Source organism: Symphalangus syndactylus, chromosome 16 (assembly GCF_028878055.3).
Source record: "Symphalangus syndactylus isolate Jambi chromosome 16, NHGRI_mSymSyn1-v2.1_pri, whole genome shotgun sequence".
Taxonomy (NCBI): domain Eukaryota; kingdom Metazoa; phylum Chordata; class Mammalia; order Primates; family Hylobatidae; genus Symphalangus; species Symphalangus syndactylus.
Window position 1 is genome coordinate 21112384 of NC_072438.2, and position 288358 is coordinate 21400741.

The 288358-nt window shown below is 39.5% G+C and overlaps 3 protein-coding genes, 1 long non-coding RNA gene and 1 pseudogene across 17 annotated transcripts; 2 read left to right on the top strand and 3 right to left on the bottom strand.

Moving 5' to 3' along the window:
- Positions 1-55471: 55471 nt before the first annotated feature.
- Positions 55472-57705, top strand: LOC129465038 (heat shock protein HSP 90-beta-like; annotated as a pseudogene).
- Positions 56513-206724, bottom strand: RAB28 (RAB28, member RAS oncogene family). 14 transcript variants are annotated; one of them, XR_010116153.1, is made up of 9 exons: positions 206155-206420; positions 201525-201621; positions 196437-196525; positions 182865-182994; positions 106678-106781; positions 101723-101800; positions 66095-66216; positions 61310-61383; positions 56513-56582 (listed from the first exon to the last, which is right to left on the bottom strand). XR_010116153.1 is itself a non-coding variant. In XM_055246692.2 (8 exons), the coding sequence occupies exons 1-7, from the start codon at positions 206227-206229 to the stop codon at positions 90853-90855; spliced, it is 618 nt and encodes a 205-aa protein (XP_055102667.1). In that variant the 5' UTR covers positions 206230-206420; the 3' UTR covers positions 86763-87694; positions 90822-90852. The 14 variants fall into 14 exon arrangements, 7 of the variants coding, with proteins under 7 accessions (XP_055102667.1, XP_055102663.1, XP_055102664.1 ...); XR_008651842.2 differs by having other exon boundaries at positions 66019-66216; XR_008651840.2 differs by lacking the exons at positions 56513-56582; positions 61310-61383; positions 66095-66216 and adding exons at positions 87579-87694; positions 89486-89514; positions 90822-90897.
- LOC129465040 (uncharacterized) lies at positions 205430-211982 on the top strand. Its single transcript, XR_008651846.1, has 3 exons — positions 205430-205534; positions 208238-208406; positions 211808-211982. It is a non-coding gene; the product is annotated as an uncharacterized lncRNA (long non-coding RNA).
- Positions 211983-259086: 47104 nt separating this feature from the next.
- Positions 259087-263122, bottom strand: NKX3-2 (NK3 homeobox 2). The gene is made up of 2 exons (XM_055246679.2): positions 262533-263122; positions 259087-261110 (listed from the first exon to the last, which is right to left on the bottom strand). The coding sequence occupies exons 1-2, from the start codon at positions 262996-262998 to the stop codon at positions 260575-260577; spliced, it is 1002 nt and encodes a 333-aa protein (XP_055102654.1). The 5' UTR covers positions 262999-263122; the 3' UTR covers positions 259087-260574.
- A 1434-nt stretch (positions 263123-264556) lies between these two features.
- Positions 264557-266387, bottom strand: LOC129465028 (uncharacterized). Its single transcript, XM_055246680.2, has one exon. It carries the CDS (start codon positions 266086-266088, stop codon positions 265441-265443), a length of 648 nt encoding a protein of 215 aa, XP_055102655.1. The 5' UTR covers positions 266089-266387; the 3' UTR covers positions 264557-265440.
- Between the last annotated feature and the right edge of the window lie 21971 nt (positions 266388-288358).

Below are 288358 nucleotides of genomic sequence, written 5' to 3' on the forward strand. Positions count from 1 at the left end.
AAGATCTATCAAGCAAATGGAAAACAAAAAAAGGCAGGGGTTGCAATCCTAGTCTCTGATAAAATAGACTTTAAACCAACAAAGATCAAAAGAGACAAAGAAGGCCATTACATAGTGGTAAAGGGATCAATTCAACAAGAAGAGCTAACTATCCTAAATATATATGCACCCAACACAGAAGCACCCAGATTCATAAAGCAAGTCTTGAGTGACCTACAAAAGGACTTAAACTCCCACACAATAATAATGGGAGATTTTAACACCCCCTGTCAACATTAGACAGATCAATGAGACAGAAAGTTAACAAGGATATCCAGGAATTGAACTCAGCTCTGCACAAAGTGGACCTAATAGACATCTACAGAACTCTCCACCCCAAATCAACAGAATATACATTTTTTTCAGCACCACACCACACCTATTCCAAAATTGACCACATAGTTGGAAGTAAAGCACTCCTCAGCAAATGTAAAAGAACAGAAATTATAACAAACTGTCTCTCAGACCACAGTGCAATCAAACTAGAACTCAGGATTAAGAAATTCACTCAAAACTGCTCAACTGCATGGGAACTGAACAACTGCTCCTGAATGACTATTGGGTACATAATGAAATGAAGGCAGAAATAAAGATGTTCTTTGAAACCAACGAGAACAAAGACACAACATATCAGAATCTCTGGGACACATTCAAAGCAGTGTGTAGAGGGAAATTTATGGCACTAAATGCCCACAAGAGAAAGCAGGAAAGATCCAAAATTGACACCCTAACATCACAATTAAAAGAACTAGAAAAGCAAGAGCAAACACATTCAAAAGCTAGCAGAAGGCTAGAAATAACTAAAATCAGAGCAGAACTGAAGGAAATAGAGACACAAAAAACCCTTCAAAAAATTAATGAATCCAGGAGCTGGTTTTTTGAAAAGATCAACAAAATTGATAGACTGCTAGCAAGACTAATAAAGAAGAAAAGAGAGAAGAATCAAATAGATACAATAAAAAATGAAAAAGGGGATGTCACCACCGATCCCACAGAAATACAATCTACCATCAGAGAATACTACAAACACCTCTATGCAAATAAACTAGAAAATCTAGAAGAAATGGATAAATTCCTCGACAAATACACACTCTGAAGACTAAACCAGGAAGAAGTTGAATCTCTGAATAGACGAATAACAGGCTCTGAAATTGTGGCAACAATCAATAGCTTACCAACGAAAAAGAGTCCAGGACCTGATGGATTCACAGCTGAATTCTACCAGAGGTACAAGGAGGAACTGATACCATTCCTTCTGAAACTATTCCAATCGATAGAAAAAGAGGGAATCCTCCCTAACACATTTTATGCGGCCAGCATAATCCTGATACCAAAGCCTGGCAGAGACATAACCAAAAAAGAGAATTTCAGTCCAATATCCTTGATGAACATTGATGCAAAAATCCTCAATAAAATACTGGCAAACCGAATCCAGCAGCACATCAAAAAGCTTATGCAACATCATCAAGTGGGCTTCATCCCTGGGATGCAAGGCTGGTTCAACATACGCAAATCAATAAATGTAATCCAGCATATAAACAGAACCAAGGACAAAAACCACATGATTATCTCAATAGATGCAGAAAAGGCCTTTGACAAAATTCAACAACCCTTCATGCTAAAAACTCTCAATAAATTAGGTATTGATGGGACGTATCTCAAAATAATAAGAGCTATCTATGACAAACCCACAGCCAATATCATACTGAATGGGCAAAAACTGGAAGCATTCCCTTTGAAAACTGGCACAAGACAGGGATGCCCTCTCTCACCACTCCTATTCAACATAGTGCTGGAAGTTCTGGCCAGGGCAATCAGGAAGGAGAAGGAAATAAAGGGTATTCAATTAGGAAAAGAGGAAGTCAAATTGTCCCTGTTTGCAGATGACATGATTGTATATCTAGAAAACCCCATTGTCTCAGCCCAAAATCTCCTTAAGCTGATTAGCAACTTCAGCAAAGTCTCAGGATACAAAATTAATGTACAAAAATCACAAGCATACTTGTACACCAATAACAGACAAACAGAGAGCCAAATCATGAGTGAACTCCCATTCACAATTGCTTCAAAGAGAATAAAATACCTAGGAATCCAACTTACAAGGGATGTGAAGGACCTCTTCAAGGAGAACTACAAACCACTGCTCAATGAAATAAAAGAAGATACAAACAAATGGAAGAACATTCCATGCTCATGGGTTGGAAGAATCAATATCGTGAAAATGGCCATACTGCCCGAGGTAATTTATAGATTCAATGCCATCCCCGTCAAGCTACCAATGACTTTCTTCACAGAATTGGAAAAAAACTACTTTAAAGTTCATATGGAACCTAAAAAGAGCCCGCATCGCCAAGTCAATCCTAAGCCAAAAGAACAAAGCTGGAGGCATCATGCTACCTGACTTCAAACTACACTACAAGGCTACAGTAACCAAAACAGCATGGTACGGGTACCACAACAGAGACATAGATCAATGGAACAGAACTGAGTCCTCAGAAATGATGCTGCATATCTACAACTATCTGATCTTTGACAAACCTGACAAAAACAAGAAATGGGGAAAGGATTCCCTATTTAATAAATGGTGCTGGGAAAACTGGCTAGCCATATGTAGAAAGCTGAAACTGGATCCCTTCCTTACACCTTATACAAAAATTAATTCAAGATGGATTAAAGACTTAAATGTTAGACCTAAAACCATTAAAATCCTACAAGAAAACCTAGGCAATACCATTCAGGACATAGGCGTGGGCAAGGACTTCATGTGTAAAACACCAAAAGCAATGGCAACAAAAGCCAAAATTGACAAATGGGATCTAATTAAACTAAAGAGCTTCTGCACAGCAAAAGAAACTACCATCAGAGTGAACAGGCAACCTACAGAATGGGAGAAAATTTTCTCAACCTACTCATCTGACAAAGGGCTAATATCCAGAATCTACAATGAACTCAAACAAATTTACAAGAAAAAAACAAACAACCCCATCAAAAAGTGGGCAAAGGACATGAACAGACACTTCTCAAAAGAAGACATTTATGCAGCCAAAAAACACATGAACAAATGCTCATCATCACTGGCCATCAGAGAAATGCAAATCAAAACCACAATGAGATACCATCTCACACCAGTTAGAATGGCCATCATTAAAAAGTCAGGAAACAACAGGTGCTGGAGAGGATGTGGAGAAATAGGAACACTTTTACACTGTTGGTGGGACTGTAAACTAGTTCAACCATTGTGGAAGTCAGTGTGGCGATTCCCCAGGGATCTAGAACTAGAAAAACCATTTGACCCAGCCATCCCATTACTGGGTATATACCCAAAGGACTATAAATCATGCTGTTATAAAGACACATGCACATGTATGTTTATTGCGGCACTATTCACAATAGCAAAGAGTTGGAACCAACCCAAATGTCCAACAACGATAGACTGGATTAAGAAAATGTGGCACATATACACCATGGAATACTATGCAGCCATAAAAAATGATGAGTTCATGTCCTTTGTAGGGACATGGATGAAACTGGAAAACATCATTCTCAGTAAACTATCGCGAGGACAAAAAACCAAACACCGCATGTTCTCACTCATAGGTGGGAATTGAACAATGAGAACTCATGGACACAGGAAGGGGAACATCACACTCCGGGGACTGTTGTGGGGTGGGGAGAGGGGGGAGGGACAGCATTAGGAGATATACCTAATGCTAAATGATGAGTTAATGGGTGCAGCAAACCAACATGGCACATGGATACATATGTAACAAACCTGCACATTGTGCACATGTACCCTAAAACCTAAAGTATAATAATAAAATAATAATAATAATAATAAATAAATAACAAGTCTAATTAAAAGACTACTGATTGGGTAAAACAATGATGAAATTAAAGAGATGCATAAATCATAAATGGCTATACAAATAGTTTTTTCATCTTGTTATAATATTGCTAACATTTTGAGAGTGCAACTAGGAAAGAAATGAGTTTCAGTACAAGCCTTTTGCGTGTCTGCATGTCTTCGAAATATTCTTGCTCAGAACTACCATGCAGACACAGAAAACAAAGGTCCTCTAATGCAGGGTTCCCTAACCCCTGGGCTATGGACCATACGGGTCTGTGGCCTGTTAGGAACTGGGCTACACAGCAGGAGGCGAGCAGCAGGTGAGCAAGCATTACTGCATTACTGCCTGAGCTCCACCTCTCCTCAGATCACGGAAGGCATTAGATTCTCATAGGAGCACGAACCCCACTGTGAACTGCGCATGTGAGGGATCTAGGTTGAGTGCTCCTTATGAGAATCTAACTACTGCCTGATAATTTGAGGTGGAACAGTTTCATCCCCAAACCATCCCCACCCACACCATCCATGAATAAATTGTCTTCCATGAAACAGGTCCTGGGTGCCAAAAAGGTTGAGGACCACTGCTCTAATGTGTCTTGCAAAAACATTCTTTGCTCACCATCATCCCATCCTTGCCTTTCTTGCCAGCCCTATCTCTATCTCCATCTCTCTGTGTCTCCAGATCATCTCTGGGTCTGAGCATCTACCCTCCTTCTCTCCAGCTCCTCCATCCTCTGCTCTTGGTTACAGTATCTCTGTGTCCATAGCTCTTGCCTTTCTAATCCTGTTGTTGCCAGTCAGCGCCTGCCTTGCTGCCTCTTTTGCTTCCATCTTTGCCTCTCTTTCTCTATGGCCTTATAACTCCCTCCTCTGTTCATTCCTGTCTCTCTTATGTTTCTATCCTTTCACTGTCTTTCTTTCTTGCCCTCCCGCCCTCCAGCACCACCTCTTTTAGAGCAGAAGTTTTTGTTTTTTGTAACAATCAACTTATTTTTTTCTTTTATCGACTTCGCTTTTGGTATTGTATTTAAAAACAAATCACAAACCTAAGGTCATAAAAGTTTTGTCCTGTGTTTTTGTTAAAAGTTTCAGTTTCGCATGTTATGTTTTCATCTATGATCCTTTTTTTAGCTTTATGGAGGTACAGTCCATATACCAAAAAAAAAAATGCACACATTTAATGCACACATCTTGATGTGTTACCTCTCTATTTAGTTCTGCCTCTTTCTCTCCTTGTCCCTCTCCTTCCTCTATTCCTCTCTGTGTCCTTATCTTGTTTCTGTATCATTCCCACCCATTACTCTGTGCCAGGGCCCACCTCTCTTTCTTTCTTCTTTATTCAGTGGCACCCACAGAGACTGAGCTCTCCTCAGCAGTGTTTAACTATTCATGCCAGCCTCTCCCTGAATTCCCCACACTCCATAACCATTCCTCACTAGATCTCCCTGGTCTGTCTAAATCTCTCGTTTTCTTTAGGCAGGAGTGAGGCTTGTGTTCAGACATACAGCACAGCCCTGGTCAAGACACAGATGGAGGGGAGGCACATGCCAGCCCCCACTCTGCCTGGGGAAAAAGCCCCAAGAGAAAGTCAGTTCAGGATGGGTCCAAAACCAGGCCACCCGGAGGCTCCACAAATGCATGGACAGCATTTATCTTTCATCAACCTCAAGATCTTTTTTCTATATTTTTCTGACACCCCAAATCACATGTGCATACAGTAGAAAATTTAGACAGTATAAGAGGCTAGGCACAGTGGCTCATGCCCATAATCCCAGCACTTTGGGAGGCCAAGATAGAGAGATCACTTGAGGTGAGGAATTCGAGACCAGTCTGGCCAACATGGTGAAACCCTGTCTCTACTAAAAATACAAAAGTTAGCCGGGCATGGGGGTGGGCGCCTGTAGTCCCAACTACTTGGGAGGCTGAGGCAGGAGAATCACTTGAATCCAGGAGGCGGAGGTTGCAGTGAGCTGAGATCACACCATTGCACTCCAGCCTGGGTAAGAAGAGTGAAATTATGTCTAAAAAGAAAAGAAAAAGAGAAAGAAAATTTAGACAGTATAAGAAACAGTAGAAGCACAGAAAGAAAAGTGATTCATTTTCCCACCACCCAGGGGAAACCACTGCTGTCATTCACTATTATTTTCTTCAGGCTTTTTCTCATGCATACTGTTTATCCTTACATAAAACAGATCACAGTAGATACAGAATTATGTAATCTTTTTGTTGTTTTAATATCCTGTCATATTTATTTTCCTTTATCCTTGAAAGTTTTTCACAAATATCGTTTTCTCTCCTCATGGGAGGAGAAAAAATAAGAAACTTTCAGTGCTTCCTCATTTCTTACAGGAGGAATCAAAATATTTTAACATGGTTACCATTATAGCACCATCCCTTATGATTCCAGAACACCATATTCTGTACTACAGCCACATGAGGATCTTTCTGTTTCCAAAATGCATTAGTCCACCTTTCCCAGATGGCCTTTGCAGAAGCTCTTGTCTCTGTCTAAAACACAAGTGCCTGCGTTTCCTCTGGAAATCTTCCCTGATCCCACAAGTTTTGTCTCTCCCACCTTGATGTCTGGGAAAGATGCCCCATAATATTGCATACTTCCCCACTTGGGAAACTTGTCTCTGTTCACTTGACGTTGCTCTCACAAAACCATGAGACCCTGGAAGGGTATCTGTACTAAATGATACCAAGGACATGGCCAGCACTGAGCAGCTGCTCAGTTTAAGTTAATTCATATATTAGAAACTTACCCAACCATTCTTAAAGTTGGACTTCTAGGGTGCTTTTGGTTTTTCCAGATGATAAATAACACTATCAAGTGGCTTCTACAAAAATCTTTGTCTGCGTTTCCACTCATTTACATAAGCTAAATATTTCCTGATTCTGCAAAATATCATAGTTAATGTATCATCATTATTTAATGTTCTAAAACATTCTCTTTGACAACTTAGGATCCCTGTTACAGATCTTTTCCTAAAAGCTCCTGATGAGTTGACAGGAGGTAAGAAACATTAAGTCCATGGAATCTAAGATTAGAAATATTTCACTAAATTTAAAACAGTTATAAATCAGAATGCTTGAACTGAGAAAGATCCCACAGATCCTATGCCTCAATATGAGAAAAATGAAGCACTGAGTTATGGGACTTACTCAAGTTCACACAAAAGCAGCTCTTTTTTTTGCTGACGAAACCTTTAAAATTCCCCCAGGTAGCCCCATTACATTTGCTAAGCTCAACAACATGAGTTCATCAACAGAATGTGGCCAATAGAATACATTAAACTATCTTGACTCAAAAGCAAGGAAACTGCCCCAGTTCCCTAATTCAGCTGTAGTCCGACATTAAATCCTAGATTTTGGGACTATTAATTCAAGAAGTATTTAGTGAACATCTACGAGGTATTGGGTGCTATGCTGTTTTGCTGAGATTGAGGAAATAGTAACAAGAAACAGTGGGTGCCTACCTGCAGGAGCTCCCTGTCAATGGAGAGGGCTCATAGTGTGATAAAATCCATGACCACAGTAAAGAGGGGGATTACAAGAGCACAAGGCGGGACACCTAAAACAGGAGGTATGTGGGATGACGGGGAGACCAGAGAAGGTGCCTGGGGTAAGTTGTCATCCTTAACATTGAAGCATGACAGGGTGGGAATCTTTCTAGAATTCCTTAATATCTGATAGGCCAGCTGCTGTGACAGATGTTTGACATGCAACAGTACAATTTAATCTTCACAGTGACCCTAAGAGGAGGCAAATATTACCCACAGGTTAGAAAACTGAAGCTTAAAGAGGTATCCAAATAAACTCCTGCCAGTGAGTTTAGAAACTGGAATTCAAATCCAGAAATGTCTTTACCCAGAGTCCATGCTACTTTCTAATACACCGATGACTCCTATTCACTTCCAAGGAGGGTGGACAAGCCATTCGATGTATTTTTTAAAACATAATAGGTTCAACTATAGGTCATATAACATTCTAGAACACATAAACTGCCATGGGGCACCGAGTAGGGACACTAATGCTGCCAGGAAGGAAAAAGAATGTGTCAAGGGGACTTCAGAGAAGAGGTGACATTTGTCTTGATGCATAGAAACTTTCTCGGTAGAGAAGGGAGGATAGGACATTCCGGGCCAAGAGAGGAACAAGTAAAAAGGCCAAATGGCTGACTTGATCACTGACAAGTCACTCGAATTGACTAAAGCACAGGATGGGAAGAAGGGGAGAGATGGGTTGACAGCACTAGGGAAGGTCATTTGGCTGTACTTTATTTTTCTATTGCAAGGAACAAACCACTGCAAAACTGAGTGGCTTCCAGCAATAACATATTACCTCCCGTAAGTTACACATTGACTGGGTGGTTCTTCTGTTCCATGTAGTGTTGGCCAAGCCCCTGAGGTGGCTACAGTCATCTGGGGGCTTCAGTGGAAGCTCAGTTAGGGATGGGAGCTGGGACCTCAGTTTTGCTCCCCGTGGTCATTTCCACATGGCTGCTTGGGCTGCTCCAGTGATGGAAGATGGATTCCAAAATAAAGCATTCCAAGAGCAAGCATCCCAAGAACGAGGATATGGAAGCTGCCAGGTCAATTACTAGCTACACTTGAAACCAATATGGCAGCATCACTTCTGCCATGTTGAAGCAGCCACAGACCCAGCTTAGAGCAAGATGGTTACCAAAGTAAGTGCAAATACTGGTAGATTGGGAGTCACCAAAGTCAAAGTTGTAACTGTAGCAGTTACCAAATAAGGAAGGGCATCTTTGGCCAACCCAGGGAGTTTGGATTCTGTGCTGAGGTAGTTCTCCACCACAAGGCTGTGACACACTGGTTAGTCAGGAGGTTGTATCACAAGAAAATGAAGAAAAAAACCTTTTTTATTTTTTCTTCCAACTTTTATTTTAGGTTCAGGTGGTACATGCACAGGTTTGTTACATGGGTAAATTGCATACCATGAGGCTTTGGTGTACAGATTATTTCCTCATCCAGGTAATGAGCATAAAACTTGATAAGTAGTTTTTCAGCCCTCCCACTCTTCACCCTCAAGTAAACCCTGATGCCTATTGTTCTCTTCTTTATGTCCATATGTACCCAATATTTAGCTCCCACTTATAAATGAGAACATGAGTTATCTGGTTTTCTGTTTCTGCATTAATTTGCCTAGCATAATGGCCTCCTGCTGTATCCAAGTTGCTGAAAAGGACATGGTTTGTTCTTTTTTATGGCTGTATAATATTCCATGGTATCTATGTACCACATTTTTTTTATCCAATGCACTACAGATAGGCATCTGGGTTGATTCCATATCTTTGCTATTGTGAATACTGCTGTGATGAATATAAATTTGCATGTGTCTTTATAGTAGAACAATTTATATTTCCATGGATATATACACAGTAATGGGATTGTTGGATCAAATGGTAGTTCTGTTTTAAATTCTTTGAGAAATCTCCAAACTGCTTTCCACAGTAGTTAAACTAACTTACATTCTCACCAGCAGTAGGTAAGTGTTCCCTATTCTTCACAACCTTGCCACTGTTATTTTTTGTCTTTTTAATAACAGCCATTCTGACTGTTGTGAGATGATATCTCATTGTGGTTTCAATTTGCGTGTCCCAGTGATTAGTAATGCTGAAGCATTTTTTCACATGTTTGTTGGCCACGTGTATGTCTTCTTTTGAGAAATGTCTGTTTATGTCCCATGTCTGCTTTTTAATGAGGTTGTTTGTTTTTTACTTGTTAATTTGTTTGAGTTCCTTATGAATTCTGCATATTAGACCTATGTCAGATACATAGTTTGCAAATATTTTCTTCCATTCTCTAAGCTGTTTCTTTAAAGTGTTGATAGTTTATTTTGCTGTACAGAAGCTCTTTAGTTTAAATAGGTCTGTCTTGCTTGTCAATTTTTGTTTTGTAATTGCTTTGGGAGTCTTTGTCATGAAATATTTGTTAAAGCCTATGACCAGAATGGCATTTTCTAGGTTTTCTAGGGTTTTTAGTTTTAGGTTTTACATTTAAGTCATTAATTAATCTTAGTTAATTTTTGTTTATGGTGAAAGAAGGGGTCTAGTTTCAGTCTTCTGCATATGACTAGCCAACTATCTTGGCATCATTTATTGAATAGGGAGTTCTTTCCCCATTGCTTATTACTGTCAACTTTGTCAAAGATCAATAGCTGAAGGTGTGTGATTTTATTTATGAGTTCTACTGGTCTACCTGTTCTACTGGTCTATGTGTCTGTTTTTGTACCATGCTGTTTTGCTTACTGTAGCCTTGTAGTATAGTTTTAAGTTGGATAATGTGATGCTTTAAGCTTTGTTCTTTTTTCTTAGGATTGCCTTGGCTATTCAGGCTCCTTTTTATTCCATATGAATTTTTAAACAGTTTTTTTTTTCTAATTCTGTGAAGAATGTCATTGGTAGTTTAAAAGGAATAACACTGAATCTGTAAATTGCTTTGGATACTATGGCCATTTTAAAAATATCGACTCTTCCTATACATGAGCATGGAATATTTTTTCATTTATTTGTGTCATCTCTGATTCCTTTGAGCAGTGTTTTGTAATTCCTGTTATAGAGATGTTTCACTTCCCTGGTCAGCTGTATTCCTGGGTATTTTATTCTTTTTGGAGCTATCATAAATGGGATTGCATTCTTGATTTGGCTCTCAACTTGGATATTATTGTTGTATAGAAATGCTACTGATATTTGTACATTGACTTTGTATTCTGAAACTTTGCCAAAGTTGCTTATCAGATCTAGGAGGCTTTGGGCAGAGACTATGGGATTTTCTAGGTATAGAATCATATCATCTGGGAAGAGAGATAGTTTGACTTTCTCTCTTCCTATTTGGCTGCCTTTCATTTCTTTCTCTTACCTGATTGCTCTGGCTAGAACTTCCAGTACTATGTTGAATATGAGTAGTGAGAATTGGCATTCTTGTCTTGTTCCTGTACTCAAGGGGAATGTTTCCATTTTTGCCTATTCTATATGATGTTGGCTGTAGGTTTTTCATATGTTTCGTATTACTTTGAGGTATGTTCCTTCAATGCCTAGTTTGTTGAAGGTTTGTAACATGAAAGGATATTGAATTTTATCAAAAGCCTTTTCATCTTTTAAGATGATAGTATGGTTTTTGGTTTTGGTTCTGTTTATGTGATGAATTATATTTTTTTGCTTTGTGTATTTGAACCAACCTTGCATCCTAGGAATAAAGCCTACTTGATTGTGGTGGATTAGCTTTTTGATGTGCTGCTAGATTTGATTTGCTAGTAATTTGTTGAAGTTTTGCATCTATGTTCATTTGGGATATTGGCCTGAGATTTTCTTTTTTCATTGTGTCTCTGCCAGGTTTTGGTATCAGAATGATTGTGGCCTCATAAAATGAGTTAGGGAGGAGTTTCCTCCTCCTCAACTTTTGGGAATAGTTTCAATAGAAATGGTACCAGCTCTTCTTTATATATGTGGTAGAATTCAGCTGTGAATCTATCTGGTTCAGGAATTTTTCTGGTTGGTAGTTTTTTTATTACTGATTCAATTTTGGAACTCATTATTGATCTAATGGAGGTTTCAATTTCTTCCTGGTTCAATCTTAAGAGGTTGCAGGTTTCCAGGAGTTTAGCCATTTCTTTTAGGTTTTCTAGTTCATAATAGTCTCTGAGGGTGTTTTGTATTTCTGTGGGATCAGTGCTAATGTCTCCTTTGTCATTTCTGATTCTGATTATTTAGATCTTCTCTCCTTTTTACTTTATTAGTCTAGCTAGTGGTCTATCGATTTTATTTATTTCTTCAGAAAACCAATTTTGGTTTTCATTGATCTTTTGTAAGCTTTTTGTTTTTGTTTTTGTTTTGTTTTGTTTTTGAGATGGAGTCTCGCTCTGTCTCCCAGGCTGGAGTGCCATGGCACAATCTCGGCTCACTGCGAGCTCTGCCTCCAGGGTTCATGCCATTCTCCTGCCTTAGCCTCCCAAGTAGCTGGGACTACAGGTGCCCACCACCATGCCTGGCTAATTTTTTGTATTTTTAGTAGAAACAGGGTTTCACCATGTTAGCCAGTATGGTCTTGCTCTCCTGACCTCACGATCTGCCCATTTCGGCCTCCCAAAGTGCTGGGATTACAGGCGTGAGCCACCATGCCCAGCCAATCTTTTGTATGGTTTATCACATCTCAATTTCATTCAATTCAGCTCTAGTTTTGGTTATTTCTTGTCTTCTGCTTGCTTTGGGGTTGTCTTACTCTTGTTTCTCTAACTCCTCTAGGTGCGATGTTAGGTTATTAATTTCAGATCTTGATGTTAGCATTTACTACTAGAAACCTTCCTCTTCACACTACTTTAGCTGTGTCCCAGAGATTCTGGCAATGTTGTATTTTTTTTTCATTAGTTTGAAGGAATTTCTTGATTTCTGCCTTAATTTTATTATTTACCTAAAAGTACTTTAGGAGCAGATTGTTTAATTTCCATGTAATTGTATAGATTTGAGAGCTCTTCTTAGTATTGATTTCTATTTTTATTGCACTGTGGTCTGATATTGTGGTTGGTAAGAAATTGTTGAGAACTGTTTTATGGGCAAATGTGTGGTTGATTTTAGAGTATATGTCGTGTAAATGAGAAGAATGTATATTTTGTTGTTGTTGTTGTTGATGTTGTTGTTGTTGTTGTTGTTGGATGGAAAGTTCTATAGATGTCTCTTAGGTCCATTTGGTCAAGTGCTGAGCTTAGGTCCATAATGTCTTTATTAGTTTTCTGCCTCAAGGATCTGTCTAATAATGTCAGTGTGGTGTTGACATCTCCCACTATTATTGTATGGTTATCTAAGTCTCTTCACAGGTCTGTAAAAACTTGTTTTATTAATCTGAGTGCTCAAATGTTGGGTGCATATATACTTAGAATAGCTAAGTTTTCTTGTTGAATTGGACCCTTTATTATTATGCAATGCTATTCTTTGTCCTTTTTTGTTATTGTTGGTTTAAAGTCTGTTTTGTCTGAAATAAGAATAGCAACTCCTGCTCTTTTCTGTTTTCTGTTTGCTTGATAGATTTTTCTTCATCCCTTTATTTTGAGCCTATGAGTATCATCATATGTAAAATGGGTCTCTTGAAGACAGCATACAGTTAGGTCTTGCTTCTTTATCCAATTTGCCAGCCTGTGTCTTTTAAGTGTGGGGACAGGTGGGGTAGCCAGTGTATGTTAAATGTTAATATTTACATGTGCGAATTTGATCCTATCATCATGTTAGCTGGTTGTTATGTAGACTTGATTGTGTAGTAGCTTTATAGTGTCAATGATCTATGTACTTATATGTGTTTCTGTAGTGGCTGGTAATAGTCTTTCATTTCCATGTTTAGCACTCCCTCAAGGAACTCTTGTAAGAAAGATCTGGTGGCAACGAATTCCCTTAGTATTTGCTTGTCTGTAAAGGGTTTTATTTCTCCTTAGCTTATGAAGCTCAGGAGAAGGACACTCAGGCTTCTTATGAAGTGTTCTTGGCTGGTTGTGAAACTCTTGGTTAGAGTTTCTTTTCTTTAAGAATGCTGAATATAGGCCTTTCTAGCTGCCTTCAATAGTTTTTCTGTTGCATTGACCTTGAAGAATCTGATGACTAAGTGTCTTGGGGATGTCATCTTGTCTAGTACCTTGCAGGGTTTCTCTCAATTTCCTGAATTAGAATGTTGACCTCTCTAGCAAGGTTGGGGAAATTGTTATGAGCAATATCCTCAAATATGTTTTCCAAGTTGCTTGCTCTATCACCCTCTCTTTCAGGGACACCAGTGAGTCATAGGTTTGGTCTCTTAATGTAATCTCATATTTCTTTGACATTTTGTTCATTCTTTTTTTTTCCTTTTTTTCTGAATGAGTTGATTTGCAGAACTTGTCTTTGAGCTCTGAGATTCTTTCTTAAGCTTGGCCTATTCTGCTATTAACACTTATGGTTATAGTATGAAATTCTTATAGTGAGTTATTCAACTCTATCAGATCAGTTTGGTTTTTTGTTAAAACGCTACTTCATCTTTCACCTCTTCAATAATTTTACTGGAATCCTTAGATTCCTTGGATTGGGTATCAACTTTCTCCTGAATCTCGATGATCTTCATTGTCATCCAAACTCTGAATTATACATCTGTCATTCCAGCCATTTCAGTCTGTTTAAGAACCATTGCTGGGGAGCTAGTATACTCATTTGGAGACAAGAAAGCACTCAGGCTTTTTGAGTTGCCAGAGTTCTTGCACTGATTCTTTCTCCTCTGTGTGGGCTGTTCCTTTAATCTTTGAAGTTGCTTTCCTTTGGATGGGGCTTTTTGCTTTTATATTTTTTTTAAGCCCTTGAGGGTGTGACTGTGGTATAATTTAAGTTGTCAACTGCCATCGTTTCTGGATGATTTCAGGAGGCCAGGGCTCAGCTCAGTATTCCTGGGCTGCATGCTCTAACTCTGCAGAACTTGGACCAGGCCCATGGCTTTGTTCTCTAGCCCCTTGTAGTTGAGCAAGGAGGGGCCAAGGTATTCCCAGTTCACTGGCAACAACACTCTGATAGGGAGTGCCAGTAAAAGTGCTTTGTTGGGGTTAGCGACAGCAAGATCCATGCTTGGGTGCACATACCAGCAGCAGCAGGGCAACAGCACTGTGGGGTCTCTGCATTCATGTTTGTGAAGGCAGGGGTAGGGTAGTGGTGGTAAGATCTACGCACACTGGCAAAGGAGTGTGGGAAGCTGCAGGTGAGCACATGCCGGCAGGGATGTCTCTGTCAAAGCTCTCTGATGGTTAGGCAGGGTTTGCTGGTGAAGATGCTATGGAGAGGGCCACTGGGAAGCACCCCAGTTGGGCAGCTGAGGCTGTACTGCATGCAGGTGTGGCCAGTCACAGGGACCCTGGAGGGGCCAGCAGATAGAGGGTGCTCAGATCAAACTGGTCTCATCCCACAGGCAAGATAGCCCTGTTTCATCCATGTCTGACAGTCAACAAAGGCCAAAGCCACCTAGAAGAGCATGGCAAACCTTGAGGAATGGGCATCCCTGGCTATGCTCCACTGCAGCCATGCCCACTCCAAACACTGGGCTCCACACAGGCTTGTAGTCCTGTTTTTGCTTATTCTCCAAGAAGCTCTCCTTGCCAACTCAAATGTCCATGATGGTTATGAAGTATTCTGCAGCTGGAATTCCAGAGATCCGTGGTGAGAATGGGCCACTCCATGCCTACTTAACTCACCTCTTTCCCAGGAGCCACTTGGGGCCAGGAACAAGTTCTGGTAGTCAGCAACTTTGTGCAGAGTTTCCAGCTTCCTCTTCCTTCAGCCCTGGGTCTGTGTCCTCCCTCCATCTATTCTCAACGCGTTCCTTCCAAAGATCTGCTCAGAGTGTACTGTTCTTCTCCATGGTCTTGTCTCTTGGTAGGAGGGGCACTTCTTGGTTACATCTAGTCAGCCATCTTGGCTTTTCTCTTGCTTTTATTTTATAACAGAGCATATTTAAGCCCATCCTTCATAAAATGTTACTGTTTTCACTTGCATTCTGATGCGCTTTCTTTCTTAACTCACAGGGAATTACAGTTAATTCCCAGCCTGGCATATCTGAGCAGTAGCCCATATGATTGTCATCCCTGTGGTTGCCCCACTCCTACAGACAACTGGACACCAATAGAGCAGGGACTAGTGTGGTGGACTCTGTTTTAGACAAAAAATCACTCAACCTGCTGAGTGGGACATGAATCCTAGAGATAGAGACACCAGCTGGAAGCGACCAAGAGATATAAGATGAATGCAATACCAAAGCAACAGAGGTAGGAATGAAGGAAAAAGATGGACTAAAGATGGACCTCTCCAAGAGATACCTCTGGTGCCTACATTTGCTCCCATCACCTCAATTACAACCATACCTGTGGCAAACAGCTACAACTCACCCCTCCCCACCCCACCAGCAGGGTCTGCGTTTCTTCATAAATTTCTGTTGGTTAAGCCATTCAATTTGTGGTACTTTGTTATGACAGCCCCCAAAAAACTGATACAAGGACTATTTGAAACATAGAGTTAGCGCCTCTATCATTAATGAGGAACCTCACTCATGGAAAATGCACTTTGAGATATTAGCTAATGATAATAGCTGCATTTGTACATTATAATAGTACATAATTTATAAATAAGTGTACACGTACACACACAGAGCTGTATATTAGCATGCAGTCTCAAGTATTTTTACTGATTGGACTGTGCGATCAAGAACATCTTGCTTATTTGGCTAAACTAGCATTCCTGTGAAAGTCTGTCCACTGTGAGTTCCTTAAAATACACCTCCCATTACCAGAGTAACCTGGATAGGTCTCCCTCTAAGACCATGAAAATCGAGTTCAAACTCTCATTCACCCATAGCCCTTTATTCCGCAGAGACTAAGCATGCGTGTTTAAGACTTAGGTTGAAATTTTGTATCCTCCAAAGGGTGGCCCAGCCTAGTAACTTTATTTTAGAACAAACACATCTCATCCAACAGCTAAACTAAGGCTCCCACCTCAAATGATCCATTCGACAGGATCTGGCCAATGTGGGAGTAACCCATCAAGGTGTTGTCAGGGTGGCTCCTTCTGATAGCTGTCAGAAAGAATCTCCATGCCTCTCTCCCAGCTTCTGGCTCCTCAATTAAAAAGTATACAGATGATGTGCTTTACAAGTTGCCCAGTTTTCTTTTTCCATAATGTCTGCCAAGTCGCATCAAGGTCTGTAAAACTTGTAAAAGGTCATGTAATATCAACTCAGTCTAAAGTGAAACTATCAGTGAATTTCAGATGATGTTTCTTCCAGCTGGATTAGTGAAGTTGAGGGAAAAATGTGAGCAGATATCATAAATTATTGATTTCACTGACAGCACCTACTATGCATTAAGTCCTTACTACATGCCACACCCTGTGTTAAGTGTTTTACTTACAGACATTATTTCCAATAATCCTTATTTCAACCCTATAAAGTAAATGGTGCAATTATTTCCAATTTACAGGTGAGGAAACTGAGTCCCAATGTCACATAATTACTACATGGAAGACGTACAATTTTAACAAGATCCTAACTCAAAATCATGTGCTCTTCTATTCACAATAGCAAAGACATGCAATCAATCTAGATGTCCATCAACAGTGCACTGGATAAAAAAACTGTGGTACATATACACCATTAAATACCATGCAGCCATAAAAAAAGAACAAAATCATGTCCTTTGCAGCAACACGGATGCAGCAGGATTATCCTAAACAAATTAACACAGGAACAGAAAACCAAATACCACATGCTCACTTATAAGTGGGAGCTAAATATTGAGTACACGTGGACACAAAGAAAGGAACAAAAGACATTGGAGCCTCTTTGAGAGTGAAGAGTAAAAACGGGGCAAGGATCAAAAAGCTACCTACAGGGTACTCTGCTCATGTACCTGTATGATGAAGTAGTCTGTACACAAAACCCCCATGATATGCAATTTACCCATGTAACAAACTTGCACATGTACCCACTGAACCTAAAATAAAAGTTGGAAGGAAAAAATAAAAATTAAAAAAAACTGAAGGTATAAATGGTTAAACAAATAATGTGCTCTTAAAAATTTTGCTGTATATTGACCTTTTGGCTGCTTTTATAACACAATCACAAGATGCATGTTGATGAGTGAGTTTTACACACCTCATACAAAATCTCAGGGTCAAGTTGAGTGGTTCTCAAACTTGTTTGGATGTTGCTGAAGCACCTGAAAGTCAGGCAAGATATCAAGAAGTGGTTTTACAGTTAATGAGACTTTACAAACAGTTCTAGGAGCAGAAAAATATACACGTTCATGAAATTGAGTCTCACCCAGAATGAGGATCCACAGAGGAAATAGCCATCACAGTGGGTATGAGGGAGCGGAACCTTCATCCTTAATCACTCACTTGCTACGCTCTCATTTATTTTGCTGTCTGTAAAGACTTGCAAGCAGACATTGAGGTAGGTAAACAGAGTTTTAGGAAAGATTATAGGAGAAAGACTTAAAACTAAGAAAGCTAATCCAGCAGAGCACAGGGCTGAGAGTGAGATCTCCTGAACTCCAATCCTGGTTCTAAGACTTCCAAGCTGACTGCATAGCTCAGTTTCCTCATCTGTGAAGTGGGAAGAATATTTCTAAATACCTTCAATGGCTATTATGAGGATTAAATAATACATGTAATGCACTAGAACAGAGTACTTTTAATGTAAGTAACCAATAAATATTATCATCTAAATAACACATACAATGCACTAGAACAGAGTATCTTTAATGTAAATAATCAATAAATAGCAATTATCATCTAAATAACACATGTAATACACTAGAACAGAGTACCTTTAATATAAAGGCACTCTAAAGAATACTGTTGATGTAAGAGTATCTTTAATATAAATAGTCAATAAATACTGGCTATCATCTCCTTATCATCATAAATTTGCTTTTCCCACAAAATTGTAAAGGCCTGCCATTATTCTTGGTTTGCAGCTGAACATCCATGTTCTATAAGATCATGTATGAGGACATCACTCTGGATTAATATGTATACGGTACTACCAAGGATTGCCCTGATTTGACATTGATGATCTCAGGGGTTTGGGACTAAAGAAGGGTATAGGGAAAATTAGAAATTTTTCTTCCAATAACTCTGTATTTTTGGTTTGTTAAAACTGCATATATCACTGTTGTAATTTTTTAAATCTAATAACGTAAAAATCAAGTTACCATGACTTTAAAAATCAAAAAGTAAAATCATCGTTACCGTTTCCAACACATCCCACATTCAATAACATCAAGGTTTGTGTCCGTGGGGATGGAGAGGTGATAATAATAATAATAACGGCTGAAAGCGCAAGGCACTGTGCAAAAAGCCTAACACAAAAAAGCTCACTGGAGTTGTGACACATTACACAGATTTCAAGATATAAAGCCTCCATTGCTGTGTTTGCCAAAAAAAAAAAAAAAAGGAAAACAATAACAATAAGACATTTCTGCATTTCTGACAGAGTGCTCTTATTCCTGCATTTTCCTTATGATTGGTAGGCTTTGCCTTCAAGTACAAGCATCCCCTGCTCCCACCTATTCTTTCCCCTCCCCTCCTCCCTCTCACCCTCCCCTTTCTCCTGCAAACAAGTCAGGGGAGGCAGGGAGTGCGAATACAGTACATGGGAGGGGGAGGACAGAGTTCACCCTGTTAAAAATCATTAATCATCTTGAGGTCACCAGGCCTGAACACATTTCCTTCTCAAAGGCTGTCCTGTGGGCGATCTGTCTCCTAACAGGTTTTGTAATGCTGAGTTGTAAAGAGTTCCTGATGAATTATTGTTGGCACTCAGTCCAAACGCTTGAAGTCTCAAGTCCATGAAAAGAAAAAGCAGACCCTCTCTCCCGCGCCTGTTGTCCATGGGGCCAGCACAGGGCTTGCATTGTGCATGCGGGTGGATGGCCTGGAGGCCCCTCATCCCCACAGCCCAGACTCCTGGAGGGCCCTAAGACAGATTGGCTTTTATCACTACACATGGACACATGGGAGCTGGGTGTTTGAGGGCAGGTCACACCTACTCCGTGCCCCCTCATAGCGTACCTCTAGGAAAGGGCAAGATTTGTGTTCCCATTTGACAGATAAGGAAACTGAGGCCAGGGCTATATTATGGCGTGTCCAAGGCAACCCAGCTACTTTGTGGCAAAGCTAGGATTAGAACTTAGGTCTCCAAACTGCTACCCATTTCCCTTTCTCCTTGCTACTTGCCCTGGGCTACATGGCCTTCAGCGATGTGGGGTCCTTTTCCCTACAGGATCTCAGCTGACACCACTGCTGCCTCACCTAAGGCCTCTGCTCCAGGCTCTCGTCTGCCTGAACTGCTCTGCTCCTAGACCCTCCCATGTGCTTCCAAGACCAATGTAAGGTCTCACTCAGAGAGGCCGTCCTGACTACCTGGTCTGAAATCGCCACATCTCTCTTGATTGCATCACCCTACTTCACTTCTTCAGAGCATTCAGCACTTTCCAACGTTCTCTTGTTTATCTGTTGTATATTTGTCTTCTTTGTCTCTCCCTCTGCCATCCAGCTCCACCTCGTTCAGATTATCAGCTCAGGAAGGCAGCCACCATTACTCTCTTGTTCCCTACTTATGGCCAGCACTGAAATAGTAACTGACAGGTGCTCAACAAACCTGTGTTTAATTAATTAACAAATCAAAATCAAATGCAGATAATTAACAAAGCTGTGCCTTTGCATAAAGTCTTTTTAAATGTGCTTGTGTGTGTGTGGATGTCTCTTCTCTCTCCCCCCATATATTTATATATTCTAAAGCACTTCCACAATAACATTTTATTGTCACTTATCCCACATGCGGTAGGAAGAACAAGCATTATTATAACCATCTTACAGATAGGAAAGTTAAGGCTCAGAGAGATTTGGTAACTTTTCCTCTTGATTTTAATTTTTTTTTTTTTGAGACAGGATCTTGCTCTGTTGCCCAGGCTGCAGGATTGTGGCCTGTTCATAGCTCACTGCAGCCTCAGTCTCCTGGGCTTAAGAGATCCTCCCAACCTCAGCCTACTGAGTAGCTAGGACTACAGGTACACATTACCATGCCTGGCTAATTATTTGATTTTTTTTTTCTAGATACAAGGTCTCACTATGTTGTCCAGGCTGGTCTCAAACTCCTGGCCCCAAGTGATTCTCCTACCTCAGCCTCCCAAAGCACTAGGATTACAGGAGTGAGCCACTGCACCTGACCTTTAACTCAAAAATTAGAAGACCAGGATGCTCCTGCAAGTTGCTTGCTAGGTAACCTCACAAAGGTTATTTTCCCTTTTGGGGCCTCAGTCTCCCTATAATAAGGGATTGTAAATTAAAAGATCTCTAAGGTTCTCTCTGGGAATAATATTCTTGGATAGTGTTTCCCAAACTATGCTTGGAACCCTAGTATCTGAGGAGATGGTAACATGTTTTCTGTGGAACAGTTTGGGAAACACTGTTCCAGTATTGGCTTTAAGTTTACTTTAGGCAGGGACTGGATCCCTGGGTAAGGTGTGTCAAGGCCTGGAGCAAAGAAGTGAAAAAGGAACTAAATCTCTCAGCTCCTATACTCTCAACCACATGTGGCTACTTCCCTGGCATCATCTCATTTGACTTTCAAAGCCTCTAGAAGTATGTATTCTTCTTACTTCCACTTTACAGCTTGGCAACTAATTGAAACTCAGTAAAGTCAGTGAGATCATGTGTATGGCAGAGGATGGTTGTTCCAGGAGTTGACCTCAAAGAGTCCGTTCGTAAACTCTAAAGGGGAAGTAGAAAGCTTTCTTGACTTGTGTTTGATTTGCCATCAATTACATGGAGCTGCTGCTTCACTTCCACCTTCCAAATGTCAAGCAAGTGTATCTACTAACTGAAACACAGCTCACATTCTAGCTGCAAGGGAGTCTGGGAATTGTCATTCTTTATGTCCCTGTGGTGCAGGATGGCACACGTCAGAAAGGTGGTATTGGTGTTGAGTGCCAATGACCACATTCATCATTTATCCTATACTGAATTTGCTTTCAAAGCTGCTCTCCTCCTGGTCTCTGAAAGTCTGAGATGTGAACTGGAGAACTGAGGACAGGGAATTGGTATAGGAATAAATTTGGGGTAAAGTGGCAATCCAGGTCAAGATGAAAACACGAAGCTTCTGCCCAGCATTGCAGCAAAACAAAAGAAAGATGAAGAGAAAGAAAAGGAATCCAAGCAGCGGTGAGGGAAGGGTTCGTTGTCTCAGATAGAAGCCACCTGAGGGGTTTCATCTGGGCTCCTCCCTTCCTCGCTGTGTGATCTTGGGCATCTTCTCTCTCTCTCTCTCTCTCTCTCTCTGAAACACACTTCCTTTATCTCTTTTCTTTTCCCTTTGGTTTTAACAATCAACTGCGTCATAGTACACAGACATGATTTGTTTACTGTTAAGGAATGCACAGATGAAAGAAAATATGATCATCTCCTACACAGCAAAGCCAAGTGGCCTCATCCATTTGTCTTTTAAGCTGCGCTCATTTAACCTGGAACATCCTGTAAGTGGCAGAGACATCTTTCAACATAATTTCAATTCAGAAGAGCAAGATTTCATGTGATTTTTATTTTATAGTAATCTGATTTCTAAGAATCAATATGTCTTACCTTTATAATCAAGCAAAAATAAGTTAAAAATACATGTCTTGACCAAAATAAAATGCCCAATTGTAATCTGTAATCTGTAATCTCTCTCTCTCTCTCTCTCTCACACACACACACACACACACACACATTTTTACAATGACAACTGTGACTTAGCATTTATAGCATTTTTATGGGATCACAGAATGTTTGAGCCAGAAGGATCTGAAAGCTCATCTATTCAACCATGTTCTGAGGACCCAAGAAATCCACAGAGAGAATGTGAAGAGTCCCCAGAGTAGAAGGGATGGTAACCCAGACCTCTCCTCCTGCCTTCACCAGAACGTTTGGCTTTCATCAGTTTTATACTTTAAACTTGCCTGCATGACTCCATTTCAAAAAGAAATCTCACTGCAACACACACAAATATGAAAACGAGTGGATGAGCTCAAAGCTTCACAGCTCTGCCATTTCTCCAGTGGGGAAGCTGAGGCCAAGAAAACTAAAAAGCCCATGTGTAAGCACCACAGAAGCACAAAACAGGGTCTGGAACTGGAATTCTGATGCCTAACCTGCTTTCCCCACCGGAAGAATCCCAGGCTGGGTGACACAGACAGCCATGGCTCTGATCCAAGGGGCAGATCATTATTGGTGCTGTTTGTTTGCACAACGTGTAGTATTGTTTAAGTCCTGAAGCTCAGCGACATCCCCTGGCAAGAATCTCTGAACTGGAGCCCAAAGGAGAGGGCTGTGGTCGTGGAAGGAGAGAGCCACGGCGAGGAGAGGGTGGCTCCTTTCAGGGAGCGGTGCGCTCTGCCGTTCCGCGTCATATCCCTTGGCAGTATTGTAAACACAAGTACACTGTATGTTTTTAAAACGTGAGAAGAAGCAGGATCCTGCCCTCGTGTTTTGACATCGCCTGCAGGGAGGGAGAATGGGACGAGCAGATCTGGCCTGTGCAAAATGTAATTGCTTTTCCCACCTGATGGTTAATCTCAGGCGGGACGGGCTGTCCCACAGGCTCTCAACCTGAGCTGCACACACCCGGGCGCAGGGCGAGGGCCCCGGACTCAGATCCGCGGCCACTGCAAAGTTGCCACTCGTGTGCTCTGGGGCTTTAGGGGTCGTTATTCTCACCTGAAAAATGAGAGTTGGCCTAGATCAGGGATTTCAAGCTGTCAGAGAGACTCTGGTTGGATCCATGTTACAAAATGGGTGTCCTGGTAAGATTTAGGTTGAAGTTTCCGCTACGAAAAGGAAGATGGAAATCCAGGAGACTCAATGTTTCTCACAGCTCTTTCTCTCTAAAGTATTCTAATTTGAGATTTTACTTGTCTTTAAGGTGAAAGATGAAACTAAAAGAAGTTTTATCTCCACCTAAGAGAGACAGAGAAAGGCATCCTCAGTGCTCAGAAAGTCAACTGAGGAACTCAGGGCCTGTGGAGCTGAACTTTGGCAGACCACTAACCTCCCCTCAAACCCACAGTTAGTTGCCCCCTTCTCTCCCCTGTGTCAGCACTTCATGTCTTGCACCCATAACACTGCCATACAGCTATTGTGTTGCACTGTCCCACCTCTCCTGCCACTTCCTACCTTCATCCTCTATGAGCTGCCTGAAACTCCTGGCTGTGTCTTACTCCTAGATGAAACCCCCATATCCAGCACAGTGTCTGGGACACTGTAATTGCTCAATAAATGGATGTGGAATTGAATTGCATTCTCAAAAATTGGCCTGACTCTCAAACTCAGCATTCTAAGGCTCACTTTTAAATATATGAACTTTCAAAGAAATATTATGCCTTGGTATACAGACAGAATTCATTCAACCACTAAGCAGATGTTGAGTATGAACTATAAGCCAAGTGCTACTCCAAACCAGTGGATACATTGGAGACTAAAACAGATTCAGTCTCTGGTGGAACGCTATTAATAAAGAATAACAGAACTGTATGTCTAGTGAGGGTTGAAAGGGCCTCTATGCCCAGAGAATACATCTTTCTGTTGTCATGGTTCACATGCGGAAGCTGTCCAAAGCCTCAGGGAAGGAAACGTCACCAGCTTTGGTTTCTTACTGACACAAGAGGCTCCCAGAAAGGGGCACTGAAATACTGAATGGAGTTTGGTTGAAAAGGGCACCACAGAGAAAATACACAAAACAAGAGGGAAAGACTGGGTATCTCCCATCTCGTTTCCTATCCCAAAGTCTGTGGCAAGTGGCAGAAAAAGTGAGGATTTTGACAGTCCAAGTTACCTTAACCTCTCTGAGAATGTTTTGGGGGAAAAGGACATGAATTTTGTTGGTGATGTGTTGAGCTGGAAGTGGCTCTGGGATCACCAATGGTGGGATCCAGAAGGCACATAAACAATGAGATCTGGAGTTCAGCAGAGGTGTTTGAACCAGAGAGAGGGATTTTGGAGTTGATTTGCATGTGTGGGCTCTTTGAAGCCATTGGTTTTTGTGATGACTTCCAGGGGCAAGAGGATGTAAAGAAACGAATGGAGGCACTGTAAGGAAGAAGCCAGGGGGAACACTCTCCTTAGAGAGGCCCAGAAGATAACATCCCTAGGAGAAGGATTTTCTCCTCTGTGCTCCTGCAGGGCCTCGCTTGAGCAGCCATTGTGTCACTCCTATCAAACTGCCCAGGGAATCTTTGTTTTGATGTCTCTCTCCCTCTAACTATTATAAACTCTTTGATGGCAGGCCAAGGTTTAAACCATCTTTGCATTCCCAGAATCTAACCCAGTGTTTGTTTGTTGAATGAATAAAGGGATGAATGAGTCTAGAAAGCACATCCTGTGAGAAACAATAAAAGGATCTGTAAATGTTGTCTTGGAGAAGACTTGCTTCAGGGAACCCAGAAAGAGCTGACATATGGGAAAAGGCAGAGCACCATCATGTTATTGTTGAAAGAAAATTATTTTAGCTCAGGATTGGAACTGTCCAGTGATGGAATAGGCCATCTGGTGAAGTAGTGAGGTCTTCCATACTGAGGGCATGTAAGCTGTATTAGTCCATTCTCACACTGCTAGTAAAGACATACCTGAGACTGGGTAACTTATAAAGGAAAGAGGCTTAATTGATTCAGTTTAGCATGGCTGGGGAGGCTTCAGGAAACTTACACTCATGGCAGAAGGGGAAGCAAATACGTCCTTCTTCACATGGAGGCAGGAAGGAGAAGTGTGGAGCAAAGTGGGGAAAAGCCCCTTATAAAACTACCAGATCTCATGAGAACTCACTCACTATCACAAGAACAGTATGGGGGAACTGCCCTCATAATCTAATCACCTCTCATGAGGTCCCTCTCTCAACACGTGGGGATTACAATTCAGATTACAATTCAAGATGAGATTTTGGGTGGGAACACAGCCAAACCATATTATAAGCAAAGATAGGTGTCATTCTCCCAGGAGTACACTGAATGGGAGCCCAACCACACCTTCTAAGGAATGCAGCTCTCAGAGTCTGTGATTCCAACATGACACCCAGGCAACTCCCTCAACTTTGCCAGTTGACTTCGCAAGGGAAAAATGAAGCCCATCATTAGCAAACAAAGAAGAGATCTCTGAAGGTTATGGAACTCATTCTATGGAATTTCCAGGCCAGCTGACCCAATTTTTCCCTGATCATTCAAGGCCCTGAGAATATGGTCCCTGCCAGTCTCTTCAGCCTTCCATCCCACTACACATCAACATCATGATACCAGCATATGTCTACTTACATATCTCTTCCACTCCCAACCCTGATTCACATTTGATGGGAAGCCCTTTGAGAGGCAGGACCAGACCTGAGGTACTCATCAAACAGTTGTGTTGCAATGGTTAAGAGCACTGTAATATAGTCATATTATCTTCATTACTTAGTCTGTGAGTCAGACACTTGTAAGACTATTATGAGGATTAAAGGGTTAATACCCATAATGTTCTAGCATGGAGTATTATTATATGAGTTTCTTCTGTACCTGGCAAAGTGCCTGTCAATAAAGGTTTACTGAACTTAAGATAAATATACATATATAAACAATTAAATATGGTTGTTGCCATCACTGACCAACCAAGAAACATTTATTAATCTCTACTATGCACCCAATACCTTATTGGATACCGAAAAAAAAAAAAAAAACAGAAGTGAAAAAAATACACAGTTTTTTATTTCCAAGGATTTTGCAATCTGGTGATAAAAACAAATATCATTATTTTAAATTAATAAGTCAAAAAACAAAATCTAATAAAGCCTTTTAAAGTAACACATACTGAGCATATACCATGGATCAAGCCCTACTGGCCTTCATAGGTTATCTTATTTGATCAAGTTTTGAATTGTGAGGGACCTTCAATTAATGCTTTGAGAGGGAAAGGGAAAGTCATGTGGGCTTCCTCAATAGGGAAAGTCTGGACTTTCTTGAAAAGTTCCCTTAATTTACTTGATATTCTTCCAGTTGCCCTGAACTATCCCAACAATTTAAACAAGGCAAGATGGGGACGTGAGGAAAGGGGAACTAAGCCCTGGCAATGTGATTCATATTTAGGGCTTAAACCCTTTATCAATATTAGTTCATTTCATTCCAACCTTCAAGCTAAGTAGGAATGGTTTTCCCCTGGGGGAACCCTGAAGTCAATCTTCTCACTCCTCACCAATGTGAATGAAGATCTATAGGATTGGAAATGAAAGGGAAATGTCAGGGGTCCTGTCCTCTGACCTACCAAGAGCCATAGAGCACAGTGGGCTTTGGCCAGCCACACAGAAAAGATTCCCTGCAGACCCAGCTGCTGATGGGATTATGTGGGAATTCACCATCAATGTCCCCACAAAAGAAAACATAAGCACCATTGATTACCTTCTAATAACTATTTTATTACCCATTTTATATTCATGAAAGGGCACTGGGAGAGGGTTGTTACTGTTTTTCTAATGCAAAGCAGCTGGGCCTGACAGAGGTAAATGGGGCTTTCTGGGTGTGTCCCTGAAAGTTTGTGTTTTCCCGGAAGGTTTTGAGCCAGAGCCAAGCCAGATCCAGAAGTTGCCATCTAACCCTGTCTCAACACATGACTTTCATTAACAAAATTGCATTGCTCTTTTTTGCAGAAAGTGGTACTATTACTATAATAAAAACATGTCTATTATGGATCAATTGCCGCCTACATGGTGGTGAGGAGCACTTAGCAAGAAGAGGGCAGGAAGTGAGGAGAAAAAAGAAAGGCTGATCGTGCAAGAAGGCCTAGCCACTGGGGCTGGACAAGAATGAGATGGATCAGATTGCACCTCTAGCATGATCACCTTGAGCTAATCTACTGCAGAGAGAACTTGACCCTCAGGGAGCTTTCATTCTAATCATGAAACCAGCCCATCCCACTTGTGTGCATCTTGTCAATGGAAGCCAGTGCAAGTACCACCAGCTGCCTTCCTTCTAGGCCCACCCTCTGGCCCCCTTGGACTCTCTTCCTTTGTTCCTGACTTTGCTTTCTTGCTGTATCCTAATAACAGCCCATTCAGCTTCTAGCTTCATGCTCACTTTTAAAACTTTAACTTGCATTTCTTGACTTGGCCATGGTCATGCTTTGTACCACTAACAGGTTCTACCACCCCTGATTTGCTCAGGTTGACCCCTGCCTGACTCATACCCACTCCTGTGCCCCCACCCAGAGGTCAGCCTGCCCATGTCTTCTGGACATTCCTAACTTAGCCTGTTACCTTTGCATGATAGAAGACACTGATTATCCTCTAAGCATATTCACTTCTTAAAGAAATTTTCTTTAGACTCTGAAGCGACTTAAACTTTTTATAATCTAAGATGTCCTCATCTTGGTGGAAGTGTTTTTCTCTATATACCTATAATTCTTAAGCTTTTGGGTGCATGAAAATTAGCCAGGGGAGAGGCAGAAAAATGAATTCCTGAGTACTATCTTCAGAAATTCTGATTCTGTAGGTCAAAATGGGCCAAGAATCTGCATTTCTTGTGGAGAATCAAACAAAAAAAAAATCTACATTTCTAATGTAGGCAGAACCTGGGGTGTACTTTGAAAAGCACAGCCTCAGCTGTGCGTGGTGGCTCACGCCTGTAATCCCAGCACTTTGGGATGCCAACGCAGGTAGATCACTTGAGGCCAGGAGTTCGAGACTAGCCTAGTCAACATGGTGAAACCCTAACTCTACTAAAAATACAAAAATTAGCCAGGAGTGGTGGCATGCACTTTTAATCCAAGCTACTCAAGAGGCTGAGGCACACGAATCACTTGAACCTGGGAGGCAGAGGTTGCAGTGAGCCAAGATGGAGCCACTGCATTCTAGCCTGGATGACAGCAAGACCCTGAAGAAAGAAGGAAAGAAAGAGGAGAGAAAGAACGAAAGAGAGAGAGAGAGAGGGAGGGAGGGAGAGAGAGAGAGAGGGAGACAGAGGAGAGGAGAGGAGAGGAGAGGAGAGGAGAAAAGAGCAAGCCTTAAATTGACCTCACTTGCCTGCACTGGTAAGTGGGCAGATGGGGAAATGATGACAATCTTTTGCATTTGTACAAAGCAAAACCTTTTTAAACATCACAGCCATCTGTCCTTTCTATCCTCCCTCTTTCTCTCTACTATTAAGGATATTATTATGTTTATTTTATAGATGAGGAAAATAAGGCTCAGAGTATGTGAATCTCTCAAATGCTGGTGCTAGAATCCTAGCATAGGTTCTGTCTCTAGTCTGGAGCCTCTCCTCTGAACTCCACACAAATATATCCCCAACCTGCTTAACATCTCTGCTTAAAATAGCTAATAGTTTTCCAATCTTAACATACCCACAAATAAGCCTCTGTTCTTTTCCCCCAGATGTGTTCATCCTGGTATCTTCATCTCATTAATGGCAACTCCATCTTTCCATGGTATCAGCCCAAATCCTCAAAGTCATCCTTAATCTGATGTTTTACAACCCATATCACTCCCTTCCAATATATCCAGAATCAAACTTCTCACCACCTCCCCTGCTACAACTCTATTCCACCATCATTTATCTCCCCATGGGTTTCCCTGCTTTCAGCTCTGCCCCACTGTCTTAGTCAGCTCTGGCTGCCATAACAAAATACCATGGAATGGGTGGCTTCAACAACAGACATATGTTTCTCACCATTCTGGAGGTTGGGAAGTCAAAGCTCAAGGTGCCAGCAGCCTCGGTTCCTGGTGCGGGCTTTCTTCTTGGCCTGCAGACAGCCGTTTTCTGTCTGTGTCCTCACCAGGCAGAGACAGAGAGCTCTGGTTTTCTTCCCTTTTTTATAAGGACACTAATCCCATCATCAGCACCCCATCTCCATTATTTCATCTAAATCTAATTCCCTCCCAGAGGCCCCACTTCCAATTACTATCACATTGGGAGCTAGGGCTTCAACACACGAATTTTGAGGGGACATAATTCATTGCATAGCACCACTTATGCCCATTCTCAACCCAGCAGACATAGGTAGTCAGTTATGTCATGTTCCTCCTCTACTCAAAGCCTCCAGTGACTCTCAGTCACTCTGAGTGAAAACCAAACTCCTTACAAGGGACTACCAGGCACAGAGCCATCCGGCCCTCATCCCTGCCCTCATCTCCCACTGCTCTCTCTTTATGCACTCCAGTCCAGGCACACTTGCCTGCCTGTTCCTCCAACATGCCAGCCACACTCTTGCCACAGGCCTGTCCCACCATCACTCCCCTCTGCCTGGAATGCTTTTCCTCCAGAGATCCCTGCGGCTCGCTTTCACACCTCCTTCAGTTCTTTACTCAAACGCCATCTGAGTGAGGCCTTCCTGAACTAAAAATTGCTGCTCCCCACCCCTCTACACACATACACATTCATGCACATACATATACCCTTTTCCTCTTTATTTGCCTCCACTACATAACAACCCCTCATGTAGAACATGGTCTATTTAATTGTTTTGTTCCAGATCTTTCTATCCATTCCAGACCATCGGCTCCATGAGGATGTGGACGTGTGTTGTTCCTCACAGTCTCCCCAGGAACAACCTAGCTGACATCAGGCACTCACTCAGTAAATATGTCTTGAATGAATAAACTGAAGAATAACCCAGGTCTTGACCAGTGGCCTCTCTGCCTGCCCCTGTCTCTCTGTCATTTTAACAAGGGCAGCACCCTCTCACTGCCCCTAAAGCAAATGCTCAGGAAAGAACCTACTCTGAGCCCTTGACTATGGGCTCCTTGAGGACAGAGACCATGTGTTATTCACCTCTGTATCCTTCCAAGCATCTGAGATGGGACCCAGTTCCCATTAGGTGCCTGAAAACTCTATGTTGAAGTGTTGAATGTGACTTTTTTGTAGGGTCATTTGCATTAGAATATAATTTCTTGCCCTAAATGAGAATCTACTCGCTGTTGGAAGAACTTCAAGCCACAGAAAGAAGGTGGGAGATGGCCCCATGGTGACATGACAGGCAGCTTTTGTTGGGAGCCCACAGTAAGTTCAGAAATGTAAAGAATGCTGCGGCCCCAGGGATATGGGCTTTGGAGCCAGGCAGGGTGTGACTCCCAGCTCTACCCACTTGTACTCTGGTCACATTTACAGTCAACTTCCAAATTTCAGTTTTCTTGTCTATAAATAGAAACAATCCCTCCTTCATAGATTGAGAGCATTAGGAAGCAAATTTATATAAAGACTAGCACTGAATAGGCACTCAGTAAACGGGAGTTTTATTACATTCTGGTCCCTGACTTTAAAAATATAATCTAATTAGAGAGAGAAGACTAACATACAAGAAACCATTTAAGAAAAATGCAAGTCAGGGCTTGGCCCAGGACTAACCAGCATGGTGCTCATCAGAGGAGCTGCAGGAGTTTGGAGGGCAGCAGGAATTCGGAGGGGCTCTTGGAGGACATGGGACCTCCTTGGCCCTCAAAGTGGGAATTTAGGAAGCCAAAGAATGGAAAGGATTCTGGCCAGGGCAACAGCAGGACAGCATTATTCATTAAGAGGACCATTTGGGAAAGTGAGCTTGAAAAAAAAAAAAAAGAAAGAAAAGAAAGAAAGAAATGTATGCCTGCTTCAATACAGAAAGGGTTTGAAAAAAAAAAAAATCAGGACTGGAAGAATTTTTTTTTTTCCAAACGGAAGCCAAGACTAAAATAGGAAAATCTGAATATGCAGATCATGAAGGCTATATTACAGCTGTTTGAGGGGCAGAGGTTGTAGATTTTACCCTGAGCATCCAGGCAACCAAAGGAGAAAGGAAACTAAAGGCAGTTCTGTAGTGTTTTTATGTCAAAGAGAAGTAAAAATACATACTGTTTTTCAGAAGATGGAATAATTTTTCCTAGTATTGGACTGTAAAAGGAAATTTCTCACTGGACTTATTTCAAACAAAGCTTTAAATCTTCAACAAGATTCATTATATAGAATGAGATCTACAAGGCTAATATTGGAGAGTTTCTCTATAAAAGATGCAAATATTACTCAAAATCCAGCAGGACAGAGAGGACAAGATGACACAGCCTCAAGTCCATCTTTCCGATGTTTGGGATTAAGTCAGCCCCAGCGGATCTGCATTGCCCACTTCCTCCTCCATAAGCACTGGTATTGCTTTTTTTGGAGGCTTCCTGCCGCTCTTCCCACAAAAGTCCAGTCTCCCTACCATGGCCTGCAGAGATCAGCACAGTCTAATCCCTGCTCACTTCTCCAGGGTCTTCTTCCCACCACACTCCAGCCACGCTGGCCTTTGGAAAAGATGCCAAACTCTCCCCCACCTCCCACCCCTTGTACTTGCTCACTCTCTGAGAGGGTTCTATCCTGATCTTTTCACGTGGCTGCTGACCCCCTATTCTGCAGGTCACAATTCACAGTCACTTCCTCCAAAGAGTCTGCCCACCCCTCTAAAACAGGCCTCTCCATCATTCTCCAGCTCACCTGTCATGGCCAATGACAATCTGCACACTATTTATGCATTTATCCATGTATTGGTGTCTCCCCACCAGAATGGAAGAGGATAAGGATCTTACCTGCTTTTTCTCCATTGTATCCCTACGGCCCAAGATAGCACCTGACTTACAAGTACTTAATACAAATTTATTGAACAAATGAAAAATGCAGTGCTCTCTAGTGAGAGCCTGGAGGGCAGGTTTTTTGGCATTAAATCTTAGATTAAAAGATCTAACCATTCAAGAAGACACCCTTCCAAGGAAATCAAGGAACCCAAAAACAACATTCACTCCAAGGAGAGCTAGCCAACTCCGGCACAAAGATAGCTCACAGATCCCTACAGATGAGGTCAGATGCCTCTCAAAAACTAGCTCTGGGTACAGCCAAGTTTGCTCTTCACTGCAGTCTTTGGCAGGGGTAGGGTAGGGTGCAGCACACAGAAGGACAGTGGGATTCTTTTCTTCTATCCCTTCCAATCCAATCCCCAAAGAAAAGTTTCCCCAGCAAGATGAAAACATACCTCTATTCCAAAGACACCAAAGAGTACTACATGGTGTAACAAAATTAAAAAGAGACACTGTCTCGATATGAATGAAAAAAAAAAAATCTCTCACTTGGCCTTTTTCTGGTACCAGGGTCTACTGACATTAATATGCAGGTAAGGGCAGCAGCCTCTCTTGAAGCAAAGCTTCTACCCTGGCCCCGCAGAGAGGAGCGTTAACCAGGGGTGAGGCCACCCACTGGTGTCGGCTATCCAGCTGAAACTGAAGGCTTATTATCACACCCCAGTCCTCTCTGTTCCCTTTGGTTTCCTCTTTCTCTCCCACACTCTTCCACAGCTCCAAATGGGACACCTGGTGCCTACACCCAAATTCCTACCCTCCAGTCTGTCCTTCTCCCTGCAGCCACCCGGAGCTAGGACCGCGGCCCAGAAAGTTCTCCAACTGGAAACCAGGGTGATGTGGTCAGAGACTTAATTCCTGCTTGGGCACTCTCAAGCCCTGGGACCCTGAGTAAAATTCTTTCTTGCCTTAGTTTAAGCATCTATAAAATAAGTAAACTGTTCTCATTCATGTACTGCCTTCATGATTTCTACCATTCCTTCCTATAACACATTCTATTTTTAAAAACATAATTATGTAATGTTTGTCTTTATGCTTACACACTTGTTAAAAAATATCTGTGAAATCATAAGTATGCTATGTATATTTTTCTAATGTACATTCAAAATAAATAACTATTAAAAAATTAATCCATCTACTACCAAAAGTTATCTCGTATTCCATCAGTCTAACATAAAAGCATATTTTTAGAAATATTGGATTAATTAACCAATCTCTGAAAGAAGTTCCTATAGTGCATGACTCTAAGTATAATTCCAGAATGTAAAGGAAATAGTTCTAATTTGTAAGGGTATAAATTTGGTCCCCAAATCCACCACTGATGGTAACAAGTCTTAAGAGTGAAGGTGTTATTCTTAGCATAACTTGATTGGCCTTGTGTGTAAGCCCCTATTATGTGTCATGTCTGATGCTAGGTGCTCAGAAGAAAAATATTAGAAGGCAGAGGTCTGTCCCCATTAGGTGTAGCAGGAAGCAGTTTAGCAAGAGATAGCCATATATGCTAAAAATTCCATTATGGCATAGTAAGAAGACCAAGACACAAACTTCTTGAGAGCAGAAACCAAATATTATTCACCTGTGAGTCCTAGCCCCTGGCACAGAGCCCAGCACATAGTGGAGATTCCCTTGGCTTATCTGCTGAAGTTCTATAATGGGATATTTACTCCCAGGAAATAGTGAAAAGATTCATTCTTTATAGGGAGCATCATAGAAGGCTCTACTAAGCAGGCTTTTGAAAGATGAGGTGTTCTCTCATGAGAAAGTCACTCCAGGAAGATAAAAAGCCTATGCAAAGACCTAGAGGAGAGAGAAACACAGGTGTGTAGAGACCTATGAGTCATTGAGAAGGACAGTGGTCTCTGTGCAGGAGAGGTACGGTGGGGATGATGAGGGCTAAAGATATCCAGGTAAGCTGGTCACATAGCAACCTGGAGGTGAGCTAAGGGGACTTGAACTTCATCTATTGACAGGGCATAGGGAGTGTTAAGCAATGGGGCACTAAGTAGAGATAGCTTCCTGGCAACTGAGGGGTGATGCATTAAAGAGACCTGAAACCCCCTCAACCACCATGAAAACTGCTTCAAAGTCAATGTATCCCAATTCTCCTGGGTAAACAACCAACATGTCATCATCCCTATGCTCTGGGTTTAAATTTGAATGTTTCATTTGTTGAACAATACTGTTAACTGACTTGACATAATTGGCATTTACCACAACCAGTAACATCAGAATATACTTGCTTTTCAGGAACACATGGAACATTAACTAAAATAGATCATATGCTGTACCATAAAACAAGTCTCGATGAATTCGAAAGAAATAATGAATTTAGAGTGTATTCTCAAACCACACTGGAATTAAATTAGAAATAAGTACCAAAAGACATCTAGAAAATCCCTAAATATTTGTAAATTATTGCTAGGTAATCCAGAGGTTTAACAAGAAATTTAAAAAAATGGAAAAATATTTTCATTTAAATGATATAAGAAAACATAATATATTAAAATTTATAGGATTCCACTAGAACATTCCTTAGAGGGAAATTTATGACATTAAATGAATATGTGTTCTTGATGAGTATCGATGCAGAAATCCTCCACAAAATATTGATGAACCAAATCCAGCAGCACATAATAAAGCTGATACACCACAACCAACTCAGCTTTATCCCTAGGATGCAAGGTTGGTTCAACATACCCAAATCAATAAATGATTCATCACATAGACATAACTAAGACAGAAACCACATTTTAATCTCAATAGATGCAGAAAAGCCTTTTGATAAAATTCAACACCTCTTCATGTTTAAAAAAAAAAACTCAATAAACTAGGTATTGAAGGAACATACCTCAAAATAATAAGAGCCATCTATGACAAACCCACAGCCAATATCATACTGAATGGGCAAAAGCTGGAAGCACTCCCCTTGAAAAGTGTCACAAAATAATGATGCCCTCTTTCACCTCTCCTATTCAAAATAGAATTGGAAGTCCTTGCCAGGGCAATCAGGCAAGAGAAAGAAATAAAGGATATTCGAATAAGAAGAGAGGAAGTCAAACTATCCCTGTTTTCAGATGACATGATCCTATATCTAGAAAACCCCATAGTTTCAGCCCAAAAGCTTCTTAAGCTGATAAACAATTTTTAAAAAGTCTCAGGATGCAAAAATCAATGTGAAAAAATCACTACATTTCCTATACACCAACAGTCAAGCTGAGAGCCAAATCAAGAACACAACCCGATTCACAATTGCCACAAAAAAATAAAATAAAATAAAATATCTAGAAATACAGCTAACCAGGGAGGTGAAAGACCTCTACAAGGAGAACTACAAATACTGCTCAGAGAAATCAGAGATGACACAAACAAATAGAAAAACATCCCATGTCCATGGATAAGAAGAATCAATATAATAAAAATGGCCATATTACCCAAAGTAATCTATAGATTCAATTCTATTCCTATTAAACTGCTATTGAAAGTCTTCACAGAACTAGAAAAAAACTATTTTAAAATTAATATGGATCCAAAAAAGAGCCCAAATAGCCAAGGCAATCCTAAGCAAAAAGAACAAAGCTGAAGGCATCATGCTAGCTGACTTCAAACTATACTATAGGGCTATAGTAACCAAAAACAGCATGGTACTGGTACAAAAACGGACACATAGACCAATGGAACAAAATAGAGAACTCAGAAATAAGGCCGCACACCTACAGCTATCTGATCTTCAACAAATCTGTCAAAAATAAGTAATGAGGAAAGAATTTCCTATTCAATAAATGATGCTGGGATAATGGACTAGCCATATGCAGAAGATTGAAACTGGACCCCTTCCTTACACCATATACAAAAACTAACTCAAGATGGATTAAAGACTTAAGTGTAAAACCCAAAAGTGTAAAAATCCTGGAAGCCAATCTAGGCAATACCATTCAGGGCATAGGAATGGGCAAAGATTTCATGACAAAGATGCCAAAAGCAATTGCAACAAAAGCAAAAATTGACAAAGGGGATCTAATTAAAGAGCTTCTGCATAGCAATGGAAACTATCAACAGAGTGAGCAGGCCACCTACAGAATGGGAGAGAGAATGTTTGCAAACTTTGCATCTGACAAAGATCTAATATCCAACATCTATAAGGAACTTAAATTTAAAAAAAAAAAAAAACTCTATTAGAAAGGGGCAAAGGACATGAGCAGACATTTTTCAAATGAAGACACATGTGGCTAACAAGCATATGAAGAAAAGCTCAGTATCACTGATCATTAGAAATGCAAATCCAAACCACAATGAAATACCATCTCACACCCGTCAGAATGGCTATTATTAAAAAGTAAAAAAATAAAAAACAGATGCTAGTGAAGTTGCAGAGAAAAAGAAACACTTATACACTGTTGGTGAGAGTGTAAATTAGTTCAACCATTGTGGAAGACAGTGTGGCAATTCCTCAAATACCTAAAAACAGAAATGCTATTCCACTCAGCAATCCCATTACTGGGTATATACCCAAAGGAATATAAATTGTTCTATTATAACAATACACACACGTATGTTTATTGCAGCACTATTCACAATAGCAAAGGCATGGAATCAACCAAAATGTCCATCAGTGACACATTGGATAAAGAAAATGTGATACATATATACCATGGAGTACTATGCTGCTATAAAAGAGAATGAAATCATGTCCTTTGCAGGGACATGGATGGAGCCGCAGGCCATTATCCTCAGCAAACTAATGGAGGAAGAGAAAGCAAAATACTATATGTTCTTACTTTTAAGTGGGAGTAAAATGGTGAGAACACATGGACACAGAGGGGAGCAACACACACTAGGGCCTTTCAGAGTGTGGAAGGTGGGAGGAGGGAGAGGATCAGGAAAAATAACTAATGGGTACTAGGCATAATAGCTGGGTGATGAAGTAATCTGTACAACAACCCCCCATGACACAAGTTTGCCTGTATAACAAACCTGCACATGTACCCCTGAACTTAAAAAAGATTTAAAAATTTAATTCAAAATAAATAAACAAATGGATACGTTAAATACATTCTCTTAAGATGCAGCACATGTCCTCTTCCCTATTTCTCCTACTAAATACAGCCAAACCCCTGGGTATTCTACACAAAAAAAAAAAAAAGAAGAAAACTCTGAATGGTGGAGAGAAGAAGGTAGACTGCCTCCTCTCCCACCAGAGTGGTGTCAGAAGAGTTTAACTATAATCGATTTAATTAAGATCCAGACTCTCATGACATAACACTTAAGATGCCCAGCTTTCAATAGGAAATCACTATTTCAAGAACCAGGAACATCTCAACTTGAATGAGCAAAGACAAACGACAGATACCCACATCAAAATGACCACTGATGATAAAATTATGTGACCAAGATTTTAAATCAGCCATTATGAATGTGCTTCATTGAACAATTATAAACTTTCCTGAAACAAATGAGAATCTCAGCAGATAAATAAGGAAATAGAAACACTACATGGAAATTTTAAAACTAAAAAAATGCAATGGCAAAAATAAAAAAGAAGGAAGATTCAAAAACCAATGATCTAATCCAGAGGTCAGCAAACTATGGCCTCCAGATCAAATTCAGTCTGCTGCCTATTTTTGTTAATGGTTTTATTGGAACACTGCCACACTCAGTTGATTACACAGTGTCTATGACAGCTTTGCACTACAATGGCAGAGTTGAGCAGTTGCAACAGAGTGTATGACCCCAAAAGCCTAAAATATTTATCATCTAGACCTTTATAAAAAACTTTTGTCAACCCTAATCTAAACCACTACTTCTAGAAGCTAGAAAAGAAGAGCAAATTAAACACAAAGAAAACAGAAGGAAATAATACACATAATGAAATAATAAAAACAATAAAGGATTGCCTTAGTCCATTCCTGCTGGTATAACAAAATATCTTAGACTGGGTGTTTATAAATAACAAAAATGTATTGCTTACAGTTCTAGAGACTGGGGAGATTAAGGTACCAGCAGATTGAGTGTCTGGTGAGGGTCCATTCCTCATAAATGGCACTTCCTATGTCCTCAAAAGGCAGAAAGGGTGAATAAGCTCCCTCTAGCCTCTTCTTTAAAGTACTAATCCTTTATAACAGAACTCCGCCCCCATGACCTGATCACCTCCTAAAGGCCCAACCTATTGTTTCTGTCTAATTGGGTGATTAGGCCTCCACATATGAATTTTAAAGTGACACAAATATTCAGACCATAGTAAGGGTAATGAGAGAAATTTAGAGGGAAATGCTCTATATCTTGACTTAGGTAATGGTCTCATAGATTTCACATTTTTCAAAATACATCAAATGATACTCTGAAACCTGTGCATTTTACTATAGGTAAAATATGCCTCTAAAATTTCATAGGTCAGATCACATCGCTCTTCTGCTCATGACTGTTCAATGGCTCTCCATTTCACTTCAAGTAAAAAAGACCTTCTAGTGGCCCCCAAATCCCTAAATGATCTGCCCCATTTCAGTGCTGTCCACCCATCCTTTCATTTATCTGACTACATCTTATATACTCCCTCTTGTTCACTGCACTCCAATGACATCAGTCTCCTTGATGTTGCTTGAAGATTCCAACCACTCTCCCTCTTCCAGGCATTGCACTGGCTTTTCCCTCTGCCTGGAATGGTCTTTACTCAGGTACTCAAATCACTTCCTCCTTTATCTCTTAGAAATCATTGCTCAAAAGTCATCCTCTCTATAAGTTCTACCTTGATGACCATGCTTACTTTTTTTTTTTTTTTTTTTTTTTTTTGAGATGGAGTCTCACTCTGTCACTCAGGCTGGAGTGCAATGGCGTGATCTCGGCTCACTGCAACCTCCATCCGCCTCCCAGGTTTAAGTGATTCTCCTGCCTCAGCCTCCCAAGTAGCTGGGATTACAGGCACCTGCCACCACATTCAGCTAATTTTTGTATTTTTAGTAGAGATGGGGTTTCACCATGTTGGTCAGGCTGGTCTCAAACTCCTGACCTCAGGTGACCCACCCACCTCGGCCTCCCAAAGTGCTGGGATTACAGGCGTGGGCCATGATGCCTGGCCTGATGACCATGTTTAAAATGCAACCCACTCACCCTTCTACCCAAAGGACTCCTGATCCTCTTAACCCGCGCTACTTTTTTCCCCACAGCATTACCTTGAAATATGACATAACTTACTTATTCTTTATGCTTACTGTTTATTGTATGTATTCCCCTATGATGTCAACACACAATAGAATGAAGGCATACAGGAGGTAAGAATGTTTTTTGTTTTACTCACTGATATTTCTCACCTGCTTAGAATAGCACCTGACACATAGTAGATGCTCAAGAAATATTTGCTGAATAAGTAAATGAACCATAGATAAAGGTTGCGAAGATCATTAAATTGGAGCAAAGTATATGTAACCTTCATATAAATATGGCAGAGTTAAAAATGCTGGTCCTTTACCCTTGGCATTCACTCCTTGTTTCTGTTCCTTCTCGTCTTTTAAAAATTATTTTTAATTTACACATAGTTATTATACATATTTATGGGGTACAGTGTGATATTTTGACACATGTATACAATGGGTAATGATCAGATCGGAATAATTGGTATATCTATCACCTCAAATATTTATCATTTCTCTGCGTTGAGAATATTAAAAGTACACTCTTCTACCTATATAAAAATACACAATAAATTATTGTTAACTATAGTCACTCCAAGGTGCTTAGAATACTAGAACTATCCCTCCTATTTAGCTGTAATTTTGTATTCACTAACGAAACTCTTGCCATCCTGCTCTCTCCTCTACCCTTCCCAGGATCTAGTAACCACTATTCTACTCTCTATAATATCAATTTGTTTTAACTTCCACATATAGGTGAGATTGTGTGGTACTTGCTGTTCTGTGCCTTGCTTATTTCACTTAATTTAATGTCCTCCAGACTTATTTATACTGCTGTGAATGACAGTATTTCATTATTTTTATGGCTGAAAAGTATTTCACTGGGTATATGTGTGTGTGTGTGTGTCACATTTTCTTTACCTACTTATCTGTTGATGGAAACTTATGCTGAATCTGTATCTTGGCTATGGTGCTACAATCCACATGCACAATCCACATGCTACAATGCACACGTACAAACTTTGCGTAGTTTGTAAATATCTTCTCCCATTCTGCAGGTTATTTATTCACTCTGTTGATTATATCTTTTGCTGTGCAGAAGGTGTTTGTTTGATATAATACAATTTGTCTATTTTTTGCTTTTGTTATCTGTACTTTTGAGGTCTTATTTCTAACAATTTTTGCTCAGATAAATGTCCTGAAATATTTCTCCTGTGTTTTCCTCATAGTGCTACAAGAGTGCTACAATAAATAGGGATTGCAGAAAATTTGTTGCCACACTGATTTCCTTTTCTTTAGACATATACCCCCTAATGACATTGCTGGATCTTATGGTAATGCATTTGCAGTTTTTTGAGGAATCTCCATACTGTTTTTCATAGTGGCTGTATGAATTTCCATTCCCACCAACAATGTATTTGAGTTTCCTTTTTGCCACATCTTTGTCAGCATTTTATATTTTTGGTCTTTAAGAATAACTATTCTAACTGGGGTGAGATGATATCTCATTGTGGTTTTGGTTTACATTTTCTTGATAATTAGTGATGTTGACCATTTTTATAAACCCATTGGCCATTTGTATATCTTCTTTTGATAAATACCTATTCAATTCATTTGTCTTTTTAATCAGATTATTTGATTTTTTGTTGTGGAGTTGAGTTCCTTGTGTATTCTTGATATTAATATTTTGTCATAGTTTGTGAATATTTTCTCCCATTCTGCAGGTTATTTCTTCACTCTGTTGATTGTTTCTTTTGCTGTGCAGGTTTTCATTTGATACAATTCCATTTGTCTATTTTTTACTTTTGTTCTCTGCACTTTTGAGTTCTTATCCATAAAAATCTTTGCCAGACCAATGTCTTGAAGCATTTCTCCTATGTTTTCTTCTAGTAGTTTCACAGTTTCAGGTCTTCAGTTTAAGCCTTTAATCCATTTTGAGTTGATTTTTGCTTATGGTGAAAGATAAGAGTCTATTTTTATTCTTCTGTGATGTCCAATTCTCCCAGCACCATTTATTGAAGAGACTGGCCTATCCCTAACGTATGTTCTTGGCGAATTTGTCAAAAATCAAATGGCTGTAAATATATGGACTTATTTCTGTGTTCTCTATTCTGTTCCATTGGTCTGTGTATCTTTTTGAATGCCAGTACTATGCTGTTTTGGTTACTATAGCTTTGTAGAATAGCATATTTTTAAATAATGTAGTGTGATTTAAAGTTTTGTAGAACAGCATATTTTTAAATCAGGTAGTGTGATGCCTCCAGCCTTGTTCTTTTTGCTCAGGATTACTTTGGCTATATAAAGTCTTTTGTGTTTCCGCATAAATTTTAAGATTTTTTTTCTATATCTGTGAAGAATGTTATTGATATTTTAATAGGATTGCATTGAATCTGTATAGTGCTCATTTTTACACTATTAATTCTTCCAATTCATAAGCATGGGATATCTTTCCATTTGTGTGTGTGTGTCCTCTTCAATTTCTTTCACCAGTGTTTTATAGTTTTCATTATAGAAATATTTCACCTTCTTGGTTAAATTTATTACTAGACTTTTTTGTAGTATTGTAAATGGGATTGCTTTCTTAATTGCTTTTTCAGCTAGATCATTATTGATGTACAGATATGCTACTGATTATTTTGTGTTGATTTCATATCCTGCAACCTTACTGAATTTTTTATCAGTTCAAGAAGTTTTTTGAAGTCTTTAGGTTTTTCTAAATATAAGATGATGTCATCTGCAAACAAAAACAATTTAACTTCTTCCTTTTCAATCTGGATGCCCTTTATTTCTTTCCCTGTCCTATTGCTCTGGCTAACACTTCCAATATTATTTTGAATAAGAGTGTTGATGTGGGCCCTTGCCTTGTTCCAGTTGTTAGAGAGAAAGCTTCCAACTTTTCCCTGTTCAGCATGATGTTGGCTGTAGGTTTGTCATATATGGTCTTTATTGTGCTGTGCTACATTTCCCCTATACCTAATTTTCGGAGGATTTTTATCATGAATAAATGTGAAATTTTATCAAATGTTTCTTTTGTGTCTATTGAGATGATCATATGGTTTTTGGTTTTTATTCTATTGATGTGATGTATCATGTTTTTTTATTTGCACAGGTTGAAATCTTGCATCCCTGGGAAAAATCCCATTTGATCATGGCATATAATCTTTCTGACGTGCTGTTAGATTTGGTTTGCTAGCATTTTTCTGAGGAATTTTTGCATCTATGCTTATCATACATATCAGCCTGTAGTTTTATTTTTACACTGTGTCCTTGCCTGGTTTTGGTATCAAGGTAATGCTGGCCTGGCCTCATAGAACAAATTAGGAATAATTTCCTTCATTCATTTTTTTTTAAGTTTGAGGAAAGTTTTTTGTTTGTTTGCTTGTTTGTTTGTTTGTTTGTTTAAAATTTGATAGAATTCAGCCATGAAGCCCTCCCGTCCTGGGCTTTTCTTTTTTAGGACACTTTTTTTTCAGATTCAATCTTGTTACTCATTATTGGTCTGTTCAAATTCTTTATTTCTTCCTGGTTCAATGCTGGAAGTTTGTATGTGTCCAGGAATTTATCAGTTTTCTCTAGTTTCACAAGTTGTTGGTATATAATTGTTCATAATAGTCTCTAATTATTCTTTGTATTTATGTGATATCAGTTGTAATGTCTTTGTTTCTGATTTTATTTATTTGGATCGTCTCTGTTTTTTTAGTTAATCTAGAAAATGTATTGTCAATTTTCTAATCTTTTCAGAAAACAAATCTTTTATTTTGTTGATATTCTGGAGTTTTAGTCTCTGTTTTCTTTACTTTTGCTCTGATCATTGCTGTTTATTTACTAATTCAGTGTTTGGTTTAATCTTCCATTTCTTGTTCCTTGAGATCCATTATTAGATTTTTTATTTGAAATCTTCCTTAATTAATATAGGCATGTATTGCTATATACTTCCCTCTTAATACTATTTTTGCTCTATCCCATAAGTTCTGATGTTATGTTTCTATTTTCATTTATTTCAGGAATTTTTTAAATTTCTTTCTGTGAATTTCTTTCTTCACTGATTGGCCATTAATTTCCATGTTTTGGTACAATTTCCAAAGTTCTGCTTGTTATTGATTTCTAGCTTTATTTCATATTTGTCAGAAAAAAACACTTGATATGATTTCAATTTTTAAACAATTTGTTGAGACTTGTTTTGTAGCCTGATTTTGGTCTATTCTGGAGAATGTCCCGTGTGCTGATAAGAAGAATATGTATTCTGCAACCAGTGGATGAAATGTTCTGTAGATATCTGTTAGGTTTATTTAGTCTACTGTGCAATTTAAACCTGATGTTTCTTTGTTGGATTTCTGTTTAGATAATTTGCTCAATTCTGACAGTGGGGTGTTGAAATCCCCAATTATTATTGTATTAGAGTCTATCTCTCCCTTTAGATTTGATAACATTTGCTTTACATATGAAGGTGCTCCTATGGGGGCTCCCAATCCGGCTACTTCTCAAGCCCTGCTGGGGTTGGGGTGTGCCAGGCACAGTGGCTACAATGGTTGTGGGGGCACGGTTATTGGTGGTAGCATGCACCAGGTGGGCTGTATCCAAGTCACTGAAGAGTGCAAACAATGCACAGTGGCTCAGGCAGTTCAGAGAGTGAGAATGCTAGCAGTAGCAGGCATTGGACAAGTTCTTGTGCTAGTTCTCAGGCCTTGTAGAAAGTATGTGTCAGCTGTCTTAGGGGCATCCTCTTCACTGTGCTGAGCTGCCCATTACTTGGAGCATAGGGTGCTGTGTGTATTCAGGTACCAGTGTTGCAGCTGTACTGCTGGGTCTAGCTGGGTCCAAGGCATTTCAGCTTTCTGTGAGGGTGTGGTGAAATGATAGCACAACCCCAAGAATGTGGAGATGAAGATGGTATTTGGCTCCAGAATAGAATGGATTCCAGCAGTGGTTCTGTTTTTAAAATGGCACCAAGCCATAAAAACTTGCATTCCAGGGAGTGTGTTGTGGTGGAGTGTGGGGAGGACCTAGCATGAGTTCCTTCTCTGGAGTAATGCACCCACATGAACTCTAGGCAGCTTCCTGCACTGGGCTCAAGGCCTGCCAAGATTATGAGGCTTGGCTGCAGCTGGAATTGCAAGTATTCACATTGGTAATGGGTAATTCTGGAGATATTTTCCCCAGCTTACCTTTTTCCCCACAATGGAAAGTCTTTCTTGGTTCCAAGCCAATTTCAGCTGGGTGTTTTTGCTTCCTTTTCTATGTTGTCATCCTGAGTTTCTGTGCTTCAAAGAGTTTTCATCTCTTCCTTGCTGAGTTCCAGTGTTCTCCCTTAGACACTCTATTCAAGGTACAGTTATTTATGTGTTGTTTTGGTTCTTCTTTATGGAGTAGGTGGGCGTTAGCACCTTTAGTCAGCCATCATGATGACTCTGTTCCTTCCAATCTTGACCTCATGCTTACAGAGCCCACACCCTAAAAAACTACATTGTTTTATATTTTAAAAAATACCTTGTTACTCTACAAGTGGCAAATGTAGCACTTTTCTTACCTGGTTTCTTAAAGGATTAAGGCATGCCTAAAATGGCAGTCATTGTCCGTCTCAAAATAACATGAGGTTTTAATATATTATGACACCACCATGGTCTCTACCCTCTCCAAACTTCTATTTAAATAGTTCTACTTGCATTTACTACTATTAATATATAATTAATTTTTAGCACCTTTTTAAAAAGGTGTTTGAAATATGAGAGGTGATTTTCAACATGTGGCAGTCATTTCTATACTTCTTCCATTATGTTGCAAAATAAGGACCAATCTCTCAGATCTTATTTCTTGTACTATTAAGTGCTCAGAAACTTTCTGTGTAACTTGTGAAATATCAGGAGCAGTCTTTATCCTAACCATGGGAAAATGCTTTTCTAAACTGGAGCACATGTTACAAAAATTAGACCAAAGATAAGCTAATGGGCTCAGCAGGAAAGAAAAATTAGCAATCAGTCAGGGTTCTGTTTAAATTCTGACTGCCAATTCTCATTGTGGTTTGAACTCCTGTCTGTATTTATTGTAGGCCCAAATGCCTATTAGTTCTGTGTTTCTCAGTTGAGACCCAAGCTCAGTCAACATTTTCATAGCAATAGTGAACTGTAACAACCACCATTTATGCTACTGCCCAAGTCACAAAGACCTTCTATTTCTGAGAATTCATCTCCTCTCCTGCTGCCCTGGCAAACATGTTTGTGTTTCTGACTCTACATCTCTGTCTGTGGTTGCTGGAACCAAAATGGATGACTGACCCAAGCTCCTTGTTTTTGAACTAGGATTCTGAGACAGTCTTTGCATATGGTTGCAACCGAGGAGATGTAAACTCAAGACCTTGAAAATAGTCATAATTTTCCCACTGCAGTAGAGAGAAGCAGGGCAAGCAACTGGAGGAGAGAGAACAAAAACAGATGTACAAAGAGTCAAAAATGAGAAGAGAATAAGGACTGCCTAGGTTCCTGCTCACTTTCCAATTCTTAATTCCAGTCCCTTCAGAGCCCCACTGCTCCTGGATTCCAAGAACTACCTAACTGTCTTTTTAACGATGACCCATTTTTGCTTCAGCCCACTCATGCTGGTTACTTGCAATAAACAGTTTGTGCTAAGATTTAAACATTATAGTTACAGTTGAGCAAATAAGGCTACACTACCCAAAAGAATGAAAAATAAGATGCTACCTAAGTTATTTACCAATTATTTTTCCCTGGTTTGTATAATAAATCTAAAAATAGTACTAAAAGTCTTCATAAAGAATTCTGATTGCAATACTGTCAAAATTTGCCACCCAGGTTTCCACCTGTTCATCTGTCAATGTATCCTGCCCTCTGTTTCTTCCCTAAGCACATGGCTTATCAAGTTACCTTCCAGATCTGAAATTTTGACCAGTCCTTCATTGTCTTCAAAATAAATCTGATTCTTCTTATGACATTTGTCATCAGACAACCATTCCAGCCTTTCTCCCTCAGCTCTTTTACTATCCTTCACTCAGCCTACTCACACCTACAAATAAAGGACTCTTGGTATCCTATGACATGATCATTATGCTGGTGTTTCCTATGGCTACACCAATCAATATGGCAGCCACTACTCACGTGTGGCTGTTTGCATTTAAATTAATTAAAATTAAACAAAATTAGAAGTTCATTCTTAAGTCACACCAGCCATATTTCAAGTGTTCAATCGGCATATGTGGCTAGTCGTTACCATATGGGATGAGACAGATATTGAACAATTTCAACACTGCAGAATGTGCTACTGGACAACATTTCTGTAAAGTGCCCTTTCTTCTCCCATCTCTACCTGTCCAATCCTCCTTATTCTTTCAGGTCACCAACTTAACTGCCACATTCTTTCCACATGAAAGCCATATAGCCCTCCGTATAATAGAATTCCAGAATCTTTCATCTTTTCAATCTCTTCTGGTCAAACATCCAGGCTCTGAATCCTGGCTGGAAACCTCTTCCCTGCTCACAAGCTGTGTGACCTTGAACAATTTACTTAACCTGTCTGTGCTCACTTTCTTCATCTGTAAAATAGAGATGATGATAATATTTTTCCAGTTGCCTTGTTATAAGCATTAAAGTTATTCATATATATATATATATATAAATGTACAGTATTAATGTGTGTAAAGGCTTAGACCAGGTCTGACACAAAGTAAGCTCCCATGGAGTGGTCCCTGTAAGCAGCAGTGACAGCACAGATCTTTCATCACTTAGGTACAAGTCTCGCCTAGTCTTTCTTCTACATTCTCCCTTCCTTGAATGAATGATGCAAGTCTAATGTGGACTTATAATAGAAATAAAAGAATGATTCCAGAGGAAGAATGTACAGAAATAATTATGATAAACATAAAAAAGTCTAAGGACCATTAAAGTTAGAATCTCATTTAGACATTGGCATTTAAAGAGCTCGTTTTCAAAAAGCCCTCGTTTCTAGCACCTAACATATGTGGAAATGACAATACTGACCTTGTACATTTGCATGGCAATTGCTAACAACTGATAAAACTGCACTCCTAACACTCACTGCTTGGCTGCCACTGGCTTCTGACACACATGCCCTAGGGAAGTGCAGAGAAGTGAACTGTAAGAGAGGTCAAAGAGAAAACCAGCTTTGATTGGAAGTGGCAGGCCTTTTGCTCTTTTAAGGCACCTCACGCCGCAGTTCTCAGGCCAACTTTAATGGGCTTTTAGCAACAGGATTTATACTCAAGACTCAACTTGCCCTGCTGATCAGCTTTCAAAGGCATTCTCTTCTAAGAAGGCCTGAACACCTTAGAATGCAGGCCCTCTTAGCACTAAGATCACAAAAAGCAAAGAGGAAAATGAGAAGAAAAAGAAAGGGAACTGGGCCAGGCGTGGTGGCTCATGGCTGTAATCCCGGCACTTTGGAAGGCCAAGGCAGGCAGATCACTTGAGGCCGGGAGTTCAAGACCAGCCTGGCCAACATGGTGAAACTCTGTCTCTACTAAAAATACAAAAATTAGCTGGGCGTGGTGGTACTCACCTGAGGTCCCAAGGCGGGCAGATCACTTGAGGCCAGGAGTTCAAGACCAGCCTGGCCAACATGGTGAAACTCTGTCTCTACTAAAACTGCAAAAATTAGTTGGGCATGGTGGTACTCACCTGAAGTCCCAGCTACTTGGGAGGTTGAAGGAGAATTGCTTGAACCCGGGAGGCGGAGGTTGCAGTGAGCCGAGATCACACTACTGCACTCCAGCCTGGGTGACAGAGCAAGACTCGGTCTCAAAAAAATAGAAAATATAAAAATTAAAAATGAATAATTTTAAAAAATAAAGAAAAAGAAAGGGAACTAACATTGCTGGGTTCCAGGCTACCTACAGGCCAGGTGCATCTGTTGGTTTTTCATCCTCATTCAATTTATGCTTCCTTTGATAATAAATAAGTAAGTAAAATGAGACTTAAAAGCATGCAGAAACTCTTGTATTTCATCCCACCACTAGTAAAACATGGCCCAGTAAAAACTTTCTGAATCATCTTTAAGGTCTAGAGGTTTTAAGTATGGGATCTGACAACCTAAAAAGACTGGATTTTCACTTTGTTCATTCATTCACCGGTATGCTCACAGAATTGTTCTAGCCACTGGAGATAATAGCAACAAATAAAACAAAGTGCTTCATATACCACATGGAATACTATGAAGCCATAAAAAGAATGAGTGTGTGTCCTTTGCAGGGACAAGGATGAAGCTGGAAACCATCATTCTCAGCAAACTAACACAGGAACAGAAAACCAAACACCACATGTTCTCACTCATAAGTGGGAGCTGAACAATGAGAACACACGGACACAGGGAGAGGACATCTCACACTGGGGCCTGTCAGAGGGTGGGGGGCAAGGGGAGGGATAGCATTAGGGTAAATACCTAATGCATGCGGGGCTTAAAACCTAGATGATGGGTTGAAAGGTGCAGCAAACCACTATGGCACATGTATACTTGTGTAACAAACCTGCACATTCTGTACATGTATCCCAGAACTTAAAATAATAAAAAAGGGGCCTAGAGGAATAAGTTTTCATGATCTATTGCACAGCATGTCAACTATAGTTAATAATAATGTATTCTACACTTAAAAGTTACTAAGAGTAGATTTTAAATGTTCTCACTATGAAAAAATGGTAAGTAGGTAAAGTGATAGATATGTTGATTAGCTTGATTTAAATATTTTACAATGTATACATATTTCAAAATGTCACATTGTACTTAATAAATATATACAATTATTCGTCAATAAAACTAAAATATTTTTTAAACATGTCTAATCTCATGGAGTTTTTTCTCTTCCTTCCATCCCAGAAATATTTGTTGAGCACCTACTACATGCCAGATATGGTTACAGTTGCTGGGAATAGATCTATGAACAAAATAATCCATCATGAAACTCAGTTCTAACAGGAATAGACAGTAAATAAGTAAATTATATAATATTACAGTAAATAAATAAATAAACAATATACTATTAGAAGGTGATAAGTGCTGTGGAAAAAATAGAGCAGAATAAGGAACAATTTGAGTGGTGATGGTAGGGGGGCAGTAATTGCAACTTGAATGGGGTGGTCAGGATAAGCTTTATTAAGAAAGGTAGCAAAGAGCTTTCTTATGCAAAGGTGCTAAGGGAGTGGGAGATGAAAATGTCTGAGGAAGAGTGTTGCAGACAGAGAGAACATCCTGTGTAAAGGCTCAGAGATATCTGTATCTAAAACACAGATTTGAAATATTACAACAGTGGTTCTCAGTGTGATCTGGGGACTCCTTGGGGGGCTGAAGAGCCTTTCAGAGTCTGCAAGGTCAAAACTCTTTCTTAATGATACTGACATGTTATTTGCCTTTTTCATTCTCTTCTCACAAGTGTACAGTGGAGTTTCCCAGGAGCCACATGACATGTGATGGCATGAGCACCAGGACAGCTAAGACACATGTGCTTCTGTATTACTGTGTTTTTAAAGCTTCTCAGTTTTTGTTTCCCCCACCATGGTCTAATAACTAGACATGGATAACACCAGAAGGCTCTACTACAGTTGTCCATTCAGAAATGACTTTCCTACTTGAAGAAATAAAATGAGTAAGTTCTGAGGATCTAATGTACAGCATAACTATAATGTACAGCATAACTATACTTAATAATGTTGTATTGTACACTTATAATTTACTAGAAAAGTATATCTTAAGCATTATCATAACATACACAAAAAATGGTGATACATGTGTTAATTAGCTTGACCCTGATAATTATTTTACAATGTATACGTACATCGAGTCACTACATTGTACACCTTAAATATATACAATTTTTATTTGTCAATTACATCTCAATAAAGCTGGAGGAGAAATGACTTCCCTAAAGTCACAGGGCTAAGCAAGGACATCGACAGGATGGACACCAGGTTTGCCCAACTCCAAAATCCACACTCTTCCCACCACAACCCACTCTGCCAGAAAGGACTCTTTTGAAAATAAAGAAAGCTCATCTCAGATCCAAATGGCGCTGAGTAAAATCTGAGTCAGAAGCACTTCTGAGGGCACTATCCAGAATCTGTTCAGAGGAAGCTCAAAGGAATGTGATCACACATAGCGCATCACAGAAGGGCTTTGTATTAGTCCTTTTTCACACTGCTGATAAAGACATACCTGAAACTCGGTAATTTATAAATGAAAGAGGTTTAATTTACTCGCAGTTCCACATGGCTGGGGAGGCCTCACAATCATGGCAGAAGAGGAAGGAAGAGCAAAGGGATGTCTTACATGGTGGCCAGCAAAGAGAGAAATGACAGCCAAGTGAAAGGGGAAACCCCTTATGAAACCATCAGATCTCATGGGACTTATTCACTACCATCAGAACAATGTGGGGGAAACTGCCCCCATGATTCAATTATATCCCACCAAGTTCCTCCCACAACACATGGGAATTATGGGAGCTACAATACAAGGTGAGATTTGGGTGGGGACACAGCCAAATCATATCAGGCTTCTCCCCAGATTGAAGATCAAGGTGACTTGAGCATGTCTTCAAAACAAAAACATCACATCAGATGCTCTGGGAATACCTCCTCTCAGCAGCATTCTCTGCTTGTTGTCAATAACCCACCCACAATTCCTGGGGCCAGGACTGCTGGGAGAACGTCAACCACTCTTACCTCTAGTCACATCAAATATCTGGTTTGTGTCTCTTTTATTGTACAGCTGCAAAAGGCAGCATCATTTCCCTGGCATTCTGACACTTGAGCAAAGTCCAAGATCAAATATAACCTGTGTGCCCAGAGGACCCACTTCTGCTCACTCAGATATCCAGAAAATGCTATGGTTGTTCCCATGTCCTGTAACTGGAGGGCCTCTGTGAATGACAAATAGTTTCTTTCTAGACAAGAGCCTGGTAGAAACAAGAATCTTTCGATAAATCTCTCAAAGACAATGAAAGTGCTCACAAGAGGGCTCTGCAGAGGATCTCATTTTAAGCATATGCTCTATAAATGGAAGCCAAAAACCTAAGTGGGTGTATGCTTTAGGAAAACTATGGTATTTTGTTGCTTTAGAAGAGCTCATTCATTTCAATGCAAGTGCATAAAACTACATTTCCTGACTTCCTTAAGCTACCTTCAGCACGTCTTTGGTGGCAAGGTGGCACAGAAGAAGAATCCTGTCTTTGGGAACCAAAGTCCCAAGTTCAAGGCCAAGTGCTTCATTCTAGCTATGAGACCAGAGCAGAATGGTTCAGTTGATTCATGTATAAAATAAAGGTAAAATTACTGCTCATTGCAAACTTGAATTAAATGAAAACTAAAATGACTCATAGTGAAATACATGGCAGAATGCCTGGTCTAAAGTGGCAATTCAATATGCAGTAATTGTCTTCTTAGGTACAGTGATTATCACTGATTTGTTTTAAAACAGTTATAGGCAGTGAAGTCGAGATGACATCGGAAGGTGACCAGCCAGTTGCAGGCCCTCGTGGGGCATCTCCTTCTGGAATGCATCACGATCCTGGCTCTGGTCATCAGTCTTTGAGGTTTAGAAACTGGTTCAGCACATCCAGAGAATCCATCTCTTGTTGATACACTGGATGGATGGTATGAAAGTTAATTCCCTGTCGACTGCATCATGGGGTGCCAAGATTAAACTTTATTTCTGGGTGTGCCTGTGAGGGGGTTTCTGAATGAGTCTGGCATTTAAATTGGTGGATCAATAAAGTAGACTGTCCTCCCCAATGTGGGCTGGTATCATCCAATGTGTTGATAACAAAAAGGCAGAAGAAAGAGGAATTTGCCCCTTTTGCTTCCTGCCTGTCTGAGTTTGGACGTGGATCTTCTCCTGCCCTTGGACTAAAACCTACACTATTGACTTCTCTGGTTTTCAGGCCTTTGGACCAAGACTGGAACTCTACCACCAGCTTTTCCTAGGTCTCCAGCACGCAGACAGCAGATATGGGACTTCTCAGTCTCCCTAATCATGTTAGCCAACCTCATAATAAATCTCTTAGTGTGTGTGTGTGTGTGTGTGTGTCCCATTGGTTCTGTTTCTCTGGAGAACCTTGACTAATAACAATTTCTTGATCCTGTGGTCACTTTCTCTTTTTTTGAGACAGGGTCTTTCTCTGTTGCCCAGGCTAGAGTGCAGTGGCACAATCACAGCTCACTGCAACCTCCATCTCCCCGGTTCAAGTAATCCTCCCACTTCAGCCTCCCAAGCAGCTGAGACCATAGGAGCAAACCACCATGCCTGGCTAATTTTTGTATTTCTTGTAGAGACAGGGTTTCTCCATGTTGCCCAGGCGGGCTTGAACTCCTGGCCTCAAGTGACCCACCAACTTTGGCCTCCCAAAGTGCTGGGATTACCTTGTGTTCATTTTCTTAATTTGCAAATAAGCTTATCCTTTTACTGGGACGAGACAAAAGCATCCCTTTCCTAAATATCAAGGATCAGCCATCAAAATCATCACATGGTCATGAGAACAAAGGTACAGAAGGTCTCAAGCCAGATGTCGCCTAGACTACTGTCCTCCCAGAATTACATTTGCATTTAATTTTTGTTTTCATTTAGATTATAGTCTTTAAAATATAAATGTATATTCTAGATTTGCACTACCATATGTGGATACTAACATTTTAAATTCATATTAATTAAAATTATTAATAAATAAAGTTTAAATTCCAGTTCTATCCCATTGGCCACAGTTCAAGGGCTCAACAGCCACATGCGGCTGGTGGCTGCTGCACCCCTCAGTGCAGAAAGTCCTATCAGACAGGGCTGTTCTCAGTCATCTGGATTGTTTGGACAACAGGTGTTGCCATAAGATTTCAGACCTCCAATTAGGATTTGTGTTTACTGACAAATTAGAGCCCAATAATACCACTTTGACAAAGAACTTAAAGAGAACCAAGTATCTAATCAGCATAATACACTTCCTTCAGCAGCCATATTAAAAGGTGCCATAGTACCACATTGGTGGGAGAACAGGGGTGACACCAGGTAGGGGAAGGGACATGGTAAAGTATCTGCAACCACCGCAGTAGGAGCAGCAGCAAAGATATCATCTGTGGCTTCTCAAGCCACCCGAGCCTAACAGCAAAATAGAGTCCACAATAATAGTGAGAAAACAGGACTGTCAGGCTCTGTGGAAGCCCCTGCCTCCTAAATTCCTTTCAACCCATTCAGAAGGTCACAGAGTGTCTCCTGTGTGCCTGAAAACATACAGGCTGTTGTTTGGAAAGCAAGTCCTCTTGGCTGTGGGACAGAGCCTGTCATGCTGTCTTCCCCTGCTGGACCCTCTCAGGTGACACCCTCTGCCACTTCCTGCTCCAGGCGATGGATCCCCTGGCTCACACTCAGGCCCCTGTGCCTAACCTCAGCCTGGAGAAGCCAGATTGCTGCCTCCTAAGGTAGAAGAAATATCTACTATCTGTATGGCTTTGTCTCATTAAGCAACATCTTTCAGGCATTTCAGCAACGCGTAATTTTACTTTATTTTTAATTGTTGTATCTTTCTCTTTTCAGACACCAGCATAAGAGCCCAGCAAGAAACAGGGCAAGAAGACTAACCAAGTGCTAAGTACCATGCTGCACTCACCCATCCACTCCACACCTAAAGTCCTTGAAAAATAATGAGCATCTTCATTTTCTTTTCCATTGAGGTGCACTCCTTCAGGATGAGTCAGGGAAAAATATAAATAGAAACAAACTAAGAATCTAAGATTCCCTCCATATAGAACTGTTAAATATACATTTATATAAGAAGGAAAGAAAACAAATTAGCTGTGGTTATATCTTGGGCAGTGGGGTTCAATTTTTTGACAAGTATTTATTGAGTGCTTTCTAGGTGCCAAGTACAATTTAAGTTATTGAGGATATGGCAGTGAAACACAACAGACCAACATGTCTAACTTTATGGAATTCAGTGGGGAGAGACAAACAGCAAAATACATAGTTAGTGTATCAGATTGTTCCATGTACCATGGTTGAGGCAGGAGAATAGGGTCTGGAGGCAGGGAACCTAAGGCTGATTCACACTGACTTCCTAGAACTAAATTGAAAGGAAAACACCAAGTTTTCACGCCTAAGTAACAAAAGGGCCAGAGGCTACTCCCTTTGCAACTCCCTCCCTCCCCTTTTACTGTGTGGCAGATGGAAAATTGAAAGTCCCTCTGGTTGCTTTCCACAACCAGTCAGACTAATTGTGTGCCAAGTCTTCATTTGCATAGGCATGTAACTTTGTAACTTCAATTTAGCCTCTAACTGGCAATTAGACATTTGCATGGGTATAACTTTGTAACTTCAGCCTCTGATTGGTTGCTTTCCACAATCAATCAGACTGATCTCGGGCCACTACCTCATTTGCATGGGGTGTACATCAAGTGGCCAATGGAAAACCTCTAGAGAATATTTGGACCTCAGAAGATCCTGTAACCAGGGCCCTTGAGCTGTTGATCAGCCCACTCCTACCCTGTGGAGTATAGTTTCATTTTCAGTAAATCTCTGCTTTCATTGCTTCATTCTCTCCTTGCTTTCTTGTGCATTTTGTCCAATTCTTTGTTCAAAACACCAAGAACCTGGACAACTTGTAGTCAAGACACTCCACCAATATCATGGAGAAACATGAAGCTGAGATGGAAGCTGGGGCCAGATGTGAAGGTGGAGGGGAAAGGTGAGTGCTATTGCAAACAACATTCAGCGAGGACCCTGCTGACAAGATAGCATTTGCACATAGGGCTGAAAAAGGTAAGGGAGCATCCCAAGACCAGTGGAGATTGTAAAATTCCTTCTTGGCCCTCTCTCCTTAAAATCCTCTAGAATCACTTTTGTCTTTCAAGTATCACCACCTCCCAAGATTTTGTTGAGCTTTGTTTTCAGGAATTTCCATTAATAAAACAGTATCCTGAGTTGTTTTGTTTTGTTTTGTAGCGCTCCAAATTTGGTACATTCTTTCACATGAACTGGTGACTGCCTAGAAATGCTGATAGGCTCTCTGTCCCCCAAATAGCTGCCTTATCAAATGCAATATTTATGGCAGGTTATATTTTTCCAAAGCCCTCTTCAGGCTTCTGTCTTTTTGAAACATCTGATGTTTCACATTCTGTCTCACTCATAGACATGTTTACCTATGTAAAATCTTATTAGGGACAGTCAGCATCAGTCAGAAAAATACACTCCAGGTATTTCACATAAAAAGGGAGATAGATGCTAACAAAATCCTTAGAAGAGTCGAGGAGGAAAGAACTAGAGAGAGCTCCCTCCAGCTCTCAGATTCTCCCCAGCTTTTGGAGGACCCAGAAGTTGAAAAAGTCACAGAACGGCTCTGGAGTCACTCCGGCACAGTGTTTGTGCTGCCTGTGTGTTGGAGAGCCAGCCCACCTTGCTCTCTAATATGTGTAAGCCTTTTCTTTTCAAGATGCCTGAGGAAGTGCACCATGGAGAGGAGGAGGTGGAGACTTTTGCCTTTCAGGCAGAAATTGCCCAACTCATGTTTCTCATCATCAATACCTTCTAATCTAACAAGGAGATTTTCCTTTGGGATTTGATCTCTAATGCTTCTGATGCCTTGGACAAGATTCACTATGAAAGCCTAACAGATCCTTCCAAGTTGGACAGTGATAAAGTGCTGAAAATTGACATCATCCCCAATACTCAGGAACATACCCTGACTTTGGTAGACATAGGCATTGGCATGACCAAAGCTGATCTAATAAATAATTTGGGAATCATTGCCAAGTCTCGTACTAAAGCATTCATGGAGGCTCTTTGGGCTGGTACAGACATCTCCATGATTGGGCAATTTGGTGTTGGCTTTTATTCTGCCTACCTGGTAGCAGAGAAAGTGGTTGTGATCACAAAGCCCAATGATGATGGTATGTCTGGGAGTCTTCTACTGGAGGTTCCTTCACTGTGTGTGCTGACCATGGTGAGCATATTGGCAGGGGTACCAAAGTGATCCTCCACCTTAAAGAAGATCAGACAGAGTACTTAGAAGAGAGGCGGGTCAAAGCAGTAGTGAAGAAGCACTTTCAGTTCTTAGGCTATCCCATCACCCTTTATCTGGAGAAGGAACAAGAGAAAGAAATTAGTGATGATAAGGCAGAGGAAGAGAAAGGTGAGAAAGAAGAGGAAAATAAAGATGATGAAGAAAAGCCCAAGATCAAAGATGTGGGTTCAGATGAGGAGGATGACAGTGGTAAGGATAAGAAGAAGAAAACTAAGAAGACCAAAAAGAAATACATTGATCAGAAAGAACTAAACAAGACCAAGCCTATTTGGACCAGAAACACTAAAGACATCACCCAAGAGGAGTATGGAGAATTCTATAAGAGCCTCACCAATGACTGGAAAGACCACTTGGCAGTCAGGTACTTTTCTGTAGAAGGTCAGTTGGAATTCAGGGCATTGCTACTCATTCCTCATCAGGCTCCCTTTGATCTTTTTGAGAACAAGAAGAAAAAGAACGACATCAAACTCTATGTCCATCGTGTGTTCATCAGGGACAGCTGTGATGACTTGATACCAGAGTGTCTCAACTTTATCCGTGGTGTGGTTGACTCTGAGGATTTGCCCCTGAACATCTCCGGAGAAATGCTCCAGCAGAGCAAAATCTTGAGTCATTCACAGAAACACTGTTAAGAAGTGCCTTGAGCTCTTCGCTGAGCTGGTGGAAGACAAGGAGAATTACAAGAAATTCTATGAGGCATTCTCTAAAAATCTCAAGCTTGGCATCCACGAGGACTCCACTAACTGATGCCACCCATCTGAGCTGCTGTATTATCACACCTCCCAGTCTGGAGATGAGATGACATCTTTGTTAGAGTATGTTTCTTGCATGAAGGAGATACAGAAGTCCATCTATTACATCACTGGTGAGAGCAAAGAGCAGGTTGCCAGCTCAGCTTTTGTGAAGCGAGTATGGAAGCGGAGCTTCAGGGTGGTATATATGACCGAACCCATTGACGGCTATGTGTGCAGCAACTAAAGGAGTTTGATGGCAAGAGCCTGGTCTCAGTTACCAAGGAGGGCCTGGAGCTACCTGAGGATGGGGAGGAGAAGAAGAGAATGGAAGAGAGGAAGGCAAAGTTTGAGAACCTCTGCAAGATCATGAAAGAAATCTTAGATAAGAAGGTTGAGACGGTGACAATCTCCAATAAGCTTGTGTCTTCATCCTGCTGCAGTGTGACCAGCACCTACAGCTGGACAGCCAATATGGAGCAGATCATGAAAGCCCAGGCACTTCGGGTCAACTCCACCGTGGACTATATGATGGCCAAAAAGCACCTGGAGATCAACCCCAACCACCCCATTGTGGAGATGCTGTGGCAGAAGGCTGAGGCAGACAAGAATGACAAGGCAGTCAAGGACCTGGTGGTGCTGCCGTTAGAAACTGCCTTGCTGTCTTCTGGCTTTTCCCTTGAGGATCCCCAGACCCATTCCAACCGCATCTACCACATGATCAAGCTAGCAGAGGAACACAGTGCTGTGGTTCCTGATGAGATCACCCCTCTTGAGGGTGATGAGGACGCGTGATGCGTCTCGCATGGAAGAAGTAGATTAGGAGTTCATAGTTGGAAAACTCACCATTGGATAGTGTCCCCATGGATCCCATGGCATCCTCGAGTGCCCATTTGGCTCCCCCTGCTGATGTCTAGTGTTTTTTTTTCTCTCCTGTCCTTGTGTTGAAAGCAGGAAACAAGGGTGTCAAGCCCCCATTCCCTCCCTACTCTGACAGCAGTATTGGATGTTATATATTATGAGGTTTTTTGTTTATTTTGTTCATTTCGTTCTGAAATTAAAGTATGCAAAATAAAGAATATGTCATTTTTATACAAAAAGAAGTCTCAGAACAGTCACTGATAGAACAACTGCCAGCAGCAAGAGACAGGTCATTTGAGGTTAACACCTGCAGGCCACTGCAGAGGCGCACAAGCAAAGGCCAAAACCCATGCATCTGCCCACAACTGCCAGAGGAGCAATAATATTGATTTTGCTTCTGCTCTTCTTCTTTTTTTGGACTATTTTATAAAACTACTTTTAACTGAACATATTCATGGAGTACATAGTAATGTTTTTATATGTATAACGTACAGCAACCAAATCAGGGTCATTAGCACATTCATCGCCTCAAATCTTCCTTGCAGCTATTTGAAACTATATATTTTTGTTAACTATAGTCATCCTACAGTGGTATGGAACACTAGGACTTATTCCTCCTATCTAGCTGTAATATTGTATCCTTTCACAGATCTTTTCCCACCCTGAACCCCTCTGATCTCATCTGCCCACTTTCTAATCACACCTTAGTGCCCATCATGGATTAATTCTAATCTGAAATCTTGCTGCAAGAAATTCTGGAAAATATCATCTGCAGGCTTCAACCCCTGTGACTTAGGGAAGAGCATGGAGTCTATCCCAGATGAATGGGAACGGTGCTGACATTGGTAATCGACTCTCCTGCACAGTCAATTGCACAGTCCCTGCAATTTTCAATTGAAAATGTTGTGTATGGAAAGTAAAGTTCCTTCCCTATTATCACAGCTCAGGGTAAGCCCAAAAGCTCAGTTTCCACCCAAAGTTGAGAAATACAGCTTTTATCACCGAGGTATCCACAGGTCCCCTGAATGTTACAGTTGTCCTGAGGAAATAGCAGGTAGAATTCTCCCAGTTGTAGAATTCTACTCCCTGAAGGACTGGACAGCTGGTGGGCTATTGATACAATATTGCTCCCCTCAGACAAAGTGGTTGGCCAGCACTGGAACGAATACACCCGGCTTTCAGGATCTTTTCCCACTTTTCCTCTCTTCCTTGCTGCTCAATCATGCCAGCTCATCCCATTTGACCTCCAACACAGAATACCCTGGAGCTTAATATCCTTCCCAATGGACCCTAATGTGCCACCAAAAAGAGCCTCAATGGAGCATTAAAGTAGACTCCCTAATTAAGAGCAATGGAAGCTGACTCTTTTCTCTTTGAAGGCCCCCTCTGCACAAAATATTGTCTCATTTCTATTTTCCTGGGGAGAAGTTTTCTATCAGTCCTGGGAAAGATTAGTCCCCACTTTAGAATGGCCTAAAATATTACTTATTTTAATTCCAAAAAGAAAAGCCAAAAAGTTGAGTGTTCACATAATTCTGTAAAGGTATTAAGCCATGGTGCATGCACTGCTACTGAAGAATTCCCAGGCACTGAGATCAAGGCCAAGAACAAACAACTGTGGATTTGACATCTCTCTGGATTAGTGCTCTCCTGAGTTTTGATTGATAAAATTCATGACGGTCATTCAGGAACGCACATTCACAGAAGGGCAGCCATGATCAAATCATATCATGTGCAAATTATATTTTACAGAAAACAGAATTGTCTTTATTTATTCCAAGTAAATTGACAACTTTCCTATCAGTAGGCTGTGCAGATGAAGTGAACCCAAAGGCCAAATGCATTTATATTGCAGAGGGAGTATTCAAAGCACACTTGTATGGATGAAAAAATATGTTACTGTGTGAAAACCAAGTACTCTGCCTTCCTGAGTTAGGCCAGGAGAGTGTTTCATGTAATCTACTAGAAGACCCATAATACAGTCTTTACTCCTAAGAACACTTTTGTTGACCTTTCTGAAACAGATCCCTTGAGAATCTGGGGAATGGTGGACTCCACAGAAATCTGTTTGCTAGAGCTTTATCTGCTCCATGTGCTTCCCAACCCCCTTCTCCTGGTGCCTTTAGAGAACTCTTCCCCCACTCTATGTGTTCTGTAAGAATGTCAATATCAATGTTTAGAGGAAGGGTGCAAAGATGACTCAGGCTGATCAACCAGAATGGCTCAACACCCTAGACCCAGTGAGTGGTGATGGCCGTCTATATGACCCATGTGGGGACTGAGAGTCATTTTCTTACCAGTCGGTGGCACTAAGCTGGGAGGTGTGAGTGTGTGGAGTCATCGTTGTGGCTTTTTTTTCACAAAGTAAAAAGATCCCCAAATCAGAATGAAGTCAAGGGCAAACTGAATTGTGAGGTAGACAAAAACAGAAACAGTGCAATTAGATTCAGCCACTCTGGAAGTTGTTATGGAGTGGGGTATGAGCTCCAGGAAAATAAGCCAATAAATTACTTTTATGTTCAAGGTTTGTCTTATCCAGCCAAGAAAGTCCAGAATTAAACAGATCCCGTCTTTAAAGAAAATGCATATAACTACCCATGCATAAAATAATTCATATAATTCCAAGAGCTTAATGCATATAGTATCAAAGCTTAAAGCCCTTTTGTTGTTGTTGTTGTTGAGACAGAGTTTCACTCTTATTGGCCAGGCTGGAGTGCAAATGGCGTGATCTGGACTCACTGCAACCTCCACCTCCTGGGTTCAAGTGATTCTCCTGTCTCAGCCTCCTAAGTAGCTGGAATTACAGGCACCTGACACCACACCCGGCTAATTTTTTTTTTTTGTATTTTTAGTAGAGAAGGGGTTGCACCACGTTGGCCAGGCTGGTGTCAAACTCCTGACCTCAGGTGATCCACCCGCCTCGGCCTCCCAAAGTGCTGGGATTACAGGCATGAGCCACCGCACCCAGCAGATTAAAGCCCTTCTAAGGACCTCAGGTTAAGAGCCCCTGCTCATTAAGTTTACTAGGTGGCCTTAGGGTTGATTTTACCATCGAAACCTTCTTGCTATGCTACAAGGTTCTTTTACATGTAAAAATCTTAGACCCTTGGAAGGTAAACACCACAGACCATAATAGTCAGTAACAACCATTAACAAACAGTCCAAGGATAATAATTATGATTCAGAACAACCTGTACAGAGTTGTTTGGCCACAAAATGATGAACAAGTGACGTTTGGCTCTTATGATTTGAGTTCGAGCAAGTTATTTTTCCCATCTGAGAAATTTCCCTATTTATATAATAAAAAGTTTTGACAGATTTCTAAGGGTCCTTTCACTAATGGATCTGTTAAATTAACCACAAGTGCTTCTCCCATTTTCATCTGTAATACAATTTAAAGCCGAGTCAACAAATGAAATCTTTTTTCCATGAGCACAGCACTTTTCCCATCCCCCATCTGTGAGTCCCAGTATTATAAAGACTAGCTTTGGTTTCTTATTCACCCAAGGACTTTGTTAGAATAGTATGCAGAGGAGCCTGGCAGAATAATAAGTGTATCACATTACCCTTTAGTGGCTGTTCTTTTATTTATTCCAGGAAGACTCCAATCTCAATTCAATCTTCTAGTTCAGCAATCTCCCTAGGAGTGTTTGGAAATGAATGTGTTAATACGTATATGTAAACCTATTAAAAAGCAAAGCAAAGAATTTTAAGATGAAATGCCAGAATATGTTGGAATATTCTCATTGGAAAAATAAAATTTAGATTTTGCTATTTAAAACATGGAAGTACCTTTGTGCTAGATTCATCTCAAGAGAAAAATTAGTGAATGAATAACTGTAGCTGAAATATAGTATTTTTATTTTCAAAATCATGGAGTAGGATCCCAGTCTGTATGCCCACCCTGAGATTTATTCATAGCTGGCAATGATGGAGGAAGAATGTGGACCCAACAGGATATCATTTAATATGGGAGAAAATAAGAGTATCCTAGTAGGGAAAAATTCACCCTAGGGACTGTACACTCCTTTCTACAACTATGGCCAGAGAGCAATGTGTTCGCATCAGTAGGGTGGGTCTAAGGGCCGCTCATGTTATCAGACAGCCCCTAGTCCTGTACACAGGGCTCAGGCCTGATTTGTGGTAAGGCAGATGCAGTAAAAGAGCAATACAAATTAAAAGAATGAGACAAGTTAAGTGCAAGGTGTCTGAAACCTTGAAGCCAAAAGCCTAGGCGACAGTTGGATATGATGTGTTTGTGACCAGTCTCTGCATCCTTGATGCAGGCACTGGTGGTATTAGCAGCTGTTGTGAAAGCTTGGGCAGAAGACATGCTGCTTCAGAAATCAAGAGTGATAGAGGAACAAGCTGAAGGCAACAATTCCAAGAGAACAGGTTCTAGAGCATACAAGATGTACCTACTTCTCAGTATTCTCAGAACTATTTGGAAAACTTGGAGGGATACCTGAGAAAGTCTGGAGTTTTCCCCTGGTAAAGCAGACAAAGCTGCTTTACTTTTCATATTCCATGGCATTTTATGCAGAGAGCCACCCTGTTTTCCCTCAAAATGGTACAGCCTGGAGAGTTGAAGTGCCAGTAAGGGAAGCCAAGTAGAGCTTAGCACAACAGTGGTCGGAAGATAATTAGAACATGGAAATCTTTGTTTGGGTTCTAGCATTTCAGGCCCACTGTCCAAATTGACATTAAATATTCAAACTGAGACCAGCTGCCAGATTTCTAAATTTCCCTCCTCTCTGGATTCCCTACTTCTAAACAGATGCTACAGTTTGTACAAATGCCTTTTTACAGAAACACCTGGTGACTGTCAAGGTGTTGAAATGAGATTGCAGACACACATTGATGTAAATGATACTTTATAACCTTGGGCTTGAAATGAGGGAAGGGTGGGTAGGTCAGTTTGTTGGTTAATTAATACTCTCCAAGTCATGGTTATCATTGTTATGTGGTCTATAATTCGATACTCTGTACTTTATACAACTCAACAACAACAACAACAAAAACAGCTGAAAAATAGGCAAAGAACAGAATGGACATTTCTCCAGAGAAGACATACAAATGGCCAATAAGCACAAGAAAAGATGTTCAACATCACTAATCATTAGGTAAACACAAAACAAACCACAATGAGATTATACCTCATGGCAGATGAATAGATCAGCAACATACAGTATATACACACAATGGAATATTGTTTGGCCATAAAAAGGAATGGAAGTCTGACATGTGTTGCAATGTGGATGAACCTTGAAAACATTATGCTAAGTGAAATACACCAGACCCAAAAGGACAAATCTTATACAGTTCTACTAACTTTGAGGTACCTAGAGTAGTCAAATTCATAGAGACAGAAAGGATGGTGCCGAATGGTGGTTGCCAGAAGCTGAAGGGAAGGAAATGGAAAACTAGTGTATAATGGGGACAGAGTTTCAGTTTGGGAGACTGAAAAAGTTCTGCAGATAAATGGTGGTGATGGTTGAACAACAGTGGATGTGAATATACTTAATGCCACTGAACTGCATAATTAAAAATGGTTAAAATAGTAAATTTTACGTTATGTATATACCAAAATGTTTAAAATGTACTTCTCTTCCTTTTGACATGTCTTTGAACAACGATCGTGCATGTTGGTTGAGTCTTTGACTTTTGCTGGCCCTATGCCATTTGTTGAGATGGATGCCCTGTCACCAAGATGTGGCTTAAATCACACTGATGAATAAAGTTTACACTTCAAAGGCTCTCATTTGCAGACGTGACTAAGTGGATTCACATGATCCTGTGCAACCTAGGCTACCACCAAGTGGCAAAGAACAGGAAGAGACAAAGAAAAATTAGACAACAATGTCAAAATGTTAAGCCCCTGCTGTCTTGAGTGGCTGGAGGCACCATTAGAGGCTTGGAGCCTACTCCAGGTGCCAGGCATTTTGTCAACAAACTTCTTATCCTGTTCAGTTCTCTCTCATAGATGCTGGCTTCATATATGCAGCACATGTGGTTTACAAGAAAGAGAAGCAACAGCAAAAACTCCTCACATCACTCCATATGTTTATGAAGCCCTTGTTTAGAGAGGCTCGAAAGGGAAGGAAGTCTATAATATGTCTTCCTTGAAAATTCTTTCCAGGCCTCCTCTAACCTTAGCACTATATAGAGATGCCAAGCTTGTAACTGAAACACCTCCTGTTTTCAATATCTAAACTTACGTTTCTGGAGATGAAGTAAAGCTTTTGTGGGTAGTAAATTATAAAATGTCTCACCTTTTTATAAAAGGAACATTCAATGGCATGGTGGATATTGTCAACACTCTTATGGAAAATGAAAAATGCTATCTGGTTCTTGTTCCAATATCTACTCTTTTCCTATTGGTGACTTACCTAAGTGACACCACAAGACCATTTTCTTTCAGAGTCTATCCTCTTTACAGTGGCCAAGTTGGAAATCAAAAGATCTTTCAATAATAATAATATATCATATTTCCTGTCATATAGAAACAACATGCCATACTTCCTATCATGTTGAAAAATTCAGGTACCATGGCAAAGCCAGTGAGGAGCTATTTTATCAGCCTGAACCATAAAGTTCTTCCTCTCTGTAGGTAACTCTGCTGTTTAAGTCAACATACCTGGCTATCAGATGTCTGTGGCTGCCTAAGCCCTTACCCAAAGCCCTCTCTCATTACAATGTCCAAAAATTGAAAAACAGGCAGAAGAGTTATGTGGGATAAATTTTCCAACATGATTAATTGTGGATTGATGAGGGCAACTGGTCAAAATGCTGCATTCGATTCCCTGTTCCATGATTTGAAGGGATAGTGAACAACATCCCACCACCCTGTGTCAGACACAAAAGTGAGCATAGAAACTCATCTCTTTGGGCTACTACAAGTCAAAAGACAGGCTGGGAAACTTGCAGGACCACAAAGGTAGAGGAGAGGAGAAAGGAGGGGAGGGAAAGGGAAGAGAAGGGAAGAGGTGGAGGGGAAGAAAGGAAGCATGCGTGAGCAATGACCTTTGGTAGAGTCGGCCCAACAATTATTAATTTGAGATAATAGTCTATTTTTAAAACATAATTCCACTGAGCCAAGCAGCAGGCTGTGAGGTATAGACCCATTTGACTATGTATTATTTCGTACTGTGGCAGCCAATATTGGTTGGGTGACCCAAATATTATTTCCAGCCCTTAATATCTTACCTACATTTTCAAAATTGCTCTAAAAGCTAAAACTTGATCTCCCAGCCTGCCATGCAACTAGGGGTGGCCTCGTGACAGCACACCTCCAAACAGTGAGACATGGAAAATAGTCCTTGGGGAGAGTGTCTGTGGTAGGCAGAATAATGACTCACAGTGTTGTTCACATTCTAATCCCTGGAACATGTGAATATGTTACCTTCCTTGGCAAAAGGGACTTTGCAGCTGGAATTAAGGTAAGGATCTTTCAGTGGTAAGTGATATGGTTTGGATGTCTTGTTTCCTTCAAATCTCATCTTGAAATGCAACCTCCAATGTTGGAGGTGGGGCCCAGTGGGAGGTGTCTGGGTCATAGGAATGGATCCCTCATGAATGGCTTGGTGCATCCTTGCAGTAATGAGTGAGTTTTCTATGAGTTCACATGGGATCTGGTTGTTTAAAAGAGTCTGGCACCTCCTCCCTTTCTCTCTTACTCCCTCTGTCACCATGTGACACAGTAGCACCCCCTTTGCCTTCTGCCATGATTGGAAGCTTCCTGAGGCCTCACCAGAAGCCAAGTACACACTGGTGCCATATTTGTACATCCTGCAGAACCGTGAGCCAAATAAACCTCTTTTCTTTATAAATTACCCAGCCTCAGGGAATCCTTTTTAGCAATGCAAATGGACTAACACAGGGGGATTATCCTGGATTATCCAGGTGGGCCCAATGTAATCACAAAGGTCTTCATAAGTGGAAAAGGGAGGCAGAAGAGTCAGAGGAAGAGAAGTGACAACAAAAGCAGAGTCAGAGTGCTGTGATGTGAGAAAGACTCAACTGTCCATTGATAGCTTTCAAGACAAAAAAGGTCCACAAGCCAACAAATGAGGGTGACTCCTAGAGCTGGAAAAGGCAAGGAACCAGATTCTCCCCTAAGGCCTCCAGAAGGAGCCCATCCCTCCTAACAAAGGACTTCCTGTCTCCAGAACAATAAGATAACAGATGTGCATTGTTTTTAGCCACTGTTGTTTTGTGTTAAGTTTCGTGATAATTCAGTACGGCAGCAATAGGAAACGAATACAGTGTCTTTTACCAAATAAACACACTTCACCCTTTTCCTCCTCCCTTGTTGCTCCATGACATGCAGACATGGAGTGGATGGCAGCTACCTCGCAATCTTGAAGCCATCTGAATGAGGATGAAGCCTTTGTGCTTGGGACATCAGAGCAGAAAAAAAAGAGTCTTCGTTCCTGATGAGCCACCAGCCCTCAGATGCTCATCCCTGAACTTCCTGTCACACAAAACAAAGGAAATGTGTTGTGTTTAAGTCACTATAGCAGGATTTTGTGTAGTGATGTGTCAGAGCTGACTCTCATCAACTTGTGAAAGGTAATTGTTAAATTTTTCAGAACTTTATAGTCAATTGTTAAACACAGACATTATTAAAAATTAAGTTGTGGAATCTTACAATTAAATTATATTTAAAATGAAGGTTGTAAATACTCAAAACTCATTGCTTCCTAAATATTTCACAAAATATACTATTATCTATAACTGTGCTCTAGTCTGTTATCTCTGCTCTTGGGTTTATGTGCATCTATTGTGTATGAATGGAGGAGATATCATATATCTTCATTGCTATATACCATATGCTAGATACCATATATCTTCCCAACTCTACATTCAGTGACACCACATTGGTAGCTTGAAATCAGCCTTAGTGGGAGTATTTACTTTACAGAAATCAGTAAACACTACAAATCAGGGATTTATTCTTCCCCCAGAGAGTCCATTATTAAACACTTACTGGCCTGCCACTGGCTTATTGTTGCTGCAGCCAACTACATTCCTAACTGATGCATCACTTCTAACTGATGCATCCATAATGGTTTTTAAAGTCTCCTTACTGAATGTGCTTCTTACAGTAAAGCCACAATTTGTTAATGCAAATAATATGTATACAAAGTTGGATTCTCCTAGTTTCTCTTTTAAATAAACATTTAGGTATCAGGCACAGGGCAAGGCAGCCTCTTTCTTATTCTACCTCACATAATCCTTGATATTTTTCTGAAAGGTAAATATTATAACCACATTTCACAGATGAGGAAACCAGTACTGAGTCATCCAGGGGTATACTAATGATCTGTGGCCAGTTAGGGGCCAAGAGAGGATTTGAACTTGCTTTCGTCTGATTCAGAAATCTGTGCTCATTCTCCAGGGGAAAGAAAAAAACGTATTTTGAACATGGTAGGAGCTAAATAAATGTTTGTTGAGCCATTTAAACAAAAGATAACTCTTCCAGAGCGTTGGGGAACCCAAAATTCTCAGCTCATGTGCAAGGCAGGGTCCTCACCATATGTGCAAAAGACATGGCACCGGGCTGCTTTTCCTGAACATCAAAGAGATCCCTGAAATGCTTATGGTTAGAAGATTGAGTTTCATAAAAGTATTAAATTTATGTTTTTTGAATAGCATCACTGTGGGAGGCACCGTGGTTACAACTCTCTCATCTTGAAGAGACAGAGAGTAATTTCCTCCTTTGCTGGTTGTCAGCCTGGCTCCCAATCATTCCCCCCAGAGTTGGCAGAATTTCAATGACTCTAAAATTAATCTGTTGGTCAGAGACTCTGTCCAGTGCTTGAAATTCTGGGAGCTTTGCTGTGGTCTCAAAGTCAGTGACTGGGATGAGAGGTTGAGAGATCAAAGGTGAAGTAGTAATTCTCTGTCCAGTTGGGAAATCTTGGACAATCCTGAAGACATGTTTCTCCCCTGGTTTTATGATGAGAAACCCACCAAATTATTCTGAACAAGAGTGTTGAGTAACTAACATAGAATTGCTAGGCACACACATAGGATTTTAAAATGAATTTGTTCAACATTTATTTGAATTCCTAAGGAAGACAGACATGTAAACAGATAAACAACATGATGTGTGTAGTTAAAATGAGATATACAGGCTACTAGGATCACACAGAACCTGGAGCTAAGCCCAGGGAGGTGGGAAAGGAGAGATCAGGAAAAGCTTTCTGCAGAAGATGCCTGAGGTTGGGCTTATAGAAAAAAAAAATGGAACTGAATGGTGAGAAAGTAGAAAAGGTGATTATAGAAAAAAAGGAAGTGCATCTAGTAAGCAATAAACTGGTTAAACTACAAGTAGTTCAGTGTCACAACCCGTAAAGTGTAAGACACAGAAGGCAGAAAGACGGCTAGAGGGGTAAGCCAGGAGAGAACCTGGACATCATACTAGGATAACTGGGCTGTATCCCACATGCAATGGCAAGCCACTGGAAATTTTCATTAGGGAGTGGCATAGCCATGTTGGTGTTTAGGAATCATCCTAGAGGCCTCGAGATCCATTAAGAGGTCATTGCAAAACAATAAGCAGTGGATGCGGACAAAGGACATAGCTGTTGTGGGAGGGGAGAGTGCTAGCACAGAGATTCAGGAATATTTGTTGACTGAATCATGAAGACATGGGGATTGAGGTTAGAGCTAGCCCAGAATAACCCCTGTGTTTCTGGATTGGGCAACTAGCTGGATTGGTGGTGCCATTAATTAAGCACAGGCAGAGGAGCTCATCTGTGTGGGAGAAGAGTTATAGAATGAGTTCAATGTAAGTTGAGTGTATGTCATTCAATTGGAGATGTCCAACTGCAAATGTATGTATGAGTTTTCATGGAGGATTCTGCTTGATTTGTCTTTGAATGCAATCTAGAAAAAATATTGGCACACAAAAGGCTCTTCACAAATATTTGTAAAATGGAAGGATGGAAGCCTGATTATAGGAGAAGGATGAGGTAGGAGAAGGGTTAGAATTAGAAATAGAGGTTTTCAGAGTTAGCAACTCAGTGAGTGTGCTGGTTAATTGTATGTGTCAACTTGAGAGGGATAGACACCTAGATAGCTGGTAGACATTATGGGGGTGTGTCTGTGAGGATGCTTCCAGAGAGAGCAGCATTTAAGTAAGTAAACTAAGTAAAGAACATCTGCCCTTGCCAATGTGGGTGGGCATCACACAATCCACTGAGGGCCCAGATAGAACACAGAGGCAGAGGAGAGTTAATTTATTCTCTCTCCTTGAGCTGGGTCATTCATCTTCTCCTGCCCTTGGAGCTACTGGTTCTCAGGCCTTGGACTCCAGGACTTATATCAGCCACCTCCCAGTTTCTCAAGCCTTAGACCAAATTACACCACTGACTTTCCCGATTCTCCTACTTGAAGACAGTAGTACCTTGGGATGTCTCAGCCTCCATTATCATATGAGCTGATTCCCATAATAAATCTCCTAGATTATCTGTCTTCTATCTATCTATCTATCATCTATCTATCTATCTATCTATCTATCTACCTACCTACCTATCTATCTAATTGGCTCTGTTTCTCTGGAGACTCCTAACTAAGACATAGAGAGTGGTTGAAACTGAGAATGAATAAAACTCCAGAGAAAGAGAGAACATCTCTCGGGTGAGAAGTAAACCAAGAATGGGATCCTTGGGAGAACCAGTGTGTAAGGAAAGGCAGACATTTGCAAGGAGATAGAGACTGAAGACACACAGCCATTGGAGAGGAGCAGAAGCCAGGGATGCAGGGATATCATAAGATGAAGAAGGCAAGTCTTAAGATATAGCCTGAGAAAGGTCAGCATGAGCCCTCTGGGGGCCTTTGCAAGGGCGGTTCCCATGGGCTGGAGGGGACAGGAGCCAGGATGCCCTGAGATGCAACCTGGGCTTGAGTGGAGGACTTCTGGGGGCAAGAGGGAGACTCAAGGCCAACGGAGCCTTTTATTTTAAGACAGGAAAGCCTCACACATGACTGGAGGTGTTTAAGAGTTGAAAATATAGGAAAGATAGGGGATTAAATACTGTATAATACCTCATACAGGCAGGAGACTGGCAACACATGCGGAGGTAATGGCCTGAGACAGAATGAGTGATGCAGCTTTGCCTGAGACTGAACAAATACAGGCTGGGCATGAAGACTCATTTGTGAGTATAGAGGATGGAAGCTGCATCATTTAACACATCTAAAAGGTTGAGGAAACCTTCTATCTCCAAAAATAGGAGAAAGGTTGTATAATTATGACATATTTACTCAAAGAAACATTTTATACTCATTAAAACTAATAATTATGAAACTATTTGGCCATATTTAAAAGGGCATTATAAACTGATATGAAGTGAAAAGGATGGAAGATTATAAATACAAGTTCTAGAATAAAAATATTAATACCCACTGTGCGGTATAACCGTTAGGGTATAGAGGTTTTGTGGGTGCTTCTAGTGCATTTTTATTTTCTACAATTTTATTGAATTTATTCTGAAAATTCAAAAAAACAGTTAAAATTGGACTGATGAGACAGTCAAGTTTTCCATCTGCAACAGTTCTCATTCTTTTACATGAATTTATCCAAGAAACAGAGCTTCAGGCAGCATGTCCCTCTAAAGATTTCTCTAGAAATCTTTCTCCCATTCTTCAAGTTAACACATGTTGAAATCTTCTCTTCTGCCTCATAAGTTTCTCCTCAGCTTTTCCTTCACAGTCCTTCCCCTGGGGAATGTGAAGGCTGCCCTGACATGAATACGAGCTTTTAGTCGGTGTGTTCAGAGACCTGTGGCCAACCCACAGGAAACCTGTTCTCACCATAGAGCAGGTGGCTGAGGTGCCAGTCAGCCCTGAAGTTAGCCTATTTTCCATTTGACACTGTGTTTAATAAATGGCTTTTATTTTATTTATTTATTTATTTATTTTGAGACAGAGGCTTGCTCTGTCGCCAAGGAGACACTCCAGTCTGGAGTGCTCATCACGACCTCCACCTCCTGGGTTCAAGTGATTCTCCTGCCTTAGCCTCCCAAGTAGCTGGGATTACAGGTGCATGTCACCATGCCTGGCTAATTTTTTAATTTTTAGTAGAGACAGGGTTTCACCATGTTGGCCAGGCTGATCTTGAACTCCTGGCCTCACGCCCACCTCCCAAAGTGCTGGGATAACAGGCGTGAGCCACTGTACCCTGCCTAAATGGCTTTTATTTTTATAAAAGTGCCTAGCACATGGAAGAAGCAAAAAAAGGGTAATACTATGTCTTTTTAAACAAGCAATACAATTACAATCAAGAACATAGATTTAGTCTCCAGAGTTAGCAGGCATTACAAGGTTGTTCTTAAGTCATCTTTTATTTTAGAGTCAGAACACTGACTAACACTGATTAAACTAAACTGACTATGCCAGCTTGTGGAAGTGTTATAGACCTTATCAGCCAGCAGTGAGAATAAAACTTTATAGTGTTAGACTATAAAGGCTATGACAAATTGGAAAGAGGAAGCATATGATAGAGATTTATGCAGGGAAATCTCCCTACAGCAGGTCAAATATTGAGCTGGCTGCAAAGAAGAACATTGTGACACATGTTATCAATGGCACTCATCATCTTTTGAATATCTTTCCCACTTTCTGGTTATTTCCTACATTATGAGTCTCATCTCTTCAAGTTCTAAGCCAGAAAGCTTCTCTTCCCAGGCTTCCTTGCAGTTAGGAGGTCAGCACATGACCTCAGCTCTGTCCATCAGACATGTTCTTTCTATCCCGAGGGAGCAATGTGAGGAAGGAGGTGCCATGCAGAATCAACTTCAGGGTGAGAATAGCAGCATGTGGCAGAAACGCTTCAGCAGAGGGGCAGAGATCTTAGAAATAGTGCCCTGCATTCATGTATGTTGCCAATCGTGGTATCTGGGCCCCACTACCATGAGATCGCAGCTGTGAACCATGGAGGGGTGTGATGTGAGTGTTCCTGCTTGCATTATCCCTGAGCACGGCTCTGTGGCCCTCCCAAAGACTCTGAAGGGAACCAATTAATGCCTTCTCTGTTTAAAACACAGTGGATTCTGTTGTTTGCAACTGATGCAAATGGGGAGAGTGCTTCCACTGGAGCACAGCTCACACTTCACTTTGTTGTGTTGTGGGGTAATATTTAGAAAAATGAACTGGATTTTTATTCTCATTCTTATTTACATGTGTGCCTTCCTTCTTCATATTCCTTCAAAAGTAGCACCAGTCAGGGTCCATTATTTTAGGGAAGTTATATGAAAAAAAAAAAAGGCCAAAAAAGTGTCTTTTAGGTTTTCAGTGTTAAGATCCTAGGAGAAGTGGATAAGATTCAGCATAGATAATAGACTGAGGAGAAAGTAAAATGGACGAAAGGAATTACACAGTGGTGCACACCGGCATGATAAAGATACTTCAATTTAAGAAACTGTAGTGAGTCAGAAGGAAAGTGAGGACTGCAGAGAGGTGCAGTGTCTCTGAAAAAAGGCTCTGGGTTTGATTCTTGGAATGAGTCCCAAAGACACTTTGTTGAATCCGAGAGAAAGGGAGATTTATTCCTCTTCACCTGGATCAGAACCAGGGTAGCAGCAAGGTCTGAATATAGACATGGTTGTGGAGATGTCTCAGCAATCAGACTGAGACAACCCACTGATTTCTTCAAGTCTGACTGCCTTGGTAGCATCAGAATGATACAAATGTGTTCATGAGTGGCCCAGGGATAGAGGACAGAACTGCTGGCTTGAAGGACCCTTACTCAGGGCAATGAGACATCTCCAAGGCAACTTGTTCAGACCAATGACTGAGGATGAAACAGGATAATGGGGGTGTCTCTGTGGATGCTGGTGAAGATGGATACCTGTGAAGACCAAATAGATCTGCCTCTTTAAAAAGCTTCCAGAACTTGTTCACGACCCAGGGAAAATAAATGAGACAGACCACACAGGTACAAGAAGGGCTTCAGACAAAAATTAAGTTTACTGTAGAAAAATAAAGGAATATTTCTTTCATTCCTTAGTTTGTGAGTTTGTTCACTGAACATTACGTGGTAATTCGGGTGGGAAGGTAGAAGTGGAGTTACCTGGCAAGTGTGGAGGCAGATGGCCAGACAAAACTTATGTTTCATTCCTAATCTAATGCCCTCATTTTACAAACCAGTAAATGGAGGGCCTGGGAGACGAAGCAAATTGTTCATAATCATATAGCAAACTAGAATTTTGGTCTTCTAACTTTCAGGCCCACACTGTCTCCCAAAATAGTTTGTTGAAGTTTTTCCAAAAGCAATAGAATGGGACTGCCATGCCCTAGGTTGTAATGAACCAAAACACTGAAGTTGAGACATTTCCCTAAAGTGCAATTGCTTGCTGTTTCAGCCTTAAGGAAAAAGTCTTCCTGGGAAAGCAAAGCTAACAATCTCTACACTTCATCCTTTAGTTATGTTTGAGGACAGGTAACCAGTGCATCGCAATGGTTGGCCTGAGGAATTTTCATTTCTAGAATATACTTGTATAAGGTTTGGTTCAAACAAGTGATGGCCTGGGCCTATGACTATCAACTAATTGTTTCAGCTCCATAGCAGGACTGCTCTGAGAATCCCTGCTAATGAGTCTATCTTCAACTCTTGATGCAAGTGACATAGGACCATTTAATAATCTAAATTATTGTGTTGCTTAGGACTATTTTAGTTGCAGTGATGGAAACCTGCCCTGAACTAGCTTAGGTAAGCCTATGAGCTTTTTACATGGATGCTGGGCCTAACAGAACTTAAGCATAGATATATGTTTGAACTTCAAGACCCAATGGAACCAAGGATTTGCATGCCATCAAAAGCTCTACCTCCATCTTTCATTTCTAAGCCACTGTGTAATTCTTAAGTTCTGTAATCCTAGAGATGGATTCAGTCCTGAGCTGACCACCTTGGCTAGAAAGGGTGAGTCACACTGGCGTACTCCTCCTTTTGCTTCCACTTAAGGATGAGGTAGGGGCAGAGAGGACCACTGTAGGCATCAAGTGCTAATTTTACTATCTATTAAGTACGGGTTCTGTGCTAGGTTCTGGGATAGAAGGGAAGCAAGAGAGCCAGAAAGTTGAAGAACCAGATTCTTCCCTCAAAGGGCCTCCTATTTTAAAAGGGAAAATGACATAATATGGCCTGACAAGTGCCACCACTATGTTGGGTAGATAGAATGAAATACAGTCTTACACACGGCTTGGATTCTGAAGTTAGCAAGCCAGGCAAAAAATTCCTATAGCCAAATATGTATGCCCTAAATACTTGAATCACACCCAACACAAGATATTCATGGCATAAGTGACAAGCAAGGACCAAAATTGCCTCAGACAACTGAGTTCCACATCTCCCACCTCTCATTCCAGGTTATATTGTTCACTGAATAGACTGGAAGTCAAAATCATCCACACTATTTATAGCAGTCTCTCTCCTCACTCTCTTTTACTACATGCATGGAGTTAAATCCATAGGAGTTAAAAACATATGAGATGTGACTCATTAACTTGGCAAAGCCATGCAGCACTGAGCTTGGGAACTAGGATCCAAGGCCAGGGGTGCGTAACTTTTCAGTCCATAATTCCGGCCTTTACACCAGGCAGTATTCCAAAGTTACCACATCTCCCATTATGTAAGTCATTTAAAGCTGGAGGTTCTCTCTGGCTCTTCCTTGGGAACCCCAGACCCCCACCCCAGGAAGAGTACAGAGCTCGCCTCAGGTGGGTCCACATGAATTGTACTGGGATAGTCTGGGCTGAGCTGAATTGAGAGGTCATCTGGACAAGCACAGAGGGACATTGACTCCAGGGCAGCTGGTGGGATGCCATTCATTTTCCTAGGTTGTATATGCTATGAAGAGCTTATCAAGGGGATGTTTACAAATGGGGGACCTTGCTGTTTTTAACAGATTAACTGTAACATATTGGTTCAGTGACCTGACAGCCCATTTACATGAAGTGTTAGTTTACACTTGACTCTTTCCCTGTACAGTAGGCAGATAGAGAGGCCACCAGGTTGACAGGGAGGAGGCTGGCCAAGCCCAGAGCTTCCATTAAGCAGTTAAGCATGGGCTCTTTGGCATAGCCTTGAATACAGCCAGACCTCACACTTCACTCTTTCCTAAATAGTGATGGAAAACCTTCCACCCAACCCTGCCTATGACCCTTTCTGAACAATTCATGCCAAGGTTCCTGCCTAACAACCCAGAGGAAGAGTACTGTTGTTGCTTTGATCACGTATTCAGGTCACAACCATGTCAGACAAGCCAAAGAGACTCCAGGGCAGGCCCATTACATTTTCTGATCTGGACTAAAAAAATCGGCCCTCCAGGAAGCTTTAGTTTTTTAGCTTTGCTTTCCCAGGAAGACTTTTTCCTTAAGGCTGAAACACCAAGCAATTTCACTTTGGGGAAGTGTCTCAACTTCAATGCTTTGGCTCTTTGCAACCTAGGGCATAGCGCTTCCATTCTATTGCTTTTGGAAGAAGCTCAGCAAACTATTTTGGGAGGCAGTGTGGGCCTGAAAGTTAGAAGACCCAAATTCTAACTGACATCCATTGTGCCCTAATCTGTGTCAGCTGCTCTCATTTCCTTGCTCTCATTTAATCTCAAAATTAAGAAGTAGGTATTAATCTATTGATTGTGTGGATAAGAAAATGGAGGCTCAAAGAGATGATGTTAACCAAAATGGTGCAATGTACAGGTGGCAGAACTGGAATTCAGACTCAGATCAGTCAGATTTGAACACGTTCTTTTCACAATACCACATGGCCCAATCCAGATATCCTAAATTTTCTAGGAGAAGGAGATGTTTGTTGTTTCCAGAATGCTTGTGGTGACTGGGCTGGCAGTGAAATCTGCTAGGCAACTATTTTTAATCATCAGTGAGCATAAGAATCAACTAGGGATCTTGTGGAAAGTGCAAACTCCCAGAGATTTAGAGACTGTGGATTTGTAGTTTAGCCCAGGGATCTGCATTTTCAACAATAAGCAGCTTCACTGATTCTAGTGCTAGTTGACTGGAAAGCATTTCATGCCTTTAGGGGGTATCATTCACTCCAGGACTGCAGGGTCTCAGTGGGAGGAGTTATCCATTCCTATCCCATTGCTTCTTTCAGATTCTTTTGGATGTTCACCCAGTAGTCATGATCCTCTTTCTAGAACTGCAATCTGGTCCAGATATCCTGTGGCCATGTGCTTCAGTGAAGGCTAAAATGCTCTCACTCAGAAGGTGAAACTTGGATGGTCTAAACCAATGGTTCTCAATCTTACATGTGCATCAGAGCTCCCTGGAGTGTACACATGTTCACACACACACACACACACGTGTGTACAAGGCCCCACATAAACCCAATTAAATCAACCTCTAAGGACAGAACCTAGACATCTGTAATTATTTTAAAAGGTCCCAAATTTGTTCTCAGCTAGAGTTGAGAATCGCTGGCCCTGCCCATTTCCCTTACCACTGGTCTGGGATAAACATTTGATAAAATTCTGTCCCAAAAAACTGATGAGAGATCTTCTGGGAGGTGGGGCTTTGGGGAAATTTATTTCCTGTCTTTGAAAGAGATGTGAGGATAGGATGAGCCATGTTTCCTCTTTCTGACCTTTGCATTTTGTGATGTAAAGATGTGATGCCTGGAGTTATTGCAGCCATCTTGGGATCATGAAGGAGCCAGCCTAATAGCCACAGGCTAAGGATGATAGAAAAGAAATGGGAACTTGGTGGCATCTTTGGGCAAGTTAATTAAACAACTCTGGGATCACCTTACCCTGCACATACTTCTTATGAGAGGTAATATATATATATATACACACACACACACATACACACACACATTTGAGACAGTCTCACTCTGTCACCCAGCTGGAGTGCAGTGGCATAATCTTGGCTCACTGCAACTTCCATCTTCCAGGTTCAAGCAATTCTCCTGCCTCAGCCTCCCAAGTAGCTGGGATTACAGGTGTGCACCACCACACCCAGCTAATTTTTGTATTTTTAGTAGAGATAGGGTTTCACCATGTTGGCCAGGCTGGTCTCAAACTCTTGACCTCAAATGATTTGCCAGCCTCAGCCTCCCAAAGTGTTGGGAATATAGGCGTGAGCCACCGTGCCCGGTCGATTAGTATTCTTCATTTAAGACATGTTAAGTTGGGTATTATTATTTGCAGCCAAAATAATCTCAACAGATAGCTACTAATGAATTTCACCTGCTTACTGCCTGCGCTATTTCTAAGAGGGGCATAAGTACATCAGCAGCTGGGGCCCACGGAACAAGACAACCTAGACTCAGTCTTGATGGCCAAAAAACTTTAAGTTCAGTGAGCCCTGGGCATTGCCACTAAATAACTAGTTGCCTTGAGAATTATTCCAATAATAACTGTGACATTTATTATGCATTCACTTAATGCCAGGTATTATACAATGCAAAGTGCTGTAAGTCAGTCATCTCATTCCATCCTTAAAATTACCCAGGGAGATACGTATTATTATCCATATTTTACACATTAGGAAACTGAGAACCAGAAAAGCTAAGGAATTTGGCCAAGGTCGTACAGCGCATGAGTGGCAGAGACAGGATGCTAACCCCAATCTGTCAGACTCTCAAGATATTTCTTGTGGTGACCCTGTTGTTTCATCTCCCTATGACTTATGAAGCTCTGTGTGTTCACACATTCACTGAAGTGCTTAACTATGCGAATAAAAGGCATTCATCATTGTAATCCCTAATGGAGATAACAGAAATATTAGCAAAGGCTGAAGTGAAAACAGTTCAAGTGAGGCCTAATTTTTTACAACGCCAAGGAATGATTTACTTTATCACAGCAAAGAATTTTATTTGACAAATGCATACTTTATCATCTCTGGTCTGCTGAAAATGTAAGTTTACATTTTCCTAGCCATAAAATTAAAATAATTTTGGCTCCAAAAACTGAAAAGAAATCCCATTGTAGGTTCAGGTCTTTCTCTGGGAATTTGAATGCTAAATATGGAGCCTGAAAAAATGCCATTTCTGTCAGGCAGGACAGACTCGAATCAGTAAGGTCAGGGTTCAAAATCTGGTTCTGGCTCTTGCTGACCGTGTGACCTTGGACAGACATTTCCCTCCTCCAAGTCTCAGCTTCCTGATCTGTAAGATGAGAATGACAACTCTCACTTCAGGCCTGGGATGGGGATTAAATCAGATACTCTGTGTAAGTTGCCTGGCAAACTAGGAGTGCTATCAAGGTTGGCTGTTATTAAAATATATACGAAGGGTCCAGCATGGAACCTGGTGCGTAGCAGCTACTTGATAAATCAGCCCTTCACTCTATCTTCCCTTTTCTGTTCCTCATCTTCAACTGTCTTCAGGGGTGGGCCTCCAAAGACAGAACCAAAACCAGACAGGATGAGGTCCTTCTGCACTTGGTTGTGAAAGGAGTAATGAGACAGTGCCCACATCTTGGTATGCTCTGCATTCTGGCAGCTTTCTACAGCATCATCCCTACACCCTGACCCAACATAGGGAAGATAGCCAGTCTGCTAGTAGGCCACCTGCCAATTGGAAGACAAATTTGAGAAAAAGTCAGAGGATCAGAGTAAGGGACAGAAGAAAGGGTAGAGTGGAGTGAGAAGAAATGGTTAAGTTTGCTCAAGAGCCAAGCGTCTCTGGGAAGCTAGAGAGAGAGAATCTTCCAACCCAGGTTAGAGCGGATTTCCACAAGGGAGGGAATATTTCAAGGGAATCTGGACTGCTAGTGAGAGAAGCAAAAGACGGGCCCTCAGCAAAGGATTTCCTATCCATAATCAAGGGAGCCACGAGTTCTCAATTAGTGTTGGTTAGTCAAAACTGCACTCCAAGTCCCATTGAAAAAAGCAGACAGAAAAGACCAGCAGTTCACATACTTGTTTAGAACTGTTGTTTCGAGGTCCTTCCCCCCATAATTAGAACTTCTCCTCAGCCCCATGAAGTTCTAAGGGCAGCCACCATGGTTATCATCCCCATTTTATAGATTTGCCAACTGAAGCTCATTGCTGGCAATATGTTCTTGGTCAAGTAATGGAAAGGTAGATATAAAGATGAGTTTGTCCAGTGGTTCTTAAAAGAACCCAGAGCCCTGCATCCAGTGAGGATTCCAGGTGATTCTGATGACCAACCAGGTTTGGAGACCATTGATGTCACTCAACAAACTAACTGCAGAAAGAAACAGAGCCTGACAGAGGTGGAAGAATCTGCCCAAGGTCACTCAAATGAGTGGCTGAGACAAGTTTAGTCCTTCAGCTTACTGTCTCCATGACAGAGCTCTTGCCAGCTCACTCCATAGGCTGTTTAGTTACTCATGACAACCTGCAATATAGATAGGTTTTATTCATTCAATAAACCTTTATTGGGGACATCTTTGGTGCCAGGTGCCAGATTTTTGGCCTTAGAGAGTTCGTGGTCTAAAAGAAAATGGGACAAGTAGCCTTATGGCTGCAGGATGGCATAATGGTGCTACCAGAGAAGGAGGTATGATATACAAGCAAGGGGTGTAAGAGGGGTAATTTCTGACCAGCAGGCTTCAGAGGAAGGGAGAAAAACATCAAGAAAACAAAGCCTCCTTATATGGAAGGTTGGTTACCTTTGTTTTAATAAACCACTGGTGTGCTGTGACTTTATACAACTCAAGTTAGAATAAACGATTTTGAATGAAACGTTTCTAAGGATATTTACTGGGTGTAAAAGAAACAATCTGACATTACTAAAATACGTTCAGACGAAAATAGAGGCACCAGGAAGACGTCCCTCTAGGCATGGATCTTCACTACCGTGCAAAGATCATATGTGCCTCTGCTCACAATTATTGACGAAAGTCAGTTCTCATCAGTGCTGTGTAGGAGACCAGACAGGTCAGCGCACCCACTAAACTTAACATGCGGAATTTACTGTTTCTACTGTTGCCAAGGTCACAGGGAAGTGGACACTTTCACGTGCAATTAGCAATATAAGTTAGGACAATATTTCTGAAGGACAGTTTGGCAAAATTTATGAAGATATAAGATACTTTCGAAATACTCTCTGAACAAGCCATTATACTTCTATGAGTTTATCCTGAGGGTAAATATATAAAAGAAAATATAGAAAGATATACATAGGGTGTTCAACAAAACATAGTTTCTAATAATAGTGAAAACTTGGGGAAAAGGGAAACGTCCATAGATAAGAGAATGATGAACTAAATTATCATAAAACTATATACTTGAAAACCATTAAGTCAATAATAATGATGGATATGTATACTTAGGGATGTAGAAAAATGCTTGTATCACTCAGTAAAAAAAGCAAATTTCAAATTAGTTATTTAATATAATGCAACTTATGTGTAAATATAGCTTCCAGATATGTGTATTTATATCTAGAGAGAAACCTGGAAGATGGCTTTTAACCAAAACATCAGTAATATTGAGCAGGAGAGGGGGTGATTCTAATTTATTTTTCTGTGTATTATTTTACAATATTTATATAATCAGAACAAATAATAGGATTACTTTCATTGGAGACTATAATTTTTTTTTATTTATTTTATTCTTGAGCATAAAGTTTTCATTTTAGGAGACTAAACTTTTTGAAGAAATTAGTCCTAAGCAATAAGAAAATCCAACCTGATTTAATGAGACTGAAAATATTCATTCTTTATTTTTATGGGCTCCTTTTCTAAATATATACTTGTGTTTAACTGATTTATATATTCAGTCCATGAAAACAGTTTGTTTGTTCACTTGAAACTATGTAATAAGCACTTACTCTGAACATGGCAGAGGGACACTGCAGCATGAGGCATATAACGTGATGGGTGAGAAGTCAGGCAGACCTGGATTTGCATCCCTGTCCCATCACTCACCAGTTTACAACCTCAGATGGGCTATTCAATTGCTCTGAGCCTCATTTTCCTCATCTGTCAGAGATAATACAAATACCCATGGTATTAGTTATCTATTGCTATGAAGCAAATTACTCAAAGACTTAGGGGCTTACAACAACAATGATCATTTATTATCTCATAGTTTCTTTGGATCAAAAATTTGGGGGCAGTTCAGCTAGTTCTGGGTCTTTGGTGAGGCTGCAGTCACATGAAGGCCTAACTGGGGCTGGAAGATTTGCTTCCAAGCTGGCTGTTAACAAAGGACTGGCAAGTTGGTGGTGGCTGTTGGTGGGAGGTCTTCTCTCCATAGCAGTCTCCACCTTGCTGCTTGAGTGTCCTCACAGCATGGTGTCTGGCTTTCCTCAGAAGGGACAATTGAAGGGGCCAAGGAGGAAGTTGACAATGCCTTTTATGATCTCACCTCGAAAATCACACACCACATCTGTAAGTATTCTATGGATGGCAGGTTAGCTCTGATTTAATGTGAGAGGGGATTCACAAAGGTGAATACCAGGAGGCAAGGATCACTGGAACCATCTTGAAGGCTGACTACCACCTATGTGAAATGAGAAAATGCTTACAAAGAGCTCAGTGCACCTGTACCGCACCTATAATAAATAAGCCATAGTGATGAGAAAGAGTGCATATAACTGTACTCAACAAATAGGTCCCAGATCCCTGCTCTTGTCCAAAGTCCTGTATTTTTCAGATGAGGAAACTGAGCCCAGAGAGGTTAAGTGGTTTGACTAGTCATACATGGAGTTGGTTTTTGAGCTAGGAGAAAAAGCAGGTTTTCTACCTTGCCCTATCCAAGGTCTTTCTTCCCGTAGAGAAAATCTCCGCAAAGATGCAGACTGAGGAACCACTTGCTAGAGCAAAGTGCTCACCAGAGTTGAAGATGAACAGATGTTTTAGAAAGAAGGGTAGGGAAGCTGTTAAGAAGATTCTGAATGTCAGGCTGAGGAATTTGTCTTCCTTTGATGGGAAACGCAGTAGGGAGCCATTGAGGGGTTTTGAATGCAAAAGTGACCTAAACACAGCTGTGTATTCAGCAGATTGTGGAGTTCTCTAAAAAGAAACGCTGTTGGAGAAGTCCAGGCATCTGGGGACACAGGCAGCAGTAGTGGGAAAGCACAAGGCGCTCGAGAGTCACAGTATCTAGGAATCATATCCCTGTGTAACCTGTGGATTCCAGATTAATTAAGGATTAAGGGACCAAGTCAAGAGGCTTAGGTGAGGGCAGCTAAAGGCTGGTGTATAGGCTGTGCCAGTGATCTCTGCCCAGCCTATAGCCCTGAGTCAGCCTCAATCTACCATGTGGGAGGCCTAAGAACATTCAATATGACTTGGAAGAAGGGCTTTAAAACAAATAGTCTGCCTTTCCCCTTGTTTCCAGCTCTCCAGCATGAAAAACTGATGCTACAAAAGGCTAGGCAAAATGGAATGTATGTGCTTCTGAGCTCAGCCCAAAGGGCCCTCCTCTACTGAAAGGCTCACTTCCCAGGAGAGAGGATGCTACGATGTGAAGGTTGTCACGCTCAAGGTTTTCTCTCCAAGCCTCACCTCCTCTATTAAATCTGTCCCCCTACTCCTCTTTAGGTAGAACTGACCTGCTGTCTGCCCTGAATACACATGCCACAGATGGATTCTCTCCTGATACCTCAAGGCCATGATGCCCTGCTAACTTACCTGCTTCCTCCTCCAGCCCCAAACCTCCCCGAGGGTAGACGCTGTGCCGCCCATGTTCCTAGGGCCTTCCTAGCCTGAACACTATGATTTTCCTCTCTGAAAATATTAGACAAATACTTTTCTCTCCTAATTTCATCAGCTTTACATCCAGAAACAGGTTTACAGTCACAAGGGTTGTAACCTGGGCTCCAGAGGGCTGAATCCAGTCATAAGGCTACTGCCATAGGGCTATGAATCCAGTCCATCCATAAGGTCCTACCAACCATAGGGCCACCAGTGCTTTAGATTTATCACCCATTTTCCAGGACAGTAAAATGCCTTGTTTTTAAAAAGAAATAGTAAGACAATTTTCTAAAAGAAGGAAATAAAATGACTTGAGAAAGAAACACATTTTTTCTAACTGGCACAAAAGCACTGTATAGGCTAGTTGTGGCCCTATCCATACATAGTTTTTAGCTGGTCAATATAACTTTAAAAACTGAATCAAAATGACTTTAGGCAGGGCACATGCTCTCCAGCTTGTCAATCCCCACCGCTCCGTATGGTCTTACACACTTAACCTGTTATATTTATTTACCACCTAGCCCTGGAAGGCTTGTAAGTTTGCAACCCTGCAACATGATACGAAACCTCGTAAAGCAATCCCTTCCATCTTTGGGAAGCAAATGTTTTCAAGGTTCTTCATTAGCCTGAATGGAAATCTTCCCATAGCCTCTGTCCACCCCTCCTACTTCTGGGGTACTCTAAGTCCTATAGTACAAATACAATGTTTTTCTAAAGCGCACTCTCTTACTTATTTGAAGACTATCAGCAGAGTCTGTGTGAGGCCTTCTCTTTTCCGTATTAAACATACTGTCTTCCTTCCACTATTTCCTATGACATTGAATCCCCTCACTATAATCCTAAAGTGACTTATTATCCCCTTAAAGAGGGGCATCCATACAGGCATGGTCTAATCCCTTGCAATTCAAAATGTAATCCAAAAGCCAGTAGCATTTGCATCACTTGGGAGCCTGTTACAAATGCACAACCTCAGACCCACCCCACACCTACTGAATCATGATCCACAGGTGATTCATATGCACACATCTAATTAATGCAGGCTAAGATTATGCTAGTTTGTGAGAACAACTGTGTTACACTGTCATCCCTGTTTCCTGTTATTTGAAATTCCTGTTTTTTTTTACCCACACTCACTGCTAAGTTACATCTTCTTATATTAGTTTGATTGCAGCATGTGACAATCTGATTACATTTTGATGAGTTACCCACCTGCCTAGACTATGAATTTGTGGGCAAAACACAGATCATATCCATCTCTGTTTTTGGTACCAAGCAAAGGCCCTAGTACATAACAGGTGCCAATATAAGAAGTAACCAAAAAGTAAAATAACACTGGTCTAAATGACAAAAAAATTAAAATTAAAATTAAAATTAACTCTCTGCTGAACATTTCAAGGCATGGCTGGATCCAGGACTCAAAGATGGTGACAGGGACTTGGATCATCACCACTTTCCACTTCTGCTTTCTTGGCATCAGCACCATCCTTGGTCAAGCTCTCTCCCTTTTTGTGGCCTCAAGATGGCTGCCAGTGTCACTCAGAGCCACAGCCTTTCTCATTCCAGTCCAGCTGGCAGAGTCTTCTGAAAACTTACGGGGGCAAACATTTCTTTTTTCTTTACTTTTTCAGAAACCTTAGCAAAATCCCCTCCAATTTCATTAGCTATGATGGAGTTATCAGTTCATTTCAGAGCGAACTACTGGAGCAAGCGGGTTTAATATCCTAATGGGTTTAATTCAATGAGGACTCCCTCATGAGGAGCTAGAAACAGTTGAAAATTGAGGGAGGGTTCTATCAGGAAATTAGGAAACCGTCTGGAGAGACGACATGTGTGCTGGGGAGGCGACCCATGGATGTCTACCATAATGTTAAACAGGTCTGCATTTCAGTTTCCTTTAAATCCTGCAACTGTTGTTCAGGATATCCAAGATTACAGCAACCACTAGCACAGGTTATGGCCAGAAAACTTTTCTATTTTTAAACAACACACAAACTATTCTGCTCCATCACATTGTTTCAGCGATCAACTTTAAAGGGCCCTGGCTTACCTCCTCCTGGAATAATAAAGCAGTCACAGGAGTTCTTTGGGCCACTCCAAAAACCACTCCAGAGTGGTTGGCCACACATAATAGAGGGTGCACTTGAAAGGCAGCATCCAATGACCAGTTCTGGTTGAAGACTTTTGTGTTTTTCAAAAGCTCAATAAGCAGCAGAAGTGACCACAATGTGTTTGAAACTTTATAGCATGTATCTTCAGGAGACAAAGTGCCTAAAACTAGACGGAAAGACTTGTAATTTTTTAAATTAAAAACTATAGACAGGAGAGGTAACAAAGTAAACTAAGCATGAATCTTACATTTCTATTTCAAAAATAAAACCCAAGGTATGGGGAAAATTGTAATATGGAATTCAGAAATCTGCTTTGGCCATATGCTGTACTGCATCAGCTTTCCTTGAGGCAAAAGGCTTTCAACGACCAGTCATGCTCAGCAGGGAGAGACATAACACCAAGACTAAAGGCGGGCAGGAGGGTACAGAGGGGCAATTCCTGTTTCACCTGAGTGATCAGAGGGCAAACTTCCCACCACCAGCCCCTGTGGACACAAGCTACTGGTCAAGGTAGTCACTGTGTGAGGGCGGATGGACCACACAGGCCCATCGCCACTTCTCAAAAGAACAGCTTAAACTAAGACCTATTTAACTCTCAGGAAGGGCGTCAGTTATGTGATCTTCACAAATGAAAGGCAGCCTAAAACCAGTACCAGTGTAGTCCATTCTGTCAAAGAACCAATTTGTGTAGCACCGGGCTCTCCCCTTACTGAAGGAAGGCCTTTCGTATAATCACTTAGTCTCAGCTTCGGTTTCCTCTGAGAGAAGGCAGTAATTCCCCTCTCACAGACGGGTGTGAAAATAAAACAGTCCATGTAACAAACACCTAGAAATGTTCAGGCCAAAGAACGCCTACTAACGTCATTTTCTTCCCTGGCCCCTGCTCAGTCCCACGCAGTGCTCTAAGTTTATAAACACACCACTAAAAAAATTTGGTCTCATAGACCTTTTGCAATTTCTCTCTGAAATTGCAAATTGAAATTCATACATATGTGTTAAGTCATACTTTATCATACTGTAGTAATTGTATTGGGAGGAAAAAAATTTTTTGAAAATCCTTCAGTTTTCACATAGATGGAGGTGAAATCAACACAAAATGACCAAATGGAGCATGGCCTCACCTTTTACTAAAGGTAAAGCCTTGGGCAATTTTAGTTTAATAGAAGCCTTCAATCAATCACAGCTTTTAAAATAGCAGCAATAACAACAAACATCTCTCCCACTAGATTGTAAAGTCCTCGAGGGTTCAGAGTTCATTTATTCAACTTTATATTCTATTAACATCCCTAGTCAACTGGCCTGCACATATTAGGAAGATAAGCTGCAATAGCTTGAAGGGTTTATCACTTGAAGGGCTTAAAAGTCTGCTAAATTATCATAAAATGAAAAATATAAAAATCAAAATAGAAAGAGGCTGGACCACTAACAAGTAGAGTCACAGTTTTCAAATTTTTTTAATTAAATTTTTTTTTAAATTTCTCGGCCTAGAGACGGATCTATCAAGTCTAGCTCTATGATTCCATGATCTCTGGCAAGTTACTTTTTCTGTCCACACTTCGGTTTCCTTAGCCACATAAGGAAGTGAACAAAGTTTTCCAAAATCCCTTACACCTCTAAAATTAGGTATCCAAATTTCTACACATACTTGTGGCAAATCTATGACAAAGGCACGCTGCCAGGCACTGTAAGAGACATGAAAGAGAAGAGACGAGAGCTGCCCTTCAATGAGCTCATGGATTATTGAACAATAAAAAACAGGGGCACAAATAGCAGCGATTCAAGGCAGAAAGGGGCAGTGGCTATCAGAGAGGTACTGATGTGGAACCATGAGCTGTGGAGACAAGGACTGGCTTTGTGGAGGGGTGGCTTTTGTTCCCGCTTCAATGTAGCAAATATGGAGCACCAGTCATGCCAGGCACTGCGTCTTAGCACAAAAGAAAAAAAAAAAACCACAACTATGACCAAGACAAACAGATTCCTGTGGAGCATCACAAAGCAAATAGGAATGAATCCATAGCTCTGTTTGCAGAGAAGTGATGATGGTACAGTGGAGTGGCATGAGAAAAGGTAGAAAGGTAGGAGGCAGCTGATGTGGAGCCCCTGAAATGACAAGCTATGGAGTCTGGATTTTAATTGGTCCAACAAAATAACCTAACAATTCTAAGTGACTGACTATACACTAAACTTCACAGAATCACTAATTTTGTATCCAAATACACACTGCCTTTCTGTAACAAAAAGGAAGACATTTGAAAGAAAATTGCCAAAAGACGTAATTTAAATAAATTTATTTGTGAAAGAAAAACATCTGAACATCAGGTACAGTCTGATCCACAATGTCATAACTCATTCTCGGGAGTACTCTTATGCAGTTTGCAAGAGAAATTCCATGTGGGGCATCAGCTGAACATTTATCAAAATTCAGAAAGCCTTCAAACCTGAGTATTACACAATACATAATGACAATGATACAGTAATAAAAATACAATATCAAATACTACTTTGTGAGTTACAAACTACAATATAAACAATTTAGGCCCCTTTTTAAAAAATGAAAAAATATTTCTATTACAGCCTTATTTCAAGCATTTTCAGTTAGATACAGCTTTATATGCTTTTACTCACAATAGATAGCGAAAGAATGTCTTCATAAGTATCTGTAGGTAAAATATATTACTTGCTTAATGTTTGCACTCTGAAGTATACTTTGACACATACAAGTTCCGATAAGAGAATGAAATTGCTGTGGCAAAATCCTGGCTGATGATCAAGACTTGGAGAGTTTTCATATTAAGTTAAAAAAATTTACATCACTGAAAAAAGAAGCAAGGACATACAAAGAAGCAACATCATTCTTTTGCAACGAAGCAGTCTAATTCCAGGGAATGGGTTTTCCATTTTGAATTCAAAGTGTGTGGTCCCAAAGTCGAATTCTTTCAAATCCAAGCAGCTGCCTTGCTACTGTGAGGCAATAGCAATGATTAAGCAAGTTGGGAGGAAAGTGCTAACTGAACTACAGAGATGGTCACTGATAAAACAAGTTCCTAGAAGTCCTCGGGCCCACCCGGAGGTGAAGGGCAACTAGAACTATCAACACAAAAGCAAAATGTGCTCACTGAACTGCACACATAGAGCTTCTAGGAGGGTTAACAGTCCTTGACATAGGTTCCTGGTTGTAGTTTACAATATCTGCCTTCACCACCCTCTGTCATAAAAGAAAACAGAGTTATTATCAGGACATCAGAACATTTAGAAAGAGCTCCTTAAAGTATATTTTCATTTTCTGAACTTTGCTGAACTTCTGATGATGGACACCATAAATGAAGCAGGAATTGATATTAAAGGAATAAGCCAGACAAACAAATGAAGAGTGGATTTTTTTTTTTTTTTCAAGAAGAGAATGGCAACTCAGCTATTGAGTTATCCCTGGTTTTATGACATTAACTTGAGGTTATCATAAGTCTAATGAAAAACTGATTAATCAATAATAAAAAATTAAACCCTGATAATAATTTAGAGCAAAATAATTTAAATGAATCATTCACATATATTTTAAATCACAGAAAAGAACTCATCATTTCAAAGTAAAAAATAACATTATTGCTTAATATTTCCATAAGCCATTATATTTAGCGAAAACTTTTCATTGAATGTTTACAGCAGTTTGTGAGTTTGTAAGAAGACATTTAAATGTTAAAGAGGATTCACATATAAAGCAGAAATATTCTGAGCAACCCATTTTTAAATGTTTTCAAATTTCTAAACCTTTCCTCCAAAATCCCTAACTTATTTCCAAATGGCTCACTATTGGTTATGAATACAACTCTAACAAAATACAGTATAATGAAAAAATTTAGAAAATTACTTCATATTCATGTTTTTAAAATAATTTAAACCAAAAGATAATTTTAACTCTTCCCTTCTTCCCTCTAACACACACTTCAAGGAATATCTAAAATGATACACTTAGCAATATGCTTAATATTCATCTCTAAGTAATACTTTAAAACAAATCCTTTACTGTTTTCAACTCTACAAAGTCTGCACACACAAGCAGACAAAGAAGGGCAATTCAAGGCAAATTTTAAAAATACTCTTTCAATTACCAAGCTATTTCAGGAAAAATGGTAAGGAATGAATAATGAAATAACTGCCTCAATTCTCCACTTCACTGCACATGTAATAAACACAACCATAAAGACAAATATGTTTAAAAGTAACTGAAATGTTACTTTAATTTGTTCCCAATTTCTTAATTCATGTCTCCTGGCAGAGGACCAATTTTTTAGTTCTAAATCAAGACGTAGACGCGATATTAATTTCCAATAATGTACAATAATCATCTGAACTTCCCTATTCATAAGGAATAAAGAACAAGATAACATTCAATGGTTCTCCCTTCCCACCTCCCCAAACTGTAATAATTTATCACTTAATACCTGCACTACTGTACTGAACAGATTCTACTCTGAGCAGAGCTGGTGTGTTGATTATCTTCTTCAGGGTACTTCACTATTTCTGCCCTGACAATACGCTGTCAATTCCATACAACATAAATGAGACAAAGAAGAAAGAATTAAAAAAAAAAGACAAAATGGAAAGTATGTTCAATGACTGAATATAGAAAAAAACACCAAAGAAGAAAAATAAAATTAACATATAAATGTAAACATGTCATACACACACACACACACAGCAGAAAGTACACATACAAAAGGAAAGGAACAAAGACCCAAGAAACATTATTCTTTGTAATTCTATTTAATTACTGAAATAGAAATGACCAATGAACTTCCCAAATTGGGAAGTTCCATTTTTGATAACACAATTATATATAACATATATAATGCCCAGGATTTCAGAAGACTATGAAGAATTATGAGGTTTTTCTATGTTAAAGTGCAATAAAAGGATTAATTCCATTTCCATTAACAAGCTTTACTGAAGATATACAATGTGCCAGTCGCTCTAAACTGTGAATGTATGGGCGACTTACATAGAATCTATTCACAAGTTGCTGAGGACCTAATGGAAAGATAAACACATATACAAATTGCCATACAAGTTAAACACTTAACTAGTGGACTTATGCTGTGGGAACACAGAGGAAGGAGTAATTAATTATCTTTGAAGGTGGGGAGAGGAATGAAGACATCAGAGGAAGCCATATGCCATTTACAATTTTTATATTTAATACTATTTATTACTTGTCCAAGACTTCCTTATGATGCTCACTCCCCCATTCCTCCCAATCCTAACCTCCATACTTCCGAATTCCATACAGAAACAAACAAGTTCAAAATGCAGTTGCAGGTCATATAAAAAAAAATTCACAAGGTACAATATTTAAGTACAACAACTGTTGCTTTCAAATATCTAAGTTTTACTAAATAAGAAACTATTTATTTTTACCTTGTTATATTCTTAATTGCTGCTACCCTTAGGATAAAAAGACCATATGTGACAAATATGTATGACACAGATAACATGCTACCCAAATATTTTAGATTTAAAACTATCCTATCCATGTGATTGCAAATATCTTATTTCAGGACATGCATCCTTCATAATAGCATCTATTAATTTATTAAGATAGAAAAGCATCTTAATATGAGCTGCTGTCTGTGATTACATTTATAAATAAAGATCCTATAAACAATTGAGAGTCAATGAATAGGATGCTGAGGCATACGAACATATCAGCCTTGGGTGGCTTCTGCTTAAGTTTTTTAGCAACAAGCAGCATTAACTTTTGGACAAGACTCATGATTTACTAGGCACTCTGCCTGATGCTATCAACAGAAGCAATACCAATTGCCAAATGAGGTATGAGTGGAGGGGTACATCAGTGAAATATTGTATACCATTATCTAACCTCCCCAAACCTAATTGTTTCATGCCAAACTATGGTGACAATGAAGAGGTGGGATTTTCATAATCAGTAAGCAACTCATTAATCCAACAAAATGTTGGTTTAAGTCTTATCCTATAAACACAACCAGGTTACTGTCCTGTGCTCAAGACATTTTGGTCCTAGTACTGACTAATGTAAATGACTTGGATTTCACTATTAATTTTCATCAAATTAATGAAGAATTAACAAGACAGCATCACTCTCAGGGGTTTTGACTCTTTGACATAAAGCTTTGTAAAATGTTTCCAAACTGTAAGCCATAACCAAGGCTCTGCAGATTCCAAATTTCACTTTCTATGATTAGAAAAACATAATTTCCATGTCATAAACTTCATGGTAGGTGGTTTCACTATAGTCAGCTTATTTAAAAGCCATTTATTGATGTTTTTAGAGAAAATGTTACCTACAAAATACCAACCTTTATTTTTAGAGCCACAAAGTACACTCGATTATTCTCTGCTATTAGTTGATGAAATGAAAATAATGAAGTGGCCCTAAGAGGAAAAGAGTTATATGGGTGAATACAAGCTTAACCCTGATATTTTCAAAGAGCATTTGCCAAGTGGATACTGGAAATGGAAGTGGTAGCAATGGAGGGCATAAGTAAGAAAGCAACCTATGGGTTGGGGCACAAGGTGTAAGGAGTATAGATGGATTCTGTGCAATTGTACCTTACTCCAGATAATAGGAACATATTTACCACTGCAAAAGCCATAGTTTGTCATGGCCAGAATATGGAGTAAACACATCCTGAAGGCTAAAACATCTGTCATTGTCATTCATTCAAAGCCAACCACTGTCCCAGATATTGCAGACATTTAGGTAAATAATGCATAATCTGTTTTTTTGAGATGCTAAGAGTCTAGAATAGAAAACAGATGTGTAAACTATTACAGAATATTCTGACTGGTATATATTCAAAGTGCAACAAGATTACAGAATATAATTTAAAGCACGGATATAGGATATAACATGTTAAAAAGCATAGTACTTTGCACAGAGTGGGAGTTTTTAAAATGCTACTCTTCTATATAACGAATGGGCCATTATATGCTGCCAGTAACAAAACATTGGGCAAGTTATTTCACTTCTGTCTTCACAATTTCCTAATCTATAAAAACAAGGTCTACCTACATGATCTCTAAAGTCACATCTGGTTTTGAAATTTCATTTAAAAAATTAATTTAAAAGGTGAATAGGAAAAAGAAAAAATGTTATGTGATATGAAAATCCATTAAGCAACGTTTAATATCTGAGGGTTAGAGTAGTGTGTATAAAATAAGAAAATATGCTCCTCAAGAAAACAAGTGGTCTTTAGGATAAGAAAGAAATCCCAGTACAGTTTTAATAAACATACTGGAGAAAATGATCGTAAAAAATTAACATGTGGGTAAAAAGAATCTGAGGAAGATCAACATTCAGGTAAAGCTAAAAAGCAGAAAGGACCTTAATACCAAAGGATAAATGGGTACTTGTACTTTACAATAATATGCCAATTAAGATAACTAAAATCTTGAGCATGTCTATTACATGCCAAGCCCTACGTGAGATACTTTCAGATACAGTCTGAAAATAATTTGAGGGGACAATAAGGAATATATATTTTTAGCAAGTTTAATGAATATTTCAGACATGATAGAAATTTTTGGTATTTTAAAAACTAATACATACCTAGTTCAAACCAAGTAGAAATTCATAGTTTATTAATTGGCAAGTAAAAATGCTGAGGCTTAAAAATGTATTAAGAACTCTTAACACCAAGTAGATATGGCAAAACTTCCTTGCAATTCAGACTGAAGGACACAAGGCAGGACTAAAAGGACTATGCTTTTTCTTTATCAATTATCTAATGTATTCTGAAAGAGCTGATTGCTGGATTTCCTAAACCACAGCAATTGTAAATTTATTTTCTCTCCTAAAGGTCTATGTACTTTGCAAATAAAAAATCTGAACAACCTGGGAAACTAGAACACTTGTTAACAACAGTATCAATTCTTACACCATCTTAGAGGATAATGGTTGGTTGGGGAGAAAGGGGAAGACTACATAAATGATGCAAATGAAACTATAAACCAAACTGGGAATTGTGAAAAATGGATCTATAGTGTTCATTGTTTAAATGTTTGGCTGCCCCACTTATTCTGGGAGCTCCTTGAGGATAGGGACTTTCTCTTATTCATTTCTGTATCCCCAGATTCTAGTGTGGCCCCCTGGCATTACACAGACCCTCAAAGTATGATTACTGTGTTAATAAATTGCATTCACTTTCTTTTCTCTCTCTTCCTCTTCCTTGCAAAGCTTGAAATGTGTGTTGATAACTCATTTTATAGAACTCTCAAATAGGAACAATCTAGGTTAGAAATAAACTAGAAGAATTTCTTTAAATAGTCAGTGAATGAAACTAGGACTAAAACCCCATTGTAAATATTTATGTCACAAACTAAATTATTATAGTAGAGCATCAACATCAATGGGACTGCTGAGTCTGCCATTTAACTCCTTTTCTATAGAATAATACAAAGTACTTTCAAACATTCCCTTGAATCTCCCCAGTAATCTTTCAAATGTCGCAACAACCACATTCAGTGTGTATGTGTGTGTGTGTATATATATATATGTATGTATGTGTGTGTGTATATATATGTATATATATATGATCTGCACTTCCTACTCTTTTAGATGAACTTGCCAAATCTTTCCACTGAGAAATATGAACTGTAAAATCAGTAATTTAATTGGCAAAAACACCAAATTCATCAGGATCAAGAAAGACTAATGAGGCTTCTTGCTATACACAAAGAATTCTGACAAACATATAGAAGAGAGCTGCAGTAACTTGAATTCACCTTCAAATGAATGCATTAAGAGTAAATGCCACCAACAAACTGAAGATAGAATTAAACCTCAAAGCATAAAAAACAAGGTGGATGTGCAGGCAGGGTAGCGAACTATGTAGTTAACACATCTAATATCTCTTTATTTAAAATATGCCAGTATATTAAGCCCATATATAAAGTCAAAATAGTAACTCTATTGATCTTGCAACACGAGGGAGCTAATGCTAATAAAGCTTCCCCCAAATTTTGCCTCCAGTTGTTTCACTTCTCCAGAGGTCTCCTTGTATCTGATCACCACTGCACAGCTCAGGCAGTAGAAGGAATTCTTCCTCAGTGCAGCCCTCTCACCAGTGAAGCACCAGCCCATCATTCCCCCTTTCAGAAAGACCACTAATCATTGGGTTTCTCCTGTCTTCATTCCTCCAGGCAAGAAACTTCAGGGTTATCTTGGACTTCTATTCTCTCTTATCCAATAATTCTACAAGCCCTATTGGTTCTTCCTTAAAATCTCCCTTACATCCATCCAACCTTTCCATTCCACCTTGACTTTGGCCTTATTCACATGGTAGCAGTAACTCAGTCTCCTTACCTCAATCTCCCTCCCATCCAACGACATATAAAAATATCCCATTAGATTAATTCTATCTAAAAACTGCTTTTGGGGTGGAGCCAAGAAGGCCGAATTAGGAACACCTCCGGTCTAGAGCTTCCAGCGAGAGTGACGCAGAAGATGGGTGATTTCTGCATTTCCATCTGAGGTACCAGGTTCATCTCACTAGGGAATGCCAAACGGTGGGCGCAGGACAGTCAGTGAAGCGCACCATGTGCGAGCCGAAGCAGGGCGAGGCATTGCCTTACTCGGGAAGCGCAAGGGGTCAGAGAGTTCCCTTTCCAAGTCAAAGAAAGGGGTGACAGACAGCACCTGGAAAATCGGGTCACTCCCACCCTAATACTGCGCTTTTCCAATGGGCTTGGAAAACGGCACACCAGGAGATTGTGTCCTGCACCTGGCTAGGAGGGTCCTACGCCCATGGAGTCTCGCTGATTGCTAGGACAGCAGTCTCAGATCAAACTTCAAGATGGCAGAGAGGCTGGGGGAGAGGCGCCCGCCATTGCCCAGGCTTGCTTAGGTAAACAAAGCAGCCAGGAAGCTGGAACTGGGTGGAGCCCACCACAGCTCAAGGAGGCCTGCCTGCCTCTGTAAGCTCCCCCTCTGGGGGCAGGTAACAGACAAACAAAAATTCAGCAGTAACCACTGCAGATTTAAACGATCCTGTCTGACAGCTTTGAAGAGAGTAGTGGTTCTCCCAGCACACAGCTGGAGATCTGAGAACGGGCAGACTGCCTCCTAAAGTGGGTCCCTCACCACCGAGCAGCCTAACTGGGAGGCACCCCCCAGTACAGACAGACAGATACCTCACTCAGCCAGGTACTCCTCTGAGACAAAACTTCCAGAGGAACGATCAGACAGCTGACTTTGAGGTTCACGAAAATCCGCTGTTCTGCAGCCACTGCTGCTGACACCCAGGCAAACAGGGTATGGAGTGGACCTCTAACAAACTCCAACAGACGTGCAGCTGAGGGTCCGCTCTGTTAGAAGGAAAACTAACAAACAGAAAGGACATCCACACCAAAAACCCACCTGTACATCACCATCATCAAAGACCAAAAGTACAAAAAACTACAAAGATGGTGAGAAAACAGAGCAGAAAAACTGGAAACTCTAAAAAGCAGAATGCCTCTCCTCCTCCAAAGGAATGCAGTTCCTCACCAGCAACGGAACAAAGCTGGACGGAGAATGACTTTGACGAGTTGAGAGAAGAAGGCTTCAGATGATCAAACTACTCCGAGCTACAGGAGGAAATTCAAACCAATGGCAAAGAAGATAAAAACTTTGAAAAAAAATTAGACGAATGTATAACTAAAATAACCAATGCAGAGAAGTGCCTGAAGGAGCTGACGGAGCTCAAAGCCAAGTTTCGAGAACTACGTGAAGAATGCAGAAGCCTCAGTAGCCGTTGCAATCAACTGGAAGAAAGGGTATCAGTGATGGAAGATGAAATGAATGAAATAAAGCGAGAAGGGAAGTTTAGAGAAAAAAGAATAAAAAGAAACGAACAAAGCCTCCAAGAAATATGGGACCATGTGAAAAGACCAAACCTACGTCTGATTGGTGTACCTGAAAGTGATGGGGAGAATGGAATCAAGTTGGAAAACACTGTGCAAGATACTATCCAGGAGAACTTCCCCGATCTAGGAAGGCAGGCCAACATTCAGATTCAGGAAATACAGAGAACGCCACAAACATACTCCTCGAGAAGGGCAACTCCAAGACACATAATTGTCAGATTCACCAAAGTTGAAATGAAGGAAAAAATGTTAAGGGCAGCCAGAGAGAAAGGTCGGGTTACCCACAAAGGGAAGCCCATCAGACTAACAGCTGATCTCTTGGCAGAAACTCTACAAGCCAGAAGAGAGTGGGGGCCGACATTCTTAAAGAAAAGAATTTTCAACCTAGAATTTCATATCCAGCCAAACTAAGCTTCATAAGTGAAGGAGAAATAAAATACTTTACAGACAAGCAAATGCTGAGAGATTTTGTCACCACCAGGCCTGCCCTAAAAGACCTCGTGAAGGAAGCACTAAACATGGAAAGGAACAACCGGTACCAGCCACTGCAAAAACATGCCAAATTTTAAAGACCATCGAGGCTAGGAAGAAACCGCATCAACTAACAAGCAAAATAACCAGCTAACATCATAATGACAGGATCAGATTCACACATAACAATATTAACATTAAATGTAAATGGGCTAAATGCTCCAATTAAAAGACACAGACTGGTAAACTGGATAAGGAGTCAAGACCCATCAGTGTGCTGTATTCAGGAAACCCATCTCACGTGCAGAAACACACATAGACTCAAAATAAAGGGATGGAGGAAGATCTACCAAGCAAATGGAAAACAAAAAAAGGCAGGGGTTGCAATCCTAGTCTCTGATAAAATAGACTTTAAACCAACAAAGATCAAAAGAGACAAAGAAGGCCATTACATAATGGTAAAGGGATCAATCCAACAAGAAGAGCTAACTATCCTAAATATATATGCACCCAATACAGGAGAACCCAGATTCATAAAGCAAGTCCTGAGTGACCTACAAAGAGACTTAGACTCCCACACAATAATAATGGGAGACTGTCAACATTAGACAGATCAACAAGACAGAAAGTTAACAAGGATACCCAGGAATTGAACTCAGCTCTGCACCAAGCAGACCGAACAGACATCTACAGAACTCTCCACCCCAAATCAACAGAATATACATTTTCTTCAGCACCACGCCACACCTATTCCAAAACTGACCACATAGTTGGAAGTAAAATTCTGCTCAACAAATGTAAAAGAACAGAAATTATAACAAACTGTCTCTCAGACTACAGTGCAATCAAACTAGAACTCAGGATTAAGAAACTCACTCAAAATCGCTCAACTACATAGAAACTGAACAACCTGCTCCTGAATGACTACTGGGTACATAACGAAATGAAGGCAGAAATAAAGATGTTCTTTGAAACCAATGAGAACAAAGACAAAACATACCAGAATCTCTGGGACACATTCAAAGCAGTGTGTAGAGGGAAATTTATGGCACTAAATGCCCACAAGAGAAAGCAGGAAAGATCCAAAATTGACACCCTAACATCACAATTAAAAGAACTAGAAAAGCAAGAGCAAACACATTCAAAAGCTAGCAGAAGGCAAGAAATAACTAAAATCAGAGCAGAACTGTAGGAAACAGGACACAAAAAACCCTTCAAAAAATTAATGAATCCAGGAGCTGGTTTTTTGAAAAGATCAACAAAATTGATAGACTGCTAGCAAGACTAATAAACAAGAAAAGAGAGAAGAATCAAATAGACACAATAAAAAATGATAAAGGGGATATCACCACCGATCCCACAGAAATACAATCTACCATCAGAGAATACTACAAACACCTCTACGCAAACAAACTAGAAAATCTAGAAGAAATGGATAAATTCCTCCACAATTACACCCTCCCAAGACTAAATCAGGAAGAAGTTGAATCTCTGAATAGACCAATAATAGCCTCTGAAATTGTGGCAATAATCAATAGCTTACCAACCAAAAAGAGTCCAGGACCTGATGGATTCACAGCCGAATTCTACCAGAGGTACAAGGAGGAACTGGTACCATTCCTTCTGAAACTATTCCAATCGATAGAAAAAGAGGGAATCCTCCCTAACACATTTTATGAGGCCAGCATCGTTCTGATACCAAAGCCTGGCAGAGACACAACCAAAAAAGAGAATTTTAGACCAATATCCTTGATGAACATTGATGCAAAAATCCTCAATAAAATACTGGCAAACCAAATCCAGCAGCACATCAAAAAGCTTACCCACCATGAGCAAGTGGGCTTCATCCCTGGGATGCAAGGCTGGTTCAACATACGCCAATCAATAAATGTAATCCAGCATATAAACAGAACCAAAGACAAAAACCACATGATTATCTCAATAGATGCAGAAAAGGCCTTTGACAAAATTCAACAACCTTCATGCTAAAAACTCTCAATAAATTAGGTATTGATGGGACGTATCTCAAAATAATAAGAGCTATCTATGACAAACCCACAACCAATATCATACTGAATGGGCAAAAACTGGAAGCATTCCCTTTGAAAACTGGCACAAGACAGGGATGCCCTCTCTCACCACTCCTATTCAACATAGTGCTGGAAGTTCTGGCCAGGGGAATCAGGCAGGAGAAGGAAATAAAGGGTATTCAATTAGGAAAAGAGGAAGTCAAATTGTCCCTGTTTGCAGATGACATGATTGTATATCTAGAAAACCCCATTGTCTCAGCCCAAAATCTCCTTAAGCTGATTAGCAACTTCAGCAAAGTCTCAGGACACAAAATCAATGTACAAAAATCACAAGCATTCTTGTACACCAATCACAGGCAAACAGAGAGCCAAATCATGAGTGAACTCCCATTCTCAATTGCTTCAAAGAGAATAAAATACCTAGAAATCCAACTTACAAGGGATGTGCAGGACCTCTTCAAGGAGAACTACAAACCACTGCTCAATGAAATAAAAGAGGATACAAACAAATGGAAGAACATTCCATGCTCATGGGTTGGAAGAATCAATATCATGAAAATGGCCATACTGCCCAAGGTAATTTATAGATTCAATGCCTTCTCCATCAAGCTACAAATGACTTTCTTCGCAGAATTGGAAAAAACTACTTTAAAGTTCATATGGAAGCAAAAAAGAGCCCACATCGCCAAGTCAATCCTAAGCCAAAAGAACAAAGCTGGAGGCATCAAGCTACCTGACTTCAAACTATACTACAAGACTACAGTAACCAAAACAGCACGGTACTGGTACCACAACAGAGACATAGATCAATGGAACAGAACAGAATCCTCAGAAATAATGCCACATATCTACAACTATCTGATCTTTGACAAACCTGACAAAAACAAGAAATGGGGAAAGGATTCCCTATTTAATAAATGGTGCTGGGAAAACTGGCTAGCCATATGTAGAAAGCTGAAACTGGATCCCTTCCTTACACCTTATACAAAAATCAATTCAAGATGGATTAAAGACTTACATGTTAGACCTAAAACCATAAATACCCTAGAAGAAAAGCTAGGCAATACCATTCAGGACATAGGCGTGGGCAAGGACTTCATGTCTAAAACACCAAAAGCAATGGCAACAAAAGCCAAAATTGACAAATGGGATCTAATTAAACTAAAGAGCTTCTGCACAGCAAAAGAAACTACCATCAGAATGAACAGCCAACCTACAGAATGGGAGAAATTTTTCGCAACCTACCCATCTGACAAAGGGCTAATATCCAGAATCTACAATGAACTCAAATTTACAAGAAAAGACACAAACAACCCCATCAAAAAGTGGGCAAAAGACATGAACAGACACTTCTCAAAAGAAGACATTGATGCAGCCAAAAAACACATGAAAAAATGCTCATCATCACTGGCCATCAGAGAAATGCAAATCAAAACCACAATGAGAATGGCCATCATTAAAAAGTCAGGAAACAACAGGTGCTGCAGAGGATGTGGAGAAACAGGAACACTTTTACACTGTTGGTGGGACTGACAACTAGTTCAACCATTCTGGAAGTCAGTGTGGCGATTCCTCAGGGATCTAGAACTAGAAATACCATTTGACCCAGCCATCCCATTACTGGGTATATACCCAAAGGATTATAAATTATGCTGCTATAAAGACACATGCAAGCGTATGTTTATTGTGGCACTATTCACACTAGCAAAGACTTGGAACCAACCCAAATGTCCGACAATAGACTGGATTAAGAAAATGTGGCACATATACACCATGGAATATTATGCAGCCATAAAAAATGATGAGTTCATGTCCTTTGTAGGGACATGGATGAAACTAGAAACCATCATTCTCAGTAAACTATCACAAGGACAAAAAAACAAACACCGCATGTTCTCACTCATAGGTGGGAATTGAACAATGAGAACACATGGACACAGGAGGAGGAACATCACACACCGGGGACTGTTGTGGGGTGGGGGGAGGAGGGAGGGACAGCATTAGGAGATATACCTAATGCTAAATGACGAGTTAATGGGTGCAGCACACCAGCATGGCACATGGATACATATGTAACAAACCTGTACATTGTGCACATGTACCCTAAAACTTAAAGTATAATAATAATTAAAAAAAAAACTGCTTTCATTTATTGCCCTACCTCAAAATGATTATAGGTCAAATAAAATTAATCAACTTGGCATTCATAAATCCCCAAAATCTGTTCTCAAACTCTTTATACTCTGACACAAATGATAATTTATTTTAACCAAACTGCTCTTCTGTTTCCAAAATACAACCTAACCTTTTCTACCAGGTATATTATTCATACCAGCTCCTCTTTCACCCATTTTCTCCCTTCCCACTCCAAACTGCCCAGTACACTTTCCCCCAGTATGGCAGAGTGGAAATACCAAGGGCACTGGTATCAGAGAGACCTGGGTGCAAATTCTGGCTCCACCACTGCCCAACTAAGGGTTAGTGATCAAGTTACTGAATCTCTCCACAGTCTCAGCTTCCTGATCATAAAATAATAAAATTTCACCTGATCCAAGCAGTTATTATGAGGATTAACTGAGATAACACAGTCCCCCTGGCACATAACCTATTAATTTTCTTTACTGAAAGCAGGGATATTTTAAAGTCTTTTAATTCTTTTTTAGACCCACTACTATACTGAGTTTACAATGTATGACCAATAAATCACTTATGATAATCACAGACTCTCTAATTAAGCAGAGACAAACATTATTTAAACAGAGAAGCTAAAAAGCAAAGGAATTACTTGACCTCTGGGATCCAAGGTCTGTGTGATCAAGCAAATCATGGTGACTTCTCTTTCTTATATTCTCCTAGGCCCAAACCAAGTAACCACTTTTTATGTGTCTGGGAGCTATTTAAACATCACAAAGTATCTTAGCGCTGTATCTGGCCATACCAAGTGCTAAAACAAATGTCTTTGAATGATGGGAATTAAAATTAGCAAATGTTTAGAGTTTCAAATGTTTTAATCAACTCTTAGAAACAGCCATATCAGTATAACAATTTCAAATATTTGCTTCGATTGTTTTAAAACACACACACACACACACACACACACACACACATGCACACACAGAGAGACCATGAGAAAAAGATACAGAACTAACTCTGAAAGAATTAAAGAAAAATTTAAGGATGGGAAAATATAATTATACTTTTTTAGTTGCACAGGGTGCGAATAGGGTGGAAGAAATTGAGGAAAAATGTAATTAGTTTGTTACTTCTAATCAAACCACTTCTGAAGCATAACTTTATAGGCTCTTGCTCTGATTTTTCATCCTATCAAACATATGAATTAGTGGGAAATTATAGTGGTACTTTAAAGTTCTTGGCTGCTGCTGCATGTTTTTTTCTTAGCCTAAGAAAAGTACCTAGGAATAATGAAAAAACATAGAAATCCTTACTAATTAATAACACTACTAAACTGACAACAAAATAACATCAAAACTAATATCATTACAGTCAAGGATGTTTTAAAATTGAATAGAGGCTCCAAAAGGATTTAAATAAAGAAGTACCAGACAATGTGGTCAGCACCTTAACTCACTAGTTAACCACTAATAAAAATTTTTTATACTAGTATCTTTTTCCCAACAAAAGAGACAAAATGAGGTTTCAAGGATATAATTTGGCAAAAAGTTAATATTCTCCATCTTCTGTAATAAACACTGATTCGTACATACAATCTATTCCCAAAGCTTTTAGAGATACATACACAGAAGGCATAAATGGGAAAGAATTTATGGGTGAAAATTAATGCCTTGTAAGAAATTCATTAATTTTTTAAATATAAAGTTCAAGGTAATCACCTGTGACTGTTCTATTTCTGCTTTGTTTAATTTGATCCCAAGGATTTCAGCAGCAACTTTCTGAAAGCACAGGAAGACCTACATAACACAAATGGGTTTAAATGATTTAAAAGAGGCACGCTTAAGTTAACTTCAAATAAACAGAATTTTCTTAAAAATGATAAACAGCAATAATTGCAAAAATATGATATAGCAGGTGATTCCAAAAATAGCTTTATTTGTCAAATGTAGCAACATTTTAAATACAATAATTTTTAAATTATTAAGCCGTAATTTAAAACTCCATGCAATTCAATGAATTGGTCATTTTTGCTAAACGCACACATGAAAGATTTAACATGATGATTACAGCTACCACTTCAAAAAACAACAAAACAATCCTACTTACTAGTATAAAAACTCCCATAATTCCTGAAGAAAATAAAAATAATCTATACTTTACCAACCTAGTTTTTCACTGTCAATTTTATCTTGGTCCTTTTAGCCGCCTTTGGCCTATCTCAAAAGGTCTTACTTTCTAACACTTTAATACTCTCTGTGCCTTTCATATCATTCCAACAAATTCTCCATGTATCTTGAGTAAAGCAACTTGGTACTGTTTACTATATCTTATCAGTTCAGAGTAAAGGAAAAATATATGCCATTACAATTAAACAAAAATAGATAAATATTTTTCTATAAATAGCCTTTCCACACATAGTTAGCTTATGTCAGGTCCACTATAATTACTAGAGTTCCAATCGTGACATTTACTGTAGTATAACTTATCTTTTCTTCATAAATGTCCTACCATATTCTTATCCCTATTCATCACATGCTTATAGAATATTTATCAAAACTTTATTAATTTTTATTTCTAACAAAAAAGGATACATATTCCTGATAGCCTTATGCCGTTTGTACCCTAAGAAGCATATATTAGTTCATTGATGGTCAGTGTTCAAGGAACAACAGGAGAAGTACTGTGGTGGAGTGCAGAGAAAGAGTGATTATAAAAGAAGATGAGCAAAGAGATGAAGGGAGTACAAAGCATGTAGAATCTGGTAGGCTACTGGAAGGACTTCGGTGTTTACTCCAAATAAAATGGAAGGCATGGGAGGGTGGCCCAGTGTGACTTTTATTTTAACAGCATTAGTCTGGTTGTTTGTATTGAACATTCACTATAGGAGACCAGGTGTACAAAAAGAGAATCAGCAAAGAAACTAATGTAAAATATTATGGAGGCTGAATCAAAGTGGTAGAAGTGGACACAGTAAGAAACAGTCACCAGGTTCTGGATATATTTTCAAAGTACAGCCAAGGGGATTTGGTGACAGATGTGGGGTGTGAGAGAAAAAGAGGAGTCAAGAAAGGCTCCAAAATTTTTTTGGCCTGAGCAACTGGTAGATCTGCTATTTATTAAAGTGAGGAAGACTGTGAGAGATTTGAGGAGGGAATATCAAGAGCTCAGTTCTAAACATGTTAAACTGGGCAGCCTATTAGACATTTAAGTGGAGATGCTGAGTGGGCAGTTGGATATAAGAGTCTACAGTTCAGGGGAAAAGTCTGAGCAAAGCCAGAAGACTAAATAAAGCCATTAGGGGAATAAGTGTAGAAAAAGAGATATCAAAGGACTGAACCTTAGTTGGCTGGAGAGGTAAGAAAATTAGTCAAGGGGACTGACAGAGTAGTTAGTTTAGTAGGAAGAAAACCAGGAGGCGTTGTATCCTGGAAGCTAAGTGCAGAGAGTATTTCAAAGAGAAGAGAGTGATCAGCAATTATTTATGTTGCTACTTAATCAAATAAGATGAGGGCTGAGTACTGACCATTGGATTCAGCAAAAAAGAGGCCATTGATGACCTGAATAATAGCAGTTTGGGTAAAATACTGAGGGCAAAAGTCTGCTGGAACTGAAAGAGAAATTGGGAAAAGAAGAACTAGAGACAATTCTTTCAAAACATCCACTGGAAAATGAAGGAAGGAAATAAGGCAACAGCTAGAGAAAAAATGTGGCATCAAGAATTTTCTTGTTTTTAAGATAAAAGAAGTCATAATATTTTCTGTGCTGAAAGAATAATCCAGTAGATGGAAAAAAAAAATCCATATGAAACAGAGAGAACTGCTAAAGCAATATCCTTGATTCAGTAAAGATAAATGGGACTAGTACACAATGGAGAAGGTGGCCCTAGCTAGAATAGATCCCAGAGTAACCACAGAGAAGACAGAAGATATGAGAACAGATGGGGTAAGTAGGATGAGGTTAGACCTGGTAGCAGCAGTATGTAGAAGTTGTCTTCTGTTTGTTTCAAATTTCTTATAACATAGGAAACAAGGTCATCAGCTGATAGAGGAGGATAGTTTGAACATTTGAAGAGAGAAGAGAAGCTATGAAATAGTCATCGGCCTGGCGCAGTGGCTCACGCCTGTAATCCCAACACTTCGGGAGACTGAGGCAGGTGGATCACGAGTTCAGTTCAAGATCAGCCTGGCCAAGATGGTGAAACCCCATCTCTACTAAAAATACAAAAAATTAGCCAGGCGTGGTGGTGGGTGCCTGTAATCCCAGCTATTCGGGAGGCTGAGGCAGAGAACCGCTTTAACCCAGGAGGCGGAGGCTGCAGTGAGCTGAGATGGCACCACTGTACTCCAGCCCGGAGGACATAGTGAAACTCTGTCTCAAAAAACAAACAAACAAACAAACAAACAAAAAAAGTCACCTAGGTGAGGGGAAGAGGTGATAGACTAGAGACATAGAGCATAATTACTGAGCAGCATTATGGGCCCACTTCAGATTAGTGATTGTGAACTTAAAGTAAAACCTCCAGCATGCCTCTGTGTTTTTCTCTGGTCATGTTCATGGGTACACCCATGAAAAAGTGGAGGCTTGGTTTAAACCAGAATTAAGGTTTACACAAGCAGATATGACAAAGTGAAACAGGGAAAAGGGAACTGAGAGTATATGCATGGCAATGACTTGGACTGGCCATGAGATTTAAGTTCAGAAGAGAGAAAAATGAAGACATGAAAGGAGGTTAAGATTTTGCAAAGGTGTTAGGATCAATGTCTTGTAGGTCTTGCTAGGGTTGAGCATGGTTGTGTTAGGACATTCAAAGGTGTGAAACAGAAGATTGTTGGTGGTTAGTGATTAGGATGCCTGATACTGAGATAATAGAGGAGCCACAGTAATTTGTAATGACATGATCTGTGGTATGCGAGAGTGACTAAGGTGGAGTCAGGGAGAAACAAGGATACTGAAATCACTAAGAATTATGACATAGGTAATATCAGAGAAAGTATAGTAAGCCAGGAGCTCATCTCCTCAAGCGATGAGAAAGTTACCTGGAGCTAGAGATGATTACAAGTCTTAAAGTAATTTCATAAGAACAAACCATTTCAAAGTACCACTTTAAAAAAATTAAGTTTTTTAATAGTGGTTCAATATAAGCACACAAAAAAACACTAAGTGGCAAAAAAATACTAAGTGGTTAAAAACAAGCTAAAATACTACAAGTTAAAATAATTCTGAAATGGCAAAAAAGCCCCTGGGAAGATTAAGTGAGGGTAAAAGCCCAGTGAATCCATGGATGAGTTTATCTACAATTATTGACATTACATTTTTTAAAAAGGCATGGATGGGTGAGTATGTGCCCATGTTCACATTGTCTGAGGGGAAAGGATTCCAGGAGGCCAAATTTTTTAATGGGTCTTACCAAAAGAAAGAATAAACCCCCATCATATTATTTATTTTAGGTGTAAAACTATAAAGGATATCACAGAGAAAAACATCAAAAATCTTAAACCACAGAAAAATTTCCAACTTCTTTTAGTTGAAAAATGTCAACTGGAAAAATAGTCAAATGGGGGTCAGTGAAGATTATTTGAAAAAATTATGATATATGACTATTAGCATTAATATAAAAATGGTCATAGAAAATTTCTAAATGCAATAGAAAATTATAACAAAAAGCAGAAAGTGAATAACTAATAAAACTTTTAAAATTTCAACCTCAATTATAAAGAAATTCAAATTTAAACAGTGAAGTGTCTTTTTTCTTTTTGGGGGCCTACCAATTTGACAAAGATTTTAAAATAAATACCTAAATAAATCCTGAATGTTAAAAGGATGTAGTTATGGCAATCATACAATGCTGGTGATAGCATGAATTTAGTCTTTCTGGTGGTGATTTGGCAATGTTTCAATCCCCTTTCAAGGAATCTACCTAAAGAATATAATCAAAACATCAAAAACTTATGGACAAAATTTTACATTAGAACATTACGTTCAAAACTTAACCTATATGTTCCACAATAAGAATAAGATTGAATAAATTTTTGAACATTTATTAAATGAATTATTCAATTATTAGTAAATGACATAGGAATAATAAAATATTAAGTAAAAAGTAAAATATAAAATTATTTCTATATTATAATCTTACTTTTTAAAAATAAATATAGGGTTGTGGTTAAGACTGTGAGCCCCAGAGTGTCACTATATGCCTTCAAAAATCCTCTCTCCTCCACTTAATAGGTGTGTAATCTGGACCTCATTACATAATTTCTCTAAGACTGATCTATAAAATGGTGATAATCAGAGTAGTACAATGTCTATAATAAAGTAAGCACTCAATGAATGCCATCTCCTAGCCACAGGCAGCAGCACTAGTGTGAGCATCAGGAAAAGAGACCAGATGGAATCATATGAGATAATGAGTGGTTATCTCTAGCTACTGACATTACATGTGGTTTATATTCATTTTAATTCCCTTTTTAAAAATAACCATAAAATTATGTTAAAAAATTATAAAAGTAATATAACCAGAGTAAACATGTTATAGCTAATCTAAGGAATTTCATGTTTTCAATAGGAATTAATTTGCTCCAAAGGTTAAATAATGGAAGTATACTTCCTAGGAATGTTAGTAAATAAAAATAAAACATCACTTAAAATATACAGTATTCATTATTTTACTTACAGAGTCTCCTGTCTTGGCTGAGACAAAGTGGCTACTAAAACCATTTTCCTGGCAAAACCGTAAGTGTTTTTCAGGTTTTATTGTTCGCATATGCTCCAAATCAACTAGAAAGGTGTTAAAGAGAGAAAATAATTCAATATTAAAGTCTATCAAAACATTTTTAACATGTTTAAATTTGACTTGCTTTCCAATATTATATTCCAGCTTCAACACTAGCTATGTAATCTTGGACAATTTATTAAACCTCTTTATGACTCAGTTTCCACATCTATAAACTGGGAATAACAAATATACCTATTTTGTAGAGAGTTATTTGATAATTAATCTATGTATAATGCACAATGACCAGCACATAAGTGCTAAAAAAAAAATGTGAGCTATCATTATTATTATCGTCTGTATAAGTTCAGGCACACTGATGATGCTCAACAAAGATCTACTTAATATAGTACATTTAAACATGGTGATTAATTGAAGGCAAGTTGTACTTACCCAAGCATATTTGGCTTGAAACAGTTTAATTACTTTAATAATTACTTTAACAATTAGCTCTGTAATCTCTATAAGCTTGAATGTTAGCACAAATACATAACTTTCTGCATAAGAGATCAATATTACATTGTGTGTTTACATTAATTTATAGCCATATTTTAATTTCACAAAGACATAGTTCAGTTGTTTTCCATCTAGAGAATCCATTTTGAGAGTAAGGGGCAAGGATATATTTCCTTGAATAGTTGTAGGTGCTTTAAAGCAAAGCACAGTACTCATATCCAATACTGGTTTTATCCAGCACAGTCTATTTTTCCAAATGTGATCCTTTATTTAACAGTTTCTCTTTTTACAACACTACAGACCCTATAAGCGTGTTTATTCAATGCCGTCAAATTATAAGGCAAATATATTCACAGGATTTAAGGACAACTAGGCTCTTTGAGTCAATATAGGAAAAAATCCTTAAACTGATTTCCTGAGGAAGGGACCCAACTGACTTGTAAAAACTTGTAAATTTGCAAATCTAGTAAGCCTACATAATAGTGCCAATTGATTATCAACTAAAAAATGCACTCATACTACATAAAAGACTTTATTTAAAATTACATTGAAAGTCTTTAGTTTGTAGGCTCAAGGGTTCTCTCGCTAGGAGTTTTTTTGTTTTTGTTTTTGTTTTATCTAATGGGGTATTCCTGAGCCCCATTTATATTGCTCACCTTGGAAAATACGGAATTTTTTTTTTTTTTTTTGAGACAGAGTCTTGCACTGTCACCCGGGCTGGAGTGCAATGGCATGATCTCGGCTCACTGCAACCTCTGCCTCCTGGGTTCAAGCAATTCTCCTGCCTCAGCCTCCCGAGTAGCTGGGATTACAGGCGCCTGCCACCACACCCACCTAATTTTTTTGTATTTTTAGTAGAGATGGGGTTTCACTATGTTGGCCAGCCTGGTCTTGAATTCCTGACCTCAAATGATCCGCCCACCTCGGCCTCCCAAAGTGCTAGAATTACAGGCGTGAGCCACAGCACCTGGTTTTTTCATTTTGTTTTTTTTTTGTTTGTTTTGTTTTTTGCTTTTCTGGCCACAGTGCTATTCCTTAAACATCACTATCTCATTATTTACAAGTACAGGCAAGGAATGTCCAGATACCATAGGCATCAATTTGTGGAAGACTAAAATACTAAGCTATTAGCACTCACATTTATATATCCAATTTATCATAATATTGAAGCTAACTTTTCTAATTCAACAAGAGTAAGAACAAATCTTGTCGTGAGGAAAAATCCGCACTGAAATCACCACCCATTGAAATCACCATCCATTAAAAAATAAATAAAAATAAAAGTTGTGTCACTTAATGTGTGTGTACATTTGTTTTTTCTAATGGTTTATTGTTTTTTATTTCTCTTTCTCTCTCCTTCCTTCCAAATCTCCATCTGTCATTTACTACTCAAATAAAAGTTTTTTTCCTAACAAATATAACCATGGAAAGACTAGTACTACCATTGCTCAATCAAAAAAAAAAAAGATTTATTCAACAAACATTTATTGAGCATCTATTATATGCCAGGTATTGTGGCAGGTAGTGATACGGTTTGGCTGTGTCCCCACCCAAATCTCATCTTGGGTGGCTGTGTCCTCATCCAAATCTCATCTGGAAATGTAGCTCCCATAATCCTCACAGGTCATGGGAGGGACCTGGTAGAAGGTAACTGAATCATGGAGACGGTTTTTCCTGTGCTGTTCTCATGATAGTAAATAAGTTCTCATGAGATTTCATGGTTTTATAAAGGGCAGTTCCCCTGCACACGCCATCTTGCCTGATGCCATGTAAGGCGTGCCTGTGCTCCCATAAGAGATTTTTGCCCTTGGGGAACTGTCGGACCTGAATGATGCAGGGCAGTCTTGCCTATCACACAGGGCTAGTCCAACCTCCGCATCCCTCGGTCTGCTGGCCTCTCCTGAGGTCCCAGCCTGGCCATACTTGCTTGCAGTGCAGTCTTGGATGTACTGGGGGCCCACATTATACTCCTGCACTGGTGCACTGCATCTGACTGGTAGAAAGTAGTGCTTGCCGCCACACACCAGCCTGTCTGCTCCCTCGCCCCAGTGAACTCTGCCAACCCCACCACCTCCAGAGCCCCACCCCTGCACCAACACTGCCGCAAGAGTGAAACTAGGAAGGGAGAACAATGGACCTCCCCTACCCTGAGCAGCCACCCCCACCTGAGTGATCATGCACAGAGGGCAGGCACAGACCTGCACCCGCCAGCACCCGACCCGCATGCTAATACCACCACCAGCACCACCATGGACACAGTCGCCAGCAGGGTCCCTGTACCCCTCAAAGCAGTATTGCCTCTGCTGCTGCTGTGAATGCCTGCAGGGAGGCAGGCACCTGCTAGCACCCTGCTGCAGTTGATGAGTGTGTACCCCACCATGCTGCTGCTGCTGCTGCTGCTGCTAGCACATGCAAACAAGGACAAATCCCACTGCTGCTGCCTTACGAAACACTTTGGCTAGTACCACCTATTGAACTGTAATGACCAGTGGTCCAGGAAAACGTAGGTCCCACCAGCACAGTAGGTTCCTAACCTGGAGGAGTCAGAGAACAAATTTGGGGCTGGATACAAGTCCCCCAGATTTAGAGCATGCAGTCCAGGAGTTGGGAGCTGAGGCTTGGCCCCCTAAAATCTCCCAGAAATGAAGCCAGTTGACTGAACCCACCTTAAAGCACAATCAAACTCTCAAGGTCATCAAATAGGATAAAAGAAAAAAAAGTCCGAAGATCAGCAACATCAAAGATTGAAAGAACATGAGCCCACAAAGATGAGAAAGAATAAACGTAAGAACTCTGACAACTCAAAAAGTCAGAGTACCTTCTTTCCTCTAAATGACGGCACTACTTCTCCTGCAAGGGTTCTGAACTGGACTGAGATGGCTGAAATGACATAAATAGAATTCAGAATATGGATAGAAATGAAGGTCATTGAGATGCAGGAGTATGTTGAAACCCAATCCAAGGAAGATCCAAATGATACAGGAGCCAACACACAAAATAGCCAGTACAGAAAAGAATGTAGCCGACCTGACAGAGCTGAAAAACACACTACAGTAATTTCATAATGCAATTGCAACTATTAATAGCAGAATAGATCAAGCTTAGGAAAGAATCCCAGAACTTGAAGACTGGCTTCCTGAAATAAATCAGACAAGAATAAGGAAAAAGAATGAAAAGGAAAGAACAAAATCTCTGAGAAATATGAGATTATGTAAAGAGAACAAATCCACAACCCATTGGTGTCCCTAAAACAGATGGGGAGACTGGAAACAACTTGGGAGACTAGAAACAACTTGGAACATATATTTCAAGATATCATCCATGAGAATCTCCCCAACCTAGCTAGAGAGGCCAACATTCAAATTCAGGAAATGCAGAGAACCCCACAAAGACACTTCACAAGAAGACCATCCCCAAGACACATAATCATCAGATCCTCCAAGGTTGAAATAAAAGGAAAAATGTTAAAGGCAGCTAGAGAAAAAGGTCAGGTCACACACAAAGGGAAGCCCGTAAGACTAACAGACCTCTTACCAGAAACCCTAAAGGCCAGAAGAGATTGGGGGTTAATATTCAATGTTCTTATAGAAAAGAAATTCCAACCCAGAATTTCTTATCTGGCCAAACTAAGCAAAAAAGAAATAAGATCCCTTTCCGGCAAGCAAATGCTCAGGGAATTCTTAGCAGACCTGGCTTACAAGAGCTCCTAAAAGAAGCAGTGAATATGGAAAGGAAAGACCACTATCAACCACTCCAAAAACACACTTAAGTACACAGACCAGTGATACTATAAAGCAACCACACAAAAAAGTCTGCATAATAAACAGCTAACCTCATGATGACATCCACATGCGAAAGAATAAAAATAGACTCATCTTTCACCATAAGCAAAAATCAACTCAAAATGGAGTAAAGGCTTAAATTTAAGACCAGAAACTGTGAAATTCCTAGAAGAAAACAGGAGAAATGCTTACAGACATTGGTCTGGGCAAAGATTTTTAGGGATGAGACCTCAAAAGCACAGACAACAAAATCAAAAAATAGACAAAAAGAATTATATCAAACAAAAACCTTCTACAGAGCAAAAGAAACAATCAACAGAGTGAAGAAATAACCTGCAGAATAGAAGAAAATATTTACAAACTATGATAAAATATTAATATCAAGAATACACAAGGAACTCAAAAAACCCTGCAAGACAACCTAGGCAAAACCATTCTGGACATAGGAACAGGCAGATATTTCAGGATGAGGATGCCAAAAGCAATTGCAACAAAAACAAAAATTTACAAATGGGATCTAATTAAACTAAAGAACTTCTCCACAGCAAAAGAAACTATCAACAGAGTAAACAGACAACCTACAGAATGGGAGAAAAGTTTGCAAACTATGCATCTGACAAAGATCTAATATCAAACATCTATAAGCTATTTAAACAAATTTACAAGAAAAAAAAACAGCTCAATTAAAAAGTGGGCAAAGGACCTGAACAGACATTTCTCAAAAGAAGACATACATGCATCCAACTAACATGAAAAAAAGCTCAACATCACTGATGATTAGAGAAATGCAAATCAAAACCACAATGAGATACCATCACACACTAGTCAGAATGGAAAAAACCCAAAAAATAACAGGTGCTGGCAAGATTGCAGACAAAAGGGAATGCTTACATACTGTTGGTGGAAGTATAAACTAGTTCAACCATTGTTGAAAACAGTGTGGTGATTCCTCAAGTACTTAAAACAGAACTACCATTCAACACAGCAACCCCATTACTGGGTATATACCCAAAGGAATATAAATCACTCTATCTTAAAGACACTTGCAAGTGTATGTTCCTTGCAGCACTATTCAAAATAGCAAACACATGGAGTCAACCTAAATACCTGTCATTGATAGACTGGATAAAGAAAACGCAGTATATATGCACCACAGAATACTATACAGCCATAAAAAGGAGATAATGTCCTTTGTGGGAACATGGATGGAGCTGGAGACCATTATCCTTAGCAAACTAATGCAAGAACAGAAAATCAAATATGACATGTTCTCACTTATAAGTAGGAGAAAAATGATGAGAACACATGGACACATAGAGGGGAACAATAGACACTGTGGCCTACAAGAGGATGGAGGGTGGGAGGGGACAGAGGATCAGGAAAAAGAACTAACAGGTACTAGGTTTAATACCAGGGTGATGAAAAAATCTGTACAACAAACTCTGATGGCACAAGTGTAACTATGTAACAAACCTGCATATGTATCCATGAACTTAAAATAAAATATAGGAAGTTATTATGATTAGCAAGACAATGAAAATCTAAGCATCACAATTGTCTCTCCTATTCTGGTCATCTCACATGTAATCAAATAGTCATAAAATTACATTAAATTTAATTATAAATTGTGAAGCCTATTTTACATTTTTACATATTAGGGAAAAATATTAACAAAACTTGTACCATTGGAGAAATGTTATTTCTGTTGCCATTTAATGGCTCAAGTGATACATGGAAAATAGTACAAAAACAAAAATGCATACCTCATTGTCAACACATTTTGTTGGAAGATATAAGGAAAGCAATGCTGAAGTATGAGAAGTAATTATACAGTATGGAGATTTGCTACACATTTAGATAAAAGTACAGATGGCTTGAACATGTCATCTTTTGGTATTTGCCAGATTCTCCTTCAACAATGAAATCTGAAGAAAATAGCTATCTGTGAAGAATTGAAGAAAAAAAGTATGTTTTCAACATGATTGATTCTTCAATTTTAAAAAAATTTTATTTGCATGGAGTGGATACCTTTGACTGGAAAGAAAATACAATTCTGAAAAGATAGCACCACCACTTTTGAATGCCAGACAAAGTATATGTGCTTCTAAAGACATTGTCCACTCAATGCAAAACTTGTTGAGGGATCTGCTCATTTTTCCTCCCTGACTTTACCCAGGTCAAATTATAAACTTGATAACCCAAGAACTCCCAGTGTCAATTTTCACCCATCACTATCATTCAGTATTTTGTGAGATCTTTTAACAAACGTGGTGTTATTCTAACATCTCTGCTTTCAGACAGCAAGATTTACCTGGAGAGTCGGATACACCATAAAAGAAATGCTAATTAAGAGCAACATTTTATTGGTTAAAAATATTGTCTTCCAAATAGAATAGAAAGCCCAGAAATAAACCTCACATATATGGCCAAATGATCTTCTATAAGGAGGCCAATACAACTCAATGGGGAAAAAGACAATCTCTTCAACAAATTATGTTGAGAAAACTGGATTTTCACATGTAAAAGAATGAAGTTGGACCTTTACCTTACACCATACACAAAAATTAACTCAAAATGAATTAAATACCTTAACATAAAAACCAAAAACTCCTGGAAAGAAAACACAGGGAAAAAGCTTCAGGTCATTGGACTTGGTGGTGATTTCTTGGACATGACACCAAATGCAGAGAAACAAAAGAAAAAACAGACTAACAGGGCCACATCAAACTTAAAAATTTTCGTGCATCAAAGCACATAACCAACAGAGTGAAGAGACAACCTACAAAATGGCAGAAGATATTTGCAAATCATATATCTGACAAAATGTTAATATCTAGAATATATAAAGAACACCTACAACTCAACAACAAAAAATACAATTTACAAATAAGCAAAAGGCTTGAATAGATATTTCTTCAAAGATAACATATCATCAGAGAAATGGAAATCAAAACCACAAAGAAATATCGCTGCACCATTAAGGTGGCTAAATTTAAAAAAACAAGGATGAAAAAGATGTGGAGAAATTGGAACACTAATGTTTGTTGGTGGGACTGTAAAGTGGTGCAACTGCTACAGAAAACTGTATGGGGTTTCTGAGAAAGTTAAACATAGAACGATTGTATGATCCAGTAATCCATCTTCTGGGTATATATCCCAAAGAACTGAATGCAGGGTCTTGAAGAGATATTTGCACATCCAAGTTTACAACAGCACTAGTTATAATAGCTAAGAGGTGGAAGTAATACAAATGTTCACTGATGAATGACTGGATAAACAAAATGCAGTGTATATATACAATGGAATATTATTCAGCCTTAAAAAGAAAGGAAATCTTGTCACATGCTACAACATGGATGAACCTTGAGCGCATTACGTTAAGTGAAATAAGCAAGTCACCAAATGCAAATATCATATGATTCCACTCTTATGAGGTAACTAAAGTAGTCAAATTCAGAGACAAGAAGTAGAATGGTGGTTACCAGGGGATGCAGGCAGAGGAAAAAGGGAAGTTGTTCTTTAATGGCTATAGAATTCCAGATTTGCAAGATGAAAAAGTTCTGAAGATCTGTTTCACAACAATATGACTACAGTAACGCTACTGAACTGTACACTTAAAATGGTTAAGATGGTAAATTCTGTGGTTTTTTTAACCAAAATTTTAAAAAACATAGCTTTCCAAAGCTACAGTTATTGATAATCCACCACTCTGAAATACTTTAATGGAAAATCGAAAATTTATACAAAAGTAAATAGTATAATGACTCTTGAAGTACCCATCACTTAGCCTCAACAATTGTCAAGTCATGACCAATACTATTTCATCTATACCACCACTCTCAGATTATTTGAAGGCAAATTGAACACATATATCACGACATGCATAGATATTTTAGTACCATGTTTTGTTTTTATTTCATTGAGGCTTACAGCTTTTATTCAGAAGCAACAAATTAAAATTCTGAATCTACCTTCACATAAACAGATCCAATGACAAAACCACACGATTATCTCAGTAGATGCAGAAAAGGCCTTTGACAAAATTCAACAACCTTCATGCTAAAAAACTCTCAATAAACTAGGTACTTATGGAACGTATCTCAAAATAATAAGAGCTATTTATGACAAACCCACAGCCAATATCATACTGAATGGGCAAAAACTGGAAGCATTCCCTTTGAAAACTGGCACAAGACAGGGATGCTCTCTCTCACCACTCCTATTCAACATAGTGTTGGAAGTTCTGGCCGAGCAATCAGGCAAGAGAAAGAAATACAGGGTATTCAATTAGGAAAAGAGGAACTCAAATTGTCCCTGTTTGCAGATGACATGATTGTATATTTAGAAAACCCCATCGTCTCAGCCCAAAATCTGCTTTAGCTGATAAGCAACTTCAGCAAAGTCTCAGGATACAAAATCAATGTGCAAAAATCACAAGCATTCCTATATACCAATAACAGACAAACAGAGAGCCAAATCATGAGTGAACTCCCATTCACAATTGCTACAAAGAGAATAAAATGCCCAGGAATCCAACTTACAAGGGACGTGAAGGACCTCTTCAAGGAGAACTACAAACCGCTGATCAACGAAATAAAAGAGGATACAAACAAATGGATGAACATTCCATGCTCATGGATAGGAAGAATCAATATCATGAAAAATGGCCATATTGCCCAAGGTAATTTATAGATTCAATGCCATCCCCATCAAGCTACCAATGACTTTCTTCACAGAATTGCAAAAAACTACTTTAAAGTTCATATGGAATCAAAAAAGAACCCGCATTGCCAAGACAATCCTAAGCAAAAAGAACAAAGCAGGAGGCATCAAGCTACCTGACTTCAAACTATACTACAAGACTACAGTAACCAAAACAACATGGTACTGGTACCAAAACAGAGAGATAGATCAATGGAACAGAACAGAGGCCTCAGAAATAACGCCACACATCTACAACCATCTGATCTTTGACAAATCCAACAAAAACAAGCAATGGGGAAAGGATTCCCTATTTAATAAATGGTGCTGGGAAAACTGGCTAGCCATATGTAGAAAGCTGAAACTGGATCCCTTCCTTACACCTTATACAAAAATCAATTCAAGATGGATTAAAGACTTACATGTTAGACCTAAAACCATAAAAAAACTTAGAAGAAAACCTAGACAATACCATTCAGGACATAGGCATGGGCAAGGACTTCATGACTAAAACACCAAAAGCAATGGCAACAAAAGCCAAAATAGACAAATGGTATCTAATTAAACTAAAGAGCTTCTGCACAGCAAAAGAAACTACCATCAGCGTGAACAGGCAACCTACAGAATGGGAGAACATTTTTGCAATCTACCCATCTGACAAAGGGCTAATATCCAGAATCTACAAAGAACTTAAACAAATTTACAAGAAAAAAACAAAGAACCCCATCAAAAAGTAGGCAAAGGATATGAATAGACACTTCTCAAAAGAAGACATTTACGCAGCCAACAGACACATGAAAAAATGCTCATCATCACTGGTCATCAGAGTAACGCAAATCAAAACCATAATGAGATACCATCTCATGCCAGTTAGAATGGCGATCATTAAAAAGTCAGGAAACAACAGATGCTGGAGAGGATGTGGAGAAATAGGAATGCTTTTACACTGTTGGTGGGAATGCAAATTAGTTCAACCATTGTGGAAGACAGTATGGCGATTCCTCAAGGATCTAGAACTAGAAATACCATTTGACCCAGTAATCCCACTACTGGGTATATACCCAAAAGATTATAAATCATGCTACTATAAAGACATATGCACACATATGTTTATTGTGGCACTACTAGCAATAGCAAAGACTTGGAACCAACCCAAATGTCCATCAATGATAGACTGGATTAAGAAAATGTGGCACATATACAACACGGAATAGTATGCAGCTATAAAAAAGGATGAGTTCTTTTCCTTTGCAGGGACACGGATGAAGCTGGAATCCATCATTCTCAGCAAACTATCACAAGGACAGAAAACCAAACACCGCATGTTCTCACTCATAGGTGGGAACTGAACAATGAGAACACTTGGACACAGGGCAGGGAACATCACACACCGGGGTCTGTCCGGGGGTGGGGGCCTGGAGGAGGGATAGCATTAGGAGAAATTCCTAATGTAAATGATGAGATAGGTGCAGCAAACCAACATGGCAAATGTATACCTATGTAACAAACCTGTATGTTGTGCACATGTACCCTAGAACTTAAAGTCTAATTTTTAAAAAAATTCTGAATCTAAAGCTGTCACTTTTATCCTTCATTTGGCCCTGCTGATTCTAGTGGAACACTAACTCTCTAAATTTATGCGATGGTTCAGAATTTATTCACTTGGATAACTTCTAGGAAAAAGTGGCCTGTATATTAGGATATAGAGACAGATTTTGATGAGTAACAGGAAGTTTATGATATTAAATAGTAAACAATTCTGATTAAAATTACATTATATCAAATATCTTTATAAAGAAAATGTCCTAACAGTAAAATTTTTTCATATCCCAAGAGATGATCTCTGTTATTATTTGACTGATCCAGAGATGATAGATTATATACAAGAACTTGTCCCATACAAGAAATAACTTTTCTTGACTTTGCATTAAGGTAAATACAGAAGAAACTTGGGCTGAATATAGTTACAGTTCTTCAGTTATTTACAGACTGGAAAGAAAGTAGTGCATAGTGATAAAGAATGCACTCTCCAACAGTGTGCAAGCATTCCCTTTCCTCCACATCCTGGCCAGCACTTGTAATCTCTTGTTAATAATAAGGTACTGTATTCTTGAAAGTTGCTAAGGGAATAGATTTTAAGTGTTCTCACCACAAAAAAATGGTATTTTCTTGAACGTTGCTAAGAGAATAGATTTTAAGTGTTTTCACCACAAAAAAATGATAAGTATGTGAGGTAATACATGTTAATTAGCTTGATTTAGCCATTACACAATGTATACATATTTAAAAACATAATGCTGTAAACAATAAATATAGTAAGTGTTCTCACCTATAAAATGAGAACAATAATAGTACCTATCTCATAAGGCTGCTATAATGGACAAGATGAATAAATACACAAAAAGCAATGACTAGCATATAGCAAGACATATTGTAGGTGACTGGCATATACTCATTAAGTATTAGCTAGTGTCATTGTGGTTTGTCCACGCATTTATTTACTCACCAACTATTTACGTTGTGCTAAAAGCTGGGAAGGCTAAGAGGGACACAAATAAAACGATGCTATATAATGAAATTCTGAAATCATGAGAGTAACAAAGATCTATATAAGACAATCTATAATGAGTACAGAGACGGGAAACTTCTACAACTGCTTAGGGATGATAGGAGCCATGTCACAGAGAAAGTGATGCTTCAGTTACATACTGAAGGAGGAGAAAAAATTAGTCAGATAGCCTTAAGGATACAGAGGATGTACATTCTTCTCAAAAGGAAAATGTACAAAAGCATCTGAAAGAACCTGGCTTCCAAGAGCTAGTGAAATCAGCAGGGCCTAGGCCTAAGGGTTTTGTATGTTTTAAGAAGTTTATGTGTGAATAGGTGATCATCTACAAGTTACTCACATATTCCAGCCTACCTGAGAAAAATATATATGTAAGCACAAAAAGGGAATTCTTGCAGGTAACATATCAGCAAACCTTACATTTTCCCTTGTTGGATTTAAATTACTTTCATTGACTACATGGACTGAAAACTCTGTTCCAGATTTAGAATCTATTCAAAAGAAAATTTTAAATGATAAAAAATGTTACCCTCCTATAGGGTTTCTGATTATGACATTTTCTTCTGTTTACCCATCTTGTATGCATAAATAATTAACTATATCATAACTTTAAAAATAGAAGATGGCAAGTTTTATACATATTATATACATGCAGCTGATTATTTTTCCTCCTGAAAGTCACTACAGTTCTGCACATTAATCAACCTAAAATTTATTCAGATTAACTGTAGAGCTATAAAATCACAGGCTACAAAAAAAAATAGTACATGTACTTCTTTAAAAGAAGTAAAATGATACTTCAAATGTATTAAATAAATATGACCACCTATTATATGTCAAGTACTATGCCAGTAAGCACAAGGGATAAATTAGGGAGCAATATAGACATTATCTTTATCCTCACATTAATGAGGTAGAAATAATAATAAGTAAGCATGTAAATAAATGAGTCAATTACTACAATTATCATAATCTGAAAGTGGAGGAGGCAACCAGATAAGAGAGTAAAAGAGTGAAAGAGAGGAGTAGGAATCAGGATAGCAATGACAATTTTACATAGGATAGCCATGGAAGACCTCTTTGATCTGAGATCTAAAGCAGTGGACTCCACCTGTTTGGCACAAGGGACTAGTTTCATGGAAGACAATTTTTCCACAGATGGGGTAGTAGGGGGGCATAATTTTGGGATAAAACTGCTTCATCTCAGATCATCAGGCATTAGTAATGATTTTCATAAGGAACACACAACCTAGATCCCTCGCATGTGCTGTTCATAATAGGGTTCACGCTCCTATGAGAATCTAATGCTGCTGCTGATCTGACAGGAGGTGGAGCTCAGGCAGTAATGCTCACCGTCCACTGCTCACCTCCTGCTGTGTGGCTGGGTTCCTAACAGGCCATGTAACAGTAGCAGTCCATGGCCCAGGGGTTGGGAACCCCTGATCTAAAGGGTAAGAATAAACCAAACAAATTAAGAGGTAGTTGGAGGAAAAAACTGTTTTAGTCATTGGGACAGGGATGAAAATCTGGAGGAGGAAAAAGATGGAGTACAATTGAGGAAAACAACGAAGTATAATAAGCAAGAGTGGTACCTACAGCATAATGAGGATATTACTCAAATACAATAATGGAAAACCATTGTCAGGTTGTAACCAACAGCACAATATGATTTTGCATTTTGAAAAAATTACTCTAGCTACCATGAGGAGAAAGGATGTCTGAGGACCAAAAAGCAGAGAAACCACTTTAAGAGACTTCTGAAACAACCTAACTCTGTGTAAACATTTACAAAACCCTTTGGGGCCTCATAACAACCTTGGCGAATAGGTAAGCATTATTCTAATTTTACACACACACAAAAACTGAGTTTTAGAATGACTTAATGAAAGTCTCAAATCTAGTCATCAGTAGCACCAGAATTAGAACTATGCTATCTGATTCAAATCCAGCTGGAGGTTCTCAATGAAGAAAGAACATCAACTTTAGGGACGAATTAACAGTCACTTAACAGTCTAAATTTTATTTAGATTTTTAATTAAAATAATAAAGACAAACTTTAAATAATCACTACTTTAAAAATATGCACTATGATATAGCTGGTTTTATATTTGTTAATACATTAAAAGTATTAATTAGTAACAATAAATCATAAAAAACAGCCCATAAGCATTATAGAACATAAGATATGCTTTGCCTTATCACTTGATTACATAGTTATTTACAAAGAACTTGCAGCTGTACATACAAGTTGTGAAACTTTATGTGAAATTACATAAAGTTTAAAAATGATCCATGATTAGCCCAAACATAACAAGCAAAATTCCCTTAATAATTTATTAAATTTGATTCACATGTGCTTAAAATTATATACACACTTCGACTTCTAAAACACACACATGCTAATACAAATGGCCAAGTATACAATTACTTTTCTTTTTAGGTACTATTTGTTTACTGGCATTCAAGATTCCTTATTCAGGATCTCCACTGCATCCACCTATATTATTACTGATAACAAGGGAGAGAACAGTCCTAAAAGACACAGTATTAAATGTAATAAATATTTTTAAACTAGACATATCAAATGTATCAGAGCTACTGATAGATTTGTATCAGCTCTGTACATTTCACAGATCAGAGCTACTGATCAGACTAAATGTCATAAAGTTTTAAGTACGACTTTAAAATTCTGAAGCACTTCATAAGAGTATCTATATTACACTGGCCTGAGGCTTTACAATGTTCCTAGTTTCCCAAGTATTTATTTTTCAACATGCTGTAAGAACATATTCTATAATGAACAAGACTTTTTCATTCAAACCAGAATATTATTCCATGTATTTTTAAAAGGGAATATATTATCAATTAATTATATTATTAATGTCTACTTGCTGTCAATGGAAAAAAAAACATTAAAATTATAAACTATTTTTGCTCTTCAGTCCATACATAATGGCAGGAACAGAGTATTCTCAGTGAAATGATTATAAAAAATGTCACTGTCTAACTTAAAAGAAGTAAAAGCAAAATATAAATATAGCACTTGTACAGATTTCACAGTAATTTTTAGGTTATCAAGGAAACATCTTGAGTGTTGATCTGGTTATACTCAATTCAAACAAACTACTTGTCACATTAACTACCTCCAGGAAGTTACTCCAAACACAAAATAAACTGTTTATGCCCCTACTCAGATAGATAACATGACAGATTGTTATTAGTTGAAGACAGATGAAATACATTAATTTGATTGTGAGCATGTGTTTAATTTTACCCTGCCATGTACACTCTCTAATGCTGTCTTTCTATGATGACATAGTAAATCATGCCGTATTAGAAGAACTGCTAATGCAAGAAAATAAAAAATTAGCAGAACTTGACTTTGACTGTGTAGATTCTTAAACCAACCTTCTTACAAATATAACTGCTGGAAAATCCACGTGTTCCACAAACAGATGGAGAAAAAAGTTGTCATCAAAGAAAGTACTTTTGTTTCTAGTATAAATTTAAAGACCCCAATGCAGTTTAAAAATTTTCCTGTATACTAGTTTTTACATTTCTTTATAAGATGCCTCTTATTTCCCACTTTCTAAACTGGGTTTTAAGTGTTTACCTTATCAATCTGTGTAAGCACTTTGTGTATTAAGGAAATCTGCCATATTCATTCCAAACATTCACCTTAGGCTGGCATTCTCCTTTTAAACGTTTCATGAGGGTTTTGAGACACAGAAATTAAGACTTTATGAAGTCAAATATTCTGAGATAATAAGGTTGTTACTTTTAGCCTATGCTTATTTGGTTGTTTTGTTACATGCAGCTAAAAACAAAAACAAATTAACAAAGCACATAATAAAACAACCACTCACAAAGTATTTGTTGAGTGAAGAGAAATATTTTTAGGCTCTTAAAATAAATACAAATGATCAATTGTGTCTAAAATAATATGTATGCCTGCATTTTACAGGAATACTACACCAGGTTGAAAATTAATGAACTAGAGTTTCACACCACAATAAGAATAAATCTCACAAAGGTGGTGAGGGCAACATGCAAAGGAATACACATAAATAATTGCATTTATATAAAAATATTGAATGGCAAAACATTACTTGATGACATCTACACATATTATGAAGACAGAAAAGCAAGAAAAAGATCAAGATTATGCATAGCAGTTACTTCTGAAGGTAGAAGGAGATGGACAAAGGCACCTGTTTGGTTCTGGGGTGCTAGCAATGCTCTATTTCATGACCTGGGAATAGTTATTCTTTAAAACACTTTACATGTTCTTCTGCATGTAATACAGAAGAACATATATAAAAGTCTCCATTAAAATTTAAATTTAAATTTAATCTATATTCCTACTAATTATAATCAAAGTCCTACTAAAATTATAACAATATGACATTCTTCTCTTCAAATCTAATTTCTTATATGATCACAAAGAAAGGTCACTGTTGTAATATTTATTCATGGTTTTTATTATTTTTCACAAGGACCACGATTAATCCTTTAAATCCTCAAATCATACTCTTGTGACCTATCTACACGTCATGAAACTTGTGAATTTTCTCTTCAATTATTATCAACTGACTCTGCCAGATGTTCATTTGTTAATTTCTTCGTTTCTAGCAATTCTCCAGCACTTCTATAGATTTTGTATATTGCTGCAAGATTTTCCTACTCAAATTGCATTGCGTTTATAGTGTACAATCACGTACATATCCACAAACCAACCTATCAGGATTCTAAGGGGATAATAATGAGTCTTTATAACTCCAAAGAGTCACCAAAACACCACCAACAGCAGCAGCCAGTAACAAGCAGACAGAGGTGGGAGCAAGTAAGAATTCACATTATTTCCTCAATTTCATTAATTAGGTTACCTAAATCCCATTTAGTCATGGATAATGCATAACTATTTCTCCTCTTGCCTCAGGTTAGAGGAAATAATAGGCCTAAAAGCACTATTTAGTAAGTAAATCTTTTTATATTTGTGGCTATCTACAACTTTTGTTGCTTGTATAACATTTGTGCATACATAATCAAAAGCCTAAAGGAACTGGAAAATTAATAAACTGTCTTTTTATTTTATTCATGTTTTGGGCATTTACCACAGGAATTCCTATCAGACAATTTCACACTGGCGCAGTGCTATAGAGGTTCATTTGCAAACTTCTACATACTAGGTAGATACAATAAGGCCCAAATTCACTTCTACCATTTATACATAGAATTGCATAAAAAAAGAAGTGTATTTGTCTTACCTAGACACTAGCATACCCTGGCATCTCACAAAGTACACAAGCCATAGTAAGGCTGCCGGCCGGGTGCGGTGGCTCATGCCTCTAAGCCCAGCACTTTGGGAGGCCAAGATGGGCGGATCATGGTGTCAGGAGATAGAGACCATCCTGGCTAACACGGGGAAACCCCGTCTCTACTAAAAATACAAAAAATTAGCCGGGCGTGATGGCGGGCGCCTGTAGTCCCAGCTACTCGGGAGACTGAGGCAGGAGAATGGCATGAACACGGGAGGCAGAGCTTGCAGTGAGCCGAGATCGCCCCACTCCACTCCAGCCTGGGCGACAGAGCAAGACTCCATTTCAAAAAAAAAAAAAAAAAAAGGATTGCCTCAATCAGGCAATTATATTATGGTTATTTAATTCTTCTCTGTATTTTCCCATTACCAACAATGACCATATATTATAATTAGCCCTACTGGAAGATGGGGAGTGATAGAACATTATTTAAAGCAACAACAAACAGAAAACTGCCCAATCACAACAGAATTCAGAGTAATAAGAATTGCACTTATACAGCATCACACTATTCTATAGGCACTTTACACATATTAAATCATTTAATCCTCACTACAAACATCATTTGACAAATGAGAAAACTGAGGTGCAGAGAAAGGGATAAAAGACTTTATATACGGGCACACATCTAGTAAGTGGTGGAGCCACAACTCACCCCCAAGGCAGTCTAGCTCCAGAGTATGTATTCTTAGCTATCACACTGCTTTCTCTTCATATGTGTAGTCATCTGGGTCTGGCATTTTTCATGCATATTGTTTCATCCATATCATCCCAATGAAGTATATATAGTTCATTCATTTGTACTGCCATATAACATACCTTTTTATAAATCTACCACAATCTATAAATCTTTTCTCTGATTGAAGAACACAAGCTGTTCCCAACTGTTAAGATACTAACAACAAAGCCATGAATAGTCTTACTCAGTACATGTCACCTGATAATATGCCTAGCTGTCTAAGATACATAGAAGAGAAGAACTGCTGAATCATACTCTATGAATGTTCAACTTTGCAGAATGTCAAATTGTTTTCAAAGTAGCTGTACCAATTTATAATCCATCTAATAGTGACTATGAGTTCCTGTAGATTGACATTATCTGTCACTTGTTATTCTTAGTCTTCTAGATTTGTGCCAATCTAGAAAGCATAGGAATCTCATGTTCTTATTTTGCATTCCTTGATTAGTGATGAGACTGCACTTATATGTCTTTCCTCTTCTATGAAATTTCTATTTATGTTTTATGTCCTTTTTTAAATGAACAGCCTTTTTCTTGTAGATTTGAAAAAGTATACCAGTCTTTTTCAGTTATTTTGTGTTACACACACCTTCTCCCAGTTTGTGGCTTGTCTTTAATTCTTTACTGTATCATTTCATAGAAACAAATGTTTATCTTCTGTAGTTAATATATCCAATATTTAAATTTAGCAATTATGTATTGTTTAAGAAACTCTTCCACACTCTAAGTAGGAAAGATATTCTTTTATTTTTTTTATTCTGTAAAGTTGTGCCATTAACATTGTAGCCCTTAATCTATTTGGAACTGATTTTTGTGCATGGTGATATCCATTTTCTTTTTCTCTATAAAAATAACAGCTATCCTAGGACAACTTATTAAGCATTCTCTTCTTTCTCAAAGATCTTCTATATCACCTCCACTATAATATCCAAGTTCCACTTATGCGAAGATTTGTTTCCAGTGTCTCAATCCTGTTTACTTGGATGAATTCCCTACTGTCTTTATACAAGCTGTTGCTAGTAAGTCTGGATAACTGGCATGGCAAATGCTTCTCAGAAGCATATTCTTATTCTTGGATTTTTAATCTTCCCTATACATTTTAGATACAGTTTGCTTAAATACCACACACAAATACCATTTGGAGTTTTGATTGAAATTATGATGAATGGATAAATCAATCTGAAGAGAAGTGACATTTATAATATTGAGCCTTTGATCCTTGAAAATGGTGTTTGCTGTCTTTCATTTAGGTCTTGTTTTATCATTTGAGAATTTTGTAGTTTTATTTCTTCCTTTTCAATTTTATGTTTTATATACCTTTTTCTTGCAGTTTTATAATACCTAGGACCTTAAAAAATAGTATTGAATAGGAGAGGTGGAAGTGAATTTCCTTGCCTTGTACCTAATCTTAGGTGGAAAACAAATTCACTATTTCATCATTAAGTATGACATTAATTGCAGGGTTTTTGCAGATGCCATTTATGAAGTTGAAGAAGTTTCTTTTCATTTTCTCATTCCTAGTTTGCTGAGACTTTTATTAACTATAAATGGATGCTGAATTTTATCAAATGCTTTTTATGTTTCTGTTGAGATCACCATATGGCTTATTTAGCCTACTGATATGGTAAGCTACACTAAATAATTTCAAATATTACACCAGCACTGCATTTCCAGGATAAACTCCACTTGGTCATAATATAGTATCCTTTGTATCGCTTGATTCAATTTGTTAATATTTTGTAAAGGAATTTTTTGTATCTATGTCCATGGCGAATATTTGTCTGTAGTTTTCTTATAGTGTCTTTATCTGATTTTAATAGATTATTATATTGGTGTCATAAAATAAGTTGGGAGGTATTCCAACACCTTTGGTTTTCTGGAAAAGTTTATATACAGTTAGTATTATTTCTTCCACACATGTTTGGTAGAATTCACCAGTAAAACCATATGGATCCATAGTGTTCTTTGTAGTATTCTTCATGGAAACATTCCAAATTATGAATTCAATTTTTTTCATAAATGCAGAAGTATTCAGATTATCTATTTCTAGAGTGAACTTGGTTTGTGTCTTTAAACGAATTTGTTCATTTAATGAGAACACATGGACACAGGGAAGGGAAAATCACATACCAGGGCCTGTTGCGGGGAGGGAGCTAGGGCAGGGATAGCATTAGGAGAAATACCTAATGTAGGTGATGGGTTGATGGGTGCAGCAAACCACTAAGGCATGTGTATAACTATGTGACAAAACTGCACATTCTGCACATGTACCCCAGAACTTAAAGTATAATAATCAAAAAAAATTTTTAAAGGAATTTGTTCATTTGATCTAAATTGTCAATTAACGGAAGTAAATATTTTCGTAATATTTGCTTACATTCCCTTTAATGCCTAAGAATTTGTAGTGATTTCTTCTCTTTCATTCCTGACAATGTAATTTGTATCTTCTCTCTTTCTTTATTGTCATTTTGGCTAGAGGTTTATCAGTTTTATTAATCTTTTCAAAGAATCAGCTTTTGATTTCATTGATTTCTCTATTTTTTTAATTTCTACTCTTACCTTTACTTTTTTCTTTTTCTGCTCACTTGCCTTTCATTTTCTGTATTCTTAAGGTGGAAACTTAGATCATTGATTTTGAAAACTTCGTTTTTCAAGTATAAGCATTTAATAATGCTAGACATATTTCTCTAAACACTGCATTGGCAGCATGCCATAAAGTTTTAAATGTAGTCTTTTTATTTTTGTTCAATTCAATGTATTTCCTCTTTGATCCACAGGCTGTTTAGGAGTTGCTCAAATTCTTAATATTTAGGAATATTGCAAATATGTTTTTCTGTTACTGATTTCTAGTTTAATTCCATTATTGTCAGAGAACACATTAAGTTCTCTTAAATTTGTTAATGTTCTTTTTATATGCAAGAATATGGTCTATCACGAGAAAGAACATATTCTTCTGTTGTCAGATGGAATGTTCTATAAATGTCTATTAGGTCCATTAGGCATGATGTTGTTCATGCCTTCTATATCTCTACTGATTCTCAGTCTACATGTTACACCAGTTATTGATAAAACATGTAGACATTGATCAAGGATTGTTGAAATCTCAGATTCAATGGTAGATTTGTCTATTTAACCTTTCTGTTCTATCAGTTTTTGCTTTGTGCAAGTTCTGCTGCATTTATATACATTTAGAATTGTTATACCTTTTTGTGAATTGACCCTTTGATCAATATGTAATGTCCTCCCTTATCTCTACTAAATTCCTTGTTTCTCATGTTAATACAGTTACTTCAACTTTCTTTTGATTAGTCTTTGCAAAATATACCTTTTCTCATCCTTCTACTTCTAAGCTACCTGTATCTTCATATTTAAAGTGGATTTTTATAGACTGTATATAGTAGTCGGGTCTTGCTTTTCTATCCAATATGATTATTTCTATATTTTAATTGATACATTTAGACCAGATATCAGCAAACATTTTCTGTAAGGGGCCAGATAGTAAATACTTTAGGCTTTCTGGCTCATATATTATTATTATTATTATTATTATTATTATTATTATTATTATTATATTATTTTGAAACAGGGTCTCATGCTGTCTCCCAGGCTGAAGTACAATGGTGTGATCACGGCTCAATGCAGCCTTTGCCTCCCAGTCTCAAGCTATCCTCCCGCCTCACCTCTCAAGTAGCTGGGAACACAGGCACATGCCACTGCACCTGGATAATTTCTGTATTTTTTTGTAGAAAAGGGGTTTTGTCATGTGGCCTTGGCTAGTCTCGAACTCCTGAGCTCTGATGATCCACCCACCTCGGCCTGCCAAAGTGCTGGGATTACAGGGGTGAGCCACTGTGCCCGGCCCCTGGCTCATATATTGTTTAAAGTAACTACTGAATTCTGCTTTTGTAGTGAAAAAGCAGTCCTAGGAAAGACAGAAACAGATAAACGTGGCTCTATTCCTGTAAAACTATTTATGGACATTAAATTTTGATATTCATATAATTTTCAGGTGTCATAAATTATACGTTTTGTTTACATTTTTCCTACGATTAAAAGATGTAAAAAGCATTCTTAGATAGTAGGTCATAGAAAAACAGGTCATGGCCCATAGCTTGCTGACTTGTATCTATACCTCCGGCTCAAAAACCTTTAGTGGCTTTCTGTAGCTCTTGTGAGAAAATCCAAACTCCTTAAACGATTTTGTCTATTTCTCAACTCATCCTGCCTTGCACTCTGTTCCAGTTGTCACAAAATGTTGCGAAGTCCCCTGATATTCCAGACTATTTGCTAACTTCTGCAGTTTTATTCATTCTTCTACTTCTTCTTAGACTGTCCTTTCTCACCCTTTTCTTTATGTCATATTCCTGCATATTGCTTAAGATTCTGTTTCAGTATTATCTATGCTATAAAATCTTCCTTACCCACTTCTTCCTGTAAAGTTCCCCAGCGTACCAAGTACATCATTTTAAGATAATGCTATCATACTGTCTCTCCTACTGTTATGCTTGGTATATAAAAGGCAATCATGAATGAGTAAATAAATGAATGAATACTTTAAAATCTAAGAAAATTGAGTGTGCGCAAATGTTTATAATACATAAGAACAAAGTCAAATTCCAACATATAGTTATACATGTATAATCATCAAAATGCATTTAGCCAAATTAATTTTAGAAAAGTTTTTAAATTCCCATAAAAATGAAACCATTGTCTCAATTATAAATATTTCTTAGATTTTAATATTAAACTGTAATATAACAAACTCTCAGAAGATGGTGCTAGTTCAATATGACAATAAGCCAATAAATAAATAATAAGACAACTGTTCAAGAAAATGCTTTCTCTAAAAAAATAATGGATCTTCTTGGCTAGGCAGGGTACCTCACGCCTCTAATCCCAGCGCTTTGGGAGGCCAAGGCGGGAGGATCACCTGAGGTCAGGAGTTTGAGACCAGCCTGACCAACATGGAGAAACCCCGTCTCTACTAAAAATACACAATTAGCCAGGCGGGGTGGCACATGCCTGTAATCCCAGCCACTTGGGAGGCTGAGGCAGGAGAATCACTTAAACCTGGGACGCGGAGGTTGAGTGAGCCAAGATCACACCATTGCACTCCAGCCTGGGCAAGAAGAGCAAAACTCTGTCTCAGAAAATAACATAACATAACATAACATAACATAACATAACATAACATAACAACATTACATTACATAACATAACACATAACATAACATAACTAAAATAAAATAAAATAAAATAAAACAAAATAATGGATCTACTTAAGGAAAAGTTACAAGTAAAGATATTCCTAACAGAAAACCACCTTTGAAAGAGGAACAATCCATTCCTCAATCTAAAATTAAATACAAAATTTAATAAATTTTCACAAATTCTTATCAAAATATAGAAGTGATCAGTAAACTATACTGCATAAAAAGGAAAAAGTCCTGAAGAAAGAAGGAGCTTAATTTCAAACCTAGAAATATTCTAGGCTTCAAACATCTCCATTGCAAAGAATTCAGTTCACTGTCTCAATACATTAGCATATCAAATTATAACTTATGGATATATAAATGGCAGTGGTAGGGAGGAAGTTGGAATATGGAAGGAAACAAAATTATACCAATCAACTTTGATGTCCATTTTTAAACCAAAGAATACTTTTTTTACAGAAACTAAAATGAACAAATTCAGTTAATACGTTTTAACAATACTAACCAGTTTTTTTGTTGGTTTTCAGATACCCACCATCTTGTTTTGTTTTTGTTAAGGAAGAACTGTCGCTCTGTATGTTTTTTTTTTTTTTTGGTTATTCCCAAATTACAGAAAATTCTAAAATGGAATTTAATAATCACTCCTAAAGATTTTTAAACCCCACATTCAGGTATTTATTTTTAAAAGATCCAACATATTTGTGTAGAATATCTCTGTCTCCTAATGAGAATTTAAACCCATACTTGAGAAGTAAATGGTGTTTGTGCTGGAAGATCAACTGAAAATTTTCTAAATTGGGAGGAGAAAAACATAGCCAAAATCCCAATCTAAGAACATCTGATTTAAAACTAGCAGTCTTTCTTTCTTTTACTGGGGTATATTACTAAAGAATACACTTTAACTTTGAAACACATATAGCACATTGTGCTTATTTAAAATTAAACCCGAGAAGTATATCTCATGGATGCAGTATGTTCTATGAAGCTGAAACAATAAACATACGAGTTTATACTGAAAATTAGTAAAAGAAAGCTGTCAGCCTATAAGACATATATAGTAAATTAAAGAAACTAAAGATAATACACTTGAAAACTACAGTTCTTTGGATAGGTAACTGTTCTTATGTGAATGAATCATCTAGTCCTAACTGAAACTCATAACATGGACTCCTTTCACTGACTACTACAAGATAAAAACTTTAAATCAGAAAACTTGACAAGCGTCCTTCCCAATATTTGTCAGAAATACAATCAGCATTTATGAATAAAGTTCATAAATTTCTCAATAAATGTTGTAATCATGGGAGAGCAATAAAAAAGGAACTACTGAACCCTGATTTCCATTTTTCAGAATATTCACTATTTGAAGAACAGAGGAAGATTACACTGTGAGAATTTAGAACAAATAAACATTATAGCTTTTCATGTTAGAGCACTAACAAGAATTTTCTATTCCTCAACAGTCAATTCTCTCACTTTCTTGGTTTACTGAGATCTATTATTCATTTAAGTTTGCCTTCTGATTCATTTTCACCTTTATAATATATTGTAAAAGTTATTTTTAAAATTCAAAAATAATTACAAATAGAAAAATGAGAAAACTATGAGAAATCCAGTCAATGGAAACTCTAGGTAGCTCTACAAAACAGAGCCTTTTTAAAATTATTATTATACTTCAAGTTTTGGAATACACGTGCAGAACATGCAGGTTTGTTATACAGGTATACACGTGCCATGGTGGTTTGCTGCACCCATTAACTCCTCATCTACATTAGATATTTCTCCTAATACTATCCCTCTTCTAACCCCCCACCCCACTACAGGCCCTGGTGTGTGATGTTCCCCTCCCTGTGTCCATGTGTTCTTATTGTTCAGCTCTCACTTATGAGTAAGAACATGTGATGTTTGGTCTTCTGTTACTCTGTTAGTTTGCTGAGAATGATGGTTTCCAGCTTCATCCATGTCCTTGCAAAGGACATGAGCTCATCCTTTTTCATGGCTGCACAGTATTCCATGGTGTACAGATAACACATTTTCTTTATCCAGTCTATCACTGATGGGCATTTGGGTTGGTTCCAAGTCTTTACTATTGTAAATAGTGCTGCAATAAACATATATGTGCATGTGTCTTTATACTAGAATGATTCATAATGCTTTAGGTATATACCCAGTAACGGGATTGCTGGGTCAAATGGTATTTCTGGTTCTGGACCATTGAGGAATTGCCACAATGTCTTCCACAATGGTTGAACTAATTTACACTCCCACCAACAGTGTAAAAGCGTTGCTATTTCTCCACATCCTCTCCAGCATCTGTTGTTTCCTGACTTTTTCTTTTTCCTTTATACATAACTTTATTTTTTTTTATTATTATTATACTTTAGGTTTTAGGGTACATGTGCACAATGTGCAGGTTTGTTACATATGTATCCATGTGCCATGTTGTTTTGCTGCACCCATTAACTCGTCATTTAGCATTAGGTATACCTCCTAATGCTGTCCCTCCCCTCTCCCCCGACCCCACAACAGTCCCCGGAGTGTGATGTTCCCCTTCCTGTGTCCATGAGTTCTCATTGTTCAATTCCCACCTATGAGTGAGAACATGCGGTGTTTGGTTTTTTTGTCCTTGCGATAGTTTACTGAGAATGATGTTTTCCAGTTTCATCCATGTCCCTACAAAGGACACGAACTCATCATTTTTTATGGCTGCATAGTATTCCATGGTGTATATGTGCCACATTTTCTTAATCCAGTCTATTGTTGTTGGACATTTGGGTTGGTTCCAACTCTTTGCTATTGTGAATAGTGCCACAATAAACATACGGTGCATGTGTCTTTATAGCAGCATGATTTATAGTCCTTTGGGTATATACCCAGTAATGGGATGGCTGGGTCAAATGGTATTTCTAGTTCTAGATCCCTGAGGAATCACCACACTGACTTCCACAATGGGTGAACTAGTTGACAGTCCCACCAACAGTGTAAAAGTGTTCCTATTTCTCCACATCCTCTCCAGCACCTGTTGTTTCCTGACTTTTTAATGATGGCCATTCTAACTGGTGTGAGATGGTATCTCACTGTGGTTTTGATTTGCATTTCTCTGATGGCCAGTGATGATGAGCATTTTTTCATGTTTTTTGGCTGCAAAAATGTCTTCTTTTGAGAAGTGTCTGTTCATGTCCCAATACTCCAAAGAAACAGAGAAAAAAATCCTATAAGCTCAATGAGAGGGAAAAATACAGAAGAATCAAGACTACTATCAGACTTTTTTCATTTTCATTTTCAATATTAAATACCAAAACACAACAGAACAATGACCATAGGTTATAAGAAGAAAAACATTCTGAACAAAAAAAAAGCCCAAACTATTGTTCAAATGTTGGCAAAATAATAAATTTTCAGACAACAAAGATACAAAAAACATTAATTAATACAACTTTTGTGAATAAATAGCTGATATACTCAGGCAGAACAAAAAGTTGGTCCATTAAAAAGTTCACTGAATGCAAGCAAAGCTGATGAAAAAAGAAGCCAAGGAAACCCAGTGATATGTGATATGATATGAAGCATATTGTAAAACTAATGTAAACTTAATAACACTCTGACAAGAAAAATTAAGATTAACAAAAATCTAAATATGAAATAGAAGGTAAAACTCAAAAGCACAAGCATACTTGTGTTATTATGGCTGAAGGCTATAGACACTGATTGTCTATGTTGCTAGGGAAATTCCAAATTACATATTAAATGTAATAATTTAACACAAATATTAAATGTTATTTAAGAGTAATTTACTGTTAAAACATATTTTAAAAACAAAATCAGATTAATTATAATTGGAAAATAAAGAATATAATTTAAAAGAAAAATTTCCAAATCTCTAGGGGGAAAAATAAGTTTTTAAAATGTTAATTGATTACAAAAACAAGGGAGGAGAAAAAAGAAAAATATATTAGACAAATGACAGACTGAAAAATAAGATCAAATATACCATGATCTAATTAATGAAATGAATTCAATAACCCACTTAACAGGCAAACACAAAAGACAAGACTTTTATTTGTATAAATTATGAGTGACAAAATGATTCTAAAATGTTTTTAGGGTTTTACCATGTCAGGGTCAGATAGTTTAGCTTTCCATTCAAAAGTCAAAAAAAAAAAAAAAAAAAAGATAAATGAAAATTTCTCCTTTGCTGAACCTATGAAACATCTACAGCCCCTATACCACAATTTGTTGAAGAAGGGAGCAAATTCAGTCAAGGTAAACAAAAAGGGTTGACACATGTAAAATCAAGAAAGGATGCCTATGGTTAAGAGCATAAAAGCTAACAGAGGAGAGCTATCCAGACTGCAAAACACAGAAAACTGTCCTTTAGAACATCCAGAACTTCTGAGATCCAGGTGGCAGTGTTTCCCTAGATCACAACAGACCAAAGCATCAATGCTCAGATTGCTAGTAAGCAATCTGTTCATATATTCAGGAGAGCTGGGGGTGGGAGTAGAAGTGGGGATCTATACACTGCAAGCAACTATCTAATGTCAATCTGTGGCTGGGGAGAAAAACAATTAAAATATATATTCTCACACAAACAACCCTGTGTCGTAAGAAAAATTATTCTTAGCCTAGAACATGGACGTCTTGACCTCTCTATTCTAAGAGCCTCTTTAAAAAGACTGGCAAAAAAGGAGAGAGAAGTAGGTAAGATTTGGGGGAGTAGGAGGAGGGTGAGTTGCTGCAGGAAAAAATTTACGTTACTAAAAAGTGAAGAATAATAATACAGGAATCAGCACAGATTTTATACAAAGGCACAACAAGAAAACAAAAAGAATAAGAAAAAAAACTAAAGACAAACAAAGAGACTTACAGGAAATGAGTAGCCATGGAGCAAATGAAAGTTGTGACTAAATATTACCATATATTTTTAAAACTTAATTACACAACTACTTCTATAAAACAAAAAAGCAGAGATACAAAAACTCAAAGAAGTTATGGTAAGATAACAGGAAGTGATGAAACCTGAGCAAATAGCTTAAAATGATACTGAAGAAATCAAAGCTAAATTAGAAGCAGCAAAAAAAGACACTACTGAAAACGTAAGGGACATGAAAGACAAGATCGAGAAATCCAACTACAGGGAAATAAAAATTTAAAAAAGAGTGTAAAAGGGAGAGAAAAATGATATGGAAGACAAGCAAATATCTAATATGCACATAATTGGTGCCCCAGAAAAAATAAGGGAACAGAAAAAAATAATTTCACAAAAAAATGGAAGGATTTAAATCTATTTGTTTGAAAGGTATATTTTATCCATCAATCTCTCCACCCCAATAAACAGATACAGAATAATCAATACATATCAATGTATCTTATCTTGAAATCTAAGAAAGAATCTTTGGAACATCCTGACAAAAAATTTAAGTCATTACTTATAATATTAAAAAATCAAACTTTCCTTAGACTTTTTGACATTCAATACTGAAAAACAGCACGGTGATACAGACTTCTCAAGGAAATAAAGTGCGGCAAACTAATTTGCTGTCCAGCCAGTATGTTATTTAAACTTAAAATCAAGAATATTTCTGTACATGCAGTAACTCAAGGAATAAAGATCCTAACAGCCCTTCTTTGTAAAAAGAAGACTACTCTTCACTGGGCTCTTGTCACACTCTTTAATAGTACCCCCCAAAATTAATGAACCTGTAGAGAAAAAAGCATAAAGTTTTCAGAGAGAAAATGTTTTAAAAATTATGCATGATGAATAAAAACAAAAGATGGTAATAAATAAGAAAACAAGAGATAGTTTTTTATAAATTAGGAATGGAAAAAAGGGGATATAATCCCAGATGAGGAAGGGATTTTTAAAGAGAGAGAATGCCAAGTATAACTTTATTCCAATAAACTTGTGCTAAAATGTTCAGACCCACAAAAATGACCACAGGCCACATTTGGCATAAGTCTATTCCAAAATATAGAAGACAAGAACTACAGCTTGCCAGCTGGCCAGCATCTAGTCTTTCTCAGAGGGAAACTACAGATTACACAGCAGTCTGGGAGCTATTTTCTCCTCAAGTGACAGCACAAATATGAGCATATGACACTGACACATGGGTATAGGGTTAGCTCAGAAGCCCCCTGTCCCACAAGAGCCAATTTTCTTGTAACATTACATAAGCAAAGATTCCAGAGCCCCTCCAAATGAGAAGCCATACACGAATCTCCACACTCAGAAAAGCCCAAAAGCTATGGTTTCTATCAGTATTTATAGTTCATCTCTGGTCCCTCCCAGTCCAGCTGTTATTTACTAATCAGGTTTCATTTTTATCATAAAAACGTTTTGCAGTAATGTTATTGACACATACTACCTTATCAGGTTACCAAGGGAACAGAGCTACATTGTTTAATTGAAGATCAGATACTGAAGCTGTAAGGGAAAGTCACTTGGCCATGCACCCATAATTCAAAAATCAAGATCAAATCATCCGTGAAAATATAAATAACCAAAACTGACTGGGAATAAAAGAAGGAACACCAAATTCCAATATCAAAGAGGAACTATAACAGGTAGTAAAAGATCTAACTCTAAAAGAGGAACCAAAATCCTGATGATTTTACAAATAAGTTATACCATACCTTCCAAAAATATAGTTCCTATGTCACTTCAACCAACTACAGTAAACAGGAACATATGGGGTATTTCCCAATTCATTTATGAAGCTGACATAATCTTGGTACTAAAACCAGACAAGGCTGGTACAAACTTCAGGCCAATCTCATTTAAAAGCAAAGATTGTACATAAAACATCAAATTGAATCTAACAGTATATAACCAAAAAAGTTTAATTTAGGAATTATAAGGCTGGTTTAAAATTAGATCTTTTTATGTAATCCATTATGAATAAGCAAAATGAGGAAAACATCATATATGCCTTCATTAAATAAAATTTAACTCATGTTCTTAATATGAAGATGAATAGGACAAGATGAAAACCAACTTCCTTAATTTGATAAAGAATATCAATTAGAAGCCAAAAACAAAATTCCTACTTAATGATAAAATACTAAATAAGGCAATTCTTATAAAGTCAGTATTAAGGGTGCTTGGTACCACAGTAGTTATTCAAAATTGTTCAAGAATTTTAGACAATTCAGTAAGATAAAAATAAGACGTAAGCTATAGGTAAGGAAGAAGAATCATCATTAATTGCAGATATAATCACATCATCAACAGAGACTATCAGAGACTGACTTTTTAAAATATGTTGACTCAATTCACAATCACATATAAATGCTGAAAATATGTAAGTAGTATGTTTAACAACATAGCCAAGCTTAAAAGATAAATTCTAAGAGAACAGAAATACAGAGAAAAATTAAAGCCAGAACAACATAACGTATGATTCTATTTATATAAAATTCTAGAACAGGCAAAACCAATCCATGGAGTAAATAATTAAGAATGGGGGTGGGGATGAAGATTGAATGCAAACTTTCTGAAGTAATGGTAATATTCTATATCTTTTTTTTTGAGACGGAGTCTCGCTCTGTCATCCAGGCTGGAGTGCAGTGGCGTGATCTCGGCTCACTGCAAGCTCCGCCTCCCAGGTTCACGCCATTCTCCTGCCTCAGCCTCTCCGAGTAGCTGGGACTACAGGCGCCCACCACCATGCCTGGCTAATTTTTTGTATTTTTAGTAGAGACGGGGTTTCACCGTGGTCTCGATCTCCTGACCTCGTGATCCGCCCGCCTCGGCCTCCCAAAGTGCTGGGATTACAAGCGTGAGCCACCGCGCCCGGCAATATTCTATATCTTGATAAGAACGTAGATTATATAAGTATATGATCTGTCAAAACTCATCAAATGTACACAAACGAAGATTCCATTCCAAGACGGCCAAATAGAAACAGCTCTGCTCTGCAGCTCCCAGCGTGATCAATGCAGAAGACAGTGATTTCTGCATTTCCAACTGAGGTACGTGGTTCATCTCATTGGGACTGGTTGCACAGTGGATGCAGCCCATGGACGGCAAGCCAAAGCAGGGCGGGGCATCGCCTCACCCAGGAAATGCAAGGGGTCAGGGGATTTCCCTTTCCTAGCCAAGGAAGCCATGACAGACTGTACCTGGAAAATCGGGACACTCCCACTCAAATACTGTGCTTTTCCAATGGTCTTAGCAAACGGCACACAAGGAGATTATATCCTGCGCCTGGCTCAGCGGGTCCCACGCCTATAGAGCCTTGCTCACTAGTAGTGTAGCAGTCTGCGATGGACCTGCAAGGCAGCCGCCTGGCAGAGGGAGGGGCATCCTCCATTGCTGAGGCTTGAGTTGGTAAACAAAGTGGCTGGGAAGCTCAAACTGGGTGAAGCCCACCACAGCTCTGCAAGGCCTGCTGCCTCTGTAAACCCCACCTCTGGGGGCAGGGCATAGCTAAACGAAAGGCAGCAGAAACTTTTGCACACTTAAAGGTCCCTGTCTGACAGCTCTGAAGAGAGCAGTGGTTCTCCCAGCACAGGGTTTGAGCTCTGAAAATGGACAGACTGCCTCCTCAAGTGGGTCCCTGACCCCTATGTAGCCTAACTGGGAGACACCTCCCAGTAGAGGCCAACAGACACCTCGTACAGGCAGGTGCCCCTCTGGGACGAAGCTTACAGAGGAAGGATCAGGCAGCAATATTTGCTGTTCTGCAGCCTCCACTGGTGATATCCAAGCAAACATGGTCTGGAGTAGACCTCCAGCAAACTCCAACAGTCCTGCAGCTGAGGGACCTGACTCTTAGAATAAAAAGTAACAAACAGAAAGGAACAGCATCAACATCAACAAAAAGGACATCCATACCAAAACACCATCTGTAGGTCATGAGCATCAAAGGCCAAAGGTACATAAAACCACAAAGATGGGGAGAAACCAGAGGAGAAAAGGTGAAAATTCTAAAGACCAAAACACTTCTTCTCCTCCAAAGGATTGCAGGTCCTCACCAGCAACGGAACAAAGCTCAATGGAGAATGACTTTGACAAGCTGACAGAAGCAGGCTTCAGAAGCTCGGTAATAACAAACTTCTCTGAGCTAAAAGAGGACATTGGAACCACTGGCAAGGAAGCTAAACACCTTGAAAAAAGATTAGACGAATGGCTAACTAGAATAAACAGTGTAGAGAAGACCTTAAATGATCTGATGGAGCTGAAAACCAGGGCACGAGAACTACGTGAGGCATGAACAAACTTCAATAGCCGATTCGATCAAGTGGAAGAAAGGGTATCAGTGATGGAAGATCAAATTAATGAAATAAAGTGAGAGAAGAAATTTGGAGAAAAGAGTAAAAAGAAATGAACAAAGCCTCCAAGAAATATGGGACTATGTGAAAAGACTAAATCTACATTTGATTGGTGTACCTGAAAGTGATGGGGAGAATGGAACCAAGTTAGAAAACACTCTTCAGGATATTATCCAGGAGAACTTCCCCAACCCAGCAAGGCAGGCCAACATTCAAAATCAGGAAATACAGAGAACACCACAAAGATACTCCTCAAGAAGAGCAACCCCAAGACACATAATTGTCAGATTCACCAAGGTTAGAATGAAAGAAAAAATGTTAAGGGCAGCCAGAGAGAAAGCTCGGGTTACCGACAAAGGGAAGCCCATCAGCTAACAGCGGATCTCTTGGCAGAAACTCTACAAACCAGAAGAGACTAGGGGCCGATATTCAACATTCTTAAAGAAAAGAATTTTCAACCCAGAATTTCATATCCAGCCAAACTAAGCTTCATAAGTGAAGGTGAAATAAAATCCTTTACAGTCAAGCAAATGCTGAGAGATTTTTGTCATCACCAGGCCTGCCTTACAAGAGCTCCTGAAGGAAGCACTAAACATGGAAAGGAATAACGAGTACCAGCCACTGCAAAAACATGCCAAATTGTAAAGACCATCAATGCTAGGAAGAAACTGCATCAACTAACGGGCAAAATAACCAGCTAACATCATAATGACAGGATCAAATTCACACATAACAATATTTACCTTAAATGTAAATGAGCTAAATGCCCCAATTAAAAGACACAGACTGGCAAACTGAATAGTCAAGACCCATCGGTGTGCTGTATTCAGGAGACCCATCTCACATGCAGAGACACACACAGACTCAAAGTAAAGGTATAGAGGAAGATCTACTAAGCAAATGAAAACAAAAAAAAGCAGGAGTTGCAATCCTAGCCTTTGATAAAACAGCCTTAAAACAACAAAGATCAAAAGAGACAAAGAAGGCCATTACATAATGGTAAAGGGATCAATTCAACAAGAAGAGCCAACTATCCTAAATATACATGCAACCAATACAGGAGCACCCAGATTCATAAAGCAAGTCCTTAGAGACCTACAAAGAGACTTATCGACTCCCACACAATAATAATGGGAGACTTTAACACCCCACTGTCAATATTAGATTAACGAGACAGAAAGTTAACAAGGATATCCAAAAGTTGAACTCAGCTCTGCACCAGGCGGACCTAATAGACATCTACAGAACTCTCCACCCCAAATCAACAGAATATACATTCTTCTCATCACCACATTAAACTTATTCCAAAATTGACTACATAGTTGAAAGTAAAGCACCCCTCAGCAAATGTAAAAGAACAGAAATCACAACAAACTGTCTCTAAGACCACAGTGCAATCAAATTAGAACTCAGGATTAAGAAACTCACTCAAAACCACACAACTACATGAAAACTGAACAACCTGCTCCTGAATGACTACTGAGTAAATAATGAAAAGAAGGCAGAAATAAAGATGTTCTTTGAAACCAATGAGAACAAAGACACATTGTACCAAAATCTCTGGGACACATTTAAAGCAGTGTGTAGAGGGAAATTTATAGCACTAAATGCCCACAGAGAAGGCAGGAAAGATCTAAAATTGACACCATAACATCACAATTAAAAGAACTAAAGAAGCAAGAGCAAACACATTCAAAAGCTAGCAGAAGGCAAGAAATAACTAAGATCAGAGCAGAACTGAAGGAGATACAGACACAAAAAACCCTTCAAAAAAAATCAATGAATCCAGGAGCTGGTTTTTTCAAAAGATCCACAAAACTGATAGACCGTTAGCAAGACTAATAAAGAAGAAAAGAGAGAAGAATCAAATAGATGCAATAAAAAATGATAAAGGGGATATCACCACAGATCCCACAGAAATATAAACTACCATCGGAGAATACTATAAACACCTCTACGCAAATAAACTAGAAAATATACAAGAAATGGATAAATTCCTGGAAACATACACCCTCCCAAGACTAAACCAGGAAGAAGTTGAATCTCTGAATACACCAATAACAGGCTCTGAGCCTGAGGCAATAATTAACATCCTACCAACCAAAAAAAGTCCAGGACCAGATGGATTCACAGCCAAATTCTACCAGAGGTACAAAGAGGAGCTGATACCAATCCTTCTGAAAATATTCCAATCAACAGAAAAAGAAGGAATACTCCCTAACTCACTTTATGAGGCCAGTATCATACTGATACCAAAGCCTGGCGGAGACACACACAAAAAAGACAATTTTAGACCAATATCCCTGATGAACATTCATGTGAAAATCCTCAATAAAATATTGGCAAACCGAATCCAGCAGCACATCAAAAAGCTTATCCACCAAGATCAAGTCGGCTTCATCCCTGAGATGCAACGCTGGTTCAACATATGCACATCAATAAACGTAATCCATCACATAAATAGAACCAATGACAAAAACCACATGATTAACTCAATAGATTCAGAAAAGGCCTTGACAGAATTCAACAGCCCTTCATGCTAAAAACTTTCAATAAACTAGGTATTGATGGAACGTATCTCAAAATAATAAGAGCTACTTACGACAAACCCACAGCCAATATCATACTAAATGGGCAAAAACTGGAAGCATTCTCTTTGAAACTGCCACAAGACAGGAATGCCCTCTCTCACCACTCCTATTCAACATAGTGTTGGAAGTTTTGGCCAGGGCAATCAGGCAAGAGAAAGAAATACAGGGTATTCAATTAGGAAAAGAGGAACTCAAATTGTCCCTGTTTGCAGATGATATGATTGTATATTTAGAAAACCCCATCGTCTCAGCCCAAAATCTGCTTAAGCTGATAAGCAACTTCAGCAAAGTCTCAGGATACAAAATCAATGTGCAAAAATCACAAGCATTCCTATACACCAATAACAGACAAATAGAGAACCAAATCATGAGTGAACTCCCATTCACAATTGCTACAAAGAGAATAAAATGCCTAAGAATCCAACTTACAAGGGATGTGAAGGACTTCTTCAAGGAGAACTACAAACCACTGCTCAATGAAATAAAAGAGAACACAAACAAATGGAAGAACAATCCATGCTCATGAATAGGCAGAATCAGTATCATGAAAATGGCCATACTGCCCAAGGTAATTTATAGATTCAATGCCATCCCCATCAAGCTACCAATGACTTTCTTCACAAAATTAGAAAAAACTACTTTAAAGTTCATATGGAATCAAAAAAGAGCCCGCATTGCCAAGACAATCCTAAGCAAAAAGAACAAAGCTGGAGGCATCATGCTATCTGACTTCAAACTATACTACAAGGCTACAGTAACCAAAACAACATGGCACTGGTACCAAAACAGAGAGATAGACCAATGGAACAGAACAGAGGCCTCAGAAACAACAACAAACATCTACAACCATCTGATCTTTGACAAACCTGACAAAAACAAGAAATGGGGAAAGGATTCCCTATTTAATAAATGGTGCTAGGAAAACTGGTTAGCCATATGTAGAAAGCTGAAACTGGATACCTTCCTTACACCTTATACAAAAATTAATTCAAGATGGATTATAGACCTAAATGTTAGACCTAAAACCGTAAAAACCCTAGAAGAAAACCTGGGCAATACCATTCAGGACATTGGCATGGGCAAGGACTTCATGACTAAAACATCAAAAGCAATGGCAACAAAAGCCAAAATTGACAAATGGAATCTAATTAAACTAAGGAGCTTCTGCACAGCAAAAGAAACTACCATCAGAGTGAACAGGCAACCTACACAATGGGAGGACATTTTTGCAGTCTACCCATCTGACAAAAGACTAATATCCAGAATCTACAAAGAACTTAAACAAATTTACAAGAAAAAAACAAACAACCTCATCAAAAAGTGGGCAAAGGATATGAACAGACACTTCTCTAAAGAAGACATTCATGCAGCCAACAGACACATGAAAAAATGCTCATCATCACTGGTCATCAGAGAAATGCAAATCAAAACCACAATGAGACACCATCTCATGCCAATTAGAATGGCGATCATTAAAAAGCCAGGAAACAACAGATGCTGGAGACGACGTGGAGAAATAGGAACGCTTTTGCGCTGTTGGTGGGAGTGTAAACTAGTTCAACCATTGTGGAAGATAGTGTGGCAATTCCTCAAGGATCTAGAACTAGAATTACCATTTGACCCAGCCATCCCATTACTGGGTATATACCCAAAGGATCATAAATCATGCTGCTATAAAGACACATGCACACCTATGTTTACTGTGGCACTATTCACAATAGCAAAGATTTGGAATCAACCCAAATGTCCATCAATAATAGACCAGATTAAGAAAATGTGGCACATATACACCATGGAATACTATGCAGCCATGAAAAAGGATGAGTTCATGTCCTTTGCAGGGACATGGATGAAGCTGGAAACCATCATTCTCAGCAAACTATCATAAGAACAGAAAACCAAACACCACATGTTCCCACTTATAGGTAGGAATTGAACGATGAGAACACTTGGACACAGGGAGGGAAACATTACACATGGGGGCCTGTCATGGGATGAGGGACAGGGAAGGGATAGCATTAGGAGAAATACCTAATGTAAACGACGAGTTGATGAGTGCAGCAAACCAACATGGCACATGTATACCTATGTAACAAACCTGCATGTTGTGCACATGTACCCTAGAACTTAAAAAGTATAATTTTTAAAAATGAAAAAAATAAAATAAAATGCCTATCAAAAAAAGTACACAAACTTTATTTCATTTCAATGTAAATTTTACCTCAAAAAAAAATTAAACTCTAAGTAATGATACACTCAAGGAAGTATTTAAAGTATAGTATCTGCAACTTATTTTGAAATGCATCAGAGAGAGGGTGAACTACTAGACTGATAGAAGGATGTTTAGACAGATACATATATGAAAAAGCAAACAAAGCAGACTTTTAATTGTTGACTCTAGATCACGGGCAGCGAACTGTAGTCTGTGGGCCAAATCTGCCAGTTTTTGTTATGGCCCATGAGCTAAGAATAGTTTTAACCTTTAAAAAAGGTGAGAGGCCAGGTGCAGTGGTTCACGCCTGTAATCCCAACACTTTGGGAGGCCAAGGTGGGTGGATCGCCTGAGGTGAGGAGTTTGAGACCAGCCTGGCCAACAGAGTGAAACCCCATCTCTACTAAAACTACAAAAAATTAGCTGGGCATGGTGGTGGGTACCTGTAATCCCAGCTACTCGGGAGGCTGAGGCAGGAGAATCGCTTGAACCCAGGAGGCGGAGGTTTGCAGTGAGCTGAGATCACGCCATTTCACTCCAGCCTGGGCAACGAGTGAAACTCCGTCTCGGGGGAAAAAAAAAAAAAGGTGAGAATAAGGCAAAACAATAATTCATGATGTGAAATATAAAATTCAAATGTCACTGTCGATAAATAAAGTTTTGTTGGAACACAGCCATACTCATTCATTTAGGTATTGTCCATAGCTGCTTCTATACTACAATGGGACAGTTGATTAGTTTCAACAGACACTGTAGGGCCCTTGAAGCCTAAAATATCTGTTATCTGGCCATTTTCAGATAAAGCTTGCCAACCCCTGCTCTACATAGTGAGAATACAAGTAAGTGTTCACTGTAAAAGTCTTCCAACATTTCTGTATGTTTGATATTTTTAATAGGATATTGAAAAATATCAAAGCAATAATTATAAGCTGATTGTACAGTGGATCACTGGGGAGGGAAGGGGAGTTCTATCAGTTCTAAGTGCTGCAACCAGCTTTCTGAAAACCTATTTGGACAAAGTCATAAGCTTGGAGGTACAAAAGGTTAAAAAAAACAAACTATATCAAGACTAGTAAAAAGCTAGGAAGGTATAACAAATGCTCTGTCCATTAAAAATGGGCTAAAAACATTCTATTCATCCGCCAATAAAAATGTCAAGGAAGCTTACTATTATATAAAGTGTTGGATGAAAAACCGAAAAGTTTTTTAAGTATCTATGAGAAATCAAGTACCAATCCTTTCCTCACTTTCAGTTGAAGACTATAAAGCTGCCGTAAGAAAGTACTACAAACTGTGTGGCTTAAAACAACAGAAATTTATTTTCTCAAACTTCAAATCAAGATGTTGACAGGGCCAAGTGCCGTCTGAAGGCTCTAAGGAAGAATTTTTCCTTGCCTCTTCCTAGCTATTTGCGGTTACCCACAAACTTTGGCATTCCTTGGCTTGTAGCTGCATCACTCCAATCTCTGCCTCCATCTTCACATAACTTTCTTCCTGTGTGTCTGGGTCTCAGCCAAAATTTCTCTCTTCTCATAAGTCACTGGATTTAGGGTCCACCCTAATCAAATATTACGTCATCTTAACTTGATTACATCTGCAGAGACCCTAATTCTAAATAAGATCACACCCACAGGTACTAGTGGCTAGGACTTCAACATCTCTTTTGGAAGGAGACAATTCAACCCACACAAAAAGACTAGGCTTCCTATTTCACTGAGAAACTAGCGTCAAGAGACTTTCCAAATGTCACCAGATCTATACACCGAACATAGTATACAGGCAACTGCCTATACTTCTGTTATGAACCAATAAGTGATCCATGTTCCTAAAGTTAAACCCTCTTTTTGTACACTAGATCCTACCTTCTTCTCAATTACTTAATGACATCACTCCAGCAATTCTAACCTCTCTCTCCTACATCAATTTCTCTCTCTACTATTTCATTTCTATCAGCATGCAAACATATTTCTCCTATCTCAAAATTGAAAGCAAAACAATTTAAAAACTCTTGACCCCCACCTCCGCTTCAATTTATCTGAATTCTTTAAAACAAACTCCTCAGAAGAATCATCTACACTTACTGCTTCTAATCTGGCTTTTATTTTCACCACTTTACCAAAATTGCTCTTATACAGATAAGAAATGAGTTATTGCTAAATCCGGCAGTAAATTATTGATCTTCTTTTATTTACCTATCAGCAGCATTTGACATATTGAATACTCCCTCCTTGGAACATTTTCTTCATCTGGATTCCAGAGTTATACACTCGGTATCAAAGTTTTTTGACACCAACACTCCTGGCATCAAAACTAGACAAGAAACATTTTTTGATGTTCTAGAAGTGCACCAAATGTAGTACTTTTAAGAAATTATTTGATGCTACAATATGAATTTTGTCAAGAAGATCAGCAAGCAGGCAATTGATTCTGGAATCAAAGAAGTTCTCTTAAACTAATACTAAAATTAAAGACTGAATTCCATGTAAAACTATTTCAACAAACACTATTTCCTAGAAGTTCTTCACAATAATTTAACACAATATTTCTGCTTCAGAAACCCCAATATTGGCATATTCAATCTCTAGCATCATGGACTCAAGATCCTACACTAAAGTTGTGGCTGGGTGTGTGCATGCATGCACACACATATGTACACATGCAATTGAAAGGGAGAAATTCTTAGCGAACAGCAAATTTGGTCCATATGCATTTCTTCAAGATCTTGAAGATACTGTCATTACAGGGGGATTAATTTAACCTCTGGCAAAGTTCTTGGCTTTTCTAGGCCCTGGCAGTCTTGTTTTGTTTTGCTTTAGTTGTACTGTGGCTTTAGTTGTACTGTGGCTTTAGTTGCACTGTGGCTTTAGTTGCTTATATTTGCTTTAGTTGTATTGTTTGTTTGGTTTGGTTTGGTTGTAACACATGTATACAAAGTTCTGTGGCAACAAAAATATGACAGAACAGCAATCACAGTTTGGAACTGTATCAATTCTAAACAATATACATGTGATTGTCCTCATAGGATTAGCACTTTGAGGTACTACTTCCTGCAAACATTCCTGCTCAACACCTGCTTGTTTTATAGCAGTGAAATATAAAAGAAAAAGAAATTAAAGGTTAGGTTAAAAGCAAGATGAGATTTTAAATGTCACATTGATAACTTTAAGTTTTATGACTATATTACCATCAAATTTATCTCTGGAGATTTGAACTTGAGATAATGTTCTAAAATGAAGAGAACAAAAATTTGTCTAATTGCTTAACTTAAAACCGGAGATCATCTCTGATATTTTCATCTTTTTACAAAATTCTCATGAGATTTTCATAAAGATTCAATGCAAAAGCCTTACTGAGGAAGGCAGGGCAAAAAGAAATTCATTCTTTTCTTAGTCTCAGGTTACCACCTCATCTCATCAAAATTTTATAAGATTCACATACTAATGAGGATGCAACATCAGAAATGAATCTCTGAGGAGGGGACCATGAAGGGACAACTTGAAACAATGAGAATTATGAGGAAAAAAAAATAGGTCTTTCAAATTATGAGGAAAAAAAAAATAGGTCTTTCAAATTATGAGGAAAAAAAAATAGGTCTTTCAAAAGACCTCAAAGCATGCTATATCCATGTCTACAGCCTTGACTTCTGCTCCAAAATATTTACATAGTACTGATTCTTTACTTTGATTCACATTTAATATCCCACCTTCCCTTGCATGTCCATAAACTGGCAACTGTCCATTTTTAATACTACAAATCTAACCTTCCTCATATTTTTATGGCTATACCTTGAAAACTATCAGGTCCTTAAGAATAGAAACTATGCCTTATGCATTTTTAATTCCTAGTATTTAGCATGATTCCTAGACATAACAGGTCCCCAACAGGTATTTGCTAAACAAATACATTACCCTTATTATACTGATGAGATTATACTCACATTATTCAACAGGGTTAATCAAAACATTTGGCTGACCTTCAAAATATTTTACTATTAGTTTTAGTGTTGGTAACCTTTACTCTCAAGATTATAACTAATGAGAATATTTTCAGCCATACACCTAGTTTAACTTGATTCAGAGGATATAACATGTACTTTAGAGGTTTGAGTTTTCAAGGCAACTGCCTAATAAAAGTTTGGTTTGTGTGGGTTATTAATCATCATTAACATCCTCCTCTACCTCCTTATTTTGCCTGAAATCAGAACGTGTATAGTGTAAGAAAATGGCTCAGTTTCATGATCCAAATGATAAGAATTCCCCATAGACCCGATATTTTAAAGCAAACTTTTCCATTATTGAGGTTTTTCTCAGTTTCCAATTTTTGAAATTCTCTTCATTAAAACAGCTACCCCAAAAGGTGGGTAGGTGAAATCTATACTGTATTTGATATGAACATTCTGAAGATATAAAATATTTGAAGACTTAAGGGCCTTCTTAAAATACTACTGCTTCCAGCTTTGACACAATAACTAGGACAAGATTTTCCTCTTGCTATAAACAAATAACAAATTGGACACAATATATAATGCAATTGATTTCACACAATGAACGTCAGACAAGCATGTGATCCCTGAGACAAGAAACAAACAAGGTGAGCTTTATAGTCACTCCTACCTAGAGATACTTTCTAGACCTACTAAAGAGGAGAAAACAAGGAGAGTATGTATGAGCTTGCAAATAGAGGAAGCCAAGATAACAATTAAAAATTAGTGGAAACACATGGGATTGTGCAGCACAAATTACCAAAAATGAGAGATCTACAGAGATAAAAGGTCCAGAAATCTGTATGGGTTTCCTTCAGTATGTTTTTCACTACTAAGCTGCACATGAATATGGCAGAACTCCATGAGACTGAGCAAATAAGAACCAGGAAGCTGCAATCAGAAAAATTCCCAGAATGCAAACAGACCTGGGAGAGAGGAATAAACTCACTGAATGCTCAGGGCATTCAGTGGAGAATAGAGAAGAGTAATACCTTTGGAATGGGGCTAAAGTAACCCTAGAATATAAGTGTAGCAGGACAAGCCGCGACAAAACACCTCAGACACCGAGTTAAAGAACGAAGGGCTTTATTCGGCTGGGAGCTTCGGCAAGGCTCACGTCTCCCAAAGCGGTGCTCCCGAGTGAGCAATTCCTGTCCCTTTTAAGGGCTTACAACTCTAAGGGGGTCCGCGTGAGAGGGTCGTGATGGATAGATCTGATCGACTGAGCAAGCAGGGGGTACGTGACTGGGGGCTGCATGCATCAGTAATCAGAACAGAACAGAACAGGGATTTTCACAATGCTTTTCCATACAATGTCTGGAATCTATAGATAACATAATCGGTTAGGTCAGGGGTCGATCTTTAACCAGGCCCAGGGAGCGCCACCGGGCTGTCTGCCTGTGGATTTCATTTCTTTTAGTTTTTACTTCTTCTTTCTTTGGAGGCAGAAATTGGGCATAAGACAATATGAGGGGTGGTCTCCTCCCTTATAAGCACCCTAACAAAGCATGAAAACAAGCCTTAAAGTATCAAGCCACAAATAAGTGTCTGCCAAAGTAAAAAAGAAGAAAATCCAGTCCTCAAGAATATAAAATGTTCAAGACTCAATAAAAGAGTATTACACATGTAAAGTACAATAAAATATGAGCAATAAACAGGATAAAAATCAGTCGGAAACATCCAGAAAGGACAAAAATCACTGAACTAATCAATAAGCACTTTTTAAATGAAAGTTTTAAAGAGAGGCTCAACAGCAGATTCTAGAATGCAGATGAAATAATCAGAGGATTTGAAGATAGATCAATTGAGATTATAGTCTAAGGAACAGAAAGACAAAAAGTGAACAAAAATTGTCAAAGCCTCAAAAAACTGTGGGAGAGCACCAAGTAGTCCTTTCCAGTAGAGGAAAGAAAAAAGCAGAAAGGTTATCTGAGGAAATAACAGCCAAAACCTTCCCAAATTTGATGAAAAACATTAATCCACACATCCAGGAAGTTCAGCAAATTCCAAGTAAGATAAACTCAAAGAGATTTATACCTATACATATCATAATAACACTGAAATAAAGGGAAAAAAAGATCATCTAAATAAATGCCAAAGAAGCATTTGACAAAAATTCTAATACTCTAATTTCACTTTTTTTTTTTTTTTTTTTTTTTTGAGACAGAGTCTTGCTCTGTTGCCCAGGCTGGAGTGCAGTGGCACAATCTCAGCTCACTGCTACCTCCGCCTCCCAGGCTCAAGTGATTCTCCCGCCTCAGCCTCCCGAGTAGCTAGGATTACAGGTGCCCGCCACACGCCCAGCTAATTTTTTTTATTTTTAGCAAAGGCAGGGGTTTTACCATGTTGGCCAGGCTGGTCTTGAACTCCTGAGCTCAAGTGATCCACCCGCCTCAGCCTCCCAAAGTGCTGGGATTACAGGAATGAGCCACTGTGCCTGGCCAATTTCACTCTTTATTCAGTGAAGCTCTAGCTGAGGCAATTGAACAAGAAACAAATTATAAGGCATTCATATTGAAAAGGAAGAAGTAAAATTTTCTCTATCTGCAGATGACATGGTCTTATATATTGAAAATCTTGAAGACCCACAAAAAAAACTATTAGAGGAAATAAACTAGCTCAGCAAGGTTGTAGAATACAAGTTCCACATACGAATATCAGTTTTGCTTCTATACACTATCAATGAACAATTCAAATATGAAATTAAGAAAGCATTTCCATTAACAACTTTACAAGAGCATTAAAAATGATGAATTACACAGGAATAAATTTAACAAAACAAGTGCAAATTTTATACTTCAAAAGTGAAAAAATATTATTGAAAGAAATTTTTTTAAAACTAAATGAATAGAAAGACTTCCCATGTTAATAGATTGGAAGAAAATATTGTAAAGATGGCAATATTCCCCAACTGATCTACAGTTTCAACACAGTATCAATCAAATTTCCAGCTGACTTATTCACAGAAAAATAACAAGCTGATCCTAAAATTCACATGGAAATGTAAGGGACATAGAATAGTCGAAACAATCTCAAAAAGAAAAGTAGAGAGAATCACACTTCCTAATTTCAAACTTACTACAATAATCTAGTTTATTCAATACTAATCTAATAAATTTTAAAACTGATACAGTAATCTACAGTAAGTTACAGTAATCAAGACAGTGTTATACTGGTATAAGGACAGACATATAGATCAATGAAACAGAAGTGAGAGTCCAGCAATAAACCCAAACATCTGTAGTCAATTGATTTTTGACAAGGATGTGAAGACCACTCAGTGGGAAAAGCATAGTCATTTCCACAGATAATGCTGAGAAAACAGGATATCTGCATGCAAAAAAACTGAACCCCTACTCACATAATATTAAAAAAATTTTTTTTTACTCAAAATGGATCAAAGAGAACAAGGAGCAGAAAACAGCTGTCTAGGGACATCGGATGTCAGTTCTCCTCAGAGAGAAGACCAAAGGTATCAGTGAATAGACACATTCCAAAAGGAAAACTAAAGGAAGGGAACAGGATCTGTTGGAATGCCTAAAGGAAGAAGCTGGGGTGCAAAAAAAAAGGAAACCAGAATGAGGATAACAGAGATTGACACCCAAGAAACTCAGAGTCCCATGGAAAGGGTAGGTGGGGGTGCTTCTCCACTCCCCTCACCTCTGTGACAGTCGGCTGACCACCAAACTGTTGGGTAGACTCTTTGTCCTTATGACCCAGGGAAACACTATTGGTGGCGATTTGAGTACTTACCGGGAATGGAGAACCAGGTGACCAGCTTGCACAGATGTGCCCACATTCTCTTCAGACCTGAACTGAGACAGTGGGTGCCATGGTGGTTGTGTACCCATGGTGCCACAACCCTGCCTAGGAATCTCCACCCATGGTGCCAAGGGTATCTCCACCCTTGAGCCACTGTCTCACCAGATGCACCACAAATACACCCATAACCCACTCTGACTTTGGCAAGCACAGGGGACAAGAAGCTCCTCAGGGAGCTGTGGTACCCCAAGGATCTAACCCTAAGCCTGTGCCACCCCTAAAGGAGGAGGGAAGAACAGCCCACCAAAGCCCACCTTGGGACAAAGGAAATGGGTGCAGCACCAACCACTGAATGGGCCGGCACTGACACCCTGGAACAGATTTGGAGAGAGAGTCATCTCCCAGCCTCCCCCAGTACACTGTTGTGGAGGCAGCAGTGTTCTTCCTGCCACAGGCTAGTGGGCATGCCTCAAAGAAAGTGTCTTTTGTGCTTTCATGGTGGCTCCACCGTCAGCCCATGACCACTCAGGCTTTCACAAAGGGCGAGCTGAACACCACTCTCTTACAAAAAGTGGCAGCACCCCAGCAACAGAGGACAGAACAGAGTTGCCTGCCCTGGAATGGGAATAGAGGCTCTGCCTCCTCAGCCCCATTTTAGTAGTAGTAATCAGAAAGGCTTATCTGTGGCCCACAGCCACACTGAATCCAGAAACAACTCAAGGTTATGAGCCCTGCAACAAAGGCACGATAAAGAAGCAAATCACATTCCTAACGGCTCAAGATGAAGAGCTGGTGCACCCGCTGCCCCTTCTCCCAAGACCTTAGTGCACCCCCTCACGATTTTCTCACCAACCCCATCAGGGTGAGCACATCCACAGGGCACCGGCCTACCTGCCAGCTCTTATTTTTAAGTGCCATCTACTGGATTATACCCAGAACTGCACCATGAAATTAAAAACCTGCTACCAGAAGAGCTGTGTTAGTCCACGAGATAAGATTCTGGAGACCTCCACACCATCAGGCCCACAGGAGATAGTGTGTCAGCCCTTATATCCAATATATTGCTACAACAAGCAGCATCTGAGAAAGCCACCACACAGAAACTACCCACAACCAAGGAGCCCACACAGAGCCTTGGTCCCCTGAAAGCACCCAGAAACGAAGCCAAACAATCATACACAATATACACCACAGTAATACCCTCAAGGAAAAAAAGAATTAAAAACGTAAAAAGCCCCAATAAAACAATAGCAAATTCAAAAATAAGAAGCGACAATACCTCAGAAGAGAAGGAATCAGCAGAAGAATTCAAGCAGTACAAAAAGGCAGTGTTTTCACACCTCCGAATAGTACTACCTCTCTAGCAATGGATCCTAACCAGATTGAAATGTCTTAAATAACAGATGAAAAATTCAAACTATGGATTGCAGGGAAACTCACTGAGATCCAGAGAAAGCTGAAATCCAATACAAAGAAACCAGAAAAACAATTTAGGATATGAAAGATGAGATAGCTATATTAAGAAAAAACCAAGTGGAACCTCTGGAATTGAAAAATTAAGTACAGGATTTTCAAAATACAACGGGAAGCTTTAACAACAGACTAGACCAAGCAGAAGAAGGAACTTCAGAGCTTGAATACCAGTCTTTCAAATTAACCCAGTCACACAAAAATAAACAAAAAAGAACTTTAAGAAACAAAGCCTTCAAGAAATAGGGGATTATATAAAGCGGCCAAACCTACGACAAACTGGCATTCCTGAGACAGAAAAAGAAAAAGTAAGAAACTTAGAAAATATACTTAAGGAAATTATTCAGGAAAATTTCCCTAATCTTGCAAGAGAGGTCAACATCCAGAGAAAGGAATTAAGAGAACTCTTGTGAGATGTTGTACAAGACGACCATCCCCAAGGCATATAGTTATCAGATTACTCAAAGTCAAAGCAAAAGAAAAAAATCTTAGAGGCAGCTAGAGAAAGGGGCCAAATTACATAAAAAGCGAATTCCATCAGACTAACAGTAAACTTCTCAGCAGAAATCTTTCAAGTAAAAAGAGATTGGGGCCTATTTTTAGACTTCTTAAAGAAAAAACCCCAGTCAAGAACGTCATATCTCGGAAACTAAGCTCCATGAACAAAGGAGAAATAAAGTTTTTCTAGACAAGTAAACATTAAGACAATTCTTCACCATGAAGCTGCCCCTACAAGAAATGCTCAAAGGAGTTCTAAACATAGAAACCAAAGAACAATACTTGCTATCACAAAAGCTCAAAGACCCTTTAAAGCAATTACACAATTGAGACTAGAAAGAAACTAGTTAACAATACTATGACAAAAACTGAACCTCATATGTCAATATTAACCTTGAACATAAATGGCCTAAACTATGTAACAGACACAGAGGGGCAAACTGAATTTAAAAAAAAAAACAAGAAACGGAATTTAAAATAAGGAACTGAATTTAAAAACAGGAACCAACCTTATGCTGCTATGAAGAGGCCCATCTCACCTCTAATGACACCCATAGGCTCAAAGTAAAGGTATGGAGAAAGATCTATCACGCAAATGAAAGAAAAAAAAAGAGCAGGGGTTGCTATTCTTTTATCAGATTCAGACTTTAAACCAACAACAGTTCAAAAAAAAAAAAAAGACAACTGCATTATATTTGGCTAAGAATTTATAAATAAGTCCTCAAAAGCAATTGCAACAGAAAAACAAAACTGGACAAGTGAAATCTAATTAAACTAACAAGCTTTTGTACAGCAAAACTATCAACACAGAAAGCAGACAATCTGCAAAATGGCAAAAAAATTTTGCACGCTATGTATCCGACAAAGGTCAAATATCCAGAATCTATAGGTAACTTAATTCAACAAGCAAAACAAAGAAACAAACAAACAAAAACACCCTACTAAAAAGTAGGCAAAGGACATGAACAGACACTTTCAAAAGACAGACAAGTAGCCAACAAACATATGAAAAAAGGTCCAACATCACTAATCACCAGAGAAATACAAATCAAAACCACAATGAAATACAATCTCACACCAGTCAGCTATTATTGAAAAGTTAAAAAAAAAAAAAAAAGATGCTGGAGAGGCTGCAGACAAAAGGAAACACTTATACACTGTTGGTGAGAACGGAAATTAATTCAGCCACTATGAAAAGCAGTTTAGAGAATTTTCAAAGAGCTAAAAATAGAACTACCATTAGACCCAGCAATCCCATTATGAAGGTATATAACTACAGGAAAACAAACCATTTTACCAAAAAATGTATATATATATGCTCACTGAAGCCCTGTTCACAATAACAAAAACATGGAATCAACCTAGATGCCCATCAGTGGTGGATTGTATAAAGAAAATGTGGTACATACACACCATGGACTCCTATGCAGCCACAAAAAAGAACTAAATCATGTCCTTTGCAGCAACATGGATACAACTGGAGGCCACTATCCTAAATGAATTAACATAGAAACAGAAAACTAAATACCACATGTTCTCACTTACAAGTGGGAGCCAAACACGGGGTACACATGGACATAAAGAAGGGAGAAAAAGACACTGGAGACTACTAAAAAGGAGACAGATGGAGGTGGGGTAAAGGCTGAAAAACTACCTACTGGGTACCACAATCAGTACCTGGGTGATGGGATCAATCATACCCCAAACCTAAGCATCATGCAATATGCCCATTTAAGAAACCTACACATGTGCCCCCGCCAAATATAAAATAAAATTTGGGACAACAAAAGGGCATTATATCATGATAAAGGGTTCAATTTGACAAGATTTAACTATGCTAAATATATATGCACCCAACACAGAAGCACACAGGTTTATAAAACAAATACTACCAGACCTAAGTAAAGTGATAGCAAACCATACAACAGTAGTGAAGAACTTCAACACCCCACTGACAGCATTAAACAGATCAAGGCATAAAACTAACAAAGGAATTAAACTGGACTCTTGGCGTAGTCTATAGACAGCTCACCCAACCACCACAGAATATACCTTGTTCTCATCTATGCATGGAACATCCTCTAAGACTGCCATGTGCTTGGTCATAAAGTCTCAAAAAATTCAAAAAAATCAAAATCATATCTAGCATCTTCTCAGACTACAATGGAATAAAATTAGAAAATAACACAGGCCAGGTGCAGTGGCTCACTCCTGTAATCCCAGCACTTTGGGAGGCTGAGCTGGGCGGATCATTTGAGGTCAGGAGTTTGAGACCAGCCTGGCATACATGGTGAAACCCTGTCTCTACTAAAAGTACAAAACTTAGCCGGGCATGGTGGCAGGTACCTGTAATCCCAGCTACTCAGGAGGCTGAGGCAGGAAAATCACTTGAACCCGGGAGGTGGAGGCTGCAGTGAGCCGAGATCACGCCACTGTACTCCAGCCTTGGCATAGAGCAAGACTCCGTCTCAAAAAAATAAATAAATAAAATAAGAAAAAGAAAAAGAAAAAAGAAAACAATACAAAGAGGAACTCTCAAAACCAAACAAATACATGGAAACTAAACAACTTACTTCTAAATGACTTTTGGGTAAAAAAAACAAAACTGAGGCAAAAAAAAATCCAAAAATTACTTAAAATAAATGAAAATAGATAATATACCCAAACCTCTGGGATACAGCAAAAGTAGTGTAAAAAGTAAAGCTATGGTACTAAATGCCTACATCAAGAAGACAGGTATCTCTCAAATTATCCAACTAATGTCACACCTAAAGGAACTAGAAAAACATGAACAAACTAAACACAAAGGTAGCAGAAGAAAAGAAATAACTAAGATCAGAGCATAACTAAATGGAATTGAGACCAAGAAAAAAAATATAAGGATAAATGAAACTGAAAGTTGGTTCTTTGAAAAAATAAACAAGACTGATAGACTGCCAGATTAATTAACCAAGAAGAAAAAAGATCCAAATAAGCACAATCAGAAATGACAAAGGTAACATTACAACTGACAGCACAGAACTACAAAAGATCCCCAAAGACTATTGCGAACACATCCATGTGCACAAACTAGAAAACCTAGAGGCACTGGATAAATTCCTGGAAACACACAACCTTCAATATTAAACCAGAAATAAATTAAAGTCCACCTGAACAGACAAAAAACAAGTTACAAAATCGAATCAGCAATAAAAAATATATTAAACAAATACTGCAGTGGACCAGATGCATTTCACAGCCAAAATCTACTAGACATACAAAGAAGAGCTGGTACCAATCTTACTGAAACTATTCCAAAAAGTCAAGGAGGGATACCTCCCTAACTCATTCTATGAAATCAGTATCGTCCTGATAACAACATGTGCCAAGAACAACATAAAAAGAACATTACAGGCCAATATGAACATAGAAACAAAAATCGTCCACAAAAACAGTAGCAAATCAAATCAAGCAGCACATCAAAAAGATAATTCACTAAAAGGGTTTTATTCCTGCATTCAAGGATGCTTCAGCATATACAAATCAATAAATGTGATTCACCACATAAAAAGAAATAAAAACAAAAACCATATGATCATCTCAATAGACTCAGAAAAGGCATTCAATAAAATGCAACATCCCTCAATGATAAAAATCCGCAACAAACTAGACATCAAAGAAACATGCCTCAAAATAATAAGAGCCATCTATGACAAACCCACAGCCAACATCACACTAAACAGGCAAAACTGGAAGCAATCCCCATAAGAACTGGAACAAGACAAGGAAATTCACTCTCATTACTCCTATTCAACATAATACTGGAAGTCCTAGACAGAGCAATCAGACAAGAGAAAAAAATAAAGGGCATCCAAATCAGTAAAGAGGAAGTCAAACTGTCACTGTTCACCAATGTCATAATCGTATACCTAGAAAACCCTAAAGATGCCTCCAAAAGACTCCTGGACCCAATAAGTGACTTCAGTAAAGTTTCAGGATACAAAATCAATGTACACAAATCAGTAGCATTTCTATACACCAATGATGTTCAAGCTTAGAACCCAATCAAGAAAAAAATCAGATTTGCCATAGTAACAAAAAATAAAATAAAATACCTGGGAATACATGTGACAAAGTAGGTGAAAGATCTCTGAGCAGAACTACAAAACACTGCTAAAATAAATCACAGATGACACAAATAAATGGAAAAACATTCTATGCTCAAAGATTGGAAGAATCAATATTGTTAAAATGACCACACGACCATACTACCCAAAGCAATCTACCAGTTCAAAGCAATTCCTATCAAATTACCAATGCCATTTTTCATAGAATTAGATAAACAATTCTAAAATGCATATGGAACCAAAAAAACAGCCTGGATAGCCAAAGTAATCACAAGCAAAAAGAACACCAAAAGCATCACATTACCCAACTTCAAACTATGGTATAAGGCTATGCTAACCAAAACAGCATGGTACTGGTAAACAAATAGACACATAGACCAATTGAACAAAATAGAGAACCCAGAAATAAAGCCACACACCTACAACCAACTAATCTTCGACAAAGTTGACAAAAATAAACAATGGGGAAAGGATATCCTACTCAATAAATGGTGCTGGAAAGCTGGCTAGCCATATACAGAAGAATGAAACTGAAACCTTCCTTACCTGTCACCATATACAAAAATCAACTCAAGATGGATTAAAGACTTAAATGTAAGACCTCAAACTATAAAAATCCTAGACGAAACTATAGGTAAAACCCTCCTGAACACTGGCATAGGCAAAAAAATTTATAACTAAGACCTCAAAAAGCAAGTGCAACAAAAACAAAAACTGACAAATGGGACTTAATTAAACTAAAGAGCTTCTGCATGGGTAAATAAACTATCTATAGAGTAAACAGGCAACCTACAGAATGAGAGAAAATATCTGCAAACTATGCATTGCCAAAGAACTAATATCCAGAACCTGCAAGGAATTTAAATCAAGGAAAAAAAAATAACCACAACAAAAAGTGGACTAATGACATACAACACTACTCAAAAGAGGACACGCAAGCAGTCAACAAACATGAAAAAATGCTCAATATCACTAATCTTCGGAGAAGTACAAATTAAAACCACAATGAGATACCATCTCACACCAATCAGAATGGCTATTTTAAAATCAAAAAATAACAGACATTGGAGAGGCTACAGAAAAAAGGAAATACTTACACACTGTTGTGGGAATGGAAATTAGTTCAACCTCTACAGAAAACTTTACAGAGATTTCTCAAAGAACTAGAAACAAAACTACCATTCAACCCAGCAATCCCACTACTGGCTATCTACACAAAGGAAAATAATTCATCCATAAAAGATACCTGCATTCTTATGTTTATCACAATACTATTCACAATAGTGAAGTCATGGAATCAACCTAGGTGCACATCAAAAGTGGATTGGATAAACAAAATGTGGTAATCACCATAGAATATTACACAGCCATAAAAAAGAATAAAGTCATGTCATTTGCAGCAACATTGATGCACCTGGAGGCCACTACCCTAAGTCAAATGTATTGGAGAAAAATTTGAAGATTAAGAGACGATCTTGGAGTTTTGTATGCATGATCCAAAGTTTTGTTGTCCATGTATTAATCCAGATTGGTAAAATATGAATCAAAACACCTTACATCACCCTATAAGACTATAAACCATATTATTTTTAAAATTGTTTAAGATTATAGTTACAGAATCTTTCAAAATTGAGATATAATTCACATATCATAAAGTTGAACATTTTAAAGTGCATAGTTTTTAGCATATTCACTAGGTTGTGCAACCATCACCACTATCTAATTCCAGAACATTTTCATCACACCAAAAGTAAACCCTAGTAGTCATTACCTTTCCCTCCCCTTCTTGCTTTCTCCCCAGCCCCTAATCTACTTTTTCTGTCTTCATGGATTTACTTATTTTGAACACTTCTTATAAATGGAATCATGAAATACGTGGGTGGCCTTCTCTATCTGGCTTCTTTTATTTATAATAATCTTTCCGAGATTCATACATGCTATAGTATGTATCAGTATGTCATTCCTTTTCTGGCTGAATAATATTACTTTTTGTTTCTAATTTACCCATTCTTCAGTTAATAGAAATTTGGGCTGTTACTACTTTTAGGCTACTATGAATAATGCTGTTTTGAATATTTGTACACAAATTTTTGTGTGGGCATACATTTTCATTTCTCTTGGGAAGATACCTAGGAGTAGAACTGTTAGGTCATAAGGTAACTGACTTTTTGAGGAACTGCCTAACTGCAATTTCTTGAGGAGCTGCCAAGTTGTTTTCCACAGCAGCTGCATTTCTATTGGACAATATATGAGGGTTCCAAGTTATTCACAGCCTCACCAGCACTTGTTATTCTATTCTTTTTTATTATAGCCATCATACTGGGTGTGACATGTTGTCTTATTGTGGTTTTCACTGACATTTTCCTAATGATTAATGATGAGTATCTTTTCATGTACTTAATGGCTATTTGTAGATCTTCTTTGGGGAAATGTATGTTCAAATCTGCTGTCCATTTTTAAATTGAGTTATTTGTCTTTATATTGTTGAGGTTCAAGTATTTTCTATAGGATATTATACTCATCAGACATGATTTGTAAATATTTTCTCTCTCTACAGACTTCTTATCTTCTTGCTAATGTCCTTTGATGCACACAAATTTTTAATTTTGATATAACATTTTTTTCTTTGGTTGCTTGTTCTTCAGGTTTTATATTTAAGTATTTAAGACACTTGTTGCTTTAATCCCAGGTCATATTGGTTTTGTTTTTGTTTTTGAGACAAAGTCTCGCCCTATCACCCAGGCTGGAGTGCAGAGACACAATCTCGGCTCAATGCAACCTCCACCTCCCAGGCTCAAATAACTCTCATGCCTCAGCCTCATGGGTAGCTGGGAGTGTGCCACCATGCCCAGCTAACTGTTGTATCTTTAGTAGAGATGGGGTTTCACCATGTTGGCCAGGCTGGTCTCAAACTCCTGGCCCCTAATGATCCACCTGCCTCAGCCTCCCAAAGTGCTGAGATTACGAGCATTAGCACTTGGCCCAAGGTCATGTTAACTTATACCTATGTTTTCTTCTAAGATTTTTATGGTGTTAGCTCTTAAGTTTAGGCCTTTGATCCATTTTTTGTTGTAGTTATCTTCTTTAGATTCAGAGAACACATATGCAAGTTTGTTACACGAGCATATTGCATAATGCTGGGGTTTGGGCTTCTGTTGAACCCATCACCAGAGTGAGCCTAGTACTATAATGCTCTTAAACACAATTATATATGTACGATTCCCAAAGCACTAGCTGTTATCTCCATCCATTTCTTTCTTTATAAATTATATCAGAATACAAAGTAGCATTATTTATATATTTCCATCTACCTTATTATTAGTAAATTATTCATAATACAGAACACAACTAATCATAACATATTAAATGTGTCATGACTGCCTTGCTGCACCTAAAAATTTTCTCCAAGACAATCCACTTGGAAAAAAAGCTATCTAAATCAAAACCTTTGTTTATATAGAGACTGAAAGATTGTAACAATATGAATTTATTGTGTCCAATAGATTCTTAATTTATACCTCATCTTCCAAAAATAACTTAAAGATGATATTTCATACACTTCATATTTATTAAGCATGATACAAGTCATCAGAAAAGTAATAGTTCAAAAAGAAGAGAAATAACCAAACTTTTGGAATCAACTCACTTTCACTCTTCTTTTGGCATCCATTAGAAGTATGAGGATAGAAAAAAAAGTGGGGAGGCACCATTTACTTTTACTTTTACATTTTCTTCTTTAATTTGCACAGCATCTGTATTTGATTCTACTGTTATCAAAAAAGTTATCTAAATAATTTAAGTAATCTAATTAATCACAATAATCAATATTTTTATATACGTAAAAATTGTCTAAAAATTTAATTCCCTTTTTCATACCAAAGGGCTCTATTTTTGGTTTCCTCATTAGAAAACAAAATTACAAGATTAGAAATTATTACCTTTCTACATGCTTCTAGCTTCAACATTCTATGATTATGTGAGATTTACTTAAAACATCAGATCACAATGGCTCTGATGTGGACTGAATTGTATCACCCCAGAATTAAATGTTGACACCCCAACACCTAGTACCTCAGAATGTGAATCCATTTGGAGACACGGCCTTTAAAGAGGTAATTAAGGTAAAATGAGACCATATGCATGGACCCTAATTCACTATGACTAGCATTATAAGAAGAGATAAGGACACAGACATGCACAGAAAAAAAAACATGAGAAGACAAAAGGGGAAGACAGCCACATACATGCTACTGAGGAAGGCCTTAGAATGAAACCAATCAATTAGGAATGTGGAATAAGGATTAAGATTAGGAATGTGGAACTCAAACTGGAGCTTTGCAAAATTGGTAGGGTTTGAATACATAAATGGGAAGGAAGGAAAAAATCCTTAATTTTTTCCCTCCCTGTGATACAAAAGTACTAAATTAGATGTTGTCTTTCTTTTGTAGACTTAAAGTCTTGTTGTGGAAGTAAGATGAACATAATGCCATGTACTCACAAAGGAAAGTTAATACGCATTAACTGTGTTAAATAGTTACATAAAGTTTGCTACGGCCTTGCTATGCTTCTTAATTTAAAGGCATTTCAAAGTAGGGAAAACTGAAAACATGCCTTTAATATATATATTCAATCATACACAAAGTTGAAAGCATCCTAAAAAATCACTTGATTTAGCCTAATTAATTACCTAAAAATCCTTTGAAAAGTAATTAAATACAGACCACAATATTTCTTATATTTTCCACTGTAATCAACATAACTTTGTTACAGTCTACAGAAATTAATCCCTACCATTCCTTAAATGATAATGACAATATATCTTCAAACTAGCCATTGGTGACAATTCTATAAATCAATGTGCCACAGTGATACCTAAATAAAAGCTTATTTCACTTTAATGATGCTTCCAGGCTTCCCTCAAGTCAGGTGGTTACTTGCAGTTAATGATCTGTGACATACCACACAAGTAATCCTAAAAAGACTTATTATCCATTGCATGTGCAACAATATTTGCTTTATGGATGGCTAAATGAATGAAGACATTCAATGTAACTGTAAAAGTAAAATCAAAAGAAAACCTACAAGTAACATGTTTTCTTTAAGTAAAAGGGCTGTGACCATTTTCCATTAATACTTAACCTTTAGCTGGAGCAGTGCAACCACATAACACCCAAATCCATAAAGCCCAAGAGCTGTTCTGGGTTAATGCTAATTAACTGCCCCCAATCAAAAGAGCAGTAACTTTCCAAAAATGTGAGCTCATCGTCCTCTATTGTTGACATCAAAGTCACATCATCAACTCAATGAACAGTAAAAACGATAAATATGCTTTATACATAACTTGAGAGCACATTTTAAAATCAAATTTATAATACATATACCATAAAAACTCACCAAAAAAGAACTATGTTATACACAAAACAGGGTAATCTCAAATAGTCAATCCTGCATGGCTGCAAGACTTTGTAGGCATTCACGTTTACCATTTATAATTTTATTTCATTTAGTAGACTCAGCTTTTGTCCACCATATGTCCACTGTGGATTAACTATTCCCTCAGGTACAATTAAGGACTTTCCATTTGTTGTAAGAAGAGCTAAGTATGAAGGACACAGCCAGAAATAACATTTATACATCAACCAAAAACAGAAGCACATTCAAACTCAAATGATGGTTTATGCAGCATCTTTTTTTTATTATACACATGTCTATATAGCAAAATAAACCTGAGATAAAAATTCATGGCAATAGCACAAGAGCTTTCACCATTCAGATTAGATATCAAATTATATCACCTCCATCAGCAGAATTTAAGCAAATGTCCAAAAAAAAAAACTTCTAAATTATAATTTAAATGAAGGCTTGGCTTCTAAATATTAATTATAACCAAAATTTGAATCATTATTTATGTATTTCATAGATATTTCATAGTATTTGTCAAGCTTTTTATTTTTAAATCTTTATATTAGAAAAATACATATATTTAGCAGGACCTCCTCCCATTACCCATAAGAGAAGACAGGATCTGAAGCAAGAATGGGAAAGACAATAACAATAACAACTAACACATACAGCACTATTATATAACAGATATGGTTCTAGAAGCTTTATATAGTTTAAATTCTTAGAATAATTTCCTCATGAGGTAGATGCTATTATTAGTCCCAATTTACAGATGAGAAAACTAAGGTACAAAGAGGGTAGGGACCTTACCACAGTCACACAGTTAGTAACTGAACCCATATCAGAATTGATGTGGTCTTGATTAGGAGTCTGTGTCCTTAACCACTATCCACACTGTCTCTCTCTATTAGAGATATCAAAGTGGCAGAATATAGTATAAAATAAATATCCTTATGGGAAATTACAATTTCTCATCTTTTAAACTTGAAATTTTGAGTGAAAATTAAGAGATTAGCTAGAGCTAATAATTTAATTTTCAAAACAATTGTTGAGCTTCAAATTAGGACTATGAAAGAGAAAAAGTAAAAATTTTAAAACAACTATGTGTGTAATATAAAAGGTTTTTTTTTTTTTTTTGAGACGGAGTCTCCTTCTATCACCAGGCTGGAGTGCAGTGGCACAATCTCGGCTCACTGCAACCTCCACCTCCTGAGTTCAAGCAATTCTCCTGCCTCAGCCTCCTGAGTGGCAAGGACAACAGGCACATGGCACCACGTCCAGCTAATTTTTGTATTTTTAGTAGAGATAGGATTTCACCATGTTGGACAGGATGGTCTCCATCTCTTGACCTCATGATCCGCCTGCCTCAGCCTCCCAAAGTGCTGGGATTACAGGTGTGAGCCATCGCACCTGGCCAAAATGCTTTTTACATAATCTTATGTGCTACTAAATCATAAGCACTAAGTGAGGTGCTTATTTTTCCCTTAGCTTTATTAAGGTATAATTGACATAAAAATTGTATATATTTACCTTGGACAATGTGATGTTTGGCGTGTGTATACTTGTAAACGATTAAATCAACCTAATTAACACACCCATAACCTCACTTATCATACTTATCATTTTTTGTGGTGAGAACATTTAAGATCTACAAAGAACTAGTCTCTTCTCAATTTTCATGTCTATGTTTTTATTAACTGTAGTTACCATGCTGTACAATAGATCCCCAGAACTTATTCATCCTAAGTGATACTTTGTACCCTTTGATCAACATCTACCCACTGTCTCCAGCTGGCCCAGCCCCTGACAACCACTATTCTATTCTTTGCTTCTAAGAATTCAACTTTTTTAGATTCCACATACAAGTCATATCATGCAGTGCTTGTCTTTCTGTGCCTGGCTTATTTTACTTAGCATAATGTTCTCCAAGTTCATCCATGTTGTCAAAAATGACAGGATTTCCTTCTTTTTTCTTCTTTTTTTTGTTTTTTTATCACGACGGAGTCTCGCTCTGTCGCCCACGCTGGAGTGCAGTGGCGCGATCTTGGCTAACTGCAAACTCCGCCTCCCGGGTTCACGCCATTCTCCTGCCTCAGCCTCCCGAGTAGCTGGGACTACGGGCACCCGCCACCACGCCCGGCTAATTTTTTGTATTTTTAGTAGAGATGGGGTTTCACCATGTTAGCCAGGATGGTCTCGATCTCCTGACCTCATGATCCGCCCGCCTCAGCCTCCCAAAGTGCTGGGGTTACAGGCTTGAGTCACCACGCCCGGCAGCGATTTCCTTCTTTTTTAAGGCTGAATAGTATTCGTGTGCATGTGTGTATACAAATATATATATATGCCACATTTTCTTTATCCATTTATCCAATGATGGACATATAGGCAGACTCCATATCTTGGCTACTGTGAATAATGCTGCCATGAACTTGGGAGTAAAGATTCTCTTCAACATACTGATTTCATTTCCTTTAAATATATAACTAGAACTAGAATTGCTGGATCATGTTTTGAGGAACCTCCACACTATTTCCCATAATGGCTGTACTAATTTACATTTTGAACAGTATACAAGGTTTCCTTTTCCTTCACATTCTTGCCAATACTTACCTTTTGTCTTTTTGATAACAGCCATCTAAGAAGTGTGTGGTGATATTTAATTGTGGTTTTAATAAGACATGGGTGCAACCCAAAGCTTAATCTTTAGACCTCATCTCTTTTTAAACTCACTCCTTACGTAAAGGTCATCCAATCCCACTGGCTCTAAACATATTCCTCAACTTTTATCTCTAGACCACATGTGTCTTAGGGTTGATCTTCTTGTGGAGTATCTTAGTGGTGTTCTCTGTATTTCCTGAATTTGAATGTCGGCCTGTCTTGCTAGGTGGGGAAGGTCTCCTGGATAATATCCTGAAGTGTGTTTTCCAACTTAGTTCCATTCTCCCCATCTCTTTCAGGGAATCCTATCAATCGTACGTTCAGTCTTTATACATAGTACCATATTTCTTGGAGGTTTTGTGCATTCCTTTTCATTCTTTTTTCTCTAATCTTGTCTGCATGCCTTATTTCCGCAAGATGGTCTTCAAACTGATATCCTTTCTTCTGCTTGATCGATTCAGCTATTGATACTTGTGTATGCTTCACGAAGTTCTCATGCTGTGTTTTTCAGCTCCATCGGGGGTCTTTAATGTTCCTATCTAAACTGGAAATTCTAGTCAGTAGCTCCTGTAACCTTTTATCAATGTTCTTAGCTTCTTTGCATTGGGTTATAGCTCAGCGAAGTTCATTACTATCCATTTTCTGAAGCCTACTTCTGTCAGTTCATCCATCTCAGCTTTAGCCCCATTCTGTGCCCTGGAAAAGTGATGAGATCACTTGGAGGAAAAGAGGCATTCTGGCTTCTGGAATTTTCAGCGTTTCTGCATTGGTTTTTCCTCATCTTCGTGGATTTATCTACCTTTGCTCTTTGAGGCTGTTGATCTGTGGATGAGGTTTTTGTGGGGTCTTTTTGTTGATATTGTTGTTATTGTTGCTTTCCATTTGTTTTTCTTCTAAAAGGCCCCTCTTCTGCAGGTCTGCTGCAGTTTGCTGGGGGTCCACTCAAGACCCTGTTCGCCTGGGTATCACCAGTGGAGGGTGCAGAACAGCAAAGATTGCTATCTATTCCTTCTTCCAGAAGCTTCATCCCAGAGGGGCACTGACCTGATTCCAGCTGGAGCTCTCCTGTATGAGGTGTCTGTCAACCCCTGTTGGGAGGTCTCTCCCAGTCAGGAGGCACAGGGTCAGGGACCTGCTTGAGGGAGCAGTCTGTTCCTTAGCAAAGCTGATACGCTGTGCTGGGAGAATCTCCCTTGTCAGGATCAGCCACTCTCTTCAGAGCCAGCAGGCAGGAAAGATTAAGTCCCCTGAACCTGAGTCTGCAGCCGCCCCTCCACCCAGGTGCTCTATCCAAGGGAGATGAGAGTTCTATCTGTAAGCCCCTGAATGGAGCTGCTGGATTTCCTGCAGAGATGCCTTGCCCAGTGAGGAGGAATTAAGCAGTCTGGCCACAGTCACTTTGCTGGCTGTGGTGAATTCTGCCCAGTCCAAACCTCCGAGTCTCCTTAGTCCCGTCGGGAAAACCGCCTACTAAAGCCACAGTAATGGCGGTAGCCCCTCCCCCAACCAAACTTGGTCCTCCCAGGCCAACTCCAGACTGCTGTGCTGGCAGTGGGAATTTCAAGCTAGTGGTTCTTAGTTTGCGGGGCTCTGTGGGAGTGGGACCCACTGAGCAAGATCGCTTGGCTCCCTGGCTTCAGCCCCCTTTCCAGGGGAGTGGACAGTTTTCCTGTCTCACTGGAGTTCCAGGTGCCACAGGAATATGAAAAAATTCCTGCTGCTCAGTGCCTGTCCAAACAGCCACCCAGTATTGTACTTAAAACCCGGGGCCCTGGTGGTGTAGGCTCACAAGGTAATCTCCTGATCCGTGGATTGTAAAAATCCGTGGAAAAGCGTAGCACCCGGGGTAGGTAGCACAGGACCTCACCGCTTCCCTAGGCTGGGGGAGGGGGATCCCAGCTCCGTGCACTTCCCATGTGAAGCGATGCCCTACCCTGCTTCTGCTCGCTCTCCGTGGGTTGCGCCCACTGCCTAACCAGTCTCAATGAGATGAACTGGTACCTCAGTTGGAAATGCAGAAATCACCAACCTTCTGTGTTCGTCTCGCTGTGAGCTGCAGACAGGAGCCTGTTTCTATTCGGTCATTTTGGCCCCTCCCTCTAGACTACATCTTACCCCCGGAATTACAGATACATATAACCAACTGCTTACTAAACATCTCCACATATATGCTTAATAAGCACCTCACACTTAATATATCTAAAACCAAATTTTTAATCCTTACCCAAAACCTATTCCTCTTACAGTTTTGCTCATCTCAGTAAATGCAACTTTAGCCTGCCAGATGCTTAGGCCCCAAATCTTGGCATTATGTTGTTTCTTCTCCCCTCTACTCCACAACCAACTGTGAGAAAATCTATTATTCCTAGCCAACCACTTCTCACTACTTCCACTGCTATCACTCTGGTCCATGCTACCATTATTTATCACCTAGATTACATCAAAAGCCTCCTATCTGGTCTCCCTGCTTCTACTATTATCCACTATAGTATGCTCTCAAAACAAGAGATGTAGTGATCCTTTCCAAATACAAGTTAAATCACTGCACACTGTTCAAAACCTTTGAAGGCTTTCCATCTCACTTGGAGTAAAAGCCAAAAGCCCGTACGATGGCCCACAAAGTCTTTCTTGATCTGTCCTTTTCCTAGATCCTTCCCTCTTCATATCTTAAAGAGCCCTGCCTGCACCTTAGTTTCATATTTCTGAACCTGGTTTGTACCTCTGAACCTTGGGATAATAAATTTCTGTTATAAAAAAAAGAGAGAGAGAGAAAGACCATACCTGTTGAATTGCTTTACTTACACTGCAAAACTACACATTCATTTGAAATTTCAGAAAACAATGTCACATAAAGTGGAAAATACTTAAATTCTAATTCAGGAACAATTTAAATTTTTTTTAAAAAAAGCAATTTTTAGAGCCCCCAGAATACCCTAAAGTTGGCCATATGTCCAGGGTTTGCCTGGCAAATAGTAAGAATTCAATAAATCCAGATTTATTACTATTAATAGCTATATTTACTATGATGATGTATATGTACCTATCCATCATATACCATACGTGCAAACAGGATCTTAATAATCTAACAATTGAATGACAAAATACAGCCAAAAAGTCATCTCTGCAAAAACTAAGAAGACAAGGTTTAAACTACAAATGAAGTTAAAATTAAACGCTCTTAAAACTGTCTGGCAATAACCATGTTCAATTAAGCAACCTTAAAACTAAACATAGTTTGGGTCACCAAATTTTAGGAGTCAAAGATGCTTAGGTATTACTCAGTAGTATCCTCTCATTTTATACAAGAGGATGACCATAAGTGGTTAAGGGAATTGTCCAAGCTCACGTAACTAGATAAAATTACAGCACCTAGAAAAATATCTAAAGTTTTCTGATACCCAGTCTAGCGTTCTTTTAAATTATTTTGGCTTTTTCCCACAACCACTGCAAATACAGACTAAAATACATTATTAAAGGGGCTTAAATTATATTAATTTTTCCAAATTCCTTTTTCACAAAGAAATGTTTCTATAGCTCTGTGTTCTTTATTTGATACTAACATTTAATAATTTCTTCTAAAATTTAAAATCAAAGATTCATCCTAAAAGAAAACAAATAAGATGAATTATGTTTTCATTAGCATTTAATAAATCTCTATTATGACAAAAAGAAGATGGAGAGATATCATATAAACAAATTGTTATGATCAAAATGCTTATACAATTCCTCCAAAACCAATGAAAACATAACCACAAAAACCATAATACTGCTTAGACAAAGTAAATTATAGTACTGTCAAAATGGTTTGGGTAGGCTATCCAAAAAAGTAAATATGAAATAACAAAATAACATCACTACAACAACCGTCAGATGAAAAATAGGTTTCGATTGATATTATGAAACCACACTCATTTGATATTTTATTCCCCAATAGTTGTCAGTAACAACAACAGTCTGAAGGCAAGCTTATGCATTTGATTTGGAGATACTACTCAGCCAATTAAACTTGAAATGCTATCAACATGTCCTTAAAATACAATAGGAGTGTGAAGTATCATGTGAGGGAACAGCTTTAAGTATATATAACAAAATACTTTCTCTTTCAATATATAGTGATCTCAGTATGTTCCAGTAAGTAAATGATCACAGTTCTATCTGAAAAATTTACATGTGAAGAGAAGTTAAAAAAAGAAAAAGCAGCAGCAGCAGCAGCAATAGAGACAGAAATATTTGCTCCATCTGAAAAAGACACTTGGTTCTGATACTTTGGGATTAGTATTATCTGGAACAAAAAAGAAGCAAAGTACTAAAAGAAATGTTAAAAGGGCAGAATGTTTTAGCTTAAAATGTATAAAGGGAATGAACTTTTCAAATCCCCGAAAGAGTTTTTGTTTATGCTTCATAAATTATAAGCTCTCTTAAACAAATTGGTAACAATGACTTGTTCACTTTGGTATAATATTATAGGTGATGAATTTTATACAAGTTGATATGAATCCTTCAAAATAAATTAACTATTACCAATTTAATAGTTTCACATGTCTGTTTTACAGATAAAGAATTTTTGAAGACTCAAAAGAGTCACAGGATAGGCAAGTAATTTCATATAAATTCCAATGGTTTTCAAACTGGACATATAACCATTTCTTATACTTCCCTATTACTGAGGAAAAAAGTCTCTTTTAAAAGCCTGCTGATAATTGTATTGAGACCATAAGTAAAATTTTCAACTAGAAGTTTACTTATTTTACTAATACATTTTCACTGAGTTCAGGGAACACAACTTATAGGGTACATTAAAATGTAACCTTTAAACTTTCCAATGTAAAACATCACTTCCTGGGCAGAGATAGTACTCCAAGAACTATCAATCACTGTTAAGAAGAATATACACTCAACATTCTTAATTAGTGTTGATGCACTCTTCTCTATGCCCTCATCTGTCATGAAGATTGTTTAAAAATCTGAGTTATTAGTCTTTATTTGCAAAAGGATCTGGTTAACATCTTTAAGAGTAGAAATCATTCATCCATCCACTCTATACTGGAGCATGATAATTCCCACCCCCAATACAAGTTACCGATAACCACCACCCCTCCACTAACTAAGAAGCTATAAATCAGGAAGAGGGCAGCTTCTATGTAACCCCTGTTAATTCTGTTTATAATCTATCCAACTGAGAATGTTAGCTAGTCAGGGAAGAAACTAGCTGATGGATCAGATAGTATAAAGGCATAACAGATTTAAGATAGAAAATAACAAAATGACAAATTAAAATCCCATGTGGTTATAAAACATTGAACTTAAAATTAATCTTTTTAAAAAGTTAATCTTTTTAAAAATTAATTTTTTTAAAAGTTAATATTCCTGAATTTCCACTTCATTTCAATTATACCCTTGCCTGAAACACTGAAAAATTAAAAATGTAATTCAGTATAGATTATGATTTTTTTAACTAAACACAAAAAAACTGTAAATAAAAAGTCAAAAGCTTACATTTCTAACATATATGTAAAAGCCACAAGTTAGGATTTAAGAAGCAAACTTCCTAAATCTTTCATATTTAACCTAAAATTATAACATAAAATCCATGAAATTTTATTTCAAACATGATCTACCCTCTGACATTATTCATCAGGGTGGAATTCAATAGGCCACTTGGCCCTGAAGGCCATGTAATGGATTCCCTATATCTACATATGTATTTTCCCTCATTAAAAAAATCATTTTCCCTGAATAACACATCCAGGGCCATAAACACTTATAATTCCAACAGTCGTCATGAAAAGCCTTTTATTCATTCATTTGGTATTAGTTCAAGCACTGTTGTAAGTGATGAGATCCTTAGCTTTCAGAGTTTAGATTTTAGTGGGGAAATACAGACCAGAAACAATATATCAGATGATAATAAGACTGTGCAGGTAACTGAAACTTAACAGCTTGACAGAAAGGAAGACTGGGTGGCTCCTTTACAAGGAAACTTTAAAAAGATGATGTTGAAGGTGAGATGTGAATCACAAAATTGAGCTACCTAAAAGCAAAGACAAGAGGGAAAATCATTTCAAGCATAAGAAATTCTAAGTACGATACAAATGCACTTGGAATGTTTTGGAAACAGAAAAATAAACATGCCTTGCACTTATAGTGGGAAAAGAAGCATGTGTAAGATGAAGTCTGAGTAGTAGGTAAGAGCTCAATCCCCTAACGTTAGTAAATTTGGGTAAGGAGTTTGGATTTCATTTGATGTAATCCAACCAAAGAGTTTTAAGCAGAAAAGTCTTATAATCTGATCTGCAATTTGGGAACAGAACTGTAGGAAAGCAAGCCTAGGCAGGAAGACCACTTAAGAAGCTACTATTGTAGTTTATATGAGAGGTGATAGTGTATGTTAGGCCATGGCCAGGTTCACCTATGATAAGCCCTTAGGTGGACATAAATTTAAAAATCTCTAGGCTCTACAGTGCAGGCTCTTACGAAGTGAGAGTGCCCCAATGCTGGAAGCGCAAGACGGCAAAAGCCAGGAAGCCCAGTATTAGGCCTCGTAGATCTGGCCCCCTGCCTTGCAGAAGTTGTCTAATATGAAAATATAACTGTTTTGGGGTGCTTATGTGGCTGGATCTGTAGCTTTTCAGACATCTCACACCACATAGAGTTGAAGAGATTGTTAAATTTCAGCCAAACTTCTGTGATATGCACAGAATACATCAATGACTAACTCTTACCCATTCTGAAATTTACCTACCAGAAATTTATTTTTTACCTCACTAAAATAAAAGCATGGCCTTCGATGGAGATTTGAACATAACTGTATTTATTTTTTTCCAGTCTTTTAAATTGAGGTGTAATAATTGTACATATTAATGGTGACGTTGCTCTCTATATATAATGTATACTGATCAGATCAGCATAATTAGCATATCCATCATCTCAAACATTTATCATTTCTTTGTGTTTGAAACAATCAATATCCTCCTTCTAACTACTTGAAATCATACAATATATTATTGTTAAGTATAGTCTTCCTACAGTGGTCTAGAACACTAGAGCTTATTACTCATATCTAGCTGTAATTTTGTATCCTTTAACAAATCTCTCCCTAACCCTTACTTTCCCCTACCCTCCCCAGCCTCTACTATGATCTATTTGTGACTTCTATAAGATCAACTATTTTTAGCTTCCATATGTGAGAACATGTGGTGTTTAACTTTCTGTGCCTGGCTTATTTCACTTAACATAATGTCCTACAGTTCCATTCTTGTTGCCACGAATGACAGGATTGCATTCTTTTTTATGGCTGAATAGTATCCCATTATGCAAATATACCACATTTTCTTTATCCATTCATCCGTTGTTAAAAATCTAGGTTGATTCCATATCTTGGCTATTATTAATAGTGCTGCAATAAAAATGGGGGTGCAGATGTCTCTTCGATACACTGATTTCTTTTCCTTTGGATAAATAATCAGCAGTGGGATTGCTGGACCATATGGTAGTTCTATTTGTGGTTTTTTGAAGAACATCCATACTGTTTACATTCCCACTAACAGTGTATAAGAGTTCTTTTCCTTCACATTCTCATCAGCATCTGTTATTTCTTCTGTATTTCTGATAATAGCCATCCTATCTGGGGTGAGATGATACCTCATTGTGGTTTTGATTTGCATTTCCCTGATGATTAGTGATGTTGGAACATTTTTTTCATATACTTGTTGACCATTTCTACGTCTTTTGAAAAATGTCTGTTCAGATCATTTGCCCATTTTTTAAATTGGATTAGGTTTTTGGGGTGGGTTTTTTTTTTCTGGTTTTTGTCTTTGTTTTGTTTTGGTTTTTTGCTGTTGAAATGTCTGCATCCCTTGTATAATCTGGTTATTAATCCCCTGTTGGATGAGTAGTTTACAAATATTTTTTCCCAATTTGTAGATGACTTTTTCACTCTGTTGGTTGTTTCGTCATTCAGAAATTTTTAAATTTGCAATAATCCCATTTGTTTATTTTTGCTTTTGTTGCCTATGCTTGTGAGGTCTTATTCATAAAATCTTTTCCCAGACAAATGTCCTGAAGTGTTTTCTCTATGTTTCCTCTAGTAGTTTTAGTCTCACATCTTGCATTTAGGTTTCTGATACATTTTTAATTGATTTTATATTTATTGTATTTGTATAGGGTGAGAGGTGAAGGTCTAGTCTTGTTATTTCGCATATGGATATCCAATTTTCCCAGCACCATTTATTGAAGAGAGTGTCCTTTCCCCACTGAGTGTTCCTGAACATTTGTTAAAAGTCAATTCACTGTAAATATGTGAATCTATTTCTGTATTCTCTATTCCATTTCGTTGGTCTATGTGTCTGTTTTAATGCCAGTACTGTGCCATTTTGCTTACTACTGCTTTGTAGTATGTTTTCAACTCTAGCAGTCAGACCTTCAGCTTGCTTGCTTGCTTGCTTTATTTATTTATTAAGCTCAAAACTGTGTATAGTTGTTCACTGGAGTCTCCAATGATCCTTTTTAGTCCTATGGTATCTACTGTGACATCTTCTTTTTCATTTCTAATTTTATTTATTTGAGTCTTCCCTTTTATCTTAGTGTATCTAATGGTTTGTTGATTATATCTTTAAAAAACAACTTTTTGTTTTGTTGAAACTTTGTTTTTTTAGTATCAGTTTCATTTATTTCTGCTCTGATCTTTATTATTTCTTTCCTTCTACTAATTTTGGGTTTGGTTTGTCCTTGTATTCTATTTCCTTGAGATTCATTGCAGTTTATTTGAAATCCTTCCAGCTTTTTGATGTAGGCATTTATTGATACATACTTGCTTCTTAGTATTGCTTTTGCTGTGTCCCATAACTTTTGTATGTTGTGTTCCTACTTTCATTTCTTTCAAGAATTTTTTAAATTTCCTTTTTAATTTATTCCTTCACCCACTGGTCATTCAGAATATTGTTCAATTTCCATTTATTTGTATAGTTTTGAATGCTCACCTACTATTGGTTTCTAGTTTTATTCCATATAGTCAGATAAGATACTTGATATGATTTCAATTTTTTACAATTTTTTTGACACTTATTTTGTATCCTAACATGGGTCAATCCTTGAGAAAGTTCCTGGTGCTGATGAAAAGAAGGTTTATTATGTAGTTGTTGGGCAGCTGAAATGTTCTGTAAACATCTGTTTGGTGCAGTTTGGTCTATCATGCAGTTTAAATCCAATGTTTCTTTGTTGATTTTCCATTTCGGTTGTCTGGCCAATGCTGAGAGTAGGGTGCTGAAGTCAACAACTATTACTGTATTAGAGTATCTCTACCTTTAGATTTAATAATATTTGCTTTATATATTTGAGTGTTCTGATATCAGGTATGTATATATTTACAATTGTTATGTTCTCTTGCTGAATTCATCCTTTTATTATTATATAATGTCCTCCTTTGTCTCTTTGTACAGCTTTTGACTTGAAGTCTTGTTTTGTCTGATTTATGTATAGCTACTCCTGATTGCTTTTGGTTTCTGTTTGTATGGAATATCTTTTTCCATCCTTTCACTTTCAGTCTATGTGCATCTTTGAGCTTCTGGTAGGCAGCATATAGTCGGGTCTTGTTTTGTTTATTTGTCTTAATATATTAAATAAGTCTATCTTTTAAATAAGAAATGTAATGAGTTTAAATTCAAAGTTATTATTGACAGGCGAAGACTTATACCTGTCATTTTATTGACTGCTTTCTGGTTGTTCTGTATACCCTTTGTTCCTTACATCCTTATTGCTTATTCTTATAGTTGAATGGTTTTCTGTTGTGATAAGATTTCTTTCTCTTTTTCCTTTGTGTATTGGCTCTAAAAGCAAGTTTTATAGTTTCACATGTTCTCATGATGGTGGTTACTGTCTTTGAACTTCCAGATGTAAGAGTACCTTGAACATTTTTTGAAAGGCCAGTCCAGTGACAATGAATTCTCTCAGTTCTTGCTTGTCTAAAAAGGAGAGCTTTGCTGGGTTTAATATTCTAATATTCTTGGCTGACAGGTTTTTTTTTTTCTTTCAGAACTTTCAATAGGCAATTCCATTCTATCCTGGCCTGTAAGGTTTCTGCTGAAAAATCCACAGTTAGTCCACTAGCAAGTCCCTTATATATGACTTGACACTATTCTTTGCTGTTTTTAGAATTCTCTTTGAATTTTGACAATTTGGCTATAATGTGCCTTGAAGAGGACCTCTTTGGGTTAAATCTACTTCAGGTTCTTTGAGCTTCCTGGATGTGAATGTTCATCTGTCTTTCAAGATTAAGAAGTTTTTGGCTATTATTTCAATAAATAAGTTTCCTACAACTTTTCCCTTCTCTTTTCCTTCTGGAACTTCTATAATATAATTATTTGTCCACTTAATAATCCTATATTTTTTGCCCCAATAATCCTATAGGTTTTCATTTTTTTTTCTCTTTTTAGTTATTTATTTTTGTCTGTGCTATTTCAAAAAGCTTGTCTTCAAGTTGCAGAATTCTTTTTCTGCTTGGTCTAAATCTGTTGTTGCAGCTCCTGATAGTATTTTTTATTTCATTAATTAAATTCTTCAGCTCTAAGATTTCTGACTGGTTATTGGTTATATCCATCTCTCTGTTGAATTCCTTATTCATATCATGAATTATTTTCCTGATTTTGTTGAATTTTCTACCTATATTTTCTTGTATCTCACTGACTTTCCTTAAGATTATTATTCTGAATTCCACCTCTGGCATTTTGTATATTTTCTTACAATTAAAGTCTATTACTAAAGTATTATTATATTCCTTTAAAGGTGTCATTTCCTTGCTTTTTCATGTTTGATGTGTCCCTATGTTGATTTCTATGCACCTGATAGAAGAGTCACCTCTTCTAATTTTATGGAGTAGGATAAGAAGAGACTTACTCATATAGATGGGCCCTGGGTGTCAGTTCAGTGAAGGTGCATTGGGTTTGTTTCTAGTTGGACACAGTAGTGTTTCTCTACACAGTTTCTTCAGTTGTAATCCACATTCATGACATTCATGAGTAGCTCGGTGGCCAAGGCTGAGAGAGTATGTGGCAGTGATGGTGCAACTTTGCCATGGGTGGGCTTGCTGGGCTGTTTCTCAGGTCAGGGTGCATGCATGCACATGGTAAGTTGGCCAACTTAGGGTCTGGTTTGCAGTCTGTTATTCTGGCTGGGGGCATAGGTGCACAGCTGCTAGTCCAGCCTGGGGGAGTGCCTGCCAAGGGCTGTTTCTAAGGTCCAGTACATGGCTACACAGCTTCTCAGCTGGCCTGGGTGTGTGTCCGCTGGAGGTAGCCCACAGGGCTATTTCTCAGGCCTGCGACAGGTGCACACAGCTGCTCAGCTGGCCTGGGGCATTTCTGCCAGAGGTGGTCCACACAGTTGTTTCTCAGACCCAGAATATCGATGGCTAGCCTAGGACAGTATTTGGTAGGGGCAGCCCATGGGGCTGTTTCTCTGACCTAAGACAAGGATGCACAGCTGCTAGGTCAGCCTGGGGATGTATTTGCCAGGGGCAGCCTATGGAGCTGTTTCTCAGGCAGGTGATGCAGACACACAGATGTTCGGTCAGCCTGGGGCTGTGTCTGCCAGAAGTCACTCAATGGGCTGTTTCTCGGGACCTGGGCACAGACACATAGCCACTCTACTAGCCTGAGGGTATGTAAGCCACTCAGTGGTTCAAGGATCTCTCCTGCTCAGGGGAAGGTACACAGCAGTTTGGCTGGCTCAAGGGCAGGTTTGCCCTGGGGAGGACTGCCAGACTTTTCCTCTTAATTGAGTGTGGGCAGTGGAGATTGGTTTCCCTGCTGTGCAGGACCAGAGTCACAGCCGATCATGGGCCCAGGCTCTGAGCAGCTGAGGCTGTGGTGTTCAGCCATACATTTGGGCTTGGTGGAATGCAGATGGAGTCCCAGTGCTGGAGAGGTCCAAAGGCTACTGACCCCCAAAAGAGTGCACACTCCAGAGGTGGCTCTCGTCTCAAGATGGCACCATGCTGCAGCAGCTTGGCTCACAAGCGGTGGGTGGGGAGTGAGGAATGCACACCTTGTGCTAGTAATCCAGAGCAAGGCAGCTGTGTGAATTCCTAGGAGCCCTCCAAACTAGAGTCAGGGCTTGCAAGAACTGTGGGATTCTCCTGCAGTAAGGAATGTAGATGTTTGTGCTGGCAATGGGGACTAGTAGGAATCTTCTGCTTACCTTTTCCCCACAAGGGGAAGTCTCTCCTGTCTCTGGACCAATCTGATCTGGACAGGGGAGATGGAGCTGCAGAGGCTGGGTGTCTCCACACTGCCCTTCTGGGCTTCCAATCGCCAAGTGCCAGGTGTCTCTATTCACTCATCTTGCTAAAGCCATCTTGCTAAAGTCCATAAGTGTATTTATTAATCTCAACAACCAGACACAGCAAAACAAAGAATTTTTTTTTTAATTTGAAGATGGCAGAGAATAAGATTAAGATCTAGGTTGGCAGGTTCCCATCACTCTTTAAAGACTCTCTTTGTCTCAACCTTTCAGCAAATTAACAATGGCTAGCTTAATACACATAGCAGACTCTCAAAAATGTTCAATGAAAGAATGGCCCTACCCAACACATAATATAAGAACTATCGATCTCTGGTGGGGTGGGGTAGGGGAGAACAGAAATAAGATGGTAATAAGGAAATTCTCTAATAAACATTTTCTCCAGGAAAGTTTCACAGAACATGAATTTTAGCTCTACTAATTTGCAATTTGTGATAAATCAAGTTGAAGCTATCTATGCTCAGTACTTTTAAAAGGCCATTATGATTAGTAAACTGATTCATGGTTACTGGGCACTTGCTATGCAAAAGACCACAAGCACAGTGCTTTTCACACAATATCTCATTTAATCTTTAAATCAGCTTTATCCAACATAAACTATTACCCTGATTTCCAGATGCAGGAAACTGAGGCATAAAAACGTAAAGTAACTTGTATGATGTCACACTGCTCTTGAATGAAGAAATTGGGTTGTAAGCAAAGTCTGTCTAAATCCAAAGCTCTATGACCTCAGTATTTCATTTAATACTTAAATAGTAAAACAAAATAACACTAATTAGCACCTATAGCCTTTAAAAATAGAACACAGAATAATTCATTTTAATAACGGTACATTTTTAAGAATTATATATTGAAATAGTTAATGTACTAGTTGCCAATCATTCTTTCATTTCATTAAAAGAAATCTCTTCCTCTATTTGCCATTTCATTAACCTACTCTAGTTACTCTGGATAGTTAACCATAAAATGTAACTTTTTTTTTTTTTTTTTTCTGAGAAGGAGTCTCGCTCTTTCACCCAGGCTGGAGTGCAGTGGCGCGATCTTGGCTCACTGCAGGCTCCGTCCCCCGGGGTTCACGCCATTCTCCTGCCTCAGCCTCTCCGAGTAGCTGTGACTACAGGCGCCCGCCACCACGCCCGGCTAATTTTTTGTATTTTTAGTAGTCTCACGCTTGTAATCCCAGCACTGTGGGAGGCCGAGGCGGGCGGATCACGAGGTCAAGAGATCGAGACCATGGTGAAACCCCGTCTCTACTAAAAATTTAACTTTTAATAAAAATAAGCCCATAATCAGAATATCCTCTATCCTCAGCCCAAATTTCTGAAGGTTTAATATATTTTAATAAAAAGCAAACAATCTTGTAACTTGTATGGAAATGTGTATTCACCCTCTCTTTTTCTCTCCCTCCTTCTACTAACTTTAACTAAAAGCTGGCTACTGCTACCAGTATTTCCACAGCCTACACATTTCTTTTCAACATATGCATTCTATCTAAGTTGTAAAGAAAGGGATACAATGATAAATTTTAAAACCACATTTAGGAAGAAGATCACTATGTTTATGTAATGAGTATAATAATCCAGCTTCACATGTCTTTCCATCACATCTCTTGCTTTGCCTTTAACCAGTGTGAAAAATCTTTGTTAATTTTATTGCTTTTTAATATAATTATATCCCCCCCAAAAGAAAATAAGTACATACTACTATACCATACCAATATAACATTAATTTGGAAATAGAAATTAAAATATATTCAGGAGACTCAGGGTTAAAGCCCTAATAGGCTTAACTGCAGAAGGATCTTTCATTACATGATCACATGAAATTGGGCCAGTGACAGATTATGTAGTAAATAATATTTAGGAAAATATTTATCTATAATCTCTTTATCTTACATATGTAACATTCTGTGTGACTGCATACACTAATATATAATCTCATACTGAAAGAGTGTATTATAAATACATACAAAGGGGTTATAGCTATGCCAAAAGTAAAAAAAAAAAAAAACCTCTTGTCTTTTATGCTATTAAATCTCCAACATAACACTGTATTAATTTCTTGCATAAATTCAAATAACTTGTACAAATATTTGTTTTTAAAACCTGGGCATGCCACCACCAGTCCAGTCCAATAGCCCATCTACTCTAACAGCCTGTCTTTGACAGTGACCAATGGTGGATGCCTCACAGGATAGCATACACATAACATAATGTATATAATTATGCACCACTACACATTATCCCAAGTGGTAGTTAGATTATATCCTGAAAAAAATTAAAACAAATCATAACCCCCTCCCACACTCTATAATTTCTCATAAGGTAATGCGAAACCTCCAATAAAGCACATACTTAACCATAATATAAGCCAATGCTTTGTATGACAACTAAAATGAGAAGCTGAACCCAGAAACAGAACCTAAGCTCATCAAAACATGATTTGTCAAAGGGGGATTTTCAACGAACTGAAAAGCATCTGATTAGCTCAATTAAAAAGAATAGTTTGCAAAACAGATGAGCAAAATTTAACTAAAGCTTTTAAAAAAGCAAACTACAATTTCTACCCAAGCCGTAACATTTTATGATATGTAATACCATTTTCCAGAGCGTATGATAATGCCTGTATTTTTTACTCCTCAGAGAAATGACATTCACACCTGTGTCATGGTTTTAAATTAAGCTTGAACTTATTAAATGCTCATCTAGTGTGCAAAGCCACATAATGCAGAAATCTTGGTTTGGTCTTTCAGGAAGCACTGCTTCCTAAACAATTACAGAGAAAAAAAAAATGTACTACATTTTTAAAGACCTTTGGAAAAAATAATTCTCTTGGTAATGTATGTAGGTATTGATTTAACAACTCTTGTAGTCAGGAAATAATACCTGACCTAAATCCTCCATGGTAAAATCTGAAGTCATTTTCTCTTTTTCTGACCTCAAATAAGTTAGAAAACAACGAATCATATAATATTTCACATACATTCATATGTTGCATAACAATGTTTCTATCAACGATGGGCCACCTATATGATGGTGGTCCCATAAGATTATAATGGAGCTTTTATACCATATTTTTACTGTACCTTTTCTATGCTTAGACACATAAATACTCACCATTGTGTTATAACTGCCTACAGTATGGTAACATGCTATACAGGTTTGTAGCCTAGGAGCAATAGGCTGTGCCATATAGCTTAGGTGTGTAGTTGGCCATACCATATAGGTTTGTGTAAATACACTCTATGTGATGGTAAATATTAAGTGTCAACTTGATTGGTGTGAAGGATGCAAAGTATTGTTCATGGGTGTGTCAGTAAGGGTGTTGCCAAAGGAGATTAACATTCGAGTCAGTGGACTGGGAGAGGCAGACCCACCCTCAATCTGGGTGGGCACTCTCTAATCAACTGCCAGCATGGCTAGAATAAAGCAGATTTGCTAAGTCTTCCGGCCTCCATCTTTCTCCTGTGCTGGATGCTTCCTGCCCTTGAACATGAAACTCCAAGTTCTATGGCTTTTGGACTGTTGGACTTACACTGGTTGTTTGCCAGGGGCTCTCAGGTCTTCAGCCACAGACTGAAGGCTGCACTGTTGGCTTCCCTACTTTTGAGGTTTTGGGACTCGGACTGATCCACTACTGGTTTCTTTGCACTTCAACATGCAGATGGCCTATCGTGGGACTTTACCTTGTGATCATGTGCGTCAATTCTCCTTAATAAACTCCCTTTCATATATACATCTATCCTATTAGTTCTGCCCCTCTAGAGAACCCTAATATATACTCTATAATGTTCACACAATGAAACTGCCTAACAATACATTTCTTAGAACATATCGTGTTGTTAAACAACACATGACTATATTTGAAAACCTTTATTAATGTCTCTTTTTCTAAGTAACTGCACTGCAGAACTAGGAACCAAAAAACAGTCATGTACTGAGTTCAGTTTTATACCTTTTCTCTGCTATCTATCATTTGAGACAGGTCTCAAAATTACTAACAAACCCATAATTTTTACAAGAACCACTCTTCTCCCTAGTACATGCTTTCTCAAAAAAAAATTATATTTCAGAAAAAACCCAAAAATTTAGAAGAAAAAATTTATAAGAGACAGGAGCAAGAAACAACGCATATAAAATTCCAATGTAGACACTTCTTTCTTCCCTAAAATAGGGGATCATTTAATGAAATGCATCACTCAAAACCTCTGGGATAGAGCTGAAACTGCAATGTAATATCATAAAATCTGCAGCTGTGTTGCTGTCCTTAATAATCCATGCTGCTTTCTTAGACCACAGGAAGCCAAAACACACACTGTCAGAACTAAACTTACCTTCACAGGAATTCACCAAAGCAGCGGAGCAGTTATGATAGACCACGCATCAAAACAGTTATTGAAAAGATTGTACACACCCTTAGGAATTTTCTACTCAAATAATTTGCTCACTCCAGAAAAGCTGTTTCCAAATATCAAATCTTTCTTTGTAGGAATTAAAACTACAGGATAGGCAAATGTCTCAGTAAGTCCTCTGTTTGGGCTGCCATAACAAATGGCATAGACTATGGCCTAAACCACAAAGATTATTTCTCAAACTTCTGGTAACTAAAGTCCAAGAACAAGGTACTGACGGATTCAGCATCCAGTGAGGGCATTCTTCCTGGTTCGCAGACAGCCACCTTCTTGCCTATCCTCACATGGCCCAGAGAATTCTCTCTCTCATGTCTCTTATGAAGGCATTAATCCCATTCTCTTTTTTAATTAAATAGAGACAAGGGTCTCACTATGTTGGCCAGGTTTGTCTCAAACTCCTGGCCTCAAGCAATCCCCCTGCCTTGGCCTCCCAAAGTGCTGAGACTACAAGCATTAGCCACTGCACCCTGCCAGATGTCATTCTTAAGGGCTCCACTCTCATGACCTAATTACCTCCCAAAACCCCACCTCCAGACACCATCATTCTGGGGATTAGGTCTTCGACATATAAATTGGGGGTGGTGGGGGGACACAAACATTCTGTCAACAACAAGTAAAACTGTACCATACATAAATAAGCAGTAATAACTTACTTTTATTGCCTACCAAGGCAACTAGTGGCTGAGTTTCTGACTCCTCGCTCACTTTCTTCACCACAGTAAACCAATCTTCTAAATTCTCAAAGCTTTGATAATTTGTAATATCATATACCAAGAGGACTCCCTGTCACAAAAGAGTTACAAAATATCTGTAATGTACTATTTGGTGAAAAAATCTTAATGAATACTTGAGTAATGCTTCAGATATGTCAAAATGGGTATAAAAATACAAATGTGTAGTGTTTTATATACAAACTCCCATTTAAGTTGCTTACTAGCAGATTGATAATACTGAATGTTTTCATTCAAGATAAATCCAGCAACTAAGATGCAATGCAAGCTAAAACATAATCTTATCAAAATTGTAAGTGGTCTTCCAATAAGATATCTGGAATATGCTTGGTAAGTTACAGTAAATGTAAGAACATCATATCAAAGAAGTAGAAAAGGCTACATCTACAATCCTACCTCTCACTTTCATGAGGTCAAACATTTAAACCTTTCACTAAATAATCATCTGCTGCTACTCTTTTTAAATATTTTCAAAAACGGAGATTTCATGATATCCCTTGATAGACAATTTAAGTATTTAACACAATTTTCTTTAAATGAAATGTCGATTTCCTCTTTTAGTCCACTGTGCATTTGGAGAACTTGAGAGTATCTTTCTTAAACTAACCCTTCATGTACTTGAAGAGAGGTAACTCCTTTACCATCTCCTTTCCAGAGTAAACAAACTCAGTTCCTTAAACTTACCTCAAAGGGCCTATTTTTCTATCCCTTTAATCATAGTTGCTGATTCTTCCCAGGACACACTACATATAGTTTTTTGACATCCTCTTTAAAATGAGCAATGTAAAACTGGACATAATACTGTAATAAGAGTCTGAGCAATGCCAAATACAACAGAAGGATTGCTTCCTGCCTCTTATATATCATATTCCTTTTAATTTATCTCATTATTTTGTGTGGGAAGGAGAAGCATATATGCACACAGAAATAACAGTACCACATTCTTGATTCTCATCCAGTTTGTGGTCAAACACTTAATACAAAGCTCTACATACAGTATAAGCCTGGACCCTAATGGCATTTATGTCGACTTCTTAGGTTATAACAGTAGTAATCAACTACTTTTGTGCACCTACTGTATACCAGACACACGTCAAGGTCTTCTCATTAATCCTCACACCAATCATAAAAGGCTGGTATTATTATTCCCATTTTAAACAATAAACAGAGGTTAAAATAACCAAGGTCATACTGATAGGTAAGTGATGGAGCCAGGATTTGAACCAAAGACTAAATAATTAAAAACATTTGTCTGTCAACTAAACTCCAAGTATTGTGCTGGATTCTACAGATGTAAGTTCCAAACCATAAGGAACTCATAGTCTTGCAGCAAAACTAAACACATAAACAAGTATAGAACACAGTAGTCATAACTAGTGAGACACTGGTAAATATTAATCAATTGGCTTGGGGTTCAGGGCCCAGCAGGGGTGACAGTTTGCCATAATCTTTGCCAATTTTCATGGTGTAAATGCTAGCCTGCGGTCATTTTTAAGCTATCAATGTGATACCACTGGACAGAGTTGGGGAGGTCACCATTATAAAACATTTCCACCATATAGATATAGCAGATGTAAACAACCTTGAGAACACAGATAACAGAAATACATAGTAAAATAATTAGTGATAGAGATTAGGCATCTAATACTTTTGTTTTAATACAATGTGTGACTTTATACATAATTTTTCATTGTAAAAGTTTTTACTAACTGGCTCACAAAAACTGCTAAAAATTTAACAATTAACTCTCTGAAGCTAGAGCAAGCCAGCCCTAGCATACATTTCTGTTATTACCTTCTAGGATTATTATTCTCTTTTATTAAACCATATTGGCCCCCAAGTTACCTAGCTTCTCCAGGTCTCAGGTTTCTTATCTCTAAAATTCGATATTTGAGTTAGATGGTCTCTAAGATCCCTTTCACTTTAAATATTCTATAATATGCAAAATCACTCGTCTGGTTCATTTTGGTCACTTGAACATCTATTTCTGTCTGTCTTCCAAGACGCTTTGAAATAATGCCCAACACAGAATTATCTAAAACAAAGAGTATCTCACTCTCTTATTAAGAATAAAGCCCCAAAACTGATATCTGAAGAAGATTAATCTTCAATCTATTGGCCCCACCTCCAACTGCCATGGGTGATATATTATTTGTTGAAAAGAGCTCTACGCTGGAACTCAGGTTGCTGTTGGATTCCAGTCCTGGCCCCATCTATTGCTCTTGGGCGACATTTGTTACCTCACTTTTAAAATACCTGATATGCCTACATTATAAAGTCAAATAATAAAAGTACTTGTTTTAAAATTAACATACCACATGCAATTGTAGATTTTTTTTGTTATCATACTAAGTGAACAAGAATCACATTTTCATGGCAACTTTGAGGTAGGTTTTAAACTCACAAATAAAGCCTAGACCTATGCCTCTTAAGACTTTTTGAACCCTTCTGATTAATATATGAAAACCTTTATCCCAACATGGGACAACACCTGAATATGGTAAAATATATGCAAATAAAACATGGCCACCATCTACTGATAATCAGTACAGGATGAGAGATATGGAACAAACATTAAAAACTGTTGTTCTAGACCACAAATTGGTAAACTATGGCCCATGGGTCAAATCTGGCCCACACTGTGTATCTGTAGATAAACTTTTACTGAAATATAGTCACAATCATTTGTTTAAGTATTATCAATGGCTGCTTTTGTGCTACAACTGCAGAGCTGAGTGGCTACAACAGAGATAACATGGCCTGCAAAGCATAAAGTATTTACTATCTAGCTCTTTTCAGGAAAAATCTGCCAATCTCTGGTCTAGACAAATGTGTCCCAACATTTTTCAGTTGGTGATTCCTAGAAATCTTCCAGGATTCACAAAAAATATAGAAGGATAAACTCCTGTTCACTCACCTAGCTATCTAGCAACACAAACATCTCTCTGTTCATATTCTCAGTACCATTTATAATGTAAAAACTATTATTTTTCCTTGTTCTTGCCATCATAATTAGTACCACTGTGGTGAAAATCTGAGATGAAAAAGTGAGAAAACTAAAAATATTAAAATATAAAAGGAATTATAGGACTTCACTTTCAGCTCTGACATGTAAAAAAAAAAACATGAAAGTCATCACTCCTGACCTTACAATAAGAAAAAGGCAGAACAAACTGAAAAATCGTGACTTTTCTTGGACTCATCAGAAAACTGATATTGCAAGGCAAATCATCACCCTGAAATCTGGAGAGACAAACAAATCCAAAAAGTTACAGCCAAGATCTGCCTATCTGGAGTAGCAGCCACTAGAAACAGTAATGATAATTTTGACGAACTGCTGGAGGCTGACTGAGGTTTAGCTTAAGAGTGAGGAACTCCTAGGGGCCTCCACACTTGCATGGATATACCACCAGATTCCAGATATCCCACCAGATTATCAGTAAAGAGCCAAGAAAGATCCTCTCAAGGCTCTGGCATGAAGAGAGGAAAAAAGTAACCATTGTGAAATATGCCCAGAGCATTATCCATAAAAAAGGCATACTCTGCAGAATAAATGGCTTAATCAGAACATTGTATTCCATCTGGAAAGGGAAGTTCCCAACTCCAGCCCCCTGTAGCCGGTCTGTCTCATCTAATTGGGAGGCGCAAAGAAACACTAGTGAAGGTCACAGTCCCGAAATACAAGTCCACTAAAGACTAAAACTTTATCATAAGAATATAGTATGCTTCTCCTCCCCCATACTTTACCACAACACCACCAGGGCATCAACATCTGAAAGAGCTGCAAGACAGATTTCACCTAAAGAGTTCTTGGAGACACCAAAAAAGACTGGGAGGCAAAAACAAGGATGCTAGAGGAATCAATGCCTCTGGCACCCACAGCTAAAGTAAACACTAAATGCAGCACAATGTAAAGCCTCACACTAAAAGTCTATTTACCTGAATCTTATCACTCAGTATATCAAGTCCAGCTTTCAATACAAAATTACAAGGAATTTCAAAAGGCAATTTGGAGAAAGCAAGCATCAGAACAAGACTCAGATATGAAACAGATTTTGTAATTACTAGACAGACAATTTTAAGTAACTATGACTAATATGCTGAGGGTTCTAAAGGAAAAAGAAAACAACATGCAAGAACAGATAGGGATAATAAAACAAGGGATAATAAAAATAAAATGCTAGATATCAAAAACACCATAACAGAAATAAAGAATGCCATTGTTGGGTACATTGCTGGAAACGGCATAGGAAAAAAAATCAGTGAGCTTAAAGACAGGATAATAGAAACTTCTACAACTGAAATGCAGAAAGAAAAAAACAATGAATAAAACAGAACATTAAAGAACAGTGGGACAGTCCCAGTGGTGCATCATACGCATAGCTGAAATATCAGAAGAAGAGAGAATCAAGTTTAGGAAGTATTTGAAGTAACAGTCACCAAGAAACTGCCAAAATTAATTAGACACCAGACCACATATTTAAGAATCTCGGAGAATACCAATTTGGATAAATACCAAAAACTCTATACCCAGGCATATATTCAAAATGCTCAAAAGAAAAAAAAGAGAAATCTTGAAAGAAGCTAGAAGAATAGGGAAAATATCTTATCTATAAATGAAAAAGCATAAAAATTACAGAGAATATCTCATCAGAAACCATGCAAATAAGAAGAGAACGAAGTGAAATTTTAAAATACTGACAGAAAATTAAAAAAAAAACTACCTAGAATTCTATACCCATAAAAATTATCATAAGTAAAGGAGAAATAAAGATCTTCTCAGAAAAACAACTGAGAGGATTCATTGTCAGCAAACCTGCTCTGAAGGAAACATTAAAAGAGGTTCTTCAGGGAGAAGGAAAATGATATGGGTCAGAAACTAAACTCTACCTAGGAAAAAAATGAGTACCATGAAAAAGCTCAAATAACCAAGGCAATCATGAACACACACACACACACACACACACAAAAAAGCTGCAGGCATCATACTACTTGATTTGAAACTATACTACAAAGCTATAGTAATTATAACAGCATGGTACTGGCAAAAAATAGACACATTAACCAACGGAACAGAATTAGAGTCCAGAAATGAGCCATACATGTACAGTCAATTGATTTTTCAACAACAGAGCCAGAAATACACAACGGAAAAAGGATAGCCTCTTCAATAAATGGTTTTGGGAAAACTAGATATCCACATGCAGAACAAAATTGGACCCTTATCTCACAACATAAACAAAAATCAACTCGAAATTGTTTAAAGATTTCAAAGTAAGAACAGAAACTACAAAATTACTGCAAGAAAATTTAGGGAGGAAAACTACAAAATATTGGTCTGGGCAATAATTTTTTGAATTTGACTCCAAAACCACAGACAACAAAAGCAACAGACAAAGGGGAAAACTAAAAAGCTTCTGTGCAGCAAAGGAGGAAAAAATTAACAGTGTGCAGAGACAACCTACAAATTAAAATATTTTCAAGTCATACATCCAGTAAGGGGTTAACATCCAAAATACATGAGGAACTCAAACAACTCCATAGCAAAACAAAAAACTAAATTTAAAAATTGGCAAGAGACCCATAAAGACATTACTCAGAAGACAAATGGCTAACAGATATATTTTTTTAAATGCTGAACATCATCAGAGAAATGCAAATTAAAAGCAAAATAAATTATCCTCTTATATCTGTCAGAACGGCTATTATGAAAAAGATGGAAGATAACAAGTATCAGTGAGGATATAGAGAAAAGGGACCTCTGTACACTCTCAGTGAAAATGTAAATAAGAATAGCCATTATGGGAAACTGTATGGAGGTTCCTCAAAAAAACTAAGAATATGATCCAGCAATCCTACTTCTGTGTATTTATCCAAAGATTTGAAATCAGTTTGTCAAAGAGGTTTTTGCATTCCCATGTTTGTTGCAGCACTGTCACAATAGCCAAGCTATGTAATCAACCTAAGTGTCCATCAACAGATGAATGGATAAAGAAAATGATGTATATATGCATAATGGAATACCATAAGCCTAAAAAAAGGAAAAGTCTCTCATTTGCAACAGCATGGATGGAATTGGAAAACATTAAGCTAAGTGAAATGAGCCAGGTACAAAAAGACAAATGTTGCATGTTCTCACTTATGTGAAACCTGAAGTAATCAAACTCAGAGAAGTAGGGAGTAGACTGGTGGTTGCAGAGGCTAGGGGTTGGGGGAAATGGGGAAATAGTCAAAGGGTACAAAATCTCAGGAGATATAAAGGTTTTTTTGAGAAATATTGCACAGTGTGGTTAAAACAGTTAATAATTACATATCAGACATTTCAAAGTTGCTAAAAGAGTAAATTTCAAATGTTCTCAACAAAGTTATAAGTACTTGAGATAATGAATATGCTAATTGGCTTGAATTAATTATTTCACATTGTATTCATAAATCATAACATCACTCTGTACTCCATAAATATAACCAATTATAAACTGCCAGTTTACAATAAAATTTAACATTTTTTAAATAAAATCATACAGAATGTAAAAAAAAGAGTGAGTATCAGAAAAGGAAAAAATGAAGATAACATAATATCAGTTATTTTTCTTATTGTTAATTGATATAAAATACAACTGTTTAAAGTAATAATAATGTACTAGAAGATTATAGCATATAGATAAGTGAGATGAATGACAGCCATGCCATAAGGGACAAAAAGGATGAACTGAGAATATTCTGAGGGACTTGCACTACACATGAAGCAATACAGTGTCATTTAACACTAAACTTAGTTAAAAATGTATATTGCAAACTCTAGAACAATCACTAAAAAAATTCTGAAGTATGATTGATATGCTAAAACAGGAGAGAAAATACTCAAAACCAGAGAAAGCAGAAAAAGAGAGGATAAGAAACAAAGAACATGTGCAAAGAATAGAAAACGAACATGACAGATGTTAACCTAGCTATATCAATAACCACTTTGTATGTGAATTTAATACACAAATTAAAAGACATTGTCAAAGGACATGAGAAAACAAGACTCGACTATATATTGCCTACGGAAAATTGACCTTACATATAAAGACACAAAGAGGTTAATAGTAAAGGGATAGAAAAATACCATGAAAACATTAATGAAAAGAAAATTGGAGTAGCTATATAATTTGAGACAAAGCAGACTTCAGAATAAGGAAAATTATCAAGTTTAAAGACTGGCATAGTAAGTCAGTCCTCCAAGAAGACATAACAATCCTCTCTATATATGCACCTAATAACAGGGCATCAAAACATATGAGGCCAAAACTGACAGAACTGCAAGGAGTTCCAAATCTGCAGATCCCCCTAGAGCTGAAGACTTTTTTCATTAAGCAAACAGAAAATCAGTAAGGGTACAGTTGATCTGAACAACACTAACAATCAACTTCATCTAAGTGACATTTATAGACTAGTGTATTCATTAGAATACGCACTATTCCCTAGCTCTCATGGTACATTCACCAAGATAAACTACATTCTGGGCCATAAAATATACCTTAATATGTTTGTAAAAAACAGAAATCACACAAACCACATTCTCAAACTATAACCAGAAATCAGTAACAGTAAAATAGCTTTAAAAACTCAAAGTATGTGAAGATTAAACAACATATTCTAAATAACACAAGCATCAAAGAAGTCTCAAAAATAATTTTAAAATAGTTTGAACCAAAAAAAAACATATGCAACCAACCAAAACTTGTGGAATATAGCAAAAGCAGTCCTTAGGGAAAGCGTTTCGCATTGAATGCATATATTAGAAAAGCAAAAAAATCAATAATCTAAGCTTCCACTGTAGGAAACTAGAGGAAGAAGAGTAATTTCAGTCTAAAGCGAGCAGAAGAAAGTAATTAAAAATTAGGGAAGAAATCACTGAAATTAAAGAAGAAAACAACAGAGAAAATCAACAAAGCCAAAAGCTGTTTTTTGTTTTTTTTTTTAAAAAAAAGATCAATAAAATTAACAAACCTCTAGTCAGGCTAACCAAAAACAAAGCAAGGGAGAGAGAAGACACACATTAACAACATTAATATGGGTCTTCACTACCGATCCCATAGACATTAAAAAGATAATATAAACAACTTTGTGACCACAAATTTGACAATATGAATAAAATGGACCAAATCTTTAAGACACACATTACCAAAACTATTGACTCTCAGGGCCTCTACTCACCAGCCTCAAAGCCAGACCTCTAAGTACTCACCTCTTCAGGAGCCATAATACAAGCACTCTCAAATCCCTAAGTCTCTGACCACATCAATCAATCCAGAACTCTTCTGACCCCTTCCAGAAAACTACTGGAATCTTCCAAGCCACAAGAAAGTACAACTTCCTCAAATATGGAATACATCTTGCAATCTACTTGGGAACTCCTGGATCTAATTTTCTTAGCAATCCTATGGTCATCTAAATCCATCGCCATGTCTCATGTTCCAGATAACTTTTGTTACCAACCACATATCTGACATTTATCTCTCTCCTATGTCTTCATGTCTTCATCCCCATACCATCCTTTCCTTCCACTTCCCAATTTACCTTCCAGCTGCTGTTCTTCTTCCCAAATCTTTTACATGACCTTTGGAAATCAGATTTCAAGTTTAATAAATCCCTCTTCAACAATAGTTTCCTTCATTTTATGCCTTAACTGCCTTCCTCCAACTTCAATTCCAAGAAAATACTACCATCCGTAGTATTTTGTAAACCTCAAGATTTTTAGTAAATATGATATAATGTTAGTTTATACAGCACTTTGTTTTCATCTGTTTCACTTACTACCATATCTAATAAGCACAATGAGTGACTAAATGAAATGGATACCATTTTCAAGGTAATAATCGACAGCAATTTTTTTTTTTTAAGAAATGGGGTCTTGCTCTGTTCCCCAGGCTGGAATGCAGTCATGGCTCACTGCAGCCTCAAACTCCTGGGCTCAAATAATCCTCCCATCTCAGCCTCTCTAGTAGCTAGGACTACAGGCGTGTACCACAGTGCCCAACTAATTTTTTAAATTTTTTGTAGAGAAAGGGTCTTACTATGTTGCTTAGGCTGGTCTCATGCTTCTGACTTCAAGCAATTGTCCTGCCTTGGCCCTCTAAAGCACTGGGATTACAGGAATGACCCACTGGCCTGGCCTTGACAGAAGTTCTTAAAGAACAAACACTGGTGCCTACCAAGTAACAGTCTTGTAAAGCATTGCATAGATATAGTTCTTCAGTGTAACATGTGCTAAACACAGTACACACAATATTTAACCTTCTCAAAAAATGAAAGGTTCTCCCATTCCCAAAATGCAGGTTATTTGTTTTCTCTCTGATATGCAAGACAAATAATCTGCTTTAGTTATTTAGTTATATATAGAAATGAATTAAATCATACAGATTATATAATAGCCATAACAACATATATCTTGCTTTATAAGTATAACCTGTAAGAAACACTAACACAAAGAAAGTCTACAAACATAATCAGTTATAAGTTGGCAAATATCCAACTAAAAAACTTACAGTAAAAGAGAGCAGAAGGTCTTGGAGAGTCCAGTTTTGAGATGCACTCTCTCCCTAGCTGTCATATAGGCACTAAATCCTTTCGTTTATACTTAAAAAGTAGGCTTATCTGTGTGGGGCCACTGGTACACAATAGTAGTTATGTTCTACCTCACAAGTGACTACACTTCATTGAGTTTATGCTCAGTGGGTGAGTGTTTGCAAACCACTTAGATTCCAGGACAGAAAGAGCTACAAAAATGAAACATCCAGTCCTTCTCTGAGGTTTGTTATTAGCCTCTGTTAGCCACAGGTTACAGGGCACTAAACACTGTGTACTGTGTGTTTGCTCCTAACCACTATGAAAAATCGCCTATAACATCTTTCTAAAGACTCCTAGAAATTTTTAAGTTAATTTAAAACCTGGGAATTTAACTGGGACATATTTCAATTCTTAGAACTAGTTCTTGTCAAAATACCTCACTAATTCTTTTTGGGGTGTCAATTCAATTTAGTTTTCACCAACACTTTCAATAGGCTACTGCTAACACTTAATGTTGCTGGGGGTAAAGCCAGTGAAGAGGGTAAAATAATCAGTTTTATTTGGATCCAAGTTAACTCCCAGCCTACATATAAGCTTCTACGCAGATGTTAAGAAATGCTTTAAAGAAACAGATTGACTAGTTTAATGACCCAGACATGTATAATTCTTTCTATACACAATACAGAAGTTAGAGAACCTAAAACAAAACCCTAAATAACACATTAAACTGATATCCTGAAAAAGCTTGTCTCAACATTTCTGTGGAAGATTTCTGTCCTGTAGTATACCAAAATCCAAAGTATTCATGAGATAGGTAATATAAAGCATCTATAACTCCAGAAGCAATATAGATCTACTTTGAATAATTATATGATTATATAAAGTTATTGAGCTTATTAAAATGCTATTAGGATGTTTTTAAAAGCACTGGTTTTGAAAAGTAACATTTTCTCCAATTTATAGTAGTAAATAATGAGTCACAGCTTCTCTAGCCTGGATATAGAATTTAAAAATAGTTTAACAAAATAGACCACTGGTCAATGTACTTTATGTACTTAACATAGCATTTATTTGGAATCTGTGGAAAGCAGAAAAAAGTTATTATATTATCATCCTTTTTTTTTTTCTTCTTTATAAACTGAGTCTCACTCTTTCACCCAGGCTGGAGTAAAGTGGCATGATCATAGCTCACTCCAGCCCCAAACTCCTGGGCTCACGTGATCCTCCCATATCAGTCTCTCTAGTAGCTGGGACTACAGGTGCCTGCCACCATGCCCTATCATCTATTTTTGACAATTGATTTCATCATCTCAGAATTCCCAGTTTTGTCAGACAATTTCATAGAAAGATCTATGAATTTCTCAGAAATACTGTACTAAATTATTGTTTAATAAAAACACAGCACACACTTATTAAGAGTCACAGCAATCATAAAGTGTAAACAATAAAACACACCACCAAAAGAGAAAAAAGTCAATATGTACCTTCAAGATAGAAACCTTATACAACAAGTTCTAAGAACTATAACATTCACTTTCTCCCAAGAAATAAAGTACCTTAAAAAATAATGAAGACATTTTACTAAACTTATGGACTTTCAAAAAAGATGGAAATTCTTGAAATTTCTACAAATGTTCTCATTAATGTCTGCTTACTGTAGGCAGCTTTGTAATAACATAAAATATATACTGTCAAAAACTGACTTAAGGAAATGGTCACAAAATATTGTGAGTGTACTAAATGATACCGATTATATACTTTATTTTTTATTTATTTTGTTCTTTAGAGATGGAGTGTCACTTCTCATCCGGACTGAAATGCAGTAGTGTGATCATAGCTCACTGCAACCTCAAAATCCTGGGCTCAAGTGATCCTCCCACCTGTGCCTCCCATTTAGCTGGGATTACAGGCATAAGTCACTGCGCCTAGCTGATTATACACTTTAGAATGGTTAACTTTATAATACACAAATTTCACATCAATATTAATTTTTATATAATAGTAATAAATTTTAAATAATTTAAATAAATTAGATAATAAATTTTAAATGATTTGAAGATAGAATTAACAGAATTCAACACAGGGGCATAATATTCCCCTAATTTTTAAGTGAAGAAAAATGTATTAATTGAATTATATATTATTATTTACCCTGAAATGCATAAAGTCCTCCTGTTCTCCACTAACTCTGGTTACACCTATAAATCATAAAAGACTATTCTGTTTGACACCAAGAGTCAAATTTTATTAGAAGTTAGATCTAATCTTCATTTTCTTAAAATCCTATATGTAGCCTTGAAGACAGATTTTATGGAACAAAGATAAGAGTGTTATTTTCCCATGTTATCAACCACATGAACGAAACAAGAACTGTGGTTTCCCACAAATCTCTGTCCAGCAAGTTGTCTCTAGCTTAGTATCCACTTTAATCAGTTTAAAACAGAAAAAAATAAATAAATAAAACAACAAAAAAGCCATACACAAAATTCTGAGATGTACTTTTTAAGAGAAAAATGAACATGCATAAAATATCAAGTAACTTAACCACAGATGAAAATGCTATAAATGTGAACAGAAAAATTTTGCAGGAGACAAAGAACAATGTATAAAAGATACGAGCTTTAAGAGCCAAATCTCTGTATCAGCAATGCAAAAAATCAAAACTCTGGGGCCTTTATATGTGACTCAGAACCATATTAGCCTCTATAGCCATATTGTCCTTCTCTGAATATTTTACAAAATAAATCAGAATCTATTTTTTATCCAAAATCAAGGCAATGGTATTTGACATGAACCAAACTTTGTACAGCAGAGTGCTTAATATACTATATCTCCACCCTATAGAATCATTTATTATGAGCAACATGGTTCCACATAACCAAGTTATATTTGTCCCACTTAAAATACCAAACTCCAATAAAGAACTAGGAATTTTTACTATTACCCCTACGTCTCCAGATGATGTAGAAGATACACACTAATTAAAAGTAGAGAAAAAAAGCAAAAATAAAGAAATAGCACATCAAGTATTACATACAGAGCTCAGTAAGCACAACGTACTTAATATTCGGCTATATACCATATTCTCTACTTCATCAGATGATTACTTTCAATGGTATTACTGCATTTCTAAAGTCTGTCATTTAATCAAAAGCAATCTGCCAAATATTAAAAAGACAATTTTTCACTGAATATGCTCAGAGAGAAATGATTAACTTTTAAAGTATATTACTACCCTGTATATTTTCTATTTGTATAATAACTTTATTTAAAGTCTTATAAATTATATCAATATAAGCTCATGGAGAATATAAGCTCATGTTGCCATATGTATGTAATTATTCAGGTCATTTTTCATTTTTCACTTTCATTTTTCTTGCTCTACATGGATTTTCTTCTGAAAATACAGCATTATCATAGTAAATTATTGTACGTGTTTCACATATACACTGTCATATTCAGTTATCTGATAGAAAATACTGACATGTCTATTAAATCTGAAAAGCTATCAATATTCATTGCACAAAAATATAGACATATAGATATACTATTACTCCTTGTAACTTAAAATGAAGTTAAATTTTCATCCCTGTGTTTTTCATTCAGTTTATTTGAAAGTAGTCACTATAACCAAACCAGCTAATAAATATCAAAATATCATTTATCACTGCATTTATTGAACTGCTAGCAATAACACCGAGTAATATAAATAACATACGAAAGCTGTTCAGAGTTTTCCTGTTCCCTCACCCAAATCATTCCAAACATAATTTGGAGAGAATGAAACCAAAGAACTAGCACAAATATAAAATTATTCTCTCTACGAATCAGATAAAAAGTTAGAAAGAATGTATGTGTGTGTGTGCATTTGGGAGTAGATTTGCATGTGTGCTTCTAAGTGGTATACTTTCAATACTGGAATAATCAGAATTCATATCATACCTGTGCTCCATAGATATATTTATCCAACATTTTGCCTCCTATTGTCTGCCCTCCTATATCCCAAATTTGAAGGGTAACATTCAAGTTTCCTAGAATATAAAAAATGAATATAAAAATAAGAATACCAAAAAAATTAAGTAACAATACAACAACTGACACAGTATCACAGAATACTAAGTCACAATAAGAAACTCTGAGCCCAATTTGCCTTTATGTGCAGGCTCATATGATATTTGGAATTGTGAAAACAATGTCAAAAGAAATCATAGTGGAGAATCTAGTTTTATCTTTTTACTCCATTTCCATGGAACCATATTTACAATCAAAAGAAAATAAAGTAAGCTTTAATTTGTAAACTTAAGCCTTAGAAAAATGTTTTTCTTAGAGAACAGAATGAAGCACATGTCCATGGAGCAAGAAATATACTTTAAAAATAAAAACTGAAGCTTATATACTCAACCATCCAATCATACATATGAATTTTGTTGTAGGTTCTAAACTCTATGGCTTTTAAAACTCATGGAATAATAGCAAACTACAAAAATGCACCCATAATTTCAGCTCAAATTAATGAATCTTTTTATAATGTGATTGTCAGCTACTATAGGATATGGCAAACATAGTCAAAAAATTGTGTTTTCAAACTTAACCCATAAAATAGAAACGCATTTGATAGCCCTAATCAGAACAAACGTAGGATACATACCATGTATATCACTAAATATTACGATGCTTTCAAACCTGTTCAAAGTATTTCCATTTAAACAAACTATGTATACTTCCAAGCCTTCATAAAATAGTGTAACTAATCATCTTCCCCATACAAGCATTATAAAAGCATTCTAAAAGGCAATCTTTAAAAATCCTTTTGTGCATTTTGTAAAATATTTGGTTGATACAAAAATTTATGAGATAAGCTATTCTCCCTTCTCAATGCAACTGATGAGTACGCTTACAAAAGCCAAACTATGCTTTTTAGTTGAACATTTTAAACTATTCCCCTCATAAAATTATGCAGTTTTCTCCAGTTTCAATTAGCACTTTTTGAATGATTTGCAAATCAAAAGAAAATAAAAGATTAGAAACTGAAAAATGATCTCACTTCAAAAAAAGATTATAAAGATATAAATTTATAAGCCAACATAAAATACTAAAATCAGAGAAAGTTAGTCATACCATTTAACTATGCAACTGAAAAGAAAAAGACATTTGATTAACCAGCAGTTTTCTAAATTCTGGTGGGTTTGTATTACAATCTTTCCATTATTTAAACATAGGTTGTTCCATCTGCCACCGCGCAGAGGATTTCCATGAGGAACTGCCATTAGCAGTAATAAGCGCTAGTGTTTTATCACCATCATTATTCCCACAGACACACACTTCCAACACTTAGACTAACGACCAAAATGTTCTTAAAGCCCTATGAATATGAAAACCAAAATGTCACAGACTAAGATTTGTTCAAAAACTTGTACAAATCGAATTGCTTAAAAATCTAAATTTTTTGAGATTCAAGGCTGAAATAATTCTTCTATAATGCTGTCTCAAATTAAGCAGATGAGAAAGGGCTAGCCATCACTAAGTATATAAAATAGTTTCAGAAACCCCTAAGCAGGCAGTAGTCTATTCATTTTACTTGCACAACTCTTTAGAGTTATTTGTTACTTCAAAAGACAGCGCTTAACAATACTAACTTTTAAAGAGTAAGATTTTAGGCAATACTTAATAAGTGCTAAAAGCTGTTTAATCCCATTTTTTCCAGAGCCCATAGTCCTTATTGCTTAACCTCACATCAAGAAATATAAAGCTTTTTTCTTTAAGTTCTGATATTCAGATCCTATCTGAATTAGGTGTTGTGAACACTTCGTAATTTTAGGAACATGATCTTCATTACATGTTTTCAAATTCTGACTACAATCATATCAAGACCCTAAATCATCTATCCAACTGTCTCCCATCTAAGAGGTTCATATTCATGTGTTGAGGATACTTTTTAAATGCATGCCTTTCTAAATAAACCCTGTTATCAGTGTTTGCCTGTTTTTTTAACACACAAATTCTAGTGACTCAGAAATAAAAATAGCTATGAATTACTGATAGTCCACTAATATAGAATGCTAACAAAAAATGACTATCTTTAGTTTCAACAAATGATATTTTCATATTACTTCTTATATCTAGAAATATATTTTTAACTCCACATTTTAATTTTAGGATTATTAACACATAAAACTAAAAATAAAATGTGGATTCCTTATTTGAGGAGCAAAATCGCATGAGGATATGATTCAAATCAATATTCATTTTCGTTTTTGCAGGCATCAACATATGAATTCTCCTAGTATATTTTCAAGATGACATACCTATAAAGCTATATAAGAATATTCAAATAATACTATAATTTTGTTTAAATCAAGAATCTATCTAATACAAATTTCTAACCAATAAAGAACATTAAGGAAATTGTCAGAAATCTAATCTCAAACACAAAATGCTGCAAAATTCCTGTTCCTCTGTAAGAAATGACACGTAACTAGGAGAAAAAATAAAATAAATGAGGTGACAAAACACAGATAAGTTGCTTTTGGTATGAATTAAAGCCACCAAGAGGATCCAACAGTGACCTTGTAAAAGTACACTTGGTGCCTTGGTTAACCTTACTTAAAGTGCTGCATAGTCAAGATGGAACTAAAAACACAAGTCTGCCCACTTCTAGTACTAAAGACTTAGAAATCTTTTTCACAGTAGAACGCTGTTTACTGGACTGTACCCACAAGCTTCCTGAAAGTATTTTGACTAAGGCTCTTAAGAAGCTCTATCAGCAGAATCTCTGACTAACAGATACACTATTTTAAGCAGTAAAATCTGCACAGTGGTTGCATCCAGACTATACAGCATACCGGATCATGAAATATACTAAAATGGATGAGTATTTGCAAAGTAATGATCTTGAAAACTTGCACAAAGAGAATGTAAATAGATGGACAGGAGGTTTACACCCCTAACAATCTAACTGGTCAGAGGACTTACTAGACTACTAACAAATACTAGATTCACCGACTATGCTATAAATTCAATAAAGCTACCTGTAATGTTTTAATCAGCTAATGATAAATTAATCATCCTACATTTGATACTTATAATGAATTTACATTAAAGTATATAAAGGATAATTATAAACCCTGTAATTTATTCACCTCATTTCTTAATATACCTATTAATTATATAAAAACAAAATACATTAAACTATTTTTTCTTATTGAAATTTCTACCGTAAGTTTGAGTCTGTTAAGTAGCATAAAACCAACTGCCTTAAAAAAAATAGAAGTTTTTTTCTGGAACTTTGCCATCAAAATAAAAACTTAATTAGGAAAATTAAAATATACATTCATTAGTATACATGCCCTAATGTCATTTTTTAACCTAAGTACCAAGTCTAAAATATTATACTATAAATCTAGATTTCGAGAATATCAAATATTTTTTACAAAGTAATCAAAATTTTTAAATTGGTAGTGCTGGGACACAGGTCAGAAATCTTCATATCGCCTGTATAAAATGTCTAAAAACCAGTCTTTGTTTTTAATATTTGAGTAGGTACTTGTTTATTTAAGCTTTTCAACTAAAAAATGAGAAATATTAAAAGTAATGAGACAAAAAGTTGGTGGTTTTTCAAATTAAGCTTCAAAATAGCTAATAACGAAATACCATATTGAGATTCTCTGTGCACAACTGGCATCTGTGAAAAAAAACTGCTGCAAAAATAAGCTTCCAGCATCTATATTATGTGATCTGTGTATGTATTTGGCTAGTGACTGCCGTTAAGTATTCTCAATGCAGCACAGATTATCCGTAAGAGTGAGAATAATAAAATTAAAATGACATTTTCAGTTTTGGATACATTAAAAGAAAATACAAATGAAACAAAGTACGCATATGTTTCTCCTTAAACCTCTTGCTGAACAATAACCCAGTAATGGAAAAATTGGAATTCTTTCTTTTCTCATGGGATATCTCCTAATCTATTTTTCATTGGTAGCCAAATACAAACTATTACAAAATATAACAGAGTATATTACTAAGGAGATAAGAAGAATACCTCCATTACCAAGAGTTTTCATTACCTACTCTAAAACTTTCATGGGGAGTTGTCTGATAGATGGGGTGTCTGAGAGGTTAACATATTTCAATAATAATTGGAATGTATTAAACCCCTTCCCACTGTATCACTCACATTTCAGTACATGAATCTGACATTACACTTGCAACCATTTTCCCCAAATGTGCTTCCTCACAGAGGAGAGGGATGGATGGTTTATAAAGTCAATCAAGATAAACTGCTTTTAATAAAATACTTTAAACATATAATTTAACCATTGAAATTGAAAGGACAGCATTTTAAAGCCCCAATTGTTCAAAACTAGCTTAAAACATAAACCACTCTTTCTTTGTTATTATTTCCCCGTATTTCCCACAAAATGTGCTGCAACTGGCATCTAAATAGTTTCTTTGCATGGTGAAGTGAAACATCTTGAATGCTCAAACTGTATTTTTATGAGTGCCTAGGGACCCTAAATTTTAGTGGTCTATTAAATGCCAGCAATTTCATGCTGCCTTGCATAAAACAGCATTCACATATTAGAGCACAGAAGTTCCATAGCTACATTATACTTCTGTTCCAACTTTAAACAAAAAACTAAAGCAGAGGCAAAACAAAATAATATTTTAAAAAATAATCCTTCCCAATCTTTTCACATTTTGTTAATACAATATCTGTTGACAAATGTATAGCACTTAATTTTTTAAAAGCTTTTCAGAATTTTATAAGCAACCATTGTTTATCCTCAAAAAAGGTATAGTAGCCAAAAACAGGGAAGGAGTGGGAGAGTATATAAACTTTTTCTCACACCCATGGACAATATGCCTTCATGATAGATTGTGATGAAAGTTAACCTCCCTAAGATAAATTTACTGATTATATACATCTTCATGTAGAAGCAACCCCAAAATTTTACACATTTCTTTCTTATGCCACTTATTGTTAAAATTTTTTATAATCTTCTACATTAAGACTTTTTAGTCTCTTACCTGGCAATGTTATCCTTCTCAAAAAGAAATCCAGTCCTATAGTTTGTTTGTACTGTTTCCCAAAAGTTTCTTGAGCAAAACACGTAGCTAAGGAGGTCTAAAAAATTGATGCACAAAATGTCAAAATTAATTCATTAAAGAAATGTAATCATAAGACCACCATAAATCTTAAGCAATCTTAACATGTATACTGCAATTAATCCAACAAGCAAATTTAAGCAGTTCTAATCAGTTACAAGGAGGGGAGAGACTTAACACCACCAGGTAAATTTCACTTGCCAGCAGCTATCGGTAGGGACAACGAACTAATGAGTTAGATCTCTTTAAATCCCTTGCTTGTCAAGATCCTTTTCCTTGCTGAAAATTAGAATTTGAGAGTTATCAACAGAAAAAAACAAACTAAAAAATAAATAAATAAAGATCTGAATTATTTTAAAACATAATTAAAGATCTAATCTAACTTAGATCAGCTTCTGAGGTTAAATATTCTGAGGGTAGCTGAGCACTAAGCTAATAATAAGAAGCATTCATTAAGAAGGGAGAAATCTGCTTACAGAATTTTTCTTTTTCCCACAAGAAAAGCACTGTATCTAATTTTTCTTTATTTTTAAAGATGCTAAATGAAAATGACCCTAAAGAAAGACTGTGACAATATGTATCTTTTAAATAAAGAAACTGGTATTTTTAAGATTAATATACAGCAGACAAAATGAATATTTTCCATCCAAGAACCATAATGCCAAGAAGTCACAAGCTATCATAACCAGGACAGATATACATTTATTTTTTTAATAGAAACTGAAAGTTTTAGTCAAAAACTCTGGAGTTTTCTTTTTAAAGTACCATTTCTTATCAAAGCAAAAGAATAATTATTCTAGTAACAACTGAGTAACAATAACTCAACAAATTCTTAAACATTTTAAATGCACTATTTTTATTTATAAACTTCCTTCAAAAAAGAGAAAGGCAACTTCACTAAGCTTTTATGCTCTTCAAGACAGACTCCCTACATTAAGAGAAAATAGCCATTTTTTTATTTTAAATTAAAATTACATGTCAACTCTTAAAATAATGAAAACTAAGATAAATTTCCAAGACAGCTTATTACAGTTCCTTATGACATAAGTAGTACAATAGTGCAAAAGAAAATTTGGCCAAACTTCAATACCTTTTAGCAAGATCATCTAAAATTCCTTTTACACAGAACCATATTTTTCACACAAATGGCAATTTGGACACCATAATTCCAAATATTTTTGTGTTTAAATACCCAGCATTTGTAATAAATTTCGAAGATAATTGGCCAAGTATTTGTTGAGCACTACCATATGAAGGGTATTCTGCTAGACATCTAGAAACAAACACATTTGTTATATTTTTGACACATGTAACAATATCAAAACTGAGAGATCAGAATTGAAAAGATAGGTATTTCTTTTTACACTTTTGTTTCTCATTTACACTATATTATTCTACTGATCTTATCTAACTTACACCACAAAATCATCTTTGAAGAGGTTCAGAATTCTAGAAAAAATAACTATCACTACTTATACTATTACAGATATTTCAAAATATTTAATAGACTGATAGTTGAAATACTTACAGGCCAAAGAGAAACTGAAGGCATGTGTAACATTCACATAGTGTCATTTGAGATAATTTTTCACTTTAAAGAATCTCAGAGTTCATTTTCATGTTAAGGAATATTCAGAAAAATTCTAAGAAAGTTTCTTTTCCTGAAAAAGTGACTTCTAGATTTTGAAAGCCCTGCTTTCACACTTTTGAGGCAAACATAAAGCTAGGATTTTCAATTGGAATCGAGTATAAACTGTCAAAAATACAGGTTACTGGGAACATACAGAGTATTAAAATAAGTTCTTACTATATCATCTCCCAATATCTTGAGATAAAAATTGAACAGAGAATCAACTGAATCAGCGGGGGTCACTTTATCTTCAATTATCTAGACTGCATGCTATCTTTCACATTCAATAATTTCTCAAGTCACTGTATAAATACCCTTCTTAATTACAGGTGTTAAGTGAACAACTAGCTCCCATATCAGAAATATTTTTATCTGAATCTTTATATTTTTTGATTTGGAAAATTTCTAATAACATTTTTGATTTGGTAAATTTCTACTAGCATTTTTTAACCATGCTACATTTACAAACACTGAAAAGACAGAAAAAAAGAATATTTTGCCTCAAAAAGCTCTTAAGAGATTATGTAATAAAAGAAAAAATATGAATCAGAAAAGGAAAGAAATAGAAACACGTGATACTGGAGGGAGGCGCTAAATTTCTCTTGGAGAAACTGTTAGTCATCATCTCAATACTCTATTGCATCTGTCAGTGTGTTGAAAAATGCTCAGAGTTAGATTGAGCAGGAAAAACAAATGCTAGGAAAAAAGAGCCAAGAGTTAAATCAGGATACAAATAAGAATGAAAGAGAGGCTGAGTTCACAAAGAAAAGAACAATAAAGGAAAAAGAATGGGAATGTTGGTGACTGCCAAGTATTTGAGAACTGAATAGGGTATGGAGAAAAAAATTCTTGATTTAAGAATAATGAAAGAAGGTTAGGTGTCAGATGTTTGTGTCCGGAAGTTCCTGTTAGAAAAAGCTGTTACAGTTTTAAAATAAGTTATTTAGTCAAGATGATGAAGATTAAGTTGGAGCACCATAAAAAATATTACTGTTATCCTTTGAAGCAGAATGACAATACTAATTCAAAAACATGGAAGTGAAAAAATTATGCTGTCCTATACCAGAAAAAATTTTAAACAGAGATAAAAAACCATAATTATTCACATTAAATTAGCAACAAAGGGGAAACATGTATGATAGGCTAAATAAAAAACTAGACAAAATTATTAGCAAATTTCACTGAGTAATATACGTACAATAAATACTGTTAGAAAAATGAACAACAGTGTAAAGAATCATGATAGCATATAGGATAACCAGCAATTTTTGTGTCTTTTTACAAATGTATTATGTTATAGGTTGTCATTATCATTTTAAATGGGAAATAAGATTAGTTATGAATTGAATACAGTTAAATTTAAGAGCCAAAACCTTAGACGGCCTTCAAAAGAAAATCTAAATGATGAGAAAACTATAAAAATCTAACAAACTTTTTATTCAATAAAGGTATTAGAAACAATGATGATTTATTTATAGCAATTCATTCATTCGAAAAGTTTACTAAGTATACAAAAATTAATCTACTTTATAAAGAAAAGTTACCCCAAGTTCCTTTCTTCCCCCAGCGTTTAAAGGTAATCATAGCATATTGTTTTCCTCAGCTTAAAAAATCTGTAACAAAGGATCCAAGAAGACAAGAAAGAAACAACAAAATACTCCAAATTTTGCATATGAAATTTTACATCTTTCCCAGGGGACCTCGAAACTCAAATGTCAGAACCAAAGGCAGAAGCAGGTATCTGGGCAGTGCCAACTGCCAGGGAGGATGCAAAGAGAAGTCGTCGCCAGAGAAACCAGGGTCCAAACTGCAACCAGCAACAGGGAAAAGTGAAGGCTTAAACAGGAAATAAAAGCCTGGGTTTCAACAGACTATGGTTCGGATAAGGAAGAGGAGTACAGGGGAGATAAACTTCAGCAATATTCCCAGAAAGTGTTGGCGCCTTTGACAGAAGCATGGGTAAGAAGGCATCCGGGTAGAGAGGCTCTTCACTTTATTTGTTGGTGGAGGGATCACAGACCCCTCTGAGATCTTATGGACCGTCTCCCCAGAGCAAGTACCGGGCAGTGTTTACTCCATTTCAGGAGTTCCACAACCTTGGGGTAGGAGCCGCTGCCTAGGAGATAATAAGACTGACGCTGCCTGATATTCTCACGCCCGCACTCATTCATTCGACCAGGGATCCCTTTTGTCACGCAAGCAGCTCTACCCTCAGCATCCTGCCCATAACAGGAGCTCCATAAACACTTGTTGACTGACTGCTTGTACCGAGTGCTGAGCTGGAAACAGAGGTGATGAACAGGTATGATATTAAAAAAGCAACTAGCGTGTACTGAGTGGACACTGTGCTCTAAAGGTTTTATATGTATTTTCACATTTCTCCCTTTGTGGCGGCCCTTTTCAATACTCATCTTAGAGATGAAGCTCAAACTGATTAGCAATTTGCCCTCCAATGACCCGACGACTAAGTGGCAGAGCCCCAATTCTCACCCGGGGAATACTGATTCCAGAGCCACGCTCTTGGGAGTTCACGGTGCAGTGCAAGCATCAGAAACGGTAAAGGGGGTGGGAGGGGAGGAGCAAGTGTGACCCGGACTACAAGTAAGAGGAGCTAAGATGCCTTGGCAAATCCCTGCCAGTCCTGAGAGGCGGGAAGCTGAAAAGCTGGCCCGAGTCTTGCAGGAGTTCGCAATCCAGGCGGGGAGTAAGGAAGTGACTTTTTTTTAAGGGGGAGCTGGACAGCTCTCGTCGGCCTTCACCAAGCGCCCACTTGGTGTCCGACCTCAGGCCACACAACCAGACGGGCCGGGCCTAAAAGCCCGAGAGCTCGGGGTAACGAGGCGAAGCCAGGCGGCGGGGAGGAGGTGGGGAAGCGCCGGGGTTCCTGCAGGCCTGGGACGGTGGGCCTGCTCGAGGACTGACCTTCCCGGAGGCGCCGTCCCCCAGCACGACGATTTTCAGTTGCCGGTCCCGGCTCTCCTCCTCAGAGTCCGACATGGTGTCCCGGGAACCAGGCCCACCCCCGAGGCGGAGGGGGGAAGGGAAGGAAGAAGGCTCCGGGGGCGGGGGAGAGGAGGAAGGGAGGTGGTGGCGGCAGGACCCCCGCCCCGGTGTCTCCGCGCCGGCAGGAGGGATCCGAGAAGAATCACTCGGCAGGCGCCATCTTGCCCACCTCCCCACCCTCTGCGCGCGGCCCCGCCCCCTACGCGCACGTCGGGTGCGCGCCCCCGCCTCAGAGCCAACCCGCGCCGACCGCCGGCCTCCCTAACGAGCCGAACCACTCGCGGCGCTGGACTGGTTGGGGGGACATTCCGGCGGGAGAGGCGAGGCGCTGCGTTGCCCTTCAGGAGATAGTTGGCTAGAAGGAGAAAAGAAGTGTTCGTTCAAATTAAGGAGAGAAAACGGGAGCAGAGCAGCCTTCAGGCGTTCCATCAAATTCCCTTTTCTCCTTCCCTCTTGAGAAAGTCTCTGAAGGGAATGGTTCACCCTGACGGGGTGGAGCAGTGACGCCCGGGCTACGCGCCAGGGTTGCCTGGCAGCCAGGAGTTCGAGGACCGGCGGCAGGGCGGGGCCTGTCTCCTGGCACCCGGGACGCCCATAGCCTGGCGGAGAGCGCCAGAGAGGGCCCCTGAAAAACTGGACCAGGGAAGAGGGTCCCTCAGGGAGGATGAGGGCACAACTGCTAGGGGCCGAGGTTGCCGGGAAGCCGCAGTAGCGGCCGTGAGTACAGTGGAGCTCTGGCGCTGCTTATTTCAGGCTAACTCTCGGTTTCCTCATCTGAACAACCCCAGGCTCCCATGGTTCGTTCATCAAACGCTACTGAGCGCCAACCTCCTGGCACCCCATCTTTACCCTAAGGCAGCTGTTCTCATAAAGTGTGGTCTAGGGACCCCTGGAAATCCCAATGACCTCAGAACAATTTTCATAATAATACAGACACCTCGTCTGCCTTTCTCACGTTCCTTCTCTCACTAGTATACCGTTTCCTGGAGGATATGCTTTGTGTACGACGGCATCACTGGCAGCTAAGGGAGCTTGTGTTTGTTGTTTTTAAACACTTATCAGTTTTCATTTCAATGCAGTAGTGATAGGTGTAACCCACATAAACGTACGCTCTTTGGAGGTCACAGTAATTCTTTAACATTATAGAGAGGACCTGAGTCCAAAAAATTTAAGAACTGCTGCCCTGGATAATATCAGTCCAGGAGCGTAGGTAAATGGCATAAATGAAAATTACAATATAGTGAGATAAATTCAAAAATAATAATGATGTCCTGTTATGTTTGTTTCATTGTTAATCACTTTAAATTTATTATTACCTTTACTACTATTAGGAATTATAAAGTATAATTATCTCCATTTTGCAGATGAAGTATCTTAAGTTAACAAAATGCTTAGCCCAGAAGCAGTAGTCTTGGAGACCATATGGGCATTAGAACAGGAAAGCAGAACAGTATAAAGAAATGCCCAGACCTGGAGGCAACACTGCAGTTTAATCACAGGTTTACTAGATACGTGTCCTTGAGCCTCAGTTTGTTCACCTGTAAAACAGACTACTGCCTTTGTAGGTTTGAAAATTAAATGAAATAATCGGCATAAACTAGATAGCACAATGCCTGGTGTGTAGTAAGCACTCAATATTAACCAGTGTAATTATCACCCTCATCATCATCATCATAATTAGATGATGGTCCATGTTGGAAGTGTCACTACTTTCTAGCCAATTTACCTTATACAAGTTTCTTATGTAGAACCTCAGTCTCTTCATCTGCAGATAGGGTTGGCCCACAATTATAGGTACCCAGTTAAGTATTAGTACCGAATTCTTTCCCCAATCCCCCCACCACCATTGCCACCACCAATTTTCTATTCACCAGATTTGTTCATGAGAATTAGAAGAAAGGATATATACTTCTTAGTGTGAAGAATCTACTTCCAGTGAGGACAGACTTAACCCCCTCTTGTCCATGAGGGCAGTTAAAATGCAAGAAAATTTCTTTTTTAGTCTTCTTCAGATGGCTATGTGATCCACCAGACTAATGAGACAGAAGATAGTGTCTTTTGGAAGACATTTGTTAAAGAACCCACCCCCCACCATTTAAAAAAAAAAGGAAAAGAAAAAAGGAGAATTAGAGGAGAGTCCTCCTCCTCCCTTCCTTTGCTGTCATTATTGGGTGAGAACAGTATTTTTGGAACTACTACACTTTCTTCACTCTATCTTCTACGTTTCTTGTTATGGGGAATAATAATAAGGTACTTTAGTGATGAATTGTGTTACTTACAAACAAAAAAATTTCAACTGACATAACTACTTTGGCCAAAAACTAGATTTAGCTGAATTCATAGGCCTGATTTTCGTATGTGGTTTTATATGAAGGGAAATCTAGAAGAAAGCTTCTCATTTTCCAGTCATCAATTTCTGAGATGACTGCTTTGAGGGACAACATTCATTTGGATATGGGTACATCAATAGGATAGTGTTATATAAAACAAAAAGTTGCATTATTTTAGTGATCATATTTTACACATATGGCAAGTTTCTGGGTTAAAAGTTAGAATTTAAAAACTTAGAGCCATTTTTGTAAAGAAAAAGAAAAAAAACTTTCTATGTGAGGAGGATCATGTTAGCATTGAGAGCTTCCAGTATGATACTCTGACATACTAAAGAAACAGAGCTGATCCACCAAAAAGAATATATCTTTGTGGATTCTCATGTACAATGCTCTTAACAGGGTCAAAAATTAGAGGAATGGTCTTCAGTGGTTTTAAAACTAATAGACAAAAGGTTTATAAGAATTCTAGACATTGTATAGAATATCTTTTATAGCATCTCTAACGGATAGTTATTCAAACCTTATTTGAATACATCCACATTCAAGGGGTTTCTTCCTTTATGAAGCAACCTGGCCTGTAGATGGATAGCCTGGTTATTAAAATATTATCTCTGATAATGAGTCAAAGCTTATCACTATAAATTACAGCTAATGGTAATAGGTATGTCTTTCTCAATAAAATGAAAACTCCCCATTCCATAGGAAGATGATCAAAGTGATTCATTAATACTTAGTGACTGCTAGACATGGTGGCTCATAACTGTGATCCCAGCACTTTGGGAGGCCGAGGCAGGAGGGTTACTGGAGCCCAGGAGTTCATGACCAGCCTGGGCAACATAGGGAGATCCTGTCTCTAAGAGAACTTTAAAAAACAAAAATTACCCAGCCAGGCATAATGGTGGCCACCTGTGGTCCCAGCTACTCGGGAGGCTGAGGTAGGAAGATCACTTGAGCCTGGGAGGTCAAGGCTGCAGTGAGCAGTGATCATGCCGCTGCACTCCAGCATGGATGACACAATGAGACCCTGTCTCCAAAAAAAAAAAAAAAAAAAAAAAAAAACTTAATTAAATTTACAAATATTTAGTGACTACCTACTGTGTACCAGGCATTCTTGTTCACAACTCCTCTAAACAGTGAAGACACAGAAGTGAAAAAAACATACAAAAGCTCTGTTCCCATGGAATTTACATTCTGGTAGAGGGATATGTAGGCTGAATAATAGCCACATGAAGATATCAGGTCCTAATCCTTGGAAGCTGTAAATGTTACCTTATTTGGAAAAGTATCTTTCAGATGTGATTAAGTGAAGGATCTTGAGATGGGAAGATTATCCAGGATTATTTGGTGGGCCCTCAATGCAATCACATGTATCCTTATAAGAGAGAAGTAGAAGATTTGGCCCAGACATAAAAGGAGAAGGCAATATAACCACAGAGACAGAGACTGGAATGATGTAGCCACTAGCCAACGAGTGCTGGCAGCCACTAGCAGCTGGAAGAGGCAAAAAACAAATTATCCTCAGGCTTCTGGAGGTAGCCCAGCCCTGCTGACACTTTGATTTCAGTGCAGTGACACTGATTTGGGACTTATGACCTCAGGATCTGTGAGAGAATAAATTTATGTTCTTTTAAGTTACCAAGTTTATGGTAATTTTTTACAATAGCCATAGATAACTAATATAAGGATGAACACAGTTATTTAGTAAATCATCAAGACAGTTTCAGATTCTGGTACATTAAAAAGGTAGTAAAACAGGTGACAGATGAAATAGAGTAAAAATATCTTAACATTATTATTCATCACTAATGAAGGTGGGAAAATGGTAAATGAATCAAGGAAGGAACTAATTTCAGAAACTACCAGTCTCTGACATCTTCTTAACAAATCCAATGTCATCCATCAGTTTTCTTCATCTTTTTGCACTATTTCACAATTTTGAAGATGTAGATCCTAGGACTAATGTCTGAGTAAGGCTAAATAGTGGCCATGCTCCCAAGTTGTACACTTGGTATTTCTGTATTTCTATAGTTCTGCCGTAAAACAGAAAAATATAGAACTGATCCCTAGAATTAATTGGTTTGTTAAACTCCTTGAGGACAAAATTTTAAAAAATAAGGCTTTCTTCCTAAAATTATCTTCTCCCATGGGTTGTATGTACATCTACATAGATGTACATGTGCATGTTGTATGTTTAACCACCATCTAAATCAAGACATAGAACAATTCAGAATCCCAGCAGACACCCTCATGCCACCTCTCAGTTATTACCTATTCAGAGATTACTATTATTATCTCTAGCCCTGTAAATTAGTTTTACCAGCTTGTAAACTTCATACAAATAGATTACAGCTAGTATGTTCTCTTTGGCATCTAGCTATTTTCACTCGATAGTATTCTATAAAGTCATCCATGTTGTTATGTGCATCAGAAGTGTATATTTTCTATTGCCACATACTATTCCATTGTATGAATCCACTACAATTTATCCACTCTACTGTTGATGGACATATGGGTGGTTTCCAATTTGGGAATACTATGATGAGTGCTCCTCAGTACAGCCTACCACTCTTCCAAAGGAAATCTCCACAATTAGCACTCTTTTCTCAAAAAAAAAAAAAAACCAAAACAAAACAAATCCTCCATTTACATTTTATACTCTTGAGATGGGTGAGGCAGGCAACAGTCATGGAACTGGTTCTTGGGTATAGGTTTTGACATCTGCATTTGATGATTTAATCTAGGAGTAGCTCATCTACTATATCTCGGGGTCTCTACTTGAAACTTCAATTTTCACATATTTTTGTCACCATTATAAAAATGTGACTTCCGTGCACAAAAATATATTAAGCCCGGCCAGATGCCGTGGCTCACGCCTGTAATCCCAGCACTTTGGGAGGCTGAGATGGGCAAATCACAAGGTTAGGAGATTGAAATCATCCTGGCCAACATGGTGAAACCCCATCTCTACTAAAAAATACAAAAATTAGCTGGGCATGGAGGCACATGCCTGTAGTTCCAGCTACTTGGGAGGCTGAGGCAGGAGAATCTCTTCAACCCGGGAGGCAGAGGTTGCAGTGAGCCAATCGTGCCACTGCACTCTAGCCTGGGTGACAGAGCGAGACTCCATCTCAAAAAAAAAAAAAAATATATATATATATATATACACACACACAAATATGTATAGATAGAGAGCCCACTTTCTATCAACACCTTCCTGACTTTTTTTTTTTTTTGGTTGACAGAATGATGCTGAACTTCATGTGTAAGAATAAACACATGACAATAGCCAGGAGAAGCAAGAGAAGGGGCAAGAAATGAAGGGATCATTAATAGGCAACATATTTTTTAGGACTATTTATAATTGCAACTGTATTGTGCAATGTCTGGAATTAATCTCAAAGCAAATATTGTATTTTATGGGGGAAAATTTAAAAAACAATAAAATACATTAAAAACTAGATAAATGGAGAGACATCTCATATCCATGGATAGAAAAACAATAAAATATATCAATTCTACCAAATGATCTGCAAAGTTAATGCAATTCTAATAAGATTTTTCATAGAATTTGAAATGGCACATATGGAAGGTAGAGATCCAAGGACAGGCAAGATATTCCAGAAGAAGAAGCTCCTAGAACTTTCCTTACCATATATCAAGACTTTGTATAAAGTTATAATGATTAAGATACAGTGTGTTATTGATGCAAGGATAAAGAAATTCACCACAATAACATTGGAGAGCCAAGAAATAGGCTGCCAGATACATGAAACTTTATATATGAGAGAGTGTATCGAGTAGTGTATCAAAGAGGTAAGGGGTGACAGTTGGAAACATATAGGAAAAGAGATGAAATTGGAACTCTACATTTCATTATACACACAAAAAAATAAATTCCAGTTGAATACGAATCTAAATGTGAAAGAAACCTCAAATACCATGAGGAGACTGCCTTTCTTATCTTGGGATGGAGAAGAATTTCATAATGAAGACACAAAGAGTTCTTCATAAAAGAACATCAAGAAAATTTTATTAAAATTTAAAACTGTTCATCAAAATATACAATAAAGTGAAAGTATAAACCACAAACTAGGAGGAGATACATTCACCACATAAAACTTATGCCAATTGGTATCCAGAACCTCCAAAGAACTACAAACAAGTAAGAAAAAAAATAGAAAAATGAGCAAATAAAATGAAAAGACATTTTACAGAAGAAGAAACAGTATGGTCAATAAACATATACAAAAATATTCAACCCTTGTTAATGTAACCAGAAAAGCACAAAAAGGGTTTAATGAGATACCATTTTATATCTGTAGATTAGCAAAAACTGAGAAGTCAAACAATATCAGTCAAAAAAATGAAAAACATAAAGTTATGTTAACAGAGAGAACTAATATGGGGAATTTGTTACATGGTGTTGAAGTACAGAAAAAACAAAAAGGAAATACAGGGGTGTAGCACAAAGTTACTGCAGGAAGCAGTTACTATCTCTTACCTCTTAGAGGAACAAAAGAAAGTGGTAGGGGTTATCATAACTTCGAAGCTGAAAGAGACAAACTAGAGAGTTAGGACCCAGACTTTAGCTTTACTGCTACCATTTTTCAGGAGTACAGAGGAAGGACCCAAGGATCAAGACACAGAATTCTGAGGAGAATGTTCCATTGGCTCCTACTGGCCATACTTTGGAAGATCAGAGGAGGGTTCCCACAGAGCTGGAACTCACCTCTGAGAAGAGGATATTGCTCAGCTGCTTCTCATGCCGCCAAGTGAGCACAATAATGATGCTGATTCGTGAGGTTAGAAAGAAGGTGGAAACTAGAAAACCACAGCTATAACCAACTGCTGCTGCTAAGGTGAGATCCCATATTTGGAATTACATTGACAAGAATGCCAAACAAACAAGAAAGAAAGTCCCTTATGCCTCCTCCTGCTTTCCAAACTCTCTCATGTACCCAACCTTAGCAGAAACCAAAAGGAAGCAAGCTGGCAAACAAACAAACAAAAACAAAAAAAAACCTTTAGTTTTGATCGTACTAGCTCCATCAATAAGTCAGTACATACCTTTACAATCTACGTGATACCAGTTGTTGCAGAGAATGTAGATCAGTGGGAACTCTGACACATTCCTTGTAGAGAATACGTGAAACCAGCTGGGCACGGTGGCTCACGCCTGTAATCCCACCACTTTGGGAGGCCGAGGTGGGCAGATCACCCTGAGGTCAGGAGTTCAAGACCAGCCTGGCCAACACAGGCAAACCCTGTCTCTAATAAAAATACAAAAATTAGCTGGGCATGGTGGCGCACGCCTGTAATCCCAGCTACTTGGGAGGCTGAGGCAGGAGAATCACTTGAACCCTGGGAAGTGGAGGTTGCAGAAAGCCAAGATCGTGCCACTGTACTCCAGCCCAGGTGACAGAGCCAGACACCATCTCAAAAAAAACAAAAAACAAAACAAAACAAAACAAAACAAAACAAAACAAAAAAAGGGAATACATGACATCACTTTAGAAAACAATTTGTCTTGGGCCAGGCATGGTGGCTCATGGCTCACGCCTGTAATCCCAGCACTTTGGGAGGCTGAGGTGTGTGAATCACTCAAGGTCAGGAGTTCAAGACCAGCCTGGCCAACATGGTGAAACCCCACCTCTACTAAAAATACAAAAAAAATTAGCCAAGCATGATGGTGGGTGCCTGTAATCCCAGCTACTCTGGAGGCTGAGGCGGGAGAATTGCTTGAACCCGGGAGGCAGAGGTTGCAGTGAGCCAAGATCGCGCCACTGCACTCCAGCCTGGGTGACAGAGTGAGACTCCCTCCCAAAAAAACAAACAAACAAACAAAACACTTGTATTAGAAGTAAAGTACTGGCTACCTATGAGTGAGGTGCCGGTACTTTTGAATTACTGATAATATTCTATTTCTTGATTTGGATGGTGGTCACATGGATATGTGTTCTTTCTTATAATTCACTTAGCTATGAACTTGATGTGTACAATCTTCTGTATGTTTTGCTTATATAATTATAAATATATACATATATAATTGATAGCAAGTGCATATAAAATATCTAGAATAATACAAACCAAATTGTGAATAGCTATTAATAGTAGTGAGATTATAGAGAACTATCCCTTTCCATTTAAACATTTTGATATTGTATGAAATTTGTTACAGTGAACATAAATTTATTTAAAAATGGAAAAGAAAGGATAAAAATAGTTCAACAGTAACAAAAGACGAATAATAAACAACAGTCCTTTTCACAGTAGGTAGATGAGAACTTTGTCATGTGATTAGTATATTCTGCTAATACATACAAAACCTGCTAGTTTAATAATCATCTAAAAGCCTTTGTTTGAAAAGAAATAACTCTTGCTTGTAACAGAACCCCAAACTGGTTTGTGAGCTGCAATTTTCCAGCTGTCCACAGTTCTGCCTCATTGCATGGGGACGTGCTTCATTGATTCCTAAAGCATAGCTCCAGACAAAACCAAAAATCTGTAGAGCAGAAGAGTTCTCAAATCACCTCTACAGCTGTGAAAACCAGACCTATCACAACTCACCAGCAAGGCTGGCATGGTTAGATAAGGTAATACGTGTAGAAGTGTTCTGAAAAATAGGAGTTGTGGTACAAACACAAAATATTATTTGAAGCTTGATTGTGGGAGCTTTGAAGGTGTGAATTTCCCTCACTATCAAAAGCCAGCATAAAGATTCCAGTGATACTAGGGAAATGGCATTTCCGGAGTCCATGGAATGGCAGCGCTGCAAATGTTCTCTAACTCCTAATATCCTTTACTTTGATCTCTTCTGAAACCTTGTTTTACACAGCCCTCCTCCATTGCATAACTGCTCTATCTATGATGGTCCCTAGCTGTGTCATCTGGGTTTTCAGTTTATCTACGTTGTAGAATTTAAGTTTAAGACATTCAGACAAGTGAGATACTGCTATAAAGTGTTATCTTAATTTTGAGAGGGCATTTCCCAAAAGTGAGTTCTTTGGGACATTAGTCCAATGAATTGCTGTTTAGTTTGAAAACAGCTATAGCTACTCTACTTTTGGAAGGTAACAATGCACTTGAACAGACTATATTGTGAGAAATACTGCAATAAATAACCTCTGTTGACCTTTTACAACCCAACATTACTTGAAAAAGGGTTATTTAGTCAAATACATTTCTGGAAATTCCCTGAACTTATTTGACCAAAGAATGCATTTTCTAAATAATATTTACTAGTATCATATAGAACTAATATAATATTGCATAAAATATTATTTTAGAAGCCCTACTTTTAAAAATTCCAGAAAAGAAATAAATCGTATGTATAGTTAAGAAACTTAGTTCTAATACTTAAATCCTCATTATAGAAGGGCTCACATGCAAAAGGTTTCAATTTCTCCTTAAATATATGGGGAGCTCAGTATTATGATATACAAATGTTTTGATTCAGAATGTTTAAAACTTTCTCAGTGCCTTAGTCATTATTACTAAAATAAATTAGTATCATAAGAACATGAGGAGAAGCTCAAGCATGGTGGTTAAAGTAGTAGCATAGATTTGAATAGATCTGATTTACATTTGTAGTCATGTTTTTGATGCTGGAGAAGTAATCTAAATTTTGTGAGTTTCAGTTTTCTCACCTATAAAGTAGAGATTATAGTAATAGTACTTACTTCATAGGATTATTAAAAAGCTTATCAATACATATACAGTGCTTAGTATAACAATAAATCTATATTAGAACCTTTTATTCAAGTGTCTCATTTTCATATCATGTAAGCACATTAGTACATAAATATTCAAATGAATTTTGTCTATAAAGCCTTCATGATGGCAACCTATCCAGTTAAGCCAGTGATGCTAATATTTTCAAATATCTTTTTTTGCGAGGTGAGTAAGGGGAGAAAGAGTAAGCTGACTAAATATGGATAAATTAAAGTTTGGTGTGATACAGGAGAATCATTTTCCTAAAGAAATTTAACAATTCAATAAAAACACTAAATATAGCCCCTGTACACACAAAGCCATAGATTAATACTACCTGCTGCGTGATAGTTAACTTTGAAAAACGAGTTTCCTGGAGAAGAAGAAATTCTACCTTAAAACTGTAACAGTCTAGAAATCCTGCCTGAGTTTCCAGCCAGCAGCTTGCCCTACAAATTTCAGACTTGCTAGCACCTACAATCATATGAACCAATTCTTTCAAATTCTTCTCTCTCTTGCTCTCTCTCACTACACACACACACACACACACACACACACACACACACACACACAAAGTGGTTCTGTTTCTCCAGAGAACCCTGATTGATACATGCTATGAGGGATACCAAGGTGAATTATGACTTTATTTGATTAGTATTTATACTGCCTTTGCAAATAAAAGAATTTGTCCAATTCCTCTTTTTGTTGAGTACCCATTATGAAACAGACACCTTATGAGGAATTTTGGCATACATTATCTAACTTCATCTTTATAATGATCCAACAAAAGTAAGAAGTAAATCATAAATATTAGAAACTGCAATTTGTGAATTACTTTACAGAATATAAGACCCCAAAAGAAGGGATACAAATATAGAAAAAATAGAGCAGGAAGTGAGGAAATTCATAGACATGAACAAAATAAGTAGGAAAAAGAAATTACTTTGAAATTAAAATATTTTGAGTTATCCTGGGCTAAGTCTACTTAGCTTTTTCCAAAAAAAAGCTTAATTTTATATAATGGATTTCGCACATCTTTCCCTAATTACTCGACCCTCCACTACTCCATGGTATATTCATGACAACTATTTAACAATATGTACTTAAATAAGAAAAAATATGGCTATAAGGAGAGAAATAAAACATGAATTTAACTTCAGCTCTACTTATTACTAATGTATAGGCCTTGGGTTGGCTTCTTAGCCTCAGTTTTGTTACCCATAAAATGGAAATAAGAGTAAACATCTATTATGAAGATAAAAAATACTAGTATTTTAAAGAAATGCAAGAGAGGACAGCACAATGCTATCAATAAAAGCCAAGTTTCTGAAGTTTTTGCAATTCTGCAAACTGTATACAAGCTCTAAGTTCTTCTCAACACTAAACCAAAACTTTTTAAAACTAAACCTCTGTTGCTGTTTTAAATGAAAATTATAATCATTGAAATTAAAATCTTAGTGACTGGATTAAGTAGTACATTTGAAACAGCTCAGTAACTGGAAAATAAATATGATGAAATTACCCAGAATGTACCACAGATGTATCAGGATATTTTTTAAAAATGGGAGATTGAAAAACATGGAGAATAACCTGGGAAGGTGTAACATACAACTAGAGCCGAAGAAAGAGAAGAGAGAAAGGATATGGAAGAGGTAATATGCTGAAAGGTAAAGACTGAGGATTTTCTAGAATTAATGAAAGATGTTAAAATGCACATAAACAAAACACAATATTCTAAGCAGAATAACGGAAAGTGACAGCTGAATTCATTGTATTAACATTCCATAACCTACCAAAATGTGAAAAAAAAAGTTTTTAGGTTATATCCTGTATATGCTAGTCAGATTAAATCCTCTATATGCTAATCATAAATTAATCTATTTTTCTTGTAACCAGGAAAATACAAAATAATAACGTGTGTCATAATGATACATTTAATTGCAATTTTAAAGCATTTGTTGTTTTTCTTGTAGGTATGTACGTGCATGCACGTGTGTGTGTGTGTGTGTGTGTGTGCGTGTGTGTATGTTTGTCTCTGTATCAGGCCAATTCATTACTTGCTGGAAGTCATACCACAAAGCATTTTTGCCAACTATTTACGTTCTTTCCTTACTTAGGTAAAGTAAATCCCATACTTTCTCAGTAGGGTTAAGGTCACGACTCTGAGGGGAGCCACTCCTTCCTAATTAGTTCCCCAGACTCCTCTTTTTTTCCCCCTTTAAATGGCCACAACAGTCTAGAAAAATGTTTGGAGTCATAATCCCCCTGATAAATGAATCCCTGATCAAGCAGCTGGTTTCCAGAAGGGACTCCTTGCTGTGCTGCAATTATGTTGAAGCTGAAATCCAGTAGTTCAGGTCACGGCTGAAGTACTGAAGGGAAAAATACCTATCTCAGAGCTCCACTGTACAACACAGTAAGCTACAAGACTCCTGCTTCTCCTCTCCAAAGCCCTCACCTAAAGATCAATATTCTTGTTAGTTAATGAGAAAAATACGTAATGATGTGAATGCACGTGCAGGTCCTTGACTGGTGACCCAGGCAGGGGAGATTCATGCCTTCAGAGTGTACTGGCAATTTAAAACCCATCCTAGAAACCTTGAAAATGATTTTCTATTTGTTCGATAATACACTTAATTTTTCAGTTACTAAATAGTTATCTATTAACAGTGGAGCCACATTATTTGAGATTTCGCAGGTAAAAGGTATAAAGGAAAATATTTATAAATACCAAGTTATATATCGTACTAAGAGTTAGGAAAAGTCACATATTAAATATTAGAAATGAAACGGCTCTTTGAAACACACACACAGAGGAACATATACAGAATTTTTCACCTGAGGACTACCTGATTGTATAGATTTTCAGATACCTTTCCATTAATCTTATAGACTTATTTTCCCTCCCTGATTCTGCTAGGATAATAAAAATGTCCTGTTCCTGTTCCACGTGAAGGCTCAGTCCTTCCTCATTTAAAACTGTCAATAATGTTAGGTCAAATATGAAGTTGATTTGTATTTATGCGGAAACAATGTTAACTTCTCTGCTTTAAGTATTTCTAACTAAATATACCCTTCCATGAGATCACTATGCGTCCTCCTTTACCTTAATTTCAGAAAAAGAATTCAAATCATTCCAGAAAAAAAATGAGATGTTTTAGAAGGCAATGAGACTCTTATTGTGTGAAAAGAGATGACAATTACCCATATGCAAAGTTAAAAGATGAGAGACTATAGAAGCGGTTTACAACATACAAAATAGAAAAAGAATCAATAATCAGAATAAAGAACGCCTACTTCACTAGGCTTTCGTAAGGCTGCCACAACAAATTACCACAAACTGAGTGGCTTAAATCAACAGAAATCAATTCTCTTACAGTTGTAGAGGTAGTAAGTCCAAAATCAAGCTGTCAATAGAGTCACACTCCCTCTGAAGGCTCTAGGGGAAAGCATTCCTTGGCTTGTGGCTACATAATTCCAATCTCTGTCTCTGTCTTCACTTGACCTTCTCCTCCATCTGCCCATATGTTCTTCCTTTGTGTGTCTCTTGGAAGGACACTTGTTGGATTTACAGCCCACCTAGATAATATAGGATGATCTCATCTTGAGATTCTTAACTGAATCACTTCTGTAGAGATGCATTTTCAAATAAGATCACATTCATCGGTTCCAGAGGTCAGAACATGAATACGTCTTTGTGGGGTTGGGTCCTAATTCAACACAATACACCTATCAGATTTTTAGTTAAAAGCTTATAGAAGCTTTTGATTTGAGGCAATCTCCTCTACTATGAACATATAAGATTAAATAAAGTATAAAAACAATTCAAGATGCAAATCATAGTGAATCAAAAGATTAAAGCAGTAAATAGCCGGGCACGGTGGCTCACGCCTGTAATCCCAGCACTTTGGGAGGCTGAAGTGGGTGGATTGCCTGAGGTCAAGAGTTCAAGACCAGCCTGGTCAGCATGGTGAAACCCTGTCTCTACTAATTTCACAAAAATTAGCCAGGCGTGGTGGCGGGCGCCTGTAATCCCAGCTACTCTGGAGGCTGAGGTGGGAGAATTGCTTGGACCCCGGAGATGGAGGTTGCAGTGAGCCAAGATCACACCACTGCACTCCAGCCTGGGCGACAGAGCAAAACTAAGTCTCAAAAAAAAAAAAAAAAAGCAATAAATAAAACTGAAACTATGGGTGTAAATGACTTCAGGTCTTCTTGAAAAGACAAATGAATTTAATTCAATATTACAGGGACCAATAATAACTATAGAACAGTGCAGTATAAATGGTGGGCATCCTTGTATCATCTCACTATTAGAGGGAAAGTTTTCAACATTAAAAGATTTTCTTTCTAATCCTAGTTCTAAATAAATGCTAAATGTTATCAAACTTTTTTAGTGAGGATTTTTCCTATTAATATTGTTTAGTACATTGAGTTAATAATTTCTGAAGTAAATTCTATCTATTCATTAAAAAAATTACAGTGACCTAAAGTGGATTCAACAAAAGTCTGTATTCACTCATGATTTTAAAAAATAATAACTTCTTGAAAATGAAGAATAGAAGGAAACTTCCTTAATCTGATTTTTAAAAATAACTCGCAAAAGACTCTGTAAACATCACACTAAATGGGAAAACTTTTGAAGCATTTCTAAATTGGGAATAAATAAGCAAGTTTGCTTGCTATTATCTTCTGTATTCACCACCATACGGGGAAGAAACATTGCAAAGGAAAAGACAACACTGTCTCTGTGATGATATGATCACCAAGATAGAAAAGACAAGCAAATCTCCTAGTAAACTCATAGACCTAAAAAGAGTTCATTAAGCTTGCTGGATACAAGATCAACATACAAAAATTAGTGATACTTCTAAACACCAGCTACACCAGTGAAAGCAACCAGAAAGTATAAAGAAAGAAGATATCATTCGCAAACACAAAAACTATAAGGTAATGAGAAACAAAAGATGTTCAAAAACATTGTGGACATAGCTGGGCATGGTGGCACATGCCTGTAGTCCCAGCTACTTGGGAGGCTGAGGCAGGAGGATCATTTGAACCCAAGAGTTAGAGATTGAAGTGAACTATGATTGCACCACTGCACTCCATGCACTCCAGCCTGAGCAACAGGGCAAGACCTCGTCACAACAACAACAACAAAAAGTTATTATGGTAAAATAGTCCCAATTCTATATAAAGTCACATAAATTCAATTGCAATTAAGATTGTAATCTTGTTTAAATGTGGTGCTGACAAGATGATCCCAAATTTTGGTTGTCAAATAATTTTGAAAAAGAAGAAGGCCTGCAGACAGCGTAGAGGTAAAGGCGTCAGTAGAACAGAGTAGAAACCCAGAAAGACTCAGACATACATGATAATTTAGTATTTCAGTTCAGTGAGGAAAGGATTAAGTATTTAGTAAATGGTGCTTGGACTAATGGATATCTATAGGGAAAAAAATAAAGTTTCTATCTTACAGTGTAAATAAAAATATTTTACAAATGTGAAAATCAAAACTTTATAATATTTCAGATGAAAATGAAGATTATATAACTTGGACTAGAGAAGGAGGTCTTAAGACGTACAAACAAAACTATGAAGGAAGGGTATGTTTAGTTAGAAATACTTAAATACTTTAACATATGCCTATGTTAAAATTAAAAAAAAAAAACACTTTAGTTCACTTTTTAAAAACACTGTAAACAAAGTTAAAAGGCAAACTAGGAGGGAGGACATATGACACTTACATCACTGATGAAATTCAAGCCAACAGTTAGCTTAAAGTGGGTCTCCAATCTTAATGCCCGTAGACTTACAGAAGAAATAAAAGCAATCATTTCTGGAGGAAGGCACCTTTAGTCTATGCCACAGAGAATCCACAATTAATTTTCTAAGAAAAACTGGCAGTTCACAGACACAGATAGCTCTGAACACATGGAAATAAAGCACTGTAAATGACAATTAGCTGAAACCACAAACAGCATGAACATCTAAAATGACTAATATAATGAAATTGTTAACACAGGCAATGAAGAAATCATGCTTATTATGTTTAGAAATGAAAGACAAGCTTGAACATACTTGTAAGGAAGAATTTATTAAAAAGCAAATAGCAGATTTAAAAAATCAAATAGTATTTCTTAACATGAAAATTAAAATAATTGAAATTAAAAACACAAGCCTAGGCAACAAAACAAGACACTGTCTCCACAAAAAATTTGAAAATTATCCAGGTGAGGTGGTACACACCTGTAGTCTCAGCTACTCGGGAGGCAGAAATGGGAGGATCACTCAAGCCCAGGAGTTTGAAGTTACAGTGAGTCATGATCACACTACTGCACTTCAGCCTGGGTTACAGAGTGAGACCTTCTCTTAAAAAAAAAATAAAAAATAAAAAATTTTAAAAAGCAAACACACACACACACACAACAGAACTAACACAGATGAAAAAAGAATTTGTAAATTAGAAGATGGTCTATATGACAATATCCAGAATGGAGCACAAAAATAAAAGAGAAGAAAAACATGAATGTTGAAAGACATGTAGAATAAAGTGACTAACAAATATTCAATCTTAGTTACAGAATACAATGAAAGAAAAAATAGGGGTGATGCAATATTTGTAGCGATAAGGGGTGAGAGTTTTTCAAAAATTGATGAAAGATATTCATTTACTTATTCGGTCATCACAGTGAATCTCAAACAAGTGAAATTTTTAAAAATCCGAGTATGGCGCCATGGCTCACGTCAGTAAACCGAATGCTTTGGGAAGCTGGCGGATCCCTTGAAGTCAGGGGGTAGGAGGATCACTTGAGACCTGGAGGTCAAGGCTGAAGTTAGCCATGATTGCACCACTGCACACCAGACTGGGCAACTCTGTCTCTGAAGAAAAAAAAAAAAATTAAGAAATCCACACCCAGGCACATCCTACAAAAATGCAGAACTTCAAAGTCAAAGAGGGCCCTAAAGTTGGATTATCATTATAGATGTGGCATACTAACCCCGATTTCTCAACAGCCACAGTGAAATTCAGACTCAGAAATGGGATCTATAATATTCTAGATTTCTATAAACAGAGAAAATGTTATGCAAGAAATGGAGATAAAGATATTTTCAGGCTACTAAAAAATTATTTACCGCCATTAGACTCACTCAAAAGGAAACTTTAAAAGATAGATTTTAGATGGAAAAACCAATCCCACGTGAAGAACAAAGAAAGTGATAATTATGTGGGTAAATAAGCGAACATTGAGTATATAAAATAATATCCTGTGGTGTTTGAAAGGGTAGGATTAAAATACATGACAATAATAACATATAAGCTCAAGAAAGGAAGACAAAAGTGGAGTGAAAGTGGTTTAAAGTCATAGCTGGGCACAGTGGTGGGCACCTGTAGTCCCAGCTATTTAGAAGGCTGAGGTGGGAGGACTACTTGAGTCCAGGAGTTCCAGACCAGCCTGGGCAACATAGTGAGACCATGATGAAGGAAAGGAATGTAAGATTGGCTTACATTTGCACTATAAAATTCAATAATGTGGCCGGGCATGGTAGCTCATGACTATAGTCCCAAAGATTTGGGAGCACAAGATGAAAGAATTGCTTGAGTCTAGGAGTCTGAGACCACCCTGGGAAACATAGGAAGACCTCATATCTGCAAAAAATAAAAAATAAAATTTTAAAAATTAGCTGAGCATAATGACAAGTGCCTATAATCCCAACTACTTGAGAGGCTGATGTGAGAAAAATTACTTGAGACCAGGAGGTAGAGACTACAGCGAGTTATGATCATGCCACTGTACTCTGGCCTAGGTGACAGAGTGAGACCCCATCTCAAAAGTTTAAAAAAGTAAATAATGTAATGTATTAAAGAATAAAAATTATGACTATCTCAATAGATGAAGGAAATGGTTATAATTCAGTACAATTCAACATCTATTCATGATTTTTTAAAAATTCTTTTAGCAAACTAGAAATAGAAACTCCCCTAATCTGATAAAAAATAATTTACAAAAAGTCTACAACAAATATACTTAGTGGTAAAATGTCAGAAGTATTCCCATTGAGATAAAGATGATGTACTGGCAATCCTAACTAGTAACATAACTTTGGAAAAAGAAGTAATTATGATGAAGAAATAAAACTTCAATTATCCAAAGCTGATATAATTATGTGCACTGAAAATCCAAAAGAATTATAGATGAATTATTAACTTTAAAAGTGGGTTTAGCAAATCTCTTGGATACAAAAATCAATACTCAAAAATCAATGCAGTTAGTTGCTGTATACCAGCTACTAAGTAGAAAATTAAATAAAAAGGCAAAGGTAACTTTCACAATAGTGTAGTAAGTATCATGCACTTAAGAATATATCTAAGAAAAGATATACAAGACTACTTTTATATATACTTGAAAATTTTCATAACAAAAAGTTTAAATAATATAGGCTGCTTTAAGAGGGGGTTCAATTGGCTAATCAAATAAAAGAAAAATAAAACTGAACCCCTTACCTAACACCCTGCACATAACAAGCAAAAGACTTCAACATAAATAGCAAAACTATAAAATTTTAGGAGCTAATACAGGAAAAATATCTTTATTACCTCAGAAGAAAGAAATAGTTCATAAATCAAACATAATAAGCATTGTGTATAAATAAAAATGTGATAAAGCTACTTTAAATCACGAACTTCTGTCTGTCAGAAGATACCACAAGGAGAGTGAAAATACAAGCTAGAGTGGGGAAGAATATTTGTAGTGCAGATAGAATTTTTACATCTAAATAAGAAACTAAAAAAAGACTCACTTGTACCCAGAATGTATGACATATATCCATAAGCAAATGAGCAGTAGATTTGGAATGGGTACTTTGAAACAGGAGAAATTCAAATCATCAATAAACATATAAAAATTTATTAATCTTCTTAGAAATCGGCCGGGCGCGGTGGCTCACGCTTGTAATCCCAGCACTTTGGGAGGCCAAGGTGGGCGGATCACGAGGTCAGGAGATCGAGACCACGGTGAAACCCCGTCTCTACTAAAAATACAAAAAATTATCCGGGCGTGGTGGTGGGGGCCTGTAGTCCCAGCTACTCGGAGAGGCTGAGGCAGGAGAATGGCATGAACCCGGGAGGCGGAGCTTACAGTGAGCTGAGATTGCGCCACTGCACTCCAGCCTGGGCGACAGAGTGAGACTCCGTCTCAAAAAAAAAAAAAAAAAAAAAATCTTCTTAGAAATCAAGGCAATGTAATTTAAAACAGCATTTATCACTTTGTAACTAGCAGATGGGAAAAAATTTAAAAGTCTAACAGTACCAAATCATGAAGGGGATGTAGAGTAACAGGAGCTATCATACACTACTGATGGAAATGCGAACTGATTTAACTAACTTAGATAATAGTTCAGCATTTTATAATAATGTTAAAAATACATTATATTCATCTCCAAATTACAAATTCCAAAGGACATGGTCACACTTTTCCGAAGATCCTATCAGTTATAAAACACAAGTGTATTGGTTTTCTTTCAATGCGTAACAAGTGACCACAAACTTTGTGGCTTATAACAACACCAATTTTTATGCTCCCTGTTCTCTTGGCCAGAAGTCTTTGCACGATATAACTGGGTTCTCTACTCAGGGTGTCACAAGTCTAAAATCAAGGTGATGGCCAGGCTACCTTCCCATCTGGAGCCCAGTGTCCTTTTTCAAGTTCCTGTGGCTGTGGCAAGGTTCAGTTCCTTGCAGATGTAGAACTGTTGCTGGCTGGCAGCTAGGGGCAGCTTTCCCATCTGCTTCCTTTACCCTGTGGCTCCCTCCATCTTTAAAACCAACAAGAGAATCTTTTTTGTGTGTTGAATCCCTCTCATGTTTCCAATATCTTTCACTAGGAAAAGCACAGTCCCTTTTAAGGATTCAGCTGATCAGGTTAAGTCCATTCCGAATAATCTGTTCTTTAAGTCAATTGTACCTTAGAACAGAGTCTAATCCCAGAAGTGACTATCTCATCATAGTCATATACAAGGCATATAAACTAGGGTGCAGGGATATTGAGAGCCATCTTAAAATTTTAATTTCACACTAATTTTCCCAATTGTTTAGAATTAAAATGGAGTTTTGAGTTTTCTACTTTTATTTATTTATACTTGGCCTTATTTTATGGACTAGACACTTTGCTAGATGATGCATATTAGCTTATTTAATGTCTTAACAACTCTATGAAATAGGTACTATCCCCATTTTATAGATGAGAATCGTGAATTTTAGGTTGATGATGAGACTTCTCTAAGGTTACCTTAATAAAAATGGCAGAGCAAAGATTCAAACCAAGTCCTGTCTATCTTCAGAGTCCTCTTTAACCACCCTGCTAAACTCTCTCTGGCCAGTTTTCCTGTATGTAGTCTATCAAGAACAAATTCTCTTAGCTTCCAGCTGGCTTTGCAAACTGGAATCTGTTCTTACAACAAATACTTATTTTCCTCTCTCTTTCTTTCATTGTCAAAAATCCTCTTTTTGGCATTTGTCCTTGAGTTTGTAGATTTCCCTTCACATCTCTCCTACTGATCATTTTATTTAAACAATTACATCTCTGAATCACAGCCTTCTAAACTGCAGTGACTAAGTGTGATCATTTTAAATAGCAAATTGGCATTATTTATATTTTTATGTCAAATCCCAAAATATAGATGCTGTGGTTTGAATGTGTCCCCAGAAAGCCTGTGTTGGAAGCTTAATCCCCAATGCAACAATGTTGGGAGGTGGAGCTTAATAGGAAGTGTTTAGGTCATGAGGGCTGTACTCTCATGAAAGAATTAATGCCTGATATAGTTTGGATATTTGTCCTCATCCAAATCTCATGTTGAATTGTAATCCCCAATGTTGGAAGTGGGGCCTGGTGGGAGGACTTTGGATCATGGGGGTGGATCCCTCATGAATGACTTGGGCCATCCCCTTGGTGATATGTGAGCTCTCAATCAGTTCACACAAGATCTGGTCATTTAAAAAGGTGTGGCAACTCCCATACAACTCTCTCTTGCTCCTGCTCTTGCCATGTGATGTGCAAGCTCCTTTTCACCTTCTGCCATGAGTAAAAGCTTCCTGAGTCCTCCCCAGAAGCAGATTCCAGGACTGTGCTTCCTGTACACCCTGCAGAACTGTGAGCCAATTAAACCACATTTCTTGTAAATTACCTAGTCTCATATATTTCTTTATAGCAATACAAGAACATCCTAATACAGGAAATTAGTACCAGGAGTGGGGCATTGCTATAAAGATAACTGAAAATGTGGAAGTAGCTTTGGAACTGGGTAATGGGTAGAGGCTAAAAGAGCTTGGAGGGCACAGAAGAAGACAGGAAGATGAGGGAAAGTTTTAAACTTCTTAGAGACTGGTTAAGTGGTTATGACCAAAATGCTGATAGTGATATGAAGAGTGAAGGCCAGGCTGATGAGGTCTCAAATGGAAATGTGAAACTTATTGGGAATTGGAGCAAAGGTCACTCATGTTATGCCTTAGCAAAGAACTTGGTTGCATTGTGCCCTGCCCCTGAGGTTCTGTGGAAGTTTGAATGTCAGAGTGATAATTTAGGGTACCTGACAGAAAAAAAAAAAAAAAAAAAAAAAGTAGAAAAGCATTCAAGATCTGTCCTGGCTTCTAACAACCTATGCTCAGATGCAGGAGCAAAGAAATGACTTAAAGCTGGAACTTATACAATGGGAAGCAAATCATAAAAGTTTGCAGAATTTGCAGCCTACCCATGTGGCAAAGAAAGTAAAAGCTTCCTTGGGAGAGAAATTTAAGCAGGATGTGGAGCAACCATTTGCTAGAAATATTTGCGTAACTTAAAAGGAGCCAAGTGCTAATAGCTGACAATGGGCAAAAGGCCTCAAAAGCATTTCAGAGATCATCTCAGCAGCCCCTCTCATCACAGGCCCTGAGGCCTATGAGGACTGAATGATTTCCTGGGCCAGGCCTAGGGCCTCCCTGCCCTGTTCTGGCTTGAGACAATGTTCCCTACATCCTGGCTGCTCCAGCTGCAGCTCCAGGAATTTGAGAACAGCCTGGGCAACATAGTGAGACCCCTATCTCTAAAAAAATAATTTTAAAAAGTTAGCCAGTGCATACCTGTAGGCCCAGCTACTTGGGAGGCTGATGCAGGACGATCAAGTGGGAGGACTGCTTGAGCCCAGGAATTTGGGGCTGCAGTGAGCTATGATCAGGCCACTGCGTTCCTGCAATCCCTGTCTCTAAAATAAATAAATAACCAAAAAGACAAACATTTGTCTACTTAATAATGAAATATATATTTACATGCATTTTGTGATAGGTTGAATTGCATCCTCCACAAAGATATGTTGATGCCCTAATCTTTAGTACCTGTGACTATTTGGAAATGAGATCCTTGCTGATGATGGAGTTAAGATGAAGTTATGAGAGTGGACCCTTAATTCTAGATAACCAGTGTCCTTATAAGAAGAGGAGAAAGAATGCCATGTGAAAGAAAACACAGACACACAGGAGGAAGACAGTCATTAGAATCACAGGCAGAGATTGGAGTTATGCTACCAAATGCCAAGGAATGCTGGGAGCTATCAGAAGCTGGAAGAGGCAAGGCAAGATTCTCTCCTACAGCATTCAGAAGGATTATGGCTCTATTTAAACAACTTGATTTTGCATTTCTCACCTCCAGACTTGTAAGACAACAAATTTCCATTGTTTTAAGTAACTTAATTTGTGGTACTTTGTTACAGCAACCCAAGGAAACTAATACACTATCCCTTCATTTTTTAACATAAATATTATATACACCATTCTACACTTTATTTTTTCACTTGCATGTGCTCACATTTAATTACACTAAAATGTGAATTTTGCTTTACTTCTTTTTGTTCTTTTTTTAGACACTGCGGTGAATGCATGTTTTACTTCTTACATTTTCTCCATCTGAAGACATTGATATTTTTATCAACTTATTTTCTAAACACTTTTGACCTGAAATTCACTGGATTTTTGTTTCCATATCCAGTTATTTTCTCTACTGGTCTCTATAGAATTATGCTAAATGGTTTTCTCTTGGCATTTTTCTCCTTCCTATTCTGATCATCATTAGTGAAATCTGTGAAACAAAATCAAGCTATTTCCCTGGCCCACTCAGGATAAATCCTCATTATTCACTCCTATTTCGTATCTTTTCAACTAAGCCAATTGTACATTTTCTTCAAAGGGTTAATGTTTGCAACCCAACCCCTAGTACCAATACCCTTAGTTTAAAATATTTATTAAAGTAGTAGTATATTCTGAGCTCGCTGTAATCCCAGCACTTTAGAGAGACCGAGGTGGGAGGATCACTTGAGGCCAGGAGTTTGAGACCAGCAACATAGCAAGACACCATCTCTACAAAAAATTTTAAAATTAGGCATGGTGGTACACACCTGTAGTCCCAGCTACTCAGGAGACCAAGGCAGAAGGATCACTTGATCCCAGGAGTTTGAGGTTACAGTGAGTCATTATCATGTAACAGCACTCTAGCCTGGGCAACAGAGTGATACCCTGTCTGTAAAACAAAAAAAAAAAAAAAAAAAAAAAGAAAAAGAAAAAATAAAGTTAGTAATTTGTCACCGGGCTACAGGAATGTCCTACCAAACCAAAGGACAAGAATACAGCTAAGCCTCACAAGAGACTTTAAGCAGGACCCAGATATCCATAAGGAAACCCGAAAGTATTTTACCTCTCATGTTAATTTTTTTTCATTCATGTAATTTATTCCACTCTCTCTATTCAGCCTGGTATGCTCTGTTTCCTTGTCCCGTCCTAGAGGACAGCCATGCCCCAGCTCTCAGACTTACAATACTGTAACTCCAATTGCTGCTTTAATGAATTATCTGTCTCTGAGAGAATCCCAATTCCAAATTATTGATGGAAAGAATCTGACTGGCTCCGTTTGGCTCAGGGGTTCATTCCAGGTCAAATCAACTTGAGCTGGGGGCAAGGTTATTAGATAGGGTCCTGTGTAGGTAAGAACAGTAGTCTGAGAAGGAGTGATGGCAACATGGTTTAAATTGTTCATTCCACTGGGGACAAACCTTTTTTTTTTTTTTTTTTTTTTGAGAGAGAGAGAGTCTCGCTCTGACACTCAGGCTGGAGTAGGGTGGTGTAATCTCAGCTCACTGCAACCTCTGCCTCTTGGATTCAAGTGATTCTCTGCTTCAGGCCCCTAAACAGCTGGAACTACAGGCACCCGCCACTGCACCTGGCTAATTTTTGTATTTTTAGTAGAGATGGGCTTTCACCACATTGGCCAGGCTGGTTTCGAACTCTTGACCTGAGGTGATCCCCCACCTTGGCCTCCCAAATTGCTGGGATTACAGGTGTGAGCCACCACACCCGGCCACAAATCTTCTTTTACACTCTACATCCTTCAAAAGTTGTTTGAGCTTCCCTTCTAACCTGGATCTCTCCGTTTGGTCTTATTCTGTGTAGCAGCCAACTACCCTGTCTTCCTTTTCTTTCTTTCTCATTTCTGCTAGAACTTTAGTTTCCTCTGTCTGTATCCTAAACATTCTCCCTCTCAGTGTTTTTGGTGTCAGCTTACATGTTTGTGTTAGGGTTGAGTGTGTGTGTTTGGGGTGGGGGTGGGGGAATGGGAAAGTGTCACACTTATTATTATATTATTCCAAAATATAGTACTATACCTAAAAGGTATGCTGGTGAACAAAATTTCTCCATCTATTCACTTATTAATATTTGATGTTTATTCTCTCTCTTCTTAAAAGTTATTTGAAGCAGCTTCCCTCATCTTTACATATCCTTTTCTTTCTTTATTCCCTTTCTGCACCTTTTCTTCCAGTATTGGCTAAGTCGATGCTTAGCCTTAATGGTGGCTCTAAACTCTACAGGAATTACTCATTCCATTGACATCACCAGTTCTAAACATCATTTCTTTTTCTGTCTCTCCACTTCCAATTCACATTCAGAAAGGCCTATGGGAAGCCATCTGGTGTCTTGAATTGTGTTTTCTAGTGTAAGAGACCAAAATATGGCACCGCAAACATGCATCTTTAGCATAATTATTTTGAGATGATTATTTTGACAACAACACAGACAGGAAAAGCTCTGAAAACAGAGTGTAAGTTATCTTTTGTAAATGAAATTACCATTTGTGAGGCTGTCTCCCTCTCTGTACTCCTCTCTTAAATCTGTAATGCAGGTTTAAATTGGTGCCTTCTTTATGGATAAGAGTCTCAGGCACCAATTTAAATCTGCATTACAAACCACATTCTAGTTTTCCTGGTCACCTTCCCGTAACTTGCCTCCCCAAACCTTCTTCCTTTGTTTTAGCCAAAGGTAGTAGTATATAAGCTCAAATTTTAGCTACCTTGTTCAGTTACTCATCCCTGATTTTCTCCCATGTATATTTGAAATATACATGTTAATATACTTCTGTTTTTTTTTCTCTCATCACTCTGTCTTTTGTTATAGAGGGCCCAGCCAAGAACATAGAAAGGTAGAAAAATAAATTTTTTCCTCCTCTACACTGGAAATAGATGCTGTGCCACAGAATCATTTGGAGAAGTTTGATTGGCAAGTGCTCCTGTGAGGCGTTCTTGTAAGAAAGTTCCAAATGGGCAGAGTGAGAAGCTGTTCCTGAATAGAGTGTAGCTGAGGTCTCAGCCCTTCTACGAGGTGCTCTGGAGCTGGAGTGGCTCTTCAAAGTTGTTCCAAATAGAACCAAAGGAGCCAGGTCTTTCTATTCCTGCATCAGTGAATCATTTATCATGGGAGAAGCTCTGGAAGGAAGCATAACCTTGGCCAAAACAGTGCCCTGCAGCCATGAACAATTCCCAGTGAGGGGTACACCTGTGAGCTGTTGAAAGCTGATGCCCCAACCTCTGAGGATGAGGATATTTACAATACAGGAAGAATATGGGCAAAGCACCAGAGTGGCCACTATACATGACATCAAACAGAAAGTTCAGTAAACTAAATGTTGAGAGACCTGGGCTTTGGTCCTGGCTTTGCCAAAACTATGTATCCTTAGATAGGTCACTTTATCTTTATGGACACTGTTTGCCTCAGTCATAACACAAGATAACTGCAGCACAGTCTACAGGTATTTATTCCAGAGAAGTGATACCACATATGCATAAAAAGGGGCACCTGAGAGACATGGTTATAATAATGAAATATTCAGCAATTTGAGGGTTGGGTGCTTAATAGTATGGACGCCCCAATTTAAAAGAATTAACTATATCTATATGTATTAATTATAGAAAGCTCTTTAAGTAGTACTGCAACACAAAAAAGCAACTTGGACACAAAAAAGCAACTTGCTTAAAGGTATGGTATGATTCCATTTATGTGTAAAGTAAATCACACGAAACTATGTACGAAAATGTATTTGTGTCTAGAAGGACAAAAACCAAAGAAACCTGTCTAAGATTGGGAAAGAAAGCAGGGCAGGGGAGAAGAAAGTGAATTACTTTACCTTATATAGCTTATGTATTTTAATAGCCACATATTACTTATGTAATTTGAGAGAAAAATAATAAATATAAAGTAGATTAATGTAAGGTTACTAAATGTGAAATCCAAAAGTTCAGCTCTGAAATGCCATGATTGTAAGGACCATTTTAACTCCACCTCTCTCTCTTCCACAATGGTCCGCCAAACTATTGGTAACCTTTACAAGATGAGGGGTTGACCTTGGCAGCCAATTCAACCCGAAGTGATAGAGGAAGGTGAGAAACCAGAAATAGAAATATTCTCAAAAGTGGCCAGGTGAAGTGGCTCACACCTGTAATCCCAGCACTTTGGGAGGCTAAGTCAGGCCGATTGCTTGTGCTCAGGATTTCAAGACCAGTCTGAGCAACATGGTGAAACCCTGTCTCTACAGAAGACAAAAAATTAGCCGGGAGTGGTGGTGCATGCCTGTAGTCCTGACTACTCAGGAGGCTGAGGAATGAGGATTGTTTGAGCCCTAGAAAGTCAAGGCTGCAGTGAGCTGTAATCATGCCACTGCACTCCACCCTGGGTGACAGAGTGAGACATTGTCTCAAAAAAAAAAAAAAAAAAATTCTCAGAAATGACTGTCCCTCAAATTTAAACATGTTAGCTAAGGAAACCTTAAGAACTTATTCAATATGTCCTTTATACTTAACTCTAGTTTCGATTCAGTAGATGTCGTAACAGCAAGAAGTACTAAACTTGAAATAGTTTCAAATAGATGTTAGTTGATCCACACAGGTCTCTGAGAAAGGATTTTGACTTTTAATATGGAAAGGAGAATTAGTCTTCTAAAAGATGATTACTATCTTGGTAATCATATTTTTTAAATATGTGTAAATTATTATAAGGGATTTTTGGTTTCCACCATTTTAAAAACAAGCTGTTGAGTCTGAAGTTAAAATAGTTGCTTTACATCATCCTTTAAGCTACCTTAAAAGTAAATATTTTGAAAGAGGAGTCTATGCATACATTGCATAATACTTGTAATTATAGTTACTAAAGCCCTCTAATACTCATGTACAATGTTGAAATTCACTTTGATAATGCATTGTAATACTCTCCAAAAATTTAGCCAAAGAAAGGATGATTGTCTGCTCTCTTTCTGCCAGAATGGGACTGTTTCAGGGGAAGTCTCCTTAAAGTGAAGAAAAGGGTCAAATCCAATTAAAATTGCAAAGGAAACTTCGAGAGGACGAATGCCATTAGCCCAAACTGGAATGTGGCCAAAACATGGGGTAATACTTCAACTCTTAGAAAAAGTACCAGGGGGATATTTAACAACTGCAGGTGGCCAAATGCTTTCTCATAAGTCTCATCAGAAAAGTCATTTATAGCAACAGTATTCACCAAGGTAAAGTAATATCACTTGACAAACTGCATATTCAATTACTATGTTTAAACTCTGACATTTGTCAGGTATCAATTGAAACTGCTTCTTTCTGGGCAACATGGCGAGATCCAGTCTTTACATTACAAAAAAAAATTATTTTTTAACTACCTCTCTGTAGGACAAAAAATATAGAAATGAAATGTTCCTGTTATTAAACAAAGAACATAGAAAACAATCATAATTTAAATCTAGCATTGGACTTTCCTTAAATGAAAAAATCAATTATCATTTTGGCCAATAAACTGAGCCTTGATATATGAATGTTTTCAATTTTCTTTCTAAGTTTTAGAAATCTTTATAAAATTTTAACTAAGATTTTGTCCTCCACAATATTTTCTTACTATATGCTTATTTTATATGACTTCAATCAGTTTTATATTTTCCAGAATCTGCACAAGAATGAGCTTGACTAGCTTTTAAAAATGTACAAATTAAACCATACTGTGAAATATTATGATACCGTTTCTTATTTCTCTTAAAATTTATTTTTCTTTTTATCTCTTAACTTATTTATTTTAAATAATTAAATTTTAAATCTCCCCCACTTCACCTCTCTCTCTCTTTCTCTCTCTCTCTCTCTCTGTCTCCCAGAATTGTAAGAGAAACATTTTGTGAACAGTGATATAAAGGTGATGGAAAATGCAGGCCTGTTAGTGACATAACACATCCATTCTTGAATCCTGCAAAGGATATTATGTGAGCAAATGCACATAGTGAAACCTAAAAAGGTTCCAGTTTTTAAATGCTGAATGCTAGAGAGCTCTGCTTTTACCTGCTGTGATTTAAAAGGCTAGAGGCCTCATTTTAAGCCACTAAAATTCAAAGTGACAGAAACCTACAAATTTTTATTGCTCTGCATTTAATAAAATTTACATTTACAAGCTGTCAGTTTGAAATGTTGAATAACTGGTACTTTTGCATTCAGAAGAGCAGATTTGGTTGTGTAGGGGGTTCATTACTACCTACTTACACGTTCCTTAAATACTCAGAATAATCCTTCAATCTATGACTTTTGATATCTCTTAATTCAACACTGCACAAAAACACCATTGAGTTTGCAGTAAGATCAACAAAAGGAATTTATTGTGCTCCTATAAAGCAAGACATAATTAAGAGCCCCTTTCTGCTTGTTGTAATGTGCTAATACGAGAACATTAGAACCAAGGTACAGTCTATTGCTAGGTGTCTGCAGCAGCTGCCTAGTTTTTTGGTAATTTACTTACTCAATTATGTCGACTCTCTTAAATCCACAACACTGGTGGGTGGTAAGGTAGAGGGATAATAAAAAAACATAGAGTAGGAAACCCCTTTAATGCATGTTTTATGTGCATCTTGGGTAACATTTTTTTTTGTTTGTTTGCTTTTGAGAACAAGAATTAAAGATTGTAACTTTAGGAAACTCTCAGCACAGGAATAAACCTGCATGGGTTTTAGACACCTCTAAAAATTATGAGATGTCTAATAATCCTATGATTATGTGGTCTGTTCTGAAAAAGAATATTAAACTAAATGTTTGACTCGGTATTACAAAAACAGATTATCTAATGGCTTCCAAGGGGGAAATATGAGAAGGACCATTCATAAAGTTCCTTAATAGTAATAAATTATACACACTTCCTTATTTTCCATGTAAATGCAAAGACAAGGAGAAACTTTGACAGGATGTGTTCTCACAGCTTTATAAGAACCACCTTTAATAAAATGTCTTCAAACTCCTGTCAATTTTAATCCAATATTCCTTTCAAATGAGTATCAGGAAAAAATGATCACTACACTTATGAATATCTAATTTTTTCTTAATATTCAAAGAAATTTTGAAGGCCAAACTCAAAGTTTTAATTTTTAGAATGCATTTGTTTTGTATTTAAGTCAAAATACAAACTGGGAAAAAGAGTCCGAAAGTAGAAAATTCGTGCTGATTACCTTGCCATTATTCAAATATGAAAAATTAAATTATTGTACCAAATACAAATTAGTGGCTTTGAAAATTCAAATTGATTCATTTTAAATATTATTTAAATTATCTCTGTAATTGTGGTATTCATATAAAAGGACAAATTATAATGTGCTGATAAAAACTGCAACTTGGAGAAAAAACAGGTTAAGTAATTCTCTTCATATGTCAAAATTTATGTGGCACTCATAGTCCATTTTCTTTTCCATATGTTAAGTCCCACAAAATGTCTTTGATAAACTGAATAATCTCCATTTTACAGCTCAAAAATTACAAAATAATTTACAAATACTAAGCATTAGTTTTGATTGCAAGTTAGATATCCTTAAACTTTCTGCCCTGGAACTTTTTATCCTCTTTTAGACAAGGTGACATTATTTAAAATAAGGAAGAACAACAACAACAAAAACCTTATTTTGCAAAATTACCTTTTAATCATTGCCTTTGAAATCACTTTTGTATCTTTTGCTTCTAAGACAATTTTTTTTTCACTTTTGTCTCAAAAGAACTGAAGGCATAAAATATATTATAGCCAATTAAGTCTCATGCAATAATATGTTTAGTAATACCTTTCTAAGTTTTTAAAAGCAATTTATGCCTCATTTTTTATTTGTAGTTACCAGAGGTGAATTAAATAGTTTGGAAAGAGGCCTAGAAAATTTTTGTTTTTAAAATGAAAGGTGAAATCTGAAAATGTCTGAGAGGCTACAAAATAACAGAAGAATGTGTAAGTCATCTTTTCTCTCTTTTTTCCCCCTGAATAATGAAATCACTGAGCTAAAGGAGCCCTAGTGAGTTTTCACTGTGCCAACATCACATAACTGGCCTCTATTTGAATTATGTATGTTCATTCTCTACAACTTGAGTTACTTGATTTTCCTGTTAAAAAGTCCATTCTGAAATAGTACACACTGCTCAGAATATGTGGATGAAAATAATATCTCTAACAGAGTAAGATAATCTCACCTTTTCAAAAAGTATGGTAAACATAGCAGTGACATATCTAAGATAACAAATGCCAATGACTCATTGACTAATAAATGTAAAAAATTTAGTTTAGAGTAAAAAATATAATAGAAGAGGATCTTTTGCCCTCATTCATTAGCTCAGGGCGAGCTCAGGCTAAACATTATTTTGAAACCTTTTCTCAAACACTTGATTTCAATGTCTGTTTAAATGCTAGGTTTATTGGTGTAATGTATGCAATGGATATATATGGTCTCTATTAATCTGACTGGTTGCATTCAAGATAACTGAACTTTAAGTAACTAAAATAACATCAATATTAATATAATTGTATTTACTAACCTCCTGCTACTCTTTTCAGCCTGGCATAAGTGTTGGAATTACAAGTCAGACAGGGCTGAGCAGCAGTCTTCAAGAAAATTGCTCTAAATTGGCCTTCATTAGCTCTCACAGCACTGAAAAACAACTCCAATGCATGCCTATGGAAGGTAAGCCAGTAGAAAAGCTCCCTATTAAAAAGGCAGCACATTAACCTGCTTAACAGGCATTCATCACATTCAATAAATACTATTCAATAAAGAATCTTCGATGGCAAAATAATTCTGCCATTTCTAAATATTGGTACTGTTAGGACCAAATTTAAAACCCATCCTTTAATGGCATGTATGTTAATTCCAATTACTTTTTTTTTTTCAATTGTAGAGAATTAGAGATTGTCACCAAATTTTTAAATTACCTTTACATTATGTTCCTCGGGTATAAATAATCAGTACTGCAGAGTAACAAATAATAAAGAAACTAAAACTTTGAAAGAACTTCAAGGGGAAAATATATTTCAAAGTGAAGAAAAAATTCTTCTGTTTCATAGCTTCGCTTTGAAGAGTATGCTCTTTCTTGACATCTGCATAGTAAAAGGGAGTTTAATTTCCTTGGTCAACTCTCCTTTCTGAAAATCCTGTATTGGCAGACTTGGAAATGGAAGGAATTTGTCTCAGGGATTAATTTGCAGCTCTTCTTAACACTCAAACGCTGAATATCTTCAGTACACAAGCCAGGGAATGTGAACCTTAGTTACACTTTTTAGCAAACAAATGTTTTTAAAATATATTTTTTCAATAGAGAGACTACACAAAATCTATCAGTCTCATGAATTGTCTGACATGAAATTAATATGCATATTAATTTTCCCAGCTGAGCTCCCTCTGGTTTACAGCTTGAAAAATTCCAGCAGTTTGTCCTTTATATTGGCATTTCCATTTCTAAACCTTACCACTGGTTTTGTTCCAAAAAATAACATTTCAAAACAGAACACTAAAGTAAAACGTTTTAGGCCTAGCAAATAAGACCACCTTCTTGAAAGCCAGGTCATTTTTCTCAAAGTCTAAGTTCATAGCCAATTCTACCATTTCAACTTGAACCATTTTAATTTAGTAAGCATTTTTTATAAAATATCAAAGTTCTGTGAATTCATTTGTCTGCTCAGTGAAACATGCTATTCATATCAATGGAAGGTTGCAGTTTAGAGTAGTGGCTAAAATTTAGGTCACAAAGTCAATTGATCCTAGTTTTACTATTTACTATCTATATGACCTTAAGCGAGTCACTTATACTCTCTAAGGCTCAATTTCCTAATCTGTTAAGTGGGAATGATCTCAACAACTTTCTTAAGGAGGAAATGAAACAATATGTGGAAGACACCAACCATGGTCCCTAGCATGAAGCAAGCACTAGTTAATGGCAGGTGTTACCTCCATATTCAAGCGGACTTTTTTTTTAATTAAATAGGATAATTAGAGCAAAACGACCATTGACATATTTTTTAAAGCTCACTTATCAATATTTAATTCAGATGTTAATTGATTAATCATGCACTGCCTATACATACCAGATAAAATGTGAAAACCTGGATCATGCAAGAAAATACTCTTCTGCAAAAAAATGATGATTTTTTTCCCTCCAAAATATTTGGTTATCTGTTCCTGTAGCAGGACATAAAAATGAAAAATGGCATTTTTCACTTTTCTCCCAGCCTTTTGCCATCTTAAAAACAAGCACGTTTTTCTTTTTATGCCACTTGCATGTAAACCAAATGATATTTTAATATTTATTTCAAGATTCATCTTGAAGCTGACTTTAATTTTTTTCTTTCATGGTCTCCACAGTTAAGTAGAATTCTAAAGTCTTATTTTTAATTTTAATTCCAGATTCAAACTACTTTTTTGCTAGATTCCTATTTACTAAAAACAAAATAAAACAAAAATCTGTGAAAAAATATATATGGGAGATAGTAGTTTGTACAGTTTTTTTTCAGTTCTCTTGAACACATAAGCAATTTTTTTAAATACAGGTAATATAAATTCTTTTACATTGCAACACCCACCATTGCCCAAGGGTATTTATTTCTATGTCAGGCCTGTTCTTTACCAAGAAATCCATTTGTAGGGATATAATTATTTTATTAAAATTATTTTCAATTTTATGATTGAGAATAAAGGAGTATAGAAATCCAACATAAAAGGTACAAATGGCTTTTTGTGTGAGGAGGGGGTGAAAATTATTTCAAACTGATTTGCATTAAGGGAGCAGGGCAGCCTCAATTTAGTTTTCATATTTATAACAAAGCCTTGAGTATAGCGCAGGCAAGCCAATAGCAAACAAACAAACAACAACGAAAAAAACCTTTCCAGTATAATGATGGACTTGCCATGTGGTCCCTGAAATGACCACTGGGTGAAGGAAGGGACACTGGCCCAGTTTCATGAGGAGTCTAGAGCTTCCTTCTGTCTCGAGGCCAGGGCCACTGTGGGATGCAGTTATTATTACGCATATGCAGATAACATAGATTTGGCCAGCTTACACTCAATGCTGTCATTTTCTATTGGCCTCCCTCCATCCATGGAGGTGGGACTCTAGAAGTCAATGGGAGTTCAGGGCACATGAGCATGTGTAAAGCATGCCCACACAGCCCAACCAGGCCCATAAAAGCCAGGAAATGAACAAGTTCAAGTTCACATAGTGTGTTAATGTGCCCACAAATGTACCTACTTTATGTATTTAACAGCTCATATAGTAATGAAAAATGCCATGTAGAACATATAGCTGCATGTACAAGGTGGGCTAATTAATATGCTTATATTTGCTCCATAATTGTTTCATTCCCTATATTTTTGGTTAGTGTAACACTGCAAACTTATATAAATAGTTTATATTTTATATGGAATTTCATGTAAAATAAACCAAGAGGGAACGACAAATACGGCAAAATTCTAATGGTATTCTTACTGAATTTCATGAGCTCGATATTCCACCTTTTTTCCCCTATAAACTGCCAATATATTAACACAAAACTTTCAATTCTAGCCTGATCATTCGGCAAGCCTATAGCTTAGCAAAAGGAAAAAGCCCCTTGGAATGTTCCAAATCTAGGCACTAACATTTCACATTTTGTCATGCCTCACCCAAGTTATCTCTGTATAACAGCCAGATATCGAGTTTGATATTTTGAAGTCCAAACATGTTTGTCAGTTTGAAAACTAGGGAAGCCTGGGATGAAGAGTTGAATTTTAAAGTTTTCATTATTACTAGTGAGGTCTGGGTTTGGGTTGTTTTTCTAGGACAAGCCAAAGGCCACTGAAGATGTTTTTCCATTAATTTTTCATAAGCATTTAAGCTAAAGGAGGGAAAAGGGATGGAAAGATGGGAGGACATGGTTTTCTTTGGGGAAGGAAATGAGAAATCACCGCAAATAATTCACCTGGATAGGTAAAGGCGAGCAAACACTGTCTGCTTGTGAATCCCTGACAACTTCCTTACCTTCCTCCCGAGGGAGGCAGAGCCTCTCGCTCCATTTCAGACCTGCAAGGAAAGGGCTTTGAGAAGGGAACTGGGGAGAAGCACGTTCCAGGTGTGGGTTCAGCTCGGCACTCGCCACAGGCCTCCGCAGGTGGCTCTCCTTGGCAGCGAGGCCAGGCGCAAACCCGCCGGCTTGGAAAGCCTGACTTGACCCCCGCCCGCCAAGGCTGGCAGGAAGCGACGCCGGGGTTCTCCGCGAGAAGAAGGCGGCCTCCGCGTGTCGGCCGCAGCCAGGCTCCTGTGCTCTGGGGCAAACGGCTGCAAAGTCCTAGTGAGGCAGATCTCGACCCCCCACACTCAGCAGCCTGCCGTCCACCCATCCACACCCCCGTCTCGCCCCCTGCCCCAAGCTGGCAGATGCCTTGTCGCCCCTCTAAGACCGCACCCGGATTGGGTGGCTGCAAAGACGCTCGCCAAAGCGCTCAGAGCCCCAGGGAAGCCGTGGCGCCTGGCAGCTTCCTCTCCTCTGGGAGATCTGGGGGCGCCAGGGCTGCCGGGACCTAGCATAGCGTGCGCCACGAGGCTTAAGGATGCTAAAACTACTGGGAGGCCGAGAGAGGTCCCGGGAGCAGGGGCGCGAGAAGGCACCTTGAGGCTACGGGCTTCGCGGCCGTGGTGGTCTCGCAGGAGAAAGTGGCTTAAATGAAGTCCTGGCTCTAGGCTTGACGCCCAGCTAGATAAACGATCACCTCCCTGAGAAGAGGCCTTGGGCATGCCATGTTCCCAGCGCCCCTGGCACAGTGCCTCCCAGAACACGCTGATCGAGCAGAGGCCAGACACCATCCATTCGCTTGCCTACGCGCCCTGCAGCACTAGGCTTTGCTGTGAGGTCCCGAACAACCTGCACCAGGACCACCCGAAAAGTAAAAGTGCAGATCTCTGGGCCTCACCCTCATCTGCTGAAACCAAGCAATCTCTCCACTGTATTTTCTCGCGCGCTGAAGTTTGAGGCTTGCAAGGCCCTAACACTGCACCGGGCTTTTTCATTTTGGGAGCGCCCTCGTCCCTCTTTAGCTTCACCACAAGGTAGACATTACCAGCTCCGTCTTCACAGAAGGACCTGCTGCAGAAAGAAGGTTGGGGGCTTTTCAAGGACCCACGCAGGAGGTGGCTCCTCCGCAAACGCAGCGTCCGGCACGGTCAAGCGCTGCTAGGATATGGGAAATTCACGGTCCCCTCTCCCGCGTACTTGAACCAACTTATCTTGCACTTGCCCCCACCCCCATTAATTGCCGGCATTCGGGGGAATGGGGTGATTGTTACGGGGCGGAAAGAGAGCGCCCACTGTCGAGGGCAGAAGCCGGTTACAGCCAGCTTCACCTGGGGCTGCTCCTGCCGACAGGGAAGTGGGGTGGGGGTTGCGGGGTAGGGGGCCGCCGGACACTGGCCTGGCTGCGCGGTACTGCCAGGTGGCCTTCTCAGGATCCTTCGCTGCGCCTCTGAACCCCATTCCATCCAAACCACGCCGCGCCTGCGGCCACTAGCCCATTTTATCCCATTGAGCCCCTGTCCCTCCCTGCCGCGGGGTTCCACTCCACGGGTGCCAGGGCTATGCCCCTCACCCACCCACTCCACCGGTGCTGGCTACCGCAATCTCCACCCGGGCGTCCGGATTCCTGGCCTTGTCCTTTCTGCTGGAATCATCAACGGGATTGCGCTGCCGCCGCCGGGCAGTCCTACACTCCTGGCTCGCGCTCTCGGCCTCCAGCACCTTGGACATCCGGCGTTTAGGGAATGGAAAGTGTGAAGTCGGTGGTGACTAATTGGAGCGTGATAGAAATAAAAACTAAATCCGTATGTTCCTCCCTCCAGGCAGAGAACCCTCAGCGTCAAGGAGCCTGGTCTCGAGTGCAATCGGCCCTGTCTCTATGAGGATGTCACAGATCCAGTGCTCTGCTTGGGACAGAAGGACCCGGGCGTTGAAGGCAGGGTGTGTCCGGCTAGCGGCTCTGAGCCACTGTGATCACTTTCCCGTTCGAGAGGCAGAGGGGAAGACGCACGCCAACGCGGGCTTGGGCCTCTTCCTGGCCTCCTCCCTTTGGAGAGGCCGGGATTAGCTCAGCAATTCCGCTCACTCCCTCCATGCCCTGGAGAAAGAAATGTTCTCTTTGCAAGCTGCTTCACCATCTGTAACAGTAGGAGAACAATACCTTCTCTTTCCACAAATATTCAGAGAAGCCTACCAGATATCAGGCACCATTCTGGGCCTTGAAACGCAGGAGAAGGTAGTAGACAGGCCTGGATAGGGATGCGAACTCTCAAGCCAGACACGATGTTCAAATTCAGGGTCCATCACTTGGTTAGCTGTAGGACCACGGAGAAATCCAGTCCCTGGTACCTCGGCCCCCTCTACTATTAAATAGGAGTGGTAATATTACGACCCCCACAGAATGGACGAGACCAATTATCTAATGGGCATAGATAGCTTGCCATGATGGGCTGGCCCTATGGAAAGCTCAACAATTACCGTCGTGTTTCCTGGCTTCAGACTGCGCATGTGTCCACCAGTCTTGCTGACAACCTTTCCTTAGGACAAAAGGGAGGAGATGCAGACGTGAAGAACAGAAGGACTAGTCGGCATGTTGGGTGCTCTCGTGGAAGCCAACCGTGGGCTCTCCGGAACAGGCCGGGAAAGCTGAAAGCACAGTGACCCCCTTCGCCCTCCCAAGCCACTGGGTCGCCGCTACGCGCCGAGGCGATAAGTCAGTGAGGTCCTCACTCGGCGCAGACTGAAGTGCTCCAGAACTAACCACCTCCGCAGACACAACGGAGCCAGGAGGGGCCGCAGGGGCCTCCAACCGCATGGCTCTTCCCAGCTTTCCCGGACACCGGCGCTGAGCACTGGGGAGCCGGCGAGCAAGCGCCAAGAGGAGCTTTTAAATTAAAATTTCCAGAGTAGCCTCAGAGAGGGAGGGAAATTCCAGCTGAAAAGCCCCTTCTGCCTCAGGACGTCATTCAGTAAAATGGACAGAAGCTGCCTCACAAGTGCTTTGAAAGCTTTTCTGGGATGGCTTAAAAATGCACCTGAGCCTTCTTGTGAATATGTCCCAGAAGGTCCTGTTGGCCGCCTCGCCCTTTTCCCAGGCATTTATGATCTGACAATACAGGAACTCCCATCTTTCCAGCACTGTGCACCAAGCACATTACCAACCATTTTACATGATTTTAATCTCAGTCTACAAAATAGGTACTAAGCCTGTGGATCTTTCCATACCCGGCACGCACACAGTAAGTGGTTGATAAGATGGAATAAGCAATCAGGATTTCTGATCAGGATTGCCTTCCCAGAAGGGACATTTGTGAACTCCAAATGAATTCTGCCCTTCCGCTGGCCTCTTATGAAAGTCTAAGAACCAAATGTCCCATTCAATTTCTCAGTCAGACTTTAAGGCCGTCTTTCTGCCCCACCCAGAGATCTAGGGAATTAAGGTAATTACAATAGGAATGTTAGCATAGCAATTTGCCCTTTAGGAATAGGCTGGGCAGCAAAGGGCAGCTAAAGCACTGCTCCATGGCCTGAAGTCTTTCCAGTAGACCACAAGCGTACAGTCAATCTAAGTCAAGAGCCCGTTTTCTCTGCCAGAACAGCTTGAAGACAAGCTTCCAACCATCCCCCAGACCCCAGATCTCTTCCTATAGGGAAATTCTGGAGCCTCCTCTGCTAAGTGGAAATTGTTATCTTCCTTGAACAGGTGGCAGCCAGCTCCGCCAGGCTGTGACTGATGCAAGGCCACCCAGCTAGTGAGTGGTTTTGTCAGTCTTGAACTCAGATTATATCCCTAAAGTCCTTGTCTCTGAGCAATCACACACAATTACCAGAACATTTACTAACTACCTCATCTTTCCCTACACTGGTAATGTCTGTAAAGGCAGCTTACATACCAAGAAGGAATAAGAGCCGACAATAGTGAGCTCTTACTGAATGTCAGGCATACAGAAAAATGTTGCACATATATATATTTAAAGCAAACATAAAGGACCCTTTCTGCCAGGTCTGGCTTTAAATGCTTTACATGTATTTGATTTATTTAATCTTCACAACAGCCCCTCATTTTACACAAGAAGAAATGGAGGCACGAAGAGATTGTTTATTACTTCAAAATTACCTGGCTAATATGTGGCAGAGCTAAACTTAGCATCCAGACCTCTGACTGGAGAGGCCTCCCTCCCTCCAAACTGCCTTTCTAGGCAACACTTAGAACATCTCGCTGCAAGGATCCTTCAGGCTCCATGGGCCTTTGGTAGCTTCCATATTTGTTTGCTTGAATCTCAGGCAAATACCTGAGATTCCTTCCCAGGTGAGCTGTGGTGTCTTTGAAAAATAGCTAATGTGTATTGAGTACTTACTATACACCAGGCGCCAGTAATTGAGTACTTGTTATATGCCAGGCATTATTCTAAGCCATCTACAAGTTTAAACTCATTTAATGTTCAGCAAAACCCTGTGGGATAGATTCTATCACTGCCCCCAATTTACGGATGAGCAAACTCAGGCCCAATATCATGCAATCAGTAAAAGGCAGAGTTGGGGTTGACTCTCAGGTTGTCTGGCTGCAAATGATCCTGTGCTGGATGTGAAAATGGAGGTTCCATTTATTCAGAGGCCTCTGCATTAATATTCATCATATCTTTTTCTCACAATTTACATACAGGGATTTCTTTGATGGAATTTTCCTGCTTATCTAAAGCTTCAAGCAGCCTAAAGAAAACAGCAGAGCCACTATCTCCAGGCTTGACCTCCGTCTTCTTATTGGTAAAATGAGCAGCCAAGGCAACTCTTCGAGGTTTGAGGCTTGAGACGTGTGCCTGGAACCTGAATAGCAGGAAGACCAGACTTTCCACAGCTTTAGGGCACGTTCTTACAGGTGCCAGTGGTGCGGCTACATCCATTCCCGGTTTTTTGCCTGTTTTCTAGGAGTTACAAAGCGCATTCACAAGCATCCTTGCAAAATCGCAAAGATGTGTCCACTGCTGCTTTAGAGCTGGCCAAAGGGATGAGCCAGACAGGCTTCTACTCTGTCCTGATAATCAAATGTTTTCAACCTCCCTCCGTGGGCACCTTCAACTTATTTATGTCTAAAAATGTATTGTCAAGACGCTTCTTTTTTGATCAAGGCCTGATTTGGGTGGTGGGGCAAGGTAGGTGTTACCGAGAAGCCAGAAGCATTAGCACTTACACTGGCTGGTTCACCTTGGCAACATCCTTTCCACATCTCCTCCCTGGGCGTCCCCAAAGTCACTGGGTCAGAACCGAAATGGAGGCTTTGGCGACCGCGTGTGATCCACAGCAGACGTCGGAAACGGGAAGGGGTGTCCTGCGCGGTGGGACCCGCGTGGGGGCAGTGGCGCAGGCGCCAGGAGGAAGGTGCAGCACCGAGCCCGGTGTGCGGCTAGCAGGCGGGTGCACGGGTGGCGACAATGGGGAGATGTCGAGTGAGAGCCACGCCGAATTTCAGACCTTGGCGCGTGATTTCTTCTCCATCTCTGTTTCCCTAATGGGCACCTGGTCTCGTTGACCCTCGTGGGTCATCGCTGCTTTTGCACAAGGAGAAGCGCTCTGAGACCCGAGCTGTGCCCGCAAACTCAGGGTGGGCTACGCAGGGAGAGCCTGCGGCTCGCCCACAACATCCTCTCACCGCTCAACTCCCCCCACCACCCCCATATCCCGCTCCCCGCCCCCTCACCCTCTCAGGGGTCAGCCGGGACTACAGATAGCCTCTGGGGATTCCCCGCCAGCCTCCGGAGAGCTCGGGGCTTTGGTCCTGCCTCCTTGCCTGACTGGGGCGTACCTGCAGTGTTCCCCTTCCAACCGCTCAGCAGCGGCGCCAGTGCTTCCTCCACTTGCGCGGGTGGCGTCTCAGCGAAGGTCCGCGCCCTTCGAGTGTTTGGAAAGGAGCCGTATCGAGCTTGCAACCATTTTTGGAGTGGGGCGTCTTTAACCCCCTTTACAGAGGCGGTATCTGAGGTTCTGTGATGTATTCCTAAAAGCAGGGTTAGTAAATTCTGAGCTAACTCCACTGGCCCCCGCGTGGATCTCCCTACTCCCCAAGAAAAAAATGCATTGATCTATATTAGAACTTCAAGCTAAACGGTGAGGCTCTGGTAGACGGGGTTGTCTCTACTTCTGTATCTCAAGAGCTTCGCCCAGAGTCTAGCTTCAAGTGGGTAGAGGGTGGGGAGGAAGGAATGGGGGAGAGGAAGTGACCCCCAAAACAACCTACAAAATGTTGGCATATAGTAGGGTTCGCTGTATCCCCTGGACCTACTAAATTGGGTAACACGAGGGGACACGGATATGGGAGTCTTAGTTTCGGCTTTCCGTCTACTAACCTCAGTTTCCTCACATCAGAAGTGGCCATAATTATTCACACCTGGTTTGTGTGAGTGCCGAAAGTGAGAGGAAGGTGAATTGCATCATCTCATATTAGCGCTGTGATCTTGAGCAAATTACTTACCCTCTCTGTGCCTAAATTTCCTGGCACGTTGTCAATGTTTCCCCGCAACCCCCCCACCGCAACACCCCCGGCAAACAAACAAACAAACAAACAAAAAAACCTTTGCCTGGCTTGATGGTTTTGAGGCTTGCAAATAAAAGGAGGGAGTCAGGTCTCCCTTTCCCGGGCTGAAGAAGAAAACAGTCTCACCTCTGGGAATGGTTCTGAGCAGAATTTTCTCACCAATTACTAGCCTTAAAATCTTGGATAAGCTGCACTCTCCTCTGCCCCTCAGTCTCCATCTATAAAACGAGTCACGGAAGGTGCAACAGTCTCTGAGGCCCCGTCCAAGCTCTGGTTTTTGCTCCTTGGTGTAGGGGGCCCTCAGGTTGGAGGAAGGGGTTCAAAGGCTAAAGTTGGGTCCGTCCCGTGGGCCCCTCCCACTCCACCCGTTTGGGCGCGGCTCGGGGGTGGAAGCCCTGGGCGACAGCAGAGCTTCGCTGAGGCGGGGAGGGCGGACCGCCTGGCCCAGAGTTCCCGCCGCCACATATGGTCTGTGGATTTAGGTGTCAAAAACCGGAGAATTAGAAATGGTAATTTTCCGTCATTATGGCTGAAATGCGATCTGTCACAACAACTGGAACATGTCTCCGCGCTAGCGAAAATAATGTTCGTGATTAGGAATCATTACGCACGTCAAGCCGAGTCCATTAAGTTGTAGGGAGAAATTAGCCTTGACGGGCAGAATCAAACTACAAATATACAGGCCTCGCCTTCAGGAGGCCAAGCGGCGGGAGGCGGCCGGAGTCGGTGTTTTCTTAGTAGGAAACCGTCCAGAGAATTAATACTCCCTTCCCCGCACCCCTGTGGGATTCTCCCCTCCTCTTCCCACAGCCTAGTCCCCACCCTAGGAGTGGGAAGGGGCGCAGAGGCGTGGCAAACATTAACTGGAGGCTTTGAAGTCCCACAAGTCCCCCAGGCCAGTTCCCGCCTTACCACTTCTAAGCTGTGTGACCCTGCCCAAGTCACTTGACCCTCCTGAACTTTGCTTGCTGCTCTGTAAAAAAGGTGTAATCCCACACACTTCATGGGTTCTCCCCAGGATTTACCAAAAGGTATGGTCAGTGCAAGCATGTGGAAACCGCAGAATCTGTTCGACCTTCTTTCCTTTCCTGGAGCTCCAGTCTCTGCCTCACCCTGGTGAGGTGGTAGGGACTGCAGTGTGTGTGTGTGTGATGTGTGTGTGTGTGTGTGTGTGTGTTGGGGCCGAAGCATTGGGGTTGAGTGCCCAGAACTGGGAAACTTGCCAATCAGGCATTGAGCAAGGAGGCCAGAATCTCTGAAACTGAGGAGGGTGAGCACAGAGCAACTGATGTGTCTTGCTGGGCCTTGTACCCTCCTTCCTGTCACCCCAGGTAGGAAGAACGGCACTGGGTCCTCCGCCTTGCCTGTGAGGCCCACCAGAACTACTTGCACACTAGGATCTGCACTGTCACCAAGGAGTGGCACATGGTAAATGAAGCCAGGATTAAAAGCCTTCCCTTTCAGGCTGCTGCCCTGGTCTCCACTAGAGACAAAAAGAAAACAAAAAACAAAAAACAAAAAACATTTACTATTCACAGTAGGGAGTTTTGGAAAGATCATCTCCCTCTTCTGCAGATAGGAAGGAAGGGAAGAAGAGGCTGAGCAGGGTCTAGAAAAGCGGGTTCCATCAAGCCTTTTGTGCCTGATCATGTTTTGAGAGCTTGCTCTGTGCCATGCACCCACTCCAAAGGGCTTTAACTACATTATCTCCTTTTATCTCCAAGCCAACCTATGAGTCTCCTTATTCCTTGGGGAGAATGAGGGCGCGAGTTTAGGGAACTCAACCAAGGGCCTGGAAGCTGAGAAGAAGCAGAAGTGGAAGATAAGCCTGGCCCTGCCACCAAAGCCTGTTCACTACTCTGCCATTTGGAGCTGCAAGTCTTCAACCCACCAAGTCGTCTATCTGGCTTTTTCGTGGTTCCTATGGGCCTTCAAATTCCACCTCTCAAAGGACTCGGGAAAATGAAATGCGCCAAACGTAAAACATTTAGCTCTGTGCCTGACATAACATTGATGCCCATTTAGTCACTTACTCTCTCCGGGCCTCATTTTTCTCCTATGTAAATGGTACCCTTAACGCTGCCTGGGGAAACCAACGCACGTGTGGCCCGCGCTGAGTAGTTTGGAGCCAGACAGACTAGGTTCGAACCCTAACTCCACCGGAAATAGCCGCGGCCAGGGTAGTGTTGATACCCAAAGTGGGGTAATGGAAGTTGAGCTGCTGGAAGGAATGAATGAAATAATTCATGGAAAGCACTTACTGCAGGACAGGAATGCGATTAGGCACTAAATAAAGCGCAGGATACCAGGATGCAAAGATTGGCCCGCACAGGCTTGGAGGTTTGCTGCCCAGGGAGAAGGAGAAGCAGCTCTCAGCCCCTTTCGGCAACTTCTCGGCTTCTCTCGCAGCTCTGAACGTTAATGATCCGGACTTCAGATCCAGTTTCCGAGGACGCCGGGGTCCTAGGGCTGAGGTCCATTCAATGCTTAGGCGACCCTGCCGCAGGCCTCCGGAAGAGGCCGGGTCTTTAAGAAAGGGGGCGGGGTAAGGAGGAACGGCTATCAGCCAGAGCTGGGGCCTGGCCTCGGCCCCCACCGCCCTGTCTTTGGCAACCAGCGAATCAGGACTGAAACGTAGGGACACAGAGGGACAGAGACTAAGTCCAGAATAGCGACGATCAGTCAGGCAGACATGGAAACAGAGAGATAGTGACATGGCCTTAGGATCCGCACCCACTAAAAGCGCTCTTACAAACATTCGATATTCCAGTGACCTTCCTTCACTAACTCCCAGAATAATACTGTGCCTCATAGGCGCTAATCCGCAGCATATTTTGTTTTTCTTTTGGCACTGCCATTTCTTGTCTCCCACTAGACTGTAAACTCCACCAAGCGAGCGATCTTTCTTCTCTGCATCCCTGGCACAGAGTAGGCTTTCAGCTACTTTTGCTGAATATCTGAGCAACTAAATAAATGAACGAGCAAAGAAAGAAGGAAAGAGAGAACAGACAAGGGTTTCAAAACAAAGATTTTTCTCTTTAAAGAAATCTCTGTTGACGCATTTCCTCGGAGCTCATTGTTGAGATTTTCCCCTGGCTGGCCACCTTTGAAAGGACAGGACTCCATTTCTCCTTCCTGCATCCTGTGGCCACCTTCCCAATGTATGCTTGGCTTGAATTCTCCTCAGGCCTGAGCCCTGACAGCAGGGCTCAAGCCTCTTATAAATGAGACAAGTGCATTTAGGAAGTGCCTCACTGCAGGCAGTATTTCATGGAAAACAATTAGTAATATAAATCAAATATTAGACATCTTAGGAAAGAATTGTTTTTAAAAATACTTCTGCAGCTTCTTTTGGACAGAGGGAATGCCCTGGAAAATGAAGCTCCCCCTCAATGTATTTCTTTTCTAAACCTTAAAAGCCTATATATTGAATTTATTTTTAAACCACAATTGCAGTTGCAGATGGGATACACATAACCTATTACTTCAAAGAAGGTTTCCAGTGGGGGCTGACTTCTCACTGTTTGGGTTGTTGTTACAGTCTCTCCACACTTTCTGTCCACCTCTTACCATCTTCGTAAATACATTTCTTAAATGGTACATGTCCTTGTTTAACTTTGCAAAACTTATTATCAGCTACAAGTATTTAGTGGTGCCACGTACTCCAGAAGCATGTAATTCTTTCACTAGCCCATCTTTGTATTTGTAAATGGAGGTATTCATTTTTTCAGCAAAGTACTGTGAACTGGGTCTTCAGGAAAGCCTGGCTCCAAATCCACCTGTTCCAATGGGGATTTTTCAGGAGGAAGTTTTCATTGCCTTCCCTCTTTGAGTATCACAAAGATGTCAGGCCCGAGTCACTGGGTTCAGCTTTTCCAGATGATTGCCCCTGGACGAGTCCTCAGCTTCTTTTGCTTCTCTGACTCTCAGGGAATCAATACTTCCCCACCTTCAGATTCAAAAGAAGTGGCTGTGGAGAATCCTTTTTGTGTTTGTTTGTTTTTTTGTTGTTGTTGTTTTGTTTTGTTTTTTGTTTTTGTTTTTGAGGCGGAGTCCGTCCGGAGTCTCGCTCTGTTGCCAGGCTAGAGTACAGTGGCACGATCTCGGCTCACTGCAACCTCACTGCCTCTCGGGTTCAAGCGATTGTCCTGCCTCAGCCTCTCGAGTAGCTGGGACTATAGGCCCACACCTCCACACCCAGCTAATTTTTGTATTTTTAGTAGAGACAAGGTTTCACCATGTTGGCCAGAGTGGTCTTGATCTCTTGACTTCGTGATCCACCGGCCTAGGCTTCCCGAAGTGCTGGGATTACAGGCGTGAACCACCGCGCCCGCCTGGAGAATCCATTCTTGAAACATAAAATGCTTCAGGTAGGAATATTTCCCTGAAAACATTTCAGGGCTTACTATGTGTCAAACCCTGCGCTGGAAATCCAGAGAGCAAGGGCAATTGCTGGAAAACAACTATCCCAACATGCAGCACTGGCTTAAGCTCATGATCCCAATGGGTACGGGGGTCTAAGTCCCGCTAACCTCAACAAGGCATCTGGGAGAAGCTGCTCTGCCAGGACCCCAAGAGATCTAATCCCCTCCCGCACCTCCTTTCCTCCCCCTCCCCGCACCCGCCCCGCCCCGCCCCGGCCACCCCGGCACAGTCCCCACACTCCACTGCCAGCCACAACCTCTCCCAGGGTGTCTTCACACACCCCAGCTGCGACACTGCCCCACAATGTCTTTCCAATTTTAAAACCATTTTCCAATATGAACCTGAAACGGGGAGTGTGTTTTCACGGACCTTGTTTTTCAGCCCTTAGCTGGTCAGGGGAAGTTAATGTGCATTTTAATGCGGTCAAGTATGAAATGATGGCATATGAGGTTTGCTCCCTGCCTAGGCGCCAGGAAAAATTCTGAGGGCTGAGGCCGGAGAACTTGACCCAGAAACAAGCCTGGCTCTTGCGTTGGGCCTTTGCCCCCCAGGACCCGCACCCAGCAGTCCAGAAGAACAAGAATGAGAACTTGGCCAGGCTTGGAGACTGCCAGCTGGTCCTGCCGCACCCACACCAGCTTCGCAAGGGTCTCCAGGCCCTCAGAGGGGTAGGTAAGAAAAGGTGTGATGACAACAGACATAGATGAAGCCGAAGGATCCTAGCCTTATTCATCTTACAGTTCTTACAGTATGGTTTGGACGCCAAAAAGCAACAAACCCCGTGCTAGGCGCGCTGTGGCGGTAGTAAGTGCATGAGGTCCCATCCCTGTATTCCCAGAGGTCCCTAGGCCAGACAGCACCAGAGCCCGACACTGAGCCCAGGTGAATAAGGGTCAGGACCCTGGGACCTGCTCAGGAGGGACTGTTAGTTCAAACTAGGGGAGTGGGTGACTCAGTGAAGACCTAAGACCTGCAAATCAGGACCTGAAGGCATGTGGAGAACTTGGCAAAGTGAGGCCCTCCCTGCAGCCCGCTCTCTCTCTCTTATCTGCTCTGCCCCGGGACGTCTTTTTCTTTCTCACCACCTCTGTGTGGGTGTGTCTCTAGCTTCCTTTCTAGCAGTCCGAGGGTCCAAGAATGCATTGCTCAACTTCTCCGGAAAAGAGGAGGGGCAGTGCCGCCGGCCTCCTCCGCAAAGAGGGATTCCTGGAAGCCAGTCACCTTGGTGACAGCTCTGCACCCCGTCCAGGATGCGCACGGAGGACGTCCTGCTGCAGCCTGACTTTGGCAGGAATACTCTCGACCCGTGGGTGTGAACAGGTTTACTACTTAGTTTTTGAATTCTCAAGAGCATCAAATCCATTGACGCCCTTCCCAAAAACACAAGCCAAAAAGAAGTAGACTGGGACAAACCCCAGGCCTGCCGATCCCTCGAAGCTTCGGGGACAATTCAGGGCCATTTATATGGTCACCCAAGCTCCTTAGCGACCTCTGAACCCACGCAGCCTGGTAATCTCCGATGGCCACAGTCCAGCGTGCGGCGCACAATGAGGCTGGACCGCTGGGGGACGCCGAGGTTCCGAGCTGGCATTGTGGGCATTGCCCAGCCACTCCTGCCCGGCCAGGTCCCCTGTGAGGAAAGCGGTGGCACCCTAGCGCGCTTGTGCTTGTGGGTGTTGGTGCGCAATAAGCCGGCTGCCCAGATCTCCCGCGCCTCCCTGGGAGGCCTTGGTACGCACAAGGAAAGCCATTCAAAAATGTTAATGAGCTTATTAAAATGAGCGGCTTTACTGGCTCTCGTTTTACAGCGAGCTGCCCACCCTCTGTTTCTGGTGGACCACTGGCCAGAAAGCACTTGGGATTTTTTTTTTTTTTTTTTTTTTTTTTTTTTTTTTTTTTTTTTTTTTTTTTTTTTTTTGTCTTAGCGCGTTTTTCATCTAAGGACAGGGGACTCTCCGGTTCTCCAGAGACTGGGTGCGGCCACAGAGGAGGATTAGCCTCAGGCCTTCTCCCTACCGAGCGCAGTGAGTTTGAAGAAGTCCTCCCCGAGGACAACCTGGACTTTCCGAAACAGCTGACTGCTCAGGCCCAGGAAGGCTGATGGCGGAGGCCCAAAGATACAGTGACCTTCCTGGGGAGATCCTCAGGGCAGCAACTTGGGGCGACCGAAATCTTTAAAATAACACCCCGACCCCCGCGCGCAAATAAAAATTGTGCTCAGGAAAGGCACGACTCAATATTTAAAGTGAAAAGCCTTTGTCCTTTACTCCACTACAAGCCAGAGGTGAGTGTGAACTCCAAGCGTTGCTCAGGAGTCTTACAACTTTTTTTTTCAATGGGGGCCCAGAGAAGAGAAGTTAATTGCCTAAAATTCACCCAGTCAGTGGTAGAGCTGCCTCGGGCCTGAGGAGCCCGCTCAGGTCCTCAGGCGGCCTTACTCTATGTACCTATGGGGTCTTTGAGCCCCATTCGACCACCTCCCACCCTCAAGTGTGCAGGCAGCAGAGAAGCTTCCACATCGTGCATCCTCCCCCTAGGCGCAAGGGCACACACCAAGGTCCTAAGGAGAGAGGCTGAGTGTAGCCACAGAAGGGGGCCGGGACAGAGACGGAAAGAACTCACCAAAAAGCCCCCCAGGTCCGCAGCACAGAGCCCAGCGCCGGATCCTCACGCCGAGAGTTTAAAGTTGAGATTGCAGAAGCAGTGCGGATTAATGCAGGCGCTCACAGGGGACCAGGAGGGCTGCAGAGACTAGGTGCTCTTGGCTCCGCGGGCGCACAAACCGCAACGGCTGGCGGCACCAGGGACTGCGAGCAGGGTCATGGAGTGGGAGGGAAAGCTGATGAGAGCGGGCTTTGATCCTGGAGAACTCGTCACGCACGTTCACGCAAGCTTGGAGGGAACATTTGAGCTCAGGAGCGAGCTTACCTCGCGGGAGGCTCAAGGGAAGGTGACACCCTCACCCCCGCAGCTACCGTGTGTTCCCTTTAAACCGTTAAATTCCAACAGGAACAGAGTGGTGCCTTTCTCAGTGGCCGCGGATTCCGGGTCGGCTCTGGGTGGCTAGAGGCCACTCTCCTACCTTTCCCCGCCCGCTTCCAAGCAAAAAGCCAAAACGGCAGGACTCAAGGTGGAATGCGGGGCTGCAGGAGCGTTTGCCCAGTTCTCACATTCCCGAATTGCCCCACATTTAGACTTTTGACGTTTTCTTCATAGAAGGCACAACCTCAGATATACACCCAACATGTTTAAAAGAAATTCATGGTTCAACTTAAACCTATATACCCCACACTAGACCACCCCTGCCTGCAGGGGCCTGAGAATCAATCTTTTATAAATGCTTTAATAATTTGAACGACCCAATTTATGTTGAATAACTCCTGTATGTGACTACAAAGCCCCCAGTTTATTAGGTGATGTAAGCATGTATAACACAACACAATTTTTTTGCAACCCTACTTTGGCAATTCTTCATTTCTAAAACGTATTGGGAGAGCAAAAACTGGCAGAGGCCAGGGCCTCTAGACCTTTGAGAGACCCTAAGCTCAGCAACCTACAGGACCCTTGCAATCCCCCGAAGGACGCAGGAGTTCGAGGCAGATTGCTTCAGGCCAGCCAATCCAGCATTGCCCAGAAGTTCATCATAATAATAATGGTAAAAATAACAATGAGCTCATACCAGTTGTACAGTGTTGGATGGTTTTCAAAATGTTTGCACACTTTTGTGATCTGGCCACTCCAGAAACAAAGCTGGCAGATGCCAGCACGAAAGGACAATCTACGCTGCCATGGGCTTTGGACGACCCTGACTTGGCTTCTAAATGACCTGCGGCAATGGATAAGTTACATCACCTCGTTAAGCCTCCGTTTCCCCATTTGTAAAATGGATGTCATGTGCACCAGGCTACAGGGAGCCTCTGAGAACCGGATCCGAACAGGATTCGGAAACGCATCACCTGTAACGTTCCAGACAAACGAATATAGTGGTTTTTGTTGTTCTTCTTATTGTTAAATATTGTTTGGTTGCTCCTCCGGCCCTCCCTCGGATTAGAAGCCTCTGCTGCTGCTTCCTTCGAGGCTGTGGTCGGGCCTTCACCCATCGCGGTGCCTTCTGCAGCAGCTGTGGGCCCAGAGCGGGTACAACCAGGGGCGCAGCTACCCGCCTTCAGCGTTTTCCGACTTACAAAGCGCCATCAAGCATTTGGCGTCTCTTGGAGTCCCCAAGCAGGTCTGTGCGGTTGCCAAGTAAGGTGGCTGGCAGGCTGAAGTGGGTGGCCTGCAAGGTTGAAGCCCTGTAGTACCTGGGCAGCTGTCTGGGCCCTTGCGTGGATCTGCGTCGCTTCTGGGAAAGAGTGCTGCCCAAACGCCCCTTGTTCCTCCGTTGGGGTCCAGGAGCTCCTTTTAGGAGAACTGTCTGATTCTCTCTGTTGTTTCATGTTCCCTCTGCAACGCAGGAGCCTTTCTGTAAAGCGAGTTAAACTTCGTGAACTTTGCGTTGAGAAAGCCACATTCCACATTTTCTTCCCAAACACGGACTGAAATGTGGGTAGAGAAGAGTGGATTGTTGGCCTGGCTGGTACTGAGCTCCAGCGGCCGGTTAGGGAGTTAGAGCCCCAGAATCCCCGCTTGGCAGGACTTCTGAAGACCCAGGATGAGGTTCTGCCTCTGTAGGATGCTCAGCGTGCCACTGCCGGGGTCTGCTCCAGCGCGCTTCCCTAAGAGGAAACCAGGAGCCCGCATTCAGCACACTCGCCACTCCTCAAAAGCCCCAGATGTCACCCTTCCAAGGGCCCAGTTTCTCAGGGTTCTGGGCACTGACATGGCTAAGCCCCAACTCAGAGGGCAGGCGCTCGTGTTTGAGCCCGATTACAACCTTCTCTAAAGATGTTTCACTGTCACCCTGTCCCCTTCCCCAGCGTGGGGGAGCAGCGAGGGTGCTGGGATTCGGTGCAGCCTGGAAGCCATTTATTTTCTAAACCGGAACCCATTCTGAACTCACCCTGCCCATCTAAGATACTCTCTGGGGATCCAAGAGCCCCTCACACCTAATCTCTTGAAATGAGATGCGGTTTGGGACTAGCCAGGTCTCTCGCTTGCTTGCTTTCTCTTTCTTTCTTTCTTTCTTTCTTTCTTTCTTTCTTTCTTTCTTTCTTTCTTGCCTTCTTTCTTTCTTCCTCTCTCACACATGCACGCGCACTCACATAGACACACGCAGACCCACCAGCCACATTTGGCAGCTGGTTGATCCCAAATTTGCTGCTGGGAGTAAGATTTGTGGGCTCGGCCTGAATCCTTGGGACCAATTTCAGTGCAAGTGACATGGTGTTCCGTCCCCTTTATCAGCCATTCCCTTCGCCTTGGTTTACCCATCTGTAGAGTGGGTGCATCTAATTCGAAAATCCCCAAGGCCAAGTTCTAAGATTCGCTAAACGCCAAAGGGACTGAGAACGATGAAGAGGCCGAAGGTTCATTGGGCCCAGGCGGCAGTTGCTACTGCTCCGGGGACCTGGCCAGAGAAGGCCGAGAGGGCTCAGCGCAGCACAGGGATGCAGGCAGTGGGTGAACAGAGATACCCTCGAGTAGGGAGCAGGACTGTTCTTCATCTTTCCAAAAAAAAAAAAAGAAAGAGAAAGAAAAAAGAGAGAAAGGCAGAGAGAGGATAGAGGAGAAAGAAAAGAAAAGGAAGAAAGTAATACTGCAAATTCTCAACGGGAGCCGCGTCTGCGGCCGAAGACCCAGGTAAAGACATTGGTCTGGGTCGCAAAATGCCGCGAGAACTCCTTGGAGGACAGGCTGGACCCAGAGGCCGCCTCCAGCTCCCAGAATCAGACCTCAGGGCATTCTCGCCAAGGCAAACCGCGGGACAGCTTGGAGGGAAACTGCCATAATCCGGATCAAACTGAATTCATTTGAGTCATTTTCCCCGGGCAGCCGGAGCCAGCCCGCGGAGCTGGCCCAGGCAGGGGGCCCGAGAGTGGGAGAGAAAGGGAAGGGGCGCCCGGGTCCGCAGGGTAGGTGGAGTCTGCGGTGGAAGATGGAGCCGCCAGGGGTGCGACCGGGACCTCCGTGCCTTTCCCTACTCGAAAGAAACTCCCTGATTCTTTCACTGCCCAATCGGCAAAGATGGAGAACAAACTACCCTGTTAAGACGCAGCAACAAGCAACTGCATTTTCAGAAAGGGAGAAAATCCCTCCTCCTAAAAAACCCCTCAGTAAGTAGTGATCCCTGGGGAGAAGAAGGGAGGAGATTCTAGCATTATCGGAAATGTTCCAACTCTCTACAAGAAAAACACAGTCATGATTAATTGTATAATTAAATAGAACTGTAAAGCATTTTATAAAGAAACGAGATGATTGCAAGAACCATATGGAAGGTAGTTGGACTCCAGTGGGGGACCGGGTGGGAGTGTACATATCCCGAGGGCCTTTGCCTCTCCCTTTACATTTTGCTGTTTCCGGAAGCGGGGATAATTTTGTAAAACGCTTGTCACCACGCTCCGCCTGGGTCGCATCCGAGGGCTTGCGGGACCCCAGGCCAAGGCCTTTAGGGTACCAAAGCTTGGAGGCCCAGGGGCTGGGAAAAGTCGCGGCTGCCTTGGAGAGCTAATCGACCTTTCGGCCCCAGGTGAAATTGAAAGAAGCCTCGGCCTGGGTTTTGGTGTTTCCCGACTCGGGAAACACCCGCGGACTGGAAGCCTCAACGCCCGCAGTGTGGCATTAACTCTTCCTTGCTCGCCGGGAACTCGGCTTGAGCGGCCAGTGAAGGTGAGCATTTAGCTCCAGTGAATCTGTAGCATTCTGGGGAGTCTGGGAGCGCCAGCTGCGTATGATCATCTGTAAAATGGGGTAATAAATAATGGTGCCCTGCCCATTCTCTGCTCCCCGGGTGGGCTTCGGTGCGGATCAAATGACGCCCTTTTATTGAATGCGAGGAAGCGCTTTGAAACCTTGTAGAGCCCCAATTGCACCCGTCCGAGGAAAACGCTCAGGTGACCCTTCTCCGAGAGACAGGTTATTCACGCCTGGTTTGCAACTAATCGCTTCAGAATTTTAGCAGGAGTTTTCACTAACCCACTCTCGAAACTAAAGACTAGATAACGTAGAGAAAGGCTCCTAAAATCGAAAGCAGAGAACAACAGGGTGGGGTGGGGTGAGGGGAGATGAAAGGGTCGGTACATTGGGATGGGGGATGGACATTGGCTGGGGGTTCAACCATGGACCCTTACTAGGCTCTGAAACCAATGCTCACGGGGAGGATGGGGAGAAATCCTAGGAATTTGTTCCCAGTTTCAGTGGGATTCGTCCATGGCTCCTGCAAAGCCCCCGAAGTCATGATTTTTCTGAGCTGCCCAGGTTTATACCCTGCCTGAGGAGTGGGCGGGCAGCAGGGCTGCTCCCAGGACAGACTAAGCATCCTTGGTCCAAGACTGAAAAGAGGTTGGAAAAAGCCCCAGCTATTTCCAGCCTGCCTTACTGGTTCCCCCAAAGTCAGAAAGAGACAGTTTCAGAGAAAACGCGGCGTCCAGGAGGGCATGTTAAACTAAAAGTTTATAAATTAAAGAAAAAATACAGCGAATAGAGCTTCTAAACTTCACAAATCTTTTTACAGTTAATACTCTAGTTGAGTGCACAGTGCCATTAAGGAGGCGAAAAGCGGCGAGGTTGGCAAGACAGGTGGGATCACCTGTTTAAGGGTAAGTGAGGGGCGGATAGGGGAGTCCCGGGCCAGAGAGCACAGGGGTCGCAGAGGGCGGAAGGTACAGACTGAGGGCCAGGCAGCTGCACTGCGGTGGGCGCCGTGGAAAGGCTGGCCAGGGATATTCACATTGAGTATAAAAATAATCGTCATTTGAATACAAACAACTGAAAAGTGCTATACGTCTTAACCTCCTTTAAACAAATAAAAAGAAACGAAGGAAAGTTTCCGCAGAGGGTTGCCCGGGTGTGCGCTCTCCTCCTTCCGGGGCTCCCAGGCGCTTCCTGCTTGTGCAGGTACCTGGACTTCAGAGAGGGAAGATGTGGAGACCCCCCGGCTTGCACCACACTCGCAGGCTCCCCTCCTTACATTCAGCACCCGAATCGGGCGCCCCCACCCTAGCTCTGATACACAGGAGGGGTGGATCAGAGGGCCTGAAAACCCAATCCTTCGGGTTTCAAATCAACCCCTGGCCTGGTGCTGCCTGGGACTGCCAGGGTTTCGCACTCCTTGGTTACAAATGCAATTTCCAAAAATAAAAGGTATGTAGATACACATAGATTGGTAGCATGGATACCATGAACTAGTGTGGCCTAGTGCAGAAAGCTCCCAGCAGGCCTGAAATTCTGAGGATTCAGGCTATGTGGTCTCCAGGAGTTCCCGCTCAGGGAAAACCCCACCCCCAGGCAGACATATTCGAATCCAAATTTAATTCCAACATTGTTGTGATAATAAATAGAGCCCAGGGGCTTCCAGGCCGGTGGGCGATCAGGGCCCCTAGGCCATAGGGTGCCTCTGTTCAAATTAGAAAAAGGCGCCCCCTCGGGGCAGACTCAGCCCAGCTGTCAGGGGACAAGTCCTGGCTAAGGGGAGCTGGAGCTGGGTTTCACCTCCAGGTGCCTCCTTGGCGGGGCGCCCCTTGCAGACTACAGCCTACAGCTGTCAGCGGCGGTCCGGAGCCGGAGCGCGGGAATCACTCGCTGCCTCAGCCCAGGCCGGTTCACTGGGTGCCTGCGGCGGCCGCGCAGGTGGAGAGCGCCCAGCCTGGGAGGCAGTAGTAGGGGTAATAGTAGGAGGGCTGCAGTGGCAGAAGCGAGGGTGGCCGCAGCACTTCGCCGGGCAGGTATTGTCTCTGGTCGTCGCGCACCAGCACCTTTACGGCCACCTTCTTGGCGGCGGGCGCCGAGGCCAGCAGGTCGGCGGCCATCTGCCGGCGCTTGGTCTTGTAGCGACGGTTCTGGAACCAGATTTTCACCTGCGTCTCAGTGAGCTTCAGCGACGCGGCCAGGTCTGCGCGCTCGGGCCCGGACAGGTAGCGCTGGTGGTTAAAGCGGCGTTCCAGCTCGAAGACCTGAGCATGGGAGAAAGCGGCCCGCGAGCGCTTCTTGCGTGGCTTGGGCGCCGCCGGCTCCTCCTCCTCCTCCGCGACGCCTGCCGGCCCGCTGCCGCCCCCGCCGCCGGCCCCGCTGCACAGCGCGGACACGTGTGCACCTCTGGGGCCAACGCCGTCGTCCTCGGTCCTTGGGCTGCGGTCGCCTGCGGACCCCGGTGGGAACAGAAACAAGAGACGGTCAGCGCCACAGACGAGGTGAGGCCGGGCCTCAACTGCAGGGGTCACGGGAGTGGGGCGGAAATACACTTTGATCCCACTCAAGCGGAGCAGAGGTCTGGGAGGCCCTGAGCCCGGGAGACCAGTCTTAGAATCTTGCCCCACTGGGTATCCCATCTAGGCTTCTTCTGGGGAGGGCGGCAGACTCAGCCGCTGTGTCAACGCTGTGTTGTCGAGACCAGCTCCCCACCCTCTCTGGGCCCCAGGTTCCCCTCGGTAACTTGGGGCACTCGACCCGAGCATCCGCGAAAGCCCTCCCGGCTCTCAGCGCTGAGCACTGGGATTCTAGACTGCATTTCCGGCTCTCTGCTTGGGTTCACGCGCCTCTCCACACTCAGTTCACACGCACACACGCGCGCGTCCTCGCAGCACACACTTGTCTGGTGCAGGTAAGGAAAGGTGGAGGCGGATCTTGGGGCCAAAGGTATTTAGAATCTTTCACTCTCAGCCGCCTGGGATTGCTGTGAGGGACATGGAAACAGGCTGAGCCAAGGCCTTAGATGAGAGGATGGACTGGCAAGTAAAGAGTGAGTGTTGCCCCTGCCTTGAGTTTTTGGACCCTGTTCCCACACCAGTTTCTCGGTCTCGTACTCGCCCTTCCGAAGAACTCCAGCAGAAAGGTCCAGCGCTCCCCGGTGCTTGAGGCCTACAGAAGCTTGTACCCAACTAGGGCGGGCACCCGGGTCTTCCAGACCACAGGACAGGACAGGCCACGGCTGAAGAGGCCTCTCTCCTGCCTCCAGGATGAACTAAAGACCCACTCCGGGATCCTCGGCCTACGGCTGCTCTCCCAGACCTGGGGTCTGAGAAAGCCAAACCAGCCGTTTCCCCAAAGCTCTAGTTCTGCAGATTCTCAGCTCTGGCCCACGCGGAGGTGTTCTTCACCACCTATCCACCTACTACGGGGCCCGGCCCTGGGACCTTGAACTGGCAGGGTCTCTGGTCCAGAGCTAGGTCACTGGCTACCTTAGGTCTCTGAACCCCTCACTTTTCCGCTTCCCTGATTTTGGGGATTTGGGGACAGACACGGCAGAAAGCACTGGCGACGAACTGAAAGACTCCCGAACGCAGGGGACAGCGGTTCTCCCAACCCAGTCTCATGCATATTGGCCCAGGACGTCTCAGGCCTCTCCCCAGGACGCAGGGCTCTGAGGAGCTACTCCGGTCTCTCGTGGGCTCAGTTCCCGAAGTGATAGAGCAGCTCGCGCCAGAGCGCAGAACTTCGGGATCTGGCCAGCCTCCGAGCCCCAGGGCGCAGGGGGCTCACAGCTGACCACCCCACTTGGCGTGGTTGCCCTCCGCGTCCATCCCCTCAGCCCGGCCCCCATCCCCGCGAAGCCGCAGCAGACCTGAGACGCTGGCGGACATCTCGCTGTCGCTCCGGCCCGCGGCTTCCTCCTCTAGGTCTTTGGAAGCGACCAGCTCACAGACCGGCTGGCCGAGGCTCAAGGATCCCCCCGCGAGGCCGGCCCCGCTGGCCCCCCGCGCGTCCGCGCAGCGCCGCCTGCTCTCGTTCTCCTCGCTGAGCGCGGAGTCCGAGTCCCAGCCTTCCGGGCTCTCCGCAGTCCGCCCCGCAGCTGTTCTGGTACCGGCAGGAGACGCCAGCAGAGAGTCCTCGGCGCCCCCCAGCGCACCCGCGTCCCTCTCCCCAAAGAGCCGCCAACAGCAGACAGCGGGCGCCGCGGCCACCGACAGCGCTGTGCCTCCGGGCGCCGGGCGCCCCTCTGGCGCGGCCAGCCCGCCGCGCTCCTCTTTCTTGTTGAGGATCGCCTGGATGGAGAAGGGCGTCAAGGTGTTGGCGCCGCGCACGGCCATCTGCGCCGCGGGCCAGAGCGGCCGGCGGGGCGGGCAGCTGGCGCGCCGAGCAACTCCGAGCGGGACAGACAGCGCCGGCGGCCGCAGCGCAAGTGAGCTGGGTGTACGAGGCCGCCGCCGCCCACTGCTGCGCGGCCCAGCAGCCCCCGCCCCACTCCGTTCCAGGATCTGCGCCGACCCTCACCCCCACCTTAGAGGCCCACCCCGCCCGGAGACCCCCTCCCCCCGAATCCAGAGCCAGACGCTCTCCTTTCGCAGCTCAGCTGGATTATCTCATTGCTTCTCGCCCTTAGGGGCGGGCCGGGGTCTGCCCCCTCGGGGGACGTGAAGGAGGATTGGTGGGGGCCCCTCCGTGGCAGCAGTCCCCTCCCGAGCGCCGCCGGGGCGCACGGCCCGAGTCACTTTTTCTTTGCGCGTCTGTCCCTTCCTCGCCTGCAGGATTTCGCTCCTGGCCAGTCCTCCCCTTCCCTGCTGGGCAGGCTCTTCCGGAGCCCACCCCCGGCGGCGGCAGCAGCCGCGGCCGCTGGATTCCGAGAGGCGCGGGGCACCTTTTTACCCCCTGCCCTGGTTTTATCTGTTTCTTTTCTCTTTCCTTCCCTTGCGTTCCACTGTACCACCCCCCTCCCGCCCGGGTGTCATTCCTCACTGCTGAGTGACAGCCTGAGGCCACACCCCTCCACTGGGCTGTCCCGGGCGCTCCCGGCCGTCCATTGGCTGGCTCCAGTTGGGCGACGTTGGCTTTAACAGACAAAACTGGGCACGTTGCGCCGCTAAAGACAGGGTCTGACTTAACCCCTTCTCTCCTAAGCCTGGTCCTCGAAGCACCCTCCAGCAACAAGGAGGCTCATCCACCCCAAACCACGTTTCTTACCTCTGCAGATGGATCCACCTATTCCAGCGCTTTAATAGAACACTGAAACTAAGCTGAGTCAAATCTGCGGAGAAAATCCAAGATAATGCAGTTCCATAAATCATGCTTGTAGTTTCTGTTCTCTAGGAAGGATTATAAACACGAAGAACAAAATGCATCTTTTTTTTCTCCCGACAGTTTCGCCGCTTCTTCATTGCTAATGCTCTTTGCTGAAATGATCAGTTAATTAAGATCACTCTAGAAATATTTTTCTTTCCTCGTCGTCTTTGATTTGATTCGATTTTTGTAGAGGAATTAGAAAAAAATGGTATAGTTAGAACTAAAGTCAGGAGAAGAATTGAAAGGCATCTTTGGGAGAATTTCTGTAAATTTTATGGTCGTTTCCCTGGCAGATCAATATTGAATTTAATTGGAGTTTGTTAAGTTTTGCATCAGGAAGAAAAAAATACTTTCAATTTGTTTTTTTTTTAAATATCTCTTACTTGTGAGTTGAATAAAATTATAAATATATATGTTTGCTTAAAAGTATACCTAGGAATTACCATAAAGTGATCCAGAAGTGACAACACTTTTTGCTCTTTAAAAAATAAGAAATGCATTGTATTATGTAATAGTAGGAACCAAGCTAAGAAACACAAATATTGTGGGTATATAAAAACATTTTTAAATGTGTTATTCCTTTTTTAATATAAAATTTGCTCAATTAACGTACTTCACTGTTTTCCATAAACTTTACCAGAGAGTTAACACCAAATACACAAACTTGAACCATTAAATACCTTTAAAGGACTATGATTTTAATTTAATAAATTGCTAGGATTGGTAGTTTTGGTGTCATTAAAATAAATAACATTTCCCCTTGTTGCTTTCTTTTTGGTTGTTCTTTTTCTGCACCGCAGAAGGAAATACACCGACTATTCATAGTTTTCAGCCTCAGAATGAGGTTTTGCAGCATCTATACTTTTCAGCATTTCGGCTACATGATGCTTTCTTGCTTTGTGCAAACCTTGTAGAGTACCTGGGAAAAAATATCCAGTTGAGGTCATTGCCCTTTACAGCTCTTTACAATTACATCAGTTTTGAAGGAACGCCATTTAAATTTGGTGTCAGTGCTCAGCAAGTGTAAGGACGCAGAGTGGAACAGAGCAGAATGCTTACAGTCTTTCAAAAACAGTGTGTCCTCTCCTCCCCCGCTGTATTATTTAAATTACCGTTCTCCTCACTTCGGGTAGGGATGTTGGGAATTATATATAGTGAGGAGATTGACACTGGTTGCCTGGAAGGTAGGGGACGGGCAGGTATGGGTTTGGTGTCCCGCACAACTATCGCTTTGTGGGTTTAGGACTTGATGCCGACAAATAATGGAGTGAGATCCGAACATAAAGGCAGGCAGAGATGTTTGGGGGCTGAATGACCGAATACTAGACTAGGTTTGGGGCTACGTAAAGAGTTGCTTGAAAACAACTACCATTTAGTTGCGAATCCCTGCTCTCTTCCCTTTGATTCGATGTTTAAAAAGAAACCCAAATCACAGTTGGACATGCTCCTGCCACAGGCTTGGGCAGAAGTCTTCAAAGCATGAAAAGATGTGGTTCGGCGATTTTGAGTTGTCGGGTATTTTTGTGTCCCAGGAGTGTGAGAAAGGGGCTACGTTCCGCGTCTTCAGGAGGCGCACAGCAAGGGAGTCTCCTGGTGTCATCTCGGGCCATTACGGCGCTTAGTCGATCATTAGGTCTGTGGGTGACTGTAGGCAGAGCCGGGAGTTGGGTGCTTGGCGCGGAGGGTGAACTCGCGGGTCTTGAGCTGCAACTAGAAGCTGCTCCTAGCAAGGGGTCGGGTGGAGATGAAAAGACTGTGGGGGCGGGGAGGTGGTTGGATGCCCAGAGATATCCCGGCGTAACTACGGAGTTCAGGCCCAGAAGTGGGGGTGTGTGGCGAAGGCGCAGCAGGCCTGCCCCTGTTGGAGGACCGCAGATCTGGACGCGACCGCGCGGGCGTGCCTGGGTCCCGCTTCCTGCCCATCGAGGGCGACTGCCTTCGGGCTCAGCTGTGAGCTCCAGGAACTCTGCAGCCTCCCGACGGGCGCCACGCTCCGGCCTGGGCCGGCCCGGGAGTTGGCGAGGCTGCGCGGCCCGGCGGGGCGGCCGGTGAGGCTTTCGAGAGGCACCGGGCTCGCTCGGCGTCCGCGCCTCTCTACCCCGCCGCGCCCAGGGGCCCATTTTTTCCTAATCTTCTGCCTCTCCTCCTTCTTCCTCCCTCTCTTCCTCTACCACACCTTTCTCTTCTTCCTCCTCCCTTCTCCTGCTCCTCCTCCGCAGTTTAGATTCTACGGGCCCCCTACGCGTCGCGCCCTTCTGTTCCCGGAACCGCCCGAACTGGGGGTGCGGCTGCGCGGTGAGACTTCCGCGGGCGGCGTGCGGAGAGCGGGATTTGACTGCGAAAGCCAAGGGGGCGGGGAAGGGGAAGCCCCGGCTCTCGGGGGCGCGCCGTAAGCTGCTGCGCACGTGCCCGCGCTCCCGGGGGCGGCCTGTGGGCTCGGGATTTCCTGGCGGCGCCACCGCGCGCCTCGCGCCAGACGCCCGCCACCTGTGCCCTGGGCCGCCTTCCCTGACGCCAGCGGCCGGAGGGCGCGCGCGCCGGGTGCTGCCCAGCAACGAAAGGCCATGCGGGGCTCGTCCCTCAGATGCCGGTGACCTTGACTGAAGTCACCTGCTTTCTTTAGCTTCCAGTCCTTTAAAACGAGGGTTTGGACCCGGTGCCTTCTGAAGCCGGTGTTTCACTGAGTGAGCAAGTGAAGGGTGTGTGTGTGTGTGTGTGTGTGTGTGTGTGTGTGTGTGTGTGTGTGTGTGTTTTGGCTGGGGGGGGTGGGGCGCGGCGGCGAAGGGAGGGAGGGGCGGCGTTGCAGCCTCCCCAGAGCCAGGTCCAGGCAGAGGTAGCGCCCAGCACTGACCGTCGGTCCCAATCCGCAGACTCCCGACGGCGATCCAAACCGCCTAAGCATCCCAAGCGTCGAGCACCCGCGCCTGTGTTCCTGAGTCACCCAGCGCCCTACAGCGTTTCTCATGCACACGATCCAAATATATCAGACTGCAGAGAGAGGCTGTATTGTAACTGGCCAGCTTATAATACTAATATATTAAATAATAATATAAAAGGTAGTTTTATATTTTAACAAATATTGCTCACTGACAGTGTGCCAGGAACCAAAGCCTATTGTTTCATTGAATGTACACACCCCTGGGACTGGAATGAGTAGAAAACATTGTTATTCCCGTTTTACAGATGAAGAAACTGAGACTCCTGACTATCAGTAAGTGGCTAAGTCAGGATTTAAATCAGGCTTTATCTGATGTCAAATCCAGTTGGATTTTCTACTCTAATCGGTTTTTCTCATTAACCTTCAGACTTATTTATTGTTTCCCATCATAGACCTTACCCATTTTTAATTGCTTATTCATTGGAAAAGGAGCTTCGTTCGGATTTAGGGTAATCAAAGAAAAAATTTAGTCAGACAAATCTAATGCCTTTTTTTGTTCCACGCATTTGAAAACAAATCACACCAAGGCCTGCGGATCTGAACGTAAACCTCGTTGTGTAGAAAGAAGGAAACACACCATTTTATTATAATCAACAAACTAAACCGTGTGTAGAGAGAGACAGCCAGGTGATGGAAACTTATTAGGCTCAGAAACCAGATTGTGCGCGCGGTTCTGAGACGTAGCCAAGCGATCTCACGCAAGACCCTCTTTGGGGCTTAGTTTTCTTACTTAAAAAACCAGGGTTGGAGATCACCTCTCAGGGTGTTAAAAAGACGTGCCAGCCTCGAACCCGCCTGGGTACGGTGGAGAACGAGCGCCACCTAGCGGGCATCCCTCTAGGGTTGTGCGTACTTTTATAGGGAGGTACTAGTACATAAAACGGACTGCTTTGCTTCTAGTTTCGTGTACACAGCCACGCGCTGCCAGGGATCTAATAGCGGAGATGTTTCATTTAAAAAAAACTCACCCAGGCACGATCAGCACCTCCACTGAAGACTCACCTCGCTCCAGGGCCAAGGGGAAGGGACTGGAGCAGGACGCGGGCGTGTTGGGATCAGTTTTAGAACGGAGGCCACAGCAAGCCCTGGCCCACCTCCTACCCTATCCTGCATTCCACAGCTGCTTGCTGTGAATATATAACCAAAGCTCTCGCTGGATGATCATTTAGGGTACAGGCATCCCTTTGTGTTTTATTGGCGCCATAGGAATGTTTTGTTTTGGTTTGGTTTTTTGTTTTGTTTTGTTTTTGTTTTTGAGATGGAATCTCGCTCTTGTCACCCAGGCTGGAGTGCAATGGCGCAATCTCGGCTCATTGCATCCTCCGTCTCCCGGGTTCAAGCAATTCTCCTGCCTCAGCCTCCCGAGTAACTGGGATTACAGGCGCCTGCCACAACGCTTGGCTAATTTTTATATTTTTAGTAGAGATGGGGTTCCACCATGTTGGCTATGCTAGTCTCGAACTCCTGACCTCAGGTGATCTGCCCACGTCAGCATTCCAAAGTGCTGAGATTACAGGCGTGAGCCACCGCACCCGGCTAGAAATCGTTTTTTAGAAACTAATTTATTCACGATACAAACTGAGGTATTTCACCCTAAAGATCAGAAATTTCAGGCACTGAAAACAAACCTCAGTTTCACTCTCTCACCCAAGCTGGAGTGAAGTGGCACAATCTCGACTCACTGCAACCTCTGCCTCCTGGGTTCAAGCAATTCTCCTGCCTCAGACTCCTGAGTATCTGGGACCACAGGCATGCACCCCACGCCCGGTTAATTTTTGTATTTTTAGTAGTGAGAGGGTTTCACTACGTTGGCCAGACTGGTCTTGAACTCCTGACCTCAAGTTATCCGCCCACCTCAGCCTCCCAAAGTGCTGAGATTACAGCCACCGTGCCTGGAAGGGTTTTATTTTCTTATTTATGTTGTCTGTTTGACAGTGGGTGGATGGCAGTTGTTTTCGGGGGCTTGAGGAGGAGAGCAGGGGAGGAGCCAGCTTGAGTAGATAAAGAGAAACATGCTATGGTCAGTTGCTGGTGCTGAGTTTCAGATGCTTGTGAAACAAAATGAAAGTCTTCTGGATTTATTATATATTTTTTTCTCTAAGACACTATTCTGAAAGCCCTTGCAGAGCTAAGCCAAGTTCTCCTTGGGAAATTTCCAGCTAGTTCTTATTTTGTGTCAGGCATTATTCTAGGATCTGTAGTTCAAGGTCTTGTAAACTCCTACTCTCAACAGGCTACATTCTGTTGGAAGAACACCTATAAATAGACGAATGCCTAAACAAAACAATGAAAAAAAATCAGGTGGTAATAAATACTGTGAAGACAATTTAAAAAGAATGATGTCAGCTGACATCATACTGAATGGGCAAATGCTGGAAGCATTCCACTTGAAAATCAGAATAAGACAAGGATGCCCTCTCTCACCTCTCCTATTTAACGTACTATCGGAAGTCCTGGCCAGGGTGATCAGGCAATAGAAAGAAATAAAGGGCATCCAAATAGGAAGAGAAGAAGTCAAACTATCCCTGTTTGCAGACAACATGATTCTATATTTAGAAAACCCCGTAATCTCTGCCCAAAATTCCGTCAGCTGATAAAAAACTTCAGCAAAGTCTCAGGATTCAAAATTAATGTGCCAAAATCACTGGCATTCCTATACACCAACAACAGCCAAGCCGAGAGCCAAATCAGGAATGTAATCCCATTCACAGTTGCCACAAAAGAATAAAATACGTAGGAATACAGCTAACTAGGTAGTCGAAAGATCTCTGTGATGAGAACCACAAAACACTGCTCAAAGAAATCAGAGAGGACACAAACAAATGGAAAAACATTCCATGCTCATGGATAGGAAGAATCAATAGCATTAAAATGCTTATACTGCCCAAAGCAATTTCTAGATTCAATGCTATTCCTGTTAAACTGTCATGAGATTCTTCACAGAACTAGAAAAAACTATTTTAAAATTCATATGGAACCAAAGAAGAGCCTGAATAGCCAAGGCGATCCCTAAGCGAAAAGAACAAAACTAGAGGCATCATACTAACTGTCTTGAAACTATACTACAGGGCTACAGTAACCAAAACAGTGTGGTACTGGTACAAAAACAGACATATAGACCAATGGAACAGAATAGAGAGCCCAGAAATAAGGCCACACACCTACAATCATCTGATCATCAATAAAGCAGATAAAAATGAGCAATGGGGAAATAACACCCTATTCAATAAGTGGTGCTGGGATAACTGGCTAGCCATATACAGAGGATTAAAATTGGACCCCTCCCTTATACCACATACAAAAATCAACTCAAGATGGATTAAAGACTTAAATGTAAAACCCAAAACTACAAAAGTCCTGAAAGAAAACTAGGCAATGCAATTTTGGACATAGGAGTGGGCAAAGATTTCATGATGAAGATGCCAAAAGCAATTGCAACAAAAGCAAAAATTCACAAATGGGATCTAATTAAACTTAGCTTATGTACAGCAAAAGAAACTATCAACAGAATAAAGAAAACAACAGAGTAAAGAAACAACAGAGTAAATCCTACAGAATGGGAGAAAATATTTGCAAACTATGCATCTGATGAAAGTCTAATATCCAGCATATATAAGGAAATTAAACAAATTTACAAGCAAAAAACAAACAACTCCATTGAAAAGTGGGCAAAGGACATGAGCAGACACTTTTCAAAAGAAGACATACATGCAACCAACAAGCATATGAAAAAAAGCTCAGTATCACTTATTAGAGAAATGCAAATCAAACTCACAATGAGATAACATCTCACGCCAGTCATAATGGCTATTACTAGTCAAAAAATAACAGAAGCTGGAGAAAAATCAACACTTATACACTGTTGGTGGGAGTGTAAATTAGTTCAAACACTGTGGAAAGCAGTGTGGGGACTCTTCAAGGAACTAAAAATAGAATTACCATTCAACCCAGCAATCCCATTACTGGGCATATACCCAAAGAAATATAAATTGTTCTAACATAAAGGCATATGGACCTATATGTTCACTGTTGCACTACTCACAATAGGAAAGACATGAAATCAACCTAAATGCCCATCAATGATAGAATGGACAAGAAAATATGGTACATATACACCACGGAATACTACACAGCCATAAAAAAGAACAAGGTCACGTGCTTTGTGGGAACATAGATGGAGGTGGAGGCCATTATTCTTAGCAAACTAATGCAGGAACAGAAAACCAAATACTGCATGTTCTCATTTATAAATGAGTGCTAAATGATGAGAACACATGAGCACAAAGAGGGGAACAATAGATACCGTGGCCTACTTGATGGTGGAGGGTGGGAGGAGGGAGAGGATCAGGAAAAATAGCTATTGGGTACTAGGCTTAATATGTGGGTGACGGATTTGTGTAACAAACTCCTATGACATGAGTTTACCTATATAACAAACCTGCACATGTACCTCTGTATGTAAAAGAAAAGTTAAAAATGAAAATAGAAACACAAAACAGAGTGATATGATAGAGGGTGACTTGAGGCTACTTTTCATGGGTGAGATTCAAATCTGAAAGATATACCTTGTGAAGACTGAGAAAGAGATTTTCAGAGAGAGGAAGAAATAGTGCAATAAACATTAGGTGGGAACCTCCATTATGGGCTGAAAGTGTTCTCCTCAAAGTGATAGATGGAGATCTTAATCCCCAGTGTGGTGGGATTAGGATATAAGGCTTTCAGGATATAATTAGGTCATGAAGGTGAAGCTGTCATGAATGGGATAAGTGCCCCTACAAGAAGAGATGAGAGAGCTTGCTTCCTCCCTCTCTCCCCCATCTATCTGTTTCTCTCTGTCTCTGTCTCTCTCCTTTTCTCTGCCATGTGAGGATACAACAAAAAAGTGTCTGTCTCCAAACACTGGATCTACCAGCACTTTGATCTTGGACTTCCCAGCCTCCAGAACTGTGAGAAATAAATGTTAAGACTCCAGTCTATGGTATGCTTATTATAGCAACCCTAGCTGACTAAGATGCAGTCATAGTGTGCTCACAGACATAACAGCTTGCTCCTGTGGCCAGAGGACAGTGGGAGAGAGGCAGAGTGATGAGAGTTGGAGTCCAAAATCAAGCAGGGTTTTTAAGCCTCAGTGAAGGGCACAAACTTTATTCTAAGTATATGGGAGACCATGGAAAATTGTACACAAAGGGGAACCAGACTATGATTAACATTTTTAAAAAATTACATTGGCTTTTCTATGACAAGATGATTGTGGGGTGAAAAAAGGAAAATCAGGAAGACAAACTAGAAGCTTGTGCAAGAGTCCAAACAAGAGATGATGGTGGCTTGGATTAGGTAGTACTGGAGATGGAGGGAATGGCCAGCATTGCCACCTATTTTGGCAGTATTCTTTTTAAAATATCCTAAAAGTAAAAAAAAATACAAAAAATTTACCATTTTAACCACTTTTAAGTGTGCAGATCAGAAACTAAGTACATTGTTGTGCAACCATCACTGCCATCCATCTCCATAACATTTTCATCTTGCAAAACCAAAATTCTTTCCCTATTAAACACTAACTGCCCATTTCCCCCTCTCCCCAGACCCTGGCAACCACTATTCTATGTTCTGTCTCTATGAATTTGACTACTCTGAGTACTTCATATGAGTAGAATCACAGAATATTTGTCTATTGTGATTGGCTCATTTCATTTAACATGATGTTTTCAAGGTTCATCCATGTTGTAGTGTGTGTCAGAATTTCCTTCCATATTAAAGCTGAATAATATTCCATTCTCTATGTATGCCACATTTTGTTTATCCAGTCATCTGTCAATGGACACGTGTGGCCTTCACATTTCAACTAGTGTACATAATGCTGCAATGAACATGGACGTACAAATATCCCTTTGAGACCCTGCTTTCATCTGTGTGTGTGTGTGTGTGTGTGTGTGTGTGTGTGTATACCCAGAAATGCAATTGCTTGATCATACAATAATTCTGTTCAATTTTTTTGAGGAACTACCATATGATTTTTCATAGCAGCTGCACCATTTAGCATTCCCATCAGCAGTGCACAAGGATTCCATTTCTCCACATCCTCACCAAAACTTATTATTTTATATTTTTTAATTGTAGGAGAAAACATGTGACATAAAATTTACCATCTTAACAATTTTTAAGTGTACATCTCAGTGGGGTTGAACCTATTCAAATTGTTATGGAACAGATCTCTAGAACTTCTTCATTTTGCAAAACTGAAACTCTATACTCATTGAACAACAACTCCTTATTTTGCTCTCACCCCAGCCCCTGGCAACCACCAAGCTTATACTTTCTGTTTGCATAAGTTTGACTACTTTAGATACTTCATATGCATGAAACCATACAGTATTTATATTTTTATGACTGGTTTATTTCAGTTAGCATAGTGCCCTCAAGGTTCATTCATATTGTAGCATTAATGTGGCAGGACTTCTTTCTTTTTGAAGGCTGAATAATATTCTATTGTATGTATATACCACATTTACTTTATTCACTTTATTCACTCGTTCATCCATTTGGGTTGAATTAATGCCCCTTCTACTTCTTGGCTATTCTTTTTTTTTTTAATTGCATTATCTCATTTATATGTAGAATCATAAAAAAAGTTGAATATACAGATATAGAGAGTAAAACGGTTGTTACCGGGGTGGGGGTGGAGAGGAGAAGAAAGTTTATGAACTGGGTTAAGACTTCTAACTACACTATTTATCAAAATAAATTAATATGAATGTATTAAAATGGAAACTTAAAGCAAAATGAAAGAAGGAGCAAAGTTGCAATATTACCATTTAGGATATTTTGTTGAACTAAAACAAATTTTGAAAGATTCCTAAAAACAAAAAATGGGTTCTATTTTAGAACCCAGTGATGTTGTTCAAAATGCCATAATATATGTATAAGTGCTTTGAAAAAGTCTTTTGCAATGATACATTGCTTTTAGCCTAATTAATATTTGTCATAGTTTTAAAACAAAGACCTATTTCAGAATTCAAGTGATAGAAACATTAAAGAAGTTTTACATTCTATAATTTTACATCCATTTATGAAGGAAAATACGTCACTGAATACATTATAATTATGTAATAATGGCACCACTTAATAGCTATGCAACCTTGGACAAATTGCTTAAATATCCTAAGACTTAATTTTCTCATTTATAAAATGGAAGTGCCTTGTATGGTAGCTAGCCTCCAAAATGGCCCCCAGTGGTCCCTGCCTGCTATATTCATGTTCTGGTCTAGTTCCCTCCTATGGCTATTCTGAATAATGCTACAATAAAAATGTGTGTGAAAATATCACTTAGAGATCCTGCTTAATGTTCTTTTGGATATATACTCAGAAATGGAATTGCTAGATCATATAATTTTATTTTTAACTTTTTGAGAAACCTCCATACTGTTTTTATAATGGCTGCATCATTTTACATTCCCATTAGAAGTGCAAAAGGATTTTAATTTCTCTACTTCCTCACCAATACTTGTTATTTTCTGTTTTTCTGATAGCAGCCTTTCTAATCATTATGAAGAGCATCTCATTGTGGTTTTGATTTGCATTTCCCTAATGACTGGTGATGGTGAGCATCTTTTCATGTACTTTTTGACTATTTGTGTATCTTCTTTGGAGAAACATCTATTCAAGTCCTTTGCTCATTTTTTTCTTTTTATTTTTATATTGTATTATACTTTAAGTTCTAGGGTACCTGTGCACAACATGCAGGTTTGTTACATATGTATACATGTGCCATGTTGGTGTGCTGCACCCAGTAACTCATCATTTACATTAGGTGTATCTCCTAATGCTATCCCTCCCCGCTCCCCTGACCCCAAAACAGGCCCCGGTGTGTGATGTTCCCCTTCCTGTGTCCAAGTGTGCTCATTTTTCGATTCCCACCTATGAGTGAGAACATGCGGTGTTTGGTTTTTTGTCCTTGTGATAGTTTGCTGAGAATGATGGTTTCCAGCTTCATCCATGTCCCCACAAAGGGCATGAACTCATCCTTTTTTATGGCTGCATAGTAGTCCATGATGTATATGTGCCACATTTTCTTAATCCAGTCTATTATTGTTGGACATTTGGGTTGGTTCCAAGTCTTTGCTATTGTGAATAGTGCTGCAATAAACGTACGTGTGCATGTGTCTTTATAGCAGCATGATTTATAGTCCTTTGGGTATATACCCAGTAATGGGATGGCTGGGTCAAATGGTATTTCTAGTTCTAGATCCTTGAGGAATCACCACACTGTCTTCCACAATGGTTGAACTAGTTTACAGTCCCAACAACAGTGTAAAAGTGTTCCTGTTTCTTCACATCCTCTCCAGCACCTGTTGTTTCCTGACTTTTTAATGATGGCCATTCTAACTGGTGTGAGATGGTATCTCATGGTGGTTTTGATTTGCACTTCTCTGATGGCCAGTGATGATGCCTTTGCTCATTTTTGAATTTAGTTGTTTATTATTTTGTTGTTGAGATTCAGGAATTCTTTATATATTCTGGATGTTGATCATTTATTAGATACATAGTTTGCAAATCTTTTCTCCCATTCTATGAGTTGTCAGTATTCTTGAAAGGCTTGATAGATTGGATGGAGATGAGGGAAAGAGTCCTTCACTCTAGGAGATCCAAGGTAGCTCCTGGATTTGGGCTTAGGAGATGGGGTGAGTAGTGGTGCTATTGATCTAGGTAGGAAAGACTTCAGAAGACTTGGTGGGAGAGAGGCTGGGAGGCAGATGTTCAGTTTGGGATGTATTACGTCTGAGATGCTTATTAGACATCCATTTGGAGGTGTAAAATAATCAGCAGTGAAAATGACATTTCAAGAAAGTTCAATGCTAGAAATAGAAATCTGGGAGCGCTGATAGGTGATATTGATAGAACTGGATGTGGTCACCTAGGAAATTGATTGTAGCCTGGCCAGAGAGAACTACAGTGCAGGAACCAGGGCCTTTCAACATTTACAGATTTATTAGTAGAGGGACATTCATCCAAGGAACTGGGAAGGAATAATTAGTTTTGTAGGAAGAACCAGGGGAGGCTGGAACTTGAGGAAGCTGAGACAGGAAAGTGTTGCCATAAGGAGAGAATCATCACTGGTAAAATGTGCTGCTGTCAAGCAATGTGGTAAAGAAATGGCCCTTGGGTTTGGTAAAATGGACATTATTGGTCACCTTGATAGAAACCGTCTTGCAGAGTGAAGGGAGCACATCAGATTGGAATGCGTTGAGGAGAACATAGTACAGGTAGAAGCAGAGTTAGTGAATACAGGTAACTCTTTGAATAATTTGGCATGAAGAGGAGCAAAGCAGTGAGATGGAAGATGGAGGGGATCCTGCATCTAGAGATTTATTTTTAGATAGAAGATACTATAATATACTGTTATACAGGCTAGTAAGTAAGCCAGTAGAGAGTCACAATTGATAATCCAGGACAGAAGAGAAAATTGCAGTAGCAAAATCCTTGAGAAGGTGAGACAGATGGGTCTTTTTAAATGACTTACTTTTAAAAACTGCCAGATGAATTGATATACCTTCAAGTTTACTGATTCTTTTTTCTGCCATCTCTAATTTGCTGTTAAGTCTGATAAGAACTTATTTTCTAAGGAACCTTTATATAAATAATGTATGAGTAATATAGATATATTTATAAATACATAAATAAATGGAGTACAATTAATCTCTTGCCATATGTAATTTAATTTATATGTAATTTATAAATAACGCAAGCTGGAGGAGGCAGTTTGTGCCTGTAATCCCAGCTACTCAGGAGGCTGAGGCAAGAGGATTTCTTGAGGCCAGGAATTCGATACTAGTCTGGGCAACATAGCAAGACTTCATCTCTAAAAGCATAAAAATTAGCCAGACGTGGTGGTCTGTGCCTGTATTCCCAGATACTCGGGAGGCTAAGATGGGAGGATTTCATGAGACCAGGAAGTTGAGGCTGCAGTGAGCTATGATCACACCACTGTACTCCAGCCTGGATGACAGAGTGAGACCCCGACTCTAAAAAAAAAAAAATGCAGATGAAACAATGTCTGGGGCTGGGTGTGGTGACTCACGCTTGTAATCCCTGCACATTGGGAGGATTGCCTGCAGTCAGGAATTCAAGACCAGCCTGGGTAACATAGCGAGATCCTATCTCAAAAAAAAAAAAAAAAAAAAAAAAATTAGCCGGGCATGGTGGCATGTGTCTTTAGTCCCAGCTACTTGGGAGACTAAGGTTAGAGGATCCTTTAAGCCCAGGAGTTCGAGGCTGCAGTGAGCCAAGATCAAGCAATGGCACTCCAGTCTAGGTGACAGAGTAAGATCCTATCTCAAAACTAACTAAATAAATAAAACTGTTTACAATCTCTAGCTAGCTACAGTGTGATGCTGAAGGCTCTGGACATGAAGTTGGCTATTTGTTATTAGGACACATTGACAAGGGCTACAGAGATGTCACCAAATGCTAGCACCAACCTGGACCTTCCTTTGACATGATTAGCCAGATTAAAAGAGAATTGACACAACAGAAATGCATACATAAGTTCACCAAAAGACATATGCCAGAATATTCATAGCCTCATTTTTTGATAATAGCTCCAAATCTAGAAATTATGCAAATGCTCAACAGTGGAATGGATAAATCAAGTGTGGTATATTCACAGAATAGGATACTATATAGCAATGAGAACAACCAGTCTACATCTACATGCAACCATATAATGGAAGTTCATAAATGCAATGTTTTAGATGACTCAACTGTCACGTTCCTAGGGCCTAGAATGGGCCTGGCACATGGTAGGCTCTTAGCAAATATTTGTTAAATGAATGGTCTCATTTTACCATCAATACAACCCCATGAGATTGGCAGGGCAGGTATCAGAATTTCTGAGAGGTAGAGAGGTCAAGTGATTTGCTCCCAGTCACCCCAATCATGGTCACTACATTAGGATCCCTGCTAAAACAGCTAGCTCTGTGAAATGTGTGTTAACTCGCCATCATTCTAAGTAACATTGCTGTTCCCTCAGCCTTTTAGCACAAATAGCATATTTTAGTTTCTTTTGTTGTTGTTAAATCATATTCTGGGGCCTAACTTGGAGATGTTTATTTCCATTATGGGATATTTTGGACTGGGATTTGAAAGAGAAAGGGCCAGAGGGCTGTGCTTTCAGAGAAAAAGGCTTAAGGTAAGGGGAGAAAGCTCACTGGAGAGATTTATGTCAAGGAATTTGCAGCAAACTCTGTCATTCCATCTGAGTAAGTGTGGCTAGAAACAGGAAGGCAAAAACAGGATACTGTGGTAACGCACGGGCTTAATGGAATGTCAGATGAACAGATGGGTTGGAGCTGTCCTGGCAACTGTCAAAGGAGGAAGTCTGAGGAGCCTTCAGAGGAATTCTTACACAAATGCAGGTGAAGTGGGGATGGGGACGTGTGTTTTCTGTAAAGTCAAAAAGAATTGTGAGTGAAGCATCAAAAGGACAAGAGAAGGCACCTCTGTCCAAGTCATCTCTCTAAAGTCAATCTGCATTTGGGTCAGAAGGAAGTAGGGTCCCAGTAGGTTCCCATCGATTTACTTTTAGGAATTAGAAATGATCAGTTATGCTACAGCTCCCAGCCTGAGCGACACAGAAGACAGGTGATTTCTGCATTTCTGTTTGAGGTACTGGTTTCATCTCACTAGGGAGTGCCAAACAGTGGGTGCAGGACAGTCGGTGAAGTGCACTGTGCACGAGCCGAAACAGGGCGCGGCATTGCCTCACTCGGGAAGCGCAAGGGGTCAGGGAGTTCCCTTTCCTAGTCAAAGAAAGGGGTAACAGACGGCACCTGGAAAATCGGGTCAGTCCCACCCTGATACTGCGCTTTTCCAATGGGCCTGGAAAACGGCACACTAGGAGATTGTGTCCCGCACCTGGCTCAGAGGGTCCTATGCCCACGGAGTCTCGCTGATTGCTAGCACAGCAGTCTGAGATCAAACTGCAAGGCGGCAGCGAGGCTGGGGGAGGGGCGCCCGCCATTGCCCAGGCTTGCTTAGGTAAAGAAAGCAGCCAGGAAGCTCGAACTGGGTGGAGCCCACCACAGCTCAAGGAGGCCTGCCTGCCTCTGTAGGCTCCACCTCTGGGGCCAGGGCACAGACAAACAAAAATTCAGCAGGAACCTCTGCAGACTTAAATGTCCCTGTCTGACTGACAGCTTTGAGGAGAGTAGTGGTTCTCCCAGCACGCAGCTGGAGATCTGAGAATGGACAGACTGCCTCCTAAAGTGGGTCCCTCACCCCCGAGCAGCCTAATTGGGAGGCATCCCCCAGTAGGGACAAACTGACACCTCACTCGGCTGGGTACTCCTCTGAGACAAAACTTCAGAGGAACTATCGGACAGCTGAATTTGTGGTTTCATGAAAATCCGCTGTTCTGCAGCCACCGCTGCTGACACCCAGCCAAACAGGGTCTGGAGTGGACCTCTAGTAAACTCCAACAGACCTGCAGCTGAGGGTCCTGTCTGGTAGAAGGAAAACTAACAAACAGAAAGGACATCCATACCAAAAACCCATCTGTACGTCACCATCATCAAAGACCAAAAGTAGACAAAACCACAAAGATGGGGAAAAAACAGAGCAGAAAAACTGGAAACTCTAAAAAGCAGAGCACCTCTCCTCCTCCAAAGGAACGCAGTTCCTCACCAGCAACGGAACAAAGCTGGACAGAGGAGGACTTTGATGAGTTCAGAGAAGAAGGCTTCAGACGATCAAACTACTCCGAGCTACAGGAGGAAATTCAAAACAATAGCAAAGAAGTTAAAAACTTTGAAAAAAAATTAGACGAATGGATAACTAGAATAACCAATGGAGAGAAGGGCTTAAAGGAGCTGATGGAGCTGAAAGCAAAGTATCGAGAACTATGCGAAGATTGCAGAAGCCTCGGTAGCAGATGCAATCAACTGGAAGAAAGGGTATCACTGATGGAAAATGAAATGAATGAAATGAAGCGAGAAGGGAAGTTTAGAGAAAAAAGAATAAAAAGAAATGAACAAAGCCTCCAAGAAATTTGGGACTATGTGAAAAGACCAAACCTATGTCTGATTGGTGTACCTGAAAATGACCGGGAGAATGGAACCAAGTTGGAAAACACTCTGCAAGATATTATCCAGGAGAACTTCCCCAATCTAGCAAGGCAGGTCAACATTCAGATTCAGGAAATACAGAGAATGCCACAAAGATGCTCCTCGAGAAGAGCAACTCCAAGACACATAATTGTCAGATTCACCAAAGTTGAAATGAAGGAAAAAATGTTAAGGGCAGCCAGAAAGAAAGGTCGGGTTACCCACAAAGGGAAGCCCATCAGACTAACAGCTGATCTCTCGGCAGAAACTCTACAAGCCAGAAGAGAGTGGGGGCCGATATTCAACATTCTTAAAGAAAAGAATTTTCAACCCAGAATTTCATATCTAGCCAAACTAAGCTTCACAAGTGAAGGAGAAATAAAATACTTTACAGACAAGCAAACGCTGAGTGATTTTGTCAACACCAGGCCTGCCCTAAAAGAGCTCCTGAAGGAAGCACTAAACATGGAAAGGAACAACCGGTACCAGCCCCTGCAAAAACATGCCAAATTGTAAAGACCATCGAAGCTAGGAAGAAACTGCATCAACTAAGGAGCAAAATAACCAACTAACATCATAATGACAGGATCAGATTCACACATAACAATATTAACTTTAAATGTAAATGGGCTAAATGCTCCAATTAAAAGACACAGACTGGCAAACTGGATAAGGAGTCAGGACCCATCAGTGTGCTGTATTCAGGAAACCCATCTCACGTGCAGAGACACACATAGACTCAAAATAAAGGGATGGAGGAAGATCTATCAAGCAAATGGAAAACAAAAAAAGGCAGGGGTTGCAATCCTAGTCTCTGATAAAATAGACTTTAAACCAACAAAGATCAAAAGAGACAAAGAAGGCCATTACATAATGGTAAAGGGATCAATTCAACAAGAAGAGCTAACTATCCTAAATATATATGCACCCAACACAGGAGCACCCAGATTCATAAAGCAAGTCCTGAGTGACCTACAAAGGGACTTAAACTCCCACACAATAATAATGGGAGATTTTAACACCCCATTGTCAACATTAGACAGATCAACGAGACAGAAAGTTAACAAGGATATCCAGGAATTGAACTCAGCTCTGCACAAAGTGGACCTAATAGACATCTACAGAACTCTCCACCCCAAATCAACAGAATAGACATTTTTTTCAGCACCACACCACACCTATTCCAAAATTGACCACATAGTTGGAAGTAAAGCTCTCCTCAGCAAATCTAAAAGAACAGAAATTATAACAAACTGTCTCTCAGACCACAGTGCAATCAAACTAGAACTCAGGATTAAGAAACTCACTCAAAACTGCTCAACTACATGGAAACTGAACAACCTGCTCCTGAATGACTATTGGGTACATAATGAAATGAAGGCAGAAATAAAGATGTTCTTTGAAACCAATGAGAACAAAGACACAACATACCAGAATCTCTGGGACACATTCAAAGCAGTGTGTAGAGGGAAACTTATGGCACTAAATGCCCACAAGAGAAAGCAGGAAAGATCCAAAATTGACACCCTAACATCACAATTAAAAGAACTAGAAAAGCAAGAGCAAACACATTCAAAAGCTAGCAGAAGGCTAGAAATAACTAAAATCAGAGCAGAACTGAAGGAAATAGAGACACAAAAAACCCTTCAAAAAATTAATGAATCCAGGAGCTGGTTTTTTGAAAGATCAACAAAATTGATAGACTGCTAGCAAGACTAATAAAGAAGAAAAGAGAGAAGAATCAAATAGATGCAATAAAAAACAAAAAAGGGGATATCACCACTGATCCCACAGAAATACAATCTACCATCAGAGAATACTACAAACACCTCTATGCAAATAAATTAGAAAATCTAGAAGAAATGGATAAATTCCTCAACAAATACATCCTCCCAAGACTAAACCAGGAAGAAGTTGAATCTCTGAATAGACCAATAACAGGTTCTGAAATTGTGGCAATAATCAATAGCTTACCAACCAAAAAGAGTCCAGGATCTGATGGATTCACAGCCGAATTCTACCAGAGGTACAAGGAGGAACTGGTACCATTCCTTCTGAAACTAATCCAATCGATAGAAAAAGAGGGAATCCTCCCTAACACATTTTATGAAGCCAGCATCATCCTGATACCAAAGCCTGGCAGAGACATAACCAAAAAAGAGAATTTCAGACCAATATCCTTGATGAACATTGATGAAAATATCCTCAATAAATACTGGCAAACAGAATCCAGCAGCACATCAAAAAGCTTATCCACCATGATCAAGTGGGCTTCATCCCTGGGATGCAAGGCTGGTTCAACATAGGCAAATCAATAAATGTAATCCAGCATATAAACAGAACCAAAGACAAAAACCACATGATTATCTCAATAGATGCAGAAAAGGCCTTTGACAAAATTCAACAACCTTCATGCTAAAAACTCTCAATAAATTAGGTATTGATGGGACGTATCTCAAAATAGTAAGAGCTATCTATGACAAACCCACAGCCAATATCATACTGAATGGGCAAAAACTGGAAGCATTCCCTTCGAAAACTGGCACAAGACAGGGATGCCCTCTCTCACCGCTCCTATTCAACATACTGCTGGAAGTCCTGGCCAGGGCAATCAGGCAGGAGAAGGAAATAAAGGGTATTCAATTAGGAAAAGAGGAAGTCAAATTGTCCCTGTTTGCAGATGACATGATTGTATATCTAGAAAACCCCATCGTCTCAGCCCAAAATCTCCTTAAGCTGATTAGCAACTTCAGCAAAGTCTCGGGACACAAAATCAATGTACAAAAACCACAAGCAATTGTACACCAATCACAGACAAACAGAGAGCCAAATCATGAGTGAACTCCCATTCACAATTGCTTCAAAGAGAATAAAATACCTAGGAATCCAACTTACAAGGGATGTGAAGGACCTCTTCAAGGAGAACTACAAATCACTGCTTAATGAAATAAAAGAGGATACAAACAAATGGAAGAACATTCCATGCTCATGGGTTGGAAGAATCAATATCGTGAAAATGGCCATACTGCCCAAGGTAATTTATAGATTCAATGCCATCCCCATCAAGCTACCAATGACTTTCTTCACAGAATTGGAAAAAACTACTTTAAAGTTCATATGGAACCAAAAAAGAGCCCGCATCGCCAAGTCAATCCTAAGCCAAAAGAACAAAGCTGGAGGCATCATGCTACCTGACTTCAAACTACACTACAAGGCTACAGTAACCAAAACAGCATGGTACTGGTACCACAACAGAGATATAGATCAATGGAACAGAACAGAGTCCTCAGAAATGATGCTGCATATCTACAACTATCTGATCTTTGACAAACCTGACAAAAACAAGAAATGGGGAAAGGATTCCCTATTTAATAAATGGTGCTGGGAAAACTGGCTAGCCATATGTAGAAAGCTGAAACTGGATCCCTTCCTTACACCTTATACAAAAATTAATTCAAGATGGATTAAAGACTTAAATGTTAGACCTAAAACCATTAAAATCCTACAAGAAAACCTAGGCAATACCATTCAGGACATAGGCATGGGCAAGGACTTCATGTCTAAAACACCAAAAGCAATGGCAACAAAAGCCAAAATTGACAAATGGGATCTAATTAAACTAAAGAGCTTCTGCACAGCAAAAGAAACTACCATCAGAGTGAACAGGCAACCTACAGAATGGGAGAAAATTTTCTCAACCTACTCATCTGACAAAGGGCTAATATCCAGAATCTACAATGAACTCAAACAAATTTACAAGAAAAAAACAAACAACCCCATCAAAAAGTGGGCAAAGGACATGAACAGACACTTCTTAAAAGAAGACATTTATGCAGCCAAAAAACACATGAACAAATGCTCATCATCACTGGCCATCAGAGAAATGCAAATCAAAACCACAATGAGATACCATCTCACACCAGTTAGAATGGCCATCATTAAAAAGTCAGGAGACAACAGGTGCTGGAGAGGATGTGGAGAAATAGGAACACTTTTACACTGTTGGTGGGGCTGTAAACTAGTTCAACCATTGTGGAAGTCAGTGTGGCGATTCCTCAGGGATCTAGAACTAGAAATACCATTTGACCCAGCCATCCCATTACTGGGTATATACCCAAAGGACTATAAATCATGCTGCTATAAAGACACGTGCACACGTATGTTTATTGCGGCACTATTCACAATAGCAAAGACTTGGAACCAACCCAAATTTCCAACAACGATAGACTGGATTAAGAAAATGTGTCACATATCCACCATGGAATACTATGCAGCCATAAAAAATGATGAGTTCATGTCCTTTGTAGGGACGTGGATGAAACTGGAAAACATCATTCTCAGTAAACTATGGTGAGGACAAAAAACCAAACACCGCATGTTCTCACTCATAGGTGGGAATTGAACAATGAGAACTCATGGACACAGGAAGGTAAACATCACACTCCAGGGACTGTTGTGGGGTGGGGAGAGGGGGGAGGGACAGCATTAGGAGATATACCTAATGCTAAATGACGAGTTAATGGGTGCAGCAAAACAACATGGCACATGTATACATATGTAACAAACCTGCACATTGTGCACATGTACCCTAAAACCTAAAGTATAATAAAAAAAAAAAGAAATGATCAGTTATATCCTCTGACACTCTGTCAGCGTTTACTGGAAAATAATTTTTTGAAGAGCCGGAGAACCCAAAAATGACAAGGATGAAATTAACATAAATGTTCAAAGAAGGAAAGGGAAGCTCTTCTTGTACTTATTTTTGGCTGAAAAAAAAAGTCAGTTTAAGTATTTTAAGTAAGACTCATTGAAGACTGACAAGTTGGTGTTTTCAAATAAGAACAACTAATTTTGGAAAGGATAACTTTATTAGCCTGTTTCACACTGCTATAAAGATACTACCAGAGACTGGGTAATTGATAAAGGAAAGAGGTTTAGTTGACTCCCAGTTCTGCATGGCTGCAGAGGCCTCAGGAATCTTACAATCATGGCAGAAGGGGAAGCAGGCACTTCTTATGTGGCAGCAGGTGCGAGAGAGCGTGTGTAGGAGGAACTATCACACACTTATAAAACCGTCAGATCTCATGAGAACTCACTATTATGAGAACAGCATAGGGGGAAACCACCTCCATGATCCAATCACCTCCCACCAGGTCCTTCCCTTGACAGGTGGGGATTATGGGGATTACAATTTCAGATGAGATTTGGGTGGGGACACAGAGCCAAACCATATCAATGACATTTTTTAAAACAGCATTGCACAAATTCTACTAGTGGTCATAAGGAATGCATTAATTAAAAACTAATTGAGAAGCTGATCCTTCAGATGTAAACTGAGCAAATGAGGACACAAATGATTTCTGGAGAACTTGGAAAATGTATTTGGAGTTTCCACTTTACATAGCATGGCAATATTAGGTACTTATAATGATCCTACTGCAGCGAAACATCCAGATGCTGGATTAATTACATACTTGAATTGCATACTTAATGTGCACTGCTGGGTTTACTAAAGAATAAGTGATATCCACTAGCCACAGGTTTTTTTTTTTGTTTTTTTTTTTGATGGAGTCTTACTCTGTCGCCAGGCTGGAGTGCAGTGGCATGATCTCGGCTCACTGCAACCTTTGCCTCCCAGATTCAAGCAATTCTCCTGCCTCAGCCTCCCAAGTAGCTGAGACTACAGGTGCATACCACCATGCCTGGTTACTTTTCGTATTTTTAGTAGAGATGGGGTTTCACCACCTTGGCCAGGATGGTCTCAATCTCTTGATCTTGTTATCTGCCCGTCTCAGCCTCCCAAAGTGCTGGGATTACAGGCGTGAGCCACCGTGCCCGGCCACCACAAGTTGTTCTTGTTATATTGAAGTTGAAATATGTATTGAAGGATGGGATAGATAAGAAGAGTCAGAACTGTGGCTGTGCTGATTGTTAAGCTATTGTCTCTTAACTCCAAACTCACTCTTCTATATTCTGCTTTATGGTGCTAGGATTGGGATTCTGCAAGCCAGATTTCTCCCTAGCCAGCAGGCCCACTGTTAAGTTCAGTCAATAGGGGATGCTGAAGAAGTCCAGAAGGCTGAGATTGAAAAGACGTCTTATTTCTGGTTTGGTCACTCTTTTGTTAGCATCACTCCAGCAATAGTTCTTCATCTCAGTAACAGCAGATGATGGCAGTTGCACTTGGTTCCAGTTTCCAATTTTCCACCCACTCTCCTAGGACAAGCCACGTTGTCCTCTCTCAAAGATAACCAGCACTGTCTGGGTAGCACCTCTTCTTAGGTTCTAAATCCCAGCCCTGGAGGGCTTCTCCTTCAAACTTCTAATAACCTCAATTTTTTTCTTTCTGTTCTCCAAGCCCGGAGATAGTCCTGGTTGCTTTCAGAAATAACTCTGTATTATATCAGTGTTACCTTTTCCCCTCTTAGTTCTCTAATAGCTATTTAACTAGTTCCCATTAAATTATTGTCTTAATCCATTTTGTGCTGCTATAATAGAATACTACAGACTGGGTAATTTGTAAAGAAGAGAGATTTACCTATCGTTCTGGAGGCTGGGAAGTTCAAGATCAAAGGGTTGACATCTTTCAAGGGCCTCTTTGCTGAGTCATCTCTTGATGGAAAGTGGGAGGCAGAAAAGAAAGAAAGCATGAGCTAGCAAGAGGGGGGCTGAAACCCACTCTCACAATAACGAAACTACTCCCATGTTAATGACATTAATCCATTGCCCTCATGACCTAATCACCTCTTAAATGTCACACCTCTCAACACTGTTGCATTGGGGATTAAGTTCCCAACCTACGAACTTTGGAGGACACATTAAAATAAACAGCAGTTATTTATTCAAATAGCTGGTGCATTTTCTAATAACTGACTGGATCATAACTGAAACAAGGTCCAAAATTTATTTCCTATAATATGGTAACATGAATATAGTTAGAATCAGGCCTTGCATCCAATACCAGGGGTACACCCCTCTGAAAGAAATGTGACCTTTAGTTACGAATCCTTGTAAACTTGCTAATAAGGATAGACCTCCAGGAAAACAGCTAGTGGTGCTTACTAGTAGGAGAGTTGGCACTTATGAAATGTTTTTAGCAAGATATACCTGGTCTGTTCAGAATTGCTTAAGGTAACAAAAAACCAAATAAAATCCCTTAGAATCTATTAATATGTGGGACATGGCTCCCTGGAAAGTATCACACAAGTTATGTAACCATCTGAATAGAGAAGTTCCGTGACTGAAATGGCTTTCTTCTAAGTAATGGAGCTCCAGATTTTTTGGGGGGGACCTCATGTTTTAATCTAGGCACATGTGTGTCCTGATGAGAAAGGGCCTGGGAATAAGTTGGCTAGCTTAGACCTGTGTGCTTCACTTGTGCCTAACAACTACTTATATCCTTGAAATTATTTGTAAAGCTTGATGCTGGGTAAGATCTCTGATTCAAGAGTCTGATTTAACAGTTAATCCTTTATGCTATTGCATAGACCTTTGCTCAGAATGCTACAGGTGCTTCAGTAAAATACAGGAGTACACAAGCAAGAGGAAGACATAGGATATGGGTATTAGGAGATCCAATGGGAAGAGAAGTGAAGGGTAACCCTAGGACAATGATTAGAGGAGCCTCCAGGATGAGATGGCAGCGAGTCCAGACTGCATCAGGAGGACTCAAGAAACAGGTGGAGAGTTGTCTTCAGCAAGATGCCTTCTGGCCTTGGACCATCTTTTAATATCTAGGGGTACCTGGGAGAGTTTGACCTAGATTCTTTTATATACTTGGCTTGCTGCCAAAGCTCTTCCTTTCCTCTCTATCTACTAAATGTGAGGCAAAACATTAAAACTTTTAGAATATCTATTTGATCTTGAGTCTTTAGGACTCAAAAAAAGCTGGCCACAAGACTAAATTTATATCAATTACATTAAAATTAAAAACCGTTCATCAAAAAGTACCATAAAGAAAGTGAAAACATAAGCCGTGTGTGTTTGTGTGTTTGGGGGAGGGATATGTTTGCAACACATATACATGAAGGATTCATATCCTGAATATATAAAGATATATAAAGAACTCCTAAAAGTTGATAAGAAAAACACAAATAACCAAATGGAAAAATAGACAAAAACCATGAACCGGCATTTCACATAAGAGGAAATAAGGATGGAAAATAAGCACATGAAAGCATGCTCAACCTTCTTGTAACCAATGCAAATAAAGGCCACAATGAGATATATTATCCCTACTAGATAGGCGAAAATCAAGAAGTCCTGTACTACTCAATGTTAGAAAGCGAAGTAATTTTTAAACACTACTGGTATGAGTACAATATGGTACAAGCATCTGGGAAAAATTTTGGCGTT

Excerpts from the sequence above, each read along its gene's own strand:
- RAB28 (XM_055246688.2), bottom strand. The coding sequence starts at position 206,229 with ATGTCGGACTCTGAGGAGGAGAGCCGGGACCGGCAACTGAAAATCGTC. Across the intron at positions 201,622-206,154 it reads GGGACGGCGCCTCCGGGAAG|ACCTCCTTAGCTACGTGTTT; the intron begins GTCAGTCCTCGA and ends TCAATTTTTTAG. Across the intron at positions 196,526-201,524 it reads GAGAAGGATAACATTGCCAG|GAAACTTGAATGTTACCCTT; the intron begins GTAAGAGACTAA and ends TTTATATTCTAG.
- NKX3-2 (XM_055246679.2), bottom strand. The coding sequence starts at position 262,998 with ATGGCCGTGCGCGGCGCCAACACCTTGACGCCCTTCTCCATCCAGGCG. Across the intron at positions 261,111-262,532 it reads GATGTCCGCCAGCGTCTCAG|GCGACCGCAGCCCAAGGACC; the intron begins GTCTGCTGCGGC and ends CGGGGTCCGCAG.
- LOC129465028 (XM_055246680.2), bottom strand. The coding sequence starts at position 266,088 with ATGGGCCCCTGGGCGCGGCGGGGTAGAGAGGCGCGGACGCCGAGCGAG.